This window comes from Chiloscyllium plagiosum, unplaced genomic scaffold (genome assembly GCF_037043375.1).
Source record: "Chiloscyllium plagiosum isolate Xiang-an unplaced genomic scaffold, Cpla_swu_hap1 HiC_scaffold_47, whole genome shotgun sequence".
Taxonomy (NCBI): Eukaryota; Metazoa; Chordata; class Chondrichthyes; order Orectolobiformes; family Hemiscylliidae; genus Chiloscyllium; species Chiloscyllium plagiosum.
This window is the reverse complement of record NW_028270185.1, coordinates 11,822,873-12,111,230: the sequence shown is the minus strand read 5'-3', so window position 1 is coordinate 12,111,230 and position 288,358 is coordinate 11,822,873. Positions and strand designations below refer to the sequence as shown.

Below are 288,358 nucleotides of genomic sequence, written 5' to 3'. Positions count from 1 at the left end.
AGGCAATGGTGATGTGAGAAAAGAGAGGAGATATTCATTCCACGGTATTCAGACCTATTCCCCAGAAATGAAACGCCGGTCTCTAACTCACTACACCGGCCTGGCTACAATGACATTGTGATTACTGGATTAGTAAAGTAATGGTGATGGCAACATGTGTTTGAATCCCACTGTGGCAAGTGGACTATTGGAAAGACTAGGCTTAGTCATGGGGGTTGGGTCGTTATAGAATCCCTATAGTGTGGAAACAGGCCCTTCAGCCCAACAAGTCCACTCCAACCCTCCAAAGAGTAACCCACCCAGACCCATTCCCCTACCCTATTATCTCATATTTACCCCTGACTAATGCACCTAATCTACACATCCCTGAACATTATGGGCAAGTTAGCATGGCCAATTCACCCTAACCTACATATCTTTGGACTGTGGTAGGAAACCGGAGCACCCAAAAGAAACCCACACAGACGGTCACCCGAGACTGGAGTCGAACCTGGGACCCTGTCGCTGTGAGGCAGCAGTGCTAACCACTGAGGCATCATGTCACCCCACTCAGCTGGTTTGCGAAGTGGTGGGGATCCAACAGCATGGGTTCAATCCCCACATTAGCCGAGGTTACAAGAAAGGACTCTCCTTCCCAACCCGTTTTTTTGAGGGAAGAGATTTAAAAAAGACTCGAGGGGCAAATGTTTTACACAGAGGGTGGTTCACGTGTGGAATTAACTTCCTGAGAATGTGGGGACAGTTACAATGTTTAAAAGGCATTTGGATAAGTTCATGACTAGTAAAGGTTTGGAGGGATATGTGCCAGGAGCAGGCTGGTGGGACTAGTTTAGTTTGGGCTTATGGACGGGTTGGACCGGAGGGTTCTGTTTCCGCACTGTACGACTCTCCCCTCACCTGAGATATGGTGGCCCTCAGGTTAAATCACCACCAGTCGCCTCTCTCCATTGAGAGAGCAGTCCTATAGTCTGGTAAATCAGTGGCGACACAACAACAGCAGTCTTATTGGCTCACACCCCTCAGATCCTTATGGTCCTTAGCCACTTTAATCTAAGTGTCTCCAAACACTTGCAACAGTGCATGGCCTAGCAATTCAGTCTGATGCATTCAAAAGTGTGACTCTCTCAAAGATAGTTGGATGCGCAACAGATGCTGGCCTTGCAAAAGATCCTGGTATTGTGAATGAATAAGGCGGGCTGTGGTGCGATGGTAGCTCAGGGAGGATAAAAGAGGGCTATCCAGGAGCTTTCGAGACTCGATTTGAACCCACCTCGTGTGGCCAAACTCTGTACACCATCCAGGAAATGAATAATCAGTCAACACTGGGAAACTGTCTCACCCAGCACTTAATCATTAACCTCAAACTTTCAGCTAAAAAAATCCCTGCTCTCATTTCAATAATCTGTTTCTTGTTACTGAATAGAATATGAAAAGATATCCCTTATAGTCTGGTGGGCAGGATATAAATATATTTAAATTACCATCCATGCACTGCCATTCCATTTACTCATATTAAGGTTCTGTAGAAGTGCTCACATTATGATGAACTTTGAGAGCCCAAATCCTGCCTTGATTTAGACATGACTTGGTATCTCTAAGTAGGTTAGAAGGGGTTTTGGTGCCAATACACAAAAGGAGACTGTCCTGCGATGCTAACTCTATTCGTAGGATGGTGTGTGTCCTGCTACACATTTCCTCTGCTATTTGTTCAGACCCCAGTCATTTCCCAGTTTTCTGTTCTCCTCACTGAGGGCTGTCTCTCATGATGTTATGAGTTCCATGGCAGTTTACTGGGTCTGCGTGTTATGGGCATTGACTCACCGCAGTTTGTGTTCCATAAACACAAACGTTCCTTGCGCTGAGGGTTCCATATGCTGTCTGGCTACCCTGGTTACTCAGGCACTGACTCTCACTGGGGTACAGGTTCCACAGACACTGACTCTCACTGGGGTTACAGGTTCCACAGACACTGACTCTCACTGGGGTACAGGTTCCACAGACACTGACTCTCACTGGGGTACAGGTTCCACAGACATTGACTCTCACTGGGGTACAGGTTCCACACACACTGAGGTACAGGTTCACAGACACTGACTCTCACTGGGGTTACAGGTTCCACAGACACTGACTCTCACTGGGGTACAGGTTCCACACACACTGAGGTACAGGTTCACAGACACTGACTCTCACTGGGGTTACAGGTTCCACAGACACTGACTCTCACTGGGGTACAGGTTCCACAGGCACTGACTCTCACTGAGGTACAGGTTCACAGACACTGACTCTCACTGGGGTACAGGTTCCACACACACTGAGGTACAGGTACACAGACACTGACTCTCACTGGGGTACAGGTTCCACACACACTGAGGTACAGGTTCACAGACACTGACTCTCACTGGGGTACAGGTTCCACACACACTGAGGTACAGGTTCCACAGGCACTGACTGTCACTGGGGTACAGGTTCCACAGGCACTGACTCTCACTGGGGTACAGGTTCCACAGGCACTGACTCTCACTGGGGTACAGGTTCCACACACACTGAGGTACAGGTTCACAGACACTGACTCTCACTGGGGTTACAGGTTCCACAGACACTGACTCTCACTGGGGTACAGGTTCCACACACACTGAGGTACAGGTTCACAGACACTGACTCTCACTGGGGTTACAGGTTCCACAGACACTGAGGTACAGGTTCACAGACACTGACTCTCACTGGGGTACAGGTTCCACACACACTGAGGTACAGGTACACAGACACTGACTCTCACTGGGGTACAGGTTCCACACACACTGAGGTACAGGTTCACAGACACTGACTCTCACTGGGGTACAGGTTCCACACACACTGAGGTACAGGTTCCACAGGCACTGACTGTCACTGGGGTACAGGTTCCACAGGCACTGACTCTCACTGGGGTACAGGTTCCACAGGCACTGACTCTCACTGGGGTACAGGTTCCACACACACTGAGGTACAGGTTCCACAGGTACTGACTCTCACTGGGGTACAGGTTGTACAGACACTGACTCTCACTGGGGTACAGATTGTACAGACACTGACTCTCCCTGGGGTACAGGTTCCACACACACTGAGGTACAGGTTCCACAGGCACTGACTGTCACTGGGGTACAGGTTCCACAGGCACTGACTCTCACTGGGGTACAGGTTCCACAGGCACTGACTCTCACTGGGGTACAGGTTCCACACACACTGAGGTACAGGTTCACAGACACTGACTCTCACTGGGGTTACAGGTTCCACAGACACTGACTCTCACTGGGGTACAGGTTCCACACACACTGAGGTACAGGTTCACAGACACTGACTCTCACTGGGGTTACAGGTTCCACAGACACTGAGGTACAGGTTCACAGACACTGACTCTCACTGGGGTACAGGTTCCACACACACTGAGGTACAGGTACACAGACACTGACTCTCACTGGGGTACAGGTTCCACACACACTGAGGTACAGGTTCACAGACACTGACTCTCACTGGGGTACAGGTTCCACACACACTGAGGTACAGGTTCCACAGGCACTGACTGTCACTGGGGTACAGGTTCCACAGGCACTGACTCTCACTGGGGTACAGGTTCCACAGGCACTGACTCTCACTGGGGTACAGGTTCCACACACACTGAGGTACAGGTTCCACAGGTACTGACTCTCACTGGGGTACAGGTTGTACAGACACTGACTCTCACTGGGGTACAGATTGTACAGACACTGACTCTCCCTGGGGTACAGGTTCCACACACACTGAGGTACAGGTTCCACAGGCACTGACTGTCACTGGGGTACAGGTTCCACAGGCACTGACTCTCACTGGGGTACAGGTTCCACAGGCACTGACTCTCACTGGGGTACAGGTTCCACACACACTGAGGTACAGGTTCCACAGGTACTGACTCTCACTGGGGTACAGGTTGTACAGATACTGACTCTCACTGGGGTACAGATTGTACAGACACTGACTCTCCCTGGGGTACAGGTTCCACACACACTGAGGTACAGGTTCTACAGGCACTGACTCTCACTGGGGTACAGGTTCCACAGACACTGACTCTCACTGGGGTACAGGTTCCACAGGCACTGACTCTCACTGGGGTACAGGTTGTACAGACACTGACTCTCACTTGGGTACAGGTTGTACAGACACTGACTCTCACTGGGGTACAGGCTCACAGACACTGACTCTCACTGGGGCACAGGTTCCACAGGCACTGACTCTCACTGAGGTACAGGTTGTACAGACACTGACTGTCACTGGGGTACAGGTTGTACAGACACTGACTCTCACTTGGGTACAGGTTGTACAGACACTGACTCTCACTGGGGTACAGGTTGTACAGACACTGACTCTCACTGAGGTACAGGTTCCACAGGCACTGACTCTCACTGAGGTACAGGTTCCACAGGCACTGACTCTCACTGGGGTACAGGTTGTACAGACACTGACTCTCACTGGGGTACAGGTTGTACACACACTGACTCTCACTGGGGTTACAGGTTCCACAGGCACTGTCTCTCACTGAGGTACAGGTTCCACAGGTACTGACTCTCACTGGGGTACAGGTTCCACAGGCACTGTCTCTCACTGAGGTACAGGTTCCACGACACTGTCTCTCACTGGGGTACAGGTTCACAGACACTGACTCTCACTGGGCCCAGGTTCCATAGACACTGTCTCTCACTGGGGTACAGGTTCACAGACACTGTCTCTCACTGGGGTACAGGTTCACAGACACTGACTCTCACTGGGCACAGGTTCCATAGACACTGACTCTCACTGGGGTACAGGTTCACAGACACTGACTCTCACTGGGGTACAGGTTCCACACACACTGCGGTACAGGTTCACAGACACTGACTCTCACTGGGCACAGGTTCCATAGACACTGACTCTCACTGGGGTACAGGTTCACAGACACTGACTCTCACTGACTCTCACTGGGGTACAGGTTCACAGACACTGACTCTCACTGGGGTACAGGTTCCACACACACTGAGGTACAGGTTCACAGACACTGACTCTCACTGGGCACAGGTTCCATAGACACTGACTCTCACTGGGGTACAGGTTCACAGACACTGACTCTCACTGACTCTCACTGGGGTACAGGTTCACAGACACTGACTCTCACTGACTCTCACTGGGGTACAGGTTCACAGACACTGACTCTCACTGACTCTCACTGGGGTACAGGTTCACAGGCAGTGACTCTCACTGGGGTACAGGTTCTACATGCACTGAGTGTAACTAGGTTACAGGTTTAGATTAGATTCCCCGCAGCCAATTCACCTGGCCTGCACATCTTTGGACTGTGGGAGGAAACCGGAACACCCGGAGGAATCCCACACAGACACAGGGAGAATGTACAAGTTCCACACAGACAGTTGCCCGAGGCTGGGATCGAACCTGGGACCCTGGTGCTGTGAGGCAGCAGTGCTAACCACTGAGCCACCATGCCGTCCCAGGTGCCACAGACACTGACTCTCACTGGGGCACAGGTTCCATAGACACTGACTCTCACTGGGGTACAGGTTCACAGACACTGACTCTCACTGACTCTCACTGGGGTACAGGTTCACAGACACTGACTCTCACTGGGCCCAGGTTCCATAGACACTGTCTCTCACTGGGGTACAGGTTCACAGACACTGTCTCTCACTGGGGTACAGGTTCACAGACACTGACTCTCACTGGGCACAGGTTCCATAGACACTGACTCTCACTGGGGTACAGGTTCACAGACACTGACTCTCACTGGGGTACAGGTTCCACACACACTGCGGTACAGGTTCACAGACACTGACTCTCACTGGGCACAGGTTCCATAGACACTGACTCTCACTGGGGTACAGGTTCACAGACACTGACTCTCACTGACTCTCACTGGGGTACAGGTTCACAGACACTGACTCTCACTGGGCACAGGTTCCATAGACACTGACACTCACTGGGGTATACGTTGTACAAATACTGACTCTCGCTGTGGTACAGCTTCCACAGGCACTGGTTCTCACTGGGTTACACCTTCCACAGGCACTGGCTCTCACTGGGTTACAAGTTCACCGACACTGACTCACACTGGGGTACAGGTTGTACAGACACTGACTCTCACTGGGGTACAGGTTGTACAGACACTGACTCACACTGGAGTACAGTTCCATAGACACTGACTCTCACTGGGGTACAGGTTCCACCTACACTGACGCTCACTGGGGTACAGGGGTACAGACACTGACTCTCACTGGGGTACAGGTTCCACAGGCACTGACTCTCACTGAAGTACAGGTTGTACAGACACTGATTCTCACTGGGGTACAGGTTCCACCGACGCTGTCTCTCACTGGGGTACAGGTTCCACAGGCACTGACTCTCACTGGGGTCCAGGTTCCACAGACACTGACTCTCACTGGGGTACAGGTTCCACAGGCACTGACTCTCACTGGGGTACAGGTTGTACAGACACTGACTCTCACTGGGGTACAGGTTCCACAGGAACTGACTCTCACTGAAGTACAGGTTCCACAGGCACTGACTCTCACTGGGGTACAGGTTCCACACACACTGAGGTACAGGTTCACAGACACTGACTCTCACTGGGGTACAGGTTCCACAGGCACTGACTCTCACTGGGGTGCAGGTTCACAGACACTGACTCTCACTGGGGTACAGGTTCCACACGCACTGACTCTCACTGGGGTACAGATTCACAGACACTGACTCTCACTGGGGTACAGGTTGTACAGACACTGACTCTCACTGGGGTACAGGTTCCACAGGCACTGACTCTCACTGGGGTACAGGTTGTACAGACACTGACTCTCACTGAGGTACAGGTTCCACAGGCACTGACTCTCACTGGGGTACAGGTTCCACAGACAGTGACTCTCACGCGGGTATAGGTTCACAGACACTGACTCTCACTGGGGTACAGGTTCCACAGGCACTGACTCTCACTGGGGTACAGGTTCCACAGACAGTGACTCTCACGCGGGTATAGGTTCACAGACACTGACTCTCACTGGGGTACAGGTTCCACAGGCACTGACTCTCACTGGGGTACAGGTTCCACAGACACTGACTCTCACTGGGGTACAGGTTCCACAGGCATTGACTGTCACTGGGGTACAGGTTCCACAGACACTGACTCTCACTGGAGTACAGGTTCCACAGGCACTGACTCTCACTGGGGTACAGGTTGTACAGACACTGACTCTCACTGAGGTACGGGTTCCACAGGCACTGACTCTCACTGGGGTACAGATTCACAGACACTGACTCTCACTGGGGTGCAGGTTCACAGACACTGACTCTCACTGGGGTACAGGTTGTACAGACACTGACTCTCACTGGGGTACAGGTTCCACAGGCACTGACTCTCACTGGGGTACAGGTTGTACAGACACTGACTCTCACTGAGGTACAGGTTCCACAGGCACTGACTCTCACTGGGGTACAGGTTCCACAGACAGTGACTCTCACGCGGGTATAGGTTCACAGACACTGACTCTCACTGGGGTACAGGTTCCACAGGCACTGACTGTCACTGGGGTACAGGTTCCACAGACACTGACTCTCACTGGAGTACAGGTTCCACAGGCACTGACTCTCACTGGGGTACAGGTTGCACCAACCCGCAGTGTGCAGGGGGCACAGTTCCTCACTGGTTCTTGGTAATTATAAACAGAGGTATAATCACCTGATGTAACTAAAACAATATCTAAGGCTCAAAGTGTTTTTGTCCACAATGGAAGTCAGGCTCCTTTCTGCTCAGCGAATGATTTGCGCAGTTCGAATAATATCTGGGCTTGCAGAAGCCTCTGAATAGAGCACACCCCTAAACTGAACAGCAGAGAAGTTAAATCCAAATACACTTTCAAAGCTTAAAGATGGTGGAGTGACTTATCAGAGCTTTTCAAGGTTCCCGCAGTAGATTGAGTAAGTAGGAACAGACAGCATTTTTCAAGGAGTTACTGTGTAGGTGTGTAACTGACTTTTGTCTTGTAATTAGATCATGTGTGAGGGAGTGAAATACCACACTCCCTGAGAAAGCATTAAGGGAAATGTATGAGTGTGTGTGTGTGTGTGTGCGCGCCTGTGTGTGTGTGAGTGTGGGTGTGGGTGTGGGTGTGAGCGTGGCGTGTCCTGTTATCACCAGGATTGATAAATCAGCTCTTGTCTTTTCAACTCTCTCCCCATGGCAAAAAAATGTATTTTAATTTTGGAATGCACCCTTTAATTAAATATATCGTTAACTCCATCAAAATAAATGAGCTAATTCACAAGGTTTTCTTGAAAGAGAAAGGAGAAATTTGATTGCCTGAGGGAAAAGTAAGAAAATGCAACATCAAACACACATACAAACACAGATAATAAGTTTCAAAAAAGGACTCTGCACAGTCCTTATCATCCTTGAAGTATTAGATTTTTAATTTGCGACCACAGCTTTAAATTCTTGATTATATCCTCAGCCCTGGGGAAGCTTGTCGATATCGCTGAGTCTCTGTGAATGATGGGTTTCCCAGATTGCCTTTTTACTCTGTGTTGTTTTCTGAGCATTATAAGAAACAGGACAGAGAGAATTCCAGCTCTTGTTGTTACAAGTTCAACTTTCCTTTCCTCTCGCTTATGCTTATGAAATATGGTTTATTTGTATATTCCTAAGTCTGGCTGCATTGTCTTTCCAAGTTGAATAGTTGCAGGCAATATGTCCAATATATCCTTCATCAGTCAGAACATTGAGTTACAGGGAGTTGGGACGTCATGTTAGAGCTGTACAATTGGTGAGGCCACATCTGGAGTACTGCATACAATCCTGGTTACCCTGCTATAGTAGAGATGTTACGCAACTGGAAAGGGTGCAAAAGAGATTTACAAGGATGTTACTGAGACTTGAATTATAAGGAGAGGCTGAGTTTTTTTCCCCCTGTACCATCGGAGGCCAAGAGATGACCTTATTGAGGTTTAGAGTTGAGAGTGTGGTGTTGGATAGACAAAGCAGGTCAGGTAGCATCTGAGGAACAGGGGAATAGATGTTTCAGGCAAAAGCCTTTCATCAGTCCTAACTTTCTCCTTATTGAGGTTTATAAAATCTTGAGGGGCATAAATGAGGTGAATAGCAAATGTCTTTTCCCCAGGGTAGGGGAGTTCAAAACTAGAGGGCATAGGTTTAAGATGAGGGGGGAAATGTTTAAAAGGGACCTGAGGGCAACCTTTTCACACAGAGGGTGGTGTGTATGGAATGAGCTGCCAGAGGAAGTGGTAGAGATGGATGCAATGAAAACATTTAAAAGGCATCGAACAAGTACATGGATAGGAAAGGTTTCGAGGGATATGGGCCAAATGCAGGCAAATGGGTCTAGTTCAGTTTAGGAAAGCTGTACAGCATAGATGAGTTGGGCCGAAGGGTCTGCTTCTGTGCTGTATGACTCAATGTGCAACTTGTTCAAATGTGAATAAAAGCAGACGATGTGAATTTCTTAACGCTGACTCAGTTACCAGGTTCAATGTCTTTAGATAAAAAGAAAGCACAATTTCAATTTTTTCCACATTTGATTTCCTCATCTCACCTCAGTCTTTGGTCAAGTGCTCATTGCCGTCACTTTAGCTCCGTCTTGATTGCTTTTCATAAATCATTTGAATCTGTCAACATTTCAGGTATTGAAATGAAAGTCGGCACTTGATAATTCCCCGCTGTGGTAACAGTGTTAGTAAGGAATGCAATTTGAATCCAGAACTTGCCTGCATTTCCGTGGAATTCCACACCTACAGGGGTTCAAGGAAAGTCCAAGTTCAGCCATGACTATATTCAGTCCTGACAGGCCTGAATGGCTTGTGTGTTTTTATTTTAGCATAGAATAGAATCCCTACTGTGTGGAAACAGGCTATTCGGCCCAACAAGTCCACACCAACTCTCTGAAGAGTATCCCACCCAGACCTACCCTCCCTCACCACCCTATGCCTGTAACCCTGGATTCCCCATGTCTAGTCCACCTACAGTGCATATCCCCAGTTTTTTTGTTCATTCACAGGATGAAGGCATCACTGGCCAGACCAGCATTCATTGCCCATCCCTAATTGGCCAGAGGGGGGGCAGTTAAGTGTCAACCACATCGCTGTGGGTCTGGAGTCACATGTAGGCCAGACCAGGTAAAGATGGTGGTTTCTCTCCCTGAAGGGCATTAATAAACCAGATGGGATTTCCCAACAATCAGCAATGATCATCGTTAGACTCTTAATTCCAGATTTTATTTTATTGAATTCAAATTCCACCATCTGCTGTGGCAGGATTCCCTGGATTGACCTGGATCTCCTGATGAAGGGCTTTTGCCCGAAACGTCAATTCTCCTGTTCCTCGGATGCTGCCTGACCTGCTGTGCCTTTCCGGTGCCGCACTCTTGACTCTCTGGATTAACAGTCCATCAGTAATACCACTGCACCATCACCTCCCACTGAGGTGTATAAGCCCACCTTGAAGGGAAATCTGCAGTCCTTACCCAGTCTGGCCTCTGTGTGACTCCAGATCTCCAGCAACGTCTGTCTTCCCTCCAAAATAATTGCACAAACTACTCAGCTGTATCAAACCAGTTCAGAAGCATAAGAACAGGTCATTGGCCGAGGCTGTGGAAACCACACTGAGACACAATGTCCAATCAACCCCACAAAGTCCTTCTTATCAACATCTGGGGGATTGGACTCATTGAGCCTGACGTAGTCACACCTTACCGACAATGCCCCAGACACCTCCCTCACATCCCACCATCAGGACAGACCCCTCAAAGGTGCTGATGCATCTGCCACAGCGGTGTTGGTATGAGAGACCACAGCACAGTCCTTGTGGAGACAAGGTGTTGCTGAAGGTTGGTGTGTAAGGTGTATCAGGCGGTAAGGAATGTTAATGGCAGGCTGGCCTTCACAGCCAGAGGATTTGAGTATTGGAGGGAGGATGTCTTGCTGCAGTTATACAGGGCCTTGGTGAGACCACACCTTGAGTACTGTGTGCAGTTTTGGTCTCCTAGTCTGAGGAAGAACATTCTTGCTATTGAGGGAGTCCAGCGAAGGTTCCCCAGACTGATTGCCAGGACTAGGTTAAAAACAAGGACTGCAGTTGCTGGAAACCAGAGTCGAGATTAGAGTGGTGCTGGAAAAGCACAGCAGGTCAGGCAGCATCCGAGAAACAGGAAAATCAACGTTTCGGGCAAAAGCACTTCATCAGGAATAGAGGCAGGGTGCCTGCAGAGTGGAGAGATAAATGAGAGGGGCGTGGGGTTGGGGAGAAAGTAGCATAGAGTACAATAGGTAAATGGGGGTGGGGATGGAGGTGATAGGTCAGAGAGGAGGGTGGAATGGATAGGTCGGAAGGGAGATTGGCAGGTAGGACAGGTCATGAGGGTGGTGCTGAGCTGGAAGGCTGGAGCGGGGGTGAGGTGGGGGGAGGGGAACTGAGGAAACTGGTGAAATCCACATTGATGCCCTGGGGTTGAAGTGTTCCGAGGTGGAAGGTGAGGCGTTCTTCCTCCAGGCGTCGGGTGGTGAGGGAATGGCGGTGGAGGAGGCCCAGGACCTGCATGTTCTTGGCAGAGTGGGAGGGGGAGTTGAAATGTCGGGCCACAGGGGGGTAGGGTTGATTGGTGCGAGTGTCCCAGAGATGTTCCCTAAAAACACTCTGCTAGGAAGCGTCCAGTCTTCCCAATGTAGAAGAGACCTAATCGGGAACAACGGATACAATAAATGACATTAGTGGATGTGCAGGTGAAACTTTGATGGATGTGGAAGGCTCCTTTGGGACCTTGGTTGGAGGTGAGGGAGGGGGTGTGGGCGCAGGTTTTGCAATTCCTGCGGTAGCAGGGGAGGGTGCCAGGAAGGGAAGGTGGGTTGTTGGGGGGGGGGGGCGTGGACCTGACCAGGTAGTCATGGAGGGAATGGTCTTTGCGGAAAGCGGAATTGGGTGGGGAGGGAAATATATCCCTGGTGGTGGGGTCTGGTTGGAGTTGGCGGAAATGTCAGCGGATGATTTGATTTATGCGAAGGTTGGTAGGGTGGAAGGTGAGCACCAGGGGCGTTCTGTCCTTGTTACGGTTGGAGGGGTGGGGTCTGAGGGTGGAGGGGCGGGATGTGGATGAGATATGTTGGAAGGCATCTTTAACCACGTGGGAAGGGAAATTGCGATCTCTAAAGAAGGAAGCCATCTGATGTGTTCTGTGGTGGAACTGGTCCTCTTGGGAGCAGATCTGGCGGAGGCAGAGGAATTGGGAATACGGGATGGCATTTTTGCAGGAGGTAGGGTGGGAAGAGGTGTAATCCAGGTAGCTGTGGGAGTCGGTGGGTTTGTAAAAAATGTCAGTGTCAAGTCGGTCATCATTAATGGAGATGGAGAGGTCCAGGAAGGAGAGGGAGGTTTCAGAGATAGTCCAGGTAAATTTAAGGTCAGGGTGGAATGTGTTGGTGAAGTTGATGAACTGCTGAACCTCCTCGTGGGAGCATGAGGTGGCGCCAATGCAGTCATCAATGTCGCGGGGGAAGAGGTGGGGAGTGGTGCCGGTGTAACTACGGAAGATGGACTGTTCTACGTAGACAACAAAGAGACAGACCCCTTTGGTCTGGAGGAAGTGGGAGGATTCGAAGGAGAAATTGTTAAGGGTGAGGACCAGTTCAGCCAAACGAATGAGAGTGTCGGTGGAAGGGTACTAGACTGACATCTCAGGAAAGACTGGATTGACTGGGCTTGTCATTACTGGGATTTAGAAGAATGAGGCGGAATCTCACAGAAGCATATAAAATCCTGATGGAACTGGGCAGGCTAGATGCAGGAAGAATATACCTGACGTTGGGGGAAGTCCAGAACTAGAGGTTACAGGCTAAGGATAAGGGGTACAGGAGGTTACAGGCTAAGGATAAGGGGTAAGGAGTGAGATGAGGAAGAATTTCTTCACTCAGAGAGTTGGGAACCTGTGGAAGTCTCTCCCACAGGAAGCTGTTGGGGCAGGTTTGTTAGATATATTTACAATGGAGCTGGAGGTAGTCCTGGTGGGTGAAGGGATCAAGGGATACGGAGAGAAAGTGGGGGTGGGATACTGAGATTGCATGATCAGCCATGATCCTACTGAATGGTGGTGCAGGCTCCAAGGTCCAAATGGCCTACGCCCGCATCTATTTTCTACATTTCACAGCAAAGATACCCACTAAGAAGACGTGTGCACCTACATGCTGAATGGGATGGCTGGCTCAGTGGTTAGCTCTGCTGCTTCACAGCACCAGCAACCCGGGTTCGATTCCAGCCTCGGGCGACTGTCTGTGCGGAGTTTGTATGTTCTCCCCCTATCTGCATGGGTTTCCTCCCACAGTCCATGGATGTGCAGGCTAGGGTGAATTGGCCATAGGAAATTGCCCCCTAGTCTAGATTAGAGTGGTGTTGGAAAGCACAGCAGGTCAGGCAGCATTCCTGATGAAGGGCTTTTGCCCAAAACGTCGATTTCCCTGCTCCTCGGATGCTGCCTGACCTGCTGTGCTTTTCCAGCACCACTCTGATCTAGACTCTGATTTCCAGCATCTGCAGTGCTCACTTTTGCCTAATTGTTGCATTGTGTTCAGGAATGTGGAGGTTAGGCGCATTAGTCAGAGGTAAATGTAAGATAATAGGGTCAGGGGAATGGATCTGGGTGGGTTACTCTTCAGAGAGTCGGTATGGACTTGTTGGGCCGAAGGGTCTGTTCCCACTCTGTAGGGATTCTATGATTCAGAGCAGCCCGGGGAGCTCAGAAACTGTGGCAAGAATCGAATTGGAGTACAGTCCGTGGCCTGGAAGTCCGGTAAATACCCACCCCACCGTGATCGCCGGCCTTGGCTGAGCGAGGTGTTTGGGAAGGCAGCCTGGTCGATGGCTGCCTGTGGGATCTTGCTGTGCCCGAAGTGGCCTCCAGCAGCTGTTGAGGTGACTATAGTCATGGCAGCCGGTGAGATCAAGTGGAGCTCCTTCAGGGGTTCCTGCCGGGTGGTGGCGAAAGGAGGAGGTGCATTTCACAAATGCGCATCTGTCCGCTGCAGCCTTAAACCTTTCCCTGCTGCGACAGCCCTCGCCCTCCTGACCACATCAGCGCCGTGACTCCCTGATTCCAAGTTCCTGTTTGCCTGCAGCTCCCCCTCCCCCCTGAAGAAAATCGACCTGCCGACGGTTTGCAAGGGAAGTGGAGAGTGGGGGGGGGGTGAAACAGAACCTTCCTTATTCAAGAGAGGAAGGTTGTTCTGGAATGAGTCTGTCAGTCCCAAAGCAGGAATCTGCAGGGCAGAAAGCTTGCAGTGTTGACTCGAGCAGAGAGAGAGAGAGAGAGAGAGAAAAAAAACCCCGCACTCTGCACAAACTCACTAATTCATTCACACAGCGGATGTTTTGAGGGATGAGGCTGAAGGAAATCCCAGTGTTGCAAAAAAGGCACGCTCATGGGGCCACCCGTTAACCCTTGGCAGGACTGGCCTAATCAATGGAAGATTGCACTGAACAAATGGAGGTCTTGTGGGCAGCGTCTGTACCTGGGGCTCAAGACTCAGTTCAGGACCAGTTGGCCACTCACTGACAATGCGACGTAGTGCGGCGCTGATTATTAGATTGCTTATCGATCGGTGAAGCTGATTGATCCCATCTCAATGTGGAATGGCAGCTGCCTGGAATCCAATTTGTGTGTAAATGAGATCCCAGCATAAGACATAGGAGCAGAAGTCAGACCATTCAGCATTCAATGGTGGCTGATACGTTTCTCAACCCCATTCTCCCACCTTCTCCCTTAACCCTTGATCTCCTTGACAATCAAGAACCTATCTATCTCAATCTTAAATATACTCAATGACCTGGCTCCCACAGCCTTCTGTGGCAGTGAATTCCACACATTCCCCACCTTCTGGCTGAAGAAGTTTCTCCTTATCTTCATTCTAAAAAGTCTTCCCTTTACTCTCAGGCTGTGCCCTCGGGTCCTAGTCTCTCCTACCAATGGGAACATCTTCCCAACATCTACTCTGACCAGTCCATTCAGGATTCTATAAGTTTCAATGAGATTCTCCCTCATCCTTCTAAGCTCCATCGAGAATAGACCCAGAGTCCTCAAGCGTTCCTCACATGTTTTCACTCCAGGGACAATTCTCACAAACGTCCTCTGAACATGCTCCAGGGTCAGCACATCCTTCCTGAGGCCCAAAACGGCGCACAATACTCCAAACGCGGTCTGACCAGAGCCGCATAGAGCCTCAGATGCACATCCTTGCTTTTATATTCAAGTCCTCTCAAAATAAATGCCACCGTTAATTTGCCTTCCTAACTACTGACGCAACCTGCAAGGTTCCCTTGAGAGAATACTGGACTAACCAGCTCTGCTGAGCATTTCAGGAGAGCGTGGGGTGCTACTCTGGCATGTTACTTGTTTGCCGTTTAGTCCCAGACTGTCTTGCTTTTCTTTCATTTCAGTCACAGGACATGGGTGTCGCTGGTTGGGCCAGCATTTATTCCCCACCCCTAATTACAGAGGCAACTGTGGTTGTCGTGGGTCTGGAGTCAGGTGTAGGCCAGACCAGGTAAGGGTGGCAGTTTCCTTCTGGACAGGCTTTTCCAGCAATCAGTAATAGCTTCATGGTCATCATTAGGTTCTTTATTCCAGATTTTTATTGAATTCAAAATCCACCGTGTGCCGTGGTGGGATTCGAACCCAGAACATTACCTGGGCTCTCTGGATTAAGAGTCCCGTGATAATACCACTGGGCCATTACCTCCCTAGTCCCCAACTGCTTCCAGGTTTGCAGGGTTTCCTTGATGCCACACTCAGTCGAACGTGGCCTTGATATCAAGGGGCTGTCACTCTCAACTCGCCTCTGAAATTCAGCTCTTTTGTCCATCTTTGAACAAAGGCTGTAATGAGATCAGGAGCTGAGGAGCCCTGGCGAACCCCAAACTGGGTGTCACTGAGCAGATTAGTGCTGACCCAGGTGCTTGCGGACACCTTCCGTTGCTTAACTGATGAGCGTCTGATCCACAAGATGGCTCGGTCAGGGTGGGGTGGGGCGTTGTTGTTACTAGGGAGTTTGTGGCCTACACATGTTTCAGGAGCAGCTCCACAACCTGACTAAAAAAAAACCTTATCGATTGTGGAGTTGACAAACAGGGGGTGACTGTGGGGCACTAGGTCTCACACTGGGGCCTGTCTATGGTGTTCCACTGTGGCGAGATGTGAAGGGCGATGGAGTGGCTACACTGATGCCATCTTTGCAGCCCATCTTGAACTTTGCCGCTGAAACTCAAATCTGTAAATCATTCTAACACAGCTGAAGGTGGCATGGTTGCTCAGTGATTAGCAGCACTCCCTCACGGCACCCGGGACCTGGGTTCAATTCCACCTTCGGACGACTAGTTGCGTGGAGTTTGCACATTCTCCCTGTGTCAGCGTGGGTTTCCTCCCACAGTCACAAAGATGTGCAGGTTAGGGTTGATTGGCCCCTGCTAATTGTGTTATAGTATCCAAGGTTGTGCAGGCTAGGTGAGTTAGCCATGGGAAGTGTGGGGTTTACAGGTATAAAGTCAGGGGGTGGGGCTGGACGGGATACTCTTCAGAGGAGCGGGGTGCACTTGATGGGCCAAATGGTCTGCTTCCACACTGTAGAGATTCTATGGATTGGCGGGGGTGAGGTATCAGGGAAGGAGAACCATGGAGGATCTGTGGAGAAAAGCCCTCTCTTAAAATAGTCTGTTCTCGCTGCAAGTAAACGCCATCTTGCCCTGAAGGAAGGAAAACAGAAATCGCTAGGCAGAGAGAACTATAATGGCAGTGAAGCGTGCAGGTCATAGAGATGTACAGCATGGAAACAGACCCTTCAGTCCAAATCGTCCATGCAGACCCCAGATATCCCAACCCGATCTAGTCCCACCTGCCAGCACCTGGCCCGTATCCCTCCAAACTTTTCCTATTCATATACCCATCCTTTTAAATGTTGTAACTGTACCAGCCTCCACCACTTCCTCTGGTAGCTCATTCCATACACCTACCACCCTCTGTGTGAAAAAGTTGCCCCTTAGGTCTCTTTTATATCTTTCCCTTCTCACCCTAAGCCTATGCCCGCTAGTTCTGGACTCCCTCACCCCAGGGAAAAGACTTTGGTTATTTAAGCTATCCATGCCCCTTTATCACTGAAGAAAGGTCACTGGACCCGGGACCATTAACGCTGCCCTCTCTGTCTCCTCAGACTTGCTGGGGGAGGGGAAGGGGAGTGCGGTCGTCTTGCGCCCCGGCAATTTTGTTTCTAATTTCCACTGTCTGCGGTTCTTTTGAGGTCTTTCCGTTTTGGTCTCATCCTGAGGGGCTCCCACACGCCCAAGATCTCAACCATACTCCCGGGGCCTCCCTCTTATCTGTTCAGGGGTATCGGGGTTATCTGCAAGTTGACACACACACGGATCAGGATCAGAGGGCGTTCAACCTGCTGCACAAACAGCTAGTGAGATCCAACGTGGCCTTAGGATAACAGAGTCCTGGCAGTACTGATCCATTCAGACCAACAGGTTAATGTCCAACATCTCCCTGTGCCTTCATTGTTAAGGGGGAGGGGGGGAGGTTTGGGGTGGAAGATTTAGACTAAAAGGTTTAATGGAGGGTTTGAGTTATATAGAAAGGCTGGAATTTTTTTTTTCACTGGAGCCCGTAGGAGGTTGAGAGGCGACTTGATCGAAGTTTATAAAATCATGAGGGGGATAGATAGAGGTAATGGTAATTGTCTTTTCCCTAGGATGGGGAATTTCAATACCAGGGGGCATGTTTTAATGGTGAGAGGAGAGAGATCTAAAGAAGACATGGGGAGCAATTTATTTTACACAGAGAGTGGATAGTGTGTGTGGAATGAACTTCCAGAGGATGTGGTGGGAGCGGGTACGGTTACAATGTTTAAGAGACATGAACAGGAAGGGTTTGTACAAAGTTAAAAATCACACAACACCAGGTTATAGTCCAACAGGTTTATTTAGAAGCACTAACTTTCGGAGCGCTGCTCCTTTATCAGGTGTTTGTGGAGGTGCTCTGAAAGCTAGTGCTTCCAAATAAACCTTTTGGACTATAACCTGGTGTTGTGTGATTTTTAACTTTGTCCACCCCAGTCCAACACCGGCATCTCCAAATCAGGAAAGGATTGGAGGGATATGGGGAGAAAGTGAGGTCTGCAGATGCTGGAGATCAGAGCTGGAAATGTGTTGCTGGAAAAGCGCAGCAGGTCAGGCAGCATCCAGGGAACAGGAGAATCGACGTTTCGGGCATAAGCCCTTCTTCAGGAATGGGGAAAGTTTGTCCAGCAGGCTAAGATAAAAGGTAGGGAGGAGGGACTTGGGAGAGGGGCGTCGGAAATGTGATAGGTGGAAAGAGGTCAAGGTGAGGGTGATAGTTCAGACTGGGGTGGGGGCGGAGAGGTCGGGAAGAAGATCTCAGGTTAGGAAGGCGGTGCTGAATTTGATGGATTTGACTGAGACAGGGTGGGGGGAGGGGAAATGAGGAAGCTGGTGAAATCCGAGTTCATCCCTTGTGGTTGGAGGGATATGGGCCAGGAGCAGGCAGGTGGGACTAGTTTAGTCTGGGATTATGGTCGGCATGGACTGGTTGGAGGGAAGGGGGTGTTTCCGTGCCGTGTGACTCCATGAATTTTTGGAGATTTCCGAGAATTGTTTTTTCTTACCTGGATGATGCTGGAGGTGGGGGAGGTTGGAAATGGACCTCACTGACAGAAAGAGTAGCCGAGGCAGAAATCTTCCCCATGTTTCAAAAGGACTTGGATATTTTGCCACAAACCAGGAGGAATGGGATTAGGCTAAATTGCCTGTCAGCTAGCACAGAGCCAAAAGGGTCAAATGGTTTCCTTCCAAGCTGTAAATTTCTCTTTAATCCCACCCTATTAATATAATTTTCTCCCTCATCTACTAATGTAGCTCCCCCCAGAAAGTTACCTGTGTGATTTCCTTCAACAGCTCCTTGAGACAGGGATTTCTGGATTAGCGCCACTTTCTGGGTAGAGTCATAGGGTCATAGAGCTGTATGGCACGGTAACAGACCCTTCGGTCCAACGTGTCCGTGCCAACCAGATATCCTAACCTAATCTCGTCCCATTTGCAAGCACTTGGCCCATATCCCTCCAAACCCTTCCTATTCATATACCCATCCAAATGCCTTTTAAATGTTGTCATTGTGCCAGCCTCTGCCACTTCCTCTGGCAGCTCATTCCATACACACACCACCCTCTGTGTGAAAAGTTGCACCTTAAGTCCCTAAGTTTCCCCCCCCACCCTAAATCTATGCCCTCTAGCTCTGGACTCCCCCACCCCAGGGAAAAGACTTTGTCTGTTTATCCTATCCATGCTCCTCATGATTTTATAAACCTCTATAAGGTCAGGGAAAATAGGCCCAGCCTATTCAACATCTCCCTGTAGCTCACACCGTCCAACCCCGATAACATCCTTGTAAATCTTCTCTAATGGAGAATATTTTTCCCAAGTTCCCAGTTGGATTTATTAGCTCTGCCTTCGCTCGCAAGTGAAGAATCTAATCCGAAACACCTCTCTATGTTCACTCCATGGTCTGTCACATCTACAGTCAAGAATCCCAGCCAACTTCCTCTTTCCCACAAGACATAACCATGAAGTTCGAATGCATTATTTTACACTATTGCAATTTCCTATTTAGTATAGATTCCCTACAGTGTGGAAACAAGCCATTTGGCCGAACAAGTCCCCACCGACCCTCCGAAGAGTAACCCACCCATTTCCCTCTGACTAATGCACCTAACACAAGGGGCAATTTAGCATGGCCCATTCCTCCTGACCTGTACATCTTTGGACTGTGGGAGGAAACCAGAGCACCCGGAGGAAACCCACACAGACGTGGGGAGAATGTGCAAACTCCACACACACAGTCGCCCGAGGGTGGATTTGAACCCGGGTCTCTGGTGCTGTGAGGCAGCAGTGCTAACCACTGCCACATACAGAGCGAAAGATATACACAGTAGACACTAGTGTGGTCTAAGTGGTGTAGTCGTAGAATAAAGAGGTGCCAATTTAAGACTGAGATCATAGAATAGAATCATAGAACCCCTGCAGTATGGAAGCTGGCCATTCAGCCCATTGGGTCAACATTGAAGAGCATCCAACCCAGACTCACCACCCTCCCATCCCTTAACCCTGCATTTCCCCATGGCTGGCCCACTTAGCCTGTACACTATGGGACATCCTAACATAGCCAATCCGCCTTAACCTGCAAACCTTTGGACTGTGGGAGGAAACCAATGGGGAGAACGAGCAAACTCCACATGGACAGATAAGGATGAATTTCATCTCTCAAAGAGCTGTGAATCTTTGGAAGGCCTTGCCACAGAGTGGTGTAAGGGGAGAGTCAGTGTGGATGTTTAAGGCTGAGATGGATTCTTGATCTTCAAAGTTTGGGAGAAGATTTGTAGCTCGGGTGCTCGTTGTTGTGGTTCTGTTCGCCGAGCTGGGAATTTGTGTTGCAGACGTTTCTTCCCCTGTCTAGGTGACATCCGGCAACCGGAAGCGGCAGGGACAGGCCACTATAAATGCTGGAGGAAACACCACAGAAGCGCTTCACAGGAGGCTCCCAAGCACTGAGGATGTCACCTAGACAGGGGACGAAACGTCTGCAACACAAATTCCCAGCTTGGCGAACAGATCCACAACATTCTTGATCTGTTGGGGAATTAAGGGTTACGGGAAAGTGGACGTGGGAAACATTGGATCAGCTGGGATCCTTTGAATGACAGAGCAGACTTGAGGGGCCTACTCCTGCTCTTATTTTGTATGGTCTAAGCAAGGTTTTATGCAACCCCTTCACTTTCCAATTCCAACCTGCAAGGAATGAGCCCCAGTGTCTGATTTTCTTTATTTGTAGAATTATTACAATGTGCCTTATCACTTTGTTACTTGCATAGGTATGTCAGAACAGAAAGTATGTCAATCAATGAGATCATAGCAGGTCTGTGACCCCACTCTGTACACCCACGTTTGCCCCCATAACCCTCAACCTTGGGTTAACTTAAAATCTATCAGTCTCCGATTTAAAATTAATAATTGACCCAATGTCAACTGTTGTTTGACGAAGAGAGCTCTCGCAGTTCTGAGCTCAGAAAAGTTTTCAAATTTCCCTCTTCAAAGAACTGCTGGTTTCCCTGGAGCATTGTTGGCTGAGGGGTGACCATATAGAGGTTTATAAAATCATGAGGGGCATGGATAGAGTAAATAGACAAGATCTTTTCCCTGGGTTGTGGGGGGGCCCTGAAGTAGAGGGCTTTTTTTGGGTGAGAGGGGTAAGATTGAAAAGGGACCCAAGGGGCAACTTTCTCACACAAAGGATGGTGTGTGAATGGAATGAGCTGCCAAGGGAAGTGGTGGAGGCTGGTACAGTTGCAACATTTAAAAGGCATCTGGATGGGTACATGGATTAGGGCTTGGATTAGTACTTGGGAGTATGATGTTATTGCTATTACTGAGATTTGGTTGAGGGAAGGCATGATTGGCAGCTAAACATCCCAGGGTATCAATCCTTCAGGCGGGATAGACTGGCAGGTAAAAGGGGTGGAGGAGTTGCATTATTGGTCAGAGAGGATGTCACAGCTAGGCTGAAGGAGGGCACTATGGAGGACTCGAGCAGTGAGGCAATATAGGCAGAGCTCAGAAATAGGAAGAGTGCAGTAACAATGTTGGGGCTATACTACAAGCCTCCCAACATGAATGTGAGACAGAGGTGCAAATATGTAAACAGATCATGGAAAGATGTAGGAGCAACAGGGTGGTGGTGATAGATTTTAATTTTCCCAACATTGACTGGGATTCGCTTAGTGTTAGAGGTCTAGATGGAGCACAATTGTAGGATCATCCAGGAGGGTTTTCTAGAGCAATGTGTAAATAGTCCAACTTGGGAAGGGGCCAGACTGGAGCTGGTGTTGAGAAATGAGCCCGGCAAGGTGGTTGAAGTTTCAGTAGGGTATATACTACTTTGGGAATAGTGATCACAATTCCATACGTTTTAGAGTACTCACGGACAAAGATGAGAGTGGTCCTAAAGGAAGAGTGCTAAATTGGGGAAGGCCAACTCTACCAAAATTTGGCAGGAACTGGGGAATGTAGATTGGGCGCAGCTGGTTGAAGGTAAGTCCACATTCAATGTGTGGGAAGCTTTTAAAGATAGGTTGATTAGAGTTCAGCAGAGGTATGTTCCTGTGATAATGAGGGATGGAAATGACAAGGTTAGGGGACTACGGATGACAGGTGAAATTGTGAGACTAGCTAAGAGGAAAAACATAAGGTCTAAGTGACTGAAAACAGACAAAGCTTTGGAAGAATATTAGGAAAGTAGGACTTGAGGGATTAAGAGGCTAAAAGGGGTGATGAAATATCTTTAGCAAACAGAGTTTAAGGAAAATCTCAAAGCCTTATTTTCATGTATAAGGAGCAAGAGGGTAACTACAGAAAGAGTTGGCCCACTCAAGGACAAAGGAGAAAAGTTATGCGTGGAGTCAGAGAAAATGGGTGAGATTCTTAATGGTGGCTTTGCTTTGGTATTCACCAAGGAGAGGGACATGATGGATGTTGAGGTTAGGGATAGATGTTTGATTACTCTAGGTCAAGTCAGCATAAGGAGGGAAGAAGTGTTGTTTATTCTAAAAGGCATTAAGGTGGAGAAATCCCCAGGTCTGGATGGGATCTACCCCAGATTGCTGAGGGAAGCGAGAGAGGAAATAGTTGAAGCTTTAGCAGATCTCTTTGCAGCATCCTTGAACACAGCTGAGGTCCTGGAGGACTGGAGAATTGCTAATGTTCTCCTCTTGTTTAAGAAAGGTAGCAAGGATACTCCAGGTAAATATAGATTGGTCAGCCTGATGTCAATGGTAGGGAAGCTGCTGGAGAAGATACTGAGGAATAGGATCTATTTACATTTGAAAGAAAATGGGCTTATCAGTGATAGGCAGGGAGGTCATGTCCTACCAACTTAGTAGAATTTTTTCAGTAGGTGACAAAGTTGATTGATGGGGGAAGGGCTGTGGGTGTCATATACATGGACTTCAGTAGGCATTTGATAAGGTTCCCCATGGTAGGCTGATGGAGAAAGTGACGTCGCATGGGGTCCAAGGTGTACTAGCTAGATGGATAGAGAACTGGCTGGGCAACAGGAGAGAGAGAGAGTAGTAGTGGAAGGGAGTTTCTCAAAATGGAGACCTGTGACCAGTGGTGTTCCACAGGAATCCGTGCTGGGACCACTGTTGTTTGTGATATATATAAAAGATTTGGAGGAAGGTATCGGTGGTCAGATTAACAAGTTTGCAGATGACACTAAGATTGGTGGAGTAGCAGATAGTGAAGTGGAAGTTCAGAGAATACAGCAGAATATGGATAGATTGGACAGTTGGGCGGAGAAGTGGCAGATGAAGTTCAGTCAGGGCAAATGCGAGGTATTTTGGAAGATTCAGTTCAAGAGTGAATTATAAAGTAAATGGAAAAGCCCTGGGCAAAATTGATGTACAGAGAGATCTGAGTGTTCAGGTCCATTGTACTCTGAAGATGACAACGCAGGTCAATAGAATGGTCAAGAAGGCATACGGCATGCTTTCCTTCATCAGACGGGGTATTGAGTACAATTCTACATTAACTCTGCATGTTACAGTTGTAGAGGACTTTGGTTCGGCAGCATTTGGAACTCTGTGTACAGTTCTGGCCACCACATAACCACAAGAATGTGGATGCTTTTGAGGGGTGCAGGGGAGGTTCACCAGGATGTTGCCTGGTATGGAGGGTGCTAGCTATGAGGAGAGGTTGAGTAGATTAGGATTGTTTTCATTAGCAAGATGGAAGTTTGGGGGGGTGGGTCTTGATTGAGGTCTACAAAATCATGAGCAGCATTGACAGGGCAAATAGCAAGAAGCTTTTTTCCCAGAGCGCGGAATTCAATTACTAGAGGGTCACGAGTTCAAAGTGAGAGGGGAAAAAGTTTGGGAAGATATGAGTGGAAAGTTCTTTACGCAGAGGGTGGTGGGAGTGTTGCCAGTGGAGGTGGTAGAGGAGGGAACGATAGCATCATTTAAGATGTATCTAGACAGATACATGAATGGGCTGGGAGCAAAAGGATACAGATTCTTAGAAAATGGGCGGCAGGTTTAGATAGAGGATCTGTATCGATGCAGGCTTGGAGGGCCCAAGGGCCTGTTCCTGTGCTGTAATTTTCTTTGTTCTTTGTTTAAAACAGAAGGGTTTAGAGGGATATGGGCCAAATGCTGGAAAATGGGACTAGATTAATTTAGGATATCTGGTCGGCATGGACCAAAGTTTCTGTTTCCGTGCTGTACAGCTCTAATACTCTATAACTGCTGGAAGGTCAGGCAGCATCTGCAGAGAGGGAAGTACAGTTAACATTGTGGGCAGCACAGTGGCACAGTGGTTAGTATTGCTGCCTCACAGCGCCAGAGACCTAGGTTCGATTCCCGCCTCAGGCGACTCTCTGTGTGGAGTTTGCACATTCTCCCCGTGTCTGCGTGGGTTTCCTCCGGATGCTCCGGTTTCCTCCCACAATCCAAAAATGTGCAGGTTAGGTGAATTGGCCATGCTAAATTGCCCGTAGTGTTAGGTGAAGGGGTAAATGTAGGGGAATAGATCTGGGTGGGTTTCGCTTCGGCAGGTCGGTGTGGACTTGTTGGGCCGAAGGGCCTGTTTCCACACTGTAAGTAATCTAATCTAATTTTGTGTCACTGACTTCTCGTCAGAACTCTGGTATTCTGGCAAATGAGGCTAAATTAATTTAAGATATCTGGACGAGTTGGACCAAAGGGTCTGTTTCCGTGCTGTACAGCTCTATGATGATGAGCTCCTCTAAAGTGGAGTCACAGGTAGATAGGGTAGTGAAGAAGGTGTTTGGTATGCTTTCCTTTATTAGTCAGAGTATTGAGTACAGGGGTTGGGAGGTCATGTTGAGGCTGCACAGGACATTGGTTAGGCCACTGTTGGAATATCGCGTGCAATTCTGGTCTCCTTCCTATTGGAAAGATGTTGTGAAACTTGAATGGGTTCGGAAAAGATTTACAAGGATGTTGCCAGGGTTGGAGGGTTTGAGCTATAAGGAGAGGCTGAACAGGCTGGGGCTGTTTTCCCTGGAGCGTCGGAGGCTGAGGGGCGCCCTTTTGAAGGTTTATAAAATCATGAGGAGCATGGAGAAGGTAAATAGACAAGTGGGGAGTCTAGAACTAGAGGGCATAGGTTTAAGGTGAGAGGGGAAAGATATAAAAGAGACCGAAGGGGCAACGTTTTTCACACAGAGGGTAGTGCGTGTGTGGAATGGGCTGCCAGAGAAAGTGGTGGAGGCTGGTACAATTGCAAATTGTAAAAGACACCTGGATGGGTATATGAATAGGAAGGGTTTGGAGGGATATGAGCCAGGTGCTGGCAGATAGGATTAGATTGGGTTGCGATATCTGGTTGGCATGGACGAGTTGGACCAAAGGATCTGTTTCTTTGCTGTATATCTCTATGACTCTATGTCTCTAATTATGAAGGCGCGATGCAGTAAGGAACTGAGGACACATTCAATGGCATGACTCCATAGGTAAGGGATAAAACTTTAAAGAACTACTACATGGCTTACAGCAACTTTACATTCCTTCAAGGTGAAAATGTGTTGCTGGAAAAGCGCAGCAGGTCAAGCAGCATCCAAGGAGCAGGAGAATCGACGTTTCGGGCATGAGCCCTTCTTCAGGAGCCCTGCTGCGCTTTTCCAGCAACACATTTTCAGCTCTGATCTCCAGCATCTGCAGTCCTCACTTTCTCCTCGAAGATTTTTTATTCCTTCAAGGCGCAAGAGGTAAGTGAACGGTGGTTGGCTAAGAAAGTTAAGGATAGTCTAAAGTTACAAGGAAGAGCTTGTAAAGTATCCAGAAATAGCAATAAACCTGAGGATCAGGAAGTTTTTAGAATATGTCAAAGCAGTACACAGAAACGAGTGAGGAAGGGAAGAGTAGAATACAAATGCAAATTAGCAAAAGAAATGGGCTGTAGAAGTTTCTACAGGTACATAAAAAGAGATAATTTGTCCAAAACAGGTGTGGGTGCATGAAAAGCAGAGTCAGGAGAATTTATGATTAGGAATAGAGAAGTGGCAGAGAAGCTGAATGTGAGTGTTTTTGCTGTGGAGGATATAAGAAATCTCTTAGAAGTAGAGATTTGTGTATTGAGAATGAGCAGTTGAATGAAATTACTATCAGTAAGAAGGTTATAGATCATAGAATCCCTACAGTGTGGAAACAGTCGCACTGGAGAAATTAGTAAGACTGAAAGTTATAAGCCCCCAGGCCTCGATAATCTATATCCCAGAGTTTTGAAGGGAATGGCTGTAGAGATAATCAGTGCATTGGTGAATATCTTCTGAAATTTTATAGATTCTGGAAGGATTCCTGCAGATTGTAAATACCACCTCAGTATTCAACAAAGGACCATGGGGGCAAACAAAATAGGGAACCACAGGCCTTACATCAAAAGTGCTAGAATCAGTTATAAAGAATGGAGAGCCGTAGAGATATACAGCACGGAAACAGACCCTTCAGCCCAACTCATCCATGCTGACTAGAATAGACACTTGGATAAAAATGATATGAATGGCTTTGTGAATGTAAAATCAATTTGTTGGAGTTTTTTCGAGGATGTTACTAACAAAATTGATAAGGGGAATTGATGGATGTAATATATTTGGATTTTCAGAAGCTTTTGATAAGGTTCCCATAGAGAACGTTGGTGAGCAGAATTAAAGCACATGGGATAAGAGGGATTGTACTGACATGCGTTAGGGATTGGCTTACACAGAAACCAGAGAGAGGGAATAAATGGATCATTCTGACATTGGCAGGGTGTGCTTTATGGGGCACTGCAAGGATTGATACTTGAGCCCCAAATGTTCACACAATGTACATCAATGCTTTGAACACGAGAACCAAACACAATATTTCTGAATTTATGGATGATGCAAAGCTGAGCGGAAATTTGTGCATGAGGAAGATGTAAAGTGGCTGCAGGAGAATTTGGACCAACTTAGTGTTTGGGCAAAATCATGGCAGAGGGAATTTAATGTGGAAAAATGAGAGGTTATCCACTTCAGTAGAAAGAACAGAAGGGCGGAGTATTTCTTAAAGGGGAAAATGTCGATGTACAAAAGGGACTGATGTGTCTTTGTCAATAATTCACTGAAGGTTGATGTTTAGGTCCTTCAAGCTATTAGGTAGGATGTTGGAACGTTGGCCTTTATCGCATGAGGATTTGAGTACAGGATCTGTGAGGTCTTGCTTCAGCTGTCTGGATGCTTGAATGGACTGCACCTGAGGTACTGTCTGCAGTGTTGGCCTCTTCATCTCAGCAAAGATGTTATTCTCATAGACGGAGTGCAACAAAGGCTCACCAGACCTGATCCAGGGACTGTCCAATGAAGAAAGATTGGACAAACTAGACTCCCTACAGTTTTGAAGGACGAGGGGTGATCCCAGTGAACCTTACAAAATACTTAAAGGGATAGACTGGGTGGATTATCCTCCCTAGTCTACAAGCAAAGAGCACAGATTAAAATAACAGGGGGTTGCCAGTGAGGATCAAGATGAGAAGAATTTATTTTACTCCGAATATAGTAAATCTGTCTCCCAGAAGGCTGCAAAAGATCAATGAGTGATTAATTCTGGTCTTCCTGCAATAGAAAAGATGTTGTTATACATGAGAGGGTGCAGAAAAGATTCACAAAGATGTTGCCAGAGTTGAGCTAAAGGGAGAGGCTGAATAAACTGAAACTGTTTTCCCTGGAGTGTCGGAGGCTGAGGGGTGATGTGTGGAGGTTTATAAAATCATGAGAGGCATGGATATGGTAAATAGCCAAGGACATTTTCCTCGGGTGGGGGAATCCAAACCTGCAGGGCATAGTTTTAAGGTGCGAGGGGAAAATTTCGAAAGGGACCTGAGGGGCACCTTTTTCAAACAGAGGGTGGTGCGTGTTTGGAACGAGCTGCCAGACGATGCAGTGGAGGCTGGTACAATGACAAAATTTAAAAGATATTTGGACAGATCCATGAACAAGAAAGGTTTAAAAGGATATGGGCCAAATGCAAGCTAATTGGACTCATTTAGTTTGGGATACTGGTCGACATGGACAAGTTGGACTGAATGATCTGTTTCTGTGCTGTATGACTCTAGCGGATGAGTAATGTCTGGTTATCGATAAAGGGGATTGATGAGGGTAAAGCACTGAAGTGGTCAATCAGCCTGATTGTGTTACATGGTGGAACAGGCTCGATGGGCTGATTGGCCTATTTCCCTTCCTCTACTCTTTAGCTGGCCTGATTATGATCTTCACACTCCTTTCCTGTTTGTACCTCATAGCCCTTTACTCCCTTATCCATCAAAAACCTAGTTAACAACTCAGTTTTAATTAAATCTCATTCCCTCCGCTGTTTTCTGGGCAAGACAGATTACCCTCCAAGAGAGAAAAGTCCTCCTCATCTCCCTCTTGAAGATCACACAAGACCTTCTTACTGTTAAACCGTATTCCTGAGTACTCATTTCTCTTACAAAGGGAAACATCCTCTCAGAATTCCATCGGAATCTGACGGAATCAACAGTTTCCCAACCTATCGTGCCAGGAGCAGAAGCTTGGGAATTGGCAGAAACAGGTTTAGCCACACAACACATGGCTGAGGAAGGTTCTGTCAAACCTCCAAGATTCAGCCTACAATGAGGCGCATTCACAGGGCCGAGATATAACTGGAAAGAGTTGGCAGGCTACATATGAGTTGCACTCCGCACAGTATTTTCATTCAGAGTGGCATGGTGGCTGCTCATGGTCAGGCAGGTACAATGAGCCATTAGCAGCAAGTTCCTGTCGCCCACTTCTTTTATTACCGAACAAAGAGTAGCCTTAAATGTTTCCAACCACAACTCGTATTAGTACAGCACCCCATAGTAAAAACTCCCAAAATGCTTTGCAGGAGAACTACAAAACAAAGTTTGACACTGAGTCATGTAAGAGGAGCTTGGTTAAGATGGCCAAGAAGGGGTCTGTATTAAGAAAAGCCTTCAAAGAGGAGAGAAAGAGAGAGAGAGAGACAGACAGAGAGAGAGAGACAGACAGACAGAGAGAGAAGGAGAAGTTTAGGGAAGGAAGTTCAGAACTTAGGGTCTCGGCTGTCACACAGAAAGTAGAATAGTATGGTGGCACGGTGGCTCAGTGGTTAGCACCGCTGCCTCACAGCGACAGGGTCCCGGGTTCAATTCCAGCCTTGGGCGACTGTCTGTGTGGAGTTTGCACATTCTCCCCGTGTCTGCGTGGGTTTCCTCCGGGAGCACCGGTTTCCTCCCACAGTCCAAAGATGTGCAGGTCAGGTGGATTGGCTGTGCTAAATTGCCCAGAGTGTTAGGTGCAGTAGTCAGAGGGAAATGGGTCTGGGCGGGTTACTCTTCGGAGAGTCGGTGTGGACTTGCTGGGCCGAAGGGCCTGTTTCTACACTGTAGGGAATCTAATCTAAAACAAGTACAGTGCAGGAACAGGCCTTTTAGCCCACAATGTTGTGCTGAAATAAACTGCCTGTCAGATTAGACTACATACCCTACAGAATGCAAACAGGCCCTTCAGCCCAACAAGTCCACACTGACCCTCCGAAGAGTAACCCACCCAGACCCATTCCCCTACCCTATATTTACCCCTGACTAAAGCACCTGACACTATTGGCAATTTAGCATGGCCAATTCACCCTAACCTGCACATCTTTGGATTGTGGGGGGAAACTGGAGCACCCGGAGGAAACCCACACAGACACGGGGAGAATGTGCAAACTCCACACAGACAGTCGCCCGAGGCTGGAATTGAACCCAGGTTCTTGGCGCTGTGAGGCAGCAGTGCTAACCACCGTGCTGCCCTGTTCCTGGTCCATATCCCTCCATTCCTTGCATTTCCATGTGCTTATCTAAAAGCTCTTGAAGTGCCCCTATCATATCAGCCTCCATCACCAGCCCCTGACAGCGCACTCCTCCCACTCTCTGTGAAAACAACTTGCGCCTCACATCTCCTTTGAACCTTTCCCCTCTCACCCTAAATGCACGGCCCCTAGTTTTAGACATTGCAACTCTGGGATCAAGATTGTGACCGTCAACCCTACTAATGCACCTCATAATTTGAGAGTGTGACAATGATTAAAATCGAGACACTCGAGACTTAGAAATACAAAGAAATCTTGGAGGGGCTGAAGGGATTACAGAGATAAAGACGCACAAGGCTATAGAGGGATTTGCAAACAAAGATAAAAGTTTTATGATCAAGACATCCCTTGACCAGTAACCCGTTTAAGTCAGTGAGTGCAGAAGGTGTAGAGAGTGAGGACTTGCTGCAAATTGAGACACAGGGAGCAATTGAGACACAGGGAGCAGAGTTGTAGAGGACTTCAATTACATTAATAGAATGTTAGAGACCAGTCAGGAATTAGATTAGATTAGATTACATTACAGTGTGGAAACAGGCCCTTCGGCCCAACAAGTCCACACCGACCCGCCGAAGCGAAACCAACCCATACCCCTACATTTACCCCTTGCCTCACACTATGGGCAATTTAGCATGGCCAATTCACCTGACCCTGCACATCTTTGTGACTGTGGGAGGAAACCGGAGCACCCGGAGGAAACCCACGCAGACACGGGGAGAACGTGCAAACTCCACACAGTCAGTCGCCTGATGCGGGAATTGAACCCAGGTCTCAGGCGCTGTGAGGCAGCAGTGCTAACCACTGTGCCACCGTGCCGCCCAATGTTTTAGGATATTCAAATCTGGAACTTAATGAAAGATTCAGCAGCGGATGAGCTGAGGTGGGAACAAAGTCTGGGGATGTTGGTTGTGAAGGTGGAATAAAGGGTGTTTAGTGAAGGCACAACCACAAGATGGGAAGCTCAATTCCAAGCTGAAATTTGAATGAATCTTTGACTGTTGCCAGGTAATGGGAATGCAGAACGGAACAGTCACTGGAAACAATGGTTTCAGTTCAGCTTCATGGGTTTCTGCGGCTTTTTGACTTGTCTCAGACCGAGGTGCAAAACCGAATCTAGAACCTGATCAAGACATTCCAGGGAAACCAGATTTGAAAAAAAATAAGATAAACCGTGGCAGCTGGGAATGGAAAAGGAACGGTCAACTATAAACTCAAATAAGACCTGGCCGAGCCCCATCTGGAAAAGGGGAAACACAGGGCAGCCGCAGAATAAGAGGAGACAGTCTCTTTGGAGAGACCCCGACAAATATTATTCTAGAACTATTGCCAAATGAGATCTGGAAGAGAATAGGTTTCCTAAATGGAATCTATTTAGCAAATTCCGAGCAGGAATGAGGTCCCAATGGAGCGTAATAAAGAGCTGGTGATTTGGAAATGATGGAGGTTGAGTGAATGGGGACAAGCGTGGTGGGAGATTGGCCTGAGCACTTTGACAATCTCTCCTTCAATCATTGCTTGGTATCTTGTCAATTGCCGTGTTTTGGACCATTGAAGTGGTCTATTCTTCAGTAAGAGCCTCTGTGTTGTGACTCACCCTTGTTCTGATTGGCCACATGCCAGCTGGTAGCTTGATGAACAAAACCCATAGCCTCTCGCTGTCTGAGGGATCTGCGTGCAGCGAGATTATCACTCTAACCTTGCTTAAAAGAACAATATCCATACATGTCCAAACCCTCTAGAGTCAGAGAGACGTACAGCATGGAAATAGACCCTTCAATCCAACTCATCCATGCCGACCAGATATCCCACACTAATCTAATCCCATTTGCCAGCACCCGGCCCATATCCCTCTAAACCCTTCCTATTCAGATACCCATCCAGATGCCTCTTAAATGTTGTAATTGTACCAGCCTCCAGCACTTCCTCTGGCAGCTCATTCCATACACGCACCACCCTCTGCGTGAAAAAGTTGCCCCTTAGCATACAGCCCACGTCATTTCTCCAGACCCTAAACAGTTAGTAATGAAATGGGATTGGTATCCTGCCCTCCGACCCTGTTCTGTCCAGTGAGGTAAACGACATTAATGTGGTCCTCATGTCAATCGACCACTTTAGAGAGTGTGAGTTCAAATCCCCCTCAAGGCAGTTTGAATTCACTCTCAAAGAGGTATGAAATGGAAAAAAGATGGGGTAAGACACCTTTAAATTGTTGGACTGTTGTAAAAGTCCAAAAGTCTTTCAATGTGGAAACAATCGCTGAATTGTTATTGTGCAAAAGGAGACCCTTCGGCCCATCAAGTCTGCACTCTGAATAAGCATGATATTTAGTGCCATGCTCCTGCTTTTTTCCCATAGCCCTGCACATCCTTCTTTCTCAAACAGACTCATAGAGTTGTACAGAACAGAAACTGACCCTTCAGTCCAACTCGTCCATGTTGACCAGATATCCTAAATTAATCTAGTCCCATTTGCCAGCACTTGGCCCCTATCCCTCTAAACCCTTCCTATATATGTCCCCATCCAGATGCCTTTTAAATGTTGCAATTGTACCAGCCTCCACCACTTCCTCTGGCAGCTCATTCTGTACATGTACCACCTTCTGCGTGAAAAGATTGCCCCTTATGTCCCTTTTATATCTTTTCCCTTTCACCCTAAACCTATGCCCTCGAGTTCTGGACTCCCTCACCACGGGGAAAACACCTATTCACCCTATCCATGTCCCTCATGATTTTATAAACCACTATAAGGTCACCCCTCAGCCTCCGACGCTCCAGGGAAAACAGCCCCAACCTGTTCAGCCTCTCCCTGTCGTTCAAACCCTCCAACTCTGGCAACATCCTGGTAAATCTTTTCTGAACCCTTTCAAGTTTTACGATGTTAAAAATCACACAACACCAGGTTATAGTCCAACAGGTTGTATAGTCCAGGTTATATACACGAGGTTATATAGTCCACCAGGTTATAGTCCAACAGATTTAATTGTCACAACCACCTGATGAAGGCACAGGGCTCCGATAACTAGTGCTTCCAATTAAAGCTGTTGGACTATAACTTGGTGTTGTGTGATTTTTAAATTTGTACACCCCATGCCAACACCGGCTCCTCCAAATCAAGTTTTACGACACATTTCTTATATCAGGGAGACCAGAATGACCTTATTCCCTTTGAAGGCCTCAATTAATCCTGCCTCATCCACACTATGTTCCCAGTCTTAACTGCTCGCTGCTGGTTTTGCTGATTGCTTTAATTCTGTGCCCTCTCGTTCTCCATCCTGTCATGGGCGAGAACCTCCCTCCTCTGTCCTCCTCTTTCCCGTGACCTGACCCCTCATTATCTCGAATGTCCCAGATGCCAACTGTGCGGGTTGCAACTACCCTGTTGTGCGCCAAACAGTGATCTGCTATTGGAGCAGAAAGCCCCTTTCCCATCCAGTCATCATCAGGTTGCGGTCTGTGGCAGTTTATTGTGCTGCCGCATAGAGTCATAGTGATGTACAGCACAGAAACGAGAGGTCAGTGACGCTAAATGTTAACTGTACTTCCCTCTCTGCAAATGCTGCCTGACCTTCCAGCAGTTATAGAGTCATAGAGATGTACAGCACAGAAACAGACTCTTTAGTCCAACTCGTCCATGCCGACCTGATATCCCAACCCAATCTAGTCCCGTTTGCCAGCACTTGGCCCATATCCCTCTAAACCCTTCCCATTCATATACCCATCCAGATGCCTTTTAAATGCTGTAATTGTACCAGCCTCCACCACTTCCTCTGGTAACAATATTTAACATTGAATTATGACCTTGCCTGCCTTCTCGTTGTCTGCTGTTTGAATATCTTCAAGGCAGAGACTGAAGCATTTTTAAGTTTTAAAGATATTGAGGGTCATTGGGAACGGAGTGGGAAAATGGCATTGAGATACAAAAGTCAGCCATGGTCTGGACTGGCACAGCAGATATGAGGGGCCGAAGAGTCTTGTTTCTCACCTTCCTACCTCTCTGTGTTAAAAACCCCCGAGGGAGAGGAGGGGAGTGCTACTGGGGCCTGTATTCCTCATTCAGCGCAAAAGTAAACAGAGGATCTGGACATTATCACGTTGATCTTTTTGGGATCTTGCTGTGTACAAATCGAAAGCTGCATTTCTGACGGGACGACAGGGACTAAAAGAACCTCATTGGCTGCAAAATGCTTTGGGATGTGAACGCTTTGCAACGCTTGAGCACCCTGGACTGTACCCTCTGCTCAATTCGTTCTGTGGAAACATTCAGCTCCTCAGTGACAGGGTTGGTCAAGACGTTTTATCGGTCGTTTGGCAGAAGAGTTTTAAATTAATTCAGAGGCGCTGAATGTGAGGGACAGATAAGTGTTGTGCTATATGGGTTGGGAGGTTGTGAGGGGCAATCAGTCTCAGGCCAGAATCTGTCTCCTCACCTCCTCAGTGGGTCTCCAAAGATTCAGTGCTGCCTGTGAGGTTGCAAGTGTCCCATATCAAATGGGCTTAAGTTTCTTACATCAGGTTGTAAGCCCTCCTTTGTTACCCTCACAGGAAGGCTGATAGAGAGTGGATGACTCGCACACCCCGTGCGACTTCTACACTGCGAGAGCATGATAGGAACAGTGTAGAGGAAGCTTTACTCTGTATCTAACCCCGTGCTATCCCTGCCCTGGGAGTGTTTGATGGAGGACAGTGTAGAGGGAGCTTTACTCTGTATCAAACCCCATACTATCCCTGCCCTGGGAGTGTTTGATAGGGGACAGTGTAAAGGAAGCTTTACTCTGTATCTAACCCCGTGGTATCCCTGCCCTGGGAGTGTTTGATGGGGACAGTGTAGAGGGAGCTTTACTCTGTATCTAACCCCGTGCTATCCCTGCCCTGGGAGTGTTTGATGGGGACAGTGTAGAGGGAGCTTTACTCTGTATCTAACCCTGTACTGTCCCTGTTTTGGGAATGTTTGATGCGGACAGTGTAGAGAAAACTTTACTCTGTATCTAACCCTGTGTTGTCCCTGTCCTGGGAGTGTTTGATGGGCACAGTGTAGAGGGAGCTTTACTCTGTATCTAACCCCGTGTTGTCCCTGTCCTGGGAGTATTTGATGGGGACAGTGTAGAGAGAACTTTACTCTGTATCTAACCCTGTGCTGTCCCTGTCTTGGGAGTGTTCAATGTAGATTATGTCAACCCTTGATTGAAATGATTTATCATTTGCCAGTGTTGGTTATAAATTCTGTCAGTGTTGGTGCATGTTTTGTTACCAGGAACAAATTGCTGTCCTGTTAGTATTCTGGACCATTGCCGATGGGAAAGAAGTGAATAAATTTCATGTGAGTCTTTCTTTGCATGAAAGGTGTGCCTGATGGTCATGTGTGGAAATTTTGGAATTCCTGGAGCTGGTTTTCCTGTGAATGCGAAATGGTGACGTAACACTTTGTTTGAACTTTATCTTGCCTGTCCTGATGAGATCATTGAGTGTTGGAGAGAGATGAGCAAGGTAGCATTCACTACAATGGTTGCAATTTCTTATTCTAGGACCATAAATACCTCCAACCAGGCCACTGTTGTGTGCCCAAATCGCCAGGCAAATTCCATTAATTTGTTGTAGTTTCAGGTAGCATAAACCAAACTATTCAGCTGAAAGGATTTGAAATGCCTCCCCTTAATTGTTCACATGCCCCCTTGCACCGAGGTTATTTGAGAAAGGATCCCTCCCCTTGGGGATACCTTCCTCCCAGACCAAAATTAACTTGCAGTTTAAAAGAAAGGGAGAAGTAATGGCCAAATGGTGTTATTAGATTACTTACAGTGTGGAAACAGGCCCTTCGGCCCAACAAGTCCGCACCAACCATCGGAAGCGCAACCCACTCAGACCCATTCCCCTACATTTACCCCTTCACCTAACACTAGGGGCAATTTAGCCTGGCCAATTCACCTAACCTGCACATCTTTGTATTGTGAGAGGAAACTGGAGCACCCAGAGGAAACCCACGCAGACACAGGGAGAATGTGCAAACTCCACACAGAGAGTCGCCTGAGGCGGGAATTGAACCCGGTTCTCTGGCGCTGTGAGGCAGTAGTGCTAACCACTGTGCCACCCACTCTGGGCTATTAAACTATAGAGATTGGTTATGTTCTGAGAACCCAGGTGGCATTTGAATTCAGTTGGGGCGACCAGGAAACTGTTGTTGGTTCATAGAATCCCTACCACGTGGAAGCAGGCCAATCAGCCCATCAAGTAACACTGACCCTCTGAAGGGCATCTGACCCAAACCCAACCCCTGTAACCTTGCGTTTCCTCACGCTAACTCACCTAGCCTGCACATCCCTGGACACTCTGGGCAATTTAGCATGACCACTCCACCCTGAGCTGCACATCTTCGGACTGTGGGAGGAAACCCACGCAGACACGGGGGAGAAGGTGCAAACCCCACACAGTAACCTGAGGCTGGAATTGAACCTGAGTAGCTGGCATTGTGAGTGCTAACCACTGAGCCACTGTGCCACCAATCACTAGGAAAATCCCATCTGGTTCATGAATATCAGTTAAGGAAGGAAGTATACCATCCCTACCCAGTCTGGTCTAGACGTAACTCCAGGCCACAGAAACATGGTTGACAATCAGAGACAGACAGTATAGCACAGGGACAGGCCCTTCGACCCGCACATGATGCCTTTCTAAACTAAAAGCTATCTTTTTCCTCTATGTGACCTGTATCCCTCTATTTCCTGTCTATTCATGTATCTGTCAAAACGCCTCTTAAACATTGCCAAAATATCTGTTCCTGCAATCTCCTCTGCCAGTGCTTTCCAGGAACTTACCACCCTCTATGTTAAAAAAACTTTCCCCCTTTTATCTTCAGGAGAAAGTGAGGACTGCGGATGCTGGAGATCAGAGTCGAGAGTGCAGTGCTGGCAGCAGGTCAGGCAACATCCGAGGGGCAGGAGAATCGACATTGCGGGCATAAGCTCTTCATCAGAAATTCCTGACTCTATCTTTCCTCTCCATACCTCTGATAGCTCATAAACCCCTATCAGGTTGTCCCTCAGTCTCCAATGTTCAAGATATAACAAACCTTGTTCCCTCCGAGACACCCTCCTCCATTCCACGACCAAAAACACAAGCTGCCCTTCCCACGCCACCTTCCCATGTAACCGCAGAAGGTGCCGACACCTGCCCCTTCACCTCCTCCCTGCTCACCATCTAAGGATCTAAATAGTCTTCCCAGGTGAAGCAGCATTTCACCAGTACCTCCTCCAACCAGGTGCACTGTATTTGTTGCACACAGTGTGGCCTACTCTACATTGGAGAAACCAAACATCGACTGGGTGACCGCTTTGTGGAACACCTCCGGTCCATGCACAAGCAGGACCCTGACCTGCCTGCAGCCGGTCATTTTAACCCAGCATCCTGCTCGCTTGCTCACGTGTCTGTCCTCGGCGTGCTGCAGTGTTCCACTGAATCCCAGCGCAAATTGGAGGAACAGCATCTCATCTTCAGACCAGGCACTTTACAACCTTCTCGACTCAATATTGAGTTCAACACCTTCAGATTGTGAACCCATTCCTCCCCTTCCTTTTAGCTCTATGTGTCAAATTCTCTGTCACCACGTTCCCTCTCCCATCCCCCCAAATCCAAATGGGACTTTCTGTCCTTCCCAGTCTGACAGTTAGACACACCATTCTCACATTCCGATCACTTAATCTGCACTATCAATGTCTTTTCTCCACTAGCACCTTACACCCACTACTGCCATAATCCCCCTCCCCAATTATATAAATGCTGCCCCCTGCAGACTTTACTTCAGCTCTGCTGAAGAGTTATCTAGACTTGAAAGGTTAGCTTGTGTTCTCTCTCTGTGGATGCTGTCTGACCCGCTGTGACCTCCAGCATTTGTTGTTTTCAGTACAGATTCCAGCATCTGCCATAATTTGCTCCCACGAAGATTGTCTAATCTCTCTTTATAGCTAATACCCTCCAAACTAAGGCAGCATCCCAGTAAACTTTTTCTATAACCTATCCAAAGCCTCCACATCCTTCTGTGGTGACCAGATCCTTCAGCATGGTTGGGTGAGTGAGCAGAGTGCAGTATAATTTGGATAAATATGCACTTTGGAAGCAAAAACAAGAAGGCAGATTTCTATCTGAATGAGAGAGGGGAGTGTGCAGAGAGGCATGGATGTCCTTGTGTGCCAGTCATAGAATCACAAAGACGCACAGCACAGAAACAGACCCTTGATCCAACCCGTCCATGCCGACCAGATATCCCAATCTAATCCAGTCCCATTTGCCAGCACCTGGCCCATATCCCTCTAAACCCTTCCCATTCATATACCCATCCAGATGCCTTTTAAATGCTGTAATTGTACCAGCCTCCACCACTTCCTCTGGCAGCTCATTCCATACACGCACCACCCTCTGTGTGAAACAGTTGCCCAAATAGGTGTCTTTTATGTCTTTCCCCTTTCACCCTAAAACTCTGCCCTCCAGTTCTGGACTCCCCCAAACCCAGGGAAAAAGACCTATTTAAAGTCAAAGGTGATTTCATTTAAGCATGCATAAAATCCTGAGGGGAATTGACTGAGTGGATGCCAAAAGAATGCTTCCTCTTGTGGGAGAATTTAGAAGGGATCATAGTTTAAAAATCAGAGGCTGCCCATTTACGACAGATGAGAAATCTCTTCCTTTCCTCTGAGTGTTGAATGTCTTTGGAAATCCCTCCCTGAAATCACTGAAGGTAGGCATGCAGGTGCAGCAGGCGATAAAGGAGGCAAATGGTATGTTGCTCTTCATTGTGAGAGGTTTCGGGTACAGGAGCAGGGGTGTGTTGTTGCAGTTATACTGGGCCCTGGTGAGGCCACACTATTGTGTGCAGTTGTGGTCTCCTTTTCTGAGGAAGGATACTTTTGCTCTCAAGGGAGTGCAGCGAAGGTTTTCCAGGCTGATTCCGGGGATGGAGGGACTGATGTACGAGGAGACATTGACTAGGTTAAGGTTAGGGTTACTCTTGACCAGGTTAGGATTGTTTTCACTGGGGGTTCAGACGTGTGAGGGTGAGGGGGGGAATCTCATAGAGACTTATCAAATTCTAACAGGACTAGACGGGGGGTAGATGTAGGGAGGATGTTCCTGATGGTGGGTGCGTCCAGAACCAGGGGTCACAGTCTGAGGATTTGGGGTGGATCATTGAGGACGGGGATGAGGAGACATTTCTCCATCCAAAGAACGCATGGAATTCATTACCACAGGAAGTAGCTGATGCCAAAACATTGAATGTATTCAAGGAGCGACTGAATATAGCACTTGGGGTGAATGTAATTAACGATTATGGGGAGAAAGAAGGATTAGGCTTTTGAGTTGGATGATCAGCCATGATGGTGATGAATGGGGGAGCAGGCTTGAAGGGCTGAATGGCTTGACCAGGTTCAGTTTAACATTTCGAGGTCGAGTGACCAGGGATTCTGAGGAAGGGTCACTCGACCCGAAACGTTAACTCTGATTTCTCTCCACAGGTGCTGCCAGACCTGCCGAGTTTTTCCAGGAAGTTTGGTTTTGGTCCCCGATTTACCGCATCCACGGTTCTTTCGGGTTTTCACGAAGCAGCTCACGGCTTGAAGTCGAATTAGTTTAATAAGTCTGGCATAAAGTGTTGGTCACAATCATGGTAACTCTCAGACGCGTGCTAAAAAAAACCCCATCTGGTTCACGAACGTCGTTCCAAAAAGGAATTCTGGTCCACACGTGACCCAAGACGCACGGCAACATGGTTGGCTCTTAAAGGACCAAACCATCCCCCCCAGGCCTCATGGAGTCATAACAGCAAACAGCTAATTGAGTCCACGTCTGCAAGAAAGCAGCTCAATATTGCTTTCTCAAAGGCAATGAACACTAGCCTTGCCAGAGATGCCCACACCCTATGAATGAATAGAAAGTAAGAGGACGGACATGTATTTTTAAATGGGTTTATAAAAAGGGATGTCAATTTTATTCCTCAGAGAACATCGCCTTGGATTGGCTTCTGTCTGATTGCTCTGAGGAATTGGGAGCTGCGTTATTTTCGGAAAGTTGTACCGAGGAGATGAAATGACTTCTGTGGAAGTGTGGCGAATTTATCAGAACTAAACATCCTCGTTTCCTCAATTCAGATCTAATAGGAACTATTTTTAAACCATCAACTGGGAGCCGGTCAGGACTGAGGATAAATAAGCAGAAAGTCATGAATGAGTGAAAGAGGTGATTGTGGGAAGCAAGTAGATGAATAAGGTTATCCTGGACTCACTGCCTGAGGTTACAGAAAACGCCACCGACATTTCATTTTGTCCTACTTTGTAACTGGAATCGCTTTCCACTTCCACCCCACCCCCGCTGGACTTTTCTAGACCAGTTAGTGATTACCCAACCTGGTGGAGAGACAGACCTAGTCTATTTTGGAGTCAAAAGGCAGTTTCGCTAGGAACGAGCCCTTGGAACCCAATCCACCATTCCTTGGCCAGCAGGGTAATCTGATATCTATGTCCGTCTGGTCGGCAATGTTTCGGGGAACTCCTTGGTCATGGCCTGTCTCATCGCTGGGAATGGGGGCGGTGAACCAGGATGGCGGTGGGTAAGGCTGGAGTTCTTGCCAACTAACAAGACCTAGACAGTCATCGGTGGGTCAATCAACACAAGGAGATAACCAAAAGGCCTGGCCAAAGGTGTAGGCCTTCAGGCCTATATTAAATGATAAGAGACTGTGGGGTGGCGAGATTCAGGGAGGGGCCTAGTTGGCTGAGGGATAGCACAATGCAGGAAAGTGGGGTATGCAGTGAATGTTGGAAGTTTTCTAGAAGGAGTTAGATGTAGTTCGCATGGATTAAAGGGTAAGTGGGAGAAATCAGGGACAGAGTGCTGAGTTGGATGATCAGCCATGATTGTATTGATGACGATGAGGAGCCAGTGTTGGACTGGGGTGGACAAGGTCAGAGGTCACACGACACCAGGTTATAGTCCAACAGGTTCATTGGAAATCACAAGCTTTTGGAGCGCTGCCCCTTCATCAGGGGAAGTAAATAGAATCACACTGGCATAGAATTTGTGAGCAGAGAGATCAAGAGACCCTACAAACGGTGAGAGTGGAGTGTCGATAGGGGAAATAACAAGTCTCTGCAGGTGATCAAAAGTGTTGGATGGTGTGAGTGAAGTGTCAACAGCTGAATAGCAGTGAAAGGGTGATCTATGATCTGATTAATTGAGGCAGAGCGATAATTACAAAAAAAATTAAAATAAGATTGTGCTGGAGGCAAACCAAATGTCAGGAATAACATGATACATATAGGTGTTTTGAATGGCGAGGGGGGGGGAAGCTTGAGGGGCTGAATAGCCTATTCTTGCTCCTATTTTATATGCAGATGCTGGAGATCTGAGTCGAGAGTGTGGCGTTGGAAAAGCACAGCAGGTCAGGCAGAATCCGAGGAGCAGGAGAATCAATGTTTCAGGCATAAGCCCTTCATCAGAAATGAAGCTTGTGGGTCAAGGGGACTGAGAGATAAATGGGAGGGGAGTGGGGCTGGGGGGAAGGTAGCTAGGAATGTGATAGGTAGATGGAAGGTGAAGGTGGTAGGTCAGAGAGGAGGGTGGAGTGGAAGGAAGATGGACAGTAGGACAGGTCAAGAGGGCGGTGCCGAGTTGGGAGGTTGGGACTGGGATGAGGTGGGGGGGGGAGGGGAAATGAGGAAACTAGTGAAGTCCACATTGATCCCGTGTGCTTGAAGTGTCCCGAGGCGGAAGATGAGGCGTTCTTCCTCCAGGTGTCAGGTGATCAGGGTTTGGCGATGGAGGAGGCCCAGGACCTGCACGTCCTTGGCGGAGGGGGGAGGGGGAGTTGAAGTGTTCAGCCATGGGGCCGGGGGATTGGTTGGTGCGGGTGTCCCAGAGATGTTCTCTGAAACAATCCGCAAGTAGGCGACCTGTCTCCCTGATGCAGAGGAGACCATATTGGGTGCAACACATGCAGTACATGACCCGTGTGGAAATACACGTAAATGTTTCAAAGGAACATGTAATGTTCTGGGAACCCAGGTTCGAATTAAATTAAATAAAAATCAGGAATTAGGAGCCTAATGATGACCATGAGTCCATTGTTGGGAAAAATCCCATCTGGGTCACTAATCCCCTTTCAGGAAGGAAACTGTCTGGCCTACATGTGACTCCAGACCCACAGCAAAGTGGTTGACTCTTAACTCCGACTCCCCCGGGAAATTAGGGATGGGGCAATAAATGAAACTTTATTGCTGGAACAGCACAGCAGGTCAGGCAGCATCCAGAGAACAGGAGACTCGACGTTTCGGGCACAGGCCCTTCTTCAGGAATGAAGCTTGGGGCCTGTGCCCGAAACGTCGAGTCTCCTGTTCCCTAGATGCTGCCTGACCTGCTGTGCTGTTCCAGCAATAAAGTTTCAACTTTGATCTCCAGCATCTGCAGACCTCACTTTCTCCACGGGGCAATAAATGCTGGGCCTAGCCAGTGACGCCCTCATCCCATGAATTAATTTGAAAACATTAACTACCTATGGATAATATAAACACAAAATACTGCAGATGCTGGCAGTCTGACACAAAAACAGGACCTGCTGGAGAAACTCAGCACCTCTGACAGCATGTGTGGGGAGAAAACAGAGTTCTGAGGAAGTGTTACTGGACCTGAAATGTTAACACTGATTTCTCTCCACAGATGCTGCCAGTCCTGCTGAGCTTTTCCGATAATTTCTGTTTCTGATATCCAGCACCTGCAGTTCATTCCATTTTTATTGACAATTAATTCCACATTGAGAAATGACCTGTGTTTTTAGAACTCTTTCTCTCACTTATATCTACATTTTTCAGATTAATTTTTGCCTCAGATATTCCCAGTTCCCTGCACCAAAATGTACCTAATCAAAGAACAATTAGCATCTATCACAATCTGATGACCTCCTGAAACTCTTCGTTTAATTCACTCATAAGGGATGGGAGCTTTGCTGCCTGGGTCCAATGTTATTGCCCGTCCCTAGTTGCCCCTTGAGAAGGTGGTGGTGAGCTGCCTTCTTGAACCATGCGAAATTGCCCCATAGTATTCAGGAATGTGCAGGTTAGGGTGGATTGGCCATGCTAAATTGTCCCATAGTATTCAGGAATGTGCAGGTTAGGGTGGATTGGCCATGCTAAATTACTCCATAGTGTTCAGGGATGTGTAGATTAGGGTGGATTGGCCATGCTAAATTACCCCATAGTGTTCAGGGATGTGCAGGTTAGGGTGGATTGGCCATGCTAAATTGTCCCATAGTATTCAGGAATGTGCAGGTTAGGGTGGATTGGCCATGCTAATCCAGTCTGTGTGCTGTAGGTAGGACCGAGACTGCCCTTAGGAAGGGAGATCCGGGATTGTGACACAGTAACTGGGAAGGGATGGTGACATAGTTTGAGTCGTGTGTGTGTGAGTGAATGTGTGTGAGAGTCAGAGAGTGAGTGCAAATGAGAGAATGTGTGTGTGTGAGACAGTGTGCATGTGAGTGAGACAATGTGTGTGTATGTGTGCGTGTGAGAGTGTGTGTGAATGTGAGTGTGTGTGCTTGTGTGTGTCAATATGTCTCTGTGTGCATCAATGTGTGATTGCGTCTGTATGTGTGATTGTGTCTGTGAGTGTGTCTGTGTATGTGTGATTGTGTCTGTGAGTGTGTCTGTGTATGTGTGATTGTGTCTGTGTGTATGTATGATTGTGTCTGTGTGTATGTGTGATTGTGTCCATGTATGTGTGATTGTGTCTGTGTGTATGTGTGATTGTGTCTGTGTGTGTGTGATTGTGTCTATGAGTATGTCTGTGTATGAGTGATTACGTCTGTAAGTGTGTCTGTGTATGTGTGTGAGACCAAGCCACCAGTCCTAATCCATGCTCTAGCTCAAACTCATTCACAAATTCAAGAATTTGGGATGGGGTGGGGGAAACTGCAGTTCATGGTTATGTCCAAAAGGAACTCAAGTGTTATAGTGGGGGTGAGGTGGGAGTCATTCAGGCCACAATCATAGATTCTCAACAGTGTGAACCAGGCCATTCAGCCCATCGAGTCTACACCAATCCTCCAAACAGCATTCCACTCAGATCCATCTCCCCACTGTATCCCTGTAACCTACATCCCTCATGGCTAATCCATCCAGCCTGCGCAACCCTGAACACTATGGGGCAATTTAGCATGGCCAATCCAGCCTAACCTGCACATCCCTGAATACTATGGGGCAATTTAGCATGGCCAATCCACCCTAACCTGCACATCCCTGAATACTATGGGACAATTTAGCATGGCCAATCCACCCTAACCTGCACATCCTTGAATACTATGGGGCAATTTAGCATGGCCAATCCACCCTAACCTGCACATCCCTGAATACTATGGGGCAATTTAGAATGGCCAATCCACCCTAACCTGCACACTCCTGAATACTGTGGGTAATTTAGCATGGCCAATCCACCCTAACCTGCACATCCCTGAATACTATGGGGCAATTTAGAATGGCCAATCCACCCTAACCTGCACACTCCTGAATACTGTGGGTAATTTCCCATGGCCAATCCACCCTAACCTGCACACCCTTGAATACTATGGGGCAATTTAGCATGGCCAATCCACCCTAACCTGCACATCCCTGAATACTATGGGCAATTTAGCATGGCCAATCCACCCTAACCTGCACATCCCTGAATACTATGGGGTAATTTAGCATGGCCAATCCACCCTAACCTGCACATCCCTGAATACTATGGGCAATTTAGCATGGCCAATCCACCCTAACCTGCACAACCCTGAATACTATGGGCAATTTAGCATGGCCAATCCACCCTAACCTGCACACCCTTGAATACTATGGGGCAATTTAGCATGGCCAATCCACCCTAACCTGCACATCCCTGAATACTATGGGCAATTTAGCATGGCCAATCCACCCTAACCTGCACAACCCTGAATACTATGGGCAATTTAGCATGGCCAATCCACCCTAACCTGCACACCCTTGAATACTATGGGGCAATTTAGCATGGCCAATCCACCCTAACCTGCACATCCCTGAATACTATGGGCAATTTAGCATGGCCAATCCACCTGACTTGCACATTTTTGGACAGTGGGAGGAAACTGGAACACCCAAAGGAAACCCATGCAGACACAGGGAGAATGTACACACTCCACACATTCACCCGAAGGTGGGATCAAACCCGGGTCCCCTGGCGCTGTGAGGCAGCGGTGCTACCCACTGAGCCACTGCGTGCGCCCCAATCAGGGCAGCCCACAACCTTTTAGTGAAAGATCGAGGAGCTGAGTGAGCCAGTGCTGCTCCTTTTACTTACGATCCTCCGCCTCCCACAATCTGAGAGCGTGAATGGGCTTTCAGAATTCATTCATAGGACCTCTCTACCCACCCTCCACCTCCAAGATATGTGGAAAAATGCAGGAAAGGGTCGCCAGTGAATTTCTCAGGGCAGGAAGGAAATAAACTGAATTCCTGGAGAATTAGGGAAAGGAGATTTCAACAGCTGCTCTGTGTGGCTTTTTTGGGTTTATGATTCCTCAGAATAGAGTCTGGGTCGAGCCCTGAAGCTCACGATGAAACAGTGCAGCCTTCTTAGCGGAGGAATTTTCACGCTCAGACAGGACACAGGCAGCATTTAGTTCCTGCTCACTGTTTGCGTCCTGGTCTGGCTTTCGTCTCTCCCACATTGAATCCAGGCTTGGATCAGCAGATGGAAATGCTTTCAGTGACTGAAGGTGTGGAGCACCTTTCAAATCAGACAGAGGGCTGACGGCTGGCCACTGCTACATCTGGATACCATGTGAGCACCCACCCACCCCCACAACTCGCCCCAAACCCACCCCCACCCCTCCGCCACCCCAACTCCCACAAACCACTCCCCACCCCACATACCAGACTCAATCACAACAGGAAGGCTGAGGGGAGACTGACCAAGACCAGGCATCACTCTTTCGTGACAGAGATGTTCAGTAAAAACAAACAGACTGTTCCCTGGGCTTCAGGCGGATGCTCCACTCTGGAATAACAGCCTGTCCTTCAGCAGCCGTCTGGCAAGGAGTCTCAGAAATGACTTACTCCTCACCCCTACTCGCAGAAACTCAGCTCCCTGCTCAGCCAGGGCCCACCAACACTATCTCCAACAACACTCCAACAAACTCAACAGTAACTCCATCATCACACTGACCATTCCGTCTGCGTAGTCAACCCTCCTCACTCATTCAAACACTGGCTCTGAGACCCTCCTCAGTAACTCTAGCACTGTCTCTGTGCCCCCACCCTCAGTAACTCCAGCACTGTCACTGAGACCCCCCTCAGTAACTCCAGCACTGTCTCTGAGACCCCCCTCACTAACTCCAGCACTGTCTCTGAGACTCCCCCCTCAGTAACTCCAGCACTGTCTCTGTGCCCACCCTCAGTAACTCCAGCACTGTCTCTTAGACCCCCCTCAGTAACTCCAGCACTGTCACTGAGACCACCCCCCATCAACTCCAGCACTGTCTCTGAGACCCCCCCTCAGTAACTCCAGCACTGTCACTGAGACCACCCCCCAGCAACTCCAGCACTGTCTCTGAGACCCCCCCTCAGTAACTCCAGCATTGTCTCTGAGACCCCCCCTCAGTAACTCCAGCACTGTCTCTGTGCCCACCCTCAGTAACTCCAGCACTGTCTCTTAGACCCCCCTCAGTAACTCCAGCACTGTCACTGAGACCACCCCCCATCAACTCCAGCACTGTCACTGAGACCACCCCCCAGCAACTCCAGCACTGTCTCTGAGACCCCCCCCTCAGTAACTCCAGCACTGTCTCTGAGACCCCCCCTCAGTAACTCCAGCACTGTCACTGAGACCACCCCCCAGCAACTCCAGCACTGTCTCTGAGACCCCCCTCAGTAACTCCAGCACTGTCTCTGAGACCCCCCCTCAGTAACTCCAGCATTGTCTCTGAGACCCTCCTCAGTAACTCCAGCACTGTCTCTGAGACCCCCCCTCAGTAACTCCAGCACTGTCTCTGAGACCCCCCCTCAGTAACTCCAGCACTGTCACTGAGACCACCCCCCAGCAACTCCAGCACTGTCTCTGAGACCCCCCTCAGTAACTCCAGCACTTTCTCTGAGACCCCCCCTCAGTAACTCCAGCATTGTCTCTGAGACCCTCCTCAGTAACTCCAGCACTGTCTCTGAGACCCCCCCTCAGTAACTCCAGCACTGTCTCTGAGACCCCCCCTCAGTAACTCCAGCACTGTCTCTGAGACCTCCCTCAGTATCTCCAGCACTGTCTCTGAGACCCCCCCTCAGTAACTCCAGCACTGTCACTGAGACCCACCCAGCAACTCCAGCACTGTCTCTGAGCCCCCCCCCCAGTAACTCCAGCCCTGTCTCTGAGACCCCCTCAGTAACTCCAGCACTGTCTCTGTGCCCACCCCTCATTAACTCCAGCACTGTCTCTGAGACCCCCCCCCAGTAACTCCAGCACTGTCTCTGAGACCCCCTCAGTAACTCCTGCACTGTCTCTGAGACCCCCCCTCAGTAAACTCCTGCACTGTCTCTGAGACCCCCCAGTAACTCCAGCACTGTCTCTGTGCTCCCCCCTCAGTAACTCCAGCACTGTCTCAGAGACCCCCGTCAGTAACTCCTGCACTGTCTCTGATACCCCCCTCAGTAACTCCTGCACTGTCTCAGAGGCCCCCCTCAGTAACTCCAGCACTGTCTCCGTGCCCCCCCCAGTAACTCCTGCACTGTTGCTCAGACCCCCCTCAGTAACTCCTGCACTGTTGCTCAGACCCCCCCTCAGTAACTCCTGCACTGTTGCTCAGACCCCCCTCAGTAACTCCTGCACTGTTGCTCAGACCCCCCTCAGTAACTCCAGCACGGTCTCTGAGACCCCCCTCAGTAATTCCTGCACTGTTGCTCAGACCCCCCTCAGTAACTCCAGCATGGTCTCTGAGACCCCCCTCAGTAACTCCTGCACTGTTGCTCAGACCCCCCTCAGTAACTCCAGCACTGTCTCCGTGCCCCCCCCTCAGTAACTCCTGCACTGTTGCTCAGACCCCCCCTCAGTAACTCCAGCACTGTCTCCGTGCCCCCCCAGTAACTCCTGCACTGTTGCTCAGACCCCCCTCAGTAACTCCAGCACTGTCTCTGTGCCCCCCCCTCAGTAACTCCTGCACTGTTGCTCAGACCCCCCTCAGTAACTCCAGCACTGTCTCTGTGCCCCCCCCTCAGTAACTCCTGCATTGTTGCTCAGACCCCCCCTCAGTAACTCCTGCATTGTTGCTCAGACCCCCCCTCAGTAACTCCTGCACTGTTGCTCAGACCCCCCTCAGTAACTCCTGCACTGTTGCTCAGACCCCCCTCAGTAACTCCAGCACGGTCTCTGAGACCCCCCTCAGTAACTCCTGCACTGTTGCTCAGACCCCCCTCAGTAACTCCAGCATGGTCTCTGAGACCCCCCTCAGTAACTCCTGCACTGTTGCTCAGACCCCCCTCAGTAACTCCAGCACTGTCTCCGTGCCCCCCCCTCAGTAACTCCTGCACTGTTGCTCAGACCCCCCCTCAGTAACTCCAGCACTGTCTCAGTGCCCCCCCCCCCAGTAACTCCTGTACTGTTGCTCAGACCCCCCTCAGTAACTCCAGCACTGTCTCTGTGCCCCCCCCCCTCAGTAACTCCTGCATTGTTGCTCAGACCCCCCCTCAGTAACTCCAGCACTGTCTCCGTGCCCCCCCCCCAGTAACTCCTGCACTGTTGCTCAGACCCCCCTCAGTAACTCCAGCACTGTCTCTGTGCCCCCCCCCTCAGTAACTCCTGCATTGTTGCTCAGACCCCCCCTCAGTAACTCCTGCATTGTTGCTCAGACCCCCCCTCAGTAACTCCTGCATTGTTGCTCAGACCCCCCCTCAGTAATTCCTGCACTGTTGCTCAGACCCCCCTCAGTAACTCCAGCACTGTCTCTGTGCCCCCCACCCCCAGTAACTCCTGCACTGTTGCTCAGACCCCTCTCAGTAACTCCTGCATTGTTGCTCAGACCCCCCTCAGTAACTCCAGCACTGTCTCCGTGCCCCCCCCAGTAACTCCTGCACTGTTGCTCAGACCCCTCTTAGTAACTCCTGCATTGTTGCTCAGACCCCCCCTCAGTAACTCCTGCAATGTTGCTCAGACCCCCCCTCAGTAACTCCAGCACTGTCTCTGTGCCCCCCCCTCAGTAACTCCTGCACTGTCGCTCAGACCCACTGCAATCCCTCATTGCCTCTGAGCACCATGTTCATGAACAGCAGCATTGCCTCTGGATCCCTCTCGTCATTTCACTGTGGAATCCCATTGGGTGAACTCTGACCCTGTCCTTGTCCAATAGTGATGAGGACCCGTTAGCAGATCTGTCTGAGTCGGTACCTAATCTGCGTTTTCCTGGGCGTTTTAAAGGGAGCTTTAGTCTGTATCTAACCCTGTGCTGTCCCCATTCTGCGAGACTGTGTAGAGGGAGTTTTCCTCTGTATCTAACTCCTTGCAGCTGGCCCTGTAGTAGACACTCAAGGAATATTTTGTGTTACTTTGATTATGTTCGTGTCCTGTTGGTTATGGGTCACCTTTGGTTGAAGTGATAGTGTGGAATGTTAGTGACCCAGTCACCATTGTGTTTGGATAATCTGCTGAATAACTGAAGAGAAACTGAGGACTGGTCTTAAGCTGGTCCTATTGGTCTGTGTGTGAGGGTCAGAGGGTATGTGGTATCTGGGTGTTGGACTAAGGGTCTTGGTGATGTGATGGACACAGGTCCTTTTGAAGATTGACCATTGATCTTGACCAATTGTATGAGGTGATTGAACATCTTGCAACACTGCTGTTGTGTCATGGAGATGTACGGCACGGAAACAGACCCTTCGGTCCATGTCATACAACCAGATATCCTAAATTAATCTAGTCCCATTTGCCAGCACTTGGCCCACATCCCTCTAAACTCTTCGTAATCATGTACCCATCCAGATGCCTTTTAAATGTTGTAATTGTACCAGCCTCCACCACTTCTCTGGCAGCTCATTCCATACACGCACCACCCTCTGTGTGAAAAGGTTGCACCTTAGCTCTCTTTTATATCTTTCCCCTCTCACCCTAAACCTATGCCCTCTAGTTCTGGACTCCCCCATCCCAGGGAAAAAGACTTTGCCTATTTACCCTATCCATACTTCTCATGATTTTATAAACTTCAATAAGGTCACCCCTCAGCTCCAGGGAAAATAGCCCCAGCCTGTTCTCTCAAGATCAGGTTTAAACCTCCCAGGCCATCTGCTCTCATTTCCTTCAATCGTTTGCCATGAGATGGAGTAGCAGAAGTAGACCATTCAGTCCATCAATTCTATTCCACTGGTCAATGAAATCATAATGTATCTGATAATCTTCAACTCTGCTAACCTGCACTTTCCCCACTAATTTTGATTGCCTTATTGATTAAAAATCTCAGCCTTGAACATATTGAACAATCCAGCATTGACGCCCCTCTGTGGTAAAGAATTCCACAGACACACTACCCTCTGAGGGAAGAAATTCCTCCTCTGTCTCTGTCTTAGGTTGGCCTTACCCTGAGATGATGTCGTCTGGTCCTAGACTCTCCCGCATTGAGGATCTCATGCCTTATTGTACGATCATTACCTGTCCCAGTCCGTTCACCTCCCAGCACCGAAGGCTGCAGCAATGAATCCTCGACTCTTCCTTCTCGTTCTCATAGGTGGGTACTCAAAGTGTGCAGGTCCTAAGTTCTGCCAGAATCAGCGCAGGAAGCCATCAGTAAATCCCTTCCACTGAGCATGGCGGATCTTTAACAGAGGAGCACTTCTCAGGCCTCAGACCTCAGGCCTTTGCTGAGCACTCAGACAGCTGGCAGTGCTTGGACCAATGCTCATCCTTACAGACATGGAGGCAGCGCCAAATGTGCGGTCCATCCACCTCACCATGAGCAGATCACAAACTGACACCTCCAGGTTCAAACAATGGACCTTAATGAATTTTGATCTACTCCGTGCTGTAGCCAGGATGCTGACATAGGACCAAAATTGCCCCTTCACCCCTGCATTTTAATGAGGAGAATTTAAATTAGATTCCAGACAAATGAGCTATTTGGCTCAACCAGGCATAGGTCCCTACAGGTGTCTATCTTTAACTTGAGATCCCTCCCCTGTTCCTTTATCTAGATTCACTGTTGTAACTCTCAATCCCCTTCTCCCTCACAGCCTTTCCCCCCTTTAAATTCATCTCTGCTATTGTTTCCTTCACTCCATATGTTCCACATTCTCACCACTACCTGGATGAAGCTGTTGCTCCTGAATTCCCTGTTGGACTCCCTTTGGGATTACCTTCGATTGACGGGCTTCAGTTCTCTTCTCCCTCACCACAAGTGGAAATGTTCTTCCCGTATCCACTCAAACAAAACGTTCCATCACTTTCAAGACCTCGATTAATCGCCCCCCCCCTCCTCTTTTCATGAGAGGACGGATCCAATTCTATCACTGTTCTGAGGAAGGGTCACTGGACCTGAAACGTTAAAACTCTGATTCCCTCTCCACAGATGGTGCTGGACCTGCTGAGCTTTTCCAGCAATTTCTGCTTTGGACTTCCCAATTGTTTCTTGATTTGTAGACCCACAAATTCATTTCTGTAGGCTGCTGTGAAGGCGACAAGTACAGGAGAATTTCCCCTCACACCTTTCTAGTCAAACATTCCCAAGGTTCTGACAGAGGGACTGTTTGGCCAGGTCACTTCCCTGTCATTTGTGATGGACTGATATGTGCTGTTATGACTCCCAGGGAAATGGTAGAATCTCTACAGTGTGGGAACAGGCCGTTTGGCCCATTGACCCAACAGCGACCGTCCGAAGAGCATTGCACGCAGACCCCTATCCTATCACCCTGTATTTCCCTTGGCCAATTCACCTAACCTGCACATCTTTGGACTGTGGGAGGAAATTGGAGCACCCGGAGGAAACAGGGAGAATGTGCAAACTCCACACAGACGGTCGCCCGTGGGTGGAATCAAACCCAGGTCCCCGGCGCTGGGAGGCAGCAGCAGCTAGCCACCGTGCCACCCCTGCTGCATAAGGCCTGCAAGATCGTTCAAAAAGTAAAGTTGCCCATGCGCATAAAGCAGTGAGATTCCTGGGTGGTCTCACTGCATCAAATGCCTCAAGTCCAGAAATGGGCTCTCCTGGAGGGAACACTTCAGATGCCTTCACCTAGGGAAGAAAATCAAAGGAAATCAAGCAGGAGGCTGATTTTCTGGGGATGGGGGGGGGAAAGAGAGGTCTACCGGGTTGGTCAGTGAATCAGGCAGAAACAGAAGTCCTACTGATTGCCGATTCTTCTGCCTATTGGGTCAAATCTCTGAGTATAAATAAAATCGTTGAGGAGAAAGTGAGGTCTGCAGATGCTGGAGATCAGAGCTGAAAATGTGTTGCTGGAAAAGCGCAGCAGGTCAGGCAGCATCTAGGGGCTGAAAATGTGTTGCTGGAAAAGCGCAGCAGGTCAGGCAGCATCCAGGAAACAGGAGAATCGACGTTTCAGGCATAAGCCCTTCTTCAGGAATGCATCCAGGGGCTGAAAATGTCTTGCTGGAAAAGCGCAGCAGGCTGAAAATTCCTGAAGAAGGGCTTATGCCCGAAACGTCGATTCTCCTGTTCCCTGGATGCTGCCTGACATGCTGCGCTTTTCCAGCAACACATTTTCAGCTATGAATAAAACCGACCTTCTGTAGCTAAGAGGATATCAAGCAGGGTACAGGGGAGAATTACCAGGACGGTTACCAGGGAAAGAGCTGCAGGGAAATGCTAGTGGTGTTCCACTTCGATCAGACAAGGCCAAGTTGGAGATTTCATTGAGAGATACGTGGAATCGTTAAGGAGTTGGATAAAGCTTGCAGGCAGGACCTGTACACCTTAGCAGAGAGGGGTGGAGATTGAAAAAGATTGTGGGGAATTGAGGAGTAAACCTTTCAGAGCTGAAAATGTGTTGCTGGAAAAGCGCAGCAGGTCAGGCAGCATCCAGGGAACAGGAGAATCTTCAGGAAGGGCTTATGCCCGAAACGTCGATTCTCCTGTTCCCTGGATGCTGCCTGACCTGCTGCGCTTTTCCAGCAACACATTTTCAGCTCTGATCTCCAGCATCTGCAGACCTCACTTTCTCCTCCGAGTAAGCCTTTCACCCAAACAGCGACAGGGTGGTGGAACTCATTGCCTGAAAAGGTGGTTGAGCCAGAAACCCTCTTCTTAAAGGAACACTAAAGTGTTTACTTGAGGAGATGTAACCTACGGGGCTATGGACCAAGAGCTGGGATTAGGCTGGATGGCTCTCTTAAACATGATGGGCCAAATGGCCTCCTTCTGTGCTATAAGTCTTGCTCAATGAATGTTACCTGCTTCCCTTTGTGATTTTCCCAAGGCAAAATGGACAACAATGAGTCGAGGAGTCTCAATCATCTGAGCATGTCGCTGGAGAGAGACCTGTATCTGCACCATCTCTCTCAGGAAGTGAGTGTGCTTCCCACTGAACCACACTGGTCACCTGTCTCGGTACTCATTGTCCTCCCAGATCCATTACCCTTCCCATAACGTTTCTGATGTGGTGCCTGACAAAATGATAGAATTCTTACAGTACAGAAACAGGCCCTTCGGCCCAACAAGTCTATACCGATCCTCCGAAGAGTAACCCACCCAGACCCATTCCCTCTACCCTATATTTACCCCTGACTAATGTACCTAACCTACACATCCCTGAACACTATGGGCAATTTAGCATGGCCAATCCACCCTAACCTACACATCCCTGGGCACTATGGGCAATTTAGCACAGCCAATCCACCCTAATCTGCACATCCCTGAACACTATGAGCAATTTAGTATAGCCAATCCACCCTAACCTGCACATCCCTGAACACTATGGGCAATTTAGCATGGCCAATCCACCCTAACCTACACATCCTTGAACACTATGGGGCAATTTAGCATGGCCAATCCACCCTAACCTACACATCCCTGAACACTATGGGCAATTTAGCATGGCCAATCCACCCTAACCTACACATCCTTGAACACTATGGGGCAATTTAGCATGGCCAATCCACCCTAACCTACACATCCATGGACACTATGGGGCAATTTAGCATGGCCAATCCACCCTAACCTACACATCCTTGAACACTATGGGGCAATTTAGCATGGCCAATCCACCCTAACCTACACATCCCTGAACACTATGGGCAATTTAGCATGGCCAATCCACCCTAACCTACACATCCTTGAACACTATGAGCAATTTAGCATGGCCAATCCACCCTAACCTGCACATCCATGGACACTATGGGGCAATTTAGCATGGCCAATCCACCCTAACCTACACATCTTTGGACAGTGGGAAGAAACTGGAGCATCTGGAGGAAGCCAATGCAGACACGGGGAGAATGTGCAAACTCCACTCGGACAGTTGCCCGAGTCAGGAATCGAACCTTGACTTTTTGAAAATTCGTATGAGTCTTGTCATCGTCCCCAAAGGTTGTGAGAATTGTTCAAGATTGAAATTGATCAATGTTAATGATGTCAGGGGATATAGAGATAGCGCAGGAAAATGGCATTGATGTAGATGATCAGTCATGAGGGGCTGAATGGCCTACCCCACTCCTATATTCCTATGTGATAAAGTTGGTCAAAGGGTGACTGGTGAGACAGTTGGAAACCTGCGATTACGAGGCCTGGAAGCAAGTTCACTATGACCCAAGAGTTTCTAAAGATAACATCTTTGAGGAATTCAATGAGTAACCAACTCTTCACTCATTGGAGAAGAGTCCCATATGTGAGAGTTACGTTAGGACCTGCCCTGGGGGCAGAACGCAACGGATAGATAGATAAAGATTGGCAGTCATAATGAGAGCCATTTATAAAAAAGATTCTTATAATCAATACCAATAATAATGAGTTAAAAAATCACACAACACCAGGTTATAGTCCAACAGGTTTATTAGGAAGCACTAGTTTTTGGAATGCTGCTCCTTCATCAGGTGGTTCATCACAACCACCTGATGAAGGAGCGTCGCTCCGAAAGCTTCCAAATAAACCTGTTGGACTATAACCTGGTGTTGTGTGATTTTTAACTTTGTCCACCCCAGTCCAACACCGGCATCTCCAAATCAATAATAATGAGATACACGAGCAGGCATACCATTGGAGGTTTTTCCTTAATCAAAGAAGCTTATGAATCGAATGGTCACTCCTCACAAGTTATAAGGTAAACATTTTGAAAAAAAAAATGTATCAAAATGGGTTTGATCAATCTGGTATGGTACATGGGAGGAGCACATTAGTGCAGACACTGGAAAACACAAAATGCTGGCGATCACAGTGGGTCATATAGCATCTATGGACAGAGAGCAAACTTTTACCTTTAAGGAGTCTCCTACCCTCGAAGCCAATGAAGTGAACAGCTAAAGTTAAAAATTGGATTCTCCTTACTGTGCTGCACGGAGACTAGGTGAGGAAATTGGAATTTAGATAAACAGCAACATGCGTCTCAGAATTTATCTTCACTTGCCATTTTTGTTCTTATTTGTGTGACCAGTCACAGAGCACACAGTATTAAAAAAATTCCTCCCCGCCACCCCCCACCCCCTGCCTCTTTTATCATCACTTCTCTTTAGTTTTGTGCAATACACTCCTGGGTTTCAGGCCAGTCTGACCTGAGAGAGGTTGTCAGTGTTTCAGTGCAGGCTCTAGGCTCCACTTCTGTGCTAGGACAGTGCTGGGCCCCCTCTGTAACACCAATGGAGATATTGGGAACAAATTCAGGCAAAACTCCCAAGTCAGCGGGGAATCCCTTTGCCGGGGTTGAGCTGTTAGAAATGCAACAATAGCAGAGGTGGCTTCTGGGAGTGCTGCAGCTCTGTGTTATTTCAGGGTGAATTTTCCATGGGAGAGGCTGAAGGGAGGGTCAACCACTCAACCACAGAATTTACAACCTTATCTGTTGAGTAATTCATACCTGAGGCACAGCGGAGTGCCGACAAGCCCAAAATAACTATTTTTCTTTCAGTTGAGAAACCTTTCAGCTCAGTAGATGGGCTACAGAAGCTGTGATGGTTCTCCTTAAGAGCAGAGAAAGTTAAAGGGAGATTTGGCAGAAGTGCTCAAAACCAGGAACTATGTAATTGTTGAGGAGATAGGATCTCTACAGTGTGGAAGCAGGCTATTCAGCCCATCGGGTCCATGCCAATCCTCCGAAGAGCATCCCACCCTATAACCTTGCATTTCCCCTGGTTAACCCACCTAACCTGAGCACTACGGGCAATTTAGTATGGCCAATCCATCTAACTGCATATCTTTAGACTGTGGAAGGCAACCCACGCAAGACACAGGGAGACTGTGCAAACTCCACACAGACATTCGCTCAAGGGTGGATTCTAACCTGAACTCCTAGCACTGTGAGGCAGCAGTGCTAACCACTGAGCCACCGTGATACTGGCTGGAGAGTCAGAAATGTATTTAAGTTAACTAGCAAAAGCACAAGATGGGAGATCAAAATTATTTTGTTTTGACAGAGAGGGTTGTTATGGCCTAGAATTCACCACCTTGAATGGACAGTGGAAGCACATCCACTGGTAACTTCTTTCCAATGCGGAATTGCATTTGTACTAAAGAGTCATAGATTCATTGAGATGTACAGCATGGAAACAGACCCTTCCCTCCAACTCATCCATGCCGACCAGATATCCTAAATTAGTCTATTCTCAATTGTCAGCATTTCTCTGTATCCCTCTAAACCCTTCCTATTCACATACCCGTCCAGATGCCTTTTAAATGTTGTCGTTTTACCAGCCTCCACCACTTCCTCTGGCAGCTCATTCCATACACACACCACCCTCTGAGTGAAAAAGTTGCCCCTTAGGTCCCTTTTAAATCATCCCCCTCTTACCTTAAACCTATGCCCTCTCGTTCTAGATTCCCCCACCCCAGGAAAAAAGACTTTGTCTATTCAATCTATCCATGACCCTCATGATTTTATAAACCTCTATAAGGTCACCCCTCAGCCTCTGGCGCTCCAGGGAAAACAGCCCCAGCCTGTTCAGCCTCTCCCTGTAGCTCAAATCCTCCAACCCCGGCAACATCCTTGTAAATCTCTCCTGAAGCCTTTCAATGCTTGAAAGGGAAACATTTGCAGAGTTGCAGGGAAAGGGCAGGTGCAACTGATGGGTAATTCTTTCAAAGAGCCAGAACAGGCAGATAGGCTGAATGGACACTCATGCATTGCTTTATCAAAGTCAGGGTAAATTAACGCCTGGAAAAAGTAGAGTAGAACATAATGGAAACTTGGAGTGAACTTTAATGGGACCCACCCATCCGCTTAAATTGAGAGCAGGCCTTAGGGTGTGTGAGGTTGATAGCACTGGATGGGGAAGGGCGTAGGGCCCAACCAAGAGGTTCTGCCAATGCGATTTCTCCAGGGCCACGGTCTCTGAAACAATGGCAGCTTCTTTGGCCGAGTGACTCACCAAGAGTGGTGCTGATATTTAAGTTTGCATACTCACCGTGACATATGTCTGATGCCCTGGAAACTGCTTAATTATTAACGCGCGGATCTGATCAGCAAACAGATCATGTTTCAATCAATCAAGAGAAACTGTTAGCATGGAGAAAAATGAGTTCTTTTAAAACCTGCTTCCCTCTGCCCCACCATCTCTCTCAATCATTCTGTGTGAACTGCCTTCTTCCTTTATTCTTTCTCTCTTATTCTTTCTTTTCTACCTCTCTCTCTGTCTCTAACTATTCAATTTTGTCTATTTCTCTATCATACCATCTCTCTCTTCTTCGCTATCTATTTCACTCTTTCTCTCTAGTTCTCTGCTGTCTCCATCTCTCTATCTCTGTCACTGCCTCTATTCCTCTTTATCAATGTCTCTCTGTTCCTCTCTGTTTCCACCTATTCTCTCTCTCTCTCTCTCTCGAGTTCTCTGTGTCTCTGACTGTCTTACAGTCTCTCAATTCCTCTGTCTCTCCATTTCACACATTCTCTCTATCTTTCTCTCTATCTGTCTCACCGTACATTCCTCTGGTCAGTGTGTTGAGGAGTTGGGAGGTCATGTTGCAGCTGTACAAGGCATTGGTTAGGCCACTTTTGGAATACTGCATTGAATTCTGGTCTCCTTCCTATTGGAAAGATGTTGTGATTCAATCTCTCTCTGCCTGTGATTAGATTAGATTAGATTAGATTACTTACAGTGTGGAAACAGGCCCTTCGGCCCAACAAGTCCACACCGCCCCGCCGAAGCGCAACCCACCCATACCCCTACATTTACTCCTTACCTAACACTACGGGCAATTTAGCATGGCCAATTCACCTGACTTGCACATCTTTGGACTGTGGGAGGAAACCGGAGCACCCGGAGGAAACCCACGCAGACACAGGGAGAACGTGCAAACTCCACACAGTCAGTCGCCTGTGTGTGAGTCTCTCTCTCTCTCTCTCTGTGACTGTAACTCTACCTATTTCTCCACATGCATCTGTATGAGTGTGTCTCTTTCTGTATCATTTGTTGTGCGCATTAATGGTTTCGAAAAGGTGAATGTTGGAGTCTCCATTAAGCTCTGTACAATCTGATTAATTGATACTTGCTTGAGCAGGGATAAAGCAGACCATATGTGGGTCCCAAGGATTACAGAGTGATATCCACAGAACTCCTCATAGACTTTAGTAACAATGGTTAACAAGCTAATGTAACTTGTACTTAATTGCTATGCTAACATGCAATAAACCACATCTCATTAAGATAACGGCCTCTTCTTGTTAAAGGTCACTAGTGGTTGTACCGTTGTAAACAAAGTAGGTCCTTAGACCAGTCAAGGAACGAGAGATGGTGGAACCATCTTTCAACTCACAAATACCACGTCACTGTCTATTATGTCTGACTCTTCTTTTCTCTATCTATCTGCCTTTCCCTTTGTTTAACTATCTCTCTCTCAGAACTAGAGGGCATAGGTTTAGGGTGAGAGGGGAAAGATATAAAAGAGACCTAAGGGACAACTTTTTCCACGCAGAGGGTGGTACATGTATGGAATGAGCTGCCAGAGGAAGTGGTGGAGGCTGGTACAATTGCAACATTCAAAAGGCATCTGGATGGGTATATGAATAGGAAGGGTTTGGAGGGATATGGGCCAGGTGCTGGCAGGTGGGACTAGATTGGGTTGGGATATCTGGTCGGCATGGACGGGTTGGACCGAAGGGTCTGTTTCTGTGCTGTCCATCTCTGTGACTCTATGACTCTCTCATGCTCCTGCTATTTCTTTCCTAGCCTGGCTGCCTTTCTGTCTGTCTCCCTGTCACCCTGGGTGACTGTGTCTCTTGCCCATCTGAGTGTCTATCTCACGCTGTGTGCATTTCGCAATCCCATTCTCTTGCTAAATTGACCTGAAGTCACGGTGTGTTCAGATTCTCAGCTTGGTGGGATAAAGTTACTTCTCACTGAGATGAGACTTAGGAAGGTTGTATGTAGCAAGGAAATAATCAAATGAGACCACTGTTACTGAAAATAATTTGATTTATTTCTTAATATAATTCCCATCACAAAATATCTGTGAATTGAATTGCGATTAAACCTGTGAGACTAAGCTTTCACCCAGGGTAATCAATGGTCTTCCACGTCCTCATTTACTGGAAACTGCATCAGTTGGAAGACACTAGGGTGGAGGCAAGATTTCACCACTTATTACAGATTCCACTGGGCACAGCTGGGCATCTCGTTCGAAAGTGATGGCATCCCAACTCTGTTCATTATTTTGTCATAGGCTGTGGATGTCACTGGCAAGGTCAGCATTTGGTGCCCATCCTTAATTGCCCGTGATCTGACGGTCTTGATGGGCGCTTTCAGAGGGCGTCTAAGAGCCGACCACACATTGCTGTGGGTCTGGAGTCACATGTAGGCCCAGACTAGGCAAGGGGGCAGATTAGGAGCAAGTTACTCCAGAGACCGGAATCTGCACTGAAAACAACAAATGCTGGAGATCACAGTGGGTCATGGAGGGAGAGATAAGCTAATGCTTCTTTTAGATTAGATTCCCTACAGTGGGGAAACAGGCCCTTCAGCCCAACAAGGCCATACCAACCCTCTGAAGAGTAACTCACCCAGACCCATTCCCCTACACCTCACCTTATGGGTAATTTAGCATGGCCAATTCACCCTACCCTAGCTTTGGAATTGCAGGAGGAAACTACAGCACACCCACGCAGAGAATGTGCAAACTCCACACAGACAGTCGCTCGAGGCAGGAATTGAATCTGGGTCCCTGGTACTGTGAGGCAGCAGTGCTGACCACTGAGCAACCGTGCCATTTCGAGTCTAGATGACTCAGCTCTGATGAAGAGCACGGACTGTTTGGACTGAAGGGTCTGTTTCCATGCCGTGTGACTCTCTATGAATCATCTAGCATCAAAACATCAGTTTGCTGTCTCTCCATGGATGTTGCCTGACCCGTCGTGATCTCCAGCATGTTTTATTTTCAGTAAAGAGGCAGATTTCCTTCACTAAAGGGGATCAGTGAACCAGATGGGGCTTTTACAACAACGGTTGCCGTGGTCACCATTGTCAAGACAAAATTTATGTTCCAGATTTTATTAATTGAATTTAAATTTCAGCAGACAGGAAGTGAACTATGACCCCCCACAGTATTAGTCTGGGTCTCCAGATTACTAGTCCAGTGAAATTACCACAATATAGCCATCTCTTCTCCCTGTGATGAATCATTTTGGGTGCCGGCTATGAACCCTGCAAAGTTAGCCTGTTACCTGTACAGGGTGAGCAAAGGGATCTCAACCAATGACCTGCCTCATTACGGTCTCAACCACAAATGATCTCCTGGTTGTGGCATTGTTAGGTCTTGTACCCGTAGTAACCAATCTGGGTACATTGACAGTACCGAGCCCAGTCACAGGGTGTGAGGATGCCAGGTACATTTACTGTGTCTCTGTTACTGAGCCAAGTTACAGAGTGGGTACTTTGATACCAATTGGTTTTTTTGTGGTGAGGCCTCTTTCTTCCTTCTCAACATTTAATTAAATAAAACATTAAACCAGCTACGCTATGATATATTAAAGATACTAATGAGAAAAATTACTGTTAACACAATTCTTAAATACAGCAACCGATCTTAGTGAGTCAGTTCTGCTCAGTAATGGTTATTTAGGATTTACAATGTAGTTAATAAAATTAAATTCAACCTGTTTTACACCTTTAGGTGAGGAATAAAGTCTTTATATTCACTTCTTAAATCAACCACTAAAAGGACTGCAAATTTGTCCATTGTAAGCTTCAAACTGCAGATGGTCATAATGCAGAAGGAACAGTTTTGCTAAAATTCGAATAAGATTCTAAGACAAATGCGATGGGAAGTTCCCACCAAGGTTTCTTCCTTCCTTTCCTGAAGGTATTTTTTTCATGTTGGGATACATTTCCATGGAAACCGACTGTTGCTGGAGCACAGTTTCAGAGGAGTCGACTGTTGCTAAGTCACAGTCCCAAAGATGTTGCCTGTTGCTAAGGCACAGTCCCAAAGATGTTGACTGTTGCTAAGTCACAGTCCCAAAGATGTTGCCTGTTGCTAAGGCACAGTCCCAAAGACATTGACTGTTGCTAAGGCACAGCTCCCAGGCTGACTGTTGCTAGGTTACAGTTCTAGGAACACAAACTTTTGTTGGGATATAATTCCGGGGAATGTTGAAAGTTGAGAAGATACAAATCCGGGAATGCGACTGTTGCCAAGTTCCAGTTCCAGGGATGTTGATTGTTGCTAGGGTACTGTTCTAGGAATGCTAAGTGTTGCTGGGATATAGTTTAGGGATGCTAACTGTTGCTAAGATACAGTTTCAGAGATGATAGGTATCAATCCTTCTGACTGTGGGAATGTAGTTAAGACGCCCCTCTGCAAGGCAGCGCTGGGCTTATGGACACGGTTTTCTTCTGGTCTGTTGCAGGGGCCAGTCTGACTTCTGTCTAAGAGTTAGTTCACAAGTGTTTCAGAATGACTGGAAGGCAGCGTCCCTAGCTGTATGAGCAAAGGAGACTCCAGGAAACCTGGAGTTTGCACTGCACGTGGCACCACCCTCCATCCACTCACTCTCTCCCTCTCATTCCCAACCACTTTGCAACCTTGTAAAGATCTGAAGTGTGTAGCTGCTAACTAGATGGGCCGATTAATTCAGCACAGGAAACTGGGAACAATCTGTTCTACGGGGGTCGGTGTGGACTTGTTGGGCTGAAGGGCCTGCATCCATACTGTAGGGAATCTAATCTAATCGACCACCATTCAATATGGTCATGGCTGATCTGTGACATTACGAAATAATGCATGGCTTAGAAAGGGTGGATGCTGGGAAATTGTTTCTGTTAGGCGGGGAGACTAGGAACCGTGGGCATAGCCTTAACATTAGAGGTGGTCAATTTAGAATGGAAATGAAGAGACAGTTCTTCAGCCGGAGAGTGGTGGGCCCGTGGAATTCATTGCCACGGAGTGCAGTGGAGACTGGGACATTAAATGTCTTTAAGGCAGAGATTGATAAATTCTTGATCCGGCAAGGAATTAAGTGATGCGGGGAGAATGCGGGTAAGTGGAATTGAAATGCCCATCAGCCATGATTGAATGGCGGAGTGGACTCGATGGGCCGAATGGCCTTGGTTCCACTCCTACATCTGTTCTGAAATACGTGATCGGTGCACATCTGACAGTGTTTCCTTTTGGTTGGATCAGGTTTTAAGATTACTTCTGTCCAGGTAGTCAATGTTCAGAAGTAAAGGGAAAATGGCAGACCACCTCAGTGCCGTAGAATGCGTATCCTGTTCCATGCGGGAATGCCATCGAACTTCCTGTGTCCATGGCAATCACATGCTCAGGGAATAGCTGGAGGAGCTCAAGCTCCAGGTTTGGCCGTGAGCGACATGATCGCCTGTTTCTGGAGGGAAGGAATGGGCTGCTGTCAGGCTCACAATGAGGACCGAGCAGATGGTGCCGGAATGCCTTAGTGTATCTCACTATCCAGCCGGTGACAGTGATGGTTCCTCTGGGGAATGGAGCCAGAATTGGAGGAATGGTCAGTTTTTATGAAACTCAAGAGTTCATATGAGAGAAGTTCCCTGAAAGTAGCCAATGGAAGTCAAGTTAAGTGCCAGGACAGTGGGAGGCATTCAAGAAGTGAATAGAGAGGGCTCAGAACCAGGGTGTAAAGTGGAACTCTCAAATCTCTTGCATGTTAAAAAGCATGCAGGGTGAGATAAAGTGACAAAGTTTAACTTCTGTCAGATCCTGAGAGCTCAATGCCAGAGAATGCGCAGAGGAGAATATATAATATAGACCAAGAGTCCTCAAGTGTCTCAGGCTTGAGGATTGATGTGTTCTCCTCTGATCAGAGCAGTTTGGATAACGTGGACGGATGAATTCTTCCCATTAGAAAATCAGATGAGCACTTTCAGGATCTCAGGGATCAAGTGGGGGAATGGGAGTGACTGAATTGTTTTATAGAAAGACACGTTGCTTGATGAGCTGACTGGTCTCGTTCAGTGTTGGGTGAGGGTTGGAAATGATCTACTCTGGCTCCTGTTTCTTCTATTGCCCCATCTAAGTCTGCAGTTACCCAGTGGGACTGCTCAGATGGAGATGCATGGAGCAGCCTCAGTCAGGTTCTAATCTGTTCCTCACCCAACTCACCCAGGCACCCTTGGCACAGCATCTTCCAAACCAGCGATCTCTATCGTCTAAAAGGGCAAGAGTAGCAGATGCATTGGAATACCAGCCCTTGCAGTTTCCCCTCTAAGCCACTCACCATCCTGACTTGGAAATATAATGGCCATTCTTTAAGGGTGGAATCTTGGAATTCCCTCCCTCATGGCACAGTGGGTCTACCTACAGCATATAGACTGCAGCAGTTCATGAAAGCAGCTTACCACCACCTTCTCAAGAAGCAGCTAAAGATGGGCAAGAACATGCTGGACTACAGTCAGTGATGACAGAAGTGGGTACTGCAGATCAGAGTCCAGATTAGAGTGGTGCTAGAAAAGCACAGCAGGTCAGGCCTCATTCCTGATGAAGGGCTTTTGCCCGAAACGTCGATTTTCCTGCTCCTCGGATGCTGCCTGACCTGCTGTGCTTTTCCAGCACCACTCTAATCTAGACTACAGTCAATGATGCCCACATCCTCTGAAAGAACTGGAAAACAAAACTCACTTTCATGACTTGTACACAACATGGGATGAAGTATTAGGATTTCAGAGTGGGACTTTGTTTCCGTATCTGAAATCCATCTTACATCAATACGTGAAACATGTCAAACAGATTTATAAAATAATAAGGGGTATAGAGAAGGTGAATGGCAGGTGTCTTTTCCCTAGGGGTTCAAGACCAGGGTACATTTTTTAAGATGAAAGGAGAAAGATTTTAAAAAGACAATAGTGAGTTATAAAGCAAGCCTGGGTGGCCTGGGACTTTTGTCCCTGGAGTGTAGGAGGTTGAGAGGTGACCTGATAGAAGTTAATAAGATAACAAAGGGTACAGGTAAAGGTAATGGTAGTTGTCTTTTCCGTGGGATGGGGGAATTTCAAAACTAGCTGGCAGATTTTGAAGATGAGAGGAGAGAGATTTATAAAAGTCATGAAGGGCAAATTTTTTATATAGAGAGTGTGGAATGAACTTCCAGAGGAAGTGGTGGATGTGGGTACAGTTTAAGTGTTTAAAAGAGATTTGGATAAGTATATGAATAGGAAGGGGTTGGAGGGATATGGGCCAGGAGCAGGCAGGTGGGACTGCTTACGTTTGGGATTATGGTCGGCTTGGACTGGTTGGGCTGAATGGACTGTTTTTGTGCTGCACGATCCTATGTAAAGGGATGCTGCCATCTCATGAACAATGCTTTATACTGTACATCGATACACCTAACAATAAATAAATCAAAGCAACGTCTCTGGGATGTTGCCTCAGGAATACAAGATTCCGGTATGTTTTGAGATATCCTCTTAGCCTTTTCAGGCATGTAAATAGTTTCTATTTAATGTTTGGAAAATGCTGTTTTCCTGCAGACACTGGATTGAAGCTCTATTAAGGATTGTCAAAATTCCAAAGTATTTTCCGCAAAATCTGAAAGGAACTGTTTTGTGCTTGGTGTATTCACTTATAGATCATTTGTGAATTAAATATATTTTTGGAATATGTATGAACAGAAGGTGTCTGCAGATAACTTTGAGGATCCTAAATGATTGTGACTTTCTCACTCTCACACACTCTCTCACACACTCTCTCACACACACTCTCACACACAAACACTCACACACATACTCACACTCTCTCTCTCACACACACATACTCAGACTCTCTCTCTCTCACACACAAACACTCACACACACACTCACACTCTCTCTCACACAGACACAGATACACACTCTCTCACACTCTCAGACACAGATACACACACACTTACACTCTCTCTCTCACACACACACTCACTCTCTCTCACAGAGACACAGATACACACACACTCTCTCACACACACACACTCTCACACAGACACAGATACACACACACTCACTCTCTCTCTCTCACACAGACACACACTCTCACACACACACATACTCTCTCTCACTCACATACACACTCTCTCTCACATACACAGACAGGCACACACACACACAATACTCACACAACTTGGAAAAGAGTGAAGTGAGTCATTTTGGAAGATTGAATTTGAATGCAGAATACAGAGTTAAAGGCAGGAGTCTTGGCAGTGTGGAGGAACAGAGGGATCTTGGGGTCTATGTCCATACATCCCTCAAAGTTGCCACCCAAGTTGATTGAGGTGTTAAGAAGGTGTATGGTGTGTTGGCTTTCATTAGCAGGAGATTGAGTTTCAGAGCTTTAAGGTTTTGCTGCAGCTCTATAGAGCCCTGGTTAGACCACATCTGGAATATTGTGTTCAGTTCTGGTCCTCTCATTATAGGAAGGATGTGGAAGCTTTAGAGAGGGTGCAGAGGAGATTTACCAGGATGCTGCCAGGACTAGAGGGCATGTCTTATGAAGAAAGGTTGAGGGAGCTAGGGCTTTTCTCATTGGAGTGAAGAAGGTTGATAGGTGACTGGATAGAGGTGTACAAGATGATGAGAGGCACAGATAGAGCCAGAGACTTTTTCCCAGGGCAGAAATGGCTATTACAATGGAGCATCATTTTAAGGTGACTGGAGGGAGGTTTAGGGGAGAGTGTTGGGTGTGCGGAATGCCCTGCCAACATGGTAATAGAGTCAGATGCTCTAGGGACATTTTAAGTGACACTTGGGTAGACACATGAATGATAGCAAAATATATGGTATGTAGGCTGGCTTGATTTTAGAGTAGGGTAAAATATTGGCACAAACATCAAGGGCCAAAGGGCCCGTACTGGTGCTGAACTGTTCTGTGTTCTATGTCTGAACTTGGGAATCCTGACAGGAGCACACACATAAAGAAAGGTTGCAAAGAAATCAGATAAAGGCCTCGAGTGATTGGGGGAGGGGCAAGGTGGCCGAGTTGAAGAGGGGCCCTTCGAGAAATCAACGCCCACACCCACCCTCAATTTTCTCCCTTGCTTGTTGGTGACTGGGGTTGGAGAGAGGGTGGGATGGGGGGGGGACATGTAGACTTATGAAGTGTTGAGGACCGACCTGTTGTACATGAGCTGATAATAGGAGCCGGGATCGTTGGCGACACCGGGTGCCTCGAAGCCGCTTTTGGCGAGCAGCGTGTTGTTGTTGTTGTTGTTGTTGTTGTAGGAGTTGTTGTTGTATTTGTTGTTGTTGCTGCCGCTGCTGTTGTTGTAGTGAGTGGGCGGTTCGAAGAGCTTGGCGTCCATTTTGTGCGGCTGCTCGGAGGACATCAGGTTCGTAATCGAGAACGGGTGGTTGAAGCTGTAGTGAGGGTCCATCTTCAGGTCAGTCTGGAGGTCGGGCAGCAGCGGGAGGAGGTGGTGATGATGGTGGTGGTGATGGTGATGTTGCTGTTGTTGTTGATGGTGGTGGTGGGCAGCAGCCGCCATATTCTGAGGCAGAGGCGACGGCGACACCCCTGACGCTGAAGAGGAGATGCCCACCGCCCTCTGGCAGCCCAGCTCGGTGAGGGTTCTCCTCTCCTCGGTGCCCGGTGGGGTGTCGCACTGACTGGACTCGGCGTCCTCGGAGCTGGGGCTAGAATTCTTCACAGCGCCGTCAATGGCGGCGGAGGAGGAAGTGGCGGCGGTTGTAGAGGAGGCCGTCGCCTCCCGGGGCGAGAGCTTCTCCTTCGGGCACTTGAAGCGCTTCTGGCGGCGCAGGTAGCAGCCGTTCTCGAACATGTTGCCCGAGTCTGGGTGCAGGGCCCAGTAGGAGCCCTTGCCCGGTTTGTCCGGTGAGCGCGGCACCTTGACGAAGCAGTCGTTGAATGAGAGCGAGTGCCGGATGGAGTTCTGCCACCGCTGCTGGTTGTCCCTGTAGTAAGGGAAGAGGTCCATGATCCACTGGTAGATCTCGTTCAGGGTCAGCATCTTGTTGGAGGCCTGCTGGATCGCCATGGTGATCAGGGAGATGTAGGAGTAGGGAGGCTTGGCGTGGCTGAAGTTGCGGCGGTAAGGCTTGGAGTCCTTGACCCTGCTCAGACCCGGCGAGACCGCCAAGGGACCCAAGGTCTGGCCCATGGGCTGGTACGGGGACAGCGAGTTGGCGGGCGCTGTCTGACCCCCAGTCGGACCCACACCGGGACTCATGGAGCTTGGCATTGACGAGAGTCCATTGGTGATGGGGCTGACCGTGCCCGGCAGCACTGAGAGAGGCGGGCTGAGGTTGGTGTAGGACATGTTGAGTGAGGCAGGAGAAAGGTTCCCGATGGAGCCCATGGAATTCATGCCCATGTAGGTGTTGATTGAGTTCATGGTGCCCAGACTGGGATTCATACTGCTTGCCACGGGGTACATCTGGGTGGGAGAAAGAAATTGAGTGTGAATGTCAACTGAGAAGACAAGAACAGAAACTGCTGGAAAAACCCAGCAGATCTAGCAGCATCTGTGGAGAGAAAGCAGAGTTAATGTTTCAGGTCCGGTGACCCTTCTTCAGAACTTACTGAGAAGACTTCCCTTGTCTAATGGCACAGAAGACAAATATGGAAAGCACTATTCTTCATACCTGCTTCTTTCTTCAACAAACCAAGAGTTTGAGGTTGGTTGTTTGGTTGTTGAATGTGAAGTGTGTTGTGAGGCACAGGTCCAGTAGCTTGAGTATGTCGTCTTTGTTGATAGGTTCCCCGTCTTGTTGTCTGTTCTGTATGTCCAGCAGGTTGGCTGTTGTTTCTCTGGCTAGGGTTTTGTCGATAGAGGTGAACAGTGCCGTTACATCATAGAATGAGACCATAGTTTCTTCCTTGTCTATATGTATCAAGAACAACAGATTGGGAATCTCTCCCACCCTTCCTGCTTGCCCTTGATGTGCGTTGGAAACATTTGCTTGCTTGGCCATCGTGTGAATGCACCTTTGCTGGACTGGGAGTCAAATCCAGAGCTTCTGGTTCAAGCAGGGAGGCTAGCCCACTGGGTCAAGCGACCTCCATTAATAAATATTCCACCCAGTAAAATTTCATGTTTTCTTCAACATTAAGTCTAGAATCACAAGGCTTCCCAGAGCAACTGATTTATTAGGAAAAGCCACAAGTCAGTTTGTACACAGCAAGATCCCACAAGCAGCATTGCGACAATGACCACAGAATCTGTTTTTAGCGACGCTGGTTGAGGGATAAATAATGACCAAAATGATTCATACAGTGCTGAAAAGGCCTTTCGGTCGATCGAGTAATCACCCACGATGACTTACCACTAAAGGCGTGCTAATCCCATTTTTCTGCATTTAGCACTAAAGGCGTGCTAATCCCATTTTCCTGCATTTAGTACTAAAGGCGTGCTAATCCCATTTTCCTGCACTGAGCACTAAAGGCGTGCTAATCCCATTTTCCTGCACTTAGCACTAAAGGTGTGCTAATCCCATTTTCCTGCATTTAGCACTAAAGGTGTGCGAATCCCATTTTCCTGCACTTGTCCCATATTCTTCAATGTTATGATATTTTAAGTGTTTGTCTAAATTTTGTTTTAAAGGTTGTAAGAATTCCAGTCTCCCCTACCTTTCTAGGTAATGCATTCCTGACTCCCACTGCTGAGTGGAGACTTTTTTTCCCCAACATCCCCTCTGAATCTCTTGTCCCTTGCCCTAAAACTGTGGCCCCTCATGCTTGACCCATCAACCAAGGGGAACAGCTGCTCTCTATTCACCCTGTTCCTACCCCTTGTAATCTTACACGTGTCAATCATGTACATCCTCAGTCTTCTGTGCTCGAAAGAATATAATCCAATTTTATCTAGTCTGTCCTTAAAAGAGGGAGTTACTCTACTCTTCTTTGAAGTAGTGCTCTGCCCAGGATGGTAAGAAACTACAGAAGTTGGTGTGCACAGCCCAGACCATCACAGAGGCCGACCTCCCATCCATAAACACCTCTCGTTGCCGCAAGAAGACTGCCAACATCATCATAGCCCCATTGCACCTCAGTAATGCTCCACTGCAATCCCTTCCATCAGGCAGAAGATACAGACGCCTGAACACAGACACCGACAGGTTCAGGAACAGCTTCTTCCCTGCCGTTATTAGACTGATGAACGGACCTCTCTAACTTCAAATAATATCAATCCTGCTTTGTACACCTCCTGTGTAACCCTGTATACCTCTCTCTGTCCGAGCAGCGTACGTTCTGTATGCCCCTGCTTGCTATCATCTGCCGGTACACTTTGCAAAACGAAGCTTTTCACTGTACTTAGGTACACGTGACTACAATAAACCAAACAAACAGAGGGCAGAAAGGACCTCGGTTTCACATTTCATCTGAGCAGTGACAACTCCCAAGTAACAGACTGGAATCACCAGTTAGTATTGTGTGTTCAGAACTCTGAACGACAACATTGGAGCACAGAGGTGAGAGTGGTACTCCAGGGACTGGTTGCAACTATGCTTGTATTTTCAACAGTGACCACATTTCTGTAATAAACACAGAGAGTGCAGGAGAAACTCAGCAGGTCTGGCAGTATATCTGGAGAGAGAAACACAATTATTATTTCCTGACCTGTATGACCCTTCTTCGGAACTACCTCAGTGTACTAGGTTGTTCTCAGTTCTGGTTTCCAAATCATTTTTAAAAAATGGATTAGAGGAGAGACTGGAGGAGATCAGTCCTCACTTTCTGGAGGAGATGCAAGATTCACAGGGGGATGATGCCAGAACTCGTACCTACCAGGAAGAACTAAACAATATTTTGTATGCAGCTTCACAGTAGAAGAGACAAGAAGCAGTCGGTGAAAATCAAGAGACAAAGGTGAGGGAAACTAACAGGAATACAAAGGGGACTACAAGGAGATCTGGTGGGTACAGAGGGTAGTGTCTCCACCTCTGGCCAGGGGCTCCAGTTCAAGTCCCACTCCAGCACTTGGTGGCCATGCAAGGTGCATTTGTACTGTGGCCAAACAGCTTGACAGCCAGTAAATCCTTCCAGCATGTCTGTCGGCTGGTGGTAAGAGCGGGAGAGTCTTCTGGTCAGTCAGGCTGCAGGAGGTTTTGGCAAATCACTGCAGTGTTTTGCTGAAAAGCATGGGCCAATCCAATGGAGATGCAGGATCCCATCCTCGTAAATGAGGACGGGCGAAAAGACAGAAAGAAATGAAACATTGAAAGACTCAGCATCCCCCGCATTCCCGGGGAGTGAATTCCACAGATTCACAACCTTTAGACTGAAATAGTTTCTTCTCCTCTCTGTCTTGAATCTGCCATCCCCTTAGTCTAAAGCTATGACCTGTCATTCTAGACTGTCCCAAAAGAGGAAACCACCCTCTCTATGACCACTTTGCCAGTTCTCTTTAGCATTTATGTGCAGGTCGTTCTGTTATAACGCGTGTTTTGTCAACACAAGTTCGCTGTAACATGAATTGGGGGACACTGTTTCTCGAACGTGAACTTTTAAAACGCGTGTTGGCTGTAACACGATTACAGCTCCAATGCTCTAAGCACTGTTTCAAAAGTGCGATTTTCCCGTAACGCAGGGGCTGCATAAGACCGCAACCATGGCATTATAGAAGAATTGCCTGTACCTTAATTAGATTGCCTCTCATTCTTCTTATACTCAGAGAGTATACTCCTAACCTGAGTAATCTCTTCAGAAGACAAACCCCAATCAAGTAAACCCCTTCTTAAAAACCTCTCCTGCAACGACATCCCTCCTCACACAAGGGGACCAAAACTGTACACAGTACTCCAGGTCTGATCTCACCAGAGGGAGCGGCTGCAGTGAACATCAGGGATGCATTTAATAGGAATGCATAAACACAGGAAAGGAATAGGAGGCTATGTTCAGCGGGTAAAATAAGAAGGGGTTTGGGTTCGGGGTTGGGAGTAGGCTTGTATTGAGCATAAACACCAGCCTGGAGAAGTTGGGCTGAGTAGCCTGTTTCCACGCTGCAATTCTGTTGTATTTTTATGGATGTATTTCTAAGCCTAAACTGAGACATGCCTGCTGCATTATTTAATTTTTAGTCATCAGATTAGATTTAACAGTCATTTGATACAAACATACATGTTGCAACAAGTAACATGCATTAGTCCTGCTTGTCTGTTGAAGGATACAGGTATTCCTGTGCTGGTTTTACATGCCCTTGTTGCTTATTGACAGACACACTTGGACAAATGGATATGTTGACACCAGAATATAATTACCCTCCCTGATATAAATACACACACAGATATAAACCGACACATATGGACTGATGTAAACACACACACTGACACATGAATATGGGGAGGTGATGGTGTAGTGGTATTGTCGCTTGACTAGAAGACCATAGGAGTGGAAGTAAGGCCATTCGGCCTATCGAGTCCACTCCGCCATTCAATCATGGCTGATGGGCATTTCAACGCCTCTTACCTGCACTCTCCCCATATCCCTTAATTCCTTGGGAGATTAAGAATTTATCAATCTCTGCCTTGAAGACGTTTAACATCCCGGCCTCCACTGCACTCCGTGGCAATGAATTCCATAGGCCCACCACTCTCTGGCTGAAGAAATGTCTCCTCATTTCCGTTCTAAATTGACCCCCCTCTAATTCTAAGGTTGTGCCCATGGGTACTAGTATTCCCGCCTAACGGAAACAAATTCCCAGCGTCCACCCTTTCTAAGCCATGCGTTATCTTGACTAGTAAGCCAGGGACAAAAATTGGAAATGCTGGACTCAAAATGCTAACTCTGTTTCTCTCTAAAATGCTGCTGAATTTCTCCAGCACTTTCTGGTTTTGATTCAAGTTGCGAGCATCCACAGTTTTTAAGATTTTATTACAGTAATCCAGCCACGCAGGCAATGATTTGGGAATCCTGGTTTGAATACCACCACAGGAGATGTTGAAATCTGAGTTCAATAAAAGTCCAATAATGCTCTTTGTTGATTGTCATGAAAAACCTCTCTGCCTCTCAATGCCCTGTAGAGAAGGAAATTGTTTCAGTTAAACGAGGAGACTAGGACCCGTGGACACAGCCTTAGAATTAGAGGGGGGTCATTTCAGAACAGAAATGCGGAGACATTTCTTCAGCCAGAGAGTGGTGGGCCTGTGGAATTCATTGCCATGGAGTGCAGTGGAAGCCGGGACGCTAAATGTCTTCAAGGCCGAGATTGATAGATTCTTGTTGTCTAGAGGAATTAAGGGCTACGGGGAGAACGCTGGTAAGTGGAGCTGAAATGCGCATCAGCCATGATTGAATGGCGGAGTGGACTCGATGGGCCGAATGGCCTTACTTCCACTCCTATGTCTTATGGTCTTATGGTCTTATGGAAATATGCTGCATGTAACTCCAGACCCACTGCAATATGGTTGACTCTGAACTGGCTGGGTTTGGCTTTTATCAATTACTAAAGAGTCTCAAAAAAAAAGGAATGAAATCGGACACATGACCTGGGGATTGGAAACCACAGGATCCCGACAGTGAGGAAACAGGCCATTCATCCACACCGATCGCAACTCACCCAGACCTACCCCCTATCTCTGCCATCCTGCATTTCCCATGGCTAATCCACCTAGCCTACACATCCCTGGACACTATGGGGCAATTTAGCACGGCCAATCCACCCTAACCTGCACATCTTTGGACTGTGGGAAGAAACCAGAGCACCCGGAGGAAACCCACACAGACACGGGGAGAATGTGCAAACTCCGCACAATCGCCCGAGAGTGGAGTCGACTCCGGGTCACCGGTGCCGTGCGACAGCGAGGCTGACCACTGAGCCATCCTGCTGCACATTGAATGAGCTCTGTTCACATTTCCCAAAAAGTTGGAACAACATACCTTATCTCGATAATGAGGGAGCATCCCTGTGTATGCCCGGTATCAAACCTCATGTGTGAGGTGTACATGGTAACCACTAGACTACAGAAACACATCGTAACGAAAATGGAAAACACAGCCAGTCAACTCTGCAAAGTTCTCCTTACTAGCATCTGGGGGCTGTGCCAAAATCAGGGAAGCTATCTCATACACCAGTCAAGTCGACATCATCATATTCACAGAACCACACCTTACAGATAAGACCTCAGATGAAACCATCCCCACCTCGGATATGTCCTGGCATGCTGGGAGAACAGACTTAACAGAGGTACAGTGTTATTTTGTCAGGAGGGAGTCACCCTGGTAGTTTTCGAGCTTGGCTCTGGACCCCATGACCTCATAACATCAGGTCAAACACAGGCAAGGGAACCTCCTGCTAATTATCACATACTGTCACCTCAGCTGATGAATCAGTACTCCGTCAGGTTCAACACCACTTGGAGGAAGTACTGAGAGCAGCAGGGACGCAGAACATACTCCAGGTGAGGGACTTAAAATATCCATCACTAAGGGTGACTTGGTAGCACTAATGTTGGTCAAGTCCTTAGGACATAGCTACAGGATTGCGTTGCAGGTGGTGAAGGAGCCAACAAGAGGGAAAGCATTCTTCACTTAATCTTCATCAAACTGCCTGTTGCAGAAGTATCTGTCCATTAACATATAAATAGGATTGATCACTACATAGTCCTCATGAGACCAAGTCCCATCTTCATATTAAGAATACCTTACATTGGGTTGTGTGGAACTATCACCGTGCCAAATAGGACAGGCTTTAAACGGATCCCCCAACTCAAGATTCAATATCCATGAAGCACTGTGGATCATCGGCAGGACCAGAATCACACTCAAACCACAATTTGCAACCCCATGGCCTGGCATATCACTCATCTCTACCATTACCATCAAGCCAGGGGATCAATGCGAGCTCAATAAAGGGTGATGGAGGGCATGCCAAGAGCTTACAAAGCATACCGAAATGTGAGATGTCAGTCTGGTGAAGCTATAATACAGGATGAATGTGCCAAACAGCATAAGCAATATGTAGTAGAACAGGGCTTAAGAAACTCAACAACTGATGGATAAGATCTAAGCTCTGCAGTCCTGCCACACCTTGAATGGTGGTAGTGGTGGACAATGAAACAGATCACCAGAGGAGGAGGCACCACAAATATCCCTAGCTTTAGTGACGGGGAAACCTAACCTATCAGTACAAATGACACGTTTGAACAGTCTTTTAGGAGTGCCAAGTGGATATTCATCTCAGCCTCCCCTGGAGAACCCCATCATTGCAGGTACCAGTCTTTAGACAATTTGATATCCGCATGATATCAAGAATTGGCTGGAGGCACTGGACACTGCAGAAACTATGAGCCTGTCAAAATTTCAGCAATAGTTCTGAAGACATGTTCTCCAGAATAATGTGATGTACCCCTAGCAAGCTGCTTTGGTACAACTACCGCACTGTTTTTAACAGTATAGAGAATTGGCAAGGTATATCCTGTCTACACAAATCAGGGGAAATCCAACCTGGCCAATCACGGCCCCATCAGTCGACTCTTGATTCATCAGTAAAGTGATGGGACGTGTCCTCGACAGCACTATCAAGCAGCACTTACTCAGCAATAACCTGCTAAGTGATGCCCAGTTTGGGTTCCACCCAGGATCACTGAGCTCATTACAGCCTTGGATCAAACATGGACAAAAGAGCTGAATTCCAGAGGGGAGGGGAGAATATTTGCCCTTGACATCAAGGCTGCATTTGACCCATCAAGGAGTCCTAGCAACACTAGAGAACCTGGGAATCAGGAGGAAACTTCCTGATGACTGTACAATGTTCAGCACCGTTGGCGACTCCTCAGCTGCTAAAGTCGTCTGTGTCCAAATGCGGCAAGACCAGAACAATATCCAGGTTTGGGCTGACAACTGACAAGTAATATGCACAGCACATAAGTGCCAGGCAATGACCACTCACTTAAGAGAGAGTCTTAATTATGGTGCCTTGACATTCAGAGGTGTTACCATCAATGGATTTTCCCCCACTATCAACATCCTGGGGGGGTTACCATTAACTGGACTAGCCTGTTTCTATGGCTACAAAAGCAGGTAGCTGCCCTGCAGCGAGTAGCCTAACTCTGCAAAGCCTGTTCACCAACAACAAGGCACAAGTCTTGGGGCGGCACGGGGGCTCAGTGGTTAGCACTGCTGCCTCACAGCGCCAGGGTCCCAGGTTCGATTCCGGCCTCGGGTGACTGTCTGTGTGGAGTTTGCACGTTCTCCCCGTGTCTGCGTGGGTTTCCTCCGGGTGCTCTGGTTTACTCCCACAGTCACGAAGATGTGAAGGTCAGGTGAATTGGCCATGCTAAAAACTGCCCGTAGTGTTAGGTGCTTTAGTCAGAGGGAAATGGGTCTGGGTGGGTTACTCTTCGGAGAGTTGGTTGGGCCAAAGGGCCTGTTTTCACACTGTATGGAATCTAAAACAAAAGTCAGGAGTGTAACGGAATACTCTTCACTTGCCTGGATGGGTGCAGCTCCAGCAACACTCAATAAACAAAGACAGCTTTGAGGTTTATAACATAATAAGGGGGACAGATAATGTGAATGGCAGGTGTCTTTTTCCTGGGGTAGGGGATTTCATGACTCGGGGCACATTTTTAAGGGGAGGGGGGAGAGATTAAAAAAAGACACGTGGGGCAATGTTTGTACACAGTGGTTTACATGTGGAATGATCTTCCTGAGGAAGTGGTGGATGCGGGTACAGTTGCAACATTTAAAAGATATTTGATTAAGTACATGATAAGAAATGCTTGGAAGGTCTGGGGCCAAATGCAGGCAGATGGAACTAGTTAAGTTTGGGAGTATGGTCGGCATGAACTGGTTGGACTGACGAGTCTGTTGCTGTGCTGTATGAATCTGTGGTTGGCTTGAAGGTAGAAGACAGAGGGTGGTGGTAGAGGGTTGTTTTTCAGACTGGAGGCCTGTGACCAGTGGAGTGCCACAAGGATTGGTGCCGGGTCCAATGCTTTTTGTCATTTATATAAATGATTTGGTTGTGAACATAAAGAGATACAGTTAGTAAGTTTGTCTGTGACAAAATTGGAGGTGTAGTGGACAGCAAAGGGGGTTACCTCAGAGTACAACAGGGTCTTGATCAGAGAGACCAATGGGCTGAGGAGTGGCAGATGGAGTTTAATTTAGATCAGTGTGAGGTGCTGCATTTTGGGAAAGCAAATCTGAGCAGGACTTATACACATAATGGTAAGGTCCAGGGGAGTGTTGCTGAACAAAGAGACCTTGGAGTGCAGGTTCATAGCTCCTTGAAAGTGGAGTCGCAGGTAGATAGGATAGTTAAGAAGGCATTTGGTATGCTTTCCTTTATTGGTCAGAGTATTGAGTACAGGAGTTGAGAGGTCATGTTGCGGCTGTACAGGACGTTATTTAGGCCACTTTTGGAATTGCGTGCAATTCTGGTCTCCTTCCTATCGGAAAGGGTTCACAAAGGATTTACAAGGATGTTGCCAGGGTTGAAGGATTTGAGCTATAGGGAGAGGTTGTACAGGCTGGGGCTGTTTTCCCTGGAGCATTGGAGGCGGAGAGATGACTTTATAGAGGTTTCTAAAATCATGAGAGGCATGGATAGGGTAAATAGACAAAATCTCTTCCCTCGGGTGGGGGAGTCCAGAATGAAAGCGCATCAGTTTAGGGTGAGAGGGGAAAGATATAAAAGGGACCTAAGGGGCAACTTTTTCACACAGAGAGTGGTATGTGTATGGAATGAGCTGCCAGAGGAAGTGGTGGAGGCTGGTACAATTACAACATTTAAGAGGCATTTGGATGGGTATATGAATAGGAAGGGTTTGGAGGGATATGGGGCCGGGTGCTGGCAGGTGGGACTAGTTTGGGTTGGGATATCTGGTCGGCATGGACGGGTTGGACCGAAGGGTCTGTTTCTGTGCTGTACATCTCTATGACCCTACAAGCTACTTGACTGGTACCCAATCCACAAACATTCCCTCCTCCGTTCCTGACACTCGGTAGCAGTAATGTGTACTGTTTATAAAAAGCACTTCAGAAATTCATCAAGGCTCTTCAACAGCACCTTTCAAATTCACCCCCATCTTTCAGGACAAGGGCAGCAAGTGTGTGGCAACATGACCCCCTGCATGCTCCTCTCCAAGCCACTCATCTTCCTGATGTGGAAATTCATTCCCGTTCTTTCTGTGACACTGAGCTGAAATCCTGCAATTCTCTCCCACGCAGCGTCATGGGTGAACCTTTTACAAGTGCAGTTTAACTATGAATTAACTCCACTGGGGTATGCTGTCATCAATTCAGCCTTTATTGACACCAGGATTTGGGGGTGCTGGTGTTGGACTGGGGTGGACAAAGTTAAAAATCACACAGCGCCAGGTTATAGTCCAACAGCTAGTGCTTCCAAATAAACCTGTTGGACTATAACCTGGTGTTGTGTGATTTTTTTAAACTCTATTTACACCTCGATACTCAAAACATGTGGTGCTGGAAAAGCACAGGTGGTCAGGCAGCGTCTGAGGAACAGGAGAGTTGCCATTTCATGATGAAGAGCTTATGCTCGAAACATTGAGTCTCCTGCTCCTTGGATGCTGCCTGATCAGCTGTGCTTTTCCAGCACCACACTCTTTGACTGTGACATCCAGCATCTACAGTCCTCTCTTTCTCCCCCTTTACCTCTCGAGAGCCCTTCACACTGATCCAGCTCCCTCAGAGCCAGCTCTTAGAGTGAACAGAAACCTTGACACTCCTATTTCTAGCTGTCAGCCAGAGCTCCATGATTGAACCAGGTTAACAGCCCCAAGCAGGAAACTCATATTCTATGAAGGCCACCTGGCTGACTTTGCCACTGCAAACTATCTTCTCAATGGCAACTAGAGAGGGGCAATAAATTCTGACTCAGCCAGTGACATTCATGTCCCATGAATATATATAAAAGAAGTAGGGATGGGTATATGAATAGGAAGGGTTTGAAGGGATATGGGCTGGGTGCTAGCAGGTGGGACTAGTTTGGGTTGGGATATCTGGTCGGCATGGACGGGTTGGACCGAAGGGTCTGTTTCCATGCTGTACAGCTCTATGACTCTCTAAGTAATGAAATAAACACACTCACTGACACACTTGATATAAACATTCCAATTGATACAAGCGTGTGCACCCTTCCAGAGAACTGTTACAAGGTTGAAGGTAGCCATTTTGTCCATCTTGTCTGCTCTGGCTTTTATGAGCAATCAGGTCTCCATTCCCTTGCCTTAATTTGTTGCACATTGATTCTAATTAAACAATCATCCTTCTCACTGCCTCAACGAAACCTGCTTCCACCACAGTTCCAGGGAGGACATTCCAGACCTTAAGTGCTCACGGTCTGTAAATGTTGCACTGCACCCTGTATTTGCATATTTTGCAAAACACTTTAAAACTGTGCCCTCTGCATCTCAAGCCTTTTGCATATAGGAACTGTTCCCCCCCATCCCATCTATCCAGACCACTCATGATATTGAAAACCTCTGTCAAATCTCCCCAAGGCCTTCTGTCCAAGAAAACCTGTCCCAACCTCTCCAAACTTTCCTCAGAACGGAACTTTCTTACCCCTGGAAACATTCTTGTAAACCTCTTCCGCACTCTCCCCACTGCATTCACATCCTATCTGCAGAGTGGCACCCAGAACTGCACACAGTGCTCCAGCTGAGGTCTAACCATACATTCATCTTGTACGCTGCTTTTGCACACTGTGCTGCTATTAATGAAGTCTGGGGAAAAAAAAGCATTTTTTTAATTAATAACTCTCTTTGCCTGTCCTTCCAACTTTAATGAATAATGGACATATAGGCCCAGGCTTTTGTTCCTGCACATCATTTTGCATTAGCCCTTTGTTTTTGACTGTCTGCTTTGGCTACGTGCCAAAATATATTACTTCAACCTCATCCATACCCTCCACCTATAATATATGTCCAAAGTGATTACATTTTGAAATACATAGAAAGGCCATTGAACATCATCTGCCACTTATCTGCTCATTGCATCAATATGCGAATTTCCTTTCAAATACCGCATTAAGTTCTACATCCTCCTCACAGTTTACAATTCTCCCAAGATTTCTGTTGTTTGAAACTTTGTAGTTGTCCGCTGTACACTAAGATCTAGATCAATGTGCAACGGGAAAAGCAAAGGACCCAATACTGATTCATGGGGACCCCCACTACAGCCCAAAAACTGCCCCTTACCTGTTTCTGTCTCTTTCCTTACCCCTCAGCCAGTTTTATACCTGCATTGCGACAGGTCTATTTATTCCATGGGACATTTCTACTGTCCCATTTAAACTGTGACCTATCACTGTCACCATAAAACTGTTGTGTGGGTTTGTATCAAATGCCTTCATGTACCCCACATCCTAATGAAAGGCTCCGGCCTGAAATGTCGATTTTCCCGCTCCTCGGATGCTGCTGTGTTTTTCCAGCAACACACTCTCACTCTGATCTCCAGTACCTGCACACCTCACTGTCTCCTACACCACATCAGTAGCCCAGCCCTCATCAACACTCTCTGTTACTTCTTCAAAAACTCAGCTTCATAGAACAGAATCCCTACGGTGTAGAAACAGGCCATTCAGCCCAGCAAGTCCACACTGACCCTCTGAAGAGCATCCCACCCAGTCCCTGCATTTTCCATGGCTAATCCAACTAGCCCACACATCCCCTGGGCACTATGGGAAACTTAGCACAGCCAATCCGCCAAATCTTTGAAAAGTGGGAGGAAACCGGAGCACCCAGAGGAAACCCTCGCAGACACGGGGAGAATGTGCAAACTCCACACAGACAGTCGCACGAGGCTGGAATCGAACATGGATCCCTGGTGCTGTGAGGCAGCAGTGCTAACCACTGAGACACTGTGCCGCCCCAAAAAGGAACGTTTTGGGATTAATGGGATTAAACCTTTTCTATGTGTTTCAAAATTTAATCACTTTGGATATATAGTATGGGGGAGAGTATGGATTATTCTTTCATTTCTTTTCTGCATAGACTTCTGTTCTATGGTTAAAGGAAAGTCTTCAGCATTGCATATTTGAATTTCAGCAGAAAGCATTTTGTTAAAGGGGAACCAAATCTAACAAGCCGTGCTCCTGTCTGGGACTTAATTTGTTCTTTCATAACTTCAGCTGGGACCCTAACAGTTTCACCTGGTCCAGGTGCCTTGTCAAATTGCAGCATGGTAACTTATCCAATACCTCTTCCTTCTCTACGTTAAACCCTTCTAGTGACAGAGGTTCCTCCTCTGTCAACAAGGCATGTGCAGTACCTGTCTTGTAAATAAACGTGGAAAGTCTTGATTCAAAACCTCAGCATTTTCTCTTGCTTCTAAGTGTAGATCTACTTCTTGGTCCCTATTTAAGCATAAGACCATAAGACATAGGAGCGGAAGTAAGGCCATTCGGCCCATCGAGTCCACTCCGCCATTCAATCGTGGCTCATGGGCATTTCAACTACACTTACCTGCATTCTCCTACTTCTCTCACCACCACTGATAATAAGCACATACTTACAGATGTAAAACACACATTGCACAATGTTCAGCATCACTCACAACTCCCCACAGACTGCAGCAGCCCTTGCCCAAATGCAACTAGACCTGGACAATATCCAGGATTGGGCTGAAAAGTGGCAAGTAAGATTCATGCCACACAACTCCCAGGCAGTGACCATCTCCAATAGCAGATAGTCTGTTGACATTCAAAGGCGTCACCATCACTGATTTCCCCACTATCAACATCCTGGGGGGGTTACCATTGACCAGAAACGCAACCGGACTCACCACATAAACACAGTTGCTACGAGAGCAGGTTAGAGACCAGGAATACTGCGGCAAGTGATTCACCTCCTGACTCCCGAAAGCGTGTCCACCATCTCCAAGGCACAAGTCAGGAGTGTGATGGAATACTCCCCACTTGCCCTGGATGGGAGCAGTTTGAAAAACACTCACGAAGCTCGACACCATTCAAGACTAAGCAGCCTCCTTGACTGGCATCACACCCCTCAAGCAGTCAGTCCCTCCACCACCAATGCTCAGCAGCAGCTGTATGTACCATCTACAAGATGCACTGCAGAAATTCACCCAAGATCCTCAGACAGCACCTTCCAAACCCCTGATCACTTCTGTTTAGAAGGACAAATGTAGCAGATATTTGGGAACACCACCATTTGCCGTTTCCCTTCAAGCCGCTTCCCATCTAGACTTGGAAATATAATGCTGCCCATTACTCTCACTGGGCAAAAATCTTGGATTTCCCTGTGTAATGGCTTTGTGGGTCCACCGACAGCACATGGAATACCACGGTATGATGAAAGCAGCTCATCACCACCTAATCAAGGTCAACTCAGGTTGGGCAACCAGCCGGCGATGCTCACAACCCAAAACAGAATATTTTTAACACACACACACTAGCATAAACACAAATTGACACTGGTATGACCACACACTGACAGACTTATATGAAGACTGTCACACTGATATAAACACAGAAAATGAAACACTGCGATAATGACATAGGCATACAAATACAGACACACTAATATAAGCATACACTGACACAATCTACACAATCAATAACATAATACAAACACACTGACACGCTGATAGAAACGCATACAGACATGCTGATGTAAACACTGACACACTGATATAAGCACACTCACTGACACATTAATATAAACACACACTGACACGCTGATATAAGCACATTCACTGACACACTGATATAAACACACACTGATATAAGCACATTCACTGACACACTGATATAAACACACACTGACACGCTGATAGAAACGCATAGAGACATGCTGATGTAAACACTGACACACTGATATAAGCACACTCACTGACACATTAATATAAACACACTGACATACTGATATAAGCACACTCACTGACACACTGATGTAAACACACACTGACACGCTGATAGAAACACATACACCCTCACACTGATACAAACACACACACTCACACGCTGATAAAAATTGACACACTGATATAAACACATATACAGAGACAAGATTAGAGTGGTGCTGGAAAAGCACAGCGGATCAGGCAGAATCCGAAGAGCAGGAAAATCAATGTTTTGGGCATAAGCCCTTCATCATCCTCACTCCTGTGTTTTTCCAGCACCACTCTAATCTTGACTCTGACATCCAGCATCTGCAGTCCTCACTTTTGCACAATTACAGAAATACTGACATACAGTATACAGACAGAAACACCATGATATGAATTCACATATTGATGCATTGACTGGAAACAAATACTGATATTAACACTCACGCTGACACACTATATAAATACACACAATGATAGAAACACACTCACTGACACAGTGATGCAAACATTTATAAATACAGTCACTGTTGCATTAATCAAAATAGACACTGTCACATTGATATAAATCAGAAAGTGACACTCTGCCATAAACATATACACTGATATAAAAACAAAAACAAACTCTCTATATAAACATACATTGTCATAGTGATTAAAACAGAACCATTCACATAACATAACCACTCACAGAGACAAACTGATAAAAAAATCCACACTCTCACAATGATATAAACACAATCATTAACACAGAAATATAAACACGCACTGATATACAGGCAAGTTGATACAAACACAGGCTGACTCAGTGATATAAACACACACACTGTTATGAACACATGCAGAGACATGGATATAAACACACAAACTGATATAATCGAACACACTGACACAATGATGAAAACACAAACTGCAACACTGATATTAACACACACTGATATAAACATGCACTGAGGCAAATACATACATCTGTTGACACACTAATATAAACACAATGACACAAATACACTATAAAAACACACAGACACAGTGATATAAACACGATAGATACATTAATATATAATCTTACACCCTGATATAAACACAATCACTGACACACTAATTTAAATGCATACTGACACAGTGATATAAACACACACTGACACACTTATATAAACACACAATGACACAGTGCTATAAACACACTTTGACACACTGATATAAACACAATCACTGACAATGTGTCTTTATGTCAGTGTGTCAGTGACTGTGTTTGTATCAGTGTATGGCACTGATATAAACACACCTTGACACACTGATATAAACATACATACTGACATAAACACACACACTAACATAAACACACACACTGACATAAACACAATCACTGACATACTAATATAAACACACACATTACTGACACACTGATATAAACACACACTCTGACACACTGATATAAATACACAGACTGGGACACAGTTTAAAAACACACAAACTGACAGGTTGATCTAATACGCACTGTTGCACTGATAGAAACAGACACACTGTTATACATATAAACACACTAATTAACACACATGGCATGCTGATATAAATACATATTTTGCCACATTGATACAGCAATATAAACACACATTGATATAAACTTCTCACTGCCGCCATTATAAAAACACACACTGACACACTGATATAAACACACACTGACCCAGTGACATAAACACACACACACTGACACACTGATATAAACACGTACACTAACACGCTGATACAAGCACACATACTGACACAGTGAAATAAACATGCACACTGATACACTGATACAAACACACGCAGTGACACACTGATATAAATACACACTGACACAGTGACATAAACACACACACTGACACACTGATATAAACACACACACTGACACACTGATATAAACACATACTGACACAATGATATAAACACACACACTGACACACTGATATAAACACACACTGACCCAGTGACATAAACACACACACACTGACACACTGATATAAACACGTACACTAACACGCTGATACAAGCACACATACTGACACAGTGAAATAAACATGCACACTGATACACTGATACAAACACACGCAGTGACACACTGATATAAATACACACTGACACAGTGACATAAACACACACACTGACACACTGATATAAACACACACACTGACACACTGATATAAACACATACTGACACAATGATATAAACACACACACTGACACACTGATATAAACACACACTGACCCAGTGACATAAACACACACACACTGACACACTGATATAAACACGTACACTAACACGCTGATACAAGCACACATACTGACACAGTGAAATAAACATGCACACTGATACACTGATACAAACACACGCAGTGACACACTGATATAAATACACACTGACACAGTGACATAAACACACACACTGACACACTGATATAAACACACACACTGACACACTGATATAAACACATACTGACACAATGATATAAACACACACACTGACACACTGATATAAACACATACTGACACAATGATATAAACACACACACTGACACACTGATATAAACACACACTCTGACACACTGATATAAATACATACACTGACACACTGATATAAACACACACTGACACAGTGATATAAATACATACACTGACACACTGATATAAACACACAGAGACAAACTAATATAACAAATGATACATGCAAAATGTCACATTGATATAAACACACTAACATAAACACACACTGATATAAATACACTCACTGACACTGACATAATCACACAGAGACAAACTGAAATCACAAATGATATATGCAAAATGTCACCCTGTCATAAACACACTGACACACTGATATAAACACTCACTGACACTGTGACATAAACACACAGAGATAATATATAAACACACATTCAAGGATATACACACAGCAACACTGATATTAACTCACCCATTAATACACAATGATATAAACACACTAATACACTGATAAAACACACATTCACACACTGACACATACATATAAAAACATACACTCCAACACAGATGTAAACACACATTAACATAGCAATAGGAACATTCTGACACAGCAATATAAATGCACACAGTGAAAGTGAGGACTGCAGATGCTGGAGATCAGAGACAAGATGAGTGTGGCGCTGGTAAAGCACAGCAGGTCAGGCAGCAGGAGCAGGAAAATCGATGTTTCAGGCACGAGCCATTCATCAGGAATGAAGCCAATATAAATGCACACACCAACTCACCGATGTAAATAGATATTGACACACTTATATAAACTCACACACTGAGACACTAATTTAAAGCACATAAACAAACAGACCTATATAACACATAGTGACACACTGATATAAACAAAGATAATGACACACTGATATAAAAACACAGTGACACACAGAAATAAAGACACACATGGATGCAGGAATATACTTACACACAATGACACTGACATTAATGTAAATGTGCACACGGGCAAGTATCAAAAACACTCCCTCTGCCACACACACAAACACACACACACAGACACACACACGCACTCAACACACAAACACACCCACACATACACACACCCATACACAGAAACACATACAGACACAGACACACACAGAGATACACACACACGCTCACATACACACACCCATACACAGACACACACACACAAAGATACAAACATCCTCACTGACAAAGTGGAATAAACGCACAGATTGACTTGTTGATTTGGCTCACATTGCTAACCTGAGGTAAATACACTCACTGACACACTGATATAAACACACACTGACACAGTGATATAACACACACTGACACACGGATAGAAACATACTCACTAACACAGACTAACACTGATATAAACACACACTGACACAATGATATAAACACACACTGACACAGTGATATAAACACACACTGACGCACTGACATAAACACATTCACTGACAAAGTGATATAAACACGGACTTACACACTGACAGAAGTACACTCACTAACACTAACTATCACTGATACAAACTGACACACTGACAAACTGACAGAAACACACTCACTAACACAGTCTAACGCTGATATAAACACGGACTTATACACTGATAGAAACACTCACACTAACACAGACCAACACTGATATAACCACACAAACTGGCACACTAATACAAACACAGTAACAAAGACTAACACAGATATAAACACACACTGACACACTGATAGAAACACATTCACTAACAAAGACTAACACTGATATAAACACACACTGACACACTGATAGAAACACACACACGAACACAGACTAACACTGATTTAAACACACACTGACACACTGATAGAAACACACTCACTAACACAGACTAACACTGATTTAAACACATACTGACACACTGATAGAAACATACTCACTAACACAGACTAACACTGATTTAAACACACACTGACACACTGATAGAAACACACTCACTAACACAGACTAACACTGATATAACACATACACTGACACACTGATAGAAACAGACTCACTAAGATAGACTAACACTAATATAAACATGCAATAACACACTGATAGAAAAACACTCACTAATACAGGCTAACATTAATACAAACACAGTCACCAACACAGACTAACACTGACATAAATATGCACTGACGCATTGACAGAAACACACTCACTAACACAGACTAACGCTGATATAACCACGCACTGACACACTGATAGAAACTCTCACTGACACAGACTAACACTGATATAAACACACACTGACACACTGATAGAAACACACTCACTGACACAGACTAACACTGACATAACACATACACTGACACTATGATAGAAACACTCTCACTGACACAGACTAACACTGATATAAACAAGCAATGACATATTGACAGAAACACACTCACTAACACAGCCTGACACTGATATCAACACATGCTGACACACTGACAGAAACACTCTCACTGACACAGACTAACACAGATATAACACATACACTGACAAACTGATAGAAACACTCTCACTGACACAGACTAACACTGATATAAACATGCAATGACATACTGACAGAAACACACTCATTAACATAGACTAACACTGATATAAACACACACTGACATACTGAGAGAAACACACTCACGAACTCAGACTAACACTGATATAAACACGCACTGACACACTGACAGAAACACTTTCACTAACACAGACTAACACTGATATAAACACGCACTGACACACTGACAGAAACACACGAACACAGACTAACACTGATGTAAAAACACACCGAAATACAGATGTAACCACTCTGACTATCACAGACTAACACTGATATAACCACGCTCTGACATGCTTATAGAAACACTCTCACTGACACAGACTAACACTGGTATAAACCCTAACACTGATACACTGATACAAACACACACATTAACACAGATTAACACTGATATAAACACGCAGTGACATACTGATAGAAACACACTCACTAACACAGGTAAACACTGATATAAACATGCACTGACACACTGACAGAAACACCCTCACTAACATAGACTAACACGGGTATAAACAACTACACTGATACACTGATACAAACACACACATTAACACAGACTAACACTGATATAAAGGCACATTGACACACTCACAGAAAGAGACTCACTAACACTGATATAAACCCACAATGACACACTGATAGAGACACACTCACCAATACAGATAAAGACTGATATAAACACACACTGACACACTGATAGAAACACACTCATCAATACATGTAAAAACTGATATAAAATTGCACTGTCACAGTGATAGAACCACACTCACTGACACAGACTAACACTGATATAAACATGCACTGACACACTGATAGAAAAACACTCACTAACACAGACTAACACTGATATAAACATGCACTGACACACTGATAGAAACACACTTACTAACACAGACTAACACTGATACAAACATGCAGTAACACACTGATAGAAACACACTTACTAACACAGACTAACACTGATATAAATATGCAATGTCACACTGAGAGAAACTCACACACTAACACAGATTAACACTGATATAAGCGCACGTTGACACACCGATAGAAACAGACTCACTAACACTGATACAAACCCACACTGACACACTGATAGAAACACACTCACTAACACAGACTAACACAGATATAAACATGCAGTAACACACTGATAGAAACACACTTACTAACACAGACTAACACTGATATAAATACGCAATGACACACTGAGAGAAACTCACACACTAACACAGATTAACACTGATATAAGCGCACGTTGACTCACTGATAGAAACAGACTCACTAACACTGATACAAACCCACACTGACACACTGATAGAAACACACTCACAAATACATGTAAGAATTGATGTAAACTTGCTCTGTCACAGTGATAGAACCACACTCACTAACACAGACTAACACTGATATAAACACACAATGACACACTGACAGAAACACACTCACTAACACAGACTAACACTGATATAAACCCACAAGGATGCACTGATAGAGACGCAGTCACCAACACAAATAAACACTGATATAAATGCACACTGACACACTGATAGAAACACACTCACGACACATGTAAAAATTGATATAAACTTGCCCTGACACAGTGATAGAAACACACTCACTAACACAGACTAATACTGATATAAACATGCACTGACACACAGATAAAAACACACTAACTAACACAGACTAACACTGACATAAACACACACTGACACACTGACAGAAGCACACTCACTAACACAGACTAATACTGATATAAACATGCACGACACACTGATAGAAACACACTCATGAACACAGACTAACACTGATACAAACACATACATTGACACACTGATAAACACACACTCACTAATACAGATTAACACTGATACAAACGCGCAATAACACACTGATAGAAACACACTAAGCAACACAGACTAACACTGATATAAACCCACAAGGACACACTGATAGAGACACACTCACAAACACAGATAAACACTGATATAAACGCACACTGACACGTTGATAGAAACACACTCACCAACACATGTAAAACTGATATAAACTTGCACTGACACAGTGATAAAACCACACTCTCTAACACAGACTAACATTGATATAAACACGCAATGACACGCTGACAGAAGCACACTCACGTACACAGATTAACACTGCTATAAAAACACACCGAAACACAGATGTAAAAACAGTAACACAGACTAATACTGATATACCCACGCACTGACACACTGATATAAACACAGTTAAAAATCACACAACACCAGGTTGTAGTCCAACAAGTTTAATTGGAAGCACACTAGCTTTCGGAGCGATGCTCCTTCATCAGGTGATAGTGGAGGGCTCGATCGTAACACAGAATTTATAGCAAAAATTTGCAGTGTGATGTAACTGAAATTTTACATTGAAAAACTGATTGTTAAGCCTTTCATCTGTTAGAATACAGTGATAGTTTCACTTCTTTCATGTGTAAATCACAAAACCTTTTTTTAAAGTTGCATTCTCGGGTTAGCTGTTAACAATGGTGATAGCTAGACAATATGTTGAAGGTGTTAGCCCCCTGTGATCTCTGTCTATGACCTGATGTTTAGATTGATTCTAATCTAAAAAGTGAGATAACAGAGTTTTACATAAATTCATGCAGTCTTTGAGCTCAGAGTTCTGCATGAATGTATGCAGTTTTTGAGCAAAGTGCAATGTAACTCTGCAAGCACAAATTCACCCCACAAAATATATGTGTGCATGTGGGTCTTTGTCTGTGTGTGTGTGTGTGTGTGTGTCTGTCTGGGGTGGTGGTTGTGAGTGTGCGAAACTGTGTGTGTGTGTGTGTGTGTGTGTAGTGAGTGCAGAATGTCTTAAGTCTGTGAGGGGGTGCATGTGTGAGTGTGGGAGTGTGTGTGTCTATAAGGGTGTGTGTGGGTGTCTGTGTGCGCATCTGTGTGTACCTGTGTCCGTGTGTATGTGAGAGTGTGTGCGTGTAGGAATATCTGTGTGTGTGTGTGTAGTGCAATGGTGATCACCTGTAATGTGACATGAATCCAAGGTCCCGGTTGAGGCCCTCCCTATGGGTACCGAACTTAGCTATCAGCCTCTGCTCGGCCATTTTCCCCTGCTGACTGTCCCGAAGTCCACCTTGGAAGATGGTCACCTGCACTGCTACACTCATATAAACACACACATTAACACTGACTAACACTAATATAAACACACATTGACACACTGATAGAAACACACTCACTAACACAGACTAACGCTGATATAAACCCACAATGACACACTGATAGAGACACACTCACTAACACAGATAACACTGATATAAACATGCACTGACAGACTGATAGAAACACACTCATTAACACAGACTAACACCGATATAAAAACACACTGACACACTAACAGAAACACACTCACTAACACAGACTAACACTGATATAAACACGCAAAGACACACTGATAAAAATACAGTCACTAACACAGACTAACACTGATATAAACCCACAATGACACACTGATAGAGACACACTCATCAACACAGACTAACACTGATATAAACTTGCACTGACAAAGTGATAGAATCACACTCACTAACACAGACTAACACTGATATAAACACGCAATGACACTCTGACAGAAACACACTCACTTACACAGACTAACACTGATATAAAAACACAACGAAACACACATGTAAATACACTGGCTAACACGGACTAATACTGTTATAACCATGCACTGACACACTGATAGAAACACACTCACTAACATAGACTAACACTGATATAAACAATCACTGACACATTGACAGAAACACACTAACACAGACTAACACTGATATAAGCATGCAATGTCTCACTGACAGAAACACACTCACTAACACAGATATAAAATTGCACTGACACACTGAGAGAAACACACTCACTAACACAGACTACACTGATATAAACACACACTGACAGAAGCACACTCATTAAAACAGACTAATATTGACATAAACATGCACTCACACATGGATAGAAACACACTCATGAACACAGATAAACACTGACACACTGACAGAAAAACACTCAATAACACAGACTAACACTGATACAAACACATACATTGACCCACTGATAAACACACACTCACTAATACAGACTAGCACTCATACAAATGCGCACTAACACACTGACAGAAACACACTCACCAACACAGACTAACACTGATATCAACATGCACTGACACATTGATAAAAACACACTCACTTACACAGACTAACAGCGATATAAATACACACTGACATACTGATAGAAACACACTCACCAACACAGACACTCATATAAACTTGCACTGACACATTGATAGAACCAAACTCACGAACACAGACTAATGCTGATATAAACACACACTGACACACTTTAGAAACACACTAATACAGAGTAACACTGATATAACATGCAATGATACACTCATAGAAACACACTCACTAAAATAGACTAACTCTGATATAAACACGCAATGACACACTGACAGAAACATACTCACTAACACAGACTAACACTGATATAAAAACACACCGAAACACAGATGTAAACACAGTAACACAGACTAATACTGATATAACCATGCACTGACACACTGATAGACACACACTAACATAGACTAACACAGATATAAACACGCAATGACACACTGATAGAGAAACTCTCACTAACACAGACTAACACTGATAAAAAAAACACACCGAAACACAGTTGTAAACACACTGACAACACAGATAAATACTGACATAAACATGCACTGACACACTCATAGAAACACTCTCACTTACACAAACATTTATATAAACATGCAACGACACACTGATAGAAACACGCTCACTAACACAAACTAATATTGATATAAACATGTGGCACACTGACCGAAACAAACTCACTAACATAGACTAACACTTGTATACACATGCACTGATACACTGATACAAACACACACATTAACACTTACTAACACTAATATAAACACACATTGACATACTGATAGAAACACACACTAACACAGACTTACACTGATATATACATGCAATGACACAGAGAAAAACACTCAGTAACACAGACTAAAACACTGATATAAACATGCAATGACACACTGACAGAAACACACTCACCAACACAGACTAACACTGATATAAAAACACACCCAAACACAGATGTAAATACAGTAACACAGACTAATACTGATATAACCACGCACTGACATACTGATAGAAACACACACAGTAACACAGACTAACACTGATATAAACAAGCAATGACACACTGACAGAAACACACTCTCTAACACAGACTAACACTGATATAAAAATACACCGAAACACAGATGTAAACACGTTGACAACACAGACTAACACTGATATAACCACGCACTGACACAATGGTAGAAACACTCTCACTAACACAGACCAAAATACTGATATAAACATGCAACGACACACTAACAGAAACACTCACAGTAACACAAACTAACATTGATACAAACACGCATTGACACACTGACAGAAACACACTCACTAACACAGATCAACACTGATATAAACATGCACTGACACATTGATAGAAACACACTCACTAACCCAGACTAAAATGGATATAAACTTGCACTGACACACCGATAGAAACACACTCATGAACACAGATAAACACTGACACACTGATAGAAACACACTCACTAACATAGACTAACACTGATATAAACACGCACTGACACACTGACAGAAACACACTAACACAGACTAACACTGATATGTACACACACTGACACAGTGACAGGATCACTCTCACTAACACAGACTAACACTGATATAAACATGCAATGTCTCACTGACAGAAACACACTCACTGACACAGAATAACACTGATATAAAATTGCACTGACACACTGAGAGAAACACACTCACTAACACAGACTACACTGATATAAACACACACTGACAGAAGCACACTCATTAAAACAGACTAATACTGACATAAACATGCACTGACACACTGATAGAAACACACTCATGAACACAGATAAACACTGACACTGACAGAAAAACACTCAATAACACAGACTAACACTGATACAAACACATACACTGACACACTGATAAACACACACTCACTAATACAGACTAGCACTCATACAAATGCGCACTAACACACTGACAGAAACACACTCACCAACAAGACTAACACTTACATAAACGTGCACTGACACATTGATAGAACCACACTCACTAACCCAGACCAACAGCGATATAAACACAAACTGACATACTGATAGAAACACACTCATCAACACAGACACTCATATAAACTTGCACTGACACAGAGATAGAACCAAACTCACGAACACAGACTAATGCTGATATAAACATACACTGACACACATATAGAAACACACTAATACAGAGTAACACTGATATAATCATGCAATGACACACTCATAGAAACACATTCACTAAAATAGACTAACTCTGATATAAACACGCAATGACACACTGACAGAAACATACTCACTAACACAGACTAACACTGATATAAAAACACACCGAAACACAGATGTAAACACAGTAACACAGACTAATACTGATATAAACAAGCAATGATACACTGACAGAAACACACTCACTAACATAGACTAACACTGATATAAATATGCAATGACACACTGACAGAAACACACTCACTAAAATAGACTAACTCTGATATAAACACGCAATCACACACTGATAGAAAAACATTCACTAACACAGACTAACACGAATATAAACATGCAATGACACACTGACAGAAACATACTCACTAACACAGACTAACACTGATATAAAAACACACCGAAACACAGATGTAAACACAGTAACACAGACAAATACTGATATAACCATGCACTGACACACTGATAAACACACACTAACATAGACTAACACGGATATAAGCACGCAATGACACACTGATAGAGAAACTCTCACTAACACAGACGAGCACTGATAAAAAAACACACCGAAACACAGTTGTAAACACATTGACAACACAGATTAATACTGACATAAACATGCACTGACACACTCATAGAAACACTCTCACTTACACAAACAATGATATATACACGCAATGATACAGAGAAAAACACTCAGTAACACAGACTAAAACACTGATTAAATCATGCAATGACACACTGACAGAAACACACTCATGAACACAGACTAACACTGATATAAAAACACACCCAAACACATATGTAAATACAGTAACACAGACTAATACTGATATAACCACGCACTGACACACTGATAGAAACACACACAGTAACATCGACTAACACTGATATAAACAAGCAATGACACACTGACAGAAACACACTCTCTAACACAGACTAACACTGATATAAAAATACACCGAAACACAGATGTAAACACGTTGACAGCACAGACTAACGCTGATATAACCACAGACTGACACACTGATAGAAACACAATCACCAACATAGACCAACACTGACATAAACACACACTGACACAATGGTAGAAACACTCTCACTAACACAGACCAAAACACTGATATAAACATGCAACGACACACTAACAGAAACACTCACACTAACCTAAACTAACATTGATATAAACACGCATTGACACACTGACAGAAACACACTTACTAACGCAGATCAACACTGATATAAACATGCACTGACACATTGATAGAATCACTCGCACTGACACAGACTAAGACTGATATAAACACGCAATGACACACTGATAGAACCACACTGAACTAACCCAGACTAACAGCGATATAAACACACACTGACATACTGATAGAAACACACTCACCAACACAGACACTCATATAATCTTGCACTGACACAGTGGTAGAACCAAACTCACGAACACAGACTAATGCTGATATAAACACATACTGACACACATATAGAAACACACTAATACAGAGTAACACTGATATAACATGCAATGACACACAGATAGAAACACACTCACTAAAATAGACTAACTCTGATATAAACACGCAATGACACACTGACAGAAACATACTCACTAACACAGACTAACACTGATATAAAAACACACCGAAACACAGATGTAAACACAGTAACACAGACTAATGCTGATATAACCACGCACTGACACACTGATAGACACACATTAACATAGACTAACACGGATATAAACACGCAATGACACACTGAGAGAGAAACTCTCACTAACACAGACTAACACTGATAGAAAAACACACCGAAACACAGTTGTAAACACACTGACAACACAGATTAATACTGACATAAACATGCACTGACACACTCATAGAAACACTCTCACTTACGCAAACATTGATATAAACACGCAACGACACACTGATAGAAACACGCTCACTAACACAAACTAATATTGATATAAACACGCAATGGCACACTGACAGAAACACACTCACTAACACAGACTAACACTTGTATACACATGCACTGATACACTGATACAAATACACACATTAACACTGACTAACACTAATATAAACACACATTGACATACTGATAGAAACACACTCACTAACACAGACTAACACCGATATATACACGCAATGACACAGAGAAAAACACTCAGTAACACAGACTAAAACGCTGATATAAACATGCAATGACACACTGACAGAAACACACTCACGAACACAGACTAACACTGATATAAAAACACACCCAAACACAGATGTAAATACAGTAACACAGACTAATACTGATATAACCACGCACTGGCACACTGATAGAAACACACACAGTAACATCGACTAACACTGATATAAACAAGCATTGACACACTGACAGAAACACACTCTCTAACACAGACTAACACTGATATAAAAATACACCAAAACACAGATGTAAACACGTTGACAACACAGACTAACACTGATATAACCACGCACTGACACACTGATAGAAACACAATCACCAACATAGACCAACACTGACATAAACACACACTGACACAATGGTAGAAACACTCTCACGAACACAGACCAAAACACTGATATAAACATGCAACGACACACTAACAGAAACACTCACAGTAACACAAACTAACATTGATATAAACACGCATTGACACACTGACAGAAACACACTCACTAACACAGACTAATACTGATATAAACACGCAATGACTCACTGATAGAATCACTCGCACTGACATAGACTAACACTGAACGAAACACGCAATGACGCACTGACAGAAACACACTCACTAACACAGACTAACACTGATATAAACACGCAATGACACACTGACAGAAACACACTTACTAACACTGATATAAACACACAATGACACACTGACAGAAACACACTCACTAACACAGATTAATACTGATATAAACATGCACTGACACGCTGAGTGAAACACACTCACTAACACAGACTAACACTGATATAAACACGCAATGACACACTGACAGAAACACTCTCACTAACACAGATTAACACTGATATAAACACGCTCTGACACACTGATAGAATCACTCACACTAACACAGACTAACACTGGTATAAACACGCAATGACACACTGACAGAAACACACTCACAAACACAGACTAACATTGATATAAACATGCACTGACACACTGATAGAATCACTCGCACTAACATAGACCAACACTGACATAAACACGCACTGACACACTGATAGAAATGCTCTCACTAACACAGACTATAACACGGATGTAAACACGCAATGACACACGAACAGAAACACTTTCACTAACACAAACTAACCCTGATATAAAGATACATTGACACGCTGATAGAAACACTCTCACTAACACAGGCTAAAACACTGACATAAACAGGTAATGACACATGAACAGAAACACTCTCACTAACACAAACTAACCCTGACATAAACACGCACTGACAAACTGATACAATCACTCACACTAACACAGACTAACACTGATATAAACACGCAATGAGACACTGACAGTAACACAGACTAACACTGATACAAACCCACAATGACACACTGATAGAGACACACTCACCAACACAGTTAAACACTAATATAAACACACCCTGACACGCTGATAGAACCACACTCACCAACACATGTAAAAACTGATATAAACTTGCACTGACACACTGATAGAACCACACTCACTAACACAGACCAACACTGATATAAACACGCACTGACACACTGAAAGAAACACTCGCACTGACACAGACTAACACCGGTATAAACACATACATTGACACACTGATAGAGATACACTCACTAACACACCGCTATAAACATGCAATGACACACTAACAGAAACACTCACACGAACACAAACTAACATTGATATCAACACGCAATGACACACTGACAGAAACACACTCACTGACACAGACTAATGCTGAGATAAACACGCATTGACAAACTGACAGAAACACACTCAAATACACAGATTAACACTGATATAAATATGCACTGACACATTGATAGAATCACTCGCATTAACACAGACTAACACTGATATTAACACGCAATGACGCACTAACAGAAACACACTCACTAACGCAGGCTAACATTGATATAAACACGCACAGACACACTGATAGATACACATTCACTAACACAGACTAAAACACCGATATAAACATGCAACGACACACTAACAGAAGCACTACACTAACACAAACTAACATTGATATAAACACGCAATGACACACTGATAGAAACACACTCACTGACACAGACTAACACTGATATAAACACGCAATGACACACTGACAGAAACACACTCACTAACACAGATTAACACTGATATAAACACACACGGACACACTGATAGAAACACACTCACTAACACAGATTAACACTGATATAAACACACACGGACACACTGATAGAAACACACTCACTAACACAGACTAATACTGATATAACCATGCAGTGACACACTGATAGAAACACACTCACTAACATAGACCAACACTGACATAAACACGCACTGACGCACTGATAGAAACGTTCTCACTAACACAGACTAACACTGATATAAACACGCAATGACACACGAACAGAAACACATTCGCTAACACAAACTAACCCTTGATATAAACACACACTGACACACTGATAAACACACACTCACTAATACAGGCTAACACTGATACAAATGTGCACTAACACACTGATAGATACACATTCACTAACACACACTAAAACACCGATATAAACATGCAACAACATGCTAACAGAAGCATTCACACTAACACAAACTAACATTGATATAAACACGCAATGACACACTGATAGAAACAAACTCACTAACACAGACTAATACTGATATAAACACATACTGACACAGTGATAGAAACATACTCACTAACACAGATAAACACTCAAATAAACACACACTGACATACTATTAGAAACACACTCACGAACACAGACTAACACTGATTTAACCACGCATTGCCACGCTGATAAAAACACTCTCACTAACACAGACTAACACTGGTATAAACACCTACACTGATACACTGATACAAACACGCACATTAACACAAACTAACACTGATATAATCACACATTGACAAACTGATAGAAACACACTCACAAACACAGACTAACATTGATATAAACCCACAATGACACACTGATAGAGACACACTCACAAACACAGATAAACAGTGATATAAACGCACACTGACACGCTGATAGAAACACACTCACCAACACATGCAAAACTGATATAAACTTACACTGACACAGTGATAGAACCACACTCACTAACACAGACTAACATTGATATAAACACACAATGACACCCTGATAGAAACACACTCACTTACACAGATTAACACTGCTATAAAAACACACCGAAACACAGATGTAAAAACAGTAACACAGACTAACACTGATACAAACCCACAATGACACACTGATAGAGACACACTCACCAACACAGTTAAACACTAATATAAACACACCCTGACATGCTGATAGAACCACACTCACCAACACATGTAAAAACTGATATAAACTTGCAATGACACACTGATAGAACCACACTCACTAACACAGACCAACACTGATATAAACACGCACTGACACACTGAAAGAAACACTCGCACTGACACAGACTAACACCGGTATAAACACATACATTGACACACTGATAGAGACACACTCACTAACACACCGCTATAAACATGCAATGACACACTAACAGAAACACTCACACGAACACAAACTAACATTGATATCAACACGCAATGACACACTGACAGAAACACACTCACTGACACAGACTAATGCTGAGATAAACACGCATTGACAAACTGACAGAAACACACTCACGTACACAGATTAACACTGATATAAATATGCACTGACACATTGATAGAATCACTCGCATTAACACAGACTAACACTGATATTAACACGCAATGACGCACTAACAGAAACACACTCACTAACGCAGGCTAACATTGATATAAACACGCACAGACACACTGATAGATACACATTCACTAACACAGACTAAAACACCGATATAAACATGCAACGACACACTAACAGAAGCACTACACTAACACAAACTAACATTGATATAAACATGCAATGACACACTGATAGAAACACACTCACTGACACAGACTAACACTGATATAAACACGCAATGACACACTGACAGAAACACACTCACTAACACAGATTAACACTGATATAAACACACACGGACACACTGATAGAAACACACTCACTAACACAGATTAACACTGATATAAACACACACGGACACACTGATAGACACACACTCATTAACACAGACTAATACTGATATAACCATGCAGTGACACACTGATAGAAACACACTCACTAACATAGACCAACACTGACATAAACACGCACTGACGCACTGATAGAAACGTTCTCACTAACACAGACTAACACTGATATAAACACGCAATGGCACACGAACAGAAACACACTCGCTAACACAAACTAACTCTTGATATAAACACACACTGACACACTGATAAACACACACTCACTAATACAGGCTAACACTGATACAAATGTGCACTAACACACTGATAGATACACATTCACTAACACACACTAAAACACTGATATAAACATGCAACAACATGCTAACAGAAGCATTCACACTAACACAAACTAACATTGATATAAACACGCAATGACACACTGATAGAAACAAACTCACTAACACAGACTAATACTGATATAAACACATACTGACACAGTGATAGAAACATACTCACTAACACAGATAAACACTCAAATAAACACACACTGACATACTATTAGAAACACACTCACGAACACAGACTATCACTGATTTAACCACGCATTGCCACGCTGATAAAAACACTCTCACTAACACAGACTAACACTGGTATAAACACCTACACTGATACACTGATTCAAACACGCACATTAACACAAACTAACACTGATATAATCACACATTGACAACCTGATAGAAACACACTCACTAACACAGACTAACATTGATATAAACCCACAATGACACACTGATAGAGACACACTCACAAACACAGATAAACAGTGATATAAACGCACACTGACACGCTGATAGAAACACACTCACCAACACATGCAAAACTGATATAAACTTACACTGACACAGTGATAGAACCACACTCACTAACACAGACTAACATTGATATAAACACACAATGACACCCTGATAGAAACACACTCACTTACACAGATTAACACTGCTATAAAAACACACCGAAACACAGATGTAAAAACAGTAACACAGACTAACACTGATATACCCACGCACTGAAACACTGATATAAACACACCCGCTAACACAGACTAACACTGATATAAACACGCACTGAAACACTGATATAAACACACCCACTAACACAGACTAACACTGATATACCCACACACAGAAACACTGATATAAACACACCCACTAACACAGACTAACACTGATATAAACACGCACTGAAACACTGATATAAACACACCCACTAACACAGACTAACACTTACATAAACACGCACTGAAACACTGATATAAACACACTCACTAACACAGACTAACACTGATATAAACACGCAATGACACACTGATATAAACACACCCACTAACACAGACTAGCACTGATATAAACATGCAATGACACACTGACAGAAGCACACTCACTAACACAGATTAATACTGATATAAACATGCACTGTCACACGGATAGAACCACACTCACTAACACAGACCAACACTGATATAAATACACACTGACACTCTGATAGAAAAACACTCACTAACACAGACTAACACTGATACAAACACATACACTGACACACTGATAAACACACTCACTAATACAGACTAACACTGATACAAATGCGCACTAACATACTGACAGAAACACACTCACTTACACAGACTAACACTGCTATAAAAACACACCGAAACACAGATGTAAAAACAGTAACACAGACTAATACTGATATACCCACGCACTGACACACTGATAGAAACACACTCACTAACACAGACTAACACTGATATAAACACGCAATGACACACTGATAGAAACGCACTCACTAACACAGACTAACACTGATATAAACCCACAATGACACACTGATAGAGACACACTCACCAACACAGATAAACACTGATATAAACACACACTGACACACTGATATAACCACACTCACCAACACATATAAAAACTGATATAATCTTGCACTGACCCACTGATAGAACCACTCTCACTAATACAGACTAACCCTGATAGAAACGCGCACTAACACACTGATAGAAACACACTCACCAACACAGTCTAACACTGACATAAACATGACTGACACATTGATAGAAACACTCTCACTAACCCAGACTAACACTGATATAAACACGCATTGTCACACTGATACAATCACTCTCACTAACACTGACTAACGCTGATATAAACAAGCAATGACACGCTGACAGAAACACACTCACTAACACAGACTAACACTTATATAAAAACACACCGAAACACAGATGTAAATACAGTAACACAGACTAATACTGATATAATCACGCACTGACACACTGATAGAAACACACTCACTAACATAGATAAACACTGAAATAAACACTCATGGGCACACTTACAGAAACATACTCACCAACACAGACTAACACTGATATAACTACACACAGATACGCTGCTAGAAACACACTCACTAACACAGACTAACACTGGTACAAACACCTACTCTTATACACTGATACAAACGCGCGCATTAACACAGACTAACACTGATATAAACATACGTTGACGCACTGATAGAAACACACTCACTAACACAGACTAACACAGATATAAACCCACAATGACACACAGATAGAGACACACTCACTAACACAGATAAACACTGAAATAAACACACACTGACACGCTGATAGAACCACACTCACCAACACATGTAAAAACTGATATAAACTTGCACTGACACATTGATAGGACCACACTCACTAACACAGACTAACACTGAAAAACACACTGATAGAAACACTCTCACTAACATAGACCAACACTGACACAAACACGCACTGACACACTGATAGAAACACACTCACTAGCACAAACTAACACTGCTATAACCACGCACTGACACGCTGATAGAGACACTCTCACAAGCACAGAATAACAGTGGTATAAACACCTACACAGATATACTGATACAAACACACACAGTAACACAGACTAACACTGATATAAGCATGCACTGACACACTGATAGAGACACACTCACTAACATAGACTAACGCTAATAGAAACACACACTGACACACTTATAGAAACACACTAATACAGACTAACACTGATATAAACATGCAATGACACACTGATAGAAAAACACTCACTCTCATAGACTAACACTGACATAAACACACACTGACACAATGATAGAAACACACTCACTAACACAGACTAAAACACCGATATAAACATGCAACGACACACTAACAGAAACACTCACACTAACACAAACTAACATTGATATAAACACACAATGACACACTGACAGAAACACACTCACTAACACAGATTAACACTGATATAAACACGCACTGACACACTGATAGAATCACTCGCACTAACACAGACTAACACTGATATAAACACGCAAAGACACACTGACAGAAACACACTCACAAACACAGACTAACACTGATATAAACACACAATGACACACTGATATAATCACACCCACTAACACTACTAACACTGATATAAACATGCACTGACACACTGATAGAAACACTCTCACTAACACAGTCTAACACTAATGTAAAAACACACCGAAACACAGATGTAAACATGCTGACAACACAGACTAATACTGATATAACCACGCAGTGACACACTGATAGAAACATACGCACTAACATAGACCAACTCTGACATAAACACGCACTGACGCACTGATAGAAACGCTCTCACTGACAAAGACTAAAACACTGATATAAACACGCAATGACACACGAACAGAAACACTCTCACGAACACAAACTAACCCTGATATAAACACACACTGACACACTGCTAAACACACACTCACTAATACAGACTAACACTGATACAAAAGCGCACTAACACACTGATAGAAACACACTCACCAACACATGTAAAACTGATATAAACTTGCACTGACACAGTGATAGAACCACACTCTCTAACACAGACTAACATTGATATAAACACGCAATGACACGCTGACAGGAACACACTCCCTTACACAAACAAACACTGCTATAAAAACACACTGAAACACAGATGCAAAAACAGTAACACAGAAATAATACTGATATACCCACGCACTGACACACTGATATAAACACACCCACTAACACAGACTAACACTGATATGTACACACCCACTAACACTGGCATAAACACCCGCACTGATACACTGATACAAAGACGCACATTAACACAGACTAACATTGATATAAACCCACAATGACACACTGATAGAGACACACTCACCAACACAGATAAACACTGATAGAAACACACACTGACACACTGATAGAAACGCACTCACTAACACAGACTAACACTGATATAAACCCACAATGACACACTGATAGAGACACACTCACCAACACAGATAAACACTGATAGAAACACACACTGACACACTGATACAACCACACTCACCAACACATATAAAAACTGATATAAACTTGCACTGACACACTGATAGAACCACACTCACTAATACAGACTAACACTGATACAAATGCGCACTAACACACTGATAGAAACACACTCACTAACACAGACTAACACTGATATAAAAACACACCCAAACACAGATGTAAATACAGTAACACAGACTAATACTGATATAACCACGCAATGACACACTGATAGACACACATTCATGAACATAGACTAACACTGATATAAACACGTAATGACACACTCATACAAAAACTCTCACTAACACAGACTAACACTGATATAAACAAGCATTAACACACTGACAGAAACACACTCACTAACACAGGCTAACACTGATATAAAAACACACCGAAACACAGATGATAACACACTGACAACACAGACTAATACTGATGTAACCACACACTGACACGTGGATAGAAACACTCTCACTAACACAGACTAAAACACTGATATAAACACGCAATGACACACTAACAGAAACACTCTCATAAACACAAACTAACAATGATATAAACACGCAATGACACACTGACAGAAACACACTCACCAACACATGTAAAACTGATATAAACTTGCTCTGACACAGTGATAGAACCACACTCTCTAACACAGACTAACATTGATATAAACACGCAATGACACACTGACAGAAACATATTCACTTACACAAACTAACACTGATATAAAAACACACTGAACACAGATGTAAACGCACTGACTAACACAGACTAATACCGATATAATCACGCACTGGCACACTGATACAAACACACTCACTAATACAGATAAACACTGATAAAAACACGTGATGACACACACAGAAACACACTCACTAACATAGATTAACACTGTTATAAACACGCAATGACTCACTGATATAAACACACCCACTAACATAAACTAACACTTATATAAACACGCAATGACATACGGATATAAACACACTCACAAACACAGAGAAACACAGGTATAAATACGCACTGACACACTGATAGAACCACACTCACTAACACAGACTTATAGTGAAATATCTCGCACTGATACGCTGATAGAAACGCTCTCACCAACACAGACTAACACTTGTATAAACACCTGCACTGATACACTGATACAAACACACACATTAACACTGACTAACACTTGTATAAATACACATTGACAGACTGATAGAAACACACTCATTAACACAGACTAACACTGATTTAAACCCCCAATGACACAGTGATGGAGACACACTCACCAACACAGAAAAACACTGTTATAAACATGCACTGACACATTGATAGAAACACACTCACTAACACAGACTAAAACTGATATAAACACACTCACTAACATAGACTAACACGATGTAAACACGCAATGACACAGTGATGGAGACACATTTACTAACACAGACTAACACTGATATAAACACACAATGACACATTATAGAAACATACTCACTAACCCAGACTAACACTGATATAAACACGCAAAGTCACACTGATAGGAACACAGTCACTAAAACAGATAAACACTGACATAAACACGCACTGACACACTCATAGAAACACTCTCACTAACACAGACTAACACTGATATAAACACCCAATGACACACTGACAGAAACACACTCACTAACATAGATTAACACTGATATAAACACGCACTGACAAACTGATAGAATCACTCTCACTAACACAGACAAACGCTGATATAAACATGCAATGACACATTATAGAAACATACTCACTAACATAGACTAACACTGATATAAACACGCAAAGACACTCTCATAGGAACGCAGTCACTAAACCAGATGAACACTGACTTAAACACGCACTGACACACTCATAGAAACATTCTCACTAACACAGACTAAAACACTGATATAAACATGCACTGACACACTAACAGAAACACTCTCACTGACACAACTAAACACTGATATAAACATGCACTGACACACTAACAGAAACACTCTCACTGACACAAACTAACATTGATATAAAGATGCAATGACACACTGACAGAAACACACTCACTAACATAGATTGATACTGATATAAACATGCACTGACACACTGATAGAAACACTCACGAACACAGACTAACACTGACATAAACACGCACTGACACACTCATAGAAACACTCTCACTAACACAGACTAAAACACTGATATAAACATGCACTGACACACTAACAGAAACACTCTCACTGACACAAACTAACATTGATATAAAGGTGCAATGACACACTGACAGAAACACACTCACTAACATAGATTAATACTGATATAAACATGCACTGACACACTGATAGAAACACTCTCACGAACACAGACTAACACTGACATAAACACGCACTGACACACTGATAGAAACACTCTCATGAACACAGACTAACACTGATATAAACATGCAATGACACACGGATAGAAACACACTCACGAACACAGACAAACACTGATATAAACACGCAATGACACACTGACGGAAACATACTCAATAACACAGACTAACACTGATATAAACATGCAATGACTCACTGATATAAATACACCAACTAACACAGATTAGCACTGGTATAAACACCTACACTGATTCACTGATACAAAGACGCACATTAACACAGACTAACATTGATATAAACCCACAATGACGCACTTATAGAGACACACTCACCAACACAGATAAACACTGATATAAACACACACTGACATACTGATACAACCACACTCACCAACACATGTAAAAATTGATATAAACTTGCACTGACACACTGATAGAACCACACTCACTAACATAGACTAACACTGATATAAACATGCAATGACATACTGATAGAATCACTCGCACTCACTAACACAGACTAACACGGATACAAACACGCACTGACACACTGATAGAAACACACTCACCAACACAGTCTAACACTGACACAAACATGCACTGACACATTGATAGAAACACTCTCACTAACCCAGACTAACACTGATACCATCACTCTTACTAACACTGACTAACACTGATGTAAACAAGCAATGACACGCTGACAGAAACACACTCACTTGCACAGACTAACACTGATATAAAAACACACTGAAACACAGATGTAAATACAGTAACACAGACTAATACTGATATAAACACGCACTGACACACTGATAGAAACACACTCACTAACACAGATAAACACTGAAGTAAACACTCACTGACACACTTATAGAAACATACTCACCAACACAGACTAACACTGATATAACTACACACTGACACGCTGATAGAAACACTCTCACTAACACAGACTAACACTGGTACAAACACCTACTCTTATACACTGATACAAAAACGCACATTAACACAGACTAACACTGATATAAACACACATTGACGCACTGATAGAGACACACTCACTAACACAGATAAACACTGATATAAACACACCCTGACATGCTGATAGAACCATACTCACCAACACATGTAAAAACTGATATAAACTTGCACTGACACACTGATAGAACCACACTCACTAACATAGACTAACACTGATATAAACCCACAATGACACACAGATAGAGACACACTCACTAACACAGATAAACACTGATATAAACACACCCTGACACGCTGATAGAACCACACTCACCAACACATGTAAAAACTGATATAAACTTGCACTGACACACTGATAGAACCACACTCACTAACATAGACTAACACTGATATAAACATGCACTGACACACTGATAGAATCACTCACACTCACTAACACAGACGAACACTGATATAAACACGCACTGACACACTGAATGAAACACTCTCACTAACACAGACTAACACTGGTACAAACACCTACTCTTTTGCATTGATACAAAAACGCACATTAACACAGACTAACACTTATATAAACACACATTCACGCACTGATAGAAACACATTCACTAACACAAACTAACACTGATATAAACCCACAATGACACACAGATAGAGACACACTCACAAACACAGTTAAATACTGATATAAACACACCCTGACACGCTGATAGAACCACACTCACCAACACATGTCAAAACTGATATAAACTTGCACTGACACACTGATAGAACCACACTCACTAACATAGACTAACACTGATATAAACATGCAATGACACACTGATAGAATCACTCGCACACACTAACACAGACTAACACTGATATAAACACGCACTGACACACTGATAGAAACACACTCACCAACACAGTCTAACACTGACACAAACATGCACTGACACATTGATAGAAACACTCTCACTAACCCAGACTAACACTGATACCATCACTCTCACTAACACTGACTAACACTGATATAAACAAGCAATGACACACTGACAGAAACACACTCACTTACACAGACTAACACTGATATAAAAACACACCGAAACACAGATGTAAATATAGTAACACAGACTAATACTGATATAAACACGCACTGACACACTGATATAAACACTCTCACTAACACAGATAAACACTGATATAAACCCACAATGACACACAGATAGAGACACACTCACCAACACAGATAAACACTGATATAAACACACCCTGACACGCTGATAGAACCACACTCACCAACACATGTAAAAACTGATCTAAACTTGCACTGACACACTGATAGAACCACACTCACTAACATAGACTAACACTGATATACACGCACTGACACACTGAATGAAACACTCTCACTGACACAGACTAACACTGATATAAACACGCAATGACACACTGATAGAATCACTCGCACTCACTAACACAGACTAACACTGATATAAACACGCACTGACACACTGATAGAGACACACTCACGAACACTGCCTGACACTGATATAAACACACACTGACACACTGATAGAAACACTCTCACTAACACAGATTAACACTAATTCTAACACACACTGACACACTGATACAGACACACTCACTAACACGATAAACACTGATATAAACACAAACTGACACACTGATAGAAAAACACTCACTAACACAGACCAACACTGATACAAACACATACACTGACACACTGATAAACACACACTCAATAACAAAGACGAACACTGATACAAACACACACTAACACACTGATAGAAACACACTCATCAACACAGACTAACACTGATATAAACATGCACTGACACACTGAAAGAAACACACTGACAAACAGAGATAAAAACTGATATAAACACACACTGGCACGCTGATAGAAACACACTCACTAACACAGACTAATACTGATATAAAAACACACCAAAACACATGTAAACACATTTTCAACACAGACTATGACTAGTATAACCATGCACTGACACACTGATAGAAACACACTCACTAACATAGACCAACACTGACATAAACATGCACTGACACACTGATAGAAACACTCTCACGAACACAGACTAAAACACTGATATAAACACGCAATGACACACTAACAGAAACATGCTCACTAACACAGACTAATACTGATATAAACACGCACTGACACAATGATATAAACTCACCCACTAACACAGTCTAACACTGAATAGACACACACTCACTAACACAGACTAACACTGCTATAACCATGCACTGACACACTGATAGAAACACTCTCACGAGCACAGACTAACACTGGTATAAACACCTACACTGATACACTGATACAAACACGCACAGTAACACAGACTAACACTGATATAAGCACGCACTGGCATACTGATAGAAACACCCTCACTAACACAGACTAACACTGATATAAACATGCACTGACACACTGACAGAAACACCCTCACCAATACAGACTAACACTGATATAAACCCACAATGACACACAGATAGAGACACACTCACCAACACAGACTAATACTGATATAAACATGCACTGACACACTGATAGAAAAACACTCACAGACTAACACTGATACAAACACATACACTGACACACTGATAAACACACAGTCATTAATACAGACTAACACTGACATAAACATGCACTGACACATTGATAGAAAGACACTCACTAACACAGACTAACACTGATATAGACACACAATGACACACTGATAGAGACACACTCACCAACACAGATAAACACTGATATAAACATGCACTGACACACTGATAGAAACACACTGACTAACACAGACTAACCCTGATATAAACCCACGATGACACAGTGATGGAGACACACACACCATCACAGAAAAACACTGACATAAACATACACTGACACAGTGATGGAACTACTCTCATTAACACAGACTAACGCTGACATAAACACACACTGACACACTTATAGAAACACACTCACTAACATAGACTAACACGGATATAAACACGCAAATACACACTGATAAAAATATAGTCACTAAAACAGACTAACACTGATATAAATACGCAATGACACACTGATAGAAACACTCTCACTAACACAGATAAACACTGATATAAACATGCACTGACACACTGATAGAAACACTCTCACCAACACAGATAAACACTGATATAAACATGCACTGACACACTGATAGAAACACACTCACTAACACAGGCTAACACTGATATAAACCCACAATGAAACAGTGATGGAGACACACACACTATCACAGAAAAACACTGACATAAACATACACTGACACAGTGATGGAACCACACTCATTAACACAGACTAACGCTGACATAAACACACACTGACACACTTATAGAAACACACTCACTAACATAGACTAACACTGATATAAACACACACTGACACACTTATAGAAACACACTCACTAACATAGACTAACACGGATATAAACACACACTGACACACTTATAGAAACACACTCACTAACATAGACTAACACGGATATAAACACGCAAATACCCACTGATAAAAACATAGTCACCAAAGCAGACTAACACTGATATAAATACGCAATGACACACTGATAGAAACACTCTCACTAACACAGACTAATACTGGTAAAAAACACATACACTGACACACTGATAGAGACACACTCACTTACACAGATTAACACTGATATAAACACACACTGACATACTGATACAACCACACTCACCAACACATGTAAAAACTGATATAAACTTGCACTGACACACTGATAGAACCACACTCACTAACATAGACTAACACTGATATAAACATGCATTGACACACTGATAGAATGACTCGCACTCACTAACACAGACTAACACTGATAGAAACACACTCACCAACACAGTCTAGCACTGACACAAACATACACTGACACACTGATAGAAACACTCACTAACCCAGACTAACACTGATACCATCACTCTCATTAACACTGACTAACACTGATATAAACAAGCAATGACACGCTGACAGAAACACACTGACGTACACAGACTAACACTGATATAAAAACACACCGAAACACAGATGTAAATACAGTAACACAGACTAATACTGATATAAACACACACTGACACACTGATAGAAAAACACTCACTAACACAGATAAACACTGAAATAAACACTCACTGACATACTTACAGAAACATACTCACCAACACAGACTTACACTGATATAACTACACACTGACACGCTGATAGAAACACTCTCACTAACACAGACTAACACTGGTACAAACACCTACTCTTATGCATTGATACAAAAACGCACATTAACAGAGACTAACACTGATATAAACACACATTGACGCACTGATAGAAACACACTCACTAACACAGACTAACACTGATATAAACCCACAATGACACACAGATAGAGACACACTCACCAACACAGATAAACACTGATATAAACACACCCTGACACGCTGCTAGAACCACACTCACCAACACATGTAAAAACTGATATAAACTTGCACTGACACACTGATAGAACCACACTCACTAACATAGACTAACACTGATATAAACATGCACTGACACACTGATACTGATAGAAACACACACACTAACACAAACACTAAACACAAACACACTCACTAACACAGATTAACACTGATATAAACACACACACTGACACACTGATAGTAACACACTCACTAATACAGACAAACACTGATATAAACACATACACTGACACATTGACAGAGACACACATACAAACACAGACTAACACTGATATAATCACACACTGACACACTGACAGAAACACACTCACTAACACAGACTAACACTGATATAAACACACATGGACACACTGACAGAAACACACTCACAAACACAGACAAACACTGACATAAACACACACTGACACACTGATAGAAACACTCTCACTAACACAGACTAACACTGATATAAACACACACTGACATACTGATAGAAACACACACACTAACACAGAATAACACTGGTATAAACACATACATTGACACACTGATAGAAACACACTCATTAACATAGTCATACACTGACATAAACACACACTGTAACACTGACAGAAACACACTCGCTAACAAAGACTAACGCTGATATAAACACGCTCTGCAACACTGATAGAAACACACTCACTAACACAGCCAAACACTGACATAAACACACACTGACACACTGATAGAAACACACTCGCTAACACAGACTAACGCTGATATAAACACACACTGACACACTGACAGAAACACACTCACTAACACAGACTAACACTGATATAAACATGCACTGACACGCTGAAAGAAACACACTGACAAACCGAGATAAAAACTGATATAAACCCACACTGGCACGCTGATAGAAACACACTCACTAACACAGACAAACACATACACTGACACACTGATAAACACACACTCAATAACAAAGACTGACACTGATACAAACACACACTAACACTCTGATAGAAACACACTCATCAACACAGATTAACACTGATATAAACATGCACTGACACACTGAAAGAAACACACTGACAGAGATAAAAACCGATATATACACACTGGCACGCTGATAGAAACACACTCACTAACACAGACTAACACTGATATAAACGCGCAATGACACACTGATATAAACACACCAACTAACACAGATTAGCACTGGTATAAACACCTACACTGATACACTGATACAAAGATGCACATTAACACAGACTAACACTGATATAAACCCACAATGACACACTGATAGAGACACACTCACCAACACAGATAAACACTGATATAAACACATGCATTGACACACTGATAGAAACATACTCACTAACACAGACTAACACTGATATAAACACACACTGACACACTTATAGAAACACACTCACTAACATAGACTAACACGGATATAAACACACACTGACACACTTATAGAAACACACTCACTAACACAGACTAACACTGATATAAACACATGCATTGACACACTGATAGAAACACACTCACTAACACAGACAAACACTGACATTAACATACACTGACACACTGATAGAAACACACTCACTAACACAGACAAACACTGACATTAACATACACTGACACACTGACAGAAACACACTCGCTTACATAGAGTAACACTGATATAAACACGTATTGACAAACTCAAAGAAACACTCTCACTAACACAGACTAACACTGATATAAACACACATGGACACACTGACAGAAACACACTCACAAACAAACACTGACATAAACACACACTGACAGACTGATAGAAACACTCTCACTAACACAGACTAACACTGATATAAACACATACTGACATACTGATAGAAACACACACACTAACACAGAATAACACTGGTATAAACACATACACTGACACACTGATAGAAACACACTCATTAACATAGTCATACACTGACATAAACACACACTGTAACACTGATAGAAACACACTCGCTAACACAGACTAACACTGATATAAACACATACATTGACACACTGATAGAAACACACTCACCAACACAGACTAACGTGATATACTCACACACGGACACATTGGTAGAAACACCCTCAATAACACAGACCCACGCTCTTATAAACACACACTGACACACTGATAGAAAAACACTCACTAACATAGAGCGATACTGTTATTAACACATATGTGCACACTGATAGAAACACACTCAATAACACAGACAAACACTGACATAAACACACACTGACAGAAATACACTCACTAACACATACTAATGCTGATATAAACACAGGAGAAAGTGAGAACTGCAGATGCTGGAGATCAGAGCTGAAAATGTGTCGCTGGAAAAGCGCAGCAGGTCAGGCAGCATCCAAGGAGCAGGAGAATCGACATTTCGGGCATGAGTCCTTCTTACTGAATCCTGATTCATGATTCCTGAGGAATGGCTCATGCCTGAAACGCGATTCTCCTGCTCCTTTGATGCTGCCTGACCTGCTGCGCTTTTCCAGCAACACATTTTCAGCTCTGATATAAACACACACTGACATACTGATAGAAACACATTCACTAACACAGATTAACACTGACATAAGAACACACTGACACACTGACAGAAAAAACATTCGCTGATGTAAACTAACACTGATGTAAACACATACATTGACACACTGATAGAAACACACTCACTTACACAGACTAACTCTGATAAAAACACACACTGACACATTGATAGTAACACACTCACTTACACAGACTAACACTGATATAAACACATACACTGACACACTGATAGTAACACACTCACTTACACAGACAAACACTGATATAAACACATACACTGACACACTGATAGAGACACTGTCACTAACAGACTAACACTGACATAAACATACACTGACATACTGACAGAAACAAACTTGCTAACACAGACTAACGCTGATATAAACACATACATTGACACACTGACAGAAACACACTCACTTACACAGTCAAACACTGACATAAACACACACTGATGCACTGACAGAAACACACTCGCTAACATAGACTAACACTGATAGAAACACACTCACTAACACAGCCAAACACTGACATAAACACATACTGACACACTGATAGAAACACACTCGCTAACACAGACTAACACTGATATAAACACACACTGACACACTAATAGAAACACACTCAGTAACACAGACTCACAGTGATATAATCACACACTGACACAGTGGTAGAAACACACTCACTAACATAGACTAACGCTGATACAAATACATGCACTGACACACAGATCGAAACACACTCACTCATACAGACTAACACTGATATAAGCATGTACTGACACATTGATAGAAATACACTCACTAACACGGATTAACACTGATATAACCACGCAATGACATACTGATAGAAACACAATCACTAACATAGACTAACACTGATACAAACTCGGACCAACACACTGATAGAAACACACTCACTAACATAGGCTAACACTGGCATAAACACATACATTGACACACTGACAGAAACACACTCACTATCACAGACTAACACTGATATAAACACACACTGACACACTGATGGAAACACTCACTAACACAGTCTAACTCTGATATAAATATATACATTGACACACTGATAGAAACACACTCATTAACACAGACTAACACTGACATAATCACACACTGATGCACTGGTACAAACACACTCAACAACAATAATAGAAACACTCTCAGTTATACAGACTAACACTGATATAAACACACCCTGACACGCTGATAGAAACACATTCACTAACACAGACTAACACTGATACAAACATATGCATTGACACACGGATTGAAACACACTCACTACCATAGATGGACACTGATATAAACATGCAATGACACTCTGATAGAAACACATTCACTAACACAGACTAACACTGAGATAAACACATAGACTAATACACTGATAGAAAAAAACTCACTAACACAGATTAACACTGACATAAACACACAAACGCACTGATAGAAACTGTCACTAACACACACTAACACTGATACAAAAACGCACTGATACACTGATAGAAACACACTCGCTAACGCAGACTAACACTGATATAAACATATACATTGTCACTAATAGAAACATACTCATTAATGGAGACTAACATTGATATAAACATGCACTGACACACTGATAGAAACACATTCATTAATGCAGACTAACACTGATATTAACACACCCTGACACACTGACAGAAACACAATCACTAACACAGACTAACACTGATATAAACACGCAATGACACACTGATAGAAACACACTCACTAACACGGTTATAAACGCGCAATGACACACTAACAGAAACACACTCACTAACACAGACTAACTCTGATATAAACACACGCTGACATACTGATAGAAACACTCTCACTAACGCAGTCTAACACTGATATATAAACACTTATGCTGACACTATGTCAGAAATAAATTCACTAACACAGACTAATACTGATACAAACACATACATTAACACAATGATAAACACACACTCACTAACACAGACTAACACTGATATAAACACGCACTGACACACTGATACAAATACACTCACTAACAAAAAAACACTCATGAAAACAGACAAACACTGATATAAACACATACACTGGCACAAAGTTAAAAATCACACAACACCAGGTTTTTGTCCAACAGGTTTATTTGGAAGCACACATGCACACATAGACATATACGTTTGTGGGGTGAACTTATACTTGCAGAGTTACATTGTACTTTGCCCAAAAACTGTATGAATTCATGTAAGACTCTGTTAACTCATTTTTAAGATTAGAATCCGTCTAAACATTATGGCACAGACACCAGAACACAGGGGGCTAACACCTTCAACATCTTATCTGGCTGACACAAATTGTTACAGTGAACCTGAGAATGTAACTTCTAAAAAATGTTTTGTGATTTACATATACAAGAAGTGAAACTATCATGGTCATTCAAACAGATGACAGACTTAACAAACAATCAGGATATTTTTCAATGTATAATTTCAGTTACATCACACTGTAAATTTTTGCTACAAATTCTGTGTCTTACAATTGTATGCTCCGCAACCACCTGATGAAGGAGCGGCGCTCCGAAAGCTAGTGCTTCCAATTAAACCTGTTGGACCATAACCTGGTGCTGTGTGATTTTTAACATCCTTTACCCCCGTCCAACACTGGCATCTCCAAATCATGACCACACTGACACACTGAAACAAACACACTCACTAACACTGATATAAACACGCACTGACACACTGATAGAAACACCCTCATTAACACAGACTAACACTGATATAAACACGCACTGACACACTGATAGAAACACCCTCATTAACACAGACTAACACTGATATAAACACGCACTGACACACTGATAGAAACACCCTCATTAACACAGACTAACACTGATCTAAACACACACTGACACTCCGATAGAAACACTCTCACTAACACAGACTAACACTGATATAAACATACACGGACACACTGATAGTCTATGCTAGTGAGAATGTTTCTATCAGTGTGTCCGTGTGTGTTTATATCAGTGTTAGTCTGTGTTAGTGAGAGTGTTTCTAACACTAATATAACACACACTGACACACTGATATAAACACACTCATTAACACAGACTAACACTGATATATAAACACTGCTGACACTATGTCAGAAATAAATTCATTAACACAAACTAACACTGATATGAACACATACACTGACACACTGGTAGAAACCCTCTCATTAACACAGACTAACACTGATATAAACACACACTGACACACTGATAGAAACACATTCACTAACACAGACTAACACTGATATAAACACACACTGACACACTGATAGAAACACATTCACTAACACAGACTAACACTGACATAAACACAGACTGACACACTGACAGAAACACACTCATTAACACAGACTAACACTGCTATAAACACACATTGACACACTGATAGAAACACATTCACTAACAAAGACTAACACTGATATAAACACACACTGACACACTGATAGAAACACACTCACTAACACAGACTAACGCTGATATAAACACACACTGACACTGATAGAAACACACTCATTAACACAGACTAACACTGATATAAACACACACGGACACAATGATAGAAACACTCTCACTAACACAGACTAACACTGATATAAACACACACGGACACACTGGTAGAAACCCTCTCATTAACACAGACTAACGCTGATATAAACACACACTGACACACTGATAGAAACACACTCATTAACACAGACTAACGCTGATATAAACACACACGGACACATTGATAGAAACACACTCACTAACACAGACTAATGCTGATATAAACACACATGGATACACTGATAGAAACACACTCACTCACACAAACTAACACTCTCTAACAAACATAGGAACCCTCGATGCACTGATATACACCCACACTCTGACGCACTGATATAAACATATTCACCGCCACACGTACATAAACACATACTGATACACTGATACAAATGCACACTGACACACTGTGATATAACACACATACTGACATAAACACATACTGACACACTGATATAAACACACTCACTGAAACAGTGATATAAACGCACACACTGACCCAGTGATAAAAACACACTCACTGCCACACTGACTCAAACACGCACACAAACTTACTAACTATACCACTTATGCTCACAGCCAAATCACTCATTGACGCAGTGATATAAACACACATATTGATACACTGATATACACACACATACTGACACAGTGACGTAAACACACACTGCCACAGTGATATAAACACACACACACAGATATAAACACACGTACGGACACGCTGATATAAACACACGCACTGATACAGTGACATTAAACACACACACTGACACGCTGATATAAACACACACACTGACATGGTGATATAAACACACACAGGGACACATACTGACACACTGATATAAAGACACACAGTGACATACTGAGATAAGCACATACTGATACAAACACAAAGTGACAAACTGTGATAATCACACACTGATATAAACACACACTGACACAGTAACCTAAACACACACACTGACAAACTGACATAAATATACACACTAACACAGTGCTGTAAACACACACATTGACACAGTGATATAAACACACACCAACACTGCGATATAAACACACACTGACACAAACACACACTGACACAGTGACATAAACATGCTCACTGACACACCAATATAAACACGGGTGAAATATTGAGATAAACACATATTGATCCAAATACACACACTGACATACTGACATAAACACACACACTGACACACTGATATAAACACACACACTGACATACTGATATAAACACACACTGACACAGTGATATAAACACACACACTGACATACTGACATAAACACACACACTGACACAGTGACATAAACACACTGACACACTGTTATAAACAACTCACTGACTTCACGGATACTATCACACACACACTGACTCAGTGACACACTGATATAAACACACACATTGACACACTGATATAAACACACATATTGACACAGTGATATAAACACATATATTGACACACTGATAAAGACACACATTCAGACACTGGCATAAACACACACATTAATGCACTGACATAAACACACACATTGACACGCTGATATAAACACACATATTGACACACTGATAAAGACACACATTCAGACACTGGCATAAACACACACATTGACTCTCTGATATAAACATACACTGACACACTGATATAAACACACTCACTGACACAGTGGCATAACCCCACTCACTGACACACTGAAATAAATATACACACTGACACAGTGCTGTAAACACATACACTGACACAGTGATATAAACACACAAACTGACACAGTGATATAAATACACTCACTGGCACATTGACATAAACACACTGACACACTGATATAGACACACATATTGACACACTGATAAAAACACACACACATTGACACGCTGATAAAGACACACATTCATACACTGGCATAAACACACACCTTGACATGCTGATATAAACATACACACTGACAAAGTGATATAAACACACAAACTGACACAGTGGCATAACCCCACTCACTGACACACTGATATAAATATACACACTGACACAGTGATATAAACACACTCACTGACACAGTGATATAAACACACACACTGACACACTGATATAAATACACTCACTGACACACTGATATAAAAACACACACTGACACAGTGATATAAACACACACTGACACAGTGATATAAACACACACTGACACACTGATACAAACACACACACTGACGCAGTGATACAAACACACACACTGACACATTGATACAAGCACACACGCAGACACAGTGATATAAACATACACACTGGCACACTGATACAAACACACACACGCAGACACAGTGATATAAACACACACTGACACACTGATACAAGCACACACACTGACACAGTGATACAAACACACACACTGACACACTGATATAAACATACACTGACACAGTGATATAAACACACACTGACACAGTGTTACAAACACACACACTGACACTAAGATTTAAAGACACACACTGACACACTGATACAAACACACACACTGACGCAGTGATACAAACACACACACTGACACACTGATACAAGCACACACGCAGACACAGTGATATAAACATACACACTGGCACACTGATACAAACACACACACGCAGACACAGTGATATAAACACACATGCTGATACACTGATATAAACACACACACTGACACACTGATTTAAACATACACATATTGACACAGTGACAGAGACACATAAACTGATATAAACACACACCCTGATACTGATATAAACACACATTGACACACTGATATGAACACACACATTGACACAGTGGCATAAACACACACTAACACACTGATATAAACAATCTCACTGACACACTTATACTAACACACACATTGACAGAGTGATATAAATACACATACTGACATACCAATATAAACACAAAGTGAGATATTGAGATACGCACATACAGATATAAACACACACACTGGCACAGTGACATAAACACACACTGACACACTGATATAAACACACCCACTGGCACAGTGACATTAACACACACACTGACACACTGACATGAACACACACACACTGACAAAGTAAATTCAACACCCACACTGACACACTGATATAAACACACATATTGACAAAGGGATATAAACACACACACTGACACACTGATGTAAACACACACACTGATACAAACACACGCACTGATACAGTGATATAAACACATACATCGACACACTGACACAAACACACACACACTGACACACTGCTATAAACACACACACTGACATACTAATATAAACACACTCACTGACAGACTGATATAAACACCCAGACAGACACACTGATGTAAACACACTCAGTGACACACTGATATAACCACCCACACAGACACACTAATATAAACACAGTCACTGCTACACTGGTATGAACACCCACACTGACACACTGATATAAACACATACACTGACACACTAATATAAACACACTCACTGACACACTGACATAAGCACACTCAGTGACACACTGATATGATAACTCACACTGACACAGTGATATAAACACACTCACCGACAAACTGATATAAACACACACATTGACACGTTGATATACGCACAACCACCGACACACTGATATAAACACACACACTGACACACTGAGATGAACACACTCATTACCACACTGATTTAAACACACAGTAACACACTGTCAGAAACACACACACTGGCACACTGATAGAAGCACACTGACACAAACACACACTGACAGAAACACACTCACTGACACACTGATATAAACACACACACTGACACAAATACACACTGACACAGTGATAGAAAAACACTCACTGACACCCTGAAATAAACACCAACACTGATACACTAATATAAACACACTCACTGATACACTGATATAAACACACACACTGACACACCGACATAAACACACTCAGTGACACATTGATATAAACGCACTCACTGATACACTAATATAAACACACTCACTGACACACTGATATAAACATTCACACTGACACACTAATATAAACAAACAAACTGACATAGTGACATAAACCACACACACTGTCACACTCATATAAACACACACTGACACACTGATACAAACACACACACTGACGCAGTGATACAAACACACACACTGACACACTGATACAAACACACACACTGACACACTGATACAAGCACACACACTGACACAGTGATACAAACACACACACTGACACACTGATATAAACACACACACTGACACACCGACATAAACACACTCAGTGACACATTGATATAAACGCACTCACTGATACACTAATATAAACACACTCACTGATACACTGATATAAACACACACAGACACACTAATATAAACACACTCACTGATACACTAATATAAACACACACTGACACAGTGATATAAACACACTCAATGACACACTGATATAAATACACACATTGACAAGCTGATATGTGCACACACACTGACACAATGATAGAAACACACTCACTGACACACTGATATAAACATTCACACTGACACACTAATATAAACAAACACACTGACATAGTGACATAAACCACACACACTGTCACACTCATATAAACACACACTGACACACTGATACAAACACACACACTGACGCAGTGATACAAACACACACACTGACACACTGATACAAGCACACACACTGACACAGTGATACAAACACACACACTGACACACTGATATAAACACACACTGACACTGTGATATAAACACACACTGACACAGTGTTACAAACACACACACTGACACTGAGATTTAAAGACACACACTGACACACTGATACAAACACACACACTGACGCAGTGATACTAACACACACACTGACACACTGATACAAGCACACACGCAGACATAGTGATATAAACATACACACTGGCACACTGATACAAACACACACACGCAGACACAGTGATATAAACACACATGCTGATACACTGATATAAACACACACACTGACACACTGATTTAAACATACACATATTGACACAGTGACAGAGACACATAAACTGATATAAACACACACCCTGATACTGATATAAACACACATTGATACACTGATATGAACACACACATTGACACAGTGGCATAAACACACACTAACACACTGATATAAACAATCTCACTGACACACTTATACTAACACACACATTGACAGAGTGATATAAATACACATACTGACATACCAATATAAACACAAAGTGAGATATTGAGATACGCACATACAGATATAAACACACACACTGGCACAGTGACATAAACACACACTGACACACTGATATAAACACACTCACTGGCACAGTGACATTAACACACACACTGACACACTGACATGAACACACACACACTGACAAAGTAAATTCAACACCCACACTGACACACTGATATAAACACACATATTGACAAAGGGATATAAACACACACACTGACACACTGATGTAAACACACACACTGATACAAACACACGCACTGATACAGTGATATAAACACATACATCGACACACTGACACAAACACACACACACTGACACACTGCTATAAACACACACACTGACATACTAATATAAACACACACACTGACAGACTGATATAAACACCCAGACAGACACACTGATGTAAACACACTCAGTGACACACTGATATAACCACCCACACAGACACACTAATATAAACACAGTCACTGCTACACTGGTATGAACACCCACACTGACACACTGATATAAACACATACACTGACACACTAATATAAACACACTCACTGACACACTGACATAAGCACACTCAGTGACACACTGATATGATAACTCACACTGACACAGTGATATAAACACACTCACCGACAAACTGATATAAACACACACATTGACACGTTGATATACGCACAACCACCGACACACTGATATAAACACACACACTGACACACTGAGATGAACACACTCATTACCACACTGATTTAAACACACAGTAACACACTGTCAGAAACACACACACTGGCACACTGATAGAAGCACACTGACACAAACACACACTGACAGAAACACACTCACTGACACACTGATATAAACACACACACTGACACAAATACACACTGACACAGTGATAGAAAAACACTCACTGACACACTGAAATAAACACCAACACTGATACACTAATATAAACACACTCACTGATACACTGATATAAATACACACACTGACACACCTACATAAACACACTCAGTGACACATTGATATAAACGCACTCACTGATACACTAATATAAACACACTCACTGACACACTGATATAAACACACACAGACACACTAATATAAACACACACTGACACAGTGATATAAACACACTCAATGACACACTGATATAAATACACACATTGACACACTGATATGTGCACACACACTGACACAATGATAGAAACACACTCACTGACACACTGATATAAACATTCACACTGACACACTAATCTAAACAAACACACTGACATAGTGACATAAACCACACACACTGTCACACTCATATAAACACACACAGACGCAGTGATATAAGCACACTCAGTGACACACTGATATAAACACACACGTTGACACGCTGATATACACACACACACACACTGACACAGTGATATAAATACACACACTGACACAGTGATAGGAACACCCTTGCTGACACACTGAGATGAACACACACACTGACACAGTGATATAAGCACACTCACTGACACACTGATGGAAACACACTGACACACTGTCAGAACCACACACACTGGCACACTGATAGAAACACACTCACTGACACAAACACACACTGGTATAAAAACACATTAATATAAACACACTCACTGATACACTGATATAAACACACTCACATTGACACACTAATATAAACACACTCAGTGACAGACTGATATAAACATACCCACTGACACACTAATATAAACACACTCACTGATACACTGAAATAAAAACCCCACACTGACACACCAATATAAACACACTCAGTGACACATTAATATAAATGCACTCACTGACATACTAATATAAACACACACAGACACACTGATATAAACACACTCACTGACACGCTAATATAAACACCCACACTGACACACTAATATAAACACAGTCACTGCCACACTGATATGAACACTGACACTGACACACTGACATAAACACCTACACTGACAAACTAATATAAACACACTCAGTGACACACTGACATAATCACACTCACTGACATACTGATTAAACACACACTGACACAGCGATATAAACACACTCACCAACACACTGATATAAGCACACACATTGACACGCTGATATACGCACACACACTGACACAGTGATATAAATACACACACTGACACACTGATATAAACACACACATTGACACACTGAGATGAACACACACACTGACACACTGATGTAAACACACACTAACACACTGTCGGAAACACACACACTGGCACACTGATAGAAACACAGTCACTGACACAAACACACACTGGTATAAAAACACACACTGACAGAAACACGCTCACTGTCACACTGATATAAACACAATCACTGACACAAACACACACTGACACAGTGATATAAACACACTCACTGACACAAACACACGCTGACACAGTGATCTAAACACATCACTGACACAGTGATAGAAACACACTCACTGGTACACTAATATAAACACACTCACTGATACACTGATATAAACACACACTGACACGCTAATATAAACACACTCAGTGACACACTGACATAAACACCCACACTGACACACAGATATAAACACACTCCCTGGCACACTAATGTAAACACACAGTGACAGACTGATACAAATACACTCAGTGACACACTGATATAAACAGACACACTGATACACTGATAGAAACACACACACTGACCACACTGATATAAACAGACCCACTGACATACTGACATAAACACACACACACTGTCACACTCATATAAACACACACACTGACACATTGATAGAAACACACACACTTACACGTTGATATAAACACACACACTGACACACTGATATAAACACACACATTGACACGCTGACATACGCACACACACTGACACAGTGATAGAAACACACTCACTGACACTCTGATATAAACACCCAAACTGACACACTAATACACACTAATATAAACAGACACAGTGACACACTGATATAAACACACACAGTGACACAGTGACATAAACGCACACACTGCCACACTGATATAAAAACTTACACTGACATACTGAAATTAACAGACACACTGACACAGTGACACAAACACACAATGACACTTTGATATAAACACGCTAACTGACACACTGATATAAACAGACACACTGACATAGTGCCATAAACACACACACTGACTCACTCATATAAACACACACACTGACATAGTGATAGAAACACAGGCACTGACACATGATACAAACACGCGCACTGACACAGTGATATAAATGCACACATTGACACGCTGATATGTGCACACACACTGACACGGTGATAGAAACATCTCACTGACACACTGATATAAACACGCACACTGACACAGTGATTTAAACACACTTGACACACGGATATAAACACACACTGACACAGTGATATAAACACACTCAGTGACACACTGATGTAAACACCCATACTGACACACTAGTATAAACAAACTCACTGCTATAAACACACACATTGACATACTGATAGAAACACACACACTGACACAGTGATACAAACACACACTGACACAGTGATATAAATATACATACACAGACTGATATAAACACACTCACTGACACAGTGATACAAACACACACACTGACACATTGATATAAAGACACAGACTGAACCAGTGATATAAACACACACACTGACACACTGATATAAACAGACACTGACACAGTGATATAAACACACTCACTGAGACACTGATAGAACACACACGCAGTGACACACTGATAGAACACACATGCAGTGACACAGTGATATAAACACACTCACTGACACTGGGATACAAACACACTCACTGACACAGTGATACAAACACACACACTGACAAATTGATATAAACACCCACACTGACACACTAACATAAACACACTCACTGACACACTGATATAAAAACACACACTGAACCAGTGATATAAACACCCACGCTGACACACAGATATAAACACCCACACTGACACACTAACATAAACACACTCACTGACACACTGATATAAACACACACATTGGCCCACTGACATAAACACACTGACTGACACACTGATATAAATACACTTAGTAACACACTGATACAAACACCCAAACTGACACACGAATATAAACACACTCACTGACACACTGATATAAACACACGCACTGACACACTGATGTAAATACCCACACTGACATACGAGTATAAACAAACTCACGGATATAAACACACACATTGGCACACTGATATAAATACACACACTGACATATTGATCGAAACACTCACACTGACACAGTGATATAAACACACTCACTGACACACTGATAGAACACACGCAGTGACACACTGATATAAACACACACGCTGACACACTGATATAAACACACACACTGACACAGTGATATAAGCACACACTGACACACTGATATAAACACACATATTGACACACTGATAGAAACATACACACTGACACTGTGATATAAACTGACACACTGATATAAACACACACTGACACAGTGGTATAAACACACACACTGACTCACTGATATAAACAGAATCAATGACACAGTGATATAAACACACACACTGATACCCTGATATAAACACACTCAATGACACACTGATACAAACACACACACTGACACACTGATATATACACACTCACTGACACAGTGATATAAACACACTCGCTGACACACTGATATAAACACACACAGTGACACACTGATATAATCAAAGACACTGACACACTGATATAAACACACACACTGAACCAGTGATATAAACATACGCATTGACACACTGAAAGATCACACACTCAGTGACACAATGATATAAACACATTAATTGACACACTGATATAAACACGCACACTGACACAGTGATATAAACACACGGTGACACACTGACATAAACACACACACTGACACTGATATAAACACACACACTGACACACTGATAGAAACACACACACTGACACAGTGGTATAAACACACTCAGTGACACAGTGATATAAACACACACACTGACACACTGATATAAATAAGCACACTCTGTGGCACACTGATATAAATAAGCACACTCTGTGACACACTGATATAAACACACACACTGACACACTGATATAAACACACACACTGACATACTGATATAAACACACTCTGTGACACACTGATATAAACACGCACACTGACACTGATATAAACACACACACGGACACAGTGATATAAACACACACACTGATAGAAACATACACTGACACACTGATACAAACACACTCACTAACACACTGATATAAACACACACACTGACACAGTGATATAAACACACACACTGACACAGTGATAAAAACACTCTCACTGACACTAATATAAACACACACACTGACACAGTGATATAAACACTCTCACTGACACACTCATATAAACACACACACTGACACAGTGATATAAAAACACTCTCACTGACACACTGATAGAACACACACGCAGTGACACACTAGTATAAACAAACTCACTGCTATAAACACACACACTGACACACTGATAGAAACACACACTGACACAGTGATACAAACACCCATACTGACACACCGAAATAAACACACACAAAACACAGTGAAATAAACACACTCACTGACACAGTGATATAAACACACTCACTGACACAGTGATATGAACACACACTGACACACTGATATAAACACACACACTGAACCAGTGATATAAACATACTCACTGACACACTGATAGAACACACACTCTGTGACACACTAATATAAACACACTCACTGACACACTGATATCAACACACATAGTGATACATGATGTAAACACACACACTGATACACTGATATAAACATACTCAGTGACACACTAATGAAAATACCCACACTGACACAATAGTATAAACAAACTCACTGATATAAACACACACACTGACACACTGATATAAATATATAAATACACACACTGACACAGTGATATAAACACACACACTGACACTGCGATGTAAACACACACACAGACACACTGATATAAACACACTCAGTGACACTGTGATATAAACACATAGACACACTTATATAAACACACACACTGACACACTGATATAAACACACTCAGTGACACTGTGATATAAACACATAGACACACTTATATAAACACACTCTGTGACACACTGATATAAACTGACACACTGATATAAACACACACACTGACACATTGATATAAACACACACACTGACACACTGATATAAACACACACACTGGCACAGTGATATAAACACACACACTGACACACTAATAAAAACACCCAAACTGACACACTAATATAAACACACTCACTGATGCACTGATACAAACACACACACTGACACACTGATATAAACACACACACTGACCCACTGACATAAACACACTGATTGACACACTGATATAAATACACTCAGTGACACATGATGTAAACACACACACTGACACACTGATATAAACACACACACTGACACTGCGATATAAACACACTCAGTGACACACTGATAGAAACACACACCCTGACACTGCGATATAAACACAAACACTGACACACTGAAATAAACACACTCAGTGACAACTGATGGAAACACACACACTGACACACTGATATAAATACACACACTGACACACTGATCTAAACACACTCAGTGACACTGTGATATAAACACATAGACACACTTATATAAACACATACTGACACACTGATATAAACACACACACTGACACAGTGATATAAACACACACACTGGCACACTGCTTTAAACACACACACTGACACACTGATATACACACACACACTGGCACACTGATATAAACACACACACTGACACACTGTCGTAAACACACACACTGACACACTGATATAAACACACTCAGTGATACACTGATGTAAACACCCAAACTGACAACTAGTATAAACAGACACACTAATATAAACACAGTCACTGACACACTGATATAAACACACACACTGGCACATTGATATAAACACACACACTGACACACTAATATAAACACACACACTGGCACAGTGATATAAACACACACACTGACACACTGATATAAACACACACACTGGCACACTGCTTTAAACACACACACTGACACATTGATATAAACACACACACTGACACACTGATATAAACACACACACTGGCACAGTGATATAAACACACACACTGACACACTAATAAAAACACCCAAACTGACACACTAATATAAACACACACACTGACACACTAATAAAAACACCCAAACTGACACACTAATATAAACACACTCACTGATGCACTGATACAAACACACACACTGACACACTGATATAAACACACACACTGACACATTGATATAAACACACACACTGACACACTGATATAAACACACACACTGACACTGTGATAGAACGCACACTCAGTGACACACTGATATAAACACGCACACTGACACACTGATATAAACACACTCAGTGGCAAACTGATATAAACACACACACAGACACACTGATATAAACACACACACTGACACACTGATATAAACACATAGACACACTTATATAAACACGCACACTGACACACTGATATAAATACACACACTGACACAGTGATATAAACACACACACTGACACTGCGATATAAACACACACAGACACACTGATATAAACACACTCAGTGACACTGTGATATAAACACATAGACACACTTATATAAACACACTCAGTGACACACTGATATAAACACACACACTGACACTGCAATATAAACACACACACAGACACACTGATATAAACACACTCAGTGACACTGTGATATAAACACATAGACACACTTATATAAACACACTCAGTGACACACTGATATAAACACACACACTGACACTGCAATATAAACACACACACTGACACACTGATATAAACACACACACTGACACAGTGATATATACACACTCATGACACTGCAATATAAACGCACAAACTGACACACTGATATAAACACACTCAGTGACACTGCAATAAAAACACACACACTGACACACTGATATAAACACGCACACTGACACAGTGATATAAACACACACACTGACACACTGATATAAACACACTCAGGGACACCAATATAAACACACATACTGACCCACTGACATAAACACACTGATTGACACACTGATATAAACACACTCAGTGACACATGATGTAAACACACACACTGACACACTGATATAAACACACTCAGTGATACTGTGATATAAACACATAGACACACTTATATAAACACACTCAGTGACACACTGATATAAACACACACACTGACACACTGATATAAACACACACACTGACACAGTGATATAAACACACTCATGACACTGCGATATAAACGCACAAACTGACACACTGATATAAACACACTCAGTGACACTGCGATAAAAACACACACACTGACACACTGATATAAACACGCACACTGACACAGTGATATAAACACCCACACTGACACACTGATATAAACACACTCAGGGACACCAATATAAACACACATACTGACCCACTGACATAAACACACTGATTGACACACTGATATAAACACACTCAGTGACACATGATGTAAACACACACACTGACACACTGATATAAACACACACACTGACACTGCGATATAAACACACACACTGACACACTGATATAAACACACACACTGACACACTTATATAAACACACTCAGTGACACACTGATATAAATACACACTGACACACTGATATAAACACACTCAGTGACAATGCGATATAAACACACACTGACACTCTGATAGAAACACGCACACTGACAGTGATATAAACACCCACACTGACACACTGATATAAACACACTCAGTGACACCAGTATAAACACACACACTGACAGACTGACATAAACACACTGATTGACACACTGATATAAACACACTCAGTGACACATGATGTAAACACACACACTGACACACTGATATAAACACACACACCGACACTGCGATATGAACACACTCACTGACACACTGATATAAACCACTCACACTGACACACTGATATAAACACACTCAGTGACACACTGATAGAAACACACACACTGACACAGTGATACAAACACATACACTGACACACACTGACACACTGATATAAACACACTCAGTGACACTGTGATATAAACACATACACTGACACACATATAAACACACTCAGTGACACACTGATATAAACACACTCAGTGACAATGCGATATAAACACACACTGACACTCTGATAGAAACACGCACACTGACAGTGATATAAACACCCACACTGACACACTGATATAAACACACTCAGTGACACCAGTATAAACACACACACTGACAGACTGACATAAACACACTGATTGACACACTGATATAAACACACTCAGTGACACATGATGTAAACACACACACTGACACACTGATATAAACACACACACCGACACTGCGATATGAACACACTCACTGACACACTGATATAAACCACTCACACTGACACACTGATATAAACACACTCAGTGACACACTGATAGAAACACACACACTGACACAGTGATACAAACACATACACTGACACACACTGACACACTGATATAAACACACTCAGTGACACTGTGATATAAACACATACACTGACACACATATAAACACACTCAGTGACACACTGATATAAACACACACACTGACACATTGATTTAAACACACTCACGACACTACGATATAAACACATACACTGACACACTGATATAACCACGCACACTGACACACTGATATGAACACCCACACTGACACACTAATATAAACACACTCACTGACACACTGATATAAACACACTAACTGACACACTGTCATAAACACACTGACTGACACACTGATATAAACGCACTCAGTGACACACTAATGAAAATACCCACACTGACACAATAGTATAAACAAACTCACTGATATAAACACACACACTGACACACTGATATAAATATATAAATACACACACTGACACAGTGATATAAACACACACACTGACACTGCGATATAAACACACACACAGACACACTGATATAAACACACATACTGACACAGTGATATAAACACATAGACACACTTATATAAACACACACACTGACACACTGATATAAACACACTCAGTGACACTGTGATATAAACACATAGACACACTTATATAAACACACTCAGTGACACACTGATATAAACTGACACACTGATATAAACACACACACTGACACATTGATATAAACACACACACTGACACACTGATATAAACACACACACTGGCACAGTGATATAAACACACACACTGACACACTAATAAAAACACCCAAACTGACACACTAATATAAACACACTCACTGATGCACTGATACAAACACACACACTGACACACTGATATAAACACACACACTGACCCACTGACATAAACACACTGATTGACACACTGATATAAATACACTCAGTGACACATGATGTAAACACACACACTGACACACTGATATAAACACACACACTGACACTGCGATATAAACACACTCAGTGACACACTGATAGAAACACACACCCTGACACTACGATATAAACACAAACACTGACACACTGAAATAAACACACTCAGTGACAACTGATGGAAACACACACACTGACACACTGATATAAACACACACACTGACACACTGATATAAACACACACACTGACACGGCGATATAAAAACACACACAGACACACTGATATAAACACACTCAGTGACACTGTGATATAAACACATAGACACACTTATATAAACACACTCAGTGACACACTGATATAAACACACATACTGACACACTGATATAAACACACACACTGACACAGTGATATAAACACACACACTGGCACACTGCTTTAAACACACACACTGACACACTGATATATACACACACACTGGCATAAACACACACACTGACACACTGTCGTAAACACACACACTGACACACTGATATAAACACACTCAGTGATACACTGATGTAAACACCCAAACTGACAACTAGTATAAACAGACACACTAATATAAACACAGTCACTGACACACTGATATAAACACACACACACTGGCACATTGATATAAACACACACACTGACACACTAATATAAACACACACACTGGCACAGTGATATAAACACACACACTGACACACTGATATAAACACACACACTGGCACACTGCTTTAAAAACACACACTGACACATTGATATAAACACACACACTGACACACTGATATAAACACACACACTGGCACAGTGATATAAACACACACACTGACACACTAATAAAAACACCCAAACTGACACACTAATATAAACACACACACTGACACACTAATAAAAACACCCAAACTGACACACTAATATAAACACACTCACTGATGCACTGATACAAACACACACACTGACACACTGATATAAACACACACACTGACACATTGATATAAACACACACACTGACACACTGATATAAACACACACACTGGCACAGTGATATAAACACACACACTGACACACTAATAAAAACACCCAAACTGACACACTAATATAAACACACTCACTGATGCACTGATACAAACACACACACTGACACACTGATATAAACACACACACTGACACAGTGATATAAACGCACCCAATGACACAGTGATATAAACACACTCACTGACACTGTGATAGAACGCACACTCAGTGACACACTGATATAAACACGCACACTGACACACTGATATAAACACACTCAGTGGCAAACTGATATAAACACACACACAGACACACTGATATAAACACACACACTGACACACTGATATAAACACATAGACACACTTATATAAACACGCACACTGACACACTGATATAAATACACACACTGACACAGTGATATAAACACACACACTGACACTGCGATATAAACACACACACTGACACACTGATATAAACACACTCAGTGACACACTGATATAAACACACACACTGACACTGCAATATAAACACACACACAGACACACTGATATAAACACACTCAGTGATACTGTGATATAAACACATAGACACACTTATATAAACACACTCAGTGACACACTGATATAAACACACACACTGACACACTGATATAAACACACACACTGACACAGTGATATAAACACACTCAGTGACACGGCGATAAAAACACACACACTGACACACTGATATAAACACGCACACTGACACAGTGATATAAACACCCACACTGACACACTGATATAAACACACTCAGGGACACCAATATAAACACACATACTGACCCACTGACATAAACACACTGATTGACACACTGATATAAACACACTCAGTGACACATGATGTAAACACACACACTGACACACTGATATAAACACACACACTGACACTGCGATATAAACACACACACTGACACACTGATATAAACACACACACTGACACACTTATATAAACACACTCAGTGACACACTGATATAAACACACACTGACACACTGATATAAACACACTCAGTGACAATGCGATATAAACACACACTGACACTCTGATAGAAACACGCACACTGACAGTGATATAAGCACCCACACTGACACACTGATATAAAAACACTCAGAGACACCAATATAAACACACACACTGACAGACTGACATAAACACACTGATTGACACACTGATATAAACACACTCAGTGACACATGATGTAAACACACACACTGACACACTGATATAAACACACACACCGACACTGCGATATAAACACACTCACTGACACACTGATATAAACCACTCACACTGACACACTGATATAAACACACTCAGTGACACACTGATAGAAACACACACACTGACACAGTGATACAAACACATACACTGACACACACTGACACACTGATATAAACACACTCAGTGACACTGTGATATAAACACATACACTGACACACATATAAACACACTCAGTGACACACTGATATAAACACACACACTGACACATTGATTTAAACACACTCACGACACTACGATATAAACACACAAACTGACACACTGATATAACCACGCACACTAACACACTGATATGAACACCCACACTGACACACTAATATAAACACACTCACTGACACACTGATATAAACACACTAACTGACACACTGTCATAAACACACTGACTGACACACTGATATAAACGCACTCAGTGACACAGTGATATATTCACACTCACTAACGCACTGATATAAACACACTCACTGACACATTGATGTAAACACACTCACTGACACACTAATATAAACACCCTCACTGACACACTGATATAATCACCCACACTGACTCACTAATATAAACACACTCAGTGACACACTGCTTTAAACACACACACTGACACACTGATATACACACACACACTGGCACACTGATATAAATACACACACTGACACACTGTCGTAAACACACACACTGACACACTGATATAAACACACTCAGTGATACACTGATGTAAACACCCAAACTGACAACTAGTATAAACAGACACACTAATATAAACACAGTCACTGACACACTGATATAAACACACACACTGACACAGTGATATAAACACACTCAGTGACACACTGATATAAACACACACACTGGCACACTGCTTTAAACACACACATTGACACACTGATATAAACACACACACTGACACACTGTCTAAACACACACACTGACACACTGATATAAACACACTCAGTGATACACTGATGTAAACACCCAAACTGACAACTAGTATAAACAGACACACTAATATAAACACAGTCACTGACACATTGATATAAACACACACACACTGGCACATTGATATAAACACACACACTGACACACTAATAAAAACACCCAAACTGACACACTAATATTAACACACTCGCTGATGCACTGATACAAACACACACACTGACACACTGATATAAACACACACACTGACACAGTGATATAAATACACACAGTGACACATGATGTAAACACACACTGACACACTGATATAAACACACTCAGTGAAACACTGATGTAAACACCCATACTGACAACTAGTATAAACAGACTCACTGATATAAACACATTCACTGACACAGTGACATAAACACACACACTGGCACAGTGATATAAACACACACACTGACATACTAATAAAAACACCCAAACTGACACACTAATATAAACACACTCACTGATGCACTGATACAAACACACACACTGACACACTGATATAAACACACACACTGACACAGTGATATAAACGCACCCAATGACACAGTGATATAAACACACTCACTGACACTGTGATAGAACGCACACTCAGTGACACACTGATATAAACACACACACCGACACACTGATATAAACACACACGCTGACACACAGATATAAACACACTCACTGACACCGTGATAGAAACACACTCACTGACACTGTGACAGAAACACACACAATGACACACTGATATAAACACACTCAGTGACACACTGATATAAACACACACACTGAACACACTGTTATAAACACACACTCTGACACACTGATATGAACACTCACACTTACACACTAATATAAACACACTCACTGACACACTGATATAAACACCCACACTGACACAATAATATAAACACACTTAGTGACACACTGATATAAACACACACACTGGCACACTGATATAAACACACTCAGTGACACACTGATTTAAACACACACACAGACACAGTGATATAAACACACTCACTGATGCACTGATACAAACACACACACTGACACACAGATATAAACTCACACGGTAACACAGTGATATAAATACACACAGTGACACATGATGTAAACACACACTGACACACTGATATAAACACACTCAGTGATACACTGATGTAAACACCCATACTGACAACGAGTATAAAAAGACTCACTGGTATAAACACAGTCACTGACACACTGATACAAACCCACACACTGGCACAGTGATATAAACACACTCAGTGACACAGTGATATAAACACACTCAGTGACACAGTGATATAAACACACACACTGAACCAGGGATATAAACATACTCACTGACACACTGATAGAACGCACACTCAGTAACACACTGATATAAACACATACACTGACACACTGATATAAACACACACACTGGCACAGTGATATAAACACACACACTGGCACAGTGATATAAACACACTCAGTGACACACTGATATAAACCACTCACACTGACACACTGATATAAACACACTCAGTGACACACTGATACAAACACACACACTGACACACTGATAGAGACACCCACACTGACAGACTGATATAAACATACACACTGACACAGTGATATAAACACACTCACTGACACACTGATATAAACCACTCACACTGACACACTGATATAAACACACTCAGTGACACACTGATATAAACACACACACTGACACACTGATATAAACACACTCACTGACACACTGATTGAAACACACACACTGGCACAGTGATATAAACACACTCAGTGACACAGTGATATAAACACACTCACTGACACAGTGATTGAAATACACACATTGGCACAGTGATATAAACACACTCAGTGACACCGTAATATAAACACACTCACTGACACACTGATATAAATATACACACTGATATAAACACAAACTGACACAGTGATATAAACACACACTGACACACTGATATAAACATGCACACTGACACAGTGATATAAGCACACTCTGTGACACTCTGATATAAACATACACACTGACACAGTGTTATAAACACACACACTGACACACTGATCGAACACACACTCAGTGACACACTGATATAAACATACACGCTGACACACTGATATAAACACACAAACTGACAGACTGATTTAAACACACATACTGACACAGTGGTATAAACACACAGATTGACACAGTGATATAAACACACACTCAGTGACACACTGATATAAACACACACACTGACACTGTGATATAAACACACACACTGACACACTCATATAAACACACTCAGTGACACACTGATATAAATATACACACTGATATAAACACACACTGACACTGATATAAACACACACACTGACACACTGATATAAACATGCACACTGACACAGAGATATAAGCACAATCTGTGACACACTCATATAAACACACACACTGACACTGTGATATAAACACACACTGACACACTGATATAAACACAATCTGTGACTCACTGATATAAACACACACACTGACACTGATATAAACACACACACAGACACACTGATATAAACACACGCACTGACACACTGATATAAACACAATCTGTGACTCACTGATATAAACACACACACAGACACTGATATAAACACACATACTGACACAGTGGCATAAACACACACTGTGACACTGCGATATAAACACACACACCGACACACTGATAGAAACACACTCACTGACACTGGTATAATCACACACACACTGACACTCTGATGTAAACACACTCGCTGACACAGTGATATAAAGACACACACAGACACTGTGACAGAAACACACACATTGACACACTGATATAAACACACACTGACACACTGATATAAACACACACTGACACATAGAGTTAAACAAACATACTGACACAGTGATATAAACATACTCAGTGACACACTGATATAAACACACACAATGACACTATGATATAAACACACACACTGACACACTGATATAAACACAATCTGAGACTCACTGATATAAACACACACACTGACACTGATATAAACACACACACTGACACTGATATAAACACACACACAGACACACTGATATGAACACACACTGACACATAGAGTTAAACAAACACACTGACACAGTGATATAAACATACTCAGTGACACACTGATAGAAACACACACACTGACACACTGATATAAACACACACAATGACACTGCGATATAAACACACACACTGACACACTGATATAAACACACTCACTGACACTGTGATATAAACACATACACTGACACACTGATATAAATATACACACTGATATAAACAAACACACTGACACAGTGATACAAACACATACACTGAACCAGTGATATTAACATACACACGGATATAAGCACACTCAATGACACACTGATATCAACACACACACGGACACAGTGATATAAACACTCACTGACACACTGATAGAACACACACGCAGTGACACACTGATATAAACATACATGCTGACACACTGATATAAACACACATACAGACATAGTGGTATAAACACACAGATTGACACAGTGATATAAACACACACTCAGTGACACACTGAAAAAACACACTCTGTGACACACTGATACAAACACACACACTGACACTGTGATACAAACACACACACTGACACACTCATATAAACACACTCAGTGACACACTGATATAAATATACACACTGATATAAACACACACTGACACTGATATAAACACACACACTGGCACACTGATATAAATATGCACACTGACACAGAGATATAAGCACAATCTGTGACACACTCATATAAACACACACACTGACACTGTGATATTAACACACACACTGACACACTGATATAAACACAATCTGTGACTCACTGATATAAACACACACACAGACACTGTGACAGAAACACACACATTGACACACTGATATGAACACACGCAGTGACACACTGATAGAAACACACACTGACACACTGATAGAAACACACTCACTGACACACTGATAGAAACACACTCACTGACACTCTGATGTAAACACACTCGCTGACAGAGTGATACAAAGACACACACTGACACACTGATATAAACACACACTGACACACTGATATAAACACACACAATGAAACTGCAATATAAACACACACACTGACACACTGATATAAACACACTCACGGACACACTGATAGAACACACACGCAGTGACACACTGATATAAACAGACACACTGACACAGTGATATAAACACACTCAGTGACACACTGATGTAAATACCCACACTGACACACTAGTATAAACAAACTCACTAATATAAACACACACTGACACACTGATGTAAACACACACACTGACACACTGATATAAACACACTCAGTGACACACTGATATAAATATACACAGTGATATAAACACACACACTGACACACTGATATAAACATGCACACTGACACAGAGATATAAGCACAATCTGTGACACACTCATATAAACACACACACTGACACTGTGATATAAACACACACTGACACACTGATATAAACACAATCTGTGACTCACTGATATAAACACACACACTGACACTGATATAAACACACACACAGACACACTGATATGAACACACGCAGTGACAGACTGATAGAAACACAAACTGACACACTGATAGAAACACACTCACTGACACTGGTATAAACACACACAATGATACTCTGATGTAAACACACTCGCTGACACAGTGATATAAAGACACACACAGACACTGTGACAGAAACACACACATTGACACACTGATCTAAACACACACTGACACACTGATATAAACACACACTGACACACAGAGTTAAACAAACACACTGACACAGTGATATAAACACACACACTGACACACTGATATAAACACACACAATGACACTGTGATATAAATACATACACTGACACACTGATATAAATATACACACTGATATAAACACACACACTGACACAGTGATACAAACACATACACTGAACCAGTGATATAAACATAAACACGGATATAAGCACACTCAATGACACACTGATATCAATACACACACTGACACAGTGATATATAAACACTCACTGACACACTGATAGAACACACACACAGTGACACACTGATATAAACAGACACACTGACACAGTGATACAAACACATACACACTCAGTGACACACTGATGTAAATACCCACACTGACACACTAGTATAAACAAGCTCACTGATATGAACACACACTGACACACTGGTATAAACACACACACTGACACACTCATATAAACACACTCAGTGACATACTGATATAAATATACACAGTGATATAAACACACACACTGACACACTGATATAAACATGCACACTGACACAGAAATATAAGCACAATCTGTGACACACTCATATAAACACACACAATGACACACTGATATAAACACACACAATGACACACCGATATAAACACACTCAGTGACACTGTGATATAAATACATACAGACACACTGATATAAATATACACACTGATATAAACACACACACTGACACAGTGATACAAACACACACACTGACACAGTGATATAAACACTCACTGACACACTGATAGAACACACACGCAGTGACACACTGATATAAACAGACACACTGACACAGTGATATAAACACACACACTGACACACTGACATAAACACACACACTGACACACTGATATATACATACTCACTGACACAGTGATAGAACACACACTCTGTGACACACTAATATAAACACACTCACTGACACTGATATAAACACACATACTGACACTGATATGAACACACGCAGTGACACACTGATAGAAACACACACTGACACACTGATAGAAACACACTCACTGACACTGGTATAAACACACACACACTGACACTCGCTGACACAGTGATATAAAGACACACACAGACACTGTGACAGAAACACACACATTGACACACTGATATAAAGACACACTGACACACTGATATAAACACACACTGACACAGTGATAGAACACACACTCTGTGACACACTAATATAAACACACTCACTGACACTGATATAAACACACATACTGACACTGATATAAACACACACACAGACGCACTGATATGAACACACGCAGTGACACACTGATAGAAACACACACTGACACACTGATAGAAACACACTCACTGACACTGGTATAAACACACACACACTGACACTCGCTGACACAGTGATATAAAGACACACACAGACACTGTGACAGAAACACACACATTGACACACTGATATAAACACACACTGACACATAGAGTTAAACAAACACACTGACACAGTGATATAAACATACTCAGTGACACACTGATATAAATACACACACTGACACTGATATAAACACACACAATGACACTACGATATAAACACACACACTGACACACTGATATAAACACAATCTGTGACTCACTGATATAAACAGACACACTGACACTGATATAAACACACACACACACACACTGATATGAACACACGCAGTGACACACTGATAGAAACACACACTGACACACTGATAGAAACACACTCACTGACACTGGTATAAACACACACACACACTGACACTCTGATTTAAACACACTCGCTGACACAGTGATATAAAGACACACACAGACACTGTGACAGAAACACACACATTGACACACTGATATAAACACACACTGACATACTGATATAAACACACACTGACACACAGAGTTAAACAAACACACTGACACAGTGATATAAACATACTCAGTGACACACTGATATAAACACACATACTGACACACTGATATAAACACACACACTGACACTGCGATATAAACACACACACTGACACACTGATATAAACACACTCACTGACACTGTGATATAAATACATACACTGACACACTGATACAAATATACACACTGATATAAACACACACACTGACACAGTGATACAAACACATACACTGAACCAGTGATATAAACATACACATGGATATAAGCACACTCAATGACACACTGATATCAACACACACACTGACACAGTGATATAAACACTCACTGACACACTGATAGAACACACACGCAGTGACACACTGATATAAACAGACACACTGACACAGTGATATAAACACACTCAGTGACACACTGATGTAAATACCCACACTGACACACTAGTATAAACAAACTCACTAATATAAACACACACTGACACACTGATGTAAACACACACACACTGACACACGCATATAAACACACTCAGTGACACACTGATATAAATATACACACTGATATAAACACACACTGACACAGTGATATAAACACACATACTGACACACTGATATAAACATACACACTGACACAGGGATATAAGCACAATCTGTAACACACTTATATAAACACACACACTGACACTGTGATATAAACACACACTGACATATTGATATAAACACAATCTGTGACTCACTGATATAAACACACACACTGACACTGATATAAACACACACACAGACACACTGATATGAACACACGCAGTGACACACTGATAGAAACACACACTGACACACTGATAGAAACACACTAACTGACACTGGTATAAACACACACACTGATACTCTGATGTAAACACACTCGCTGACACAGTGATATAAAGACACACACAGACACTGTGACAGAAACACACACATTGACACACTGATATAAAGACACACTGACACACTGATCTAAACACACACTGACACACAGAGTTAAACAAACACACTGACACAGTGATATAAACATTCTCAGTGACACACTGATATAAACACACACAAACACACTGATATGAACACACGCAGTGACACACCGATAGAAACACACACTGACACACTGATAGAAACACACTCACTGACACTGGTATAAATACACACACACTGACACTCTGATGTAAACACACTCGCTGACACAGTGATATAAAGACACACACAGACACTGTGACAGAAACACACACATTGACACACTGATATAAAGACACACTGACACACTGATATAAACACACACTGACACACAGAGTTAAACAAACACACTGACACAGTGATATAAACATTCTCAGTGACACACTGATATAAACACACACACTGACACACTGATATAAACACACACAATGACACTGCGATATAAATACATACACTGACACACTGATATAAACACACTCAGTGACACTGTGATATAAACACATACACTGACACACTGATATAAATATACACACTGACACACTGATATAAACACACACAATGACACTGCGATATAAATACATACACTGACACACTGATATAAACACACACACTGACACAGTGATACAAACACATACACTGAACCAGTGATATAAACATACACACGGATATAAGCACACTCAATGACACTGCGATATAAATACATACACTGACACACTGATATAAACACACACACTGACACAGTGATACAAACACATACACTGAACCAGTGATATAAACATACACACGGATATAAGCACACTCAATGACACACTGATATCAACACACACACTGACACAGTGATATAAACACTCACTGACACACTGATAGAACACACACGCAGTGACACACTGATATAAACAGACACACTGACACACTGATGTAAATACCCACACTGACACACTAGTATAAACAAGCTCACTGATATGAACACACACTGACACAATTATATAAACACATACACTGACACACTCATATAAACACACACTGACACAGTGATATAAACACACACACTGACACACTGATATAAACATGCCAACTGACACAGAGATATAAGCACAATCTGTGACACACTCATATAAACACACACACTGACACTGTGATATAAACACACACACTGACACACTGATATAAACACAATCTGTGCCTCACTGATATAAAAACACACACTGACACTGCTATAAACACACACACAGACACACTGATATGAACACACGCAGTGACACACTGATAGAAACACACACTGACACATTGATAGAAACACACTCACTGACACTGGTATAAACACACACACACTAACACTCTGATGTAAACACACTCACTGACACATTGATATAAAGACACACTGACACTGTGACAGAAACACACACATTGACACACTGATATAACACACACTGACACACTGATATAAACACACACTGACACACAGAGTTAAACAAAAACACTGACACAGTGATATAAACATACTCAGTGACACACTGATATAAACACACATACTGACACACTGATATAAACACACACAATGACACTGCGATATAAACACACACACTGACACACTGATATAAACACACTCAGTGACACACTGATATAAATATACACAGTGATATAAACACACACACTGACACACTGATATAAACATGCACACTGACACAGAGATATAAACACAATCTGTGACACACTCATATAAACACACACACTGACACACTGATATAAACACAATCTGTGACTCACTGATATAAACACACACACTGACACTGATATAAACACACACACAGACACACTGATATGAACACACGCACTGACACACTGATAGAAACACACACTGACACACTGATAGAAACACACTCACTGACACTGGTATAAACACACACACTGATACTCTGATGTAAACACACTCGCTGACACAGTGATATAAACACACTCACTGACACAGTGATTGAAACACACACATTGGCACAGTGATATAAACACACTCAGTGACACCGTAATATAAACACACTCACTGACACACTGATATAAATATACACACTGATATAAACACAAACTGACACAGTGATATAAACACACACTGACACACTGATATAAACATGCACACTGACACAGTGATATAAGCACACTCTGTGACACTCTGATATAAACATACACACTGACACAGTGTTATAAACACACACACTGACACACTGATCGAACACACACTCAGTGACACACTGATATAAACATACACGCTGACACACTGATATAAACACACAAACTGACAGACTGATTTAAACACACATACTGACACAGTGGTATAAACACACAGATTGACACAGTGATATAAACACACACTCAGTGACACACTGATATAAACACACACACTGACACTGTGATATAAACACACACACTGACACACTCATATAAACACACTCAGTGACACACTGATATAAATATACACACTGATATAAACACACACTGACACTGATATAAACACACACACTGACACACTGATATAAACATGCACACTGACACAGAGATATAAGCACAATCTGTGACACACTCATATAAACACACACACTGACACTGTGATATAAACACACACTGACACACTGATATAAACACAATCTGTGACTCACTGATATAAACACACACACTGACACTGATATAAACACACACACAGACACACTGATATAAACACACGCACTGACACACTGATATAAACACAATCTGTGACTCACTGATATAAACACACACACTGACACTGATATAAACACACACACAGACACTGATATAAACACACATACTGACACAGTGGCATAAACACACACTGTGACACTGCGATATAAACACACACACCGACACACTGATAGAAACACACTCACTGACACTGGTATAATCACACACACACTGACACTCTGATGTAAACACACTCGCTGACACAGTGATATAAAGACACACACAGACACTGTGACAGAAACACACACATTGACACACTGATATAAACACACACTGACACACTGATATAAACACACACTGACACATAGAGTTAAACAAACATACTGACACAGTGATATAAACATACTCAGTGACACACTGATATAAACACACACAATGACACTATGATATAAACACACACACTGACACACTGATATAAACACAATCTGAGACTCACTGATATAAACACACACACTGACACTGATATAAACACACACACAGACACACTGATATGAACACACACTGACACATAGAGTTAAACAAACACACTGACACAGTGATATAAACATACTCAGTGACACACTGATAGAAACACACACACTGACACACTGATATAAACACACACAATGACACTGCGATATAAACACACACACTGACACACTGATATAAACACACTCACTGACACTGTGATATAAACACATACACTGACACACTGATATAAATATACACACTGATATAAACAAACACACTGACACAGTGATACAAACACATACACTGAACCAGTGATATTAACATACACACGGATATAAGCACACTCAATGACACACTGATATCAACACACACACGGACACAGTGATATAAACACTCACTGACACACTGATAGAACACACACGCAGTGACACACTGATATAAACATACATGCTGACACACTGATATAAACACACATACAGACATAGTGGTATAAACACACAGATTGACACAGTGATATAAACACACACTCAGTGACACACTGAAAAAACACACTCTGTGACACACTGATACAAACACACACACTGACACTGTGATACAAACACACACACTGACACACTCATATAAACACACTCAGTGACACACTGATATAAATATACACACTGATATAAACACACACTGACACTGATATAAACACACACACTGGCACACTGATATAAATATGCACACTGACACAGAGATATAAGCACAATCTGTGACACACTCATATAAACACACACACTGACACTGTGATATTAACACACACACTGACACACTGATATAAACACAATCTGTGACTCACTGATATAAACACACACACAGACACTGTGACAGAAACACACACATTGACACACTGATATGAACACACGCAGTGACACACTGATAGAAACACACACTGACACACTGATAGAAACACACTCACTGACACACTGATAGAAACACACTCACTGACACTCTGATGTAAACACACTCGCTGACAGAGTGATACAAAGACACACACTGACACACTGATATAAACACACACTGACACACTGATATAAACACACACAATGAAACTGCAATATAAACACACACACTGACACACTGATATAAACACACTCACGGACACACTGATAGAACACACACGCAGTGACACACTGATATAAACAGACACACTGACACAGTGATATAAACACACTCAGTGACACACTGATGTAAATACCCACACTGACACACTAGTATAAACAAACTCACTAATATAAACACACACTGACACACTGATGTAAACACACACACTGACACACTGATATAAACACACTCAGTGACACACTGATATAAATATACACAGTGATATAAACACACACACTGACACACTGATATAAACATGCACACTGACACAGAGATATAAGCACAATCTGTGACACACTCATATAAACACACACACTGACACTGTGATATAAACACACACTGACACACTGATATAAACACAATCTGTGACTCACTGATATAAACACACACACTGACACTGATATAAACACACACACAGACACACTGATATGAACACACGCAGTGACAGACTGATAGAAACACAAACTGACACACTGATAGAAACACACTCACTGACACTGGTATAAACACACACAATGATACTCTGATGTAAACACACTCGCTGACACAGTGATATAAAGACACACACAGACACTGTGACAGAAACACACACATTGACACACTGATCTAAACACACACTGACACACTGATATAAACACACACTGACACACAGAGTTAAACAAACACACTGACACAGTGATATAAACACACACACTGACACACTGATATAAACACACACAATGACACTGTGATATAAATACATACACTGACACACTGATATAAATATACACACTGATATAAACACACACACTGACACAGTGATACAAACACATACACTGAACCAGTGATATAAACATAAACACGGATATAAGCACACTCAATGACACACTGATATCAATACACACACTGACACAGTGATATATAAACACTCACTGACACACTGATAGAACACACACACAGTGACACACTGATATAAACAGACACACTGACACAGTGATACAAACACATACACACTCAGTGACACACTGATGTAAATACCCACACTGACACACTAGTATAAACAAGCTCACTGATATGAACACACACTGACACACTGGTATAAACACACACACTGACACACTCATATAAACACACTCAGTGACATACTGATATAAATATACACAGTGATATAAACACACACACTGACACACTGATATAAACATGCACACTGACACAGAAATATAAGCACAATCTGTGACACACTCATATAAACACACACAATGACACACTGATATAAACACACACAATGACACACCGATATAAACACACTCAGTGACACTGTGATATAAATACATACACTGACACACTGATATAAATATACACACTGATATAAACACACACACTGACACAGTGATACAAACACACACACTGACACAGTGATATAAACACTCACTGACACACTGATAGAACACACACGCAGTGACACACTGATATAAACAGACACACTGACACAGTGATATAAACACACACACTGACACACTGACATAAACACACACACTGACACACTGATATATACATACTCACTGACACAGTGATAGAACACACACTCTGTGACACACTAATATAAACACACTCACTGACACTGATATAAACACACATACTGACACTGATATAAACACACACACAGACGCACTGATATGAACACACGCAGTGACACACTGATAGAAACACACACTGACACACTGATAGAAACACACTCACTGACACTGGTATAAACACACACACACTGACACTCGCTGACACAGTGATATAAAGACACACACAGACACTGTGACAGAAACACACACATTGACACACTGATATAAAGACACACTGACACACTGATATAAACACACACTGACACAGTGATAGAACACACACTCTGTGACACACTAATATAAACACACTCACTGACACTGATATAAACACACATACTGACACTGATATAAACACACACACAGACGCACTGATATGAACACACGCAGTGACACACTGATAGAAACACACACTGACACACTGATAGAAACACACTCACTGACACTGGTATAAACACACACACACTGACACTCGCTGACACAGTGATATAAAGACACACACAGACACTGTGACAGAAACACACACATTGACACACTGATATAAACACACACTGACACATAGAGTTAAACAAACACACTGACACAGTGATATAAACATACTCAGTGACACACTGATATAAATACACACACTGACACTGATATAAACACACACAATGACACTACGATATAAACACACACACTGACACACTGATATAAACACAATCTGTGACTCACTGATATAAACAGACACACTGACACTGATATAAACACACACACACACACACTGATATGAACACACGCAGTGACACACTGATAGAAACACACACTGACACACTGATAGAAACACACTCACTGACACTGGTATAAACACACACACACACTGACACTCTGATTTAAACACACTCGCTGACACAGTGATATAAAGACACACACAGACACTGTGACAGAAACACACACATTGACACACTGATATAAACACACACTGACATACTGATATAAACACACACTGACACACAGAGTTAAACAAACACACTGACACAGTGATATAAACATACTCAGTGACACACTGATATAAACACACATACTGACACACTGATATAAACACACACACTGACACTGCGATATAAACACACACACTGACACACTGATATAAACACACTCACTGACACTGTGATATAAATACATACACTGACACACTGATACAAATATACACACTGATATAAACACACACACTGACACAGTGATACAAACACATACACTGAACCAGTGATATAAACATACACATGGATATAAGCACACTCAATGACACACTGATATCAACACACACACTGACACAGTGATATAAACACTCACTGACACACTGATAGAACACACACGCAGTGACACACTGATATAAACAGACACACTGACACAGTGATATAAACACACTCAGTGACACACTGATGTAAATACCCACACTGACACACTAGTATAAACAAACTCACTAATATAAACACACACTGACACACTGATGTAAACACACACACACTGACACACGCATATAAACACACTCAGTGACACACTGATATAAATATACACACTGATATAAACACACACTGACACAGTGATATAAACACACATACTGACACACTGATATAAACATACACACTGACACAGGGATATAAGCACAATCTGTAACACACTTATATAAACACACACACTGACACTGTGATATAAACACACACTGACATATTGATATAAACACAATCTGTGACTCACTGATATAAACACACACACTGACACTGATATAAACACACACACAGACACACTGATATGAACACACGCAGTGACACACTGATAGAAACACACACTGACACACTGATAGAAACACACTAACTGACACTGGTATAAACACACACACTGATACTCTGATGTAAACATACTCGCTGACACAGTGATATAAAGACACACACAGACACTGTGACAGAAACACACACATTGACACACTGATATAAAGACACACTGACACACTGATCTAAACACACACTGACACACAGAGTTAAACAAACACACTGACACAGTGATATAAACATTCTCAGTGACACACTGATATAAACACACACAAACACACTGATATGAACACACGCAGTGACACACCGATAGAAACACACACTGACACACTGATAGAAACACACTCACTGACACTGGTATAAATACACACACACTGACACTCTGATGTAAACACACTCGCTGACACAGTGATATAAAGACACACACAGACACTGTGACAGAAACACACACATTGACACACTGATATAAAGACACACTGACACACTGATATAAACACACACTGACACACAGAGTTAAACAAACACACTGACACAGTGATATAAACATTCTCAGTGACACACTGATATAAACACACACACAGACACACTGATATAAACACACACAATGACACTGCGATATAAATACATACACTGACACACTGATATAAACACACTCAGTGACACTGTGATATAAACACATACACTGACACACTGATATAAATATACACACTGACACACTGATATAAACACACACAATGACACTGCGATATAAATACATACACTGACACACTGATATAAACACACACACTGACACAGTGATACAAACACATACACTGAACCAGTGATATAAACATACACACGGATATAAGCACACTCAATGACACTGCGATATAAATACATACACTGACACACTGATATAAACACACACACTGACACAGTGATACAAACACATACACTGAACCAGTGATATAAACATACACACGGATATAAGCACACTCAATGACACACTGATATCAACACACACACTGACACAGTGATATAAACACTCACTGACACACTGATATAAACAGACACACTGACACACTGATGTAAATACCCACACTGACACACTAGTATAAACAAGCTCACTGATATGAACACACACTGACACACTGATATAAACACATACACTGACACACTCATATAAACACACACTGACACAGTGATATAAACACACACACTGACACACTGATATAAACATGCCAACTGACACAGAGATATAAGCACAATCTGTGACACACTCATATAAACACACACACTGACACTGTGATATAAACACACACACTGACACACTGATATAAACACAATCTGTGCCTCACTGATATGAAAACACACACTGACACTGCTATAAACACACACACAGACACACTGATATGAACACACGCAGTGACACACTGATAGAAACACACACTGACACATTGATAGAAACACACTCACTGACACTGGTATAAACACACACACACTGACACTCTGATGTAAACACACTCACTGACACAGTGATATAAAGACACACTGACACTGTGACAGAAACACACACATTGACACACTGATATAACACACACTGACACACTGATATAAACACACACTGACACACAGAGTTAAACAAAAACACTGACACAGTGATATAAACATACTCAGTGACACACTGATATAAACACACATACTGACACACTGATATAAACACACACAATGACACTGCGATATAAACACACACACTGACACACTGATATAAACACACTCAGTGACACACTGATATAAATATACACAGTGATATAAACACACACACTGACACACTGATATAAACATGCACACTGACACAGAGATATAAACACAATCTGTGACACACTCATATAAACACACACACTGACACACTGATATAAACACAATCTGTGACTCACTGATATAAACACACACACTGACACTGATATAAACACACACACAGACACACTGATATGAACACACGCACTGACACACTGATAGAAACACACACTGACACACTGATAGAAACACACTCACTGACACTGGTATAAACACACACACTGATACTCTGATGTAAACACACTCGCTGACACAGTGATATAAAGACACACACAGACACTGTGACAGAAACACACACATTGACACACTGATATAAACACACACTGACACACTGATATAAACACACACTGACACACAGAGTTAAACAAACACACTGACACAGTGATATAAACATTCTCAGTGACACACTGATATAAACACACACACTGTCACACTGATATAAATACACTCACTGACACTGTGATATAAATACATACACTGACACACTGATATAAATATACACACTGATATAAACACACACACTGACACAGTGATACAAACACATACACTGAACCAGTGATATAAACATACACACGGATATAAGCACACTCAATGACACACTGATATCAACACACACACTGACACAGTGATATATAAACACTCACTGACACACTGATAGAACACACACGCAGTGACACACTGATATAAACAGACACACTGACACAGTGATATAAACTGACACACTGATATAAACACACACACTGACACACTGATATAAACAGACACACTGACACAGTGATACAAACACATACACACTCAGTGACACACTGATGTAAATACCCACACTGACACACTAGTATAAACAAGCTCACTGATATGAACACACACTGACACACTGGTATAAACACACACACTGACACACTCATATAAACACACTCAGTGACACATTGATATAAATATACACACTGATATAAACACACACTGACACAGTGATATAAACACACACACTGACACACTGATATAAACATGCACACTGACACAGAGATATAAGCACAATCTGTGACACACTCATATAAACACACACAATGACACACTGATATAAACAGACACAATGACACACCGATATAAACACACTCAGTGACACTGTGATATAACTACATACACTGACACACTGATATAAATATACACACTGATATAAACACACACACTGACACAGTCATACAAACACATACATTGAACCAGTGATATAAACATATACACGGATATAAGCACACTCAATGACACACTGATATAAACAGACACACTGACACAGTGATATAAACACACACACTGACACACTGATAGAACACACACACAGTGACACACTGATATAAACAGACACACTGACACAGTGATATAAACACACACACTGACACACTGACATAAACACACACACTGACACACTGATATATACATACTCACTGACACAGTGATAGAACACACACTCTGTGACACACTAATATAAACACACTCACTGACACTGATATAAACACACACACAGATGCACTGATATGAACACACACAGTGACACACTGATAGAAACACACACTGACACACTGATAGAAACACACTCACTGACACTGGTATAAACACACACACTGATACTCTGATGTAAACATACTCGCTGACACAGTGATATAAAGACACACACAGACACTGTGACAGAAACACACATTGACACACTGATATAAAGACACACTGACACACTGATCTAAACACACACTGACACACAGAGTTAAACAAACACACTGACACAGTGATATAAACATTCTCAGTGACACACTGATATAAACACACACACAGACACACTGATATGAACACAGTGACACACTGATATAAACACACACAAACACACTGATATGAACACACGCAGTGACACACCGATAGAAACACACACTGACACACTGATAGAAACACACTCACTGACACTGGTATAAATACACACACACTGACACTCTGATGTAAACACACTCGCTGACACAGTGATATAAAGACACACACAGACACTGTGACAGAAACACACACATTGACACACTGATATAAAGACACACTGACACACTGATATAAACACACACTGACACACAGAGTTAAACAAACACACTGACACTACGATATAAACATTCTCAGTGACACACTGATATAAACACACACACTGACACACTGATATGAACACAGTGACACACTGATATAAACACACACAAACACACTGATATGAACACACGCAGTGACACACCGATAGAAACACACACTGACACACTGATAGAAACACACTCACTGACACTGGTATAAATACACACACACTGACACTCTGATGTAAACACACTCGCTGACACAGTGATATAAAGACACACACAGACACTGTGACAGAAACACACACATTGACACACTGATATAAAGACACACTGACACACTGATATAAACACACACTGACACACAGAGTTAAACAAACACACTGACACAGTGATATAAACATTCTCAGTGACACACTGATATAAACACACACACTGACACACTGATATAAACACACACAATGACACTGCGATATAAATACATACACTGACACACTGATATAAACACACTCAGTGACACTGTGATATAAACACATACACTGACACACTGATATAAATATACACACTGATATAAACACACACACTGACACAGTGATACAAACACATACACTGAACCAGTGATATAAACATACACACGGATATAAGCACACTCAATGACACACTGATATCAACACACACACTGACACAGTGATATAAACACTCACTGACACACTGATAGAACACACACGCAGTGACACACTGATATAAACAGACACACTGACACACTGATGTAAATACCCACACTGACACACTAGTATAAACAAGCTCACTGATATGAACACACACTGACACACTGATATAAACACATACACTGACACACTCATATAAACACACACTGACACAGTGATATAAACACACACACTGACACACTGATATAAACATGCCAACTGACACAGAGATATAAGCACAATCTGTGACACACTCATATAAACACACACACTGACACTGTGATATAAACACACACACTGACACACTGATATAAACACAATCTGTGCCTCACTGATATAAAAACACACACTGACACTGCTATAAACACACACACAGACACACTGATATGAACACACGCAGTGACACACTGATAGAAACACACACTGACACATTGATAGAAACACACTCACTGACACTGGTATAAACACACACACACTGACACTCTGATGTAAACACACTCACTGACACAGTGATATAAAGACACACTGACACTGTGACAGAAACACACACACTGACACAGTGATACAAATACATACACTGAACCAGTGATACAAACATACACATGGATATAAGCACACTCAATGACACACTGATATCAACACACACACTGACTCAGTGATATAAACTCTCACTGACACACTGATAGAACACACACGCAGTGACACACTGATATAAACAGACACACTGACACAGTGATATAAACACACTCAGTGAAACACTGATGTAAACACACACACTGACACACTCATATAAACACACTCAGTGACACACTGATATAAATATACACACTGATATAAACACACACTGACACAGTGATATAAACACACACACTGACACACTGATATAAACATACACACTGACACTGAGATATAAGCACAATCTGTAACACACTCATATAAACACACACACTGACACTGTGATATAAACACACACTGACACATTGATATAAACACAATCTGTGACTCACTGAAAGAAACACACACACTGACACTGATATAAACACACACACAGACACACTGATATGAACACACGCAGTGACACACTGATAGAAACACACACTGACACACTGATATAAACACACACACTGACACTGCGATATAAACACACACACTGACACACTGATATAAACACACTCACTGACACTGTGATATAAATACATACACTGACACACTGATATAAATATACACACTGATATAAACACACACACTGACACAGTGATACAAACACATACACTGAACCAGTGATATAAACATACACACGGATATAAGCACACTCAATGACACACTGATATCAACACACACACTGACACAGTGATATAAACACTCACTGACACACTGATAGAACACACACTCAGTGACACACTGATATAAACAGACACACTGACACAGTGATATAAACACACACACTGACACACTAGTATAAACAAGCTCACTGATATGAACACACACTGACACACTGATATAAACACACACACTGACACACTCATATAAACACACTCAGTGACACACTGATATAAATATACACACTGATATAAACATACACTGACACAGTGATATAAACACACACACTGACACACTGATATAAACATGCACACTGACACAGAGATATAAGCACAATCTGTGACACACTCGTATAAACACACACACTGACACTGTGATATAAACACACACACTGATATAAACACACACACTGACACAGTGATATAAAAACACACACTGACACTGATATAAACACACACACTGACTCAGTGATACAAACACATACACTGAACCAGTGATATAAACATAAACACGGATATAAGCACACTCAATGACACACTGATATAAACACACACACTGACACAGTGATATAAACACTCACTGACACACTGATAGAACACACAAGCAGTGATACACTGATATAAACAGACACACTGACACAGTGATATAAACACACATACTGACACACTGATATATACATACTCACTGACACAATGATAGAACACACTCTCCATGACACACTAATATAAACACACTCACTGACACACTGATATCAACACACGCAGTGACACATGAAGTAAACACACACACAGATACACTGATATCAACACACACACTGACACACTGATATGAACACACTCTGACACACTGATAATAAACACACTCAGTGACACCCTGATGTAAATACCCACACTGACACACTAGTATAAACAAACTCACTGATATAAACACACACTGACACACTGATATAAACACACTCAGTGATACACTGATGTAAATACCCACACTGACACACTAGTATAAACAAACTCACTGATATAAATACACACTGACACACTGATATAAACACACACACTGACACAGTGATACAAACACACACACTGACACACTGATGTAAATATACACACTGATATAAACACACATTGACACACTGATATAAACACTCTCACTGACACACTGATATAAACACACACACTGACACACTGATATAAACATACACACTGACACAGTGATATAAACACACACACTGACACACTGACAGAACACACACTCAGTGACACACTGATATTAACATACACGTTGACACACTGATATAAACACACATACTGACACAGTGGCATAAACACACACTGTGACACTGCGATATAAACACACACACTGACACACTGATAGAAACACGCACACTGACACAGTGATATAAACACCCACACTGACACACTGATATAAACACACTCAGAGACACCGATATAAACACACTCACTGACACACTAATATAAACACACTCACTGACACACTAATATAAATATACACACTGATATAAACACACACTGACACAGTGATATAAACACACTCTGTGACTCACTGACATAAATACACACACTGACACTGATATAAACACACACAGACACACTGATATGAACACACAGTGACACACTGATAGAAACACACACTGACATACTGATAGAAAAATGCACACTGACAGTGATATAAGCACAATCTGTGACACACTGATATAAACACAAACACTGACACTGTGATATAAACACACACAGTGACACACTGATATAAACACACTCTGTGACTCGCTGTTATAAACACACACACTGACACTGATATAAACACACATACAGAAAAAATGATATGAACACAATCAGTGACACACTGATATAAACAGACACACTGACACAGTGATATAAACTGACACACTGATATAAACACACACACTGACACACTGATATAAACAGACACACTGACACAGTGATACAAACACATACACACTCAGTGACACACTGATGTAAATACCCACACTGACACACTAGTATAAACAAGCTCACTGATATGAACACACACTGACACACTGGTATAAACACACACAATGACACACTCATATAAACACACTCAGTGACACATTGATATAAATATACACACTGATATAAACACACACTGACACAGTGATATAAACACACACACTGACACACTGATATAAACATGCACACTGACACAGAGATATAAGCACAATCTGTGACACACTCATATAAACACACACAATGACACACTGATATAAACAGACACAATGACACACCGATATAAACACACTCAGTGACACTGTGATATAACTACATACACTGACACACTGATATAAATATACACACTGATATAAACACACACACTGACACAGTCATACAAACACATACATTGAACCAGTGATATAAACATATACACGGATATAAGCACACTCAATGACACACTGATATAAACACACACACTGACACAGTGATATAAACACTCACTGACACACTGATAGAACACACACGCAGTGACACACTGATATAAACAGACACACTGACACAGTGATATAAACACACACACTGACACACTGACATAAACACACACACTGACACACTGATATATACATACTCACTGACACAGTGATAGAACACACACTCTGTGACACACTAATATAAACACACTCACTGACACTGATATAAACACACACACAGATGCACTGATATGAACACACAGTGACACACTGATAGAAACACACACTGACACACTGATAGAAACACACTCACTGACACTGGTATAAACACACACACTGATACTCTGATGTAAACATACTCGCTGACACAGTGATATAAAGACACACACAGACACTGTGACAGAAACACACACATTGACACACTGATATAAAGACACACTGACACACTGATCTAAACACACACTGACACACAGAGTTAAACAAACACACTGACACAGTGATATAAACATTCTCAGTGACACACTGATATAAACACACACACAGACACACTGATATGAACACAGTGACACACTGATATAAACACACACAAACACACTGATATGAACACACGCAGTGACACACCGATAGAAACACACACTGACACACTGATAGAAACACACTCACTGACACTGGTATAAATACACACACACTGACACTCTGATGTAAACACACTCGCTGACACAGTGATATAAAGACACACACAGACACTGTGACAGAAACACACACATTGACACACTGATATAAAGACACACTGACACACTGATATAAACACACACTGACACACAGAGTTAAACAAACACACTGACACAGTGATATAAACATTCTCAGTGACACACTGATATAAACACACACACTGACACACTGATATGAACACAGTGACACACTGATATAAACACACACAAACACACTGATATGAACACACGCAGTGACACACCGATAGAAACACACACTGACACACTGATAGAAACACACTCACTGACACTGGTATAAACACACACACACTGACACTCTGATGTAAACACACTCGCTGACACAGTGATATAAAGACACACACAGACACTGTGACAGAAACACACACATTGACACACTGATATAAAGACACACTGACACACTGATATAAACACACACTGACACACAGAGTTAAACAAACACACTGACACAGTGATATAAACATTCTCAGTGACACACTGATATAAACACACACACTGACACACTGATATAAACACACACAATGACACTGCGATATAAATACATACACTGACACACTGATATAAACACACTCAGTGACACTGTGATATAAACACATACACTGACACACTGATATAAATATACACACTGATATAAACACACACACTGACACAGTGATACAAACACATACACTGAACCAGTGATATAAACATACACACGGATATAAGCACACTCAATGACACACTGATATCAACACACACACTGACACAGTGATATAAACACTCACTGACACACTGATAGAACACACACGCAGTGACACACTGATATAAACAGACATACTGACACACTGATGTAAATACCCACACTGACACACTAGTATAAACAAGCTCACTGATATGAACACACACTGACACACTGATATAAACACATACACTGACACACTCATATAAACACACACTGACACAGTGATATAAACACACACACTGACACACTGATATAAACATGCCAACTGACACAGAGATATAAGCACAATCTGTGACACACTCATATAAACACACACACTGACACTGTGATATAAACACACACACTGACACACTGATATAACACAATCTGTGACACTGATATAAAAACACACACTGACACTGCTATAAACACACACACAGACACACTGATATGAACACACGCAGTGACACACTGATAGAAACACACACTGACACATTGATAGAAAGACACTCACTGACACTGGTATAAACACACACACACTGACACTCTGATGTAAACACACTCACTGACACAGTGATATAAAGACACACTGACACTGTGAAAGAAACACACACATTGACACACTGATATAACACACACTGACACACTGATATAAACACACACTGACACACAGAGTTAAACAAAAACACTGACACAGTGATATAAACATACTCAGTGACACACTGATATAAACACACATACTGACACACTGATATAAACACACACAATGACACTGCGATATAAACACACACACTGACACACTGATATAAACACACTCAGTGACACACTGATATAAATATACACAGTGATATAAACACACACACTGACACACTGATATAAACATGCACACTGACACAGAGATATAAACACAATCTGTGACACACTCATATAAACACACACACTGACACTGTGATATAAACACACACTGACACACTGATATAAACACAATCTGTGACTCACTGATATAAACACACACACAGACACACTGATATGAACACACGCACTGACACACTGATAGAAACACACACTGACACACTGATCGAAACACACTCACTGACACTGGTATAAACACACACACTGATACTCTGATGTAAACACACTCGCTGACACAGTGATATAAAGACACACACAGACACTGTGACAGAAACACACACATTGACACACTGATATAAACACACACTGACACACTGATATAAACACACACTGACACACAGAGTTAAACAAACACACTGACACAGTGATATAAACATTCTCAGTGACACACTGATATAAACACACACACAGACACACTGATATGAACACAGTGACACACCGATAGAAACACACACTGACACACTGATAACACACTCACTGACACTGGTATAAATACACACACACTGACACTCTGATGTAAACACACTCGCTGACACAGTGATATAAAGACACACACAGACACTGTGACAGAAACACACACATTGACACACTGATATAAAGACACACTGACACACTGATATAAACACACACTGACACACAGAGTTAAACAAACACACTGACACAGTGATATAAACACACTCAGTGACACACTGATATAAACACACACACTGACACTGATATAAACACACACAATGACACTACGATATAAACACACACACTGACACACTGATATAAACACAATCTGTGACTCACTGATATAAACACACACACTGACACTGATATAAACACACACACAGACACACTGATATGAACACACGCAGTGACACACTGATAGAAACACACACTGACACACTGATAGAAACACACTCACTGACACTGGTATAAACACACACACACTGACACTCTGATGTAAACACACTCGCTGACACAGTGATATAAAGACACACACAGACACTGTGACAGAAACACACACATTGACACACTGATATAAACACACACTGACACACTGATATAAACACACACTGACACACAGAGTTAAACAAACACACTGACACAGTGATATAAACATACTCAGTGACACACTGATATAAATACACACTATGACACTGCGATATAAACACACACACTGACACACTGATATAAACACACTCACTGACACTGTGATATAAATACATACACTGACACACTGATACAAATATACACACTGATATAAACACACACACTGACACAGTGATACAAACACATACACTGAACCAGTGATATAAACATATACATGGATATAAGCACACTCAATGACACACTGATATCAACACACACACTGACACAGTGATATAAACACTCACTGACACACTGATAGAACACACACGCAGTGACACACTAATATAAACTGACACACTGACACACTGATGTAAATACCTACACTGACACACTAGTATAAACAAGCTCACTGATATGAACACACACTGACACACTGATATAAACACATACACTGACACACTCATATAAACACACACTGACACAGTGATATAAACACACACACTGACACACTGATATAAACATGCACACTGACACAGAGATATAAGCACAATCTGTGACACACTCATATAAACACACACACTGACACTGTGATATAAACAGACACACTGACACACTGATATAAACACAATCTGTGACTCACTGATATAAAAACACACACTGACACTGCTATAAACACACACACAGACACACTGATATGAACATACGCAGTGACACACTGATAGAAACACACACTGACACACTGATAGAAACACACTCACTGACACTGGTATAAACACACACACACTGACACTCTGATGTAAACACACTCGCTGACACAGTGATATAAAGACACACACAGACACTGTGACAGAAACACACACATTGACACACTGATATAAAGACACACTGACACACTGATATAAACACACACTGACACACAGAGTTAAACAAACACACAGACACAGTGATATAATCATACTCAGTGACACACTGATATAAATATACACACTGATATAAACACACACTGACACAGTGATATAAACACACACACTGACACACTGATATAAACATACACACTGACACTGAGATATAAGCACAATCTGTAACACACTCATATAAACACACACACTGACACTGTGATATAAACACACACTGACACATTGATATAAACACAATCTGTGACTCACTGAAAGAAACACACACACTGACACTGATATAAACACACACACAGACACACTGATATGAACACACGCAGTGACACACTGATAGAAACACACACTGACACACTGATATAAACACACACACTGACACTGCGATATAAACACACACACTGACACACTGATATAAACACACTCACTGACACTGTGATATAAATACATACACTGACACACTGATATAAATATACACACTGATATAAACACACACACTGACACAGTGATACAAACACATACACTGAACCAGTGATATAAACATACACACGGATATAAGCACACTCAATGACACACTGATATCAACACACACACTGACACAGTGATATAAACACTCACTGACACACTGATAGAACACACACTCAGTGACACACTGATATAAACAGACACACTGACACAGTGATATAAACACACACACTGACACACTAGTATAAACAAGCTCACTGATATGAACACACACTGACACACTGATATAAACACAAACACTGACACACTCATATAAACACACTCAGTGACACACTGATATAAATATACACACTGATATAAACATACACTGACACAGTGATATAAACACACACACTGACACACTGATATAAACATGCACACTGACACAGAGATATAAGCACAATCTGTGACACACTCATATAAACACACACACTGACACTGTGATATAAACACACACACTGATATAAACACACACACTGACACAGTGATATAAAAACACACACTGACACTGATATAAACACACACACAGGCACACTGATATGAATACACGCAGTGACACACTGATAGTAACACACTGACACACTGATAGAAACACACTCACTGACACTGGTATAAACACACACACACTGACACTCTAATGTAAACACACTCGCTGACACAGTGATATAAAGACACACACAGACATGTGACAGAAACACACACATTGACACACTGATATAAACACACACTGACACACTGATATAAACACACACTGATATAAACACACACTGACACACAAGGTTAAACAAACACACTGACACAGTGATATAAACATACTCAGTGACACACTGATATAAACACACATATTGACACACTGATATAAACACACACAATGACACTGCGATATAAACACACACACTGACACATTGATATAAACACACTCAGTGACACTGTGATATAAATACATACACTGACACACTGATACAAATATACACACTGATATAAACACACACACTGACACAGTGATACAAACACATACACTGAACCAGTGATATTAACGTACACACGGATATAAGCACACTCAATGACACACTGATATCAACACACACACTGACACACTGATATGAACACACTCTGACACACTGATAATAAACACACTCAGTGACACCCTGATGTAAATATCCATACTGACACACTAGTATAAACAAACTCACTGATATAAACACACACTGACACACTGATATAAACACACTCAGTGATACACTGATGTAAATACCCACACTGCCACACTAGTATAAACAAACTCACTGATAAACACACACACTGACACACTGATATAAACACACTCAGTGATACACTGATGTAAATACCCACACTGCCACACTAGTATAAACAAACTCACTGATATAAACACACACACTGACACAGTGATAGAAACACACTCACTGACACTCTGATGTAAACACACTCGCTGACACAGTGATATAAAGACACACATACACTGTGACAGAAACACACACATTGACACACTGATATAAACACACACTGACACACTGATATAAACACATACTGACACACAGAGTTAAACAAACACACTGACACAGTGATATAAACATACTCAGTGACACACTGATATAAACACACATACTGACACACTGATATAAACACACACAATGACACTGCGATATAAACACACACACTGACACACTGATATAAACACACTCAGTGACACTGTGATATAAATACATACACTGACACACTGATATAAATATACACAATGATATAAACACACACACTGACTCAGTGATACAAACACATACACTGAACCAGTGATATAAACATAAACACGGATATAAGCACACTCAATGACACACTGATATAAACACACACACTGACACAGTGATATAAACACTCACTGACACACTGATAGAACACACAAGCAGTGATACACTGATATAAACAGACACACTGACACAGTGATATAAACACACATACTGACACACTGATATATACATACTCACTGACACAATGATAGGACACACTAATATAAACACACTCACTGACACACTGATATCAACACACGCAGTGACACATGAAGTAAACACACACACAGATACACTGATATCAACACACACACTGACACACTGATATGAACACACTCTGACACACTGATAATAAACACACTCAGTGACACCCTGATGTAAATACCCACACTGACACACTAGTATAAACAAACTCACTGATATAAACACACACTGACACACTGATATAAACACACTCAGTGATACACTGATGTAAATACCCACACTGACACACTAGTATAAACAAACTCACTGATATAAATACACACTGACACACTGATATAAACACACACACTGACACAGTGATACAAACACACACACTGACACACTGATGTAAATATACACACTGATATAAACACACATTGACACACTGATATAAACACTCTCACTGACACACTGATATAAACACACACACTGACACACTGATATAAACACACACACTGACACAGTGATATAAACACACACACTGACACACTGACAGAACACACACTCAGTGACACACTGATATTAACATACACGTTGACACACTGATATAAACACACATACTGACACAGTGGCATAAACACACACTGTGACACTGCGATATAAACACACACACTGACACACTGATAGAAACACGCACACTGACACAGTGATATAAACACCCACACTGACACACTGATATAAACACACTCAGAGACACCGATATAAACACACACACTGACACACTGACATAAACACACTCACTGACACACTAATATAAACACACTCAATGACACACTGATATAAATATACACACTGATATAAACACACACTGACACAGTGATATAAACACACTCTGTGACTCACTGACATAAATACACACACTGACACTGATATAAACACACACAGACACACTGATATGAACACACTCAGTGACACACTGATAGAAACACACACTGACATACTGATAGAAAAATGCACACTGACAGTGATATAAGCACAATCTGTGACACACTGATATAAACACACACACTGACACTGTGATATAAACACACACACTGACACACTGATATAAACACACTCTGTGACTCGCTGTTATAAACACACACACTGACACTGATATAAACACACATACAGAAAAAATGATATGAACACAATCAGTGACACACTGATATAAACACATACACTGACACTGCGATATAAACACACACACTGACACACTGATATAAACACACTCAGTGACACTGTGATATAAACACGTACACTGACACACTGATATAAATATACACACTGATATAAACACACACACTGACACAGTCATACAAATGCATATACTGAACCAGTGATATAAACATACACACAGATATAAGCACACTCAATGACACACTGATATAAACACACACACTGACACAGTGATATAAACACTCACTGACACGTTGATAGAACACACATGCAGTGACACACTGATATAAACAGACACACTGACACAGTGATATAAACACACACACTGACACACTGATATAAACACACACACTGACACACTGATATAAACACACTCTGTGACTCGCTGTTATAAACACACACACTGACACTGATATAAACACACATACAGAAACACTGATATGAACACAATCAGTGACACACTGATAGAAACACACACTGACACACTGATAGAAATACACTCACTGACACTGGTAAAAACGCACTCAGTGACAGTGATATAAACACACACTGACGTACTGATATAAACACACACACTGACACTCTGATGTAAACACACTCACTGACACGCTGATATAAAGACACACACTGACACTGTGACAGAAACATACACATTGACACAATGATATAAACACAGACTGACACACCGATATAAACACGCACACTGACACAGTGATATAAACACGCTCACTGACACACTGATATAAACACACACACTGACACTGCGATATAAACACACACACTGACACACTGATATAAACACACTCAGTGACACTGTGATATAAACACATACACTGACACACTGATATAAATATACACACTGATATAAACACACACACTGACACAGTGATACAAACACATACACTGAACCAGTGATATAAACATACACACAGATATAACCACACTCAATGACACACTGATATAAACACTCACTGACACACTGATAGAACACACATGCAGTGACACACTGATATAAATAGACACACTGACACAGTGATATAAACACACACACTGACATAAACACACACACTGACACAGTGATAGAACACACATTCCGTGACACACTAATATAAACACACTCACTGACACACTGATATCAACACACGCAGTGACACATGATGTAAACACACACACTGATACACTGATATCAACACACACACTGACACAGTGATATAAACACACACTGACACACTGATAATAAACATACTCAGTGATACACTGATGTAAATACCCACACTGACACACTAGTATAAACAAACTCACTGATATAAACACACACTGACACACTGATATAAATACACACCGACACACTGATACAAACACACACACTGACACAGTGATACAAATACACACACTGACACACTGATATGAACACACACACTGAACCAGTGATATAAACACACAGACTGACACACTGATAGAAACATACACACTGGCACATTGATAGAAACACACACACTGACACAGCGATACAAACACACACACTGACACACTGATATAAATATACACACTCATACAAACACACACTGACACACTGATATAAACACACTCACTGACACAGTGATACACTGACACACACACTGACACACTGATATAAACACACTCAGTGACACACTGATATAAACACACTCACTGACACACTAATATAAACACACTCACTGACACACTGATATAAGTATACACACTGATATAAACACACACTGACACAGTGATATAAACACACTCTGTGACTCACTGACATAAATACACACACTGACACTGATATAAACACACACAGACACACTGATATGAACACACTCAGTGACACACTGATAGAGTTGAAACTTTATTGCTGGAACAGCACAGCAGGTCAGGCAGCATCCAGGGAACAGGAGATTCGACGTTTCGGGCACAGGCCCTTCTTCAGGAATCACTGATAGAAACACACACTGACATACTGATAGAAAAATGCACACTGACACAGTGATATAAGCACAATCTGTGACACACTGATATAAACACACACACTGACACTGTGAGATAAACACACACACTGACACACTGATATAAACACACTCTGTGACTCGCTGTTATAAACACACACACTGACACTGATATAAACACACATATAGAAACACTGATATGAACACAATCAGTGACACACTGATATAAACATGCTCACTGACACACTGATATAAACACATACACTGACACTGAAATATAAACACACACACTGACACACTGATATAAACACACTCAGTGACACTGTGATATAAACACATACACTGACACACTGATATAAATATACACACTGATATAAACACACACACTGACACAGTGATACAAACACATACACTGAACCAGTGATATAAAAATACACACAGATATAAGCACACTCAATGACACACTGATATAAACACTCACTGACACACTGATAGAACACACATGCAGTGACACACTGATATAAACAGACACACTGACACAGTGATATAAACACACACACTGACACACTGATATAAACACACTCTGTGACTCGCTGTTATAAACACACACACTGACACTGATATAAACACACATACAGAAACACTGATATGAACACAATCAGTGACACACTGATAGAAACACACACTGACACACTGACAGAAATACACTCACTGACACTGGTAAAAACACATTCAGTGACAGTGATATAAACACACACTGACGTACTGATATAAACACACATACTGACACACTGAAGTAAACACACTCACTGACACAGTGATATAAAGACACACACTGACACTGTGACAGAAACATACACATTGACACACTGATATAAACACACACTGACACACTGATATAAACACACACACTGACACAGTAATATAAACATACTCAGTGACACACTGATATAAAGACATACACTGACACACTGATATAAACACACACACTGACACACTGATATAAACACACTCAGTGACACTGTGATATAAATACATACACTGACACACTGATATAAATATACACACTGATATAAACACACACACTGACACAGTCATACAAACACATATACTGAACCAGTGATATAAACATACACACAGATATAAGCACACTCAATGACACACTGATATAAACACACACACTGACACACTGATATAAACACACTCAGTGACACTGTGATATAAATACATACACTGACACACTGATATAAATATACACACTGATATAAACACACACACTGACACAGTCATACAAACACATATACTGAACCAGTGATATAAACATACACACAGATATAAGCACACTCAATGACACACTGATATAAACGCACACACTGACACAGTGGTATAAACACTCACTGACACGCTGATAGAACACACATGCAGTGACACACTGATATAAACAGACACACTGACACAGTGATATAAACACACACACTGACACACTGATATAAACACACACACTGACACACTGATATAAACAGACAAACTGACACAGTGATATAAACACACACACTGACACACTGATATAAACACACTCTGTGACTCGCTGTTATAAACACCCACACTGACACTGATATAAACACACATACAGAAACACTGATATGAACACAATCAGTGACACACTGATAGAAACACACACTGACACACTGATAGAAATACACTCACTGACATTGGTAAAAACGCACTCAGTGACAGTGATATAAACACACACTGACGTACTGATATAAACACACACACTGACACTCTGATGTAAACACACTCACTGACACGGTGATATAAAGACACACACTGACACTGTGACAGAAACATACACAGTGACACACTGATATAAACACACACTGACACACCAATATAAACACGCACACTGACACAGTGATATAAACACGCACACTGACACACTGATATAAACACATACACTGACACTGCGATATAAACACACACACTGACACACTGATATAAACACACTCAGTGACACTGTGATATAAACACATACACTGACACACTGATATAAATATACACACTGATATAAACACACACACTGACACAGTGATACAAACACATACACTGAACCAGTGATATAAACATACACACAGATATAAGCACACTCAATGACACACTGATATAAACACTCACTGACACACTGATAGAACACACATGCAGTGACACACTGATATAAACAGACACACTGACACAGTGATATAAACACACACACTGACACACTGATATAAACACACACACTGACACAGTGATAGAACACACATTCCGTGACACACTAATATAAACACACTCACTGACACACTGATATCAACACACGCAGTGACACATGATGTAAACACACACACTGATACACTGATATCAACACACACACTGACACAGTGATATAAACACACACTGACACACTGATAATAAACATACTCAGTGATACACTGATGTAAATACCCACACTGACACACTAGTATAAACAAACTCACTGATATAAACACACACTGACACACTGATATAAATACACACTGACACACTGATACAAACACACACACTGACACAGTGATACAAACATACACACTGGCACATTGATAGAAACACACACACTGACACGGCGATACAAACACACACACTGACACACTGATATAAATATACACACTCATACAAACACACACTGACACACTGATATAAACACACTCACTGACACAGTGATACACTGACACACACACTGACACACTGATATAAACACACTCAGTGACACACTGATATAAACACACTCACTGACACACTAATATAAACACACTCACTGACACACTGATATAAATATACACACTGATATAAACACACACTGACACAGTGATATAAACACACTCTGTGACTCACTGACATAAATACACACACTGACACTGATATAAACACACACAGACACACTGATATGAACACACTCAGTGACACACTGATAGAAACACACACTGACATACTGATAGAAAAATGCACACTGACACAGTGATATAAGCACAATCTGTGACACACTGATATAAACACACACACTGACACTGTGATATAAACACACACACTGACACACTGATATAAACACACTCTGTGACTCGCTGTTATAAACACACACACTGACACTGATATAAACACACATACAGAAACACTGATATGAACACAATCAGTGACACACTGATATAAACATGCTCGCTGACACACTGATATAAACACATACACTGACACTGCAATATAAACACACACACTGACACACTGATATAAACACACTCAGTGACACTGTGATATAAACACATACACTGACACACTGATATAAATATACACACTGATATAAACACACACACTGACACAGTGATACAAACACATACACTGAACCAGTGATATAAAAATACACACAGATATAAGCACACTCAATGACACACTGATATAAACACTCACTGACACACTGATAGAACACACATGCAGTGACACACTGATATAAACAGACACACTGACACAGTGATATAAACACACACACTGACACACTGATATAAACACACACACTGACACACTGATATAAACACACTCTGTGACTCGCTGTTATAAACACACACACTGACACTGATATAAACACACATACAGAAACACTGATATGAACACATCAGTGACACACTGATAGAAACACACACTGACACACTGATAGAAATACACTCACTGACACTGGTAAAAACGCACTCAGTGACAGTGATATAAACACACACTGACGTACTGATATAAACACACACACTGACACTCTGATGTAAACACACTCACTGACACGCTGATATAAAGACACACACTGACACTGTGACAGAAACATACACATTGACACACTGATATAAACACACACTGACACACTGATATAAACACACACACTGACACAGTGATATATACATACTCAGTGACACACTGATATAAAGACACACACTGACACACTGATATAAACACACTCACTGACACAGTGATACAAACACACACACTGATACACTGATATAAACACACACACTGACACAGTGATTTCAACACACTCACTGACACACTGATATAAACACACTCAGTGACACACTGATATAAACACACTCACTGACACACTGATAGAACACACATGCAGTGACACACTGATATAAACAGACACACTGACACAGTGATATAAACACACTCACTGACACACTGATAGAACACACATGCAGTGACACACTGATATAAACAGACACACTGACACAGTGATATAAACACACACACTGACACACTGATATAAACACACACACTGACACAGTGATAGAACACACATTCCGTGACACACTAATATAAACACACTCACTGACACACTGATATCAACACACGCAGTGACACATGATGTAAACACACACACTGATACACTGATATCAACACACACACTGACACAGTGATATAAACACACACTGACACACTGATAATAAACATACTCAGTGATACACTGATGTAAATACCCACACTGACACACTGGTATAAACAAACTCACTGATATAAACACACACTGACACACTGATATAAACACACACTGACACACTGATATAAACACACACACTGATACAGTGATATAAACACACAGACTGGCACATTGATAGAAACACACACACTGACACAGTGATACAAATACACACACTGACACACTGATATAAACACACAGACTGAACCAGTGATATAAACACGCAGACTGGCACATTGATAGAAACACACACACTGACACAGCGATACAAACACACACACTGACACACTGATATAAATATACACACTCATATAAACACACACTGACACACTGATATAAACACACTCACTGACACAGTGATACACTGACACACACACTGACACACTGATATAAACACACTCAGTGACACACAGATATAACCATACACGCTGACACACTGATATAAACACACACTGACACACTGATAGAAAGACGCACACTAACACAGTGATATAAACACCCACACTGACACACTGACATAAACACACTGATTGACACACTGATATAAACACACTCAGTGACACATGATGTAAACACACACACAGACACACTGATATAAACACACTCAGTGACACACTGATGTAAGCACCCATACTGACACACTAGTATAAACAAACACACTGCTATAAATACATACACTGACACACTGATTGAAACACACACACTGACACAGTGATACAAATACACACTCACTGACACACTGATATACATATACACACTGATATAAACACACTCACTGACACAGTGATACAAACACACACACTGACACACTGATCTAAACACACACACTGACACTGTGATATAAACACACAGACTGACACACTGATAGAAACACACACACTGACACAGTGATACAAACACACACACTGACACATTGATATAAACACACAGACTGACACACTGATAGAAACACACACACTGAACCAGTGATATAAACATACACATGGATATAAGCACACTCAATGACACACTCATATAAACACACACACTGATACAGTCATATAAACACCCACACTGACACACTGATAGAACACACACTCAGTGACACACTGATATAAACATACACGCTGACACACAGATATAAACACACACACTGATATATACACACATACTGACACAGTGGTATAAACACACACAATGACACACTGATATATACACACATACTGACACAGTGGTATGAACACACAGATTGACACAGTGATATAAACACACACGCTGGCACACTGATAGAGCACACACGCAGTGACACACTGATATAAACAGACACACTGACACAGTGATATAAACACACACACTGACAGACTGATATCAACACACACACTGACACATTGATATAAACACACACTGACACACTGATAGAACACACACTCAGTGACACACTGATGTAAATACCCACACTGACACACTAGTATAAACAAACTCACTGATATAAACACACTCAGAGACACCAATATAAACACACACTGACACACTGACATAAACACACTGATTGACACACTAGTATAAACACACTCAGTGACACATGATGTAAACACACACACTGACACGCTGATAGAAACACACACACTGGCACAGTGATATAAACACACTGATGTAAACATCCATACTGACACACTAGTATAAACAAACTCACTGCTATAAACAAACACACTGACACACTGACATAAATACACACACTGATAGCAACGCACACACTGACACACTGATATAAACACACACACTGACACACTGATAGAAACACGCACACTGACACAGTGATATAAACACACTCAGTGATACACTGATGTAAACACCCATACTGACACACTAGTATAAACAAACACACTGCTATAAACACACACACTGACACATTGATAGAAACACACACACTGACACAGTGATATAAACACACACATTGACACAGTGATACAAACACATACACTGAACCAGTGATATAAACATACACACGGATATAAGCACACTCAATGACACACTAATATAAACACACACACTGATACACTGATATCAACACACACACTGACACAGTGATATAAACACACACTGACACACTGATAATAAACATACTCAGTGATACACTGATGTAAATACCCACACTGACACACTGGTATAAACAAACTCACTGATATAAACACACACTGACACACTGATATAAACACACACTGACACACTGATATAAACACACACACTGATACAGTGATATAAACACACAGACTGGCACATTGATAGAAACACACACACTGACACAGTGATACAAATACACACACTGACACACTGATATAAACACACAGACTGAACCAGTGATATAAACACGCAGACTGGCACATTGATAGAAACACACACACTGACACAGCGATACAAACACACACACTGACACACTGATATAAATATACACACTCATATAAACACACACTGACACACTGATATAAACACACTCACTGACACAGTGATACACTGACACACACACTGACACACTGATATAAACACACTCAGTGACACACAGATATAACCATACACGCTGACACACTGATATAAACACACACACTGACACACTGATAGAAACACGCACACTAACACAGTGATATAAACACCCACACTGACACACTGACATAAACACACTGATTGACACACTGATATAAACACACTCAGTGACACATGATGTAAACACACACACAGACACACTGATATAAACACACTCAGTGACACACTGATGTAAGCACCCATACTGACACACTAGTATAAACAAACACACTGCTATAAATACATACACTGACACACTGATTGAAACACACACACTGACACAGTGATACAAATACACACTCACTGACACACTGATATACATATACACACTGATATAAACACACTCACTGACACAGTGATACAAACACACACACTGACACACTGATCTAAACACACACACTGACACTGTGATATAAACACACAGACTGACACACTGATAGAAACACACACACTGACACAGTGATACAAACACACACAGTGACACATTGATATAAACACACAGACTGACACACTGATAGAAACACACACACTGACACAGTAATACAAACACATATACTGAACCAGTGATATAAACATACACATGGATATAAGCACACTCAATGACACACTCATATAAACACACACACTGATACAGTCATATAAACACCCACACTGACACACTGATAGAACACACACTCAGTGACACACTGATATAAACATACACGCTGACACACAGATATAAACACACACACTGACACACTGATATATACACACATACTGACACAGTGGTATAAACACACAGATTGACACAGTGATATAAACACACACGCTGGCACACTGATAGAACACACACGCAGTGACACACTGATATAAACAGACACACTGACACAGTGATATAAACACACACACTGACAGACTGATATCAACACACACACTGACACATTGATATAAACACACACTGACACACTGATAGAACACACACTCAGTGACACACTGATGTAAATACCCACACTGACACACTAGTATAAACAAACTCACTGATATAAACACACTCAGAGACACCAATATAAACACACACTGACACACTGACATAAACACACTGATTGACACACTAGTATAAACACACTCAGTGACACATGATGTAAACACACACACTGACACGCTGATAGAAACACACACACTGGCACAGTGATATAAACACACTCAGCGACACACTGATGTAAACATCCATACTGACACACTAGTATAAACAAACTCACTGCTATAAACAAACACACTGACACAGTGATATAAATACACACACTGATAGCAACGCACACACTGACACACTGATATAAACACACACACTGACACACTGATAGAAACACGCACACTGACACAGTGATATAAACAAACACACTGATATAAACACACTCAGAGACACCAATATAAAGACACACACTGACACACTGACATAAACACACTCAGTGATACACTGATGTAAACACCCATACTGACACACTAGTATAAACAAACACACTGCTATAAACACACACACTGACACATTGATAGAAACACACACACTGACACAGTGATATAAACACACACATTGACACAGTGATACAAACACATACACTGAACCAGTGATATAAACATACACACGGATATAAGCACACTCAATGACACACTAATATAAACACACACACGGACACAGTGATATAAACACACACACTGACACACTGATATAAACATACTCACTGACACAGTGATAGAACACACACTCCGTGACACACGAATATAAACACACTCACTGACACACTGATATCAACACACATAGTGATACATGATGTAAACACACACTGACACACTGATACTAAACACGCATACTGACACAGTGGTATAAACACACAGATTGACACAGTAATATAAACACACATGCTGACACACTGATATAAACACACATACTGACACTGTGATATAAACACACTCTGTGACACACTGATACAAACACACTCACTGACAGTGATACAAACAAACACACTGACACACTGATAGAACATACACTCAGTGACACACTGATATAAACACACACACTGACACACTGATATAAACACACATACTGACACAGTGGTATAAACACAGAGATTGACACAGTAATATAAACACACACGCTGACACACTGATATAAACACACACTGACACACTGATATAAACACACTCTGTGACACACTGATACAAACACACACACTGACACTGTGATATAAACACACATGCTGACACACGGATATGAACACACTCATTGACATACACATAGAAACACTCACTGACACACTGATATAAAAACACTCACTGACACACTGATATAAATATACACACTGATATAAACACAAACTGACACACTGATACAAACACACACACTGACACAGTGATATAAACACACACGCTGGCACACTGATAGAACACACACGCAGTGACACACTGATATAAACAGACACACTGACACAGTGATATAAACACACACACTGACAGACTGATATCAACACACACACTGACACATTGATATAAACACACACTGACACACTGATAGAACACACACTCAGTGACACACTGATGTAAATACCCACACTGACACACTAGTATAAACAAACTCACTGATATAAACACACTCAGAGACACCAATATAAACACACACTGACACACTGACATAAACACACTGATTGACACACTAGTATAAACACACTCAGTGACACATGATGTAAACACACACACTGACACGCTGATAGAAACACACACACTGGCACAGTGATATAAACACACTCAGTGACACACTGATGTAAACATCCATACTGACACACTAGTATAAACAAACTCACTGCTATAAACAAACACACTGACACAGTGATATAAATACACACACTGATAGCAACGCACACACTGACACACTGATATAAACACACACACTGACACACTGATAGAAACACGCACACTGACACAGTGATATAAGCACACTGTGTGACCACTGATATAAACACACACACTGACACAGTGATACAAACACACACACTGACACACATATAAATATACACACTGATATAAACACAAACTGACACAGTGATATAAACACACACGCTGACACACTGATATAAACACACACTGACACAGTGATATAAGCACACTGTGTGACCACTGATACAAACACACACAGTGACACACTGATATAAACACACTCAATGACACAGTGATATAAACACACACACTGATACACTGATATGAACACACACACTGACACAGTGATATAAACACCCACACTGACACACTGATAGAACACACACTCAGTGATTCACTGATAGAAACATACACGCTGACACACTGATATAAACACACACAGACACACTGATATAAACATACATACTGACACAGTGGTATAAACACACAGATTGACACATGGATATGAACACACTCACTGACACAGTGATAGAAACACTCACTAACACACTGATATAAACACGCACACTGACACACTGATATAAACACACTCACCGACACACTAATAAACACACACTCAGTGACACACTGATATAAATACGCAAACTGACACAGTGATATAAACACACACACTGATACACTCATATAAACACACTCAGTGACACACTGATATAAATATACACATTGATACAAACACACTCACTGACACAGTGATATAAACACACTCACTGACACACTGATAGAACACACATGCAGTGACACACTGGTATAAACACACTCACTGACACAGTGATACAAACACACACACTGACACACTGATATAAACACACACACTGACACAGTGATTTCAACACACTCACTGACACACTGATATAAACACACTCACTGACACACTGATAAAACACACATGCAGTGACATACTGATATAAACACACACACTGACACACTGATATAAACACACACTGACACTGCAATATAAACACACACACTGACACACTGATATAAACACACTAACTGACACACTGATAGAACACACATGCAGTGACACACTGATATAAACACGCTCACTGACACACTGAAATAAACACACACACTGACACTCTGATTTAAACATACTCACTGACACAGTGATATAAAAACACACACTGACACACTGATATAAACTCACACTGACACTGTGATATAAACACACACTGACACACTGATATAAACCCACTCACTGACACACTGATAGAACACACGCAGTGACACACTGATATTAACACAACGCTGACACACTAACACTGTGACAGAAACACACACATAGACACACTGATATAAACACACACTGACACACTGATATAAACACACACTGACACACTGATATAAACACACACACTGACGGAGTTAAACACAAACACTGACACACTGATAGAACACACACTCAGTGACACATTGATATAAACACACACACTGACCCACTGATATAAACACACATACTGACACAGTGATATAAACACCCACACTGACTCACTGATAGAACACACACTCAGTGACACACTAATATAAACACACACGCTGACACACTAATATAAACATACATACTGACACAGTGGTATGAACACACAGATTGACACAGTGATATAAACACACACGCAGTGACACACTGATATAAACACACTCTGTGACACACTGATACAAACACACACACGGACACTGTCATATAAACAGACACACGGACACACGGATATGAACACACTCATTGACATACTGATAGAAACACTCACTAACACACTGACAGAAACACACACACTGACACACTCATATAAACACACTCACTGACACACTGATATAAACACACTCACTGACACACTAATATAAACACACTCACTGACACACTGATATAAATATACACACTGATATAAACACACACTGACACTGATATAAACACACTCTGTGACTCACTGATATAAACACACACTGACACTGATATAAACATGCACACTGACACTGTGATTTAAACACACACACTGACACACTGATATAAACACACTCTGACTCACTGATATAAGCACTCACACTGACACTGATATAAACACACACACAGAAACACTGATATGAACACACTCAGTGACACCCTGATAGAAACACACACTGACATACTGATAGAAATACACTCACTGACACGGTATAAACACACTCAGTGACACACTGATAGAAACACACACTGACACACTGATATAAACACACATACTGACACACGGAGTTCAACACACACACTGACACAGTGATATAAACATTCTCAGTGACACACTGATATAAACACACACACTGACACACTGACATAAACACACAAACACTGACGGAGTTAAACACAAACACTGACACACTGATCGAAACATACACACTGACACATTGATAGAAACACACACTCAGTGACACACTGATATAAACACACACACTGACACACTGATATAAACACACATACTGACACAGTGATATAAACACCCACACTGACTCACTGATAGAACACACACTCAGTGACACACTGATATAAACACACACGCTGACACACTAATATAAACACACATACTGACACAGTGGTATGAACACACAGATTGACACAGTGATATAAACACACACGCTGACACACTAATATAAACATACATACTGACACAGTGGTATGAACACACAGATTGACACAGTGATATAAACACACACGCAGTGACACACTGATATAAACACACTCTGTGACACACTGATACAAACACACACACGGACACTGTCATATAAACACACACACGGACACACGGATATGAACACACCCATTGACATACTGATAGAAACACTCACTAACACACTGACAGAAACACACACACTGACACACTCATATAAACACACTCACTGACACACTGATATAAACACACTCACTGACACACTAATATAAACACACTCACTGACACACTGATATAAATATGCACACTGATATAAACACACACTGACACTGTGATATAAACACACTCTGTGACTCACTGATATAAACACACACTGACACTGATATAAACATGCACACTGACACTGATATAAACATGCACACTGACACTGTGATTTAAACACACACACTGACACACTGATATAAACACACTCTGTGACTCACTGATATAAACAATAACACTGACACTGTTATAAACACACACACAGAAACACTGATATGAACATACTCAGTGACACCCTGATAGAAACACACACTGACACACTGATAGAAATACACTCACTGACACGGTATAAACACACTCAGTGACACAGTGATATAAACACATACACTGACACTGTGACAGAAACACACACATTGACACTGATATAAACACAAAATGACACACTGATATAAACACACATACTGACACACGGAGTTCAACACACACACTGACACAGTGATATAAACACACTCATCGACACACTAATATACACACATTCAGTGACACACTGATATAAACACACACACAGAAACACTGATATGAACACACTCAGTGACACACTGATAGAAACACACACTGACACACTGATAGAAATACACTCACTGACACTGGTATAAACACACTCACTGACACAGTGATATAAAGACACACACTGACACTGTGACAGAAACACACACATTGACACTGATATAAACACAAAATGACACACTGATATAAACACACATACTGACACACGGAGTTCAACACACACACTGACACAGTGATATAAACACACTCATCGACACACTAATATACACACATTCAGTGACACACTGATATAAATACGCACACTGACACAGCGATATAAACACACTCACTGATACGCTCATATAAACACACTCAGTGACACACTGATATAAATATACACTCTGATATAAACACACTCACTGACACAGTGATATAAACACACTCACTGACACACTGATAGAACACACATGCAGTGACACACTGATATAAACACACTCACTGACACAGTGATACAAAAACACACACTGACACACTGATATAAACACACACACTGACACAGTGATTTCAACACACTCACTGACACACTGATATAAACACACACACTGACACACTGATATAAACACACTCACTGACACACTAATAAAACACACATGCAGTGACACACTGATATAAACACACTCACTGACACACTGATATAAACACACACTGACACTGCGATATAAACACACACACTGACAGACTGATATAAACACGTACACTGACACACTTATATAAACACACTCAGTGACACACTGATATAAACACACACACTGACACACTTATATAAACATACACACTGACACAGTGATATAAACACACTCAGTGACACTGCGATATAAACACACATGCTGACACATTGATATAAAAACACAATGACACACTGATATAAACACACACACTGACACAGTGATATAAACATCCACACTGACACACTGATATAAACATTCTCAGTGACACACTGATATAAACACACACACTGACATAAACACCCACACTGACACAGTGGTATAAACACACACTGTGACACTGCGATATAAACACACACACTGACACACTGATAGAAACACGCACACTAACAAAGTGATATAAACACCCACACTGACACACTGATATAAACACACTCAGAGACACCGATATAAGCACACACACTGACACACTGACATATACACACTGATTGACACACTGATATAAACACACTCAGTGACACATGATGTAAACACACTCAGTGACACACTGATATAAACACACTCAGTGACACACTGATGTAAACACCCATACTGACACACTAGTATAAACAAACTCACTGCTATAAACACACACACTGACACACTGATATAAACACACACACTGACACAGTGATATAAACACACACGCTGACACACTGATATAAACACACAATGACACACTGATATAAACACACACACTGACACAGTGATATAAACATTCTCAGTGACACACTGATATAAACACACACACTGATATAAACACCTATACTGATACAGTGGTATAAACACGCACTGTGACACTGCGATATAAACACACACACTGACACACTGATAGAAACGTGCACACTAACACAGTGATATAAACACCCACACTGACACACTGATATAAACACACTCAGAGACACCGATATAAACACACACACTGACACACTGACATAAACACACTGATTGACACACCGATATAAACACACTCAGTGACACATTGATTTAAACACACTCAGTAACACACTGATGTAAACACCCATACTGACACACTAGTATAAACAAACACACTGCTATAAACACACACACTGACACACTGATAGAAACACACACACTGACACAGTGATAAAAATACACACTCACTGACACACTGATATAAACACACAATGACACACTGATATAAACACCCACACTGATACACTGATATAAACACACTCAGAGACACCGATGTAAACACACACACTGACACACTGACATAAACACACTGATTGACACACTGATATAAACACACTCAGTGACACATGATGTAAACACACTCAGTGACACATTGATATAAACACTCTCAGTGACACACTGATGTAAACACCCATACTGACACACTAGTATAAACAAACTCACTGCTATAAACACACACACCGACACACTCATATAAGCATACACACTGACACAGTGATATAAACACACACGCTGACACACTGATATAAACACACAATGACACACTGATATAAACACACACTGACACGGAGTTAAACACACACACTGACACAGTGATATAAACATTCTCAGTGACACACTGATATAAACACACACACTGACACACTGATATAAATACCTATACTGATACAGTGGTATAAACACACACTGTGACACTGCGATATAAACACACACACTGACACACTGATAGAAACATGCACACTAACACAGTGATATAAACACCCACACTGGCACACTGATATAAACACACTCAGAGACACTGATATAAACACACACACTGACACACTGACATAAACACACTGATTGACACACTGATATAAACACACTCAGTGACACATGATGTAAACACACTCAGTGACACTTTGATATAAACACACTCAGTGACACACTGATGTAAACACCCATACTGACACACTAGTATAAACAAACTCACTGCTATAAACACACACACTGACACACTGATAGAAACACAAACACTGACACAGTGATAAAAATACGCACTCACTGACACACTGATATAAATATACACACTGATATAAACACACTCACTGACACAGTGATACAAACACACACACTGACACAGTGATACAAACACACACACTGATAAAACTGATATAAACAAACACACTGAACCAGTGATATAAACACACAGACTGACACACTGATAGAAACATACACACTGACACAGCGATACAAACACACACACTGACACACTGATATAAATATACACACTGATATAAACACACACACTATCACAGTGATACAAACACATACACTGAACCAGTGATATAAACATACACACAGATATAAGCACACTCAATGACACACTGATATAAACACACGCACTGACACAGCGATATAAACACACACACTGACACACTGATATAAACATACTCACTGACACAGTGATAGAACACACACTCCGTGACACACTATTATATACACACTCAATGACGCACTGATATCAACACACGCAGTGAAACATGATGTACACAAACACACTGATACACTGATATCAACACACACACTGACACAGTGATATAAACACACACTGACACACTGATAAGAAACACACTCAGTGACACGCTGATGTAAATACCCACACTGACACTAGTATAAACAAACTCACTGATATAAACACACACTGACACACTGATATAAATACACTCAGTGATACACTGATGTAAATACCCACACTGACACACTCGTATAAACAAACTCACTGATACAAACACACACTGACACACTGATATAAATTCACACCGACACACTGATACAAACACACACACTGACACAGTGATACAAATACACAGAATGAAACACTGATATAAATATACACACTCATATAAACACACACTGACACACTGATATAAACACACTCACTGACACAGTGATATAAACACACACACTGACACACTGACATAAACACACACACTGATACAGTGATATAAACACACACACTGACACACTGATATAAACACACACACTGGCACACTGATAGAACACACACTCAGTGACACACTGATAGAAACACACACTGACACACTGATAGAACACACACTCAGTGACACACTGATAGAAACACACACTGACACACTGATATAAACACACTCACTGACACACTGATATAAACACACACACTGACACACTGATATAAACACACACACTGGCACAGTCATATAAACACCCACACTGACATACTGATAGAACACACACTCAGTGACACACTGATATAAACATACACGCTGACACACAGATATAAACACACACACTGACACACTGATATATACACACGTACTGACACAGTGGTATAAACACACAGATTGACACAGTGATATAAACACACACGCTGACACACTGATACAAACACACACACTGACACTGTGATATAAACACACACACGGACACACGGATATTGACACACTCATTGACATACACATAGAAACACTCACTGACACACTGGTAGAAACACACACACTGACACACTCATATAAACACACTCAGTGACACACTGATATAAACACATTCACTGACACAGTAATAAAAACACACTCACTGACACACTGATATAAATATACACACTGATATAAACACAAACTGACACAGTGATATAAACACACACACTGACACACTGATATAAACACACACACTGACACACTGATATAAAAGTACACACTGATATAAACACACACTGACACAGTGATATAAACACACACACTGACACACTGATATAAACAGACACTGACACACTGATATAAACACACACACACTGACACACTGATAGAACACATACTCAGTGACACACTGATATAAACATACACGCTGACACACTGATATAAACATACTCTGTGATACACTGATACAAACACACACACTGACACTGTGATATAAACACACACACGGACACACGGATATGAACACACTCATTGACATACTGATAGAAACACTCACTGACACACTGATTCAAACACACACACTGACACACTCATATAAACACATACTGACAAACTGATATAAACACAAACACTGACACAGTGATCTAAACACACACACTGACACACTGATATAAACAGACACTGACACACTGATATAAACACACACACACTGACACACTGATAGAACACACACTCAGTGACACACTGATATAAACATACACGCTGACACACTGATATAAACATACTCTGTGACACACTGATACAAACACACACACTGACACTGTGATATAAACACACACACGGACACACGGATATGAACACACTCATTGACATACTGATAGAAACACTCACTGACACACTGATTCAAACACACACACTGACACACTCATATAAACACATACTGACAAACTGATATAAACACAAACACTGACACAGTGATCTAAACACACACACTGACACACTGATATAAACATACACACTGACACATTGATAGAAATACACACACTGACACAGTGATACAAACACACACACTGACACACTGATAGAACACACACTCAGTGACACACTGATATAAACATACACGCTGACACACAGATATAAACACACACACTGACACACTGATACATACACACGTACTGACACAGTGGTATAAACACACAGATTGACACAGTGATATAAACACACACGCTGACACACTGATACAAACACACACACTGACACTGTGATATAAACACACATGGACACACGGATATCGACACACTCATTGACATACACATAGAAACACTCACTGACACACTGGTAGAAATACACACACTGACACACTCATATAAACACACTCAGTGACACACTGATATAAACACATTCACTGACACACTAACATAAACACACTCACTGACACACTGATATAAATATACACACTGATATAAACACAAACTGACACAGTGATATAAACACACACACTGACACAGTGATATAAACACACCCTGTGACACACTGATATAAACACACACACTGACACACTGATATAAAAGTACACACTGATATAAACACACACTGACACAGTGATATAAACACACACACTGACACACTGATATAAACAGACACTGACACACTGATACAAACACACACACACTGACACACTGATAGAACACACACTCAGTGACACACTGATATAAACATACACGCTGACACACTGATATAAACATACTCTGTGACACACTGATACAAACACACACACTAACACTGTGATATGGGCACACGGATATGAACACACTCATTGACATACTGATAGAAACACTCACTGACACACTGATACAAACACACACACTGACACACTGATATATACACACGTACTGACACAGTGGTATAAACACACAGATTGACACAGTGATATAAACACACACGCTGACACACTGATACAAACACACACACTGACACTGTGATATAAACACACACACGGACACACGGATATCGACACACTCATTGACATACACATAGAAACACTCACTGACACACTGGTAGAAACACACACACTGACACACTCATATAAACACACTCAGTGACACACTGATATAAACACATTCACTGACACACTAACATAAACACACTCACTGACACACTGATATAAATATACACATTGATATAAACACAAACTGACACAGTGATATAAACACACACACTGACACAGTGATATAAACACACCCTGTGACACACTGATATAAACACACACACTGACACACTGATATAAAAGTACACACTGATATAAACACACACTGACACAGTGATATAAACACACACACTGACACACTGATATAAACAGACACTGACACACTGATACAAACACACACACACTGACACACTGATAGAACACACACTCAGTGACACACTGATATAAACATACACGCTGACACACTGATATAAACATACTGTGTGACACACTGATACAAACTCACACATGGACACACGGATATGAACACACTCATTGACATACTGATAGAAACACTCACTGACACACTGATTCAAACACACACACTGACACACTCATATAAACACACACTGACACAGTGATATAAACACAAACACTGACACAGTGATCTAAACACACACACTGACACACTGATAGAAACATACACACTGACACATTGATAGAAACACACACACTGACACAGTGATACAAACACACACACTGACACACTGATAGAACACACACTCAGTGACACACTGATATAAACATACACGCTGACACACAGATATAAACACACATACTGACACAGTGGTATAAACACACAGATTGACATAGTGATATAAACACACACGCTGGCACACTGATATAAACACACTCTGTGACACACTGACACAGTGATATAAACACACACGCTGACACACTGATATAAACACACTCTGTGACACACTGACACTGTGATATAAACACACATACGGACACATGGATATGAACACACTCATTGACATACTGATAGAAACACTCACTGACACACTGATTGAAACACACACACTGACACACTGACATAAACACACATACTGACAGTGGTATAAACACACAGATTGACACAGTGATATAAACATACACGCTGACACACTGATATAAACAAACACACTGACACACTGATATAAACACACTCTGTGACACACTGATACAAACACACACACTGACATTGTGATATAAGGACACACTGATATGAACACACTCATTGACATACTGATAGAAACACTCACTGACACACTGATAGAAACACACACACTGACACACTCATATAAACACACTCAGTGACACACTGATATAAACACACTCACTGACACACTAATATAAACACACTCACTGACATACTGATATAAATATACACACTGATATAAACACACACTGACACAGTGATATAAACACCCACACTGACACACTGATATAAACATGCACACTGACACAGTGATATAAGCACAATCTGTGACACACTGATATAAACACATTCAGTGACACTGTGACATAAACACACACACACAGACACACTGATATAAACACACTCTGTGACTCACTGATATAAACACACACACAGACACACTGATATGAACACACTCAGTGACACTGATAGAAACACACACTGACACACTGATAGAAACACACTCACTGACACTGGTATAAACACACTCAGTGACACAGTGATATAAACACACACACTGACATACTGATATAAACACACACACTGACACGCTGATGTAAACACACTCACTGACACAGTGATATAAAGGCACACACTGACACTGTGACAGAAACATACACATTGACACACTGATATAAACACCCACTGACAACACTGATATAAACACACACTGACACACGGAGATAAACACACACACTGACACGGTGATATAAACATACTCAGTGACACACTGATATAAACACACACTGACACACTGATATAAACACACTCACCGACACACTAATATAAACACACTCAGTGACACACTGATATAAATACCGACACTGACACAGTGATATAAACACACACACTGATACACTCATATAAACACATTCAGTGACACACTGATAGAACACACATGCAGTGACACACTGATATAAACACACTCACTGACATAGTGATATAAACACACACTGACACAGTGAGTTCAACACACTCACTGACACACTGATATAAACACACACACTGACACAGTGATATAAACACACACGCTGACACACTGATATAAACATCCACACCAACACACTAACATAAACACACTCACTGACACACTGATATAAACACACACACTGACACACTCACATAAACACACTGACTGACACACTGATATAAACACACACAGTAACACACTGATACAAACACCCAAACTGACTCACGAATACAAACACACTCACTGACACACTGATATAAACACACTCAGTGACACACTGATGCAAATTCCCACAGTGACACACTAGTATAAACAAACTCACTGATAGAAACACACACACTGACACAGTGATACAAACACACACACTGAACCAGTGATATAAACATTCACACTGACATAAACACTCTCACTGACACACTGATATAAACACACACTGACACACTGATAGAACACACACGCAGAGACACACTAATATAAACACACACACTGACACACTGATATAAACATGCACACTGACACAGTGATATAAGCACACTGTGACACACTGATATAAACACACACTGACACAGTGATATAAAGAAGGGCTTATGCCCGAAACGTCGATTCTCCTGTTCCCTGGATGCTGCCTGACCTGCTGCGCTTTTCCAGCAATACATTTTCAGCACAGCGATATAAACACACACACTGACACACTGATACAAACATACACACTGACACACTAATATGGACACACTCAGTGACACACTGATATAAATACCCACACTGACACAGTGATATAAATACACACACTGACGCACTCATATAAACACACTCAGTGACACACTGATATAAATTCACACACTGACACTGTGATATAAACACACACAATGACACATTGATATAAACACACACACTGACACTGTGATATAAACACACACAGTGACACATTGATATAAACACACTCACTGACACTGTGATATAAACACACACAGTGACACATTGATATAAACACACACACTGACACTGTGATATAAACACACACACTGACACTGTGATATAAACACACACAGTGACACAGTGATATAAACACACACACTGACACTGTGATATAAACACACACACTGACACAGTGATATAAACACACACACTGACACAGTGATATAAACACACACACTGACACTGTGATATAAACACACACAGTGACACAGTGAATGCCCACGTTTACACGCTGCTATGAATACAGTAACCATCGACACGCTGCGATCCTTCAATGACAGAGACAGTGAATGAATGAGCAGATTTCCTGGTGTATTTCCAAAGTGTCCGGCTCTGATTGAGCCCTGTGGAGATGCGATGCTTTGGGCTCTGACCAAGTCCCCTCCAGCCTCCAACCAAGAGGGCAGGGGTTAGCCTGGGGAACTGAGAGCAAGCAGCTCACCCCGTGTCCACCTGGGATGCAAACTTCCAAACAACTCCCCAAAAAAAACACAGACAGGGAAGCATCTCGGATAGGTACCGCTGCTGAGCATGTTCATACTAACCTCGCTCGGCTCGGAATACAAACTGTTCCACTCCGACACCTCATGGCATTCCATTTTCACCGAACCCAGCATTGTCTCTTGCAATGTGTGTGTTTTTTTTTAAAATAAACGAGGGGCTGGGAGAGAGATGGGGAATTTTAAAAAAGAAATAAAGTGAGACTAAGGACCCAAATGGAGATGTAACGCTGCATTGAAATTCCTCTGGCTCCGGAATTGTATTCCAATTTACTCGGGCGGCGGGAGATTAAAATCCCCAGCAGCAAGCTTCGGAAATGAGCAGAAGTTATCCCAGAGAGAATTAGAGATGTAGGAGAGAGTTTGCAGCGCCGACTTGGAGGGGGCTTGGATCCGGTGCCCGCAGTCCCTTCCCTGTCTCGCTGTCCGAAGATTACCCAGCTCTTGGGAAGGTCAAGGGTAGCTCTGGATTGATGATGGTCCCCAAATCATCTCCCCACCACTTCCAGCTCCAGCAGTCTCTCTCTTGGTCCGCTTGAGAACCTCAGGAACACCCAACTCTGTGTGTGTGTGTGTGTGTGTGTTTGAGAAGGAGAGAGACTGCTGGACCAGTTACTGATTAACCTATCCCCTGAGGTGTGGTGTCAGGAGAGAGAGAGAGAGAGAGCGCAATGCTGTTGGAATCGAGAAGCCAATTGAGAGAGGTTGGCTGGATCTTGGACAGACCTGGGTAACAGCAGCGTCCTCTGCTGCCAGAAATTAGAAATTTGACTCCTCTCCCTCAATCCCTCACCTTCTCTCGCCCTCCACCACCCCCAAAAAATCCTGAAGCCAGTTCCATGAGGAGTATTGAAGACAAAAAAAAAGTCCTGGAGGTTCAGCAGTTCCAGAGTTAAGGTTTTGAGTCCAATATGACTATTGGATAAGCACACAGATGTTGATGGGATAGATTAGATTCAATTCCCTACAGTGTGGGGACAGGCCCTTCAGCCCAACAAGTCCACACTGACCCTCCAAAGAGCAGCCCACCCAGACCCATTTACCCCTGACTAATGCGCCTAACACCATGGTCAATTCACCTTAACCTGCACACCTTTGGACTGTGGGAGGAAACCGGAGCACCCGGAGGAAACCCACGCAGACACGGGGAGAATGTGCAAACTCCACACAGACAGTCTGCCCGAGGCTGGAATCGAACCTGGGACCCTGGTGCTGTGAGACTACAGTGTTGACCACTGAGCCACCCTGCCACCCCACCAGCGTAGGGGGACGAGCTGAGAATAGTTCACAGATCGGCGCAACATTGAGGGCCTAAGGGCCTGTTCTGCGCTGTATTGTTCTATGTTCTATGGTCCTTTAGGGCAGAGATGGTTGAGGGGGGGGGGAACCTGGTCGGGGTGTGGAAGAATGTGAGGGGCCTGGACTGGGTGGATTTTAGGAAGGAGTTGTTTTTCTTAGCGGAAGGATCACTTAACAAAGGGGCATAATTTTACAGTGAATAGCAGGTTAGAGGGGGAATTGGAGGAAAACTTTTGTTGCCAGATGGTGGAATGGAGGGTAGTTGAGGAGGGAAACCTCTGAACCTTTAAAAAATACTTAGATGAGCACTTGAGGTGCCATAGCATTGAAGGCTATGAGCTTGGTGTAGGAAGATGGGATTAGAATCATAGAATAGGTAAAAACAATGACTGCAGATGCTGAAAACCAGATTCCAGATACTGCTCTCGGATGCTGCCTGAACTGCTGTGCTCTTCCAGCACCACTAATCCAGAATCTAGAATCATAGAATCTCTACAGTGTGGAAACAGACCATTCAGCCCATTGAGTCCACACCTTCCCTCTGAAGACTATCCCAACTCGACGGGGACAACACTACTATCATAGGGCAAGCCAGACAGAGAACAGCCAGGGAATTCCTAGAGGCATGGCATTCATCCACAAACTCCATCAACAAACACATCGACCTGGACCCAATATACCAACCACTACAGCGGACAGCTGAAACTGACAACCAGAAGCGGCAGAGACAAACCACTATAAATGCCGGAGGAAACATCAAAGAAGCGCTTCGCAGGAGGCTCCCAAGCACTGATGATGTCGCCTAGCCAGGGGACGAAACGTTTGCAACAAAAACTTCCACCTTGGCGAACAGAACCACAGCAACGAGCACCCGAGCTACAAATCTTCGCACAAACTTTGAATCCCAACTCCTACCCTGTCCCTGTCCCCCTGCATTGCCCATGGCTAATCCACCTAGCCTGCATATCCCTGGACACTATGGGCAACGTGGCATGGCCAAACCACCCTAAGCTGCACACCTTTAGACTGTGGGAGGCAACTGGAGCCCCTGAAGGTAGGTTGTAATGCCTCTTTACTGGTAAAAACTCGATGGGTCGAAGGGCCTCTTCCCGTACTGTGTGATTCTGTTTGACTCTTCTGGAGAGCCAGGATGAGGAGGTGATGGTGTTGGACTGGGGTGGACAAAGTTAAAAATCACACAACACCAGGTTATAGGCCAACAGGTTTATTTAGAAGCACTAGCTTTCGGAGCGACGCTCCTTCATTAGGTAGCTACCTGCAGTTAATTGTCCTGCACAGTGCTTTCAGCAAGTTGAAAGGTATAAGCTGAACTGAACTGACATTCTGCTCTCACTCCCTTTCCAATCAGATGGAAAAAGGCAGTAAAACGTGGGGATGACATGTCTGACTGAGACCATTGCTCCATAGTGACCAATTTTTTAAGTTTCACTTCTTTTAAACTGGCATTTCTGTCTCGACACCTTAAGGATACGGGACTTCATACAATCCTGACAGCATAGACGCAGACCAATCAGCCCAGAGAGACCACCCCACCCCTCTGTTCAGCATCCCACCCAGACCCTATCCCCATCCCTGTAACCCCACATTTCCTACAGCCAGTCCACCCTAACCTGCACATCTTCTGGCTGTGGGAAGAAACCCACGCAGACACAAGGGGAGAACGTGCAAACTCCACACACAATCGCCCGAGGCTGGAATCGAACCCGGGTCCCTGGCGCTGTGAGGCAGCACTGCACCCCACTTCTCAGAATCTGTCCAGTACAGAACCTTGCAAGTGGGCCAGGTCTTTCAAACAGATTCCCTGCCCCTCCCGTCTCTTTACGCCAGAGCGTTCGTCCATCTCCAAACAAAACACCAGTCCGCACCGATTCCACCCCCGTGTGTTCACCATATTGAGTGTGTAAGGAGCAAGTGTGACTGATTCCACCCCCATGTTCACCATAGTGAGTGTGTAAGGAGTGAGTGTGACTGATTCCACCCCTGTGTACACTATATTGAGTGTGTAAGGAGCGGTGTGACTAATTCCACCTCTGTGTTCAACATAGTGAGTGTGTAAGGAGTGATTGTGACTGATTTCACCCCTGTATTCACCATATTGAGTATATAAGGAGCGGTGTGACTGATTCCACCTCTGTGTTTACTATAGTGAGTGTGTAAGGAGTGAGCGTGACTAATTCCATCCCCGTGTTCACTATAGTGAGTGTGTAAGGAGCAGGTGTGACTGATTCCATCCCATGTGTTCACTATAGTGTGTGTGTAAGGAGTGAGTTGGACTGATTCCACCCCGTGTTCACTATAGTGAGTGTGTAAGGAGTGAGTGTGACTGATTCCACTCCGTGTTCACTATAGTGAGTGTGTAAGGAGTGAGTGTGATTGATTCCATCCTGTGTTCACTGCTGTGAATGTGAAAGGAGCAAGTGTGACTGATTCCACCCCTGTGTTCACCACAGTGAGTGTGTAAAGAGTGTGACTAATTCCACCCATGTTCACCATATTGTGTATGTAAGGAATGAGTGTGACTGATTCCACCCCTGTGTTCACTATAGTGAGTATGTAAGTAGTGAGTGTGACTGATTCTATCTTGTGTGTTCACCATAGAGAGTGTGTGAAGAGTAACTTTGACTGATTCCACCCCTGTGTTCATAGTATTGAGTGTATAAAGAGTGAGTGTGACTATACTGAGTGTGTAAGGAATTAGTGTGATTGATTTCACCCTGGTGGTCACTGCAGTGAGTATGTAAGGAGTGAGCGGGACTGATACCACCCCTGTGTTCACTATAGTGAGTGTGTAAGGAGTGTGACTGATACCACCTGTGTTCACTGTAGTGTGTGTAAGGAGTGAGTGTGACTGATTCTACCTGTCTGTTCACTATATTGAGTGTGTAAGGAGCAAGTGTGACTGATTCCAACCCTGTGTTCACTATAGTGAGTGTGTAAGGAGTGAGTGTGACTGATTTCACCCTGTGTTCACCATAGTGAGTGTGTAAGGAGTGAGTGTGAGGGGAGGCAATGGGCTGGTGGTATTATTGCTGGAAAGCTAATCCATTAAATCAGGAAAAGTTCTGGGGACCCCAGTTCAAATCCCATCACAGCAGATGGTGGAATTATGGATTCAATAAAACTCTGGGTTTAAGAGTCTAATGATGACCATGAATCCATTGTCGGAAAAAGCCATCCGGTTCACTAATGTCCTTTCGGGGAGGAAATCTGCCATCCTTACCTGGTCTGGCCTACACGTGACTCCAGACCCACAGCGATGTGGTTGACTCTTAACCTCGCTTCTGGGGGGCAATGAATGCAATAAATGCTGGGCTTGGTCAGCGACACCATTGCACTGCGATGGAGCCTATTTAAACAATTCTGTCCGATGACCATCAATGTGTGTGAGTGATTTAGCTCTTGTTCCTACTTGGAGTGAGTGTGCAGACTGAGTATAGTCTGTTAATACCAGTTGAACACATTTGAATTGAATTCAAGGATTAGAAACTCCTTAAGGTGCACTGTAATGAAAATCAAAAGTTTGAATCAAACTTACAGAATGTAAAGTAGGATATTGTTATGGTCGTGGATAATTTACTCCAGCCCCCGAGGTGCCCAATGGTCATAGTAATCATAGGGTTGAGAGTGTGGTGCTGGAAAAGCACAGCAGGTCAGGCAGCATCCGAGGAGCAGGAGAGTTGACATTTCGGGCAGAAAATCCTGATGAAGGGCTTATGCTCCTCAGATGCTGTCTGACCTGCTGTGCTTTTCCAGCATCACACTTTCGACTCTAATCTCCAGTATCTGCAGTCCTCACTTATGCATAGTAATCAAAGATCACAGAATCCCGACAGTGTGGAAACAGGCCCTTCGGCCCAACAAGTCCACACTGACCCTCCGAAGAGTAACCCACCCAGACCCATTCCCCTTACCTGATTGCTCTACATTTGCCCCTGACTAATGCACCTAACCTACACATCCCCAAACACTACACGCAATTTAGCATGGCCAATCCACCCTAACCTACACATCTTTGGATTGTGGGAGGAAACCGGAGCACCCGGAGGAAACCCACACAGACACGGGGAGAACGTGCAAACTCCACACGGACAGTCACCTGAGGCTGGGATCGAACCTGGGTCCCTGGTGCTGTGAGGCAGCGCCAGGGACTTGAATTCGATTCCAGCCTCGGGCGACTGTCTATGTGGAGTTTGCACATTCTCCCCGTGTCTGTGTGGGTTTCCTCCGGGTGCTCCGGTTTCCTCCCACAATCCAAAGATGTGCAGGTTAGGGTGGATTGGCCATGCTAAATTGCCTGTATTGTTAGGTGCATTAGTCAGGGGTAAATATAGGGTAGGGGAATGGGTCTGGGTGGGTTTCTCTTCGGAGGGTCAGTGTGGACTTGTTGGGCCGAAGGGCCTGTTTCCACACTGTAGGGAAGCTAATCTAATCTAAACGATCTGAGTGTATGTGAGCACCGAGCAAGGAAGTGTACGGCGTGCAAAGGTTGGCCGTGCGAGTCGGCAGATGGGTGGATGTTAAAAACAAAGACTTTCATTCGTCTAGCACCCGTCACAATTGGCCAGCTGCCTCAAAGAATCTCGCAGACAGCGAACTCATTTTGAGATGTAAAGTCGCCGGGAAACATCTCTCCCAGTTTGCGCACTGCAAGCTCCCACAAACAACTATGTGAGCATCTCTTTTTTTTTGAAATGTTCATGGAGGTGAAGTGTTGAAAAATTGGCCAGGCCACCCAGGAGAACTTACCCACTCTTCCGTCAAAACAGGGTGCCAGAATTGTTTACCTTCACCGGACAGAGTGCCTAGAGCGTTGGCATATTTGAAAGAGGGAGCCTCTGACAGGGCAGCACTCCCTCAGTAACGCCCTCGATGGCTTTGCTTGAGGCCTTGGAGCAGGGCTTGGAATGGAGGAGGGGGAGTGATGTGCCAACCAAGCCATAGTCAGGACACAGCTGAAACCAGCCAACGTCTCCCCACTGTACCCCGTAGCACTGGGGGTTACCCAGAGTGCATAATATAAAGCCCTGGAGACCTCAGGCAAGGGGAGAGGTGCAGGAGGAGAACCGTGAGATTTGAGCCCACGCTGCTGGCATCTCAAACCAGGCATCCAGCCAACTGAGCTAACCAACCTCCACACGGTATCCAGCACCTGATTGAAAAGCCCAATCAAGCCCCCCCTGAGGTTCCAATCTTTGGCGGCCTCAGTCAGAGAGCTGACACAGAGACAGTGAGCTGACTGGCCTCCCTGTAACAGTTCTGTGGCCCGTTGATAAACACTTGGCTTTAACTCTCCCTGTGACACACTACACCAAAGGTAAACATCAGGACAGGAACTTGGCTGCGATACAGAGTCCAAACACCTTCGCTTTTGTTTTCACTCTCGCGCTGTACATGGTGAAGTGATTGATGGCTACTGCCAAGCTGCAGGGAGGGGAGGCCACTAGCCCTAATGGGCACCATTTATTTTCAGAGTCGCAGAGAGGCGCAGCCAGGCAGCCTGTGAGAACGACACACCGATGATGCATTTGCTGCCTTCAGAATCTCGTGCCACTGCCTTGGCAGCTGTTCCTGCTGCTCAGGAACCCCTATGTGTTCAGAACCGCGTCCGAGAGAAACTGCAAAGGGAATTAAACAGTGACTGGAACACTCCCTTCATCACCAACAGCTCCTCCGCCCAATCACCAACCAAACAACAGCATTTGGAGGTAAACGTCTCATCCTTCCCTACAGGGTAAAGGTCATTCCCATTCTGACCCCATGGCAGAGATCACTGACTCCCCCTGAACCTCTAACAAAGTGACTGATTCTTCCTCTCACCTCAACTTAAAGGTGACTAGCTCCCCCCCCCCGCCCCCCAGAGCAACGGTTGTTAATCCCCTAACACACAGGGTAAAGGTTACAGATAGCTGTAACCCCACAGCAAAGGTCACTAAATCCCATTGACCCACAGACCAATGGTTATTAAATACCCCCAACCTCACAGGGCAAAGGTTATAAATATGCCGACCCCTTAACAGTAAGGTTACTAAGTCCCCCCCCCTATCCAGTCACATCAGAGTCCATTGCCTCTCAGGGGGCTGGTGGTCACTCAAGGGACCCATGGTCACTCTGGGGCCATGGTCACTGAGGGGCACATGGTAACTGAGTGGCACATGGTCACTCAAGGGCACATGGTCACTCAGGGGGCACATGGTCACTCTGGGGCCCATGGTCACTCAGGGTCATATGGTCACTCAGGGGGCCGATGGTCGCTCAGGGGCACATGTCCACTCAGGGGCATATGGTCACTCAGGGGGCACATGATCACTCAGGAGCACATGGTCACTCAGGGGCACATGGTCACTCAAGGAGCACATGGTCACTCAGGGATCCATGGTCACTCAGGTGGCCCATGGTCACTCAAGGGCACATGGTCACTCAGGGGCACATGGTCACTCAGGGACCCATGGTCACTCAGGGGCACATAGTCACTCAGGGTGCACATGGTCACTCAAGGGGAACATGGTCACTCAGGGATTCATGGTCACTCAAGGAGCACATGGTCACTCAGGGATCCATTGTCACTCAGGGGAACATGCTCACTCAGGGGGCACATGGTCACTGAAGGGGCACATGGTCACTCAAGGGCACATGGTCACTCAGGGGGCTCATGGTCGCTCAGGGGCACATGTCCACACAGGGGCATATGGTCACTCAGGGGGCACATGGTCACTCAGGGGCACATGGTCACTCAGGGGCACATGGTCACTCAAGGAGCACATGGTCACTCAGGGATCCATGGTCACTCAGGGGGCCCATGGTCACTCAAGGGCACATGGTCACTCAGGGACACATGGTCACTCAGGGATCCATGGTCACTCAGGGGCACATAGTCACTCAGGGTGCACATGGTCACTCAAGGGGCACATGGTCACTCAGGGATTCATGGTCACTCAAGGGACACATGGTCACTCAGGGATCCATGGTCACTCAGGGGCACATGGTCACTCAGGGGGCACATGGTCACTGAAGGGGCACATGGTCACTCAAGGGCACATGGTCACTCAGGGATCCATGGTCACTCAGGGGGCACATGGTCACTCAAGGGGCACATGGTCACTCAAGGGGTACATGGTTACTCAGGGGCACATGGTCACTCAAGGGGCACATGGTCACTCAGGGATCCATGGTCACTCAGGGGACACATGGTCACTCAAGGGGCACATGGTCACTCAGGGATTCATGGTCACTCAAGGGGCACATGGTCACTCAGGGATCCATGGTCACTCAAGGGGCACATGGTCACTCAAGGGCACATGGTCACTCAGGGGGCACATGGCCACTCAAGGGGCACATGGTCACTCAGGGATCCATGGTCACTCAGGTGACACATGGTCACTCAAGGGCACAATGTCACTCAGGAGGCATATGGTCCCTCATGGGGCCCATTGTCACTCAGAGGCACATGCTCACACAGGGATCCATGGTCACTCAAGAGGCACATGGTCACTCAGGAATCCATGGTCACCCAGGGGCACAAGGGCACTCTGGGGCCATGGTCACTGAGGGACACTGGTCACTCAAGGATCCATGGTCACTCAGGGGCAGATGGTCACTCAGGGGGCGCATGGTTACTCTGGGGCACATGGTCACTCTGGGGCCATGGTCACTCAGGGTGCACATGGTCACTCAAGGGGAACATGGTCATTCAGGGGAACCATAGTCACTCAGGGGCACATGGTCACTCTGGGGGCACATGGTCACTCAGGGACACATGGTCACTCAGGGGGCACAAGGTCACTCTGGCGCCATGGTCACTCAAGGGGCACATGGCCACTCAGGGATCCATGGTCACTCAAGGGGCACATTGTCACTCAGGGATCCATGGTCACTCAAGGGGCACATTGTCACTCAGGGATCCATGGTCACTCAGTTGGCTCATGGTCAATCAAGGGGGACATGGTCACTCAGGGATCCATGGTCTCTCAGGGATCCATGGTCACTGCGGGGCACATGGTCACTCAGGGGCACTTGGTCACTCAAAGGCACGTGGTCACTCAGGGATCGATGGTCACTCAATGGGCACATGGTCACTCAGGGGCACATGGTCACTCAGGGTCCATAGTCACTCAGGGGCACATGGTCACTCAAGGGGCACATGGTCACTCTGGGGCCATGGTCACTCAAGGGGCACATGGCCACTCAGGGATCCATGGTCACTCAAGGGGCACATTGTCACTCAGGGATCCATGGTCACTCAGTGGGCTCATGGTCAATCAAGGGGGACATGGTCACTCAGGGATCCATGGTCAGTCAGGGGGCACATGGTCAATCAAGGGCACATGGTCACTCAAGGGGCACATGGTCACTCAGGGGTCATGGTCGCTCAGGAATCATGGTCACAAAAGGGGCCCATGGTCACTCAAGGGGCACATGTTCACTCAAGGGTCCCATGGTCATTCACGGGGCACATGGTCACTCAGGGACACATGGTCACTCAAGGATCCATGGTCACTCAGGGGCATATGGTCACTCAGGGGGCACAAGATCACTCATGGGGCCCATAGTCACTCAGCGGCACATGGTCACTCAGGGATCCATGGTCACCCAAAGGGCACATGGTCACTCAGGGGCACATGGTTACTCAAGGGGCACATGGTCACTCAAGGATCCATGGTCACTCAGGGGCACATGGTCACTCAGGGCGACATGTTCACTCAGGGGCCCATGGTCACTCCGGGGCACGTAGTCACTCCGGGGCACATGGTCACTCAAGGGACACATGGTCACTCAGGGATCCATGGTCACTCAAGGATCCATGGTCACTCAGGGGCACATGGTCACTCAGGGATCCATGGTCACTCAGGGGGACATGGTCACTCAGGGGCACATGGTCACTCGGGGGGGACATGGTCACACATGGGGCCCATGGTCACTCAGGTATCCATGATCACTCAGGGGCACATAGTCACTCAGGGATCCATGGTCACTCAGGGGGACATGTTCACTCAGGGGCACATGGTCACTCAGGGGGCACATGATCACTCATGGGGCCCATAGTCACTCAGGGGCACATGGTCACTCAGGTATCCATGGTCACTCAGGGGCACATGGTCACTCAGGGGGCACATGATCACTCATGGGGCCCATAGTCACTTAGGGGCACATGGTCACTCAGGTATCCATGGTCACACAGGGGCACATGGTCACTCAGGGGCATATGGTTACACATGGGGCAGGTGGTCACTCAAGGCCCATGATCATTCAGGGGCACGTAGTCACTCAGGGGCACATGGTCACTCAGGGATACATGGTCACTCAAGGGACACATAGTCACTCAGGGGCACATGGTCACTCGGGAGCACATGGCCACTCAACGGGCACATGGTCACTCAGGGGCACATGGTCACTCAAGGGGCACATGGTCACTCAGGGATCCATGGTCACTCAGGAGCACATGGTCACTCAGGGGTCATGGTCACTCAGGGGCACGTGGTCACTCAGAGATCCATGGTCACTCGGCGACATGGTCACTCTGGAATCCATGGTCACCTGGGAGCACATGGTCACTCAGGGATCCATGGTCACTTGAGAGCACATGGTCACTCAGGGGCACATGGTCACTCAGGGTGTCCATGGTCACTCGGGGCACATGGTCACTCAAAGGCATGTGGTCACTCAGGGATCCATGGTCACTCAACGGGCACATGGTCACTCAGGGGCACATGGTCACTCAGGGTCCATAATCACTCAAGGGCACATGGTCACTCAAGGGGCACATGGTCACTCTGGGGCCATGGTCATTAAGGGGCACATGGTCAATCAGGGATCCATGGTCACCCAAGGGGCACTTTGTCACTCAGGGATCCATGGTCACACAGGGGCACATGGTCACTCAGGGATCCATGGTCACTCAAGGGGCACATGGTCACTCAAGGGCACATGGTCACTCAGTGGGCTCATGGTCACTCAGGGGCACATGGTCACTCAGGGATCCATGGTCACTCAGGGGGCACATGGTCACTCAAGGGCACATGGTCACTGAGGGAGCACATGGTCACTCATGGGGCCCATAGTCACTCAGGGGCACATGGTCACTCAGGAACCCATGGTCACTCAAGTGACACATGGTCACTCAGGGGCACATGGTCACTCAGGGGTCATGGTCGCTCAGGGGTCATGGTCACAAAAGGGGCCCATGGTCACTCAAGGGGCACATGTTCACAAAAGGGGCCCATGGTCACTCAAGGGGCACTTGTTCACTCAAGGGGCCCATGGCCATTCAAGGGGCCCATGGTCATTCAAGGGGCACATGGTCACTCAGGGGCAATGGCCACTCAGGGGCACATGGTCACTCAGGGATCCATGGTCACCCAAGGGGCACATGGTCACTCAGGGGCATATGGTTACTCAAGGGGCACGTGGTCACTCAAGGATCCATGGTCACTCAAGGGCACATGGTCACTCAGGGATCCATGGTCACTCAGGGGCACATGGTCACTCAGGGGGACATGTTCACTCAGGGGCACATGATCACTCAGGGATCCATGGTCACTCAGGGGCACATGGTCACTCAGGGGCACAAGGTTACACATTGGGCACGTGGTCACTCAAGACCCATGATCACTCAGGGGCAAGTGGTCACTCAGGGACACATGGTCACTCAAGGGGCACATGGTCACTCAGTGATCCATGATCATTCAGGGGCACGTAGTCACTCAGGGTCACATGGTCACTTAAGGAGCACATGGTCACTCAGGGGCACATGGTCACTCAGGGATCCATGGTCACTCAGGGATACATGGTCACTCAAGGGACACATGGACACTCAGGGGCACATGGTCACTCGGGAGCACATGGCCACTCAAGGGGCACATGGTCACTCGGAAGCACATGTTCACTCAAGGGGCACATGGTCACTCAGGGGCACATGGTCACTCAAGGGGCACATGGTCACTCAGGGATCCATGGTCACTCAGGGGTCATTGTATCTCAGGGGCACATGGCCACTCAGGGGGCACATGGTCACTCAGGGGTCATGGTCGCTCAGGGGTCATGGTCACAAAAGGGGCCCATGTCACTCAAGGGGCACTTGTTCACTCAAGGGGCCCATGGTCATTCACGGGGCCCATGGTCATTCAAGGGGCACATGGTCACTCATGGAGCCCATAGTCACTCAGGGCCACATGGTCACTCAGGGATCCATGGTCACTCAAGGGGCACATGGTCACTCGGAAGCACATGTTCACTCAAGGGGCACATGGTCACTCAAGGGGCACATGGTCACTCGGGGATCCATGGTCACTCAGGGGCACATGGTCACTCAGGGGCACATGGTCACTCGGGGGTACATAGTCACTCATGGGGCCCACGGTCACTCAGGAATCCATGGTCACTCAGGAATCCATGGTCACTCAGAGGGACATGGTCACTCATGGGCATATGTTCACTCAAGGGCACATGGTCACTCAGGGGGACATGGTCACTCAGGGGGCCCATGGTCACTCAAGGGGCACATGGTCACTCAGGGGCACATGGTCACTCAAGTGCACATGGTCACTCAGGGGCACATGGTCACTTGGGGCACATTGTCACTCAGGGACACATGGTCACTCAGGGGCCCATGGTCACTCAGGGGGACATGGTCATAAAAGGGGCACATGGTCACTCAGGGGGCACATGGTCACTCAGGGGGACATGGTCACTCAGGAGCCAGTACAACTCAGAACCCATTGTCTCTCAGGCTGGTTGCTACATTATCAAGAGACTATTGGGGCACTGGAGTGGATGCTGGGGAGATTTCGAAGGATCTTACCAGATATGCCGGGGAACACATCGGAAACTGTGGGTTGTATGGGGACAGTGGTGTAGCCATAATGTCAGGAGACCAGTAAATGCAGAGCTCCAGGCTACATTTCTGGAGATGTGCGTTCAAACCCCACCATGGCTGACGGTGAAATTTGTATTAATTAAAAACCTGGATTTTAAAAAATGGTGATCATGAAATTAACTTCAATGTTTTGCTGATATCCTTTAGGAAGGAAATCTGCCAAGCTTACCTGGTCTGGCCTACAAGTAACTCCAGACCCACAGCACTGGGTTGACTCTAAACTGCCCTCTAAAATGGCTGACCAAGCCACGCAGTTCAAGAGCTGTCCAGGAGATCAATAACCTTGCCACTGAGCCCACATCGCATGGCAAAGAATATGAGACTGAGAGGCTGGGTCTCCCTTGAAAAGAGCTGAAAATGTGTTGCTGGAAAAGCGCAGCAGGTCAGGCAGCATCCAGGGAACAGGAGAACCGACGTTTCGGGCATAAGCCCTTCTTCGGCTTACGCCCGAAACGTCGATTCTCCTGTTCCCTGGATGCTGCTTGACCTGCTGCGCTTTTCCAGCAACACATTTTCAGCTCTGATCTCCAGCATCTGCAGACCTCACTTTCTCCTCCCTTGAAAAGAGAATGATGTGGAGAAGCCGGTGTCGGACTGGGGTGGACAAAGTTAAAAATCACTCAACTCCAGGTTATAGTCCAACAGGTTTATTTGGAATCACTAGCTTTCGAGGCACTGCCCCTTCATCAGGTGGTTGTGGGACAGGATCATAAGACAGAATTTATAGTAAAAGATCACACTGTCACGCACTTAAATCATTCAATATACTGTTTTAATTGCATGATATTGTGATCTTTTGCTATAAATTTTGTATCTTATGATCCTGCCCCACTAGTAACTTGATGAAGGAACAGGGCCTCGAAAGCTAGTGCTTCCAAATAAACCTGTTGGACTAAAACCTGGTGCTGTGAGATTTTTAACTATGAAAAGAGGGGGAAATGGTGAAAGGTTTGATCCAGTGGGCATAGAGAAAACATTCCCTCTTGTGAGGAATACAGTAACTTGAGACCTTTGACATAAGACCGTCCCCAAGAAAATCCGGGAGGGGGGGGCGGGGGTAATTCAGGAGAGATGACTTCATTCCAGAGAGTGCTCAGGAAGTGGAAGTTGCTCCCACAGTGAGCGGGTGATGCGAACAGCATAGAGGCAATTTGACCAGGACAGGCCTAAGAATAGAATGGGGAAAAGTGCGGTGGTTGAGAGGGGTAGAAGAGTCTGGGGCAGAGTGGAAAGCAACATTAAACTGCAGAATAGTCTGACTACAGCAGAACGGGGAAGGTCAGAACCTCCTGTGGCTCCCAATTGGACGTGGGGCTTAATTTTTCTCTGCCTCGAGGGCTGAAGAACGAGCAACAAAAATAAATCCTGTGATAATTGTTATTCGCTGTGGCGCTGAAATGTGAAATGTCTGAAAGGATTCCCTTCTGTCTCTCTCAGCCTAGACAACAACAGAGCAAGGGCAGCCGCAGTCAGGGGCCTGCCACAAAAATGTCCATTTCTACTCTGCAATGTCTCTTCCATTCGCCGATTTCCTTTTCAGTAAACACACACTGCCCCAGCCCTTTTGGAATTCAGGGACACTGTGTTAACTTTCGTTCTGGAAAGCTGTGATAAATGGGGGTGGGTAGGGGTCAAACAGGGTGGCTGGAGGAACCTCAAAGCATAAAACAAGCATGGAGCAGATGGGGTGAATGGGCCTGTTCTCCTGCTGTGAAAACAATACACACAGCTTCTCAGAACAACTTAGTGAGGGACATCGGGAGGAACAGGGGAGAGATTTAAACATCTTCTCTGACTGCCAGTCAGGTGGACATGTGTGTCTGCCGGTGTGCATGTGTCTGTGTTTATGTGTGTGGGTCTGTGTGTGCATCTCTGTGTGTCAATGTGGGTGTCTGTGTGCATCTGTGTCTGTGTGTATTTGTGTGTGTCCACTTGTGTTTCTGTGTGTATGGTGTCTGTGCGTCTGTGTGTGTGTCTGCCTGTGTGTGTGTCTGTGTTTGTGTCTGTGTGTCTTTCTGTGTATCTATGTGTGTGTGTGTCTTTGTGTGTGTGTGTGTGTGTCTTTGTGTGTGTCTGCGTGTCTCTGTGTGCATGTTTGTGTGCGTGTCTCTGTGTGTTTCTTGTATGTGTCTGTGTGTCCCAGACATGAGGGTGACGCTGACACTCCTGCAGATCGGTTAGAAAGACAACTAAGTGTCCACCCTGGAAGCAAAACAAAAAAGAACAAAGCTTGATTGTGGTGTGCCTGGGAAGGGGAATGTGGCACCTGCTCAATATCAACAAGGGAGGGTTGGAGGAACATTTCGGGAACATTGTGGACAGCCTGGCAGGAGTCCAGCATTGAAGACGGAGACCTACAGCTTGACACACCTCCCTCTACAAACCTAATAGGAAATGTGAAGGGTGTGTGTGCCAGTGTGTATCTGTGTGTGTGTGGACACGTCTTTGTATGTGGGCATGTGAATGTATATACGTGTGCATGTGACCGTATACATGCATTTGTCCATGTAGATGTGTGTTGGTGTAGGTGTGTGTCTCTCTGGGTGTATACATAGCTGTCAGTGTGTGTTGGTATCTGTAGATGTATAAGGGAGGGTGGGTGTATGTGTGGATGGTGGTTGTGTGAATGGGGAGGGGTAGGTTTAGCTCAGTGGCCTGGACAGTTGGTTTGCAGAGCAGTATGATGCCAACAAGTTAGGTTCAATCCCCAGCCACCAGTTGAGGATACCAGGAAGACTCCTTCTCAACCTCCCCTCTCACCTGAGATTGTGGTGACCCTCAGGTTAAATCACCATCAGTTACCTCACTCAGGCCATTTGGCCCATCAGGTCCACCGCAACAACCCTCTGAAGAGCACCACCATTCAGACCTATCCCTGGCTCTAATGGGGCATTTTAGCATGGCCAATCCACCTGACCTGCACATCTTTGGGCTGTGGGAGGAAACCCACACAGACACGGGGGGAATGTGCAAACCCCACACAGACACCAGAGGGTCGGTATTGAATCAGTGTCTCTGGCGCTGTGAGGCAGCAGTGTTAACCACTGAGCCACTGGGTTTTGTGTGCGCGAGTTTTCATTTCAGAGTGACTCATGAGATGTTAGTTTTCCTCAGGTGAATTCTTCGTTGACCCCCCCCCGAACCTGAGGAAAGTCACTAACAGCCAGAGAGAAGGTCAGCCCAGACCAGAGACCAACCTCAGTTTGGACAGCATTCTGTCGCTAGCCCAGACTGGAATCTGTTCCCACTGTGGTGAAATCTTCAGGAACAATAACGTCCTCAGGGGAGCTTGTTCTGATGTAACCTGGTAGCAGCATCTGTCCCTGCCTCTGGCAGATGCAGGACAGGCTGGTCTCCACAACCTCCACCCCTTTCCCCTTCCTCTGCAGTTGAAACCCACATTCACAATCTCTTTGTTACCAGACCTTTCCTATTATTAGCGCTAAAAGAAGAACCTGGCAAAGAAACATTTATGTTCAGATGTGTTTGAAACGATCAACTAGTTTTCCAATAACGTGAAACAGCTTAAAATGGGTTATTGGGCTAATGGCGCTATCTAAAGGCAGGCCATAGTTGCTGAGGCCGTTTCGGCGCGATGTTGTACTTTGCTGCCCTCAAGTGGTGATGCAGTGCTGTGCAATCTGACTGGAACCTCAGGAGTTCGGCAGAGCATTGTCACAAACACTGGCCAGACAGTGAAGACAACAAAATAAAGAGCTTGTCTTAGACACACTAATATCACTAGTATATAGGGAGTGATTGTTCTCCCCTGCAAGAAGATGGAGAACCAGAGGGCACTGAATTCAAGTGTTTTGCAAACAAAGCAAATGTGGAGTGAGAGGTTTATTTTCACACAGCAGGTAGAGAGAGCAGGATTTCTGAAATGGGGTCACTAGCAATCTTCCCTCTCAGCTACACAATCACTGAGCCGTTCAGAGGATCCGCACCCACCAGACTCAGGAACCTTCAGTTCTGGGTGAAACATTACAAGGAACCCAAGTATCTGCATTACAACAGTTTCCACTGTATCCACAGAGGACAAAGTCCACAACGTGCACTGTATCTGCACGGTGACAAAATCCATTGTACCCACCTGATGACGGTGTCCACTGTATTCACACTAGGACATCATCTACTGTGTCTGTGTGTTGAGTATATATTTAACCTGTGCAGTATCCACTGTACCCATCAGCAAGGGTCCATTGTATCTACGCTCCAACAGTATACTCATGACAAGTGTCCACTGCAACTGTGTATGTGTGTCCACTGTTTCCATGCTATCAGTGTCAACTGTATCTGTGCAGCAAGTGTTAATTAGATTAGATTAGATTCCCTACAGTGTGGAAACAGGCCCTTCGGCCCAACAAGTCCACACCGACCCTCTGAAGAGTAACCCACCCAGACCCATTCCCCTACATTTACCCCTGACTAATGCACCTAACACTTTGGGCAATTTAGCATGGCCAATTCACCTCACCTGCACATCTTTGGACTGTGGGAGGAAACCAGAGCACCCGGAGGAAACCCACACAGACACGGGGAGAATGTGCAAACTCCACACAGTTTGCATTGTTACGTAATTCACTATATTTGGACTTTATCTGGTGCCCCATGATCACACTGTTCCTGTTGACACTGTATTCACACTGACCCAGCCCTCATCACGTGTTTATTTTCCTGTATTTTTTTCTTGCAAGGCCAGTCATTATTGTCCCATCCCTGAACTTAGTGTCTCACTCGGCCATTCTCAGAGAGCAGTGAAGAGCCAACACCGATGCTGTGGGTCTGGAGGAATGTGTAGGTCAGACTGAGTAAAGCTGGCTGATTGGGATGGGCTTTTGCGACCAGTCGGTCCCCATGACTGAGTGGATGTATCCATTCTAGATTTTGATTTGAATGAATTGAATTTAAATTCCCACATCTGCCATGATGGGATTTGAGTCTGTGTCATCACAGCCTGAGTTTGAGCTTCGGGATGATTAGTTTGCTGAATTATTAGCTCAGATTACTGCTGTGACAGGGTCTTCCCTAAACCTGGGCTCACTGTTTCTGCATTTTAACAGCATTCACAGTGTCTGCACTGTGTTATTGACCAAACCATTTGCATTATGACATTGCTGATTGGGTGCACACTGACTGTCCTTCTTAATTTTAAAAATATACTTTACTCATAAAAATATCTTTATGCACATGCACAGTCCCTGAAGCAATTTGGTTCTATGAAGAAAACAAACATTAGAGTTTGACTCCATCCGATAAACAAACCAAAGACATCTCTTACTTGTACAAGGTTATATTAACGTTTGCATTTGAGGCACCAGGGGGTTCAATAACTGAAGAGACCCCCATTTATCTTCAGCAGGAAGACCTCAGATGGTGGTCTTTCCCCACTGCCCCTTGGCAGCAGCTGCCCCAATGTGTCCCTCAGCACAGAGTGCTGGAGCTTGGAATGTGCCAGTCTGCAACACTCGATTGAGGTCAACTCTTTGGGCTTGAAGACCAACATTTTTCGGGCAGACCAAACAGTGTCTTTTATGGAGTTGATGGCCTCCCCCAGGCGCAGTCGATGTTTGTCTTGGTGGGCGCCCCCGGGGAACAGACCGTAAAGTCCGGCCTCTTGAGCTGAACCTCGACAAAAACCATTGCAGCCTGACCAGGTGTACATGAAGCCTCTGACAGGTCATGACTTTCTCCCCACCAGCGATGCTATGTCTTGGTGCTTGTTGGAAACTTGCGATGGTGAGGCATTCTGCCAAATGACCTTGACAGTCTGCTCAGGGAACCACGTGACAGGATTTACCCTTTCCTTTTCCCGCAGGGTCTTGACAATGCTAGGAGCTGACCACTTCCTGATGGACTGTGGTCAAATGTGCTTTGCTCTGCAAATTTCTCCATGAGGATAAGGTGATACTGAAAGGTCCCATGACTTGGAGCACTTCACAGGAACAAGGTCAGTCCAATTTTTTGCTACACTGGGGTCAGGTAAAATCTCAGTACATAGTGGCAGTTGGTGTTTGCGTACTCATGGTTTGCACACAACTCGATGCAGCCACACACAAAGGTTATCATCAGGTTGAGGGTGGCGTTGGCTACGTTCTTCCCCTCCTTATTAGAATGCTGGAGTTCCTGCAGATACTGGTCCATCTTGCATTTCTAGATGAAGTGGAGGATGGCTCAGGTGACTGCAATGGCGCAGGACCTGTGCCATATACAACAACAGAAAGAGTACCTCACACCTCATGGCCAAGTTTTTACACTCAATGGAGAGGGAGCAGTGTTCACAAAAGCCCAGTTTCTGCCTTACCTTGGTAATATGCTCCTCCCAAGGTTTGCACATGCCTCGGTCCCTCCAAACCATATTCCTAGTGCTTTGAGTAATCTGTCCTGATGGTGAAGGGTATAAAGGATCGGTCGGCCCAATTCCCAAAGACCATGGCCTCGCTCTTGCTTTGAGTTACTGTGGCTCCCATGGCCAGTTCAAACTGGTCACAGATACTCATGGGTCTGTGCACTGACAGCGGATCTGAGCAGCAAATGGCAACGTCATCTATATACAGGAAGGCTTTGACCTGCAACACTCTGTGCCTGGATGCCATCCGTCTGAGGCTCGCATCCATTTTTCCAATTTCAATAATATACTTACAGTCACAAACACAGTTCGGTTCCGTCTAGTAGCATATCAAGGACACACACACTGTGCTAGATATGATTTAGAGATGCCGATGTTGGACTGGGGTGTACACAGTCAAAAATCACACAACACCAGGTTATAGTCCAACAGGTTTAATTGGAAGCACTAGCTTCCAGAGCACTGCTCCTTCATCAGGTGATTGTGGAGAATAAGATTGTAAGACACAGAATTTACAGCAAAAGTTTACAGTGTGATGTAACTGAAATTATACATTGAAAAGTACCTTGTCTGTTGAGTCTTTCATCTGTTCGAATACCACGATAGTTTCACTTCTTTCATGTGTAAATCACAAAACATTTTTTTAAAAGTTGCATTCTCAGGTTAACTGTAACAATTGGTGTTAGCTAGACAATATGTTGAAGGTGTTAGCCCCCTGTGTTCTCTGTCTATGCCATGATGTTTAGATTTATTCTAATCTAAAAAGTGAGATAACGGAGTTTTACATAAATTCATGCAGTTTTTGAGCAAAGTACAATGTAACTCTGCAAGTACAAATACACCCACAAATGTATATGTATATGTGTACATGTGGGTGTTTGTGTCTGTATTCGAACAGATGAAAGACTCAACAAACAATCAAGGTATTTTTCAACGTATAATTTCAGTTACATCAGTTACACTGTGCCGGGCCTGACTGTACTCACATGGTGTCGGTGCTGACTGTACTCAACCTGTATACACACAGTGCTGGTGCTGACTGTACTCAAACTGTATTCACACGCTGCCGGTGCTGACTGTATTCACCCTGTATACACATGGTGCCGGCGCTGACGGTACCTGCCCTGTATACACACAGAGAGGGTGATGACTGTACTCGCCCTGTATACACACAGGGCCAGCACTGACAGTACTCGCCCTATACACAGGCGGGGCCAGGGCTGACTGCACTCGCTCTGTATACACACAGTGGCGGGCTGACTGCACTCACCCTGTATACACACAGTCGCGGGGCTGACTGTACCCGCCCTGTATACACACGGGGGCGGGGCTGACTGCACTCACCCTGTATACACCCGGGGGCGGGGCTGACTGTACCCGCCCTGTATACACACGGGGGCGGGGCTGACTGTACCCGCCCTGTATACACATGGGAGCGTGGCTGACTGCACTCACCCTGTATACACAGGGGGGCGGGGCTGACTGTACCCGCCCTGTATACACACGGGGGCGGGGCTGACTGCATTCACCCTGTATACACACAGTCGCGGGGCTGACTGTACCCGCCCTGTATACACACGGGGGCGGGGCTGACTGCATTCACCCTGTATACACACAGTCGCGGGGCTGACTGTACTCACCCTGTATACACACAGGGGCGGGGCTGACTGTACCCACCCTGTATACACACGGGGGCGGGGCTGACTGTCCCCGCCCTGTATACACACGGGTGCGGGGCTGACTGTACCCGCCCTGTATACACCCGGGTGCAGGGCTGACTGTACCCGCCCTGTATACACACGGGGGCGGGGCTGACTGCACTCACCCTGTATACACACGGGGGCGGGGCTGACTGTCCCCGCCCTGTATACACATAGGGGCGGGGCTGACTGTCCCCACCCTGTATACACACGGGGGCGGGGCTGACTGTACTCACCCTGTATACACCCGGGGGCGGGGCTGACTGTCCCCACCCTGTATACACCCGGGGGCGGGGCTGACTGCACTCACCCTGTATACACCCGGGGGCGGGGCTGACTGTCCCCACCCTGTATACACCCGGGGGCGGGGCTGACTGCACCCACCCTGTAAACACCCGGGGGCGGGGCTGACTGTCCCCACCCTGTATACACCCGGGGGCGGGGCTGACTGTACCCACCACGTAAACACCCGGGGGCGGGGCTGACTGTACTCACCCTGTATACACACGGGGGCGGGGCTGACTGTACTCACCCTGTATACACCCGGGGGCGGGGCTGACTGTACCCGCCCTGTATACACCCGGGGGCGGGGCTGACTGTCCCCACCCTGTATACACCCGGGGGCGGGGCTGACTGTACTCACCCTGTATACACCCGGGGGCGGGGCTGACTGTCCCCACCCTGTATACACATGGGGGCGGGGCTGACTGTACCCGCCCTGTATACACCCGGGGGCGGGGCTGACTGCACGCACCCTGTATACACACGGGGGCGGGGCTGACTGTACCCGCCATGTATACACACGGGGGCGGGGCTGACTGTCCCCGCCCTGTATACACCCGGGGGCGGGGCTGACTGCACTCACCCTGTATACACCCGGGGGCGGGGCTGACTGTACCCGCCATGTATACACACGGGGGCGGGGCTGACTGCACGCACCCTGTATACACACGGGGGCGGGGCTGACTGCACGCACCCTGTATACACACGGGGGCGGGGCTGACTGTACTCACCCTGTATACACCCGGGGGCGGGGCTGACTGCACGCACCCTGTATACACACGGGGGCGGGGCTGACTGTCCCCGCCCTGTATACACCCGGGGGCGGGGCTGACTGCACTCACCCTGTATACACCCGGGGGCGGGGCTGACTGTACCCACCCTGTATACACCCGGGGGCGGGGCTGACTGTACTCACCCTGTATACACACGGGGGCGGGGCTGACTGTACCCGCCCTGTATACACACGGGGGCGGGGCTGACTGTATCCGCCCTGTATACACACGGGGGCGGGGCTGACTGTACCCACCCTGTATACACAGAGGGGCGGGGCTGACTGTACCCACCCTGTATACACAGAGGGGCGGGGCTGACTGTACCCACCCTGTATACACACGGGGGCGGGGCTGACTGTACCTGCCCTGTATACACCCGGGTGCGGGGCTGACTGTACCCGCCCTGTATACACACAGGGGCGGGGCTGACTGTCCCCACCCTGTATACACACAGGGGCGGGGCTGACTGTCCCCACCCTGTATACACCCGGGGGCGGGGCTGACTGTACTCACCCTGTATACACCCGGGGGCGGGGCTGACTGCACTCACCCTGTATACACCCGGGGGCGGGGCTGACTGTCCCCACCCTGTATACACCCGGGGGCGGGGCTGACTGTCCCCACCCTGTATACACCCGGGGGCGGGGCTGACTGTACCCGCCATGTATACACACGGGGGCGGGGCTGACTGTCCCCGCCCTGTATACATCCGGGGGCGGGGCTGACTGTCCCCACCCTGTATACACCCGGGGGTGGGGCTGACTGTCCCCACCCTGTATACACCCGGGGGCGGGGCTGACTGTCCCCACCCTGTATACACCCGGGGGCGGGGCTGACTGTCTCCACCCTGTATACACCCGGGGGCGGGGCTGACTGTCCCCACCCTGTATACACCCGGGGGCGGGGCTGACTGTACTCACCCTGTATACACATGGGGGCGGGGCTGACTGTACCCGCCCTGTATACACCCAGGGGCGGGGCTGACTGTCCCCGCCCTGTATACACACGGGGGCGGGGCTGACTGTACCCGCCATGTATACACACGGGGGCGGGGCTGACTGTCCCCGCCCTGTATACACCCGGGGGCGGGGCTGACTGCACTCACCCTGTATACACCCGGGGGCGGGGCTGACTGCACGCACCCTGTATACACACGGGGGCGGGGCTGACTGCACGCACCCTGTATACACATGGGGGCGGGGCTGACTGTACCCGCCCTGCATACACCCGGGGGCGGGGCTGACTGCACGCACCCTGTATACACACGGGGGCGGGGCTGACTGTCCCCGCCCTGTATACACCCGGGGGCGGGGCTGACTGCACTCACCCTGTATACACCCGGGGGTGGGGCTGACTGTACCCGCCATGTATACACCCGGGGGCGGGGCTGACTGTCCCCACCCTGTATACACCCGGGGGCGGGGCTGACTGTCTCCACCCTGTATACACCCGGGGGCGGGGCTGACTGTCCCCACCCTGTATACACCCGGGGGCGGGGCTGACTGTACTCACCCTGTATACACCCGGGGGCGGGGCTGACTGTCCCCACCCTGTATACACCCGGGGGCGGGGCTGACTGTACTCACCCTGTATACACCCGGGGGCGGGGCTGACTGTCCCCACCCTGTATACACCCGGGGGCGGGGCTGACTGTACTCACCCTGTATACTCACGGGGGCGGGGCGGACTGTCCCCACCCTGTATACACCCGGGGGCGGGGCTGACTGTACTCACCCTGTATACACCCGAGGGCGGGGCTGACTGTCCCCACCCTGTATACACCCGGGGGCGGGGCTGACTGTCCCCACCCTGTATACACCCGGGGGCGGGGCTGACTGTCCCCACCCTGTATACACCCGGGGGCGGGGCTGACTGTACTCACCCTGTATACACCCGGGGGCGGGGCTGACTGTCCCCACCCTGTATACACCCGGGGGCGGGGCTGACTGTACTCACCCTGTATACACCCGGGGGCGGGGCTGACTGTCCCCACCCTGTATACACCCAGGGGCGGGGCTGACTGTACTCACCCTGTATACACCCGGGGGCGGGGCTGACTGTACTCACCCTGTATACACCCGGGGGCGGGGCTGACTGTACTCACCCTGTATACTCACGGGGGCGGGGCTGACTGTCCCCACCCTGTATACACCCGGGGGCGGGGCTGACTGTACTCACCCTGTATACACACGGGGGCGGGGCTGACTGTACTCACCCTGTATACACACGGGGGCGGGGCTGACTGTCCCCGCCCTGTATACACCCGGGGGCGGGGCTGACTGTACCCACCCTGAATACACCCGGGGGCGGGGCTGACTGTACTCACCCTGTATACACACGGGGGCGGGGCTGACTGTACCCGCCCTGTATACACACGGGGGCGGGGCTGACTGTACCCGCCCTGTATACACACGGGGGCGGGGCTGACTGTACCCACCCTGTATACACAGAGGGGCGGGGCTGACTGTACCCACCCTGTATACACACAGTCGCGGGGCTGACTGTACCCGCCCTGTATACACACGGGTGCGGGGCTGACTGTACTCACCCTGTATACACACAGGGGCGGGGCTGACTGTACCCAACCTGTATACACATGGGGGCGGTGCTGACTGTCCCCGCCCTGTATACACACGGGTGCGGGGCTGACTGTACCCGCCCTGTATACACCCGGGTGCGGGGCTGACTGTACCCGCCCTGTATACACACGGGGGCGGGGCTTACTGCGCTCACCCTGTATACACACAGGGGCGGGGCTGACTGTCCCCACCCTGTATACACACAGGGGCGGGGCTGACTGTCCCCACCCTGTATACACCCGGGGGCGGGGCTGACTGTTCTCACCCTGTATACACCCGGGGGCGGGGCTGACTGTACCCGCCATGTATACACACGGGGGCGGGGCTGACTGTCCCCGCCCTGTATACACCCGGGGGCGGGGCTGACTGTACTCACCCTGTATACACACGGGGGCGGGGCTGACTGTCCCCGCCCTGTATACACCCGGGGGCGGGGCTGACTGCACTCACCCTCTATACACCCGGGGGCGGGGCTGACTGTACCCGCCATGTATACACACGGGGGCGGGGCTGACTGTCCCCGCCCTGTATACACCCGGGGGCGGGGCTGACTGTACCCACCCTGTATACACCCGGGGCGGGGCTGACTGTACTCACCCTGTATACACCCGGGGGCGGGGCTGACTGTCCCCACCCTGTATACACCCGGGGGCGGGGCTGACTGTACCCGCCATGTATACACACGGGGACGGGGCTGACTGTCCCCACCCTGTATACACCCGGGGGTGGGGCTGACTGTCCCCACCCTGTATACACCCGGGGGCGGGGCTGACTGTCCCCACCCTGTATACACCCGGGGGCGGGGCTGACTGTCTCCACCCTGTATACACCCGGGGGCGGGGCTGACTGTACCCGCCCTGTGTACACACGGGGGCGGGGCTGACTGTCCCCACCCTGTATACACCCGGGGGCGGGGCTGACTGTCCCCACCCTGTATACACCCGGGGGCGGGGCTGACTGTCCCCACCCTGTATACACCCGGGGGTGGGGCTGACTGTCCCCACCCTGTATACACCCGGGGGCGGGGCTGACTGTCCCCACCCTGTATACACCCGGGGGCGGGGCTGACTGTCCCCACCCTGTATACACCCGGGGGCGGGGCTGACTGTCCCCACCCTGTATACACCCGGGGGCGGGGCTGACTGTATCCACCCTGTATACACCCGGGGGCGGGGCTGACTGTCCCCACCCTGTATACACCCGGGGGCGGGGCTGACTGTACCCGCCCTGTGTACACACGGGGGCGGGGCTGACTGTCCCCACCCTGTATACACCCGGGGGCGGGGCTGACTGTCCCCACCCTGTATACACCCGGGGGCGGGGCTGACTGTCCCCACCTTGTATACACCCGGGGGCGGTGCTGACTGTCCCCACCCTGTATACACCCGGGGGCGGGGCTGACTGTCCCCACCCTGTATACACCCGGGGGCGGGGCTGACTGTACTCACCCTCTATACACCCGGGGGCAGGGCTGACTGTCCCCACCTTGTATACACCCGGGGGCGGGGCTGACTGTACCCGCCCTGTATACACCCGGGGGCGGGGCTGACTGTACCCGCCCTGTATACACCCGGGGGCGGGGCTGACTGTCCCCACCTTGTATACACCCGGGGGCGGGGCTGACTGTACCCGCCCTGTATACACCCGGGGGCGGGGCTGACTGTCCCCACCTTGTATACACCCGGGGGCGGGGCTGACTGTCCCCACCCTGTATACACCCGGGGGCGGGGCTGACTGTCCCCACCCTGTATACACCCGGGGGCGGGGCTGACTGTCCCCACCTTGTATACACCCGGGGGCGGGGCTGACTGTCCCCACCCTGTATACACCCGGGGGCGGGGCTGACTGTCCCCACCCTGTATACACCCGGGGGCGGGGCTGACTGTACTCACCCTGTATACACCCGGGGGCGGGGCTGACTGTCCCCACCTTGTATACACCCGGGGGCGGGGCTGACTGTACCCGCCCTGTATACACCCGGGGGCGGGGCTGACTGTACCCGCCCTGTATACACCCGGGGGCGGGGCTGACTGTCCCCACCTTGTATACACCCGGGGGCGGGGCTGACTGTACCCGCCCTGTATACACCCGGGGGCGGGGCTGACTGTCCCCACCCTGTATACACCCGGGGGCGGGGCTGACTGTCCCCACCCTGTATACACCCGGGGGCGGGGCTGACTGTACTCACCCTGTATACACCCGGGGGCGGGGCTGACTGTACTCACCCTGTATACACCCGGGGGCGGGGCTGTTCACGTGAACGCGGAGATACACGCGATGACATCATCACGTAGCGGCAATCCGGAAGTTCGGGTAAACCCGGAAGTGGGGTTGAGGGTTTGTGATTCGCGATTTGGGCTCGGTCAGTGTCCGGGGGGTGTACGGGGTCCGGGTCCGGGTCCGGGGTCCGGGGTCCGGGGGTCCGGGGGTCCGGGGGTCCGGGGGCTCGGGGGCTGGTCCGGTGGAGGGGGGTGTACGGGGCTGGGTCCGGGTATGGTACCCGGTTGGATGTGTTTGTAAGGAGTTGTGATGTTTGGTGACCTGGTTTATATTGAAATTGTTTTCAGTGATTAACATTAAGAGCTGAAGATTGTTGAGAATTCACGATGAGTTCTCCTGAGTGGACGATGTCAGGTGGTGGTGGGACGATGAGTGTTCCTGAGCTGTTGCAGCAGGTAAGTCCCTGGAGGTGAACCCTACAAGTCTATTGTAGCCTCCCCTTTTTCCCCAAACCCCTCTGTCTCACTATTATTATTTGTTTTGTCCTTGTTTCTGTCCATCTCTGAACCTTGGTCCCAGTATATCCCTGTCTTGATCTGTATCTGTCTATCCTTGTCCCTGTCTGTGTCTCACTACCCTGGTCTCTATGATCCTGCCTAACCATCTAATACAAACAAACAAACTATGAGCAGGAGGAGGTCAGTTCACCCTTCGAGACTGCTCCACTGTTTGTTACGATTGTGGCTGATCTGTTTGTGGCCTCCACCCCACGCTCCTGTTTACTCCAACGTGACCTTTGAGCCCCTTTTGTCCGTTGAGAATTCTTTTGCCTCTGTCCGAATAATACTCAAACACTCTACCTCCAGAAGATAGTCCCAAACATCCTCATGGAGAATTTCTCCACGGCTCCATCCTAGATCCCTTATTTTTAAACTCTGCCCCTTAGCTCTGGACTCTCACACAGCATCAGCTTTGGTCAGGTTCCCTTGAAAAAGTTACTTATCTTTTATTCTATTAAACTCTAATGAATACAGGCCTAGGCTTTCCAACCATTCGATAACCTGTTCATCCCAGGAATCAGTCGAGTGACCCTTCCCTGAACTAATGCAGATATGTCTTTTCTTAAATCAGGAGACCTAAGACTGTACACAGTATTCTAGATGCACTGTACAATGGTAACAAAGGTCCCTACTTATAATTCCCTCTTAAATAAAATCAAAGAAATAACTAAATAATTATTTCGATAATGAAGACTGATGCAGTCATCTGCTGTTTCCTGATTTTTCATGGCCGTTTCCTAAGAGACACGCCCTAGTGGACCAAAGCTCATTTTACTTGCACTTTTCCTTTCTAAATATCTGTAGAGACTCTTATGATTTTAAAAAAATTCTAGCTGACATTCTCTTGTAATTTAATGTTCTCCATTTCTTCAGTTGTCCTTTGCTCTTTATGTTCTATCCAAGCTTCTCACCCCTCAATAACTTCACAGGATTATATATTTGTTTTTCTTTCCAGTTGATACTATCTATTATCTTCCTTAGTTAGTCATGGAGAGGTGAGCCCCTTCCCAGGACTTGGTCTGTCCCACTGAAATGTATCTTTCCTGAGTGTTATAGAATATCTCCTTAAATATCTGCCACTGCATCTCTATCGATCTGTCTCCTTAACCTAAGTTCCCTGCTCACTTTAGCCAACTCTGTTATAATGCCCTCGCAATTATGTTTAAAGCACTAGTCTTAGGTCCACTCTTCTCTCCCTCAAACTGAATGCAAAATTCAATTCTGTTGTGAACACTGCTTCCTTGGAAGTGCCTTCGCTATCAGATCATAAATGAAGCTTGCCTATTTGCACTATTGGCCTGGATAGCACACAAAACAATACTTTTCACTGTATCTCAGTACACGTGACAATACAGCAAAATCAAAGCCAAGTCAAATCACCAGATCTAGTATGGCCTGGTCTCTGATTCTGAGAAATGGAATGTTACTTCTCATCTCTTCTGTCTGTTCTCTCTACCCAAACTGATTCTACATCTTAGAATCATAGATTACCTGCAGTGTGAAAACAGGCCCTTCGGCCCAGCAAGTCCACACTGACCCTCCAGACCCATTTCCCTATTACTCTACATTTACCCCTGACTAATGCACCTAATCTGCACGTCCCTGAACACTGTGGGACAATTTAGCATGGCCAATCCATCCTAACCTGCACATCTTTGGACTGTGGGAGGAAACCCACGCAGACACGGGGAGAATGTGCAAACTCCACACAATCGCCCGAGGTGGGAATTGAACCCGGGTCCCCGGCGCTGTGAGGCAGCAGTGCTAACCACTGAGCCACCGGCGCCTCGACATTAATGTTATCTTGCTTCCTGTCTGTCCCCTCCCGGAAGTGGAAATTAAAATTCTGGTTCTGGTCTCTGTTGAAGATGGCACTGTGGAACTGGCTGAACTGTGAAGATGAAGACAGCAAACAGCTATTGAAAGTTGTGACTGGGGTGCGAGTCGCTCACTCACTCTATCGACGTCTGACCCAACAGGACACCATCGACTTGTACAAGGTAATGAGAAAAGCAGTGAGGCTCAAGGGAAATGGGAGAATGGGCACCGGGAGTGTTTAATGGAGACAGTGGAAGGTTTGAGTTATTTTAGATTTAGATTAGATTCACTACAGTGTGGAAACAGGCCCTTTGGCCCAACAGGTCCACACCAGCCCTCTGAAGAGTAACCCACCCCAGACCAGTTCCCCCTACCCTATGTTTACTCCTGACTAATGCACCTAACCTTATGAACAATTTAGCAAGGCCAATTCAGCTGACCCGCACATCTTTGGATTGTGGGAGGAAACCCACACAGACACTGGGAGAATGTGCAAACTCCACACAGTCAGTCAGCAAAGGCTGGAATCGAACCTGGGACCCTGGTGCTGTGAGGCAGCAGTGCTAACCACTGAGCCACCGTGCTGGAAGCTTATAAAGAAAGGCTGGGACTTTTTTTCACTGGAGTGTAGGGGGTTCAGAGGTGACCTGATCGAAGTTTATAAAATAACGAGGGGTATAGTAGACAGAGGTAATGGTAGTTGTCTTTTCCCTAGAGTGGGGGATTTCAAGGTGAGAGGAGAGAGATTTAAAAAAAAAGACAAAGGCAAATTGATTACACAGGGTGGTTCTCGTGTGGAATGAACTGCCAGAGGAAGTGGTGGGTACAATTTAAAAGACATTTGGATAAATACATAAATAGAAAAGGTTTGGAGGGATATGATCCAGGAGCAGGCAGGTGGGACGAGTTAAAGTGTAGCACTGGAAAGGCACAGCAGGTCAGGTAGTGTCTGAGGAGCAAGAGTGTCGACATCTCACCAGCCCCACCGCCCCGTGGCTGAACACTTCAACTCCCCCAAGGACATGCAGGTCCTGGGCCTCCTCCAAACCCTAACTACCCGACGCCTGGAAGAAGAACGCCTCATCTTCCACCTCGGGACCCTCCAACCAAACAGGATCAATGTGGGTTTCACCCGTTTCCGCATTCCCCCTCCCCCCATCTTATCCCATGTCCCAAGCCTCCAACCCAGCACCGACCTCTTGACCTGTCCATCTCCTTTCCCACCTATCTGTTCCACCCTCCTCTCTGACCTATGACTTTCACCCCCACCTTCATCTACCTATCACATTCAGCTACCTTCCCCACCGTCCCAACCCCCCTTCCATTTATCTCTCGCCCCCCCCCCCCCCCCCCCAGCCCACAGGCCTCATTCCTGATGAAGGGCTTATGCCTGAAACGTCTCTCCTGCTCCTCAGATGCTGCCTGACCTGCTGTGCTTTCTCAGCACCCCCACACTCTCGACATTGACTCTCCAGCCTCTGCAGTCCTCACTATCTCCTACATGGGACGAGTTATTTTGGGATTATATTAGGCATGGACCATTAGGATTGGATCAAAGGGTCTGTATCCGTGCTCTATGACTCTATGCAGCTTAAAAAAGTAGAGGGAGATTGCCTCTGTGTCTAACCCCTTGCTGTCCCTGTCCTGGGAGTGTTTGATTGAGAGCATGTCGGGCTCTGTCAGTTTAAAAGAATAGAGGAAACTGCGGGAGAATCAATTGAAAGGTTAATTGAGCGGGTAACTACTGAGTAGATGGAGCAGCATATCAGGAATTGTGAGGCTATTCAGTTTTAACTGGAGAACAGAATATATTTTGAATGGGATGAAATTTCTAAATGTGCTCACAAGAACTTGGATTTGACTCATACAGGGAACATAAAGTTAGCATGCAGCAACTAAGGACAATTAAGGGGACAAACAGCATGTTGTCTTTATTGCAAGGGGACTGGAGTGCAGGAATAAGCAATTAGTCGGGGAAAATACAAGGTCGGCGAATCTGTCTGGGTGGGTTACTCTTCGGAGGATCAGTGTGGACTTGTTGGGCCAAAGGACCTGTTTCCACACTGTAGGGAATCTAATCTAATTGTATCAGGCTTTGGTGCACTGCATTTTGAATTGTGTGTGTGGTTTTGATCCCCGTGTTTGAGACGCTATAAACATACTTTAGAGACAAGTACAACGAGGGTTCACTCGTCTGGTGCACGGAATGAGGGGCTGAATAACTTCTACTGCCCAACCTAGAATATCTCATTGAGACAGAAGATTCTAATGGGCTTGACTGAATAAAGCATGGGACCCCACCCCCTTTCCCCAACACCCCCCCCCCCACCCCCACCGCCCAAACCTCCAGCTGGAACATGGGGGCACAGTCTCAGAACAGGGGGCTGATCATTTATAACTGAAATGAGAAGGAATTACTTCACTCGAAGGGTGTTGACTCTTTGGAATGCTTCCACCCAACAGGAGCTATGACTGCTCCATTTGTCGAATGTGTTGGTCAATGTAGAGTCGTACAGCACCCTGTGATTCAGCTCGTCTACACTGGAAAGGTATTTAGCACGCTCGCCTTTATTGCTCAGACCATTGAGCTGGGTGCCATGTTGAGGTTGTACAGGATGTTAGTGAGGCCCCTTCTGCAGTATTGCGTCGAGTTCCAGTCACCCTGTTATAGCATTGATATTGTTAAACTGGAGAGGATGTAGAAAAGATTTACCAGGGTGTTGCCGGACTGGAGGGTTTGAGTTACAGGGAGAGGCTGGGATATTTTTCACTGGCACATAGGAGGTTGAGGGCTAGCCTGATAGAGGTTTATAAAATCATGAGGGGTATAAAATTAAAAATCAAAACACCAGGTTATAGTCCAACAGGTTTATTTGGAAGCACTAGCTTTCAGAGCGCTGCTCCTTCATCAGGTGGTTGTGGAGAATAAGATTGTAAAACAGAATTTATAAGAAAAGTTTACGGTGTGATGTAACTGAAATTATATATTGAAAATAGTTACATCACACCGTAAACTTTTGCTATAAAATCTGTTTTACAATCTTATTCTCCACAATCACCTGATGAATGAGAGGTGATCTTTTACAAAATTCTCTCAGGCTCAGCTGGATAGATGCAACAAGGATGTATCCTGTGGCGTCTAAAACCAGGGCACACTTTCCAAATAAGGTTGGGACAATTAGGACTGAGATTAGGCATGCCTTCAGTCAGGGAATGGTGAATCTGTGGAGCGAGTCATGTGGAGTGTCAGACATTATTGATTTCTGTCTCGAACATAATCAGATTTTTAGATATTACTAGTATCAATGGATTTTGCAGGAAAATAGCTTTGAAGTAGAGGTTCTGATCTAGTTGAATGAGCTAAAGGGGCAGAATGGCCTGCTTCTGTTCAATGTCTTTGTATCTGAAAGGGAGCTGAGCACCATTCCTCGAATTGATGCCCATTTTGTCTCCTTCCTTCCAATCCTGGGGTAACCTGTAGTCCCTAAAGACGAGCATGCATGGGGATCTGACCTTCTCCCTCACGTTACAAGATGTTAATGTTTAAGAAACCTCTGGTTTCCCATGAGTAACCGCACCGCCGTTTCTGCCCGCAGAGACAGTGTATCCTTGGCATTGCGAAGTTTGTGAAGGAAAATCCACGGGCCTCTCAGTCTCAGCTGAACAAAGAGCTGGAGAAGCAAGTTCTGCTGTTTGCAGCAAGAGTCCATTCGTTGCAGTAACTCATCATTGGTCACGTGTCCCCATTGTCTATCAGGATTGTTATTGAACTCTGCTGACCCCAAGTGGTGCTTTATGTTAAAACAAGGACCTCATGTTGATGCTGCTCATTCAGCTCCCCTATTACTGTCAACTGAGGTGCCAGACTCTCTGGCCCCCTGAGGTTTGGTGTTGCCCCAAGGTGAGGCCATGCTGATAACAAAACTTGTAGCTCAAATATATGCACTTGACACCATCCAGGACAAGGTGGTCAATTTGATTGGCACAAGCATTCGCTCCCTCCACCACCGATGCTCAGGAACAGTGTGTACCATCTTCAAGATGCACTGTAGAAAATCACTAAAGATCCTCAGACAGCACCTTCCAAACACAGGACCACTTCCATCTAGAAGGACAAGGACAGCAGATACATGGGAACACCACCCCCTGCACGTTCCCCTCCAAGCCACTCACCATCCTGACTTGGAAATAGATCAACATTCATTCAGTGTCGCTGGGCCAAAATCCTGGAGTTCTCTCCCTCAGGGCATTGTGGGTAAACCTACAACACATGGACTGCAGTGATTTGTTATGGACCAGACTGGACTCCCTCAATATGTTTTAAGGTCACGTAGACACAACTTTTTCTTATTTTAAAGTAGACGTGAAGTGCCGTATTCCAGATGTGACTGGTTAAACTACTCGATGTTAAGCAAAGCACACTTTATATAAATGCTGTGGTTAAAATACAAACAAAATTTTGAATAACTTTATTGGAACACTGAACAGAACAATAGATACAGTACCTATTACTAATTAACTGTTCTGGTACAGTAACAACCCATAAACTCTTCCCTTGGCAAAAAGGCAAGTTCAGACACAGCTTCTCACATGCAGTTCTCCAATCCAGGAGGAAAGGTGCTCCAAGAGTAGATTCGGAAAGATTAGATTACAGTGTGGAAACAGGCCCTTTGGCCCAACAAGTCCACACCGACCCGCCGAAGGGCAACCCACCCAGACCCATTCCCCCACATTTACCCCTTCACCTGACACTACAGGCAATTTAGCATAGCCAATCCACCCTGACCCGCACATCTTTGGATTGTGGGAGGAAACAGGAGCACCTGGAGGAAACCCACACAGACACGGGGAGAACGTGCAAACTCCACACAGAGAGTCGCCTGAGGCGGGAATTGAACCCGGGTCCCTGGCGCTGTGAGGCAGCAGTGCTAACTGCCGTGCCGCCCATAATAGCAGAAAGAATAGCAGCTCGGACACTTTCACTGAAGCTTCCAATTCTGAGACCCTAAAGGCTTAAAACAAAACCTAAAAGCCCTGGTCAGAGAGCTGGCCACATGCAGGCAGCCTCTGTGGTTCCAACTTTTTTTTTAAAAAAGAACTCAAGGCCTCACAAATTGTCTACTTTGTCAAAGACGGCTCTGTACCGCTGCCTTGCAGCCTCCCTCCAAAAGAAACTGGTCAAAGCCTCTCTTGAAGTGACAACGTTGTCACAGATTTGATGAGCTCGCCCCCACCTTCGCAAGGGGCAATGAGAGACTGGCCCAGCCAGCAACACCCGCTGTCGATAAGTGTGTAAAACACATCCCAAACTGCTTGTAATGTACACTTTCTCAGACAAAATTAAACCTCAAAACTAACTTTCTTCCCGACAAGTGTCATATTGTTGAGTAATTGAAACTTCTGCTTCAAGTTAAATGCACTTTCACACTTTCTGAGCTGAAGGGGAGGATCATTGACCCAGGTCTGGTCTGAATCCACTGGGTCACCTCTCACTTTCAGGTCAGTTTTTGAGGGAGAGGAGCAGGAGCATCAATCCCCCAAGACCAAAGTCAGCATCAGGACCAGCGGGAGGCGGCGGTGGCGCAGGCCGGCCAGGAGGGGGCGGTGTCGGCGGAGGCCCGGGCCAGGAGGGGGCGGTGTCGGCGGAGGCCTGGGCCAGGAGGGGGCGGTGTCGGCGGAGGCCCGGGCCAGGAGGGGGCGGTGTCGGCGGAGGCCCGGGCCAGGAGGGGGCGGTGTCGGCGGAGGCCCGGGCCAGGAGGGGGCGGTGTAGGCGGAGGCCTGTGGGCCAGGAGGGGGCGGTGTCGGCGGCGGCCCCGGGCCTGGAGGTGGCGGAGGCTGGGCTGGAGGGGGCGGTGTTGGCGGAGGCTGGGCTGGAGGGGGCGGTGTCGGCGGAGGCCTGTGGGCCAGGAGGGGGCGGTGTCGGCGGAGGCTGGGCTGGAGGGGGCGGTGTTGGCGGAGGCTGGGCTGGAGGGGGCGGTGTCGGCGGAGGCCTGTGGGCCAGGAGGGGGCGGTGTCGGCGGAGGCCTGTGGGCCAGGAGGGGGCGGTGTCGGCGGAGGGCCCGGGCCAGGAGGGGGCGGTGTCGGCGGAGGGCCCGGGCCAGGAGGGGGCGGTGTCGGTGTCGGCGCGGTTCCGGCTGAAGATGGCGGCGGAGGGCGGAGGGAAGGAGCTGAACGAGATCAAGTCGCAGTTCCGGACCCGGGAGGGAGCCTACAAGCTGCTGAGCCTGTCCGAGTACAGCCGCCCGAACCGGGTGCCCCTGAGCGCCACCCAGGGCACCAACCCGGTGCGGGTCTCCATGGTGAACGTGAGGGACCAGAGCGGCAGCGGGGACCGCATCTGCTTCAATGTGGGCCGCGAACTCTACCTCTACCTGTACCGGGGCCCCAGGAAGGTGAGGCCGGGGAGACCCCTCCCAGTGACCCCCCCCTCAAACTGGGCGGGGCTTACTGAGACAACCCCATTTGGGGTTGGGGGGGGGTCATGGTGACACCAGGTTTCCCCCCACAGAGGTCAGACGGCAGAGGTCAAGGGTTGAGGGTCGTAGTGGGGTGTTGGCACTCTCTTTGTCAACTTTGGGTGGGTGGAGGTAGAGGTAGAGGGAGTCGGGTAGATGGCAGAGCAAGGCCCGGAGGGGGGGTGGGGGTCACGGAGTGTCAGAGCTCAACCCTCGGGGCTTTGGGTCAGGTTTGGGCGAAATGTTGGAGTTTGATCGGTGGGCGCTTGGGAGTTAGGTTCCCAGAGCAAGGTCTGACCATGTTAAGTCACGGCAGCTGAAGGGCATGGGTGGTGGGAGGTTAGGTGATGGCGTGGCAGGGGGGGGTGAAGAGCTGTTATCTGATGGTCAAGGGTGTCTGTGCTGAACTAAAGAATAAAGATGAACACAATGTCAGAGTGTGGCACCGGGAAAAACACACCAGGTGAAGAGTTAAGCCCAAAACGACAACTCTCTTGCTCCTCAGGTGCAGCCTGAACTGCTGTGCTTTTTCCAGCGCCTCTCACTATCCACTCTGACTCCCCAGCATCTGCAGGCCTATCTCCAAGAATGCAATGTTAGTGAAACGTTCTGATCTGTGAAATACATTTTGCATTTGTAAAGGTTATAGTGTCTGATATTGGAATTACTCATCTAGTTGTCAAGAGGAGTAGGAGAGTGAACGTTTCGAGCATAAGCAGTTCATCAGGATATTTCTAGTGAAGAGCTTATGCTCAAAACGTCGACTCTCCTGCTCCTCGAATGCTGCCTGACTGGCTGTGCTTTTCCAGCACCACACTTTTGGACTCTGATCTCCCTATCTGCAGTCCTCAGTTTCACCGAGTTGTCAAGAGGACCAAGCTCAGCATTTATAAATCGATCCACGCTCGTCTACACTGCCCCATCAAACTCTCCAAGACAGGTAAAACACGGGGATTAGATACGGAGTAAAGTTCTCTCCACCCAGTCCTCATCAAAACTCTCAGATTAGGTCTAACTATGGAATTAAGCACAGAGTAAAGCTCCCTTTTGCATTCATCTCATCAACACTCTCAGGATAGCAAAGCTGCTCAATTCTGCATCTCTGCACTGTCCTGTGTTCCATCTTGTATTGGTTCACACTGTTTTATCTCAGCAGTGGTGCCTGGACTCATTGACAGCCTCCTCATTTAGTGCTGACTACAAATGCTGTGATCACTAGTTTTATCAGGCTGTCTAGAAAGAGTCTTCTTTGTTTCCTGTTTGCTTCCTAAACCTTTCCCCTTCTATCTCTGCTGCAATCACTGAAGATTATGGGAGATGCAGCTTTATTCTAATGGTATGAAGCTCTTTATAAGGCAACTAAATTCATCATCACAACAGCCTTCCTAAATGGGGAAGTGCTGTAAATAGTGGAGGCATAAAGAGATTTGGGGCTCTTTGTTCATGTCATTTTAATAATAAGTACAGATAGTCCAAAAGGCTAATAGAAAGGTGTCCTTTATATCTGGAAGATTAGAACACAAGGGAATCAGTTAATGCTTTTGTTAGATAAATCCTGGTGAGATCACACCCTGTCTACATTGAGCAGTTCAGAACACCAAACCCCGAGGAAGTGTAGGGAGTGTACTGTGGATTTGTCAGAAAGGTACTTGGACTCTTGGGGTTAAGTTGCAAGGAGAGATCCTGGGCAACAGAAGAGGTGGCTCAGTGGTTAGCACTGCTGCCTCACAGCACCTAGCGTTCAATTGCAGCTTTGAGCAACTGTCTGTGTGGAGTTTGCATATTCTCCCCGTGGGTTTCCTCCCACAATCCAAAGATGTGCAGGTTAGGAGAATTGGCCATGCTAAATTGCCCGTAGTGTTCAGGGATGTACAGTATAGATCTGTACCGTACAGATAGGGTGTACGGTATGAGTCGGGTAAATAAATTGATTTGAATTTATTGTCACGTGTACTGAGGCACAGTGAAAAGCTTTGTCTTGTGAGCAATACAGGCAGATCACAGAGTTAAGTCGCTTAGATAGTAAATAATAGGTAAACAGCAGCAGAAACAAAAACACAGGTACAGGGCAATGTTAAGAGTTTGAGAGTCCATTCATATTCTGATACAGTAGGGTAGAAGCTGTTTCGAAACCGGTTGGTGCGTGTTCAGGCTTCTGTACCTTCTCCCCGATGGTAGAGGTTGTAGAAAAACATTGCCAGGGTGGGATGGATCTTTGAGAACGTTGGTGGCCTTTCCTTGACAGTGGGCCTGGTAGATGGGTTCTATAGATGGGAGGTTGGCCTTTGTGATTGTCTGGGCCGAGTTCACCACTCTCTGTAACCATCTCCGATCTTGAATGGTACAGTTGCCATACCAGGTAGTGATACATCCAGACAGAATGCTCTCGATGGTGCACCTATAAAAGTTGGCAAGGGTATTTGCCGTCAATCCAAATTTCCTCAGCTGCCTGAGACATTGTTGGGCCTTTGTAACCAGTGCGTCCACATGAAGAGTCCAAGAAAGCTTGTTGTGGATGACCACTCCCAGGAGCTTGACACTCTCCACTCATTCCACCTCTGTGCTGTTAATGTGTGGGGGGGGGCATGAGTAACATCCTGCCGAAAGTCAGTAGGGAAATGGGTCTGGGTGGGATACTGTTCGGACGGTCGGTGTGGTCTTGTTGGGCTGAATGGCCTGTTTCCACATTGTAGGAATTCTAATTATATAAAAAAAAATATTCCGTAACTAACCCTGTGATGTCCTTGTTCTTGGAGTGTTTGATGGGGACAGTGTAGAGGGAGCTTTACTCTGTATCTAACCCCATGCTGTCACAGCCCGGGGAGTATTTGATGGGGACAGTGTAAAGGAAGATTTACTTTCTGATAAAAAGTGGAGAGAGAGTTTTATTCTGTATCTGTCTCATGCTGCCTTCATCCTGGGGAGAGCAGTAATGATTTTATTCAGTAGCAAAGCTGGCTGAAAAGGCATATGAAAGGCCTACTCCTGTTTCTCACCTCTCATGTGGTTGTGGTAAGGTTTTTGTATTTGGCTGAAGCCTCTGTATGGCCAGACTGAGCAGAGCCTACGCATCAGTCAGAGCAGAGGGTGATGGAAATCTGGACCTCCCCCACCACCCCCGCCTCTCAAGGAGCTTTACTCTGTATCTAACCCTGTGCTGTCCCTGTCCTGGGAGTGTTTCATGCGGACAGTGTAGAGGAGGCTTTACTCTATATCTACCTGTGCTCCTGTCCTGGGAGTGTTTGATGGGGACATTGTTGAGGAAGTCAGTTGAAAACTTAACAAATGAGATTGATATGTTTTTATTTTACAAGGCACATAACCTGCTTCTCAAGGGCATAGGTACCAAAGTGACACTCTCATCCTGTGAATGGATACATTTTTATAAAAGGAGTTATGGAAACAAAGCTAAGTAGATGGAAGTTAAGAAAGAGAACAAACATCATTAAATTGAATAATGGATCAACATCAGTGGGCTGAATGGCCTGCTTACTTTCCTAACATGTAATGCCTGGTCATTTAGTCACATTAAAGCTGTTCCGTTATACCCTCAGCAAATGCTTGGCTCCTCGTTTACTGTCACAGCTTTGTCACCCCGTTGGAATTTGGGTCTTTCATTTGATAAGACTTGTACATTTTTAGCTGCTTGTAGTACAGTACTGAGACCCACAGTCATACTGACTAAAACTGAACCTCTTATGTTCTCCTTAGGCAGCAGATCTGAGTAAACCCATTGACAAACGTATCTACAAAGGGACACAACCCACCTGCCACGATTTTAACCAGTTCACTGCCACGCCCGACAGTGTCTCGCTTGTAGTTGGCTTCTCTGCAGGACAAGTCCAGTACCTGGATCCGATCAAGAAAGAAACCAGCAAGTTGTTCAATGAAGAGGTAGTGTGATTGCCCGAGTATGCATTGCACGTTTGAGGATTGACTGTAATTCATACAGTAACAATGGCCTAATGGGGCAGTGGTTTCTGTTGTCCTGTCCATGTGCAGTGACTGAGAAAGCCCCTGGAATGGTGCCCTTGTCCTTGCAGTCAGAGCCAAGGAAGAGAGATGATGGGCCCTGGTGCTCCACCAACTTCCAGGTCCCTTGTACCTACTCCTCCCCTCGCATTTAATCGTCAACAGCTTCTGTTGAGCACCTTTTTCATGTGCTTTCGGTCCTTGGAGCACTTATTACATGAGGTGGTCATGTAGTACTGATACCTACTGCATTTGAACTGAACAGTGGTGTATTTGGACTTGCACAAAAACAAAGTTAGAAACATTTATCAATATCCTCCATTAAACATGCAACTGGACCACAGTATTTAAATTGGCACAAGTCAACAGGTCTAAGTTAGCAATGAAGGCATGTTTTCCAAAATAACTGAACACCATTTCTACACACAAAATGACATCATCCCTAAACTCACCTTATACAAAGGGGTGAGGTCAATGCTAACACCTGCACCATTTTAGTCAGGCAGTAACTATTGTTCCACTGCCTCTCAGATCCTCACCCCAGATATACATTTACCAGTTGACATTGCTCATTACAGTAGCATTCTTATGTTTATAATAGCCCTGAACCTAAGACAGCCTTAAGCTAGAAATTCCACATTAATTCTCTGAACAAGCTTTTGCTCATCTCTCTTGTACATCCCCTAATGTGGCTCAATGTCACATTGTGTCCAAAACACTTTTGCTGCATTAAATGTGCTATGTCAGTGCAAGTCGTGTTTGGTCTTCGGTGTACCTGAGTCTACCTTGCCTTAGTTCCATTTGTCTTTGAGCTTTGGTTTAAAGTATTGAGTATTTATTTCCTTTCCAGGGGGGTAAATGGGAAAAGGGAAGTTACTGAGAGATGCCCAGTGCTCTTGCTTCTCCGCAGTGAGAGGACCGTTCAGTGTGGTCTTCCTTCCCATTCACTCTATTCTGTTACATTTGGAAAGGTTTCTTTTTAATCTGATAACTCCATTCTTCCCGTCCTCCAGTCATGTCCCATCCTTTCCCTCACAATTGATCTGTCATGTAGTGCTGGGATTTCTTTTGCCTTATTTAAAAACATTTTGTTTTCCTTTTTTTTTAGATTAGATTCCCTACAGGCCCTTCAGCCCAACCAGTCCACACCGAACCTCCGAAGAGTAACCCACCCAGACCCAGACCCATTTCCCTCTGACTAATGCACCTAACACTACGGGCAATTTAGCATGGCCAATTTACCTGACCCACACATCTTTGGACTGTGGGAGGAAACCCACGCAGACACTGGGAGAATGTGCAAACTGCACATAGACAGTCGCCTGAGGCTGGAATCGAGCCTGGGGCCCTGGTGCTGTGAGGCAGCAGTGCTAACCACTGAGCCACCGGTCCTTGTTGAAGGAACAGAATGAATGGCATCCAAGATCTCGTAGAATTCTTTTGGTTCGATTTAAACCCAGTCCTTTCTGTATCCCAGAGCAGACTTTACAATGACTTGGATAATGGAGTGTGTGATTGTCCCTTTTTCCTTTGGTAGTGAAGAACTTGACCATTGCTGAAAAAAAAGGCCCATTTTGGTGAAACTTCAAGAATACCACTAAAGGGGAAGATCAACATTTATGCTGCATGAGAGGAGGGTGTTGATTGGTAGAGACAGATTTTAAACCAAATGTGTTAATCCTGATTGGTCAGGACAATGCCCTGAGAAATTAACCAGCCAATTGTTGACCCCTGTTTTGTTGCGACAAGCCCAATGTGTGCACCTGTTCTTTGTCAGGGGAGAACAGGACCCTCTGTATTAGTATACACAGTTTCTATTGTAAGCAAATGCAATACATTGCAAGCCCAACTGACCATCCTCAATTGGTTGCCATTGTAATTCTTCACACGTCCAGCATTACCCAGCAAATATTGTTTAATTGCAGAATCAGTTTAGGACTTCACTTGCCAGCCAACCAGCACTCTCCTCTCATGCAGTTTAAATGTTGGCATTCTTGTGAATTGTCCTGATGAATGTAAGAGACATTGCATTGACAAAGTGTATCTTTTTTTCACCAGTGCTCAATATGCTTCTTGAGTTTGGTGTTTTGAAGTCTGCTTTGTTATTTACAAAGGTTCTCTTATCAGCACCGAGGCATACCTTGGGTATCCCCCACTCCTGGGGGCTTCGACCCCAGCACTCTCCATTGGTGTAGTAGTGGTCATGCCACTAGAGTAATAGGACTGCACAGTGGCTCAGTGGTTAACACGGCTGCCTCGCAGCACCAGCGTTCCTGGTTTGACTCCAGCCTCGGGCGACTGTCTGTGTGAAGTTTGCATGTCCTCCCCGTGTCTGTGTGGGTTTCCTCTGGGTGCTCCGGTTTCCTCCCACAGTCCAAAGATGTGCAGGTTAGGTGAATTAACCAAGCTAAATTGCCCATCGTGTTAGGTGAAGGGGTAAATGTAGGGGAATGGGTCTGGGTGGGTTGCTCTTTGGAGGGTCGGTGTGGACTTCTTGGGCTGAAGGGCCTGTTTCCACACTGTAAGTAATCTAACCTAATCTAAATCTGCAGGTTAGGTGAATTGGCCGTGCTAAATTGCCCATTAGTGTTCGGTGCATTAGTCAGAGGGAAATGGGTCTGGATGGGTTACTCTTCGGAGGGTCAATGTGGACTGGTTGGGCCGAAGGGTCTGTTTCCACACTGTAGGGAATCTAATCCAATCTAATAATAATCCAGAGGCTCTGGAGTTAATGCTGTGGTGACAAAAGGTTCAAATACCACCATGGCAACTGATGAAATTAACACTGAGTTAATAAATTCTGGATTAATGGTGACTGTGAGACTACCATCAATTGTTGTACCAACAAAATGCCTAGCTGGTCTTTTAGGGAAGGTAATCCACCATCCTCTCACAGTCTGCCCTATTAGTGACGGGCAGTAAGTACTGTCCTGTCCAAGGACAGCCATGTCCGATGAACAGAACTTTTTAAAAGGAGTCTCCTGTGTGAGATGGGTTGCATTCCCACACCCTGTTTTCCTGCTTTCTCGTGTTCGAAAGTTTAAAGGTGGTTTCCTCCTCTTTGCTGTGCAGAGGTTCATCGACAAGACCAAGGTGACCTGTTTGAAGTGGATGCCGGAGTCTGAGAGTCTTTTCCTTGTCGCCCACACCAGTGGCAACCTCTACTTGTACAATGTAGAGCACCCGTGTGGCACCACCGCACCTCACTACCAGCCGCTGAAGCAGGGGCCGGGCTTCACCGTCTACACCTGCAAAAGCAAGTCGAGCCGCAACCCGCTCCTGAAGTGGTCCGTCGGGGAGGGTGCCCTCCATGAGTTCGCCTTTGCCCCCGACGGCAAGTACGTGGCATGTGCCAGTCAAGATGGCAGCCTGCGGGTCTTCCACTTTGACTCAATGGAGCTGTACGGCGCAATGAAGAGCTACTTTGGCGGGCTGCTGTGCGTGTGCTGGAGCCCAGACGGCCGGTACATCGTGACGGGCGGGGAGGACGACCTGGTGACGGTCTGGTCCTTTTGGGACTGTCGGGTGGTCGCCCGTGGTCACGGCCACAAGTCCTGGGTCAGCGTGGTGGCCTTCGACCCTTACACAAGCAGTGTGGACGACGGGGAGCAGCCCGAGTTCAGCGGCAGCGACGAGGACTTTCAGGAGCATGCCCCGCTAGGCCGCAATCGGACCAACAGCACTTTATCCCGACTGTCCAAGCACAACTCCACAGACGGCCGGGCGACGAACGTGACTTACCGCTTCGGCTCAGTGGGGCAGGACACTCAGTTTTGTCTGTGGGACCTGACGGAAGACATTCTGTTCCCCCATCAGCCCCTCTCACGAGCTCGGACACACACGAACATGGTGAACACGACCGTGCCCAGCTCCCTGAGCTGTGGAAGCCACACCAGCAGCCTCGCGCTGGAAGCCAACATGGCTAACTCCATTCCGCACTCGCTCTCCCGGTCGAACAGTCTTCCGCACCCGGCCGTCACGAACGCCAACAGCAAGGCCCACTCGACGGACGGGGGAGTGCCCTTCAGCATCAGCAAGTTTGCCACGCTGACGCTGCATGACCGCAAAGACAAGAGTGCAGAGAAGGAGCACAAGCGGAACCACAGCATCAGCCATGTCATTAGCAAGAGCAACGATAAGCTCAACCTGGTCACGCGGAACAAACTCGACACTGCCAAGACTTTGGGGACCACCTTGTGTCCCCGCATGGACGAAGTGCCCTTGCTGGAGCCTCTGGTCTGTAAAAAGATCGCACACGAGAGACTAACGGTGTTGATATTCTTGGAGGACTGCATAGTCACTGCTTGCCAAGAAGGCTTCATTTGCACATGGGCACGGCCAGGTAAAGTGGTGAGTATGGGAGGCATGGAGACTGACCAGGGCCGTTACCCCGGTAACCTCCTGCAGCCTTCAAACCTTCCCGAGATCTCTGTGCTCCTCCCGTTCTGGCTATTGGTGAACCCTTGGATTTTAATTATTGGTGGCAGTGCCTCAGTGCACGGGCCCTAAACTCTGGAATTCTTCCCTAATGTCCTCCACCTCTTTTCACCTCATTCGTTTCAAAGCCGCTTTTAAAACCCACACTTCTGACTGACGTCTCCAAAAATATTCTTATGCAGCTTGGTGTCTAATTTTGATTGCTGACACTCCTGTGAAATACCACAGAGTGTTTTCCTACATTAAGGGTGCTGGAGAAATAATGTTATAATTGGTAGTCAGGTGTTAATAAACCATCACAAAGCGTTGTTTGGGAAGAGCTCAAGATGTTGTGTGTGCTGGACAGTTGTAACAGGAAAGACAGGCTCTCGGAGCAGTGCGGTTATTTTAATCAACCTGTTTGGGAAGATTATAACACGTTTCCAGAGTAGATGGAACTTGAACATGGTCTTTCTGGCTCCCACTCCACCACAAGAGTCCTCTTAAAGCATTTTTGTACAGTTATGCAATCTCCATTTTTCCATAACGTCTCCAGCCCTACTACCCTCCCACGCTGCTTCAATCTTCTCATTTTAGTCCCTTGCATATTCCTGGTTTTCTTTGCTCCGAAAGCCTATATCCTAAGTTCTGGAATTGCACCCTTAAATTTCTCCTTCCTAAGACCACGAAAAGCTCATCTTTGTGACCAATCATTTGTCCTTTTATCTCCTTATTTTGCTCGTGTGAAGTATCTTGCGACTTCTCACACCTTTTAAGGTGCTATAAAAGTAAGTGTTGTTTGCTATTCATCTGAAATGCTACGGAAGTAGCAAAAGCGAGCAGAAAACAATGGGTGAAGCCCTCCCCTCACAGATGGAGGGGCTCTGAACTTGGAACGACAATTTGTAGTTATAAATAAAGTGCCTCTTTGACGGAGTGGAGTGAAGCACAGTTCATTTAAGGAGATATAAGGTCAGGTAGCAAAAAAAAGCTTGCTGAAAGCGCACAGTCAAGGAAGAAAAGAAAGGTTTAGGGATGGAATTTGAGACTTTAGAGCCCAGGCAGTGACAGCACGTCTGCCATTGCTCGGGCAGTCAAAATCGGGATTGCCTAAGAAACCATAATTAGTTTACCACAGATATGTGGGTCTGCAGGAGATCACAGTGATAGGAAGAGTTGAAACCGTCAGTGACTTGAAAGCAACGATGAGAATTTTAATATCAAAACATTGTTTGACCAGGAGTCAATCTTGGTTAGCAAGTGTGCAGAATATATAAGGATTTGACAGATGAAGCATACTGTGGAATTGTGCACTTTGGCAGGTCGAATAAAATGGAGAATGGCTGCGGAATTCTGAGGTGCAAAGATGTTTGAGCACACGAGTCACAAAAGCTTAATGTTCAGGTACAGCATATAATCACGAAGGCTAATGACCTACTGACTGACAAAGCAGCCTGCTTGGTTGGTGCTACATTCACAAATCTCCACTCCTCCCACCACCCACATTAATTGTGTACCATCTACAAGATGTACGGCAGAAATTCACCAAAGGTCCTTTGACAGCACTTTTGAAACCCATGACCCCATGAAGATGGGTCATTGAATATTTTTAAGACAGTAATGGATAGATTTTTGGGGAATCCAGGCTTATCAGAGGTAGATGGTAATGTGAAATTTGGCACACAAATAGATCAATTGTGATCTTATTGAATGACAGAACAGACTAGAGGTGCCAAATGGTTTACTTTGTATGCATCTTACTGTGGAATAGAGAGAGAAGGGGGATGAGATTAATTTATTCTCTAATGCACGTTTGTTCAGTATATCAAATAAAATGTAATTATACCCTGATTCCTTGCTCCATATACTAGACACTTGCATGGGAATCTTCTTCTTTGCTACTCGTATTCTCCATCCTTTCCTGAAGGTGCTCTCCTTAATCTAGTTCCCCAACTCCAGTTATAGGAACAGCTCTCAAGTTTTTTTCCCCAGTCAGTAACATATGCATCTAACTCCATACATAGTACTGAACATGGTCTCTTACCACATTCCTGAATAACTTTGGTTATAAAAACCTATCAATCTCATTTAAAATTTATATCTTGAATCAATTGTAATTTGCAGGAGTCAGTTCCAAGTTTCTACCACCCTGTGTAGAAGTATTTCTTAATTCCTGAACAATTAGGCCTTACATTTCAGGTGATTCCTACACTTCCTAAATCTCCCAACAAGTGGGAATCATACCATTCCATCTACCTGATCACTTCCCCTTAATATCTTGCAAGCTCTGTTCAAATTGTTCTGTTACCTTCCAAATTCCTGGGAATGTTACCACAGCTGATGTAAACTCTCATCTTAATTTAATCTTTGGAAGATTGAGGTATAATTCTGGTAATTTGTGCTGCACTCCTTCCGAGACCAATATAAATAGACAAAGTGTTTTCCCTGGGGTGGTGGAGTCCAGAACTAGAGGGCATAGGTTTAGGGTGAGAAGAGAAAGACATAAAAGAGACCTAAGGGGCAACTTTTTCACTCAGAGGGTGGTATGTATATGGAACGAGCTGCCAGAGGAAGTGGTGGAGGCTGGTACAGTTGCAACATTTAAAAGGCATCTGGATGAATATATGAATAGGAAGGGTTTGGAGGGATATGGGCCAGGTGGGACTAGATTAGGTTGCGATATCTGGTCGGCATGGACGAGTTGGACCAAAGGATCTGTTTCCGTGCTGTACATCTCTATGACTGTTATATCCTTCCTAATGTGTCCAAACCTGAACACAACACTCTGGTACTTCTGAAAAAATTGTTCAGAGTGTGCAGGTGTTGCTGGCAAGGCCCATCCCTAATTGCCCTTTGAGAAGATGGCGGTGAGCTGCCTTGTGAACCATTGCTGTCCATATGGTGGAGGGAGACCGACAGTGCTGTTAGAGAGGGAATTCCAGGATTTTGACCTCGGGACAATGAAGGAACGGTGATATATTTCTACTTCATGATGGTGGGCGTCTTGGAGAGGATCGTGTTCCCAGGCGTCTGCTGCTAACGTTCCCCTCAGGCCTGGAGCGTGCAGATTTAGAAGATGCTGTCAGAAAATCCTTGCTGAACTAGTGCAGTGTATCTTATAGATGGTGCACACTGCTGCTACTGTGCATTGGAGGGGAGTGAATATTAAAAGAATAATCCTAAATGGTGGTTTCTGTGCATGGTGTATCGCAGCTCACGCTGACTCTCCCCTCTTCTCACTGAATTCTGTGTAAGGCCTTGCCATCAGGACTTGACTATCAGAGCCCTAGCTAGTATTTTTCTGACTAGTGGGTTAAATGAGTAACAGCACAGGGGTTAAATATGGGTCATTGGTGATTAGTATAGTTTAGTATATTCAGTGGAAATTTGCTGCTGTTTTACACATCCCCATATTCCATCACAGTCCCTCCTTTGGCACCTTCACATCCTTGTACCTTTGTCAGAGATTTCCCATCAATCCCTTGTCATCCCTCCATTTGGGGATGTCTTGCTGTTTGTCTCCTGTCTCTATTCTGAGAAATCTGAATAACTGTGCCTCATTATTGCTTAATGTCTCACTCTTCGTTTCTCTTCGGTGTTAGTTGGGATCATCCACTTTGACATTTCCTTATCACGCTTCTCTACGTAACCAATCGGAACATTTATTTGAAGGGAACAGTGTAGCTTTCATTTTTATAATGTCATTTAAAGCTTTAGGATGGCACTTGGTGTCAGTGAATGCACGTTATAGGTGTAGGTAAATACTCTATAAACAAGCCCTGTCTCCTGGGTGGTGGTTCAGGGGAGCAGGGCCTGCTGTGCCATTTAACTGGATTGTGCACCTCAATATTATTTTCCCACACCAGCTCCATTTATGTTTTCTTTTAAACCCTTCCCCTTTTTCCCAGATTTGATGGGTGCTGGATCAATGGTTATCGTTTAGTGCTTATGGAATCATAGTGAAGAAGGCCATTTTCCCCATTGTGCTGGTGTTAGCTCTTTGAAAGAGGTATCAAATTAATCCTGCTTCCTGATGTCAATTTCTTCTTGTTTTTTGCCTTGGTTCTCTTTTGAATTGTAATTGAGCTCCAAATTTCCAAGGCAAAAATCTTTTGTGCCATACCTGCCTGTCCCTCTTTGATGTTAATTTTCATGGTTGTGGTCCCCTTTGTTGTCCGTTGCATTGTGATAACCAGCGTATGTTCTGTATTTTTAGGGTTTGTTGTCGGCACAGAATCAGGCTAATTCGCCAAGTGGAACGGTGGTGTAACTGGACCTCTGGTGCAAAAGTACTTTCTGTCGAGTGGGCACTGCCAGTATTTCAGTACTCGCCTGTTGACTATCGAAGCTGCTGATGCACTGACATTCCCAGTTCTGGGATAAGGAATCCCCAAATTGTTCACCCATGACTGGTGCAAACAAACTCCTTTATTTATTAATAGATTGAACCTAAATCCCTCGGTGGAGTTTGAACCTCAGATCACATCTAATTTATGTAACTTTACAGTCTAAAATGTAACCCAGCGAGCAGAGCAGGAAGCTTTATCAGTGTCTTACTCCAGATAGATTATTATATATTATGTACATAGACAAAGAAACTAATTAAGGACAGGGCAATCAGTGTAATTCTTATCACAGTATCATTTACGAGAAGACAGCAATACAAATTATGAGCATCTGAAATAGGATTTGGATGAAGTCCTGGTATTTGGAAAAGTTTCTCTCCAATATGATATGGAAAAGCATTTGAAGAATTGAGGCCTTGACTGAACAATTTGTCTGACGCTGTTTGTAAAGTGGGCCAATGGAGCGTTGACGGCCGCTATTTTTTTATTTGCACTTAATCACGGTGTTCTACCAGAAACTGAGCTGTGATGCACTACATTTGGTAGCATTACCTTGGGCCATAAATATTGTCCATGCTGTAATTTGAAAATGATAACAAATGACCGGTTTCTCCTTTATTAAAATATTTAAAATATGTTTCTAACACTGGTTGGAGTTACTTTTCTTTGACCTGCCTTAGCCTGGAGTTATAGTGAGCAGATGTTGCACATGTGAGATTGAGTATTTATTTCACACACAGGTGAGATGAAATTGCTTCACTCAGTGGGTTGTGAATCTTGAAAATACTCTGCCTGACAGGGCTGAAGTGTTGCAAATATGCAAAATTGAGCTTGGTAGATTTCTGAGCGCTAACGGAATTGAGATGTTGAAACAACATAGAACATGGTGTTGAAGGGTCACTCAACTATTATTAAATAGCAGAGTAATCTTAGGGCTAAATGGTCCACTGCTCTCATATAATGCTATCATTTTAACTGCCTGCCTGCTTGCTTTATCTAGCCATTTCATAGGAAATTACCAGCTGCACTTCTTCCACATTTTATTTTGCAAGCAATGACAGTTCCTATGGGCACCTTAGCCCAGATGTTAGTCATTTGGTATGCCTGACAAACAGCCAGAATTGACTTAGAGGTTTGTAAAATCATGAAAGATACAGATAGGATCCACAGAATTTTTCCTACAATGGGGGATTTCTAGACTGGGGGGGCACATCTTTAAGGTGAGAGGAGAGAGATTTTAAAGAGGACATGATGGGCAAATGTTTACACAGACGGTGGTTCGAGTGTGGAATGAACTTCCTGAGGAAGTGGTGGATGTGGGTACAGTTACAATGTTTAAAAGACACTTGGGTAAGTATATGAATAGGAAAGGTCTGGAGGGATATGGGCCAGGAGCAGCAGGTAGGACAGTTTAGTTTGGGATAATGGCCGGCATGGACTGAAGGATCTGTCTCCAGGCTGTATGACTCTATGTTCACCTTTCAAATAAGTTTAAAATGCAGCCATTGTTAAAAAGCAACGATTCCTAAACTGACTGTTCATCTCAGTAGAACCAAATCATGTGCAAACAGACTAGTGCGTATACCCTCCCAGTGTCCTTCTCGGGAATGAGGAACAGAAGTCCCTTTTTATTCAAGGGATTTGATTTTGCTTATTGCCCACCCCTAATAGCTCTTGAGGTGATGGTGAGCTGTCTTCTTAGAAAGCTGCAGTGCATGGCACACCCACAGTGTTGCTAGGGAGGGAGAGGATATAACAGTGGGGTTGAGAAGATCTGAGGAATGAGGGGAGTCGGAAAAACTGACAGGAAAGGGAGCAACTTGGGGAGACCTCCCTTGATAGAAGCAATAATCCTGAGAGCTTTGAACAAGAAAGTGACATCAGAAGTGGTGCCTGAGGAATTAGTACTGTGTGCTTTAATTATATAAAAGACATTGAGCAGACATGGGAGAGGCACAATTAGTGCCAGAATCATACAGCCCAACTCATCCATGGTGACCAGGTTTCCGAAACTGAACTACAGTCGTCCCATTTCGATTTCCCGTTGGGCAGAGAAGGAAGCCATTGGATCCAGGCTGAGTAAGTCATAAAGCAAATGAGATCTGAACAGAAATGGTCCAGTGTTTAGTTCGGACTTATTCCTAGAAAGCAAAGAGCGGGGTGATGAACACTCTCACCTGAACCAGAGATTTGAGTCTCAAGTGAATGCAAAACCTCCCCCTGTGTTTCAACACAGTACCAATGGAGTGCTACATTGCCTTTCGTTTGAGATTAGATTAGATTAGATTACAGTGTGGAAACAGGCCCGTCGGCCCAACAAGTCCACACCGCCCCGCCGAAGCGCAACCCACCCATACCCCTACATTTACCCCTTACCTAACACTAGGGGCAATTTAGCATGGCCAATTCACCTGACCTGCACATCTTTGCACTGTGGGAGGAAACCGGAGCACCCGGAGGAAACCCACGCAGACACGGGGAGAACGTGCAAACTCCATACAGTCAGTCGCCTGAGGTGGGAATTGAACCGGAGTCTCTGGCGCTGTGAGGCAGCAGTGCTAACCACTGTGCCACCGTGCCGCCCACAAATAGAGATAGAGTCACAGTCCTGTAGCCTCCAGTCTGAAAAATGACTGTGTACCAGGGCTTGCTGCTTTCTGACCCCAGCCAATTTTAATCCAGTCTGACACTGACCCTCCTCTTCCATCAGCCTCCACCTTGTCAGACACTTGCTAGAAATTCATTTCGACAGCATCCACTGCTTTCCCTCATCAACATTCACTGTTGCTTTCTCAAAAAAAATCAATTACTTGAGTACAATTTGCATTTTAGAGATGTACAGCACAGAAACAGACCCTTCAGTCCAACTTGTTCATGCTGACCAGATATCCTAACTTAATCTAGACCCATTTGGCAGCAATGTTTTATGAATCTGTACAGGCTCTCCTTAAAGTCAAACTCTGAAAGTGCCTGATTATTTTTCCCTTTATCACTGTAAAACTTTACCAAACATTGATGTTAAACTGATTGGCCTATAGTTACTAGGAATACCCTTACACTTTTTCTTGAACATTTGCCACTCTTCAACTCTTTGGGACCTTCTCTTGGGAGACTGGAAGGGTACACAAACCCGTCTGCGATCTTCAGTGTCTGTTTCATTCAGGCCAGGTGAGCTATCCACTAAGTACAATCAGATAATAGGCCCCCATTCTTTTCTTTGGCTGGTTCTTGCTTGGAGAACTCACCTGACGAGCATCATACATTTCTCAGTTGCGTCATACTCTATCTCACAGCGAGTAGTGACGAAGGGATTCCAAGAAAGCGTTTGCCAAGTTGGCACACAAATGGCTTGGGTTAACAAAACAGAAGGCCCATGTGACAGGATGGTTAGTATCAGCTTTGGAGGGCAAATCAGCTGCAAAGGTCAGGAAACTGCAAGTCATGGCCAATGGCTGTTTTTCAGACTGGAGGATGTTAGACAGCAGCGTTCCACATGGCACAGTGCTTTCCAGATACTGGAAAACAATAATTACTATTACAAATTTGCAGGTGATACTGAATGTGGAGAAAACTACATAAAGAATAGTAATATTAAAGATTTCTGAATTCCGTTAAATTAACATTTGAATTATTTAAATAGGGGTTTATAGAGAAGACAAAATAAAGTCAGCAAACAAGCGTATTAATTAGATTAATCTGAAATCAGTGAAATTCAAGTACAATTATTTGCAATCTAGATTATGTCTAGAACTTAAATGTAACATCTATTTTTAAAAAAATACTAGAACTGACAGGGCTGGATAAGTGTTCAGACATCACCACTTCCCTCATTTCACCTGACTTCAATCATTCCCTCTCTGCACAACATCATCCCACTCCTCCACCATCCAGCCTTCTCTATCATTAAGCCCTTTGTCCTAAAATCTTTAGTGCCATCACCACCCCCTCCCTCATACTCTTCACTCCTCTTCAACATCTCCCTTCTCTACATCTTCAACATATCCATCCACCGTTCCCCCTACATCAGCCCCTTACCCACTGCCTCATTCACCACCCATTCCCATACCTGTCCATCATTCACCCCATCCATTATCTCCTTCTCCACCATAATCCTCTGCCCATCCATCAGACACGCCTCCTATTCACCCATCATCCCCTTGCTATCACCAATTATATTTTCCATTGGCCCATAACATTTCCCCTCCCCACGCTGCACATCATCATCCCACATCCTAAATCTCTCATATCACACCCTCCCAATCATCTCATCTTCCCACCCCCAATCAACATCTCCCCATCTCCTGTCCAATCTTTATTCCTGTTTCCATTTCCCCACCATCCACCCCCCACATACAAGCACCCATTATCACCTCTCCCCCCACATAATCATACCTGTCGCCCTCCCCAGATAATCCACCCCATCTCCCTCCCTCCCAACATCATCCAACCCATCCCCTACCCCCATCATAAACCGGCTACATCATCATCATTCCCCATTTCCCCTCACCCCACATCATCCACCCCTTACAACACATCATCCACCCCTTTCCCTCCCCACGCCACATCATCCACCCCTTCCCCTCCCCACGCCACATCATCCATCCCTTCCCCTCCCCACGCCACATCATCCACCCCTTCCCCCCCATGCCACATCATCCACCCCTTCCCCCCCAACACACACACACCATAATACAGCGCAGAACAGGCCCTTAATGTTGCGCTGACCTGTGAACTAATCTAAGCTATCCCATCATCATCCATATTCTTATCCAAACACTGTTTAAATCCCCCTAATGTGGATGAGTTAACTACATTGGCAGGCAGGGCATTCCACGTCCTTCCCACTCTCTGAGTAAAGAACCTGCCTTTGACATCTGTCTTAAAACTTTCACCCCTCAATTTGCAACTATGTCCTTTCGTACAAGTCAACATCATCACCCTAGGAAAAAGGCTCTCTCTGTCCACCCCATGTAATCCTCTGATCATCTTGTATATCTGTATTAAATCCCTTCTTAGCCTTCTCTCGAATGAGAACAGACCCAAGTCCCCTCAGCCTTTCCTCATAAGATCCTCGCTCCATCCAGGCTCCATCCTGGTAAATCTCCTCTGCACCTTTTTCAATGCTTCCACATTCTTCCTGTAATGGGGCAACCAGAACTGTACACAATATTCCAAGTGAGGCCGCACTAGCATTTTGTAAAATTGCAGCATGACATCACAGCTCCGGAACTCAATCCCTCTACCAATAAAATCTAACATACCGTATGCCTTCTTATCAGCACTATCAATCTGGGTGGCAACTTTCAGGAATCTATGTACATGGATAGCAAGGTCTTTCTGCACATCCACACTACCAAGAATCTTTCCATTGACCCAGTATTCTGCCTTCCTATCATTCTTCCCAAAACGAATCACCTCACATTTAGAACATAGAGCATAGAAAAGCACAGCACAGAACAGGCCCTTCGGCCCAAAATGTTGTGCCGAGGATTATTCCTAATCTAAACTAAAATAATCTAACCTATACGCCCTTCAATTCACTGCTGTCCATGTGCTCGTCCAGCAAACAATTAAATGTTCCTAATAACTCTGCTTCCACCACCACCACCACTAGCAACACATTCCATGTGTTCACAACTCTCTGCATAAAGGACCTACCTCTGACGTCTCCTCTATACTTTCCACCTAATATCTTAAAACTATGACCCCTCGTGCCAGTCAATCCTGCCCTGGGGAAAACTCTCTGGCTATTAACTCTATCATTGCCTCTCATTACCTCGTACACCTCGATCAGGTCACCTCTCTTCCTCTTTCTCCAGAGAGAAAAGTCCAAGCTTAGTCAACGAAGCTTAGTCCAAGCTTCATAAGACAAGCCCTCCAGTCCAGGCAGTATCCTGGTAACCCTTCTTTGCACCCTCTCCAAAGCTTCTGTATCTTTCCTATAGTAGGGCGACCAGAACTGGACACAATATTCCAAGTGTGGTCTCACCAGGGTCTTGTGGAGCTGCAGCAAAACCTCACGGCTCTTAAACTCGATCCCCTTGTTAATGAAAACCAACACCATATGATTTTTTAACAACCCTATTCACTTGGGTGGCAACTTTGGAGGATCTATGCACTTGAACATCAAGATCCCTCTGTTCCTCCACATTGCCAAGAATCCTGTCTTTAATCCAATATTCAGCATTCGAGTTCAACCTTCCAAAATGCATCACTTCACATTTATCCAGTTTGAGCTCCATCTGCCATTTCTCAGCCCAACACTGCATCCTGTCAATGTCATGCTGCAGCCTGCAATTGCCCTCGAAACTATCAACGGCACCTCCAACCTTTCTGTCATCCGCAAATTTACTAACCCACCCCTCGACCTCCTCATCCAAGTCATTTATAAAACCTAAAAAGAGCAGGGGCCCAGGAACAGAGCCCTGCGGGACGCCACTCACCATTGACCTCCAGGCAGAATACTTTACATCTACAACCACTCTCTGCCTGCTGTCAGCCTGCCAATTCTGAATCCAGACAGCCAAATCTCCCTGTATCCCATACCTCCTGAGTTTATGAATGAGCCTACCATGGGGAACCTTATCAAATGCCTTGCTGAAGTCAATATACATCATATCCACTTGCTTTACCTTCGTCGACCTGTCTCGTCACCTTGTCAAAGAACTCAATAAGATTTGTGAGGCATGACCTGCCCCTCACAAAGCCATGCTGACTGCCTTTAATCACGCAATGCTTTTCCAAATAGTCATAAATCCTATCCCTCAGAATTCTTTCCAAAACCTTGCTGACCACAGACGTAAGACTGACTGGTCTGTAATTGCCATGGATTTCCCTATTCTCCTTCTTGAAAAGAGAAACAACATTCCCCTCCCTCCAATCCTCCGTACGATTCCCATGGAACGTGAGGAAGCATAAGTCTTCGCCAGGGGCTTAGCAACCTCCTGTCTCACTTCCCAGAGCAACCTAGAATAAATCTGGTCTGGCCCTGCGGACGTATCAATCTTAATGTTTGCCAGAATTTCCAGCACATCAACTTCCTCAATCTTGATCTGTTCAAACCTATTTCCCAGCTCCTCAAAGTTCTCACTCACAACAAGGTCCCTTTCCTTAGTGAAAACTGAAGCAAAACACTCATTTAGGGCTTCTCCTATCTGCTCAGGCTCCATGCACAAGTTCCCTCCGCTTTCCCTGATCGGCCCTACCTTCTCCCTGATTATTCTCTTATTCCTCACGTATGAGTAAAATCCCTTTGGGTTCTCCCTAATCCTACCTCTCAAGCCTTTTTTGTGTCCCCTCCTGGCTCTCCTCAGTCCATTTCTGAGCTCCTTTCTAGTAAGCCTGCAATGCTGTAAAGCTGTGCTAGATCCTTGCTTCCTCCACCTTACGTAAACTGCCTTCTTCCTTTTGACGAGAAGCTCCTCTGTTCTTGTCATCCAAGGTTCCTTAATCTTACCCCTTCTTGTCTGTCTCAGAGGAACAAATCTGTGCATCAGTTGCAACAACTGCTCCTTAAACAGTCTCCACATGTCTGTTGTGCCCTTTCTGTGGAACAATTGCTCCCAATCTGTACTTTCCAACTTTTGTCTGATAGCGTCATAATTTCCTTTTCCCTAAATAAATATCTTCCCTTGGTAACTGCTCCTTTCCCCCTCCAAGGCTATGGTAAATGTGAGGCAGTTGTGGTCACTGTCACTAAAGTGCTGCTCCTACCACAAGATCTGGTAGGATCTCATTGCCATGCACCAAATCCAAAATGGCCTCTCCCCTCATCGACCAGTCTACATACTGAGTAAGGAAAAATTTATCTGCATTGAATTCCATTTTCCACCCCTCAGCCCAATTCTGCAGTTTATTAAATACCCCACTGCAACCTGCAACATTCTTCCAGACTGTCCACCACTCCACCAACTTTAGTGTCATCTGCAAACTTACTAACCCATCCACCTATGCCTGTGTCCAAGTCATTTATAAAATGACAAACAGCAGTGGTTCCAAAACTGATCCTTGTGGCACACCACTAGTAACCGGACTCTAGACTGAATATTTCCCATTAACCACCACTTGTTGCCAGTTTCTAATCCAAACTGCTAAATCACCCTCAATCCCATGCCTCTGCATTTTCTCCAATAGCGTACCATGTGGAACCTGATCAAATGCTTTTTTGAAGTCCATGTATACCACGTCAACTGCCCAACCCTCATCCACGTTTGGTCACCTTCTCAAAAAACTCAACGAGGTTTGTGAGACACGACCTGCCCTTGACGAAACCACGTTGACTTTCTCCAATCAAATTGTTGCTTCTAGATGATTATAAATCCTATCTCTTACAATTCTTTCCAAAGCTTTTCCTACAACAGACATAAGGCTCACTGGTGTATAATTACCTGGGTCATCTCTACTGCCCCTCTTGAACAATGGCACAACATTCGCAATCCTCCAGTCATCTGGTACTAAACCTGTAGACAATGACGACTCAAAGATCAAGGCCAAAGGCTCTGCCGTCTCCTCCCTAGCTTCCCAGAGAATCCTCTGATAAATCCCATCTGGCCCAGGGGACTTGTCTACTTTCGCACCTTCTAGAATTGATAACATCTCCTCCTCACTAACCTCAATCCTTTCAAGTCTAATAGCCCCATCTATAACTCTTGTCCTGTGGTATGTACCTATCTTTTTCCATCGCTAAACTAAACGAAACCGAATTATGGTCACTCTCTCCAAAGTGCTTGCCTATCACTAAATCAAACACTTGGCCTGGTTCGTTATCAAGTACCAGATCCAGTGGGCCCTCCCCTCTTGTCGGCCCTTTGACATATTGTGTCAGGAAACCCATCTGCACACATTGGATAAAAACTGATACATCCGACATACAAGCATTTCCAGTTAATGCTGGGGAAGGTAACGTCCCCCATAATGATCACCCTGCTCCTTTCTCTCTTGCCCAAGATCGTTTTGCCAATCCTCTCCTCCATCCCTGGAACTTTGCAGAGGCCTATAAAAAACTCCCAGCGGTGTGACCTCTCCTCTCCTGCTTCTAACCTCAGCCCATACCACCTCAGTGGACGAGTCCTCGTCAAAAGTTCTTTCAGCCACTGTTATATTGTCCTTTACTAAAAATAGGCACACCTCCCCCTCTTTAACTGCCTTCCCTGATCTTAATGAAATATCAAAACCCTAGAACCTGCAACATCCATTCCTGACCCTGCTCTATCCATGTCTCTGAAATGGCCACAACATCATCCACCCCTTCCTCATCATCTACCCCTTAACCCTCCACCCACATCATCAACCCTTCCCCCCCACCACATCAACCATCCATCCCCCTCCCCACATCACCCCCATCATCATTCTTTCCCCTCCCCACATCATCCCTTCACCATAAACCCTCCAATCATCATTCCGTCTCCCACATCGCCCCATCAACACCTCCCTCCCCACACCACCCCCATCATCCTCCTCTCCTTTCCCTCCCCACATCACCCCTCCATCATCTCCTCTCCCCACCAAACCCTTCCACCCATCTTCATCATCCCCTTCCCCCAATCATCATCCACTACATCCCTATCATCGTCTTCCCCCATCATCACCCCATTCCATCATGATCCCCGTTCCTCACCTTATCATCTCCTTCCCCATCATTAATCACCTCCTTTCCCCAATCATCGATATCCACCCTCTCCCTCATCAACTTCCCCTCCCCCACCATCATTCCCTTCTCCATCATCAACCCCTTCCCTATCATCTCCTTCACCCCATTACCCCCTTCCCCCATCTTCATCATCCCCATCCCCCATCATCATCCCCTTCACCAACATCATCCCCATCACACCCATCATCACCATCTTCATCCCCTTCCCCCATCTTCATCCCCTTTTCCCATCTTCATCCCCTTTTCCCATCTTCATCTCCTTCCCCCATCTTCATCCCCTTCCCCCATCTTCATCCCCTTCCCCCATCATCATCCCCTTCCCCCCATTTTCATCCCCTTCCACCCATCTTCATTCCCTTCCCCCATCATCATTCCCTTCCCCCCATCATCATCCCTTTCCCCCTTCATCATCCACTACCCATCATCATTCCCTTCCCCCATCATTAACCCTTCCCTTCATCATCAATCACCCCCCTTCCCCATCATCACACCCATTCTCCCATATCGTCATCCCCGTTTCCCCCATTGTCATGTCCTTCTCCCATCAATCAACCTCCATCATCAATATACCCTTCCCCTCAGCATCACCCCTCCCCCAACATCAACTCCTCTCCCGTCATGATTATCCCCTCCCCATCATCAATCACCCTCTTCTCCCCACCATCAATATCCCCTCCCTGTCATCACCCTGCTCCCCTACACCCCATCATCGCCTCCCTCATCGTCACCCCTCTCCCCCCTCATCATCACCCCCTTGTTCCCTCCCCCATCATCACCCTCTTGCCCCCCCATCATCCCCATTCCCCGCATTGTCATCTCCTTCCCCCATCATCGATATCCACCCTCTCCTTCATCAACTTCCCCTCCCCCACCATCACACCCACACCCCATCATCATCCCCTTCCCCCCCATCATCAACCCCTTCCCCATCATCTCCTTCCCCATCATCATCCCTTCCCCCATCATCATCTCATACCCCCCCATCATCAGCCCCTTCCCGTCATCTCATTCCCCCATTCCCCATCATCACCATGCTCCCCTACACCCCATCGTCGCCCCCCCCATCGTCACCCCTCTCCCCATCATCATTATCACCCCCTTGTCCCCTCCCCCATCATCGTAACCCCCTTGTCCCCCTCATTGTCACCCACTTGACCCCTCCCCTTCATTGTAATCCACTGCCTCCCTCATTGTAACCCCCGTCCCTCTCATTGTCACCACCTTGACCCCCTCATCGTCACCCCCTTGCTCTCCCTCGTCACCCCTTTCCCACCCCCATCGTCACCTCCTTCCTCCCATCCCCCATCATCAACCCCTTGCCCCATCCCCCCACATCATCACCCCCTTGCACCCCCATCATCACCCCTTGCCCTCATCGTTACCCCTTTCCCCACATCACCACCTTCATCAATCACACCCTTCCCCATTATCATCAATCACACCCTTCTCCCCATCATCAGTCACCCCTTCCCTACCCATCATCACCCGTCCACCCTCATCAAACCCCTCCCTCTCATCATTATCCCCTTCCTCCATCACCCAATTACCCCATCACACCCTTTCTCTCATCGTCATCCCCTTTCCCCGCACCACCTCCTTCATCAATCACACCCTTCTCCCCATCCAACCCCTCCCCCTCATCATTCTCCCCTCCCCCATCAAACCCCTCCCCCTCATCATTCTCCCCTTCCCCATCAAACCCCTCCCCCTCATCATTCTCCCCTTCCCCATCAAACCCCTCCCCCTCATCATTCTCCCCTTCCCCATCAAACCACTCCCTCAACATTTTCCCCTCCCACCCCATCATTATCCCCTTTCCCATCAAACCTCTTACCCCTCATCATTATCCCCTTCCCCATCAAACCCCACCTCCCTCATCATTAGCCCCTTGCCCTACCCCCTCATCATTATCCGCTTTCCCATTAAACCCCTCCTCCATCATTATCCCCTTCCCTATCAAATCCCTCCCCTCCAGCATCACCCCCTTGCCCTCCCCCTCATTATCCCCTTCCCCATCAAACCCCTCCCCATCATCATTATCCCCTCCCCCTCATCATTACCCCCTTCCCCATCAAACCCCTCCCCCTCATCATTATCCCCTTCCCTCAACATAATGATCCCTTTCCCCAATCATCACTCTTCCCCCCAATGTCAGCCCTTGCCCCCCTCATCATCCCTTTGCACCCCCATCATCTCCTTACCACCCACATCATCACCCTCTTGCCCCACTACACCCCCATCTCCCCCTCATCATCAACTCCTTGCCTCCTCACCCCTCGTCACCCCCTTGTTCCCACCTCCTTCATTGTCATCCCCTTGCCCTCCTTTCTCTCATCAAACCTTGCCCCCTCTTGCCCTCATCAACTCTTTGCCCCTCCCCTCTCACCGTCACCCACCTTTCCCCTCATTTTACTCTGCCCCCTTGCCCTCATCACCCCCTTTTCCCCCTTGTCACCCCTTTGCCCCTCCCCTCACATCGTCACCCACCTCCCCCTCCCCATTGTCACCCACCTCCCCCTCCCCTCCTCATTGTCACCCCCCTCCTACTCGTCACCCCTTGCCCCCCTCATCACCACTCCCTTGCCCCCTCCCATCGTCACCACCCCCTTGCACCCCTCCCATCGTCACCCCCTTGACCCCATCAGTCACCCCCTTGACCCTCCATTATCATCCCCATGACCCTCCATCATCACCCCCTTGACCCCATCAGTCATCCCCTTGCCTCATACCCGTCACCTCCATCCCCCACCATAATCCCATCCCCCACCATCACCCCCTTTCCTCCATCATCACACCCCTCCCCTGCATCACCTCCTTCATCAACCACCCCTGCCCCCATCAATCATGCCCTTGCCCCCTTCTCAGATACTCCTTCCCCACCCATCACTCCTCGCCCCTCATCATTATCCCCTTCCCCCCATCATTATCCCCTTCCCCATCAATCATGCCCTTGCCCCCTTCTCAGATACCCCTTCCCCACCGATCATCACTCTTCCCCCCTCATCATTAACCCCTTCCCCCATCAACACCCATCCCCACCCACTGTCACCCCCTGCCTCCCACTATCACCTTGTGTCCCTCTCATTGTCACCCCCTTGCCCCCTCCCCCTCATTGTCACTCCCTTCAACATCAACCCCCTTGTCCCCTTGCATCCTCATCGTCACCCCCTTGCTCCCGCCCCTTCATCATCACCCCCTCGCCCCTTCAACGTCACCTCCTCTTCACCCCGTGCCCACTTCCCCTTATCGTCATACCCTTGCCACCTCACCCCTCATTGTCACCCCCTCATCATCACACCGCTTGCCCCACACCCCCATCATCACAACCCTACCCCATATCGTGACCCTCTTGTTCCCCTCATCGTCCCCTCACCTGCTCCTCCTCCATCTCTTTGTCATCCACTTCTCCCTGCTCCCCATTGTCACCCACCTCCCCCTCCACCCTCATTGTCAACCCCCTCCTTCCTCATGACCCCCTCATCATCACCCCATGCCCCCTCCCATCATCACCCCCTTGCCCCCTCCCATCATCACCCCCTTGATCCTCTATCGTCACCTGCTTGAACCCTTCCCCCATCAACAACCATCCCCTATTGTCACCCCCTGCCTCCCTCATAGTCACCCCCTTGCCCTACCCCCTTCGTTGTGTCCCTTGCCCATCCCCCGCATTGTCCCCCTTGCCCTCCTCATAGTCCCTCCTTCCACCCTATCCTCACGCGTCCCCAACTCATCGTCGCCCCCCGCCCCGTCCCCCCTCATCGTCGCCCCCTTACCCCCTCCACCCTCATTGTCATTATTTGTCCCCCCTCAGTCACCCCCTTGCCCCTCCCCCTCATTGTCACCCCCTTCAACATCAACCCCCTTGTCCCCTTCCATCCTCATCATCACCCACTTGCTCCCGCCCCTTCATCATCACCCCCTCGCCCCTTCAACGTCAGCTCCTCTTCACCCCGTGCCCACTTCCCCTTATCGTCATACCCTTGCCCCCTCACCCCTCATCGTCACCCCCTCATCATCACACCGCTTGCACCACACCCCCATCATTACAACCCTACCCCACATCGTGACCCTCTTGCTCCCCTCATCGTCCCCTCACCTGCTCCTCCTCCATCTCTTTGTCATCCACTTCTCCCTGCTCCCCATTGTCACCCACCTCCCCCTCCACCCTCATTGTCAACCCCCTCCTTCCTCATCGCCCCCTTGACCCCCTCATCATCACCCCTTGCCCCCTCCCATCATCACCCCCTTGATCCTCTATCGTCACCTGCTTGAACCCCCATCCTCGTCCCTTCACCCCCTTCATCATTACCCTATCATCACCCTTTGCCGTACCCTCGTCACCTCCCTCCCCCACCACCATCACCCCCTGCCCCTATTATCAGCTACCCCTGCCCCACCCATCATCACTCCTCCCCCTCATCAGTATCTCCTTCCATCAACAACCACCCCCTATTGTCACCCCCTGCCTCCCTCATAGTCACCCCCTTGCCCCACCCCCTTCGTTATCTCCCTTGCCCCTCCCCCTCATTGTCCCCCTTGTCCTCCTCATCGTCCCCCCTTCCACCCTATCCTCACGCGTCCCAACTCATCGTCGCCCCCCTGCCCCGTCCCCCCTCATCGTGGCCCCCCTGCCCCGTCCCCCCTGCCCCGTCCCCCCTCATCGTGGCCCCCCTGCCCCGTCCCCCCTGCCCCGTCCCCCCTCAACCCTCATTGTCATTCTTTGTCTCCCTCATCGTCATCCCCTTGCCCCTCCCCCTCATCGTCACCCCCCTTGCCCCTCCCCCTCATCGTCACCCCTTGTCCCCTCCCCCATTGTCATTCTTTGTCCCTCTCATCGTCGCCCCCCTTGCCCATCCCCTCATCCCCTTGCCCCTCCGCCTCATCCCCTTGCCCCTCCCCCTCATTGTCACCCCCTTGCCCCTCCCCCTCATTGTCACCCCCTTGCCCCTCCCCCTCATTGTCACCCCCTTGCCCCCCCTACTCGTCATAATCACCCCGTCCCCCTTTACGAAATTCCCCGCAAGCTCCTCCCATGTGCCATTCCGGGCGCCTCTGATTGGATGATGTGAAGGAGGCGCGGCCATCACGACGCCAATCCGATTTGTCGCCCTCGCGCTGCTGGAATATTCTGGAAGGGACAGCGCGAGAGCCAACGGCCTCAAGATTCAAACTGCCCGCAACGGAACGTCCCTTTAACCGCCTCAGTGTATCACCACAGCCAACCAGCCCCTGGACTGGTGCCTGTGCCCTCCGGCTCCGTGAGAGTCAACGCCAGGAGGAAGGCTCTCCCGCCGTCATGGAGCAGGAGTCCTATAAAGTGGTCTCGGCCCCCTCGGTGGAGCTGCGGATTTCTAGTCCGTTCACGTCTTTTGTCTCGGAGAAAAGGTTTAACCGTGGCATCACCGTGTCCGAGCTGAAAGTAAGTGAAAGGGAGAGGGTTGGCAGTGGCCGCGAGGGAGCCACAGGCCGCGTCTAGTAACGACAGGGCGTTGATATATGGGCGGGGCCGCCCCCAGGCGATGGGGAGGCGTGACCACCCCCCCCCGCGATGAGGAGGCGTGGCCACCCCCCCGGCGATGAGGAGGCGGGGCCCCCCCGCGATGAGGAGGCGGGGCCCCCCCGCGATGAGGAGGCGGGGCCGCCCCCCCCGCGATGAGGAGGCGGGGCCGCCCCCCCCCGCGATGAGGAGGCGGGGCCGCCCCCCCCGCGATGAGGAGGCGGGGCCGCCCCCCCCCCGCGATGAGGAGGCGGGGCCGCCCCCCCCCCGCGATGAGGAGGCGGGGCCGCCCCCCCCCCGCGATGAGGAGGCGGGGCCGCCCCCCCCCGGCGATGAGGAGGCGGGGCCGCTCCCCCCCCGGCGATGAGGAGGCGGGGCCGCTCCCCCCCCCCGGCGATGAGGAGGCGGGGCCGCCCCCCGGCGATGAGGAGGCGGGGCCGCCCCCCCCCGCGATGAGGAGGCGGGGCCGCCCCCCCCCGCGATGAGGAGGCGGGGCCGCCCCCCCCCGCGATGAGGAGGCGGGGCCGCCCCCCCCCGCGATGAGGAGGCGGGGCCGCCCCCCCCGCGATGAGGAGGCGGGGCCGCCCCCCCCGCGATGAGGAGGCGGGGCCGCCCCCCCGCGATGAGGAGGCGGGGCCGTCCCCCCCCCGCGATGAGGTGGCGGGGCCGCCCCCCCCCGATGAGGAAGCGGGGCCGGCCCCCCCCCGCGATGAGGAGGCGGGGCTCCCGCCCCCCCCCCCCGCGATGGGGGGGCGGGGCCACTTGCCTGAGACTCATAGTCCCACAACCCCGCACCGCCCACTTCTACCTCCTGCCCAAAATCCACAAACCTGACTGCCCCGTCCGACCCATTGTCTCAGCCTGCTCCTGCCCCACCGAACTCATCTCTGCATACCTTGACACGGTCCTGTCCCCCTTAGTCCAAGAACTCCCCACCTACGTTCGAGACACCACCCGTGCCCTCCACCTGCTCCATGATTTTCGCTTCCCCGGTACCCAACGCCTTATCTTCACCATGGACATCCAGTCCCTGTACAGCTCCATCCCCCATCACGAAGGACTCAAAGCCCTCCGCTTCTTCCTTTCCCGCCGTACCAACCAGTACCCTTCCACTGACACCCTCCTTCGACTGACTGAACTGGTCCTCACCCTGAACAACTTCTCTTTCCAATCCTCCCACTTCCTCCAAACGAAAGGAGTAGCCATGGGCCCCAGCTATGCCTGCCTCTTCGTAGGATATGTGGAACAGTCCATCTTCCGCAACTACACTGGCCCCACCCCCCCACCTTTTCCTCCGCTACATCGATGACTGTATCGGCGCTGCCTTGTGCTCCCATGAGGAGGTTGAACAGTTCATCCACTTCACCAACACCTTCCACCCCAACCTTAAATTCACCTGGACAGTCTCAGATTCCTCCCTCCCCTTCCTCGACCTTTCTATTTCTATCTCAGGCGACCGAATCAACACAGACATCTACTACAAACAGACCGACTCCCACAGCTACGTGGACTACACCTCCTCCCACCCTGCTCCCTGTAAAAACGCCATCCCATTCTCCCAATTCCTTCGTCTCCGCCGCATCTGCTCCCAGGAGGACCAGTTCCACAAACTTACAACCCAGATGGCCTCTTTCTTCAAGGACCGCAATTTCCCCGCCCGACGTGGTCGACGATGCCCTCCACCGCATCTCTTCCACTTCCCGCTCCTCCGTCCTTGAACCCCGCCCTTCCAACCGCCACCAGGACAGAACCCCACTGGTCCTCACCTACCACCCCACCAATCTCCATGTACAGCGCATCATCCGCCGTCATTTCCGCCACCTCCAAACGGACCCCACCACCAAGGATATATTTCCTTCCCCTCCCCTATCAGCATTCCGTAAAGACCACTCCCTCCGTGACTCCCTCGTCAGATCCACACCCCCCCACCAACCCAACCTCCACTCCCGGCACCTTCCCCTGCAATCGCAGGAGGTGCAAGACTTGCGCCCACACCTCCCCCCTCACCTCCCTCCAAGGCCCCAAAGGAAGCTTCCATATCCGCCGCAGATTCACCTGCACCTCCACACAAATCATCTGTTGCATCCTCTGCACCCGATGTGGCCTCCTCTATATTGGGGAGACTGGCTGCCTACTTGCGGAGCATTTCAGAGAACACCTCTGGGCCACCCGGACCAACCAACCCAACCACTCTGTGGCTCAACACTTCAACTCCCCCTCCCACTCCACCAAGGATATGCAGGTCTTTGGACTCCTCCATCGCCAGACCACAACAACACGACGGTTGGAGGAAGAGCGCCTCATCTTCCGCCTAGGAACCCTCCAACCACAAGGGATGAACTCGGATTTCACCAGTTTCCTCATTTCCCCTCCCCCCATCTTGTCTCAGTCAAATCCATCGAATTCAGCACCGCCTTCCTAACCTGCAATCTTCTTCCTGACCTCTCTGCCCCCACCCCAGTCTGACCTATCACCCTCACCTTGACCTCTTTCCACCTATCGCATTTCCAACGCCCCTCCCCCAAGTCCCTCCTCCCTACCTTTTATCTTAGCCTGCTGGACAAACTTTCCTCATTCCTGAAGAAGGGCTTATGCCCGAAACGTCGATTCTCCTGTTCCCTGGATGCTGCCTGACCTGCTGCGCTTTTCAAGCAACACATTTTCAGCTGAGACATGATTAGCCGAAGGTTCACTCCTCTTTCCGCTGCCGCATTCCCCCCCCCCCCCCCCCAGGCTTATCTTTTGCCACTGAGAGAATTGCCCTATGTTCTCCTGGGACTATGGTGACTTGAAAGAATGCTATCTGGTCTTTTATAGCATCAGAGAATTTTACAAGATGGAAACAGACTCTTCAGTCCAATTTGTCTATGCCAGCCAGGTTTCTCAAATGAAACTAGTCCTATTTGCCCAGAATCCCTCTAAACATTTTATTTTTATCTACCTGTACTTTCCAAATGTCTTTTAAATGTTGTAACTACAACCAGAATTGACCACTTCTTCTGGCAGTTCATTCCATATGCAAGCCACCTTCTGTGTGGAAAAAGTTGCATCTCAGGTCCCTTTTAATTCTTTCTTGTTTCATCATGTAACAGATTTTGAAATGCAATTAAACTTTTCAAACCTGATGTTCAGACTAGATACGTTGTGATTAAGCTGTGTTTAAAACCTTGGTGTTCACTTGTTTAATAGTGCAAACTGGAACTGATTGTGGGCTCTCCAGCCTCCTGCATGGAACTGCAGTTATTCAGTGCAGAAGACAAATTCATTGGTTCATTAGATCAAGATGATGCACTCCTTGGTTCCTATCCTGTTGACGACCGCTGCCGAATACATGTGAGTATCACAATTGCTTTCAATTATACCATTTTGTTAAAAGCTTCAGGAAAAATATTGTAAATTTCAAAAGTTCTCCTTTTTGATCTTCCACTTTCTTTTCAATATGCCTTTCTTGGTAATTCCCTTGATATAATCAAGTGCTGTCTGCGGTTCTTGTTGCCTCTATTATCACTCTGCTCTTATTGTTGCTTTTTCTGATTTTTAGTGCTTGAATTTAACAAGGCTGGTGTTGTACTAAGTATGAAGCCAATGCTATGGAACTAAGCTTGCTTGACAAATTTGTGTTTATATCCATGGCTCTATTTGATGCTTGTCAGGAATATACAAATTAGTGGGCCATTTTGTCCCTAAAGCCACCACCTCCACTGTAAAAAGATCTTGGCTGAGCTGATTCTTGCCAACCTCTGATAACGTTTGACATGCTTATTGGTCAAGAATCTATCTACTTCTGCTTTTAAATATTTGATGACACAGCTGTCCATGCTCTGTGGTGTAGAGAATTCCATAAACACTCATTCCCCCAGAGAGAGAAATTCTTCTCATCTCTATCCTAAATGGAAAGCCTCTAATTTTAAACTGCCTGACCTGATTCTAGATTCTGACAAGTGGAAACATCTTTTCAACATCCACCCTGTCAAGTCCTTTCAAGATATTAGAGCCATAGAGATGTGCAGCATGGAAACAGACTCTTTGGGCCAACTCATCCATGCTGACCAGATATCCTAAACTAATCTAGTCCCATTTACCAGCACTTAGCCCATGTCTCCCTGCCCTTATTCTTCATATACCCATCCAGATGCCATTTAAATGTTGTAATTGTACCAGCCTCACCACTTCCTCTGGAAGTTCATTTCATACATGCACCACCCTCTGTGTGAAATGTTGTCCCTTAGGACCCTTTTAAATTTTTCCCCTCTCACCCTAAACCTATGTCCTCTAGTTCTGGACTCCACCACCCCAGGCAAAAGACCTTGTCTATTTACCCTATCCATGCTCCCCACGATTTTAATAAACCTTTGAGGTCACCTATCAACCTCAAATGCTCCAGGGAAAATTCCATAGGCTGGAATGCTCCAGCCTATTCAGCCTCTCCCTATAGCTCACCCTTCAACCCTGGTAACATCCTTAAATCTTTTCTGAACCCTTTCAAGTTTCACAGCATCCTTCTGATAGGAGAGAGACCAGAATTGCACACAATATTAAATTACTTAGAATCATAAAATCCCTACAGTACAGAAAAAGGCCAGTCAGTCCATCGGGTTAGCCCCAACCCTCCAACAGCATTCCACTCCAATCCTCATAACACGATGTTTACTGTGGCTAATCCACCTAGCCTGCACACCCTTGAATTCTACAGGGCAATTTAGCAAGGCCAGTCCACCTAACTTGCACATCTTTGGAATGTGGGAAGAAATCGGAGCATCCAGTGGAAACCATTTAGACATGGGGAGAAGCTGTAAACCCCACATAGTCAGCAGTGTCTCTGGCGCTTATAATCCCTAACAAAAGCATCACATTGCTCTTTTGGTGAGAAGCCAAGATTTCAACTTGCTATCAGACATTTGCAGCACTTCAGAAGAAAGAAGCATTTTGGAATCACTTCCCCAGTGTGTTCAGTCGAAGAAATTCTCTTGAAATTTGAAAAGCGATTGCGTATTCTGTAAATATATTCCATCTCACTAGCGCTGCTGTTCTCTTTTTCAATCAATGTTCAAGTTAAAATTCTGTCCTATTAACTGCATGGGCTGGGCCCCTTTTTGGTCACTCTTGCTCTTGTGCTCGTCATTTTTTTTAACATAAATTCACCTACCATCACAACAGATCAATGGCAGACGCCATCACTCTGGCCCTAAACTCATCCCTGAAACATATGGGCACCTACATATTCTCTTCAGCTCTGCCTTTCAAACCATAATTCTAATCAAATATATCCCCAAATTCTGAGACCTAGGCCTCCGCTCCCCCCCACAACTGGATCCTCAACTTCTTGACCCACAGACTGTGTAATCAGTAAGGATAGATGCCAACACCTCCACAGTAATCCTCAAACACCAGTGCCCTGCAAGGTTGCATATGTAGCCCTTTACTAATCTCCTTATATACTCATGACTGGATGACCAAATACTGTTCTAACTCCATTTACAAGTTTACGGATGACATCGCTATAGTGGATCGGATCTTAAACAATAATGAGACATTGTGCAGGAAGGAGTGAACTTAGTGGCATGCTGTAAAGATAACAATCTCTTCCCTCAATGTCAGCAAAAAGAAGGAGCTGGTCATCAACTTCAAGAAGTGAAGTAGAGGTCACGCCTTTTTCTGTATCAATGCTGCTGCGGTAGGTATGGTCAAGAGCTTCAAGTTCCTAGAAGTAAAGTCCACTAACAATCTGTCCTGGTCCACCTACATTGACACTAACATTAAGAAAGCACACCAATGTCTCTACTTCCTTAAAAAGCTAAGGAAATTAGTTATGTCCACAGTTATTCTTTCCAATTTTTATATATGCACCATAGAAAGCATCCTATTTGCTTGCATCAGTTTGGTGCGCAACTACTCTGCCAAGACAACACACAATCAGTTATGAATGCAGCCGAGTCCATCATGCAAACCAGCCTTCCATCCATTGACTCAGTCTGTACTTCACACCGCCTCAGGAAAGCAGCCAACATAATTAAAGACCCAAAATTTGAGAAGATTAGTTGCTCGGAGAATTCACCACTAAGGTACACAGGAAAGCCACACACACAGACCAAGTCCTGAACCATGAAAGCAACCACCCCAATACACACAAACGAAGTTGCATCAAGACACTATTCAAAAGGGCCACAACACACTGCAGCACACCAGAACTGCAAAAAGAGGAAGAGGAACACCTATACAAGGTATTCGCCAAAAACGGATATCCTCGCAATTTCATCAACAGATGCCTAAGGGAAAGACAACGGGACGAGGACATGCCGCAACCCAAAGGACTAGCCACACTACCATACATCAAGAACATCTCTGAAATGACAGCCAGACTACTGCGACCACTAGGACTTATAACAGCACACAAACCAACAGCCACACTCCGACAACAACTCACCAGAACGAAGGACCCGATATAGGGCACTATATCGTACACTATATAGGACAAACAGGAAGACAGCTAACGATCCGCATCCACGAACATCAACTAGCCACGAAACGATACGACCAGCCATACCTAGTAGCCACACACGCAGACGACAAGCAACATGAATTTGACTGGGACAACACTACCATTATAGGGCAAGCGAAACAAAGAACAGTCAGGGAATTCCTAGAAGCATAGCACTCATCCACAAACTCCATCAACAAACACATCGACCTGGACCCAATATACCGGCCACTACAGCGGACAGCTGAAACTGACAACTGGAAGCGGCAGGGACAGGCCACTATAAATGCCGAAGGAAACACCACAGAAGCGCTTCACAGGAGGCTCCCAAGCACTGAGGATGTCACCTAGACAGGGGACGAAACGTTTGCAACAAAAACTTCCAGCTCGGCGAACAGAACCACAGCAATTAAAGACCCTCCTACCCTTGTTACATTCTCCCTCCCACCCCCACCAGGCAGAAGATAGAAAAGTTTGAAAATATGTGCCAATAGATTCAAGAACAGCCAGCAAGAAGCTGTTATGTGACATTTGAATGGACCCCTCCTACTAAAGTTGATCTTTCTCTGTAGCTATAACAATATATTCTGCTGCCTTTTCTGTTACCCTGGTGTACTTATGTTATGATTTGCATGAGTAGCATGCAAAACTATATTTTTCACTCTATCTTTCTGGATAGATGCGATAATAAGTTAGCTATGACAATCAGTCAATGTTATTAGAGCAAAAGAAAGGTCCATTATTTCTGAGGCCGTCATCAAGCATCTATCTGTTCAAATCCCATTTTTCAGCACTTGGCCCGTCGTCTTTCAAGTACTCTTAAAATGTCTTCAGGGTTCTCGCCTCTACCAACCTTTTAGACGGTGAGTTCCAGATACCCACCACCCCCTCCACAAAAAAAAAGTTTTCCTCGAATCCCCTCTAAACTTCCTGCTCCTTCCCATTAAAATTGTGCCCCTCATTATTTCTTTCTCAGTTAAGGGGAGATGTTTCCCCTTATTACCCTATCTATGCCTCTCAAATCTTTGTACACTTATGAAGCCACAATTAGTGGTATAGTGGAAGTGAAGAAGATTATCTAAGATTACAAAGAGATTTTGATCAATTGGATCAATGGGCTGAGGAGTGGCAGATGGAGTTTAATTTGGACAAGTGCAAGGTATTACATTTTGATAAAACAAACGAACATGATTTGCACAATTTAAAAGGTATTAGGTATTGTTGTGGAACAGAGATCTAGGGGTTCAGGTATATAATTCTTTGAAGTTTGCATCACATGTAATCAGGGTGATCAAGAAGATGTTTAGGTGTTCTTGAATCATTGCTTAGACCTTTTGAGTATAGAAGTTGCAACCTTTCACTTTTCAGGATTAAATTCCATTTGCATATCTGACTAATATCTTGGAGCAAGGCCTACCTCCTTTGTTATTTACTATAATACCAATTTTCATATCATCTGTAAACTTATTGATCTATACTACAAATAGCAATACTAAATCCTGAACACAGGCAACCAGTCACAGGGTTGTACAGTACGTTGGTGAAGCCTCTTCTGGAGTAGTGTCCAGTTCTGGAAGAACTGCTATTGGAAGAATATTATTAAGCTGTACTGGGTTCAGAAAAGATTTGAGGATGTTGTTAGGAATGCAGCATTTGACTTAGTAATGATAGGCAGGATGTTTCACTGGAACATAGGGGGTTGAGGGGTAATCTTTTATAGTGGTTTATAAAATTATGACTGATTGATTGGTTTGATATGGGGAATAGCAAGGTATTTTTCCTAGGGTGGGGGATTTCAAGACAGGCAGTGTATTTTTAGGGTTAGCAGAGAAAGTTTTTTAAAAGAACATGAGAGGCAACTTTTTTTTTACGAGTGGTTCGTGTGTGGAATGAACGTCCAGAGGAAGTGGTGGGTGTGAATATAGTTACAACATTTAAGACCTTTGGATAAATACATTGAATAAGAAATATTTGAGCGTGATATGGTCTAAGTGCAGGCAGGTGGGACTAGTTTAATTTGGGACTATGATTGCATGAACTAGTTGGACCGAAGGCTTTGTTTCTGTGCTGTATGACTCAAACAGGATACCCCCTACATCCCCAAAAAAGTATCCTCTGCTCTAAGGAAAACAACTCCAACTCATCTAGTCTTCCTTCATAACTGAATTTCTTTAGCCCAGGCAACATCCTGGTGATTTTTGTCTACAAGGAAGGATGTGATTGCACATAGGATGTAACGTAGTGACTGGAACTGCACTAAAGTAGACAAGCTGTAGTTGTGCTAATGTTATATACAGCTCACATATTAAACCCTGCTCTAGTATTTGGTAATTTGACTAATAAAGGCGAGAACATCATATCAATCCTTAAACACCTTATCTACCTGCTTCAAGAATCTATGGGCATGCACACTAAGGTGTGCATCCTAGGGTCCTACCATTCAATGTGTCTGGTCTCGTTCATCCTCCCAAAAGGCATCACCTCTCACTTTTCAGGATTAATTTCCATTTGCCTATCTCGTATCCTGGAGCAAAGCGTACCTCCTTTGTTTTTTACTACAACACCAATTTCCATATCATCTGCAAATTTATTGATCTATACTACACATTGCAAGAGACCTGATACTGAATCCTGAACACAGACAACCAGTCACAAAAACACTCTCTGAATCATTCTCTGCTTCCTGCCACTACGGCAATTTTGGATCCAATTTTCAAATTTGCCTAGATCCAGTAGATTTTTGCTTCTAACCAGTCTTCCAAGAGAGATCTTGATAGAAGCCTTCCTGAAATCCATGTAGATTAAATCAACTGCACTATCCTCATTTGTACACCTAGTCACTTATTTCAAACATGTTATTTTCCTAATACTTTTTGCCAGATGTTTAGGTAAAAAAAATGATAATGCAAAATAAAGTTAATGAATAAGTTAGTAACCTGTGTATATTACCAACTTGTTGCTCTAAATTCCTCTTTGGAGATTTACAGACTAATTTTCTTTGTAATGTTGCTGAAGGGCACATTCATGCTATTTCAGTTTGTGATTGTTAATTGGGAAAATGTAGAGCACTCTTTGTTAGTTTTCATTACAAGAAATTTTATTTCTTGGAATTTGAAAGAATTAGCAGATGAACATGTTTGGAAGTGTTAACCACAAATGTTTTGGGTGGTGTGGAATTCCTATAATGGGGTGAATTCACTTCACCTCACCACTACTGAGCTGATGGGCGGGAATTTAATTTAAATATTCATTATTAATTTATTATTTTTTAATTTAAAAAGCTTTGCTAAAATGCCAAAATATCAGAATACCATATGGGTGTATGGACAAGCTCTTGGTTCAGATAGAAATCTTAAGATAGGAATATTTCAGTATAGAGTAGAAATAGTGTGCTTGATGGGATTTAGTTTTGGCATTGGGCAGACCATCAGTCTATCTTTACTGTGCGGAGATTGTGCAGACAATTATTACCATCTTGTTGGGTTTCAAAGAGGCTTGGAAGTTCTAGTCCAGGATGCTATTAAGGTAAACTTGCAGGTTGGGTCAGTAGTTAGGAAGGCAAATGCAATGATTATGTTTATTTTGAGGATTTGAATATAAAAGTCGGGATGTACATCAGTTGCCCTGACTCTGGACAGACCACATTTGGAGTAGAGGGCGACCCCCATATCTGCAGAACCATTTTCTGCGGTTTCACTTGCCCGTGGTTTACCGCAGCTGGAACATATAAAAGGGAACTTTCTGGAACCAGGGACTAGGAGGCTGCAGGTAAGGTACACTTCCCATTTAAATGAATGGGTTTGCTACAGTCCGTGATTTTGGGCTTCCGCTGTAGGTCCTGGAGCTTTTCCCGCATAGCTACGCCCGGGGGGTGGGTGTCTACTGTATTGTGTGCAGTTTTGGGTCCCATATCTCAAGAAGGATGTATTGGCCCTGGAGCCGTTCAGTGGAGGTTCACGAGAACGGCCCCAGGAATGAAAAGCTTAATGTTGTGGAAAGTTTGTTGGAGTTAAGAACGATGAGGGGGGAATCTAATTGAAGCATACAGAATACTGTTTGGCCTGACAGAGTGGATGTTGGGAAGATGTTCCATTGGTAGGAGAGACCCAGGACCTGAGGTCACAGCCTGAGAGTAAAGGGAAGACCTTTTAGAACGGAGATAAGGAGAAACCTCTTCAGCCAGATAGTGGTGAATCTATGGATATCATTGTCACAGAAGGCTGTGGAGGCCAGGTCATTTGAGTAGATTTAAGACTGAGGTAGATAGGTTATTGAGTATCCAGGCTTTTGGGGAGAATGGGGTTGAGAAATTTAGCAGCCATGATTGGGTGGTGGAGCAGACCCAGTGAGCTCAATGGCCTAATTTCTGCTTCAATGTCTTATGGTCTTATTATTTCAAATATTTGTTTTTGTAGGTAATAGACCAAAGTGGAGTGAAGATTGGAGAGTTTGAAGATGTGTCTAAAGTTATAAAGTATGAAATGTCCAATGAAGCATATGATAAAAGAGCAGGTAAGATGATTTTGAGCAATGCTCTGCACTGGCTAATTTTGATATTCTTGCATACTTGTACTTAAATGGAAGATAGAGTCTGTATTTAATAATGCATAGAACTGATTTTGTAAAATGGAATAGTTGGGCAAAGAACTGGTTATAATTAGGAAATGTGCATGAGACACCTGAAATGATGTATTTTAAGAAAGTTGTAGGGCTGAATGCAACATCAAATCTGGTTTGTAACTTTTTAAAATGCCTTTGCACCCATCCTTCACACATGATGTCTCTAAGCTATAGACATAATGAGAAATAAACTATACTAGCCTTCTGGGTAGAGATATGACCTTCATTGATCCTTCTGAACTTGTCTATCTGCAAATCGTAAATGAAAGCCCAAGGTCTTCATAGAGGTACTTATTGTGTATATGAGTGAAATATGAAGTATGAGTGAGCTCCTTCAAAACACTGAACATAAATCAGCCCACCATCTTGTCCCATTGTCCAACTCCTTATTGCTGTCTCAGACTTGTACTATAGCATAAAGTTGCAACAAGATTTTGTCAGACGTAAACCTGACAGCCTGCATTTTCAGCAGAATTAAACAGCAGTCACTTAACTATGTACCCTGCATGTTAAATCCTACCATGAAACTTGTGTGTAAGCAACTTTTAACTAGTCATTATTTCTAGCCACAAGTTCACATGCCATGGAGTTAAAAAATGGCAAAAAAAACTTACTTGTGAGAGTTTAAACCAAGACCTAATCCAGTATGTGTACGTATGAATAGGATATTTCACAGAAGTTTCCACCATTCTGGGAAAAACAGCTGTCTTGATTGGCATTCACTCACAAACACTCTGACCCTGCACCATGATGAGTGCTTTGTAGCAGCAGCATAATCCATGTAGAAGATATACCGCAGAAATTCACTAGGACTTAGACAGCACCTTTCGAATCACTAACATCTAGAAGGACCAGGGCAGCAGATATCTGCATCTGCAAGTACCTTCTGAAGATACTCATCACCCTGACTTGTAAATATATCACCAATCCTTCAGTATCATGGATTCTGAGATTCCCTTCCTAACAGCATTGTGAGTGGACTGCAGTGAATCATGAAGACTGCTCACCACCACCTTTTCACAGACAACTAAGGTTGGGCAACAAATGCTGGCCCAGCCAGGGACTCCATATCCCATGGATGAATAAATAAGGAAAAAACCTTGTTACAATTACAGTTTCTTCCTAACGTTTTTACTGCACTTTCTGTACATGGCAGTTACCTTGGACAAATTATTCTAGAACAAATAATCTTAAATTACAGCTTGGATAGCATGGAGCAGTGAATCCTTAAGCGATTGGAATATGCACCTGAAATATTGTCTGTTCAGGGTATCCTCAAGATCTCTCTGGTAGTGCAAGTATTTCACTGATGGACCAAATTGACTGAGGCTAAACTGTTTTTTGAAGTTCAGCTTTTATTTTGTTTCAATTTATAATTCATTTTAATAGCATATCTTACTAAAGTTTTGCCAAAATTCCTGTACAAACATTCTGATGTTTACTGTTCTGTTCTGTAATGCAGAACTTTGAGAAAACAGATTCTCATGGAGATCATACTAACCTCCCAGCTTGGACAGTAGCAATCCAATATGGAATTAAGAGCATGGGCCCCAGCTTGGCTAACTGGCCATGCCCAAGTTAGTACAGTGGCAAGATGGCAGCATATCATGTTGATAAGTAGCGTTCTTAGCAGCTGATGAGTAAATAGGGGTGTGGACAAAATGCAGTCTCATCATATTTTCAGTCTGGCTTTCTGTCCTCATACAGTAGTTCTCCTTCTCCCCACCCACCCCTCCACCAGGGGTAGGTTCAAAGACCTACTGCGGAAGGCCAAAAACACAAATTTAAATGGGAAATGTATCTTCCCGGCAGCTTCCTGGTTCAGGATAGTTCCCTTTTTATATGATCGGGGCATGGTAAATCGCAGTAACCAGACCTGTGGATGCAAGGGTTGCCCTGTAGTTACTTATGCAGCTTCTAATTTCCACATTAACAGTTCATAATCACAAAATAAAGTCTACACCTACGTAAGGAAAAATAAAGCATTTTTAGTTTGAAACAGGAGCACTTCGATCTATCGGCTTTGGAGAGGAGGAGTTAGTACGTGTATAGTGGCGAAAGTACTAAGCTAGTTTTGCTGAGAGCTGATGGGTGAAGTTTGGTCTGTGACACTAGTCAAAAAGATTTCAATTGTTTAACTTCTGTATGAAATTGTTAATCCGTCTATCTCCGTCTGTCTCTCTTTCTCTCACTCAAACCTGATGGAGTAGTTTTATCTGAAAGTCTTCTGGCAGTTTGTAACCAAATAACTACCTGGTTTCTATTTTAGATTCGATGCGTTTGTTCCTGAAGCAAAGTAAATTGGGCTTGTATAATGAGGAGCAGAAAGAAAAAGATAAAATTGAGCTTGAGCGGAGAGTACAAGAAGAAAAAGCTTTGGCTGATGCCATTCTAGTTGGTGCAAGATGTGAGGTTGTAATTTCGGGGCAGCCATCCAAACGAGGCACCGTAATGTATGTGGGTAAGTTGGTTGTGACTTGGTGGGAGAATCCACAATGGTTAACTTTTTAAAGAAAAAAACTTTGTATTTGGACCTATAATGTGGGCTGTATTCCACAAAAGTGATTTAATCTTTTGAATTGAGACAATTGTTCACACACTGAGTTAAGCGCAAATTATTAAACAATCAGTTATATCAAGTGCATCCAAAGATAAAGCCACCATAGTTCCATAGGTCCACAGGGCAGTTTTTTGATTAGAAACAGTTGGTTGAGTTTAACCTGAGGGTCACTTTGACTCAGGTGAGGGGCAGATTTGAGAAGGCATGAACCATCATGGTGACCTCAGCCTAATGGAATAGAATCTACACTGTTAGCATCACTCTGCATCATGAATCAGCTGACCAGCCAACTGAGCTAACCAATCCCCAAACCAAGTGCATCTATGGTTCGGCACATAATAAATGTTTATAACAGGGTAAAAACAATGACTGCAGATGCTGGAAACCAGATTCTGGACTAGTGGTGCTGGAAGACCACAGCAGTTCAGGCAGCATCCGAGGAGCAGGAAAATCGACGTTTCGGGCAAAAGCTTTATTCCTGATGAAGGGCTTTTGCCCGAAACGTCGATTTTACTGCTCCTCGATGCTGCCTGAACTGCTGTGCTCTTCCAGCACCACTAATCCAGAAAATGTTTATAACAGGCATGTGAATGTAGCTGATCTTAAAAGGATAATTCCATTTGATTCCCGTGACTGTGGGCTCTAGAACCAGGGACACAATTTCAGAATAAAGTACAAGCTCTTTGGGATTGAGATGAAGAGAAATCTCTTCACTGATGGTTAAACTTTGGAATTCTCCACTCTAGGTAGTAGTAAAAGCTCAGTCATTTGGTAAAATTAAGACAGATATTGAAATTTCTAGTTAAAAATCACAAAACAGTTATGCAGGGCAATGGTTAGGCTGCATCTGAAGTATGGTGTATAGTATTCTCCTTATCTAAGAAAGGATATAAGTGCATTGGAAGCAGTTCAGAGAAGGTTCACAGAATAATACATGGGATGAAGTGATCTCTTTGAGGAAAGATTAGACAAGCTAAACCTGATTCCAGTAGACCTTAGAAGTTTAAAGCTGATTTGATTGGAATACAGAGGAATGTCGATTATCTGAATTTCGGATTTTCCGAACAAGATCGCAAAGTCCCGATGCTTGGTTAAACTGTATTATCCAACTATACGAGTATCTGAAGAAAATACTCCCTCCAGTGTTGTTCAGTTAATTGAGGTTTCTCTACATAAAGTTTTGGTGTAGTTTTGACCAGGTGAATGTGGAAAGGATGTCTCCTCCTCTGAAAATCTAAAACTTGGGGTCCATTTAAGACTGAATTGAGGATTTTATTTTTTGTTTGTTTTGTTTGAGGATTGAGAGTTGGACCAAAGGGTGTGTTTCTGTTCTGTACATCTCTGACTCTATTGTACAACATAATGCTAACCTCTGAAGTAACATATATTGGGAAGAGAGAAATTTTGAACACCTTTATTATAATAAATGATGGTTGTTGATCTATGCTGACCTGTGTATCTTTTGGAGACCTTTGTTGCTTTTCCTCATTGGCCTTGGTTGGATACTAACTCATAGGGTATTTGTTTTGGTTTGAATATTACATAATTCTTGTATGTATCCTAAAGAATATTATTTTTAAGTAAGTTTGTTCAGTTTCTTCGTTCTGGTTGAGAAATTTTGAACAAGGAACAAGAGTCCATAGGCCACTTTAAGTGAGGCAGCTTCATCCAGGACCCATACGTCTTGCTGTCGACCTCCATTGGATATTTCACAATTACTTAATGTGTATTCATAGTCTACATAACACAATTCCGGTGTGGATTTGTACATAGTCTCTCATGCTTACACTATTGATGACTTATCTGCAGTTTTTCTGTTTCAGGTCAAACAGATTTTAAACCAGGATATTGGATTGGACTGAAGTATGATGAACCTTTAGGGAAACATGATGGCAGGTAAAGTATGCTTTGACATTCAATTGCTACCAGTGATTGTTATTTCAGAATAAGTCAATAGCCTTTTTGAATGTAAAATTGCCACTGCTGTGCAGGAGTATCCTGCTGTTTATGTAGTTGCTTTTTGTTGTTTGTTAGTACAGAACTTGAGTATTCAGCATTAATTCCTTTTTTGTTTGTTTGTTTCTTTTGCAGTGTGAATGGGAAGAGATATTTTCAGTGTCACAACAAATATGGTGCATTTGTGAAGCCACAATCTGTAACAGTGGGAGATTATCCGGAGGAGGACTATGGTCTAAATGACGAAATGTGAATACTACTAATTGCCTACAGCTTGGAAGCATTGACACACTATCTGTGGACTTTTGTCCTTATAATGCTGACTACGTTGATTATTCCTTACAGCCACATTCAGGTGCTTGGAATTCCTGAATATGTTGGGACTTTGATGTTATCTTGTTTACATGCTCTACAGATAGAGTTTTGGCTCATGGTGAAATAGAGATGACCATTACGCTTATATTAGCAAGATTAAGATTTCTAATTTACTGGCTGACACTAGTTACTTGTAAATTTGCTGAGTTTGCAACATACACTAGTTTGACAGCTAGTCACTGCCCATGTCACTGCTGGGATTTCTGAGGAAACACTTGCGTGAAAAATTGCTAGTCCTAATGTAAGCCATGGTAATTGATATCATATAACATCAGACCTGGACATTCTTCCATAATGCCCATCACAGCTTATTTAGGCATATTTGTGAAAGAACATTTGATCCCTTTTTGAATTTTGTGTCATTTATACTTACATATTTTTTCTCACTAGGGCAAAGATCAAAAGTTGAAATCAATGATCTGCTGCTGATTGCCACAATAGTAACTTTAGATAATATTGCCAGCTACATTGGTGAATACCACTTTAAAGTAGCAGATTGTATATCACTTGTTTCCTGTGATTGAAAGTCACAACAATAGGTCTTAAATGATTTTAATTTATTCTAAGACACCTATTGATGCAACTTCTGCAAACAAAGGCTTTAAATCTTGCATCAATACTGCCTTGATTCTGTACTGACCTAAGTTATTTATGCACAAGACTGTCACATCAGCTGTGTAAGACATTGGATGGTAAACATGTCTTTTTTTTACTAATGTTTTCTTTTATTCTTTTCTTGTGAGTTCATAACATTTAATTGAGATTGTAAAGTGTACATTATCTTGCCAAACATCTCCATCCTTCTCTTTAAAAGGATGGGACAATGATTTACTCCTATGTCACTGAAATGTTGCTTTATAAGGAGGGTGTGCGCCTAACATTTTTTGTGTTGAATGAAAACAACATTTCTGTTTCTGCCTTAACTTGTACTACTGGACATTCTCTTTGATTATCCTTCAAATCCAGTGAGAAATTAACATTTTGAAGTACAGCACCGTTTACTTATATCTCATTTTTTCTGGTATAAATGTTTTAAAAGAAAAAAACCATCTGTTGGAAACCTATTACTTGATCACCAAGATGTGTTTGACAGTTGACTGCACTATTAAGGTTGCCCCTGCAGTAAAGTTTTGGGACAAAAATACCTATGTGTTTTTTGTGGTGAGATGTAAAAGATAGTGGAGAAATAAAGCATCCTTACCTCATGGAGGCTTTACATTGTATTCTGATCAATTCTTGAATTAGCCATTGTTATGTAAACTATATTTATAACTGATTTGGACAGCAAAACATGCATCAGAATCTTCCTCTAATTATTTGATTTCATTAACAATAAAACCTGTTTCTAATTAACATAGTGGGTGGGAAGGTAAAGGTGCTATTTCTACATGACTGATTAATGTGCAAAGAACACTGACTTAAGTAGTAAATGGTCCAAATAAAGATTATTACCTGTACAGTGTATGGAGATTTGACAGTAAAAACCATTATATTGTCTTCTATAGTAATACTATTTTGGTAGTGCCATGTTACAGTTCATTCAGAGTCCATGTTGGCGTAACAACTTGAACTTTTATATGCGTATTGTAATCTGGATCTACAGATAGTCATGATAGAAGTTCCAGAATTCTTTCCAACACATGGTGTGTGTTATAGGTTGTGACACAATATGCTTGCTGTTTTTCTGAGAGGAACACACTGGATTAATTGATGTATGCAGGAAGCCACACTTTGTTTCCTGGAGGATCGAGATAGTGGTCAGCAGTGACTTCAAAGGAGCAGGCAGGCAAAGCCAGCTTCGACACTAGGGATGGAATGTAACTCTGTGCTTGTGTGTAGTGTGATGAAGGTACTGTTGGGAAAAGTACAACGGTCAAGGCTAACAGGTTTCACAGGGTAGGGGGATAGTGAGGTTGACAGCTAATACTGTAGTGGGATGAATGAAGAGAATTATGAATGAGAGGATATTGCCAGCTCCTTAAATCTCTTCCATTCAGTTAGAGTATGCCTGATCTAGGCCTCTGTTCCATTTACCCATTTTTTTTTGTTCCAGTTTCTATATCCCTTGATAAATACATTTTTATTAGGTTAATTGGTCTATTTTGAAAATTAGTTACAGCATTCATAGGCTTTAGAAGGTGGGAGAAGGTTTTCCTGTAGTCCTTAAGTGGAAAGAGTCTTTCCTGCTTTTATTTCTAGCCTTGCTTTCATTGTAAGATTGTGATCCCTTTTTCCATTTCTTGGTATCTAACTTATTTCTTAATGTATTTCAAATATGTCTGACTTAATCTCTCAACCTTCTAATCTCAAGGAATACAAGCCATATTTATGCAATCAGTCATCATTCGCCCCCACATCTGCTTCTGCATGAAGCACTATCTGCTTCAAGTTCTGTATAAACTTTTCTCTAAGCTGAACTTGTTACTCCCAATGAAAGGCTCTGTATAATAACTGAAGCATCTCCTTGTCTTTCTACTGAACACTGAAGACAAGGAATAACAACCCATTAGACTTTGTGATTGACCTTTTTGTATCTTTTAAAAGTAGCTTCTAGTGACTTGTGTGCTTGAACCCCATAAATTATTTTGTTCCTCCTGTTCTTAATCATGAAAAGGTGGTAAAATATGCAGTTTGTCTTTTTTTTTGTATCCAAAATGAATTACTTTGGCATTTAGCCATATTGAACCATGTTCTCCAGTTTGCCATATTGTGTACTGATCCCACATTACTGCAGCAGTTTTAGATGACAGCATGATTAGGATGGAGTTATCCTGGAAATTGACCCATAAAGGAGTGATTCTAGTTCTAATTAGGGATGGTCATCAGTATTGTGCAGAGTATAGCGTGGAGGGGAACTTGCAATAGTAATGTATTCATTCCTCTGTTGCCCTTGTCTCTCAAGGTGATAGTGGGTTTTTTTTTTATTCATTTGTGGAATGTGGGCATCACTGGCTGGCCAACATTTATTGCCCGTCCCTAACTCCCGTTGACTGTTTTCTTCAACCCCTGGAGACCATGTGCTGTGGGTTGTCCCATAATGCCATTAAGGAGGGAATTCCAGGTCTTTGACACAATGACACTGAAGGAATGGTAGTATATTTCCAAGTCAGGATGGTGAGTGACTTGAAGTTGGCCGTGTTCCCATTTATCTGCTGCTCTTGTTCTTCTAGATGGAAGTGGTCATGGGTTTGCATGGTGCTGTCTAAGGATCCTTGAAATTTCTGCAGCGCATCTTGTAGATATTGCACACTAGTGCCACTGGGCATTAATAGTGGAGGGAGTGAATGTTTTTTGCATGTGGTGCCAGTCAACTGGGCTGTTTTGCCAAGGATGGTGAGTGTTATTGGAGCTGTACTCATCCAAATAGGTGAGGAGTATTCCATCACACTCCTGATTTGTGCTTTGCAGATGATGGACAGGCTTTGGGGAATCAGGACTGAGTTACTCATTGCAGTATGTAATGTGTCTAGTTTGGTTTTTGATCCATTCTAAGTCCAAACCATCTCTCCACCCCTGCGTGCTAATATCTAGACTTTGGTGGCACATTCCCTGAATTCCACAGTGTGATGGGTGAAGCTCAATGACTCTTGAGATTCATCTCTGACTTTAAAATCACAAAAAGGCTAAATATTAACCAAGGGTTTGCAAGTTTAATACCAGTTTGCTGTGAAATGACTAATGTCACTATTCTAAATTGTGCTTGCTGTCAGTACCCAAATAGTAGCAAACTATAAAGCACTGCCTCTCCATAATCTAACCTTTTGGTAAATTGGCTACTGAAGTATAAGAAAAATTATTTACTTGCTCAGCATAACATGGGGTGGATAGGGGTGGGGGGGGGGGGAGAGGTGATAGCCAGGAGTGGAGAAGGGGTTGGTGGTGTGGACCTAACAAGGGAATCGCAGAGGGAATTGTCTCTGCAGAATGTTGAAAAGGGTGGGGAGGGAAATGTATCTCTGGTGGTAGGGTCTGACTAGGTGTTGGAAATGGCGGAGGGTGGTGCAGTGCAACCCACCCTTCACTCCCACCACCTTCCCTAGCCACCGCAAGAGGTGTAGAACCTGCACCCATACCTTCCCTTCCCCCCCCCCCCCCCCCCCCGCCTCTGTCTAAGGTCCCAAAGGGTCCTTCCACACCCAACGGAGATTTTCCTGCACATCCAAATACCTCAATTGTGGCCATTGCTTTCGATGTGGTCTCCTCTACATAACGAAGACAGGACACCAACTCAGAGAACACCTCCAGGCCATTCACTAAACAACCTCACCGCTCTGTGACTGACCACTTAACTTGCCCCTCCCACTCCATCCAGGACATGCAAGTCCTGGGCCTTCTCCACCGCTAAATCCTAGACACCTGACGACTGGAGGAAGAACATCTCATCTTCTGCCTCAGGACTCTCCAACCACACGGAATCAATGTCAATTTAACCAGTTTCCCCATCTCCCCTCCCTGACCTTATCCCAGATCCAACCCTCCAACTGAGCACTCCCCTCTTGAACTGTCCTGCCTGTCCATCTTCCTTCCCACCTATCTGCTCTACCCTCTGCTCTGACCTATCACCATTATCCCCACCTCCATCTACCTATCGCATTCCTAACTACCTTCCCCCCAGCCCCACCCTGCCTATTTATCTCAGTATTCCTGATGAAGGGCATCAGCTTGAAACGTCGACACTCTCGCTCCTCCGATGCTGTCTGATCTGCTGTGCTTTGACTCTGATCACCACCACCTCACAGTCTGGGATAATGGGTGGCGCTGCGCTGGGGAGACAGCAGTTAGTGGCAATGGAAAAGCACAGCAGGTCGGGCAACATCTGAGGAGCAGGAGAATCGACGTTTCAGGCAAGAGCCCTTCAGCAGGAATGAGGCTTGTGGGCCAAGGGGGTGGAGTGATAAATGGGAGGGGGTGGGGGTGAAGGTAGGGTTGGGGAGAAGGTAGCTGAGAGTGCGATAGGTAGGTGGGATGGCAATAGGGTGGAATGGATAGGTGGGAAGGAAGATGGTCAGGTAGGATAGGTCAAGAGGACGGTGCTTTGTTGGAAGGTTGGAACTGGGATAAGGTGGGGGCTGGGGAAATGAGGAAACTGGCAAATTCCACATTGATGCCCTGGGCGGGTGGTTAGGGTGTGGCGATGTAGGAGCCCCAGGTCCTGCGTGCCCTTAGCGGAGTGGGAGGGAAGTTGAAGTATTCTAAGTGGTGATGGGTGGGGCTGCACTGGGAGGACCACAGTCAGTCAGTGGCGATGGGGGCACTGTGCAGGGAGGAACAGTGAGGCAGTGGCGATGGGTGGCGCTGCGCTGGGAGGACCACCGTCAGGTCAGTGGCGATGGGTGGCGCTGCGCTGGGAGGAACAACAGTGAGGCAGTGGCGATGGGTGGCGCTGCGCTGGGAGGACCACCGTCAGGCAGTGGCGATGGGTGGCGCTGCGATGGGAGGACCACCGTCAGGCAGTGGCGATGGGTGGCACTGCGGTGGGAGGACCACCGTCAGTCAGTGGCGCTGTGGTGGGAGGACCACCGTCAGGTCAGTGGCGATGGGTGGCGCTGCGCTGGGAGGACCACCGTCAGGCAGTGGCGATGGGTGGCACTGCGGTGGGAGGACCACCGTCAGTCAGTGGCGCTGTGGTGGGAGGACCACCGTCAGGTCAGTGGCGATGGGTGGCGCTGCGCTGGGAGGAACAACAGTGAGGCAGTGGCGATGGGTGGCACTGCGGTGGGAGGACCACCGTCAGGCAGTGGCGGTGGGTGGCGCTGCGGTGGGAGGACCAACAGTGAGGCAGTGGCGCTGCGGTGGGAGGACCACCGTCAGGCAGTGGCGGTGGGTGGCGCTGCGGTGGGAGGACCGGAAGTTTCCAGGTAACTGGTAAGTGGGATATCTGGTTCATTGTGGATGTAAAGATGGGAAAAAGGGCTGGGATCTGACCGTCAGGAACTCAGTAGGTCACTGGCTTCATGGGCAATGTGAAGGACTAATTGGCCACTGGGTGTGTCTCTGTGGGGAATGAAAGGCCAACGTGCTCAGGGGGCTGAGGGAGGCTGGAAACCCTGGACTGCAAACAGAGTGTGCTGCAAATATTTAATCAGGGTGGAAACAGGTGGCTGCTCGCCTCCTTTTTAAACAATAAAAACCCAGAGAGCTCCACATTTCCTGATCAGAGATTCTGGTTCAGGCCCAGTTGAGAAACACAGGAGCCTGTTAGAGTAAGCCAGCTGGGAGGAGGGGGTGTTGGGCAGGGGTGGGGCTAGGGCAGTCAGGGGAGGGTTCAGTAGGAGGGGTTGTAAAACATGGACGGGGCAGAGCAGTTGGGTGTAGGATGGGGTGGGGTCGGTAGGAGGAGGGCGGGATAGAGACTTGGGTGTAGGGCAGTCAGGAGAGAGTCAGTGGGAGGGAGGTAGGACAGCCAGGGGAGGGATGGAGATGGAGTGAGGGTCAGTAGGAGAGGGGAGGGGGGTTAGGGTGGGGCAGTCAGGGGAGGGTAGGGCGCTGGTAGTTCACCCCACAACCCTTCTACTATCAGGGAAGTGAGGGGTATACTAGTCCGGGGGAGGTGTTTGAGAACAGATGGGGTGGGGACGGGTGGTCAGGTGGGCAAACCATGCTCCGTTTCCTGGAGCAATATTTTCAGGTTTTTTAAAAAAAAGGTCCAGCATTGCAGACCTTGACTGTTGCAACATGAGCTATGTGTGAGGTTAGTGTGCCAGGAGGCTGGGGTAAGACGGTAAGAAATGGGAAGAGGAGTAGGCCGCTTACCCCTGACCTTCCTGCACCATTCAATAAAAACCATGACTAATCCAGCATTCCTCACGTCCATTTTCCTGCCATAACACCTGATTCCCCAGCTAATCAAGAATCCATCTAGCTCAGCCTTGAATTCTGGGTAAGTGGATTGTTTAGGTCAGGGTGAGTTTGGGGAATGTCAGGTCTGGCAGGCATGGTGGAGAAATTGGGACAGTATGTGTTGGGCCATCTGATCCTATTAGGGGCTGAAGGGAATGGAACAGGGGAAAGGACTCAGATCTGGGGAGCAGGAGCTTCATCAGCTTGGGGTTGAGGGAGAGGGAATGCTGGGGGTTTTTGTCTGGGTTTTGGGGAGGCAGTTTCCTCAGTCCTCATAACTGAAGTTAGCTTTCATCTCCAGGTTTATTAATTTTCATTAGCTGCCATGGTGGGATTTGAAACTATGTACTCTGAGCATTAGTCTGGGTCTCTGGATTGCGAACAAAAACAAAAATTGCTGGAGGTCTGATAGGATCTGTGGAGAGGAAACAGAGTTAACATATTGAATCTAGGTTACTACTCTAGTGACATTGCCAATCCACCACCATCTTCCCTCAATCCAGAAATTCACTAAAGATCCTCAAACAGCATCTTCCAAACCCATGGCCACTTCCAGCTTGAAGGGCACCAGATACAGGGAAACACCACTTCTTAGAGGTTCCCATCCAAGCCACTCACAATTCGGACTTGGAAATAGATAAATATTCCTTCCCTGTTGTTGAGTCAAAATCTTGGAATTCCCTCCCAAATGTTTTTGTGGGTCAGCCCACAGCAGGTGGTTCGAGAAGGGAGCTCACCCCCACCTTCTCAAGGGGCAATTAGGGACGGGTAATAAATGCTGGCCTAGCCAGCAACGCCTGCATTCCACAAATGAGGCACGCTTATTTTTAAGAATTAGAATCCCTACAGTGTGGAATCAGGCCCTTTGGCCCAACAAGACCACATCACCCTCCGAAGAGTATCCCACCCAGACGTTTACTTTTGACTCATGTACCTAACCTATACATCCCTGAACACTACGGGCAATTTAGCATGGCCAATTCACCTAACCTTCTCATCTTTTGGATTGTGGGAGGAAACCGGACCATCCGGAGGAAACCCACACAGACACGGGGAGACTGTGCAAGCTCCACACAGGCAGTCACCTGAGGTTGGAATCGAACCCAGGTCCCTGGTGCTGTGAGGCAGCAGTGCTGCCACTGTGCCACTCATGAATAAATTAAAAACAAATCCTTTCTTTTCCAGAGACGAATAAACATTGAAATACATAAAAACCCAAGGAGCCTTCACGGGGTCGATGCTGACAGGATGTATTGCTCGTGCGAGAGATTAGAACTGGGAGACACGATTTAAAAATAAGGAGTCTGCTATTTAACCTGAAATGAGGGGAAATGTTTCAGAGACTCATAAATCTGAGGAGCCTTCTTCCCCAGAGTGGAGGAGGCAGGGTCACTGAATATCACATTACAGAAGCATCAAATAGTCGTAATTGGGGACTGCAGATGCTGGAGATTAGAGTGGAGCTGGAAAAGCACAGCAGGTCAGGCAGCATCCGAGGAACAGGAAAATCGATGTTTCAGGCAAAAGCCCTGATGAAGGAGGCACAGTGGTTAGCACTGCTGCCTCACAGCGCCAGAGAACCGGGTTCAATTCCCACCTCAGGCGACTGTGTGTGTGGAGTTTGCACATTCTCCCCACATCTGCGTGGGTTTCCTCCGGATGCTCCGGTTTCCTCCCACAGTCCAAAAATGTGCAGGTTAGGTGAATTGGCCATGCTAAATTGCCCCTAGTGTTAGGTGAAGGTAAATGTAGGGGAATAGGGTCTGGGTGGGTTGCGCTTCGGCGGGTCGGTGTGGACTTGTTGGGCCGAAGGGCCTGTTTCCACACTAAGTAATCTAATCTAATCTAATCTAAACAGTACTTTCTTCAGAGCAATTGCAAGTGTAGGCTTGATGTTGATGACATATTTTAGAAGTTAAATAGAGGAGGTGCCACAACATTGATTTTACTCTTTTACCAGAGCCAGGCTGATGCTGTTTTAACGCCATGGTTAGACACAGCAAGCTGCAGAAACAAGTCTTAAGTCTTTACAAACAATTTCTCCGAGCTGCCAAGGGGAAACCGGGATTCTTGCCTCTGGTTTGCAGTGAATTTCGCAGGAACTCCGAAATACCCAGGACTGATGTTATGCACATCGAGTATTTATTGCGAAGAGGGCAGAGGCAGTTAGAACTGCTCAGGAATTCCAACACCAAGCAACTGGCAGCTTTCAGTAAATTCAATCAAAAGAATTTTGAGCCATAAAAATTGAAAGACTCGCTGTGATAGCAATAAGAGCTGCCCTGAAGACTTAATGTTTGGATTATTGTAATATTTATCCACAATAGTGCAAGGTTGTAAATTAAATGAGTTAAGCCACAGGATGTAAATACAATGCAATGAACTAGTTTGGAATGGTTCCATTAATATTTCAATAAAAATTACATGTATGAAAATGTAGTACTGTTGTGAATATGGAATTGGAGAAGTATCCAGGACTGATGGTTGGAACATTAGTTCAAATCCCACCACAGCAGTTGAAGAGTTTCAGTTACATAAATTTGGAGGGCGCAATTAAAGGCTAGTATTGATGATCATGAATACGTCATTATTTGGAGATGCCAGTGTTGGACTGGGGTGGACAAAGTTAAAAATCACACAACACCAGGTTATAGTCCAACAGGTTTAATTGGAAGCACACTAGCTTTCGGAGCGGTGCTTCGAAAGCTAGTGTGCTTCCAATTAAACCTGTTGGAATATGTCATTGATTGTCAAAGAAAATCCATCTGGTTGGCTAATGCAAGAGAAGGAAATCTGACACCCTCATGTTCCCTCGCCGATGTTTGATTCCAGACCTACCATGTGGTTCACTCTTAATTGAATTGGTCAAGCAAGCAAACCATATTGAAGATGAGGCTCACCAATTAATAAATGTGGCCCCTACCACCTAAAAGGACAGGGACAGCAGATAATGAGGAACACCACTCTCTGCTCATTCCCTTCCAAGCCATACACAATCCTGACGTTGAACTATATCAGCATTCCCGTCACTGTCATTGTGCCAAACTCTTGGTGCTCCCTCCCTGGTGGGAGTGTGGGTGTTCCTACAATCGATGATTGCAGCAGTTTAAGGAAATGACTCATCACCAACTTCTCAAGACCAATTAAGGATGGACAATAAATATTATCTTTAGAAAGACGCCCTCTTTCTATAAGTGTCATTGAGTTATACAGCACGGAAACAGACCAAAGTTTGGGAGAAGATTTGTAGCTCGGGTGCTCGTTGTGGTTCTGTTCGCCAAGCTGGGAATTTGTGTTGCAGACATTTCGTCCCCTGTCTAGTGACATCCTCAGTGCTTAGGAGCCTCCTGTGAAGCGCTTCTGTGATCTTTCCTCTGGCATTTGTAGTGGTTTGAATCTGTCAGTTCCAGCTGTCCACTGCAGTAATCGGTATATTGGGTCCAGGTCGATGTGCTTATTGATTGAATCTGTGGATGAGTGCCATGCCTCTAGGAATTCCCTGGCTGTTCTCTGTTTGGCTTGTCCTATAATAGGAGCCACGTTACCATACATCAAGAGCATTTCCGAACTGACAACCAGACTACTGTGACCACTAGGACTCATAACAGCACACAAACCAACAGCCACTCTCAGACAACAACTCACCAGAATGAAGGACCCGATACCCAGCATGAGCAAAACCAATGTAGTGTACAAAATCCCATGCAAGGACTGCACAAACACTACATAGGACAAACAGGAAGACAGCTAACGATCCGTATCCATGAACACCAACTAGCCACGAAACGACACGACCAGCTATCCTTAGTAGCCACACACGCAGATGACAAGCAACATGAATTCGACTGGGACAACACTACTATTATAGGACAAGCCAAACAGAGAACAGCCAGGGAATTCCTAGAGGCATGGCACTCATCCTCATCGACCTGGACCCAATATACCGGCCACTGCAGCGGACAGCTGGAACTGACAACCGGAAGCGGCAGATTCAAACCACTACAAACGCCGGAGGAAAAATCACAGAAGCGCTTCACAGGAGGCTCCCAAGCACTGAGGATGTCATCTAGACAGGGGACGAAACGTCTGCAACACAAATTCCCAGCTCGGCGAACAGAACCACAACAGCGGAAACAGACCCTTTGGTCCAACTAGTCCATGCCGAACATGTTCCCAAACTAAACTGGTACCACCTGCCCGCACTTGGCCCATATCCCTCCAAACATTGCCTACTCATGGACTTATCCAAATGTCTTTTCAACGTTGTAACTGGAGCCGCATCCATCACCTTCTGTAGGAGTTCATTCCACACGGAGAATGAATTGTTTAAAGAATCACATAGCTGTGAATTGAAAGATTACAATCTTTAAAGAAGAATTCTCTAAATGTTTTTAGTGTTTTTCTTTATTCCAAAGCGATATTGGCATTACTTGGTGTTATGCTGTTCTTGCTATGCTAGAAAGAAAAGATTGCAGTCAAGGATCATTATCCATGTTGAACAACGAACTTGGCTTTGGGATCTAGCATATGTGGGTTTTATTGTAAACTGTTTGCTGAAATGTCACATTGAAACCTCACAAGTTGCAATAGTTGCTCTAAGTGCCTTCATCAGCGAAGGTGGGATATAGGGCCAAATTGAGAACAAACAGACTACAAAACAGAAACAGAGGTTTGGGGTTATGGTCTTGCAATGGGTAACATCTGAGTCAGAATCTGTAGCTTCAGGTACCATCCCAGGCTAAGGAAGGTGCTTTCAGAATGCAACCCAAACAGGGTGAGTTTCAACACGTAAGTCCTTCAGATGGCAGATAGTAAGACTGGAGAGGTTCTTAGTTAGCCAATTATAATGGAAAGAATATTGGAGGCAGATCATAGCACTGGACTACAACAGGTGAGATGTATTGCCACAGTTACCTATCAGTCCTTAATGGAGGCCAGTGGATGGCCAGCCAGTGTAGCTCTAATTGTTACCAAAAGCATATGTTTTGATCTTTGTTTCCTCTGGGGTAGATTTTGGGACCTACCATCTTTTCCTACCAATGGGGGTATTATGGTACTTGGGTTAGGACCAGCCTTCAGGCAGAGAATTTAAAAAGGAGGGGTTAAAGGTGAACGGAGGAGTACTGTACAACAGGGGAAGGCGCAAGGAACCCCTGTTACTCACTGTTTACATAAATGATTTGAATTGTATTGGTACGGTATCGAAATTTAAGAAAGGGAATTGGGGTATGCAATAAAATATATTAACAAAGTTACAGAATGGCTGAGTCAATGACAAATAAATTTCAATATAGACAAATGTGCATTGTAACGGAAGGAATAACTGCTCATAGAGTCATAGAGATGTACAGCCCTTAGAAAATAAACAAGTACAGAGAATTACTGTCCATCTTTGCTCAGTTAATTGCACTCTTACCTCTACATTTCAGGTTCTAGTCCCACTCTAGGGCTCCAGAACAAAGATTTCCAATGCTATACTGAGGGACTACTCTACTACTTGACAATATGGTGGGTCAGTGGTTAGCACTACTGCCTCACAGCACCAGGGACCTGTGTTCTGTTCCAGTATCAGGTTATTGTCTGCATGGAGTTTGCATGTTCTCCCCGTGTGTCAGCGTGGGTTTCCTCCCATGGTCCAAAGATGTGCAGGTTAGTTGGATTGGCCATGCTAAGTTGCCCCATAGTGTCCAGGGATGTGCAAGCTGAGTGGATTAGCCATGGGAAATGTAGGGATTGGGTGGGATGCTCTAAGAGGGGAGGTGTGGACTCGATGGACTGAATGGTCTGCTTCCATACTGCAGGAATTCAATGATTCTAACAAAACACTGGAGAAGCTCAGCAAGTCTGGCAGCATTTGTGGAGAGAAAATCAAGACTTAACATTTCGTGTCTGGCATGATATTAACTCTATTTATTTCTCCACAGATGCTGCCAGACCTGTGGAGTTTCTCCAGCACGCTCCTGTGTTTGTTTCAGATTACCAGCATCTGCAGTATTTTGCTTTTACCTTGGAAAGTAAATCTGTCGTAGAGAAAGCAAAGGAGTCGAGGGGATATGGATATACAGATCACAAAAAGAATATTTGATGCAGGATGGTACATATGCACAAATTAAATCTCACAAGTTGAAAAGCAGAGAAATTATGTGAAATTTGGTTAAGTGTCTGACAAGACCAGCAGACACATGAGGTGCAGCACACATCTGCACATTCTCCTCCAAGCCACTCACCAACCTGACTTCGAAATATACCAGGTAAAAACAATGACTGCAGATGCTGGAAACCAGATTCTGGATATGGTGGTGCTGGAAGAGCACAGCAGTTCAGGCAGCATCTGAGGAGCAGTAAAATCGACGTTTCAGGCAAAAGCCCTTCATCAGGAATAAAGCCCCTCATCAGGGAATATACCAGCAGTTATGTCACTGTCGCTGGGTCAAAATCCTGGAACTCCCTTCCTAATACTATTGAGGGTCTACCGACAACAAATGAACTGCAGCAGTTCACAAATTCATCTCACTGCTGTTACTTTCTTAAAGGACAATTAAGGATAGGCAAATAAATGGTAGCCTAGCATGAAAGCTCAAGCAAAATTGCTCAACTGCAGGTTTTTCAACTTTTGTGAAATCATGCAATGACAATTACAGTTAGTATGTGATCAGACATTTATTCACTCCTTTAACATGTTACTAATTGAACATCTGTGAACAGCAGCAGCAGCAACGCTATGAACTCAGTTTTAATT

General features: G+C 44.5%; 5 protein-coding genes and 1 long non-coding RNA gene across 13 annotated transcripts; 4 read left to right on the top strand and 2 right to left on the bottom strand.

The window, feature by feature from the left end:
- Nucleotides 1-59,571: 59,571 nt before the first annotated feature.
- Nucleotides 59,572-195,566, bottom strand: LOC122547612 (hepatocyte nuclear factor 3-beta-like). Its single transcript, XM_087984108.1, has 2 exons — nucleotides 195,031-195,566; nucleotides 59,572-68,017 (listed from the first exon to the last, which is right to left on the bottom strand). Exons 1-2 carry the CDS (start codon nucleotides 195,100-195,102, stop codon nucleotides 66,716-66,718), a joined length of 1,374 nt encoding a protein of 457 aa, XP_087840234.1. The 5' UTR covers nucleotides 195,103-195,566; the 3' UTR covers nucleotides 59,572-66,715.
- A 26,609-nt stretch (nucleotides 195,567-222,175) lies between these two features.
- On the top strand, nucleotides 222,176-229,827 carry LOC148135989 (uncharacterized). 2 transcript variants are annotated; one of them, XM_087983911.1, is made up of 4 exons: nucleotides 222,176-222,194; nucleotides 222,425-222,532; nucleotides 224,506-224,637; nucleotides 228,052-229,827. In XM_087983911.1, the coding sequence occupies exons 2-4, from the start codon at nucleotides 222,464-222,466 to the stop codon at nucleotides 228,175-228,177; spliced, it is 327 nt and encodes a 108-aa protein (XP_087840037.1). In that variant the 5' UTR covers nucleotides 222,176-222,194; nucleotides 222,425-222,463; the 3' UTR covers nucleotides 228,178-229,827. The 2 variants fall into 2 exon arrangements, with proteins under 2 accessions (XP_087840037.1, XP_087840036.1); XM_087983910.1 differs by having other exon boundaries at nucleotides 222,182-222,219.
- A 768-nt stretch (nucleotides 229,828-230,595) lies between these two features.
- On the top strand, nucleotides 230,596-244,288 carry LOC122542829 (WD repeat-containing protein 20-like). Of its 3 annotated transcripts, none has more exons than XM_043680905.2 (4): nucleotides 230,596-230,847; nucleotides 234,622-234,804; nucleotides 237,955-239,224; nucleotides 243,515-244,288. In XM_043680905.2, exons 1-4 carry the CDS (start codon nucleotides 230,596-230,598, stop codon nucleotides 243,541-243,543), a joined length of 1,734 nt encoding a protein of 577 aa, XP_043536840.1. In that variant the 3' UTR covers nucleotides 243,544-244,288. The 3 variants fall into 3 exon arrangements, with proteins under 3 accessions (XP_043536840.1, XP_043536839.1, XP_087840215.1); XM_043680904.2 differs by having other exon boundaries at nucleotides 237,955-239,232; XM_087984089.1 differs by lacking the exon at nucleotides 237,955-239,224.
- Nucleotides 244,289-245,473: 1,185 nt separating this feature from the next.
- LOC148135988 (uncharacterized) lies at nucleotides 245,474-258,422 on the bottom strand. 3 transcript variants are annotated; one of them, XR_015754778.1, is made up of 4 exons: nucleotides 258,288-258,410; nucleotides 252,032-252,103; nucleotides 246,890-247,159; nucleotides 245,474-245,785 (listed from the first exon to the last, which is right to left on the bottom strand). It is a non-coding gene; the product is annotated as an uncharacterized LOC148135988 (long non-coding RNA). The 3 variants fall into 3 exon arrangements; XR_015754779.1 differs by lacking the exon at nucleotides 252,032-252,103 and having other exon boundaries at nucleotides 258,288-258,422; XR_015754777.1 differs by lacking the exon at nucleotides 258,288-258,410 and having other exon boundaries at nucleotides 252,032-252,588.
- Nucleotides 258,423-258,579: 157 nt separating this feature from the next.
- On the top strand, nucleotides 258,580-275,995 carry tbcb (tubulin folding cofactor B). The gene is made up of 6 exons (XM_087984155.1): nucleotides 258,580-258,712; nucleotides 261,980-262,123; nucleotides 269,684-269,780; nucleotides 272,158-272,349; nucleotides 274,272-274,344; nucleotides 274,540-275,995. Exons 1-6 carry the CDS (start codon nucleotides 258,590-258,592, stop codon nucleotides 274,655-274,657), a joined length of 747 nt encoding a protein of 248 aa, XP_087840281.1. The 5' UTR covers nucleotides 258,580-258,589; the 3' UTR covers nucleotides 274,658-275,995.
- Nucleotides 275,996-280,535: 4,540 nt separating this feature from the next.
- sdhaf1 (succinate dehydrogenase complex assembly factor 1) lies at nucleotides 280,536-284,048 on the top strand. 3 transcript variants are annotated; one of them, XM_043681087.2, is made up of 2 exons: nucleotides 280,536-280,644; nucleotides 283,580-284,048. In XM_043681087.2, exon 2 carries the CDS (start codon nucleotides 283,606-283,608, stop codon nucleotides 283,861-283,863), a length of 258 nt encoding a protein of 85 aa, XP_043537022.1. In that variant the 5' UTR covers nucleotides 280,536-280,644; nucleotides 283,580-283,605; the 3' UTR covers nucleotides 283,864-284,048. The 3 variants fall into 3 exon arrangements, with proteins under 3 accessions (XP_043537022.1, XP_043537024.1, XP_043537023.1); XM_043681089.2 differs by lacking the exon at nucleotides 280,536-280,644 and adding an exon at nucleotides 281,444-281,659; XM_043681088.2 differs by lacking the exon at nucleotides 280,536-280,644 and adding an exon at nucleotides 282,808-283,044.
- Nucleotides 284,049-288,358: the final 4,310 nt, after the last annotated feature.

Bases quoted from the DNA above. Each gene is read 5' to 3' on its own strand.
- sdhaf1 (XM_043681087.2), top strand. From the start codon at position 283,606: ATGGTTAGACACAGCAAGCTGCAGAAACAAGTCTTAAGTCTTTACAAA.
- LOC122547612 (XM_087984108.1), bottom strand. From the start codon at position 195,102: ATGCTGGGTTCGGTGAAAATGGAATGCCATGAGGTGTCGGAGTGGAAC. The intron at 68,018-195,030 runs GTTAGTATGAAC...TCTCCCACCCAG, and splicing joins TGTATTCCGAGCCGAGCGAG to ATGTACCCCGTGGCAAGCAG.
- tbcb (XM_087984155.1), top strand. From the start codon at position 258,590: ATGGAGCAGGAGTCCTATAAAGTGGTCTCGGCCCCCTCGGTGGAGCTG. The intron at 258,713-261,979 runs GTAAGTGAAAGG...CTTGTTTAATAG, and splicing joins TCACCGTGTCCGAGCTGAAA to TGCAAACTGGAACTGATTGT. The intron at 269,781-272,157 runs GTAAGATGATTT...TTTCTATTTTAG, and splicing joins AGCATATGATAAAAGAGCAG to ATTCGATGCGTTTGTTCCTG.
- LOC148135989 (XM_087983911.1), top strand. From the start codon at position 222,464: ATGAGTTCTCCTGAGTGGACGATGTCAGGTGGTGGTGGGACGATGAGT. The intron at 222,533-224,505 runs GTAAGTCCCTGG...TCTCTGTTGAAG, and splicing joins TTCCTGAGCTGTTGCAGCAG to ATGGCACTGTGGAACTGGCT. The intron at 224,638-228,051 runs GTAATGAGAAAA...TTCTGCCCGCAG, and splicing joins ACACCATCGACTTGTACAAG to AGACAGTGTATCCTTGGCAT.
- LOC122542829 (XM_043680904.2), top strand. From the start codon at position 230,596: ATGGCGGCGGAGGGCGGAGGGAAGGAGCTGAACGAGATCAAGTCGCAG. The intron at 230,848-234,621 runs GTGAGGCCGGGG...TGTTCTCCTTAG, and splicing joins TGTACCGGGGCCCCAGGAAG to GCAGCAGATCTGAGTAAACC. The intron at 234,805-237,954 runs GTAGTGTGATTG...TTTGCTGTGCAG, and splicing joins GCAAGTTGTTCAATGAAGAG to AGGTTCATCGACAAGACCAA.